The sequence below is a fragment of the Microtus oregoni genome, unplaced genomic scaffold, assembly GCF_018167655.1.
Source record: "Microtus oregoni isolate MIOR12 unplaced genomic scaffold, Mior012 000025F_ref0000491, whole genome shotgun sequence".
Taxonomy (NCBI): Eukaryota; Metazoa; Chordata; class Mammalia; order Rodentia; family Cricetidae; genus Microtus; species Microtus oregoni.
The window spans coordinates 8,039,252-8,276,217 of NW_024543084.1; the positions used below are offsets into that span (position 1 = coordinate 8,039,252).

General features: G+C 47.9%; 1 protein-coding gene across 13 annotated transcripts; it reads right to left on the reverse strand.

Moving 5' to 3' along the window:
- Positions 1–49,319: 49,319 nt before the first annotated feature.
- Positions 49,320–206,478, reverse strand: Cacna1b (calcium voltage-gated channel subunit alpha1 B). Of its 13 annotated transcripts, none has more exons than XM_041674748.1 (48): positions 206,066–206,478; positions 205,069–205,174; positions 201,428–201,567; positions 173,400–173,491; positions 170,990–171,142; positions 169,475–169,665; positions 159,962–160,065; positions 158,559–158,674; positions 157,734–157,790; positions 156,910–156,999; positions 151,142–151,351; positions 147,331–147,443; positions 144,707–144,819; positions 143,400–143,531; positions 143,085–143,157; positions 136,833–136,950; positions 133,687–133,754; positions 130,724–130,830; positions 127,859–127,921; positions 123,754–124,530; positions 122,746–122,963; positions 105,104–105,230; positions 102,399–102,528; positions 102,004–102,063; positions 100,575–100,681; positions 100,074–100,085; positions 97,943–98,039; positions 96,523–96,683; positions 92,842–92,979; positions 92,209–92,410; positions 91,775–91,939; positions 90,834–90,944; positions 90,390–90,473; positions 80,005–80,121; positions 79,570–79,635; positions 78,276–78,367; positions 77,005–77,149; positions 74,759–74,886; positions 68,309–68,405; positions 65,630–65,738; positions 60,628–60,735; positions 59,985–60,097; positions 59,141–59,268; positions 56,376–56,511; positions 56,046–56,162; positions 53,223–53,427; positions 52,753–52,997; positions 49,320–52,435 (listed from the first exon to the last, which is right to left on the reverse strand). In XM_041674748.1, exons 1-48 carry the CDS (start codon positions 206,347–206,349, stop codon positions 51,905–51,907), a joined length of 7,056 nt encoding a protein of 2,351 aa, XP_041530682.1. In that variant the 5' UTR covers positions 206,350–206,478; the 3' UTR covers positions 49,320–51,904. The 13 variants fall into 13 exon arrangements, with proteins under 13 accessions (XP_041530682.1, XP_041530683.1, XP_041530681.1 ...); XM_041674749.1 differs by having other exon boundaries at positions 60,628–60,732; positions 156,910–157,002; XM_041674747.1 differs by having other exon boundaries at positions 156,910–157,002.
- Between the last annotated feature and the right edge of the window lie 30,488 nt (positions 206,479–236,966).

Consider the following 236,966-nt stretch of genomic DNA (forward strand, 5'->3'; position numbering starts at 1 on the left):
CAGTTCTGGCAGACCTGTAGCTTGCCAGGCCCACCTGCTCAGTCTGCCACCTCAGGCCATCCTTAGTCTCTCCCAACTTCAGAGCCCTTTGGGTAGTCATCAGAATCAGGGTTTCCTGAGGGATGGACACCCCACGTGTCCAGTTCCACAGGCCATTTGGACAGCTACCTTCCCAACCTCCTCATCCTCCTGCCCCCACGGAAACCTGAGAAAGATGGAAAAGGGGAAGTGGTGTGGCTTCCCAACACAAATAAGCCCACAGAGCTTTCTCAGCAGTGACCCTTAGCCCTCCTGTCAGCCTCAGGCAGAGGGAGGAAGGAAATAGACCTTCCATTCAGTATTTTTCTTCCCCTGTCAAGAAGATCAGAGGAACTGAGATGGGAGAGAAAAGGAGTCCAAAGCACCTTGTGGGCTCTTTCCGTGGGATTTGTGTTGCCTTTCCCCTCCCCTCCTGAGCACTAAGTAAACAAACTCCCCAGCCAAGCAAGGCCTGAGGCTCAACTCCAAGCAGGCCATAAATAAGAGCCTTCAGCCTTTCACTCTCAGTGAGCAGAGAGGACATATTTGATAGCAGGACAGGAGAGGCTGGGTGGGGGCTGGGGTAGGGGGACTCCTGTTAATTGAATCCCAATTTCCTTCCCCCTAGCCTGGCTCTTATCTTTTTAATTATACAAGGCCTTTAATCTTCCCAAGGACTTGTCTCTGTCATTAATACACGATCCCTGTTGGAGATAGGAGTATGCTGGAGGGTAATGGAAGCCTCAAGCAGGGGCCTTTGGCAACTTTTATGCTCTTTAAAGACACCCAGAATTACCCAGAGCAAATCCAGGTGAGGGGAAGGGAGACCTGATGGGCTTCCCTGGTTCCTGGGCATTGTTCCTTGGCTGTGTCTGTGAGGGTCCACTCTTAAATTAAGGACAAGAGCCTCTTACATTGGTATCTGTTGTGGCTCCTAAAACACAGGGTCACTTGCTCTCGCATTTAGAGGACAGGTAAGCTATCCAAGAGCCAATCTCAGGCTGTTTGGGGGTGGGGATGGAGCAAACTGCACTCACAGGACCCTGGAAAGACTCGGGGTGGGGTGTCTCCCACTTCTTTCCACCTGGGTGAAACCCCATGTTGTCACAGGAGTCCCTTAACACCACAGAAGTTCATTATCTGCGGGCTACAATGGCTACAGGCCTTCCGGGGTTCTGCCTCTCTCCAAGTTTGCCCTGTTTCCCCCAAACATCTGATGAGCTGTCAGTGACACTCAGGAATGCAAGGGACACACCCCACGGGAAGGGATATGGCTTCATTAGCTGCTCGATAAATGCTTGCTAAGCAACTTTTGAACAAGGGTTGTGAGAGCCGGTCTGCTTTAAACCTGAGTTCACAAGGGTTTATTGAGCAATTTTAGTCCCTCAGTTATAGCTTTAAATTTCAAAGGAACTCTCCCCGACCCCTAACTAGAAAATACCCTTTCATTCAGACAGTCTGATAGTCTGATATGTCATACACCATGCTAGCCACTTGGCACACACAAGCTACAGCCCCTTTCCATGCCTCATGCTCAGTTGGGAAGATTCATTTTATTAATTTAAAAAATGCAAATATTTAAAATAAATATATCTATGCATTTATGCATGCAGAAAAAGCACTACATTTTAACACACAGTATACAACTGTGTGTTTATGCAAATATAGATGTATACACACATGTATAAATGTTGGTATTAAACTCAATGGCTGAGCACTTGCTAAGTACACCTGAGACCCTGAATTCAGTTCCCAGTAATGCAAAATAAAACAATAAGAACAAATGATAGAAAACTCAGTATGTATATGCAATATATGTGTGTGTGTGACTTCAGCTGTGGTCTCAGCTGTGTGTGTGTGTATGTGTGTGTGGTATACAAACACATATATAATCTACAGGTGAACATATTAATGTATTTCAAAAAAATGCAGAGTTGAGACTACAACTGGCCTTGCCAAAGACAGGAGCCCCACATTCCGAGCACTAGCGTCTAACCGCACACTTGAGAGCTTTTGTGTCTGGTCGGCGGTGGAGGATCATGGCTCCTCGGTGCCCCAGCCCACTGCACACAACCTCTCCACTGTTACCACCACAGGGCTGGCGGAGAAAACGGCTTCTGAGCAGACACTCTGGATCTAACTGTCAAACTATTGGAACAAGGGGCCCGAAGAAATGTTATCCGGGAGAAGATAAAGGCACCAGGGAGAGAACTTGTCTCCTAGAAAGGGATTTTACAGTGTTTCCGGGTAAGACTGTAGCCTCGGCCGTGATGACTCAGTGGTGGGAGAGGCCAGGCCTTGAAATGAGCCTGCTTAGATTCTTGGCCCTCTTTTTAAACTTTGATCTTATTCCAGGACCCTGAAGATGGATTTGGTGGGTTTGGAGGATCTCTTTGTCCCCCTTCCCAATGTGACCACACTGAATAAATCTCCTTTCTCTGTTTCCCACTGTTAATCTGGCCATTTTTTATTGGCTCATTTAGAACAGGTGGCCAGACCTGATTTGGGTCACAGGTTATCACCACTAAGTTTGATAACATTAAGGACAAAGGTCACACGACCTACAAAGAGAAAATCGAAATTCAACCTGACTCTGACCACAGTCTGCCCTCATCCCCTGAGTCCCTGGCATGAAATGGCTCTCCTTGTTAGAAACCACAGCCTGTTCTTGAAAGTGTGCGGTTCTGGTCACCGGTGCCTGTGAAGACAAACTGGACCTGGACATGGTCCAGAGAAGAGCAATTAGAACCCCTGAGGGGAGAGAGACTTCTGTTTGAGGACAGACGTTTAGAAACAACCAGCAGTGATGTCTGGAAGAGAGCTCCGGAGCAGGAGCGATGGAAGTCTGGGAAGGCAGAGGGGGAGAGATACCAGTGAGCCTGCCAAGAGGGCACTCACTGAAGCTTAGATGCGGCCATTCTAGGACAATGACAAGAAGTTCTACTTAACACGTTCCATAAGTTTGCTGCCTGCTGTGTGATCCCAAGAAGTGGCGCGGGCTGGAAATATAAATAGATCCGAGCCTGTGAAATGTCTCCGTGAGTTCCCTACAGAATGATGGGTTTCTCGCTGTCTTAATTCAAGCTCCCTCGGCTTCTAATGCTACAAACCAGAGTCAGCAAGCCTGTTCCACAGCTCAGAAGGAAAGTGGTTTCGGCCTTGTGGCCTGCTTTGCTGCCACGCTCTACCTTGCTGCTGCACACCTAAGGCCTCCATAGACTGCACATGTGACGGGCATGCTGGGCTCCAGTGAACGTGTATTTTCAAAAACGGCAGCAGGCTGAATATAACAGGCAAGCTGTGGTTTTTATAATCCTTGCTTTAGACCAATTCAAGGTTGCTTAAAAACATATAATTTAAGATTGGGAGGCATCCTGGTGTTTGCACAATTTTGTGGAGGAGGTTGATGACATCCAGAGACATCAAGTAAGTTCTCCATGGCCATACTGCAGGGTGCTAGGGCTGTGTGGAAACTGGCAACAAAGTACTGGGCATATTCCATGCTGGGCTCTTCACTGGGCATATCCCATGATGGGCACTTCACTGGACATATCCCATGATGGGCACTTCACTGGACATATCCCGTGATGGGCACTTCACTGGACATATCCCGTGATGGGCACTTCACTGGACATATCCCGTGATGGGCACTTCACTGGACATATCCCGTGATGGGCACTTCACTGGGCATATCCATACTGGACACTTCTGACCATCTTTAATGTAGCTTATTGTTCAAAGGCTGTCTTTTCTTAGGAACCTTTCAAACAGGGAGGATTTGAAAATATAGCAGACTTTAAGAAAACCCAAAACTAGCCAGGCGGTGGTGGTTCGTGCCTGTAATCCCATCACTCATTAGGAAGAGGCAGGTGGATCTCTGTGAGTTCGAGACCAGCCTGGTCTACAAAGCAAGTTCCATGTCAGAGAGAGCTGTTACACAGAAAATCCACATCTCAAAAACAAAAAAAAAAAAAAGGAAGAATAAAAAATTAAAAGAAAACCAAAGACTGTTCCAAATTTTATGGAAATAAGAAGGGTGTTCTTCCGAGACTGCCTTCCATTCTATGTGCTGGAGATGGGAAGAAACTTGATTTTCAACAGTGTCTACGAGCATCATTGACCACCTAGAGCTGAGTCTTTGGTGACCAGTGACTACAAATGCAGGGTTCGCAGCTTTCTTAGCTAGAGAGGTGTACCCTGGTTGGAGGGCTTATCAATTGAAACATTTTGTCTAATATTTGGGCAAAAGTTGGCTGAAAACAATGACGGCTTTCCATATTTGCTAGCTTGATTCAGAAATAGCTTAGAGAAGCTGGTGTCCAGAGCCTAATATAAGATGTGTGTGTGTGTGTGTGTATGTGTATGTGTGTGTGTGTGTGGTGTGTGTGAGTGTGTGTGTGAATACGTGTGTCTGTGGGGGGTGTGTGTGTGTGTGTGTGTGGATGCTAGTGTGTGGTGGGAGGTAAAAACTCAGGAACTCACCAGTGTTTGAAAGATCCTAAGAACTAGTATGTCTCTGTGGCATTCTTTTCCTTTAACTTTTTTTTTTTCTGGAATCTGTTGGGAAAACCCATGAAAACAAGAGTTTACTCTTCCAGTCCTCTGAAACTTAGAAGTCATATGGAAGATAGCTGTATTGCTGCTCTGTGCGTGGGACCTGGAGTTCCCTATCAGGATCTGTCTCACCCCACGGCTCTTGGCCTCGGCAGACTCATTGCTGTCGCCTGTACTTTGACTTGATGCTGCCTGGTTTTTGGGTGCCTTAGGGAGATGGCTGCAGAGGAGGGAGAAAAGAGAGAGAACACAGGTGGTTTGTAAATAGGAGTGTTGGCTTTATATGGGGGGAGGGTAGCTTTCTGCTCTAGGGATTGGAAAAATCTGTTCTGTTGACTTCAAAAGCAACGTGTGATCTAAGGGATAGGGACTGAAGAAACCTGCCACCAAGAGACCCTGGAACTAGAATTTAGCTGTGGTCCAGCCAATCCCTTAATGAGGTCTCACAGTGGGGTCTCCGCCTGTTGGTCATATGAGTTTAACAGGAGGTCACCTTCTGCTACAGACCACGAGCTCACCAGGCTGCGGAAACTCCTGGACGTGTTAGCGGACCTGCCTCTCACTCCAGGCCTGAGCTTAAGAGGAAGAAAGAGGACACCAGAGTCAGGTCTCTTCTCTCCCCCTTCCTGGCTTCAGTTCCTTGCAGTGGTTACCTGAGTCTAAATCTCAGATATGGAACATAGAGACTAACCTAGAGCAGGCACTCAGAGAACCCCATTTCCCCTTACCCATACCTAACGCCTGGCAGCCTCTCTTTCGGACTCCCACCCCACAGATCTGGACCCCAGGACCTTGAGGCCACACCTCACCCGGAAGCTGTCACCGAACAGCTGCGGGCTGTCAGCAAATCTGAGTGTAGCTGCTCTCCAGCCTTGTTAGTATACGCTCTGGATAGAGCGATGGCAGCTTCACACCGCAGAAGATTTTAACGACATGGGCAGATCAATATGAAGGAGATCACTGGTAAATTAACTAGAAGTGATAAACACGCTGTTGGGGTGTTGGTCTATTCCATCCTATTTGTGCCCGTGCGAGCTCGCATGCATTTATAAAGCCGAGTCACGTGACTATAGATTCTGCATGCAACTTGCTCTTTCCACTGAGGTGAACATCTTTGCTGTCATTACATTGTCTTTGGAGCCATGTTTCTAATCGCCGACAAATTTTCTGTGGCAGAGACAGGTCACATGCCTGGCATGCCCTCCATGGAGGGTGTTTGGATTGGTTCTAATTCTTCAGTGCTGTAGACGGCAGGAAAGAGAACATCATTGCGGGGAAACCCTCTGCTGCAGCCGGACTGCTTCTCGAAACAGTTTCCTAGCAAATGAAGCTGTGGCCTCAGGAGCTAAGCGTTTTGAAGGGCTGCAGTTTGCAGGGCAGTGTTTTCTCTAGACGGACCGGGTCGGTTTGAAAGAGTGGCTCTCAGCCTCCGCTTGTAGTATCTAGGTCAAAGGACACACCCTTACGTACAGGCCACGGAATACAGGAAGGCAGCTCTCCAACTTTCTTTGCTTCTACTCCCTCTAGGCTGATACTCATTTCCTTACATTTTTCTAAAGGTTACTTTCTAAGAACTAACTACTAGTTTATGGGCTAGAGAATATTCTGTTTTGTTGCTATGGTTTTTTTAAAGGCGCTGCCTAGAATGGTACCCAATACATCAACTGTGGACTCATTTATTTTTTTTTTCAGTTCCTTTATTTGGTATCCTCTATTTCTGTAAATGCGATCTAGCTTTCTGTCTTAGTTACAGTTTCTATTATTGTGAGTAAACGCCCTGATCAAAAGCAATTTGAGGAAAGAGTTTATCTAGCTCACGCATCCTCATTACAGTCCGTCAGGAAGTAAGTTGCGGCAAGAACTCCAGGCAGGAACCTGAGGCAGGAACTGACCGCAGAAGGGACGGAAAAGGGCAGCATCCTGGCTTACTCCTCCTGGCTTGCTCAGTTTGATCTCTTCTAAACCCGGGACCACCTGCCCAGGCGTGGCACCACCCACGGTGGGCGGGGCCTTTCCACGACAATCATCAATCAAGAAATGTCCTACAAGGCTTGCCTACTATTGGCCAATCTGGCATTTTCTCAGTTGAGGGTCCCTCTTCCCAGATGACATTAGCTCATGTCAAACTGACAAAAAAAAAAAATCCTATCCCACACACTTCGTTAATTTTCTGTTTCTGTTTTAGCAGTCGAATGGCTCATATAAGGCATTGGTGTAGCTCTGTGGTGTATGCTGAGGTCACAGTGCTATAAGTAGCTTCTCTCCAGTTGGCGCTGCTCTGTCTGATCTTCCTGATTCTAAATCCAAAAGTTTACACTTGTCTGGTTGGTGATAATTCTATACAGAGTTTGTTAGAATACCGGCAGTGGCCCCTGAAAAGGAGCCCCTGCTGCCTCACATCACCCACTGTGCTCAAGTTGGGGCTTTTGCCCAACCTGTCCCCAGAGGTCACAGGAAGGTCAGAGGCTGTTGAGACCTGAGCTGCCTGGCGCCACCTTGGCCAGCCAGCCACTTACAGATGTTCTCAAGAGTAACGGGGACCTTGGCTTGAAACAACTCTGCTGATCCCTTGTGAAGGGCTCTTGTGTGATTCTGGATAACTCACCAACAGGAGGGGGGCTCGAAGAAGTGCAGACAGCATACTTGTGTGGCTGGCACGGTGCGTTAGCCGGTCGGTCCTAGAGTTTAGGTAGTTTGGAGACTGCCAGAACTCTAGCCCCTTTCCCTATACAAAGAGACCCCAATGCCTTTGCGAAGCTGACACTTGCATCAGCTGTATAGACCAGCCAGAGCACTGGCAGGACATAGGGCGAAAGCAAAAGCTAAGACTTGAGGTCTACCCCGACCCCTTTCCTCAGCTCTCACCTAAGGGCTTCAAGGTGTTGCTTCTGGCTGACTAGGAGCTATCCTGGCGCCTTGATGTGCTTCCCTGAGACAGCCACTCCTTGGTCCCTCGCAGATGGAGGCGCGAATCGTGGGGTATGTCCAGGCAGCGTCAAGTCCTAGACAAGCTCCTCCAGACTTTTCACCTCTCTGTGGAAACGTCGTGGCTGAAGAACCACAGTGGGACACTCCAAGGCTGCTCCGGGGCCTAAGGTGGTTTTGCTCTTGAGCAAAAGGCTAGCTCGTCCTTCTGGTCTCTGTGCATCTCTGAGCTCCTGTGTGATGCTGAGGGTAAGAGGGTAAGTGACTGGGCCTGCATAGACAGAAGAAAACCCATTAGAGTTAGAGCCGAGTCTGTGTGTGCTGGGTGTTGGAAAAGACGCTGCCCTGGGAGTCTGAGTTCTCGATCTGGGATCTGGCCACCAAACATTCTGACCAGAGGTCCTAAGAGCTTTTGGTCAGCTAGAGTTCAGCGCTGCAGGTAGCCATGTGACTCCACGGGCTCCTGAAAACACGCCCCACGGTACCCACACCCATGTGCCCTACAGAGTTACTGCCGGCTTTCTCCCCAGACTCAGTAGAGTCTGTGTGGATTTATCTTTGCAGCCATTCTGATTTCCCTTCCACACTCTTTCAGAGTTTGGTTACTACGAGGGATAATGAATGTCTTATTTAATTCAAATCAGCTCCATTCCTGCCTCCTCAACTGTCTGCCATCAGCCATATCTGGTTTTTTTATTGCGGCCATCATTTGCTTTTCCTGAAGGAGGTAACGCAGAAAACACAAACATACGTCGAGGATAAACCTCCTGCCTTGCACTTCACCATTTCAATGTGTTTTCTCATAAAGTATTTCATTACAGACTCAAGCAGCTGCTGCCATAAAATATAGTCTTAGATGTAGGATCCATGAAAATCAAATGAAAAGAGGCTCTGAGAGCAGATGGAGGTGCGAACAGCCCATTAGACTAAGACTAACCCCATCTCTGCAGGGCCTGGGCAATGACAAGGCCAGCCCCATCTCTGCGGGGCCCAGGCAGTAATGAGGGACTGCTTTATAGGGGGCAATGTTAGGAAACTTCTCTGGCTTCTTCTATAATTTGACTTTATTTCTCCATTTCTTCTTTTCGTTGTATGCTGTTTCTTAGAAAAAGACTCCTAAAATCTCAGAGCTGGAAGAAACTAGTCAATGGTTCTCCAAACACAGCCTCTGGGGCAGCAGTGTCTGCCTGGTACGGGTGATTGTGTCAGGCTCTGTTCCTGCTCTCCCGCCCCTACCCGTGAAGGTGAGGATCTGGAGGTGGGTTCAGCCATCCACATTATCTTAGTTAGGGTTTCTTTCATCTTTCTTTCGTTTGTTTGGGTTTTGGTTTTTTGAGACAAGGTTTCTCTCTGTAACAGCCCAGGCTGGCCTTGAACTCACAGAGATCCACCTGCCTGCTGGGATTAAAGGCGTGGGCCACCACTTCCCAGCTTAGTTAGGGCTTCTCTTGCTGTGGCGAAACACTGCGACCAAAAGCCAGGTTGGGGAGGAGAGAGTTCATTTGGCTTGCACTTTGCACTGTTGCTCATGCTGAAGGAAGTCAGGACAGGAACTCAAACAGGGAAGGATCCCAGAGGCAGGGGCTGATGCAGAGGACATGGAGGGGAGCTGCTTTCTGACTTGCTGCCTATGGCTTGCTCAGTCCACCTTCTTATAGAACCCAGGACCACCAGCCTAGAGATGGCACCACCCACCATGGGCTGGGCACTCCCGGATTGATCACTGCTAAAACTCAGAACCCAGCACACTCACCAACCCACTGCCCTTCCTTCCTTTTTTTTTTTTTTTTTTTTTGATTTTTCGAGACAGGGTTTCTCCGTAGCTTTTGGTTCCTGTCCTGGAACTAGCTCTTGTAGACCAGGCTGGCCTCGAACTCACAGAGATCCGCCTGCCTCTGCCTCCCAAGTGCTGGGATTAAAGGCGTGCGCCACCACCGCCCGGCCCTTCCTTCCTTTTTTAACTGGATCTCAAGAATGCATTTCTTCAGCCAAGGCTCTTCCCTCTGATGATTCTGGCTTGTGCCATGTTGAGACACTAACCCACCCAGTACACACATTTGAGCAGACCTCCAGGTATTCATCAAAGAACCAATGAACTACACTGGCTTTCAAATTTCCAACAGAGGCCATGTAGGCAGAGGCCGTGATCCACGTCACATATATGAACAGCTACAGAGCCCACATAGGAAGTCAGTTCCCAGGTTCCTGTCTCCTGCCCCTATACTCCATCTGCTTGCTTCTGTTGTCTCCCACACGGGAGAGTTCTGCTGACAGCTTCCTACACAGTGTCTGTGAGTGCCCATGAGCTGGTGACCCTCACCACAGGGGTCAACACAGGTGTCCTTGCTGACTGGCCGCTTCAAAAGCTGCCATCTCTGAGGACACAGGACAGCTAAAACTCAGAACCCAGCACACTCACCAACCCACTGCCCTTCCTTCCTTAGAAAAGAGCTTCATGCCTGAACATCCTCAGTGTCTAGCTAGCAACAAGTAGAGAAACAGTATAGTCAGAGAGTTCTGGGGCATCTCCAGTTGGGTAGAGAGAATTAGTAAGATTTTCCTCATTCAGGTCCTGTGTAAACATAAAGGAGGGAAAACATAATAACAAGACAGAGAAGCAGGCAACTTGATCCTTAATACCCGCATTCCTGAGAGGGTTTTGAAAACAATAAAGGAATATTTATTATGTATCAACTCTGGGCATGAGTAATTGGATGTTTACTGAGTAACTGCGATTTGCCAGCTGCCGGGTCAGTTCTTGCCTTTTCCCTCTAGGTTCCGTGGCCAGTGAGTCACAAAGGTCAGGCTCAGACACATTTCCCATCCGTGTGCTATCAAGGTCTGCTTCTCTCTCCCCGCTGCCCTACAGATAGGCCTTGCGGTGGGTTAGCTCTCTCTGGCGGAGTGTAGATAGTCACTGAAGGCAGGGGGCCTGACTTTTCAGCAAAGAGGCCAAGTCGTGAACGGAAAAGGACGTGGAGGGTAGGACTTATACTCCGAAGGATTGGGGACAATTTAAAACTGTGGATAGGACATGAATCCAGATCTCACAGGTCTGAGGAGGCCTCTGAATGACCTAGAGCTTTGCCACAGAATGCATGGATCCTTGAGAGGCCGGAACTGCAGGAAGCCAGGGAGGCCAGTCAAGGGGGTATAACACCGAGGTCCCGACTGTACCAGACCCAAGCCCATTGTATCTGCCTGAGGGACTCAGGAAAGCCAGGGAGGCTGGCAGAGAAGAGGGACAGCTGGTCGTCATCAGGTAGCTGGAGGGGAGATTGTCAGAAAAGGGTCATTCCTGGAGTTAAGGTGTTAGATGTCACCCGGGGATAGAAGCTGGCCAGAAACAATACTCCTAGTTACAGTGTTTACTGAACTCAGGCACTACTTGGCATAAAATTTGCTACTTTACCCCTTGTCATGACGTTTTCTGAAACCTGGCGCCACCTTTCATAACCTTGTCTCACTTATTCCAGTTTTGTTTAGTCCACTTTACCACCCTCGTAAGAACAAACACGGAAACTATGTAACAGGCATCACTTTGTGACTTGCCAGGGGCCTGTGGCCAACAGGGAACTGAACTAGGCTTAGAGCTCAGAACTTCTCAGCCAAAAGCTATTACTCTTCAAAGTGTCTTGGCGGGTGCTCTGATAGGCTAGATAGGATATCAGAACACTGTAAGGCAGACTGCCGGGGAGCCACTCTACCTCAAGGTAGCGCAGGACAAAGGGAAGGAAGAGGCAGACCGCTCACAGAACGGACTACGGAGAATGCACTGCCTTTCCCATGGGACCTGCGCTTAAAACCATGTTGCCGTGTGTTATCAAGATATTCCCGGGGAGTGTTAGGTGTACAGGTGAGTGGGCAAGAATGTGTCCCGAGGTTGGAAATGACTGCCAGAGTGTTCCTAAGCTCCACGCGGCTGACGGCGACTTCTACTTCTTCATTCAGCGGGTATCTATAGAGCACCAGGCGCACTAGCCTATAGATGCTATAAAGTGAGCTCACTGACCAAAGGGTGTGAGTACCTCAGCGCACAATATCCTTCGGGTTCCGGCACTAGCGTCAGCTCTTGACCCTTTGGCCCTGAACAAGTTGGACCCGGAGGAAAACAACAGCCCAAAGGACAGCAGTTCTCAGCCTGTGGGCCGCGCCTGTCAGAAAGCACAGATGCTTACATTACGATTTTTTTTTTTTTAATTTTCGAGACAGTGTTTCTCCGTAGTTTTTGGGTTCCTGTCCTGGAACTAGCTCTTGTAGACCAGGCTGGCCTCGAACTCACAGAGATCCGCCTGCCTCTGCCTCCCGAGTGCTGGGATTAAAGGCGTGCGCCACCACCGCCCAGCAGTACAATTCTTAACAGTAGCAGAATTACCTTTATGAAGTAGCAACGAGAACGATTTTATGGTTGTGGTCACCACACCATAAGGAATTGCATTAAAGGTCCCTGCATTGGGAAGGTTGAGAACCACTGTCAGGGGAGGAGACCCTTGTACCCCGCATAGGTGGCTTTGTTCTCTAGCCCAGGTCCTCTTAAAATCACCTTGAGATTGCACTTTCCCTGCATTTGCTGCTGTAACCCTCCACCTTAGGGCTCCTTCTGGGAGACGCCTTGTAATGTTTTTCATAGATTAAATGATCCAAGCCATAGGTAAATATTGGAAGCACGGGGGAATGGGTTCGCAATTTCAGAAAGCCAAGGACTTTTCAAAAAGCATGCTCTTACCTCATCCTAGGTAATGATGTGGAATGCTTTAATGTTTGACTTAGCTGTTAGGCTCAGCTTAGCTTTGGTTTGGATTGTTCATGTCCCTCATGAAGATGGTCTATTCTGGTCCCTACCTGATGTGGGATTCCCCTCTGTATGCTATGAATATGTTTTATTACCATTGGTTAATAAAGAAGCTGCTTCAGCCTTTAGCAGGGCAGAATATAGTCAGACTGGAAGAGACATATAGAGAGAGTAGACAGAGTCAGAGAGACGCCATGTAGCTGCCGAAGGAGAAGGATGCCGGAACCTTACCAGCCTTACATAGGCAGGCCACAGCCTTGTGGCGATACAAAGAAAAACAGAAATGGGTTCATTTAAGATGTAAGAGGTAGCTAGGAATACACCTAAGCTATTGACCAAGCAGTGTTGTAATTAATATAGTTTCTGTGTGATTATTCAGGTCTGGGCGGCCAGGAACAAAAAAGCAGGCTCTGTCTACACCAACACCCCCTCCTTAGGGCATGGAGGTTTCTCATTAAACTCCAGAACAAGCAGCAGTTCTTCAGTTCTGCCTGCCACGACTGCCTTTATAACATCCCGTCTGAGTTTGTTCATCACGCAACAGGGATATGAATGTTCACCTAGCCCAGGTCAGGATCAGACCACCACCGCCAGCATCACGGTCACTTCTGCTTCCCTTACCCGAAGGGATGCTGGCCATGCATGAGGCTGCCAGCCATTTTATGTGAAGGTCCTCATGTAATCCTCACATCCCTTCCAGGAGACAGATGTTGGCTGTACTCTTAATTTATACATGAAAAAAAGAAAAACTACTTGGGAAATGTATAGTTTCTCTAAAGCCATACATTTTGGTAGACATTTGGATCTGGATAGTATTCAGACCCCAGGCCTGCACTTCTCAGCCTCTGTCGTTGCTGTCTGGGAAACAGGTCCATTCTGATTCTCAGGGGCCATTGAACTTTCTCTTTTTTTCCTCACATGTACTGCCTTCCATGCGGACGACAGTATCCCCCTCTAGTTAACACTTCTCTGAATATAGGAAAGTATGGAGGCTTCTCTTCCAGGCATTGGCTCTAACACTTTCTAGGAAAATTACCTTTTGTATGCCTACAGATGCCCAGAGGACCACATCCAACATGGCTGATGCCTGGCTCTTTGAGTATCAGATAACAAGTGGGGGTCAAGACTGCTCCCAAGAGTGGCTTGTGGAATGAGTTCTATTTGTGCAGCTTCCCAGGGCATGGGGGAGGAAATCCTTGTTGCATGGGAAATGCTGGTGGCTGGTGTGGTATCTAGGGAATGTGCTCAGAGGACCAGGGGATGTTTTTCCAACTTCCTCTCCTCCCCACCCCTAATGTGGTACTTTGGACACCTTGCCACTATTCCCAGGCACAAAAGGAAACTTTGCAGTCAGTATTCTTGGTGAGATTTTTATTATGCAAAGCTCTGTCTTCAGTGTTAGTACGTCCCTATTCTGCACTATTATTTGATGCTATCTGCTCTGACCTCTTCAGTCCTGCCAGGGGGACTATTATAAGTGAGGAAACTGACATCCAGAAAGGTGAAGAAACACCCCGGGGTTGGACAGATGGGAATAATGAAACCAGGCTCTAGATAAGGGTCCAGATTCTTACCATGTTACACAGACTATGGCATCTTGGGTGGATCTACTCTTGCTTTTTTTTTTTTTTTTTTGTACTGAGCTGGGTCTTGTGCATGCTTCTGTAACCCTCGTGTCTGGCCAGGCCACACTGTTTGGTCACGTGTTTGTACACGTGCCCTGCCACGGTCATCACTACAAGGAACCCGGCCTCTCGGGCCATTTCAAGGCCACATCAAACGAAAGTGAAGAAACAGAGTTTCAACTCACCAGGCAAGTACTCAGCTCTGACCGCCTGTTGGTACATAATACCAAAGGCGATGGTGACCTGGGTCCAGGTGACTCCAGGGATATTGCAGATCACTGAACTGCCAGTATGAACTTAGCCACCCAAAGCCAAGGGACTGGGTTCCAAACGTCAATACTTAGAGACGTGAAGGGGAAAATAATTCTAGCATGGAGCCATGTTTAGAGGAAGAAGTCTGACTATAGCTGAGAAAGACGTTGAAAGGCAGATGGGAGAATGGAGACACAATCCCACGTAGTCAGCCTATGAGAACAGTCTGACCGCAGGTCTGATGTGGGAATTCTGGGTGCGCCAGGTGAGTCTGTCTGTCTTTGGGCTCTTTTCCATGTAGCCATGGGAATGTGTCTTAGTATCTATTAGAAAATACTGTAGACAAGGCAATTTATAGATAACAAATGTATCTCTCACAGTTCTTGAGGTTGGGAACCCAAACAATCTGATGAGAATTCTTTCTGGCTCCTTCTCACTGCGTCCTCACGTCGTAGAAGGGGCGAAGCTCTCTTTGGCGCCTCTTTTTATAGGAACACTCATCCTGCTTATGGAGACACCACTTCTAGCACCCAGTGGCCTCCCGAAGTCCCCACCTTGAAATAAAATCATCTTAGGGTTAGGATTTCCGCCTATGAATCTAAGGTTGCAGGGGTGGAGGTGCTGGCATAAGACATTCAGGGCACAGAACCAGTCTTTCTAGTTTCTCCATTGCTGTGATTAAAAACACAATGGCCAAAAGCAGCTTGGGGAAGAAAGGGTTTGTTTCAGTTTAGAGCTTAGAATCCATTGATGGAGAAAAGGAAGACAAGGCAGAAACCGAGAGGCGGGACCTGAAGCAGAGTCTATGGAGAAGCTCCCCTTACTAGATTGTTCCCTGGGTTTACTCATCCCTCTTTCTTATCCCCATCTTCTCCTTATCTTTTATCCCTCATCCAGGACCACCTGCCCCATTGCTCCAGCAAGCTGGGCCTTCTCACATCAAACATTAATCAAGAAAATGCTCTCCAGACTTGTTGATGGGCCACCTGGCGGAGGCATTTTCTCAACTGAGGGTTCTCATCCCTGACAACCCTAGCTTGTGTCAAGTTGATTTAAAAAGTAACAATAATAAAACTAACCAAGAACAGTTTTCAAGCCATAAGGTAGGCACCAGCATATTTTCTCCAGGCAATGGACCACTTGGAGAAGAATCTTGCAGGGATGCCCCAGATGGACTGGGCAAGGCCCCTGGTGGGTCAGGAGGATGCTGTGGCCATCTAGGTAACGTGGTCTGATCTAGGATACTCACAGATGGGATGGAGAGGAAGTGTGGGGTACTGGCGACTTTAAGGAAGGACGAGGGACAGTTGTGGTAGAAAGGAGATGGGAAGAATGTCCTCCAACAACAGTGTGATTATCCCCTCCCCTGCTCCTCACGTACACACAGCCGCCCACAGACTGGGAGGAAGCCTGGTACAGAGGGTCCGATGCCTCGCTCTCTGCAAACCTTTGCTCAGATCCAGGGTGCCTGCATCTTCCCCTTGCATCCATTTGGATTATTTTTTCATCTAATGACTGTCATAGTCATAACTATAATAATTATAGTGGCAGTAATACGATTCTGAACGGCTTGAGAACCTTTCTTCTGAGGATGCTAATGTGTTCAGGGTGGGGTGAGAGCCTGGTAGAAGCAGGGTCAGATCCAGCTGGCTACAAAGCAACTGTTGGTCACTCAGAAAGGACCGAGGAGAGAGGGGCCTGTTTCTGGCCTTGGGGCATGAAATTGCTCCCACATAAGAACATCTGAACCTCTCAAAAAGAGCGAAGCAGGCTTCAGTCACCCAATAAACCCATTGGGTTCATGTTGGCCGGTGCTGCAGGACAGGGGATTTGCAAGGTCCGCCTTTCCTCCCGCCTCTGGGAAATCTTTCTGGGTTTCCAGAGAACACTCATCCTCCGTTTCTGCCTCAGGCCCTCTTGTTGTTGGCTGTATAATTAGCCTTTAGTAAAACACACATTCTATCACAGCGCTTTATGGACTACAGAGCCTGCTTGAATTCATCCTCTCATTTAATCTGCCTAACTACAGAAGCTGGAGTTATTACCACCATGCTTGCCCTATAAGTATGCGTAGAGCAGAAAGTTTACCATAGAAAATAAAGTCAGCCTGGGCCAGGCACTGGCCACCAAACGATACTCTAAGGTCTAGCTCCTAACCCCACCCGCTGTATTCAGACTTAGGCATTCTTTCTCAAATTGTGCCCCTTCTACATCACCATTCTGTCTGTCTGTCTGTCTGCCTGTCTATCACCTATCTATTTAGCCACTATGTTTTTTGTGTGTTCTTTTTACAAGGGTCGGGATGGAACCTAGGACCCCCCTGCAGGCTTGGCAAGTCCAGCACTTCTGACCCACACCCTCCTATGACCCCCTGCAAACTGCCCAATCTGAACACTTAACATACGGATGTTTCAAGTCTTTCTTTTTCTTCCCGAACATGCGGGGAGAATCTATTAAAATCTAAACTGCGTAACTTCCATTCATTATTATTAAAGACTGTCTGAGCAATAAATACATATAAGTTGCACAGTTCTAACTTTTTCCTACCCTTTGCTGACGACCCCTCACGATATTGATCTCTACTCTCATTTTTAAAAGTCTTGCAAATGCCATTCCTGTAAGATTTGAGAGCTATAAAAGTTACTTTGCGGTTTTTAAATAATGTCCAGTACTTGAGAAGACCAAGGATGTGTCCGTGAAAACAACTGAAGTGGCGTAGTAAATAGTTACAGTCTTCACCGCCGGCGTAGTAAATAGTTACGATCTTCACCGCCATGCCAGTGCCATGATGACCGGTCCTCACTGTCTGCAGACGCTTTAGACAGGTGTAGGAAGGAGGCAAGGCCTAAGTGCCTACAGCTGATAATGTCACCATCTGTCGTGGGGGCGGGGGGGGGGGGGGGGGGGGGGACGCTCTCCATTGACTGTGCAATGCTGCCCCCTTGTGGTAGACGTTGATATTTTTCTGGTCTTTTCCAGGAGGAAACACTCCTAAATGAACACCGGGTGCTGGGGATACAAGCGAAGGAAAAGCAAAACTGTCCTTTTTGTGGCTTATGTTCTGAGGTGGGGGAGGTGTGGAAATTAAATGACAATAAATCAAAACACAGGGTAACTCCAGGTAGCGTAAGATGCTATAAAAATAATAAAATGATGAAACCAAGTGAATCAGGATGAGATCTCCTTCGGCGGGTGATCGGAGAAGGTCTACAGAAGGGATTTTTTTTTTCCCCCAGCACTGAGTGATGAGCAGCAGGGGAGCCTGAGGTTGGAAGTCTCTAACCCAACACTGAGTAAAAAGAAGGAGTCTCGGGTGCTGTAACAGCAGAGATCCAAACGAGAATCTAGAGGTGGCGTAGGTAAGGGTTGGGTCAGGCTGAGCCTTCTAGACCATTCTGCAAACAATGGGAAAGCGTGGAGGAATATAAGAAAAAAGGGTGACCTACTTGGAAATGTCCTCCGAGGCTGTGAGTCTTTGGAGGTAAACTCAAAAAGCAGGTGCTAAGAACCATGCTAGTGGAGCCTGAGACACGAGAGGAGACTCACACTGTGGTCACGTGTTAGGATCAGCGGAGGAATGGTGTCTGAGCCACCCAAGTAAACCAGAGGAGCTCTGGGCGGACCCAGACCTAGGTACGTGCCCAATATTTCTTGGAGACTTTAGGGCAGCACTAGAGTTGGGAAACCCTGGTCCCAGCTGAGCATGGTTGATGAGAACCTGCCAGGCTCAGGGCTCCAGTCAGCTGGGGGCTCTGAGACAGTGGATTTACGCCGTGACCATCGTTCTCGTAGCTGCCAAGGGAGCAGAAAAAGAACGAACGTAGGTTGCAGAGCCATGGGAAGTGAGAGAGAGAGCTGGGTAAGTCTGGGCTGGGTTTGAGAAGAGGCACGTACGAGTGTGTGATTGTAATGAAGGAAATGCGGGGGCACAGAAGAGTGGAGTGGGGGCGGTGGAAGGCCTGCAAAGGTCGCATGATGGTTTGAGATTCTGGGATGCTCACTCTGATCGCCATTTGTGGACCCTCCCTGTGTCACTCACACCTTATGGTGTCTCTTAGATACGCTTCTCTCCCCAGAAGCTTCCAGTTAAAACAACTGAACCACAATAGAGGTCAAGTGCGAGACTCCAGGTCCCTGGTAGCTGGCTTTCCAGATGCACACTTCACAGGCATCGGGTTCCCTGGAGGAGTTTTTAGTGGCTGCAGATGACAGCAAACCAAGTCGCTGGTCCTAAGCAAAAGCAGAGTTTACAGGCTGAAAGGACAAGAAATTGGAGAGATTGGAGGACGTGATGATCACAGGTGTGTGTCGTCTAGAGACCAATCATACAGCAGGAGAATGCAAGGTTCTGTCTAGAGACCAATCACACGGCAGGAGGAAGCAAGGCGCCTCAGCTCTAAGCTGCACTTGACCAATGGGAACTGGATACGGAAACAGGCTCTTTATAGGAAGAAAAGGGCTAAGTCAGCAAAGAGCAATGACAAACTAGAAGAAAACGGGAAAGCACCTTTGCAGCATGCATTTATTTATAAACACACACATACACACGTTTATATGACCAACTCAAGAATGTGGAACTTCTCTTCCTTGTCAGTGTAAATTTTCTCTTCCTTGTCGGTGTAAATTTCTGGATTTTTTTGTTTTGTTTGTTTTTTCTGTTTCTTTTCTTTCTTTCTTTCTTTCTTTCTTTTTTTTTTTTGTTCACGACATTTCTAGGAGACACAATCTCATAGCAAACGTCCTGTTCCTCTGGCTCTGATAAACTCTCTTCTTCAATACTTCCTGAGCCTTAGATGCACAAAATGCTCAGAGTGGGAGAAATAGTCTTCCCCTGGGAAAAGTTTTCCAATTGGAAATCCAGTACCTAGTGGTCAGTTCTGAAATCAAATATATGTAAGTAACCTTATCCAGACTAAGCAGTCTGTGTGTGTGTGTGTGTAGGTATATATTTTGTGCATATTAGAGGATATATTGTTTATTTATTATATGTACATTTAGCAATAAAATACATTGTTTATATATTTTTAGGACTATATTATGTGTCTATCTATCTATATCAATAGATCAACAACTAAGGAAAGGAGGCTATGAGTTTGAGAGAGAGCAAGGGTGTGGAGATTTGAGAGAGAGCAAGGGTGTGGACACGGGAGTGATGCGGGCGAGGAAAGGGAAGGGACAAATATTTTAATTTCAACTTTTTAAAAAGAGGCGAGAGGAAGGAAAGCAAGCAGGCGGGACACAGGAAATGAAAAGCTGTTGCTGCAGGCCTCACAGATGCAGAAGTGTGTGACTAAAAGTGGAGAAGGAACCATAAGCCACTTCATGTCCCTTCCTCATATTGGTTTGAGTTCATGTCTCAAACGAACCACTTCACGGCGAGTGGAAACAAGAAGCAAAAAGAACCAGCGGCGGCGGTATTTGTCTCCTATCACACAGCTCGGGGCTTAAAGGCTCCAAAGAATTCATCTTGGTATGCGACCCAGTGAGAGCCCCAGACACAAACTAGAAATCACTAGCAGGTGAATAAAGGTAGCAGCTAGGAGTTACAGAGTTCGCGGAAGACAAAGCAGGAGGCATGGAATGTGGTTTGTATGTAGCTCCAATACCGCGAGACAGCCTTGGAGGTTTGCCGAGGGGAAATAGGTCCCAGGTGCTAAGAACGGGCCACAGAGAGACTCAGCAGGTAAAGGGACTTGTGGTTCCTGAGTCCCACACGGTGGAAGTGGAGAACAGAACAAACTTTCACAAGTTCTCCACATGCATGACTTAACAAGCATGTACATACATGCAAAATGCAAAACACATAAGCAAATGTTTTTTTTTTTAAAAAAAATAAAGAAAAGGAAATTAGGAAGAATGCGAAGAATTTTTTTAAAAACAGTGCCTTCTTAAAAATAATTTTTTTAAACCATTGTTCTTGCCAATTTGTCACCTTCAGGAAAAGAAGTCCCAGAGCCATAGCAGCCACACTGAGGGACACTAGCGTCCGGCTGCATGTCCTCTGTGGTCTCCTTGTTCTCGACTGCCCTTCCCAACTCTGCCTTCTCCACTGATGCCCACTGTGTACATTCCATGGTTCCAACCAGCAGAAAGGATTTAATCAGCAACTTTTGCTCCCAAATCAAGATTGCCAAGAATTGCTGCTACTAGGTAGGGCCACCTGGAAAACTTGCCTGGACTCCACAGGTTCGTCATGTGGTCACTGGTGGAGCTCAAGAAGGGGCCCCAAAGTGATTCTCAAGTGCACTGAGGCCTGACAACATCTCTGGTTCCCCAAGGAGAACTCGCGTGTAGTTGGACCTTTTCACTGGGACCATTGGCTCCCTAATAATGGCAGGAAAATTTATTAATTATGAAAGCTTGGCTGATAGCTTAGGCTTATTCCTAATTGGTTCTTATAACTTAAATGAACTGTTTCTATTATTCAACTTTTTATTTTTATTTTTTAATGTGGCTCAGTTCCCCTTACTCTCTGCTCCTCATCCTCTCTATCTGATGACTCCACCCTTCTTCTTCCCAGGGTCCTCTGGAAATTCTGCCTACCTATTGGCCATTCCGCTTTGTATTAAACCAATCAGAGTGACACATCTTCAAAGTATACAAAAAGAATATTCCACAACACTCAGGTTTATAGTTCACATATGCCAAAGTTTAGGAATTTTCCAAGGTATGTGGTAGGGTATGTAGAAAGAGACATTTTGTTTTAAAAAACGAAGACTTTTACTAAAGTAAAAGTAGCATAGTCATGCACACCTTTAATCCCAGCACTCCATGAGTTCAAGGCCAGCCTGGTCTATTTAGTGAGTTCCAGGACATCCAAAGCTACACAAAGAGACCCTGTTTCAAAAAGAAAAGAAGTCCAGGAGAAAACAAAAGACTTCTTTATTCTTAGTTGGCACATGCTGATTATAGACAATTACGGGGTACAGTGTGGCTTTTCAATACATGCGGACAGTCTGTAATGATCTGCAGGACAGCACGCATGGGCCGCCTGTTATTCCTTTGTGTTGGGAATATTAAAAACTCTTTTATCGGTTGAGTCACAATATTCGGCTAAGGGCTATCCATATGGGTTCTCACTGTGCTGCAGACATTCTTTCTACCACAGCACACTCCAGCTTCATCCGATACCCATTGCGCCCCCTCTGCCATCCTCCCTTCTGCGGACGTCTGAGGCCCTGCTAACCACTGTTGCACTCATTCCTCAAGATCAACTTGACGTCCACATACAAATCAGAATATGGACTGCGGAAGCAGGGAACTGACCCTACAGGAGTGTGTGTGTGTCTGTGTGTGTGTCTGTGTGTATATCTGTGTGTGTCTGTGTGTGTGTCTGTGTGTATCTATGTGTGTATGTCTGTGTGTATCTATGTGTGTGTCTGTGTGTATGTGTGTCTGTATATGTATGTGTGTGTGTGTCTGTGTGTATGTCTGTGTGTCTGTATATGCAGTGTGTGTGTCTGTGTGTGTATGTGTGTCTATGTGTGTGTGTCTGTGTCTGTGTGTCTCTCTGTGTGTGTCTGTGTGTGTCTGTGTGTCTCTGTGTGTGTGTCTGTGTGTCTCTGTGTGTGTGTCTCTGTGTGTCTCTGTGTGTGTGTCTGTGTGTATCTATGTGTGTATGTCTGTGTGTGTATCTGTGTGTGTGTCTGTGTGTGTATCTGTGTGTGTCTATGTGTGTATGTGTGTATCTAAGTGTGTGTGTCTGTGTGTATGTGTGTCTGTATATGTATGTGTGTGTCTGTGTGTGTGTATATGCAGTGTGTGTGTATGTGTGTCTCTGTGTCTGTGTGTCTCTGTGTGTGTCTGTGTGTGTGTCTGTGTGTCTCTGTGTGTGTGTCTGTGTGTCTCTGTGTGTGTGTCTGTGTGTCTCTGTGTGTGTGTGTCTGTGTGTGTGTCTCTGTGTGTCTGTGTGTGTGTCTATGTGTGTGTGTCTGTGTGTGTGTCTATGTGTGTGTGTCTGTGTGTGTATGTGAGTCTGTGTGTGTCTGTATATGTGTGTGTGTATGTCTGTGTCTGTGTGTGAAGTCAATAGTGTTTACATGTGAGTTCCATATGCACTTTACCACACCTAGTATCTTCTGCTGTAACTAACAGGACTTTGGCTTTTTTGTGGTTGAATAATATTCTATGGTGAATATATGCCACATTTTCTGTATTCCTCTGTCAGCAGACACCTCATTGGTTCTACTAGCTAGAGTCTGTGAATATTACTGCAGCAAACACATGAATATCTGTTTATATATGGCAGAGAAGGGGCTCTTTGACACAAACACATTCTTGTATTATAGCAAAAGTTGATGTCATCCTGGTGCTCTGAGAAAGTCTCTCCTGCCTTCCCCTGGAGCCCCTCTGAGAATTCTGTGGTCAGAAGCAGGGGCTCTGCTTTTGCAGGTTTGCATACTAGTTTCTGATGTGGCTATAGGACGATGTCAATATCTAGCACAAAAAAATGAGCACATGAACAGAGACGGTGTGCAGTTAATAGCTTCAGCACTAAAAAATAAGAAGAAGAACCATTTTGAGGTGGTAGATGGACCAGAGATCAAGCCAAGAAAGGTAGTAGCCAATCGAAATTGTGATGCATTAATCCAAAAAAGAGAAATAAAATCCTGTATGGAACACCTAACCAAGTAATTAAAATAGCTAGAAAAATCAACAAATTACTCATCCCTTGCACAAAAAAAAACCAATTGCAACATCAAAAAAAAATAGAGAGAAAGAGAGAACAGGAAATTGAAATGGAAAAAATATTGGCCAGCCCAAGAATGGAAACCAAGGTACGGCTCCTTATTTAAAAGTCTGACTAGATAGTCTGGCTTGACTAGCCAACAAAAGAGAAATCATATCATGAGAATATTAACTTGTTTTAAAAAGGCAATTATCATCATTTTAAAAAGCAATTATCGTGATAGAAAAGCTATATTTTCGCAGTTCATGCAAGTATAAATGCAATGAATGACTCTGCACATTAAATTGAACTGCTTGAACATCCAAATTGTTGCAAAGTCCAACTCTTGGGTTATGAAGAAGGTTTAATGCTTCTCAAATTTGGTCCCTTAAATCTGGCAACTACAGGATCTGGGAAACATAACGCCGTTACTGCCATGTCATCTCTCATCCCCTAGAGGGCGCTGTGGATCACCATCCTTCCTGTCCGGTGGCTGCTGGGCTAAGCCTCTGCTCCCTAAGGAAGTGAGTGGCTGGGTCGTTCCCACAGCGCCACTTTCCTTACTGGGTCCCTCAGGCTGAAACGGAAATTATCCAGAGTGTCCCTAGGGAGCAGCCAGTGGGCTGACCCCTTCATCTTCAGGGAAGACGTCCATGAGAAGTAGAACAGGCAGGCTTCTTCCACAAGGGCATCTTAAACTTTCTTCTGAGGTCAGCCACTTTTTGGTTGGTACAGTTTGTTGGGTTTTTTGTTGTTGTTGCTGTTGTTGTTTTAATCTGTTTTGACAAAATTAAACAGTCATTCAGTTTACATTTTGGACACCATATTTTGCAGCTATCTCAACTTTCCATTTGGTTTCTTTAAAATAATTACTACTTTCTATAAATGTTTCTTTATAAAGTCACTTGTTAGAATTATTCTCTCAGGCCTGGAGAGATGGCTCAGCGGTTAGGAGCATTGCCTGCTGTTCCAGAGGTCCTGAGTTCAATTCCCAGCAACCATATGGTGGCTCACAGCCATCTGTGGTAAGATCTGGGGCCCTCTTCTGGCCTGCAGAATACTGTATACCTAATGAATAAATAAATTCTTTTTAGAAAAAGAATTATTCTTTCATTTACAGCCTTGATCACATTGATTACACTGACTTAAATATCCCCACTTTCTAATCCCAGCATCAATCCTGAGTCTTTTCCTACCAGCTATATTTTCTCTTGAATTAGGTCTTCTCTCGACAAAGGGCCAGTAATTTTTTTTTTTGTAACAGACGTAATGAATACGATATATGTTTTTAAATTTTCCATTACTGTAACAAAATACCTAAGACAATACACTTTTAAAGATAAAAAGGTTTATCTTGACTCATGATTATGAATTATGATCAAGAGAACTTGTTTCTTAGGGCTGCTAGCAAGGGTAGAATACAATAGCAATGAGAGAAGAAAGTACAACATAGTATTTGTTAGGAATGTTTCCTAATGTGAGCTCTCTGCTGAGGCAAAAGTGCCAATCAAGCCAAATTAAGAAATATCCAGGTATAATGGGATTCCTGTGCTCTCGGGTGGTCCTGAGGGGAACCGGGAGGTCCCGCAAACACAAGGGGGGGGGGAGTGGTGGGGGAGTGGAAGCTCACTTAAATACACTGTGGGTGGGAGTGGTCCTGATCCTCCCCCCAGGGAGGGGTCAGGACCTGGCATGCTGGGATTTGGAGTCCAGAGCAAAGCAACTCCCAGGCCAGAGGCTGGGGGCTATGCTCCCAACTTAACAGTATTGTGCTCATCTTGAGCCAGGAAACAGGTTGGGAAGAAGCTGAGCCCCACCATCTCCTCCAAGGTCATGCCCCCGGTAATCCATCCTCCAAAGACCCTGCTGCTTACCACAATCCTTTTAAAGACATGGATGGTCTTTGGGGAACAAGTCAAACCATATCAGTATGTTGCTCAGGGTCTGGATTTTATTGTTTTCTTATGAAAAACAGCAGAATTCATTGCCTTGACCTTTGACTGCAGATTCGATAGAGAAACTTTATGCTGAAGCCGGATCCTGTTTTAGAAACTACAGTGGAAGTCCAGCGTGCTCAGGAAGGTCTGGCTGTAGATGATCAGGATACCAGACGCCCTCAATACGTAGGGTGTGTGGGATCTCAGTCCAGCTGGTGACACTCCCGCACCACTTCTGTGGCCATTCACCCCCGGGATTTTGCTGCTGCGGTGCCAAAGGCTCGAGACGACCCAAATACAGCTTTCTAGGGCAGCTTCTCTAGCAGCTTGCTCCTCTCTTTAACTCCGCGTCCTCAAATGGCCGCCATTTCAGCAGCCCTCACCTCGCATCTGTTTTCCTCCTCCAGGCTGCACTTGGCGGAGCCGTGTTGTAGAAAATGTCCCTAGGCGGGAAGTCGTGGGTGGCTGTGGTGACGCATCAGAGGGGTCCAGCTCTTTCTGAGGACACGCTAGGGTTTAAGCGTTGTAAAAGATGCCAACTGTGTCTTTGCTCTAAGCACCCTTTGGTGTCTCAGATGAACAAGATGCTGCTCAGATTGGACGGCTAGCTGCTTGATGGACAGCAGGATTTGTCGGCAAAAGCAACTTTGTGGACTGTTATCACAGCAGGCCAGTCCCTTTCAACACTCGACAGTGACTTTGAAGCAACTCCAGGGTGGGCAAGAGAAGCCCCGGTGAAACTCTACATAGCCCGCTCAACTCAAAGCTCTTCTCCCTCAGAATAGCAGTGAGAAGATCACCCAGGGACTGAGCAAAATGTCAATGGCTGGTGCAATGAGAGGCAAGTAGGTGGCTAATGGGGGAGGGGCCTTTACGATCGGTTCTTGTACAGGGCTGGAGCTGTACGCCTATCAGGCTGTGACTGGTGGAATTCCAGCCTGTGGTGCTCCTCTCCTGGCTATAGACGAAGGCTGTTGTCAGTCTGGTTGGGTCTGGCCTGGAGTTTTCCTTCTGTGTACTATCCCATGGTGTTACAACACTAGGCGCTAGTGAAGGCTTCCGTGAAGTGGCCTGTTTATGGCTTATTGTTGGGCAGTGGTCTGTATTACGGCTGGTGGGGGCTGAGTTAGTTAAACAAAGAACAGAAGAACCCCTGGTGCTTGCACCTAGACCCACCAGGCAGCTTCCAAACGTTCCGGAAGCAGGAACTTGAGAACTGAAACCATAGAGGATGAGAACCTTAAGCCCTGGCTACAGAAGGGTTCTAAAGAACTCGAAAAGCTCAGGAGCGGAGTGTCCCAATACCCAGAGCTTGTAACATCAGCTGCAGGCAGCTCGGTGGTGGACACTCAAAGCCTGGAGCACGGTCGGTCTCTGACCTGAGCACCAATCCCCTCTCTTCTTTCCCCCTTTAGTCCCTGTGGCATCGACTTGTTGCAAAGCTCAGGCTAACTTCCCTAAGCAGGCATCTGGGTTGGTCATTGTTTTTAACAGCTGAGTAATACTCCATAGAGTAAATGTAGCACATTTTCCTTATTCAGTCACCATTTGAAGGGCATTTAGATTGTTTCCAGGTTCTGGCTATTATGAATAATGTTGCTATGGATATTATTGAGCAAGTTTTTTTGCGGTGTTCTTGCGGTTTTGGGCATATGCTCTTAACCTCTGAGCCATCTCTCCAGCCCCTCCATCCCATTTCTTAATTGGGTTGTTTGATATTTTGTTGCCTAGCTTCTTGAGTTATTTATATATTTTGGAGATCAACTCTCTATCATATGTTAACCACATATGACTTTAATTTTCTTCTCTGTCCTTCTACCCCTATACATTTGACCCATCTTGTTCTTTGTTTTACCTGAGATAAAGTTCCAACCCCTAAAAGCAGAACATTTACCTCCTGAAGAGGCCAAATAGATGCTAAGATTCTGGTGCAATTATTATTGAATCTGTCCCTGTGTCTATCAGACCCGCAATTATAATGCTATTTATTAGTATTTTTAACTTTGGTCTTTGATCATTTACAGAATTTTGCCGAAATATTTGCTTTATGGTTTCTTCTGAAATTTTTGTTTTATCTTCTAAAGGTATTCTATCATCCATAACAGTATGGTTTTTTTACAATAGGCATTAGGTCCTTTTATTGCTCTGGGGAGGAGTTTACCCCCATGAGATAAAGAATGACTCAACCAAGTTTGACATAGGGGCCTGCAAGAGTCTCCCCCACACAAGGTGTTTTCTTATGAGAAAGGGTTACCTTGTCTGTGCCTTGTTGATCTGCATTCATTGGTCCAATGTTGATCTTTACTACACCTGCATACTCCTGAAGTCAGGGGCCTTCTGTTTGGATTAGTCCCAGGAAAAACATTGCCTACAATCATGTTCCTAGAGAAGCTAAATAAGAAGGTGAATCCAAAGACAAACACATAGGCATCCTCATGAATATTAACCTTCATCAGGCGATGAAAGGAGACAGAGACAGAGACCCACATGTGAGCACCGGACAGAAATCTCAAGGTCCAAATCAGGAGCAGAAGGAGACGGAGCACGAGCAAGGAACTCAGGACCGCAAGGGGTGCACCCACACACTGAGACAATGGGGATGTTCTATTGGGAACTCACCAAGGCCAGCTGGCCTAGGTCTGAAAAAGCATGGGATAAATCCGGACTAGCTGAACATAGTGGACAATGAGGAATACTGAGAATTCAAGAACAATTGCAGTGGGTTTTTGATCCTACTGCACGTACTGGCTTTGTGGGAGCCTAGGCAGTTTGGATGCTCACCTTATGAGACCTGGATAGAGGTGGGCAGTCCTTGGGCTTCCCACAGGTCAGGGAACCCTGATTGCTCTTCGAGCAGATGAGGGAGGGGGACTTGATCGGGGGAGGGGGAGGGAAATGGGAAGCGGTTGCGGGGACGAGGCAGAAATCCTTAATAAATAAATAAATTAAAAAAAAATAAAACCATTGTCTGTCCAAAACACACACACACAAAAAAAAATCCCTTTTTAGGTGACCTTGCTTACCACAATTAAAACATATGACATTTTGAATTTTCTTCAAGTCTTTGGAAATCACCTCCCCTATCCAAGTATCACCATGGTTATGAGATTCAATATTGACTGTGTCTCAGATTCACTCCACTGTGGGGTGCTGGTCTTGCCTTTAGAGGCCTAATTACCCTTCTGCATTGTGAACTAGCATTTTCAAAAGCCAAAGATTCAATTATTATTTGTCTAGCTCCTGGATTTGGTATCATTCTATTTATAGTTTAAATCAATGTTTGTTTAAAAAAAAAAGATCAGTGAAGGTTTTTTGGGGGGCCCTGTATAACTTTATTAAATGACTTAGTTCTCTTTCTGACTTCTTCAACTCTGTCCCAAGCATTCAAAGCTTCTGTATGGCATAGACCCAAGGTGTGTTCATCATCTATAGACTGTCTTCATATGTCAGCACAGTTGTCCTCTCTCCTACAAGTTGGTCTTGGGAAATTTTAATACCTCTAGCCCGACTTCACTGTTCAATGGTCCTAGCCTCATCTTTCCGCCAGGTTTCCCACTATAATTGAGGGACAGGTCCAATACTGCTGTAACCAAGTTTTCACAGTCTTGTGGGATAACTAGTTGCCCATTAATTTAACATCTGCCTCACAAAAGGTGAATGCATACCATATGAGACTATCGCTTCTTTAAATCTTCCAAAATATAATATTTCCCTAGGAATCTAATGAGCTCTTCCATAACCTTGGAGATATCTGTCATTTGGCAGAATGCTGTTCCTGTATGGTGACTAGATAAATTAAGGTTAGTTTTTTTGATAACCTTAGGCTGTTCTTCTCCAATTTCATAGTGGAATGGTAAAGGATGGTTCTCCTTTAAATTCCTCTGTCTGTTTGAATATCTCTATTATCTGTTTTAATAAGTTTTTCCAAGGCTTGTGTCTTATCAGTTATAACTTTTCTCTATGGCCCATGTCTTAGCATATTTGGCACTGATATCAGCCATCGTTTTTAGGGATAAAACAAGAATTACCAAACTGATAATGACATTATGTAAATCCCAGCTAAGTTAATTATCTCCTCATTTAATTGTATCATTTTTAAACCATCCATTGTGGCATTATACAGAGACCTAATTCCCTCCATCATAATATTGTTTCCCATTTTTTTTAATGTGGGGAAAAAAAAAACTCTCACTCTCTCTTTTAACTAATTCTCCCTTTTAAGAATTCTAAGTTGTCCCACCAAATCTACTGAGGGTGATAGTGAAGTGTAAGGCTGGCTGTCACTGTGTAGCATGGCTGGGTGGAGAACACAGCTGTTGCACAGCCTGGCTGAGGACAGCTGCGGCTGATTGTTGTTAGCTGAGAGTTGTGAGCTGAGAGTCCATGGCGGTTGCCTGAGCAGGTGTCGAGGCAGCTACCCTAGTGTGGCAGCAGCCTGAGGAGGGAGTCCCGTGAAAGCCCACAACCTACGGGGCAAAGGAGCCAAAGAGCCGGCTGTCTGAAAGGTGGACACAGAAGCGTGCAAAGCAGCACATATGACAGGCAGGAAGTGAGAACAGAGCTGCCTGAAGGCAGAGCTGGTCAGTGGTGAGGAGCTAACTCTGGCAGCTTGGAGCCCAGGAGCCGGTGGAGTTTGGGGTTTGTGGAGCCTGCTATAGACAGGCCGCAATAGGAAAATCCCAGATTCGCTCAGAGGACATGGGGAGGAAAAGGGAAATGCAGCCAGCAGCATGAGACTCTAGCAGGTGCAGCTCCAGTAGGTGCTGGCAGCTGCAAAGTCGGGCAAGCAGCTCTCTTGTGAATTCATGCCACAAAAGTCGGATCAGATGAGGCATTAATCTAATTCATCTTTATCAACAAAAAATCAGGCATCAGATATCAGGGTAAGAACCTGAAAGAGCGGAGAAACAGCAGAGCAGCTGCCTGTCACCTCCTACATTTCCCGTTCCTTCCTCCAAAAGGGGAGAGATCCTCTCTCAGCTCCACTTTACTACTTCCTGTCTCCTCTCTGTCTACAGTCCTCCAAGCCTCTATGGTTAATTTTGGTCAGCTAGTGGCTAGCTCCCTAGCTCCACCCTCTGACTCCAAGCAAGCTTTATCTGTCAGAACACAATCAAAATATCACACAACAGACAGCCTCTGGTTAGAGAGGAGACAGGTGTGGCACTTAAGCAAATGGCACTTTATAAAGGCAAAAGGGGAAATCCCATGTTAGGATGAGGAGTTTAATTTTAATTGGGCATGTTAATTAGGTGAGCCAAAGGGGGCTTCTGATTGCTAGACTCCAATCTATAGCTGGACCTTGATAGTCAGACTCAGGAGGAGGAGGTGGCCAAATAAGGGAACAGACCTTGGTGGCTAGCTTTAGGAATGTAATCTGATGGTTTTTAGCCAGGCAGAGGGAATGGGGAGAAGGGCAAGACCTGCCAGAGCCATGCTCACAGGAGCTACCTAGAGTCCTTTCGGCTTCCAGCCCATGGACCACAACCACCAGCTTCAACCTGCCACAGCTGAGGTTGCATCTGATTGGTGGTTAGCCATGGAACCATTCAATCACTTGCTCGTGGATAAAATAAACAGCACCTGACCTTTTATTGCTTCAGTAATCTTACCACATAGGTATTTACACACACGCACGCACACACGTGCATACACCTTTTAGATCATCTTTCACAAACCTCCTCAAAGCACCACTCTTCCTACTCCCAGAAGTGCCCTGTCACTAATTGATGGAGGAAGGTCATTGGCTAATAAAGGAACTGCCTTGGCCCATTTTATTGGTTAGAGGATAGGTGGGAGAAGTAGGCAGAACAGGATGCTGGGAGGAAGAGGAAGTGAGCTCAGAGTCTCGACCGCTCTGCTCTCGGGAGCAGACGCCTGAGAGAGACGCCATGCCCCGTTCCCGGGATGAAGCTCCGACCCAGGATGGACTAGGCTAGAATCTCCCCGGTAAGTGCACCTTGGGGTGCTACACACAGATGATTAGAAATGGGCTAAATTAATATGTGAGAATTAGCCTAGAAGAGAATGGGCCAAGCAGTGTTTAAATGAATACAGTTTGTGTGTTGTTATTTCGGGGCATAAGCTAGCCGAGCAGGCGGCTGGGGTGTTGGGGATGGAGCCCCGCCGCTCCTATTACTACAACTAATACTGCAGACTCTGTGCAAACACTGGAAGTTAATGAGGGTAACAGTCAACACTTCTGTCACCCCTGGTTCTAGCTGACACAGATCTATCCCACTAGTTCAAGAGAAAGCTGAGCTACAGCAGGTCCCCTTGCAACATTTGCCTTGGTATCATTTTTTTTTGTTTGTATTTATTTGTGTATTGTTTCCTCCATTCTTCCAGAGTGAAACATTCCATCCTGCAGGGACGCTCCTAAGCCTAGAAGGTAAACTACTCAAAATAGCTTCAGGAAGTCCATGAAACTGATCAGATTCACTAGGCTCCTCCTAGTTAATCAGTACACAATAAACACTGCTGAGAGTCACTCCAAGAAGCCAAGCTGCAAAGAAGACTCTGAGAGCAGACCAACTATTTGGGAAAGCACAAATGAGGCCACTTGCCTGAAAGAGGTTTAAACCAGCTGAGGCACTTGGAAGAGACACTGTCCAATCTTCTAATCTGTTGATCTGCCTGCAGACTGTGCAGTGTGAACCAGGTTCCCAGCCTAAGCCGGTTGGTTTTGATATAACTGTCTTTGAATTATGTCTGCTCCTGTAAGTATCCCTTCATCCAATAACCCCCAATAAAAACCATTAGTTCACAGTATTTATCCCTACTACTTGTACTGGCTCTTTGGAGCCCATTCCCTATAGAGGGATACCTTGCTCAGCCTAGATACAGAGAGGAGGGCAGAAGGATCTCTGTAAGTATAGAGCAAGTTCTAGGTCTGCCTGAGCCAGAGCAAGGCATCACCTCTAAATAACATAATACTTTATACTTTTCTTCTGAGGTTGTTAACCTGTGCAAACATTTGTGAATGTTGCTGTCTGGAGAAGGCTTCTTTCTTCCTCCTCTTCCCTCTCCTTTTCCTCTTTCCTTGCATATGTCACCTGGGTTAAATCGTATTTTTAGTTTACGAATGAAAGTGAAATTGTGTGTGAAGGAGATCAGTGTCAGTTCAGGACCAAGACCAAGTTCTCAGCACCAAAGAGACTTATCTGTCCCAGAGGAACAAAGGGCAGGGATAAGGGATAAAGACAGGAGATAGAGCACAAAGGAATGGAGTGGAGAAATTAGAGAATAAATTGACAATGGTGGCATATTATTTTAAATTTCTTTCTAAAAAGAAAATTTCTTTCTCCTATGAATCAAGTATTACTAATGACTAAAACAAGAGAGCATACGTGAAAAGTAACTTCTGAAAATAACTAAATTTACTATTTACAAAATAATAAGAAAGGAAAACGGAAGTTAATTAGTCATCTTGTATCACTGCATCGTTTACTTCCCAAGTGCAAAACATGAAAATTATTTAGTACTTTTAATCCTGGCTAACTATACTATGGAATATTTGAACCCACATTTAACTGGTAAATGTGGGCTATTAAGGTTATACGTTTTCCTTATTTTATTAAATAACGTTCACAGCATAGGTCATGTTTCTGAATATGAATATTTTTCTAAGAAATGCCCTTTAAAAATTATTTTTAGCTAATTTAGCAAGTTTTGTTATTCTTGAGCAAGTATTTACTCCTTCATTGAGGTCACTTTTTGCTCTAGCATCTGGCTAATTTTGATAAAACCACAATAAGTGTTTTAACTGGTGACTGGGTTTTTCTGTGTAAAAATCATAACTGTATAATGGATATATTACATAACATTATATTGAGTATTCTCTAATACATAAATCATATTATCCATATAAATGGATAAGTTCATTGTGTATCACAAACAAAAACTAATAAAACCAGTTTTATTTATTTATTTGTATTTATTTCTTTGACGTATGCTTTCTGTTTTAGTTTTCTTTTCAATTGCTGTGTTATAGTATCCCAGTGAGAGCAACTTAAGGAAGAAAGTTTTAGTTTACGTTGGCTCCAGTTCACCAAGGTGTAGTCTATCATGATAGGGAAGTCAAGGAAGCATGGCCTGGTCACATGATCTCATCCAACTGAGGAACCATGACTTGGTCACATGATTTCATCCAGCTCAGGAAAGAGACTGATGGCTCCACCTTCTATGGCCCGGAACCCAAGCCCAAGGGATGGTGCCACCCACTTTTATGAACCTTCTCACCTGAACCAACCTGATCAAAGCAATCCTTCACGTGCGTGCCCAGCAGCTACAGAGATGTAGCAACAGCTACAGACGCTTGTGTTCTAGGTGATTCTAGACCCTGACATTGACCATGAGTTCTGCACAAAATCTTTATGTGTATGTGTTTTGCATCTATAGCATGTGCATATCTGGTGTCCACAGGGACCAGACAGGGCTTCCCATCTCCTGGAACTGGAGTTACAGATGGTTGTGAGCTGCCGTGTGGATGCTGGAAATCAAACCCAGGTCCTCTGGAAGAACAGCCGGTGCTCTAACCACTGCACCACTGTGCCAGCTCTGCAAAACCTTTCTAATATTTAAAAATGTTTAGTATCAGCACTGACATAGCAACCCAACTTGTTGAACTCAGCTAATTCTTTCTTTCTTCTTAATAAGAAGTTGTATTACTTGGGGATCTAATCAGTTGTATTTAAAGTAGAGATAATTCCACAAATTGAATTCCTTCTTGAAGATTTATAATAGGCCCCTGTCAAGTTAAAAATTAGAAATTTTTTTGAACCAGTTAATAATGAGAAAAGGGCCGGGCAGTGGTGGCGCAAGCCTTTAATCCCAGCACTTGGGAGGCAGAGGCAGGCAGCCTGGTCTACAGGATCTACTTCCAGGACAGGCACCAAAGCTACAGAGAAACCTTGTCTAGAAAAAAAACAGAGAGAGAGAGAGAGAGAGAGAGAGAGAGAGAGAGAGAGAGAGAGAGAATTGTGAAAAAAAATGAGTCTTTTCAGACATAAAGACATGGTTCAAATAAAGTCTGGGTAAGCCATTGTTAAAAAAAAATGTGGCCATTGGAAAAACCCCAATATTATCATCCTCCTTGTAGTTTCACTAAGGCCACTATATTTTTTCAGTTGAATATACCAAGGAAAATTACAAACAGCTTGGAATATTTTTAAAATATCTAAATATAAAAGGGTTTTTAAAACATGCTCTAGAGTCCCTGTGAGCTGCATGAGTTCTGCTGCGTCTTCCTACTGACTTTTTACTTTCTCTAAGGCTCTGCCCGGCCCATGTGCCTGCCTGTCTAGCTGCTTGCCCATCATATGTTGACCTCTGACCTCTGTGCCAACCTAACTCAAGCAGCATGCCCCCACCCCGAGCTCCCACCCAATGAATTTATAATAAACCTTTTCCTAAAACTCTCCGTCTTTGCACCACAAAATTCATTCTTCGGATTCTCAAGACGAGAACCCGAAAGCACTGATGCACGCTGGCTTTGGTGACATTTAGTTTCCAGAACTCTAACTCTCTGAGAAAGACTCTGACATTCTCGAAGACGCCCCAGTGTTCCCTTGCCATTTCTGGGGTGTTGGCTGGGACGCTGAAGGCAACTGAGTACATACAGCAACATTCTAGTTTTCCACTTTCTCAAGCTACAGCTAAAGGATCCACTCTGTCCCCCATTTCTTCCTTTCTTCTTTGCACATCCCTTTGGCTGAGGCACTAGGCAAACTTACTTGAAATGAGATAGAGATAGAAAGAGAGAAAGAGATGATAGATGGAGAGGTAGATGACAGAGAGAAGGAAGATAGACAGGCAGACAGGCAGACAGAATGACTGATATCTGTGGAGGACCTGAGTAATCCTCTTTCTTCTGCTTCCCTTTCTATTACATGGGAGACCAGGAACTGAAGTATGTCTGGGCCTCTCCCTGCTCCACTTCTGGATAGGGAAGTGCATGGCAGTGGCAGATGCCAAGAGAATTAGCACTTTTAGGATGCACATTCACAGGGAGCCAGTACCGAATCCCTCTTATGATAGGAACTTGAATTTCTGGATGCTGGGAAGGTTGACAAAGTAAGGCCAGCAAAGTGGAGCAAGGAGATGTTAAAATCTGGCTGTATGGGGTCTTAGAGTCTGCTATTTCTAGCTAGCATGGCCCTGTACAAATCCAGGCTTTTCTGTGAGGCTCCCAGCCGTTTCTCTGGGACGATGATGAGATGGGCAATATACATTGTGGTTGTTTGAAAGAAAATGGCCCCCAAATTGAAAGAAAGGCACTATTAGGAGGTACGGCCTTGTTAGAGTAGGTGTGTGGTCTTGCTGGAGGAAGTGTGTCACTGTGGAGGCAGGCTTTGAGGTCTCATATATGCTCAAGCCACACCCAATGAGACTGTTCACTTCCTGTTGCTTTTGGATCAAAATGTAGGGACTCCAACAGCACCAGGTCTGCCTGCCTGCTGTCTTGCCTCTCACCATGAAGACTGAACCTCTAAACTGTAAGCCACCCCAATTAAATGTTTTCTTTGTAAGAACTGCCAAGGTCATGGTGTCTCTTCATAGCAATAGAAACCCTAACTAAGACAAGTACTAATTCCTCTCTCTCTGGGCTGTTTTCCCACACATCCATGACTGACATCCACACGGCAGGAGGCACATGTTACACTTAACTCCCTATCTTCTCTCCCTGGGTGTGAGTGCTTATCTTCTTTACTTCTGTGCTGCAATCGTCTCAGAGAACTAGTGAGTCCTCACGTCATGTTTGGGGGAAAGAAGAAGAAAATGATCAGCTTGACGTCGGTGGGCCTGCCGTTGCTTCAGAACACAGTACCCAGCTAATTGCTCTTATGAGGGAAAGAGTCACATAAAGCAGCTAACACTTTAAATCAAGATTAACATTTTGCTTTGTTTTTTGAGACAGGGTTTCTCTATGTGGCTCTGGCTGTCCTGCAGGCCAAGCTGGCCCCTCAAACGCAAAGATCCATGGACAGTTTTTAACACATTGATTTATAAGGGATTTGAACTCCTTCCAACATGGAGAGCTGTCCACACCATGCTTGGGTGGGACAAAATAACACTGAGATCACTTATTTCCTCCTTCCTGGTTTTATTCTAGTTGCCATTTAAATATGAATTAAAAGGCGTTTCTCATCTAACCAAAGGCATCTCTGTCCAAACCATACATGGTCCTCTGGACAGCAGAAAATTATACATGCTTCTAACCAAACTCTGTAGTTTTTGCTAGGACTCAAAGGTATGAGTCTATTCCTTCTGTTTACAGATGCCCGTTATCTGCTCTTTTTCTACAATATGGGTTTTTCTTTACATAAATTTTGACTTCTGTTCCTAGTTTAAACTTATCTCAATAGACTTGCACTTGGCTGGCAGACGCATCTAAGCATCAGTTGCTGACTGCAACCTGCTCTGAATGGCGGCAAGCCCTGGACTTCCTGAAAGCTGATGTGGACTAGTCTAGCTGATACAAATGTTTCCTGTCCCTTCAACAGAGTCTGATGAGTGCTCCATTGCCTGAATTTCCTCCCTACCTCTGGCTAGCCTTTCAACCTGCTTGATAACAGTGCCCCAATGTCAGCTGGAAGTAGGTGCAGAAAGGAACACATTGTCCCAAGTTCCCTGCTTGAAAGGTTGAAAGACTGAGACAAGGGGGAACTCCCTGGCATGGGGGACAGGATAACTACTTATAGTGCCCATTGATATACCAGAAAAATAGGCCCACAGTGGTCAATTAATGGATTTATTAACTAAAGTAGTTCTTAGGTCACAATAATACCTCCTTAAAACCATGGGCAAGCAGCAGGACCCATGATTGGGTCCTGTCATTGGTGAAGGGGAAATGTAGGAGCCAGCCATGATAAGCTAAATATGAACAGATCACCCAAAGGAAGTTTTTTACTTCCAACTATTATCACCTGCCAGAGTACAACTTAGTCATCAATAAATTTAATGGAAGCCTGAATCTCAGTAGTTTACCCTGAAGCAATATCTGGTTGTAGGAAAGACCGTAAACTAAGATTACCTGAGCACCACCCAAAAACAGACCATCCAAAGGAAATGCCTAGTGTCCCAACCACTGTAGATAGGATCACCTGCCAGCATACTCACCAGGACACCTCTAGACAAATGTCAGCCAATCAGGGGTCCTGAACCTTAGAAATCCCTCACCCCCACCTTTACTACTATAAAAACACAACTCTAACTGAACTCGGGGCTCTCCATTATTCCAATACGTTGGACATATGGAGAGACCGAGTTTGCAAACTTATATAAAATAAAAGCTCTTTGTTTTTACATACAGGATTTGGTCTCCTTGTTGGTTTTGGGGGGACTTTGTGGATCTGGGCATAGCAATAAACAGGAAGCTGAAAAGTTTGGACAAGTCATTAAGTTCTGGGTAAATTATGTAAAAGGTAAGACAGAGATGATACACACATGTTATGACATTCCTAATGTCAAGGTTCAGTACACTGATATCAAACCTCTACCAAAATCAATGAATTTCTCTTTAAGTTATTGATCTACTCTTGGTAACATTCAGAGAAGCACTGACTTATAAGAACAAAAATATCAGTCTGCTCAGGGTTTATTTAAAAGCATTTAGTTTTTGCCCAAGCTTTATGTGAATATTACACACAATAATTGAAAATGCCAGACTGATATAACTGATCTTCTGGCTGTTTAAAAACCAGACTTGGAGGCCTGTACTAATGTGGTCCTAGGGACCAAGGCGGGCTGTGTCTATCACCAGGTGATGACGTCACCACATTTCCTGTGTCGACTGAGTAGGGAATACGGGACTCCAAGGCCTTTGCCTTTCAGTGTTGGAGACTGTGGAGCAGCTCTCAAAATGGCCTGCATCACCTTTGTGGTAGTTTGAGGTCACTCACGTGCTGCCATTGGCCCTTGCTGTTCTGGGATCCAATTAGATCTGCATTTAAGTCACACTCTTAAGTCCAATGAAAACTCCAGTTTCCGCAGACTCCAAAAGGCAGTCTTAAAACTCCAGAAAATGAGCGCAAGGAGGATCTCAGGTTAGATAAAAGCCAGCATTCCTCAGGAACTTGTGGACCTGGTTCCCATCTGTCAAAAGGAGTTATTTCCCTCACCTCTGGCAGAAGGGACACATGGCTACCTGTGGTGCCTATCAGCAAATCAAAGCACATACTGGCACAAATATCAGTAACACATTTCAAAGTCCACACTAGCATCCCAGCCCTTCTCTGCTTCTCCCCTACCCTAAACTCCCTCCAGCTCCAGCTCATGGGCTTCCCTCCCCACAGCTATGCTTTCTCTTTACCTCCCTGCTATTCCCACTGTGCTTCTCCATGGTCTGCTCCTGTTTTCTCTACTCTCTGTCCCCTACTATTCTCCCTTCTTTCCCTGCTGCCTGGCCATGTTCCATCTATGTCTTTCTCTGCTCTAGACTCTTCCGGATTCCTCTGACGATTCTTTCCCTCATAGCAACAATGAAAACCTTCCCTTTAACCATACCACGGAGTGGTCATGTCACCAGCTTATATATCTGGAGCTGAACACCCAGGAGGGGCCACAAATGGACCCCTTTCCAAGGGGCCCAGTCTTTCTTCACTCATCCAAGCTGTTAATTTGACTCTCCTAAGGTATGGATTGCTTGTTTCTGCTGCCTTCTGCCACCCACCATATTTAACTCCAAATGTTAGGGTTCACCCCCTCAGCTGCTTCGTCCCTCTCCCTGCTCCCTCCTGGAACACAGCCTCTGTTGGCTACTGGAGCCTACTACTGCTACAAAAGCCATGCTGGTATGCCAGGCAGCTTTTTTCTATCCTGTTGGGTACCCATCACTGATGTGGGACAATTGTCTATATCCTGTCAATTATGTTTTAAATAAACACTGACTGGCCAGTAGTCAGGCAGGAAGTATAGGCAGGACAACCAGACAGAAAGTGGAGGCGGGTCAAGGAGAACAGGAGAATTCTGGGAAGGAGGAAGCCCATTCCTCTCCAGTCCTGTCCAGACACCAAAGAAACAGGATGTGACCTACCCTGCTGAAAAAGGTACTGAGCCATGTGGCTAAAATAGATCAGAATAATGGGTTAATATAAGTTATAAGAGTTAAGAAGCCTGAGCTAATGGGCCAATCAGTTTATAACTTATGGAGACCTCTTTGTGATTTTTCTTTGGGATTTACGGGCTGTGGGAACTGGGCGGGACAGAAAACCCAACAAGCAGGCCCTCATGTTACACATCACAGGGAAAGGGGCATTTCCTTCTGACAAGTCTCCCCTGGGCACGTGCAGATGCCCAGGCTGAAATTCTTGTCACTAGGACACTAATCCTTCTCTCTCCCATGCCTGCTCTCCCTCCCTCCATGTTCTCAGCTTACTCCTGGAGCTCAATGTCTCTCTTGCCCGTCCCCATACTCTCCTCTCTGCTGCCTCCTTACTAGTCCTGTCTCTCACTATGGCTAACCACTTCTCTCTCCTCATTGCCCCCAGAGACTGCCTGCTTTGCTTCTGCACCTGTTAAAGTTCTGCAGGTACATCAGGCAATTTCCTGGGTCTCTAAGGTACTGGCATCCTCCCTCAGGTGGAGTTCCTGTGACCCTTTTCTCTAAGCCTCTCTACTTCCTAACCACTCTGCTTCTGAAGACTCTTTCTGCTTGCTCTGTCTTTCAGCCGGCTCTTCTCTTTAACCATGGACTCTTCCCTTTCGGAATACTTCTCACCTGCCTCTCTAATATCTTCCTCCTTGGCCTCAGAGATTCCATTAGCCTGGATGTCACACTACAAACGGCTTAGCCTTGGTACAGCTCAATGGCCAAAGATGGCACACTAGATTCCCAAATTCTCACAGGTCGGAACAACATCTGCTACCATACAAATTTCCCCAAATCTCGTATCTCTAAACTCTCTCTGCTCTCAGCTCTCAAACATCTCCTATCTGAGTCTTCTTGGCTCCCTGCTCTTATCTCTGAATCTTCATTCTGCTGCTCTCTAGTCCTCCCTCTGAACTCTAGGTGATGCTTTACAGATGTCTTTGGGTATGGAGAATGTTTAAGTATTGTCGCGTGCGGTTCTTGTTCTACTTTATTTTTTAAAAGCTGACTCTGGAATTGGGTTATGGCCCTCCCTCTCTAGGCCCAAGAATGCTTGTTTAGAAGTTTGCTCCAAAATCTCATCCTCGATCAGGCAGGCCACCTGACACTGTGACAGGGAGGAGGGCAAAGCAGAACAGAACAGGGAAACACACTACATGCTTTAAAATGGACAAAAGTAAGCTGTTCCCAGAGTGGATTGCTGCTGCCTGCTTCATACTCCTCTTCTTGGTTTTATTTAACGCTCTAAATACTCTCTTCTCTTCCATCTCTAAAACTTTTGCTAATCTGTAAACTGTATCTCAATTTGTAAGACTGTTGTGTAAACTTCCTATAGCTCAAGATCTGTAAGTTCACTGGGCGGGGTTAAAAAATGTGAAATTTGTAACAAAACATTAGCTTAAAATTCATAACAAAAAGGGTTAAGAGTTAAAAAAAAAACACTACACTACAGCATGCTTATGGGTAGTGTAGATTCAACTCTTGTTTAGGAAAACAGGTGTTTTAAAAAAGAAAAAAAGGGGTGTGTGTGCCTAATGGGCTTACCTTGGGGTAAATAGCACCCATGCCTGCCACCATCTTGGTTGATGTCCTCATCAGGATAGAAGCAACAATATGGCTGGCTGCCATCTTTACCAAAGAGAAGACATGGAGTTGGAGAGGTGGTTTAGCAGTTAAGAGCACTGACTGCTCTTCCAGAGGACCCAGGTTCAATTCCCAACATCTACATGGCAGCTCACAGTTTGTAACTCCAGGTCCATGGGATCGCACACCCTCACACAGACTCATATGCAGGCAAAACACCAATGCACATTAAGCAAATAATTATAAAAATAAATGAGACCATGTGGTTTCACCGCCTTGTATAAGCTAAATAAGGCAGTTCCCATAGACTTCTTAGTACTTCTGAGGCCTCTGCTTATCTCCTTCTTAGACTAAGGAAGCAATAGTAGGTCCCAAAGATGTTTTAGATGAGAATGTATTTTTGTTTTTAGATTTATTTATTATGCATACAACATTCTGCCTCTATATATGCTCACACACCAGAAGAGAGAGCCAGATCTCATTACAGATGGCTGTGAGCCACCATGTGGTTGCTGAGAATTGAACTCAGGATCTCTGAAAGAGCAGCCAGTGCTCTTAACCACTGAACCATCTCTCCGGCCCCCTAGAATGGATTTTTGAGTGGTGATTTTTGTCCTGAGAGTAAAAATAATAGATGAGGACAAAATCATGAACAAGGTTTAGGAATAATAATACTTAAAAGCAACATATGTTTGAAGAATAAAGTGTATTTGTTTAAGGTTTATAAATTCCTAAGGTTATAATGGTCTCCTCTGGCTAACAGAAACTCACTTGGAGATATACATCTCACCATGTATGTCTTTGCTGACTGTGTTCAACACCAGGCATCTAGAAAACTTTAGATAAGGAACAATATATGTTGAATGAGTAAGATATGTTTGATAAATAAGGTTTATAAATTCTCGAGGCCCATTCAGGCTAGCAGAAACTGATTTGAAGATATACGTCTAGCTTCTTTGTTTTTGCTATTAAACTTTAGCTATTTGGATAAATTGAGGCATACAAGAATACTGCGATATTCTGTAATGGCCCACTATAAAAGGATCAGGAAAGTGAGGTCCCCAGTCTCTCTGTGGGCTGTATTGATGGTTTAAAGTTTTATTTGGATGTTAAAGGATCTCCAGTTAAATCTTCAATTCAAATTTTTAAGGCTCAAACTTAACAAGGATAAAACTGAAAAAATCCTAAGCTTGTAAAAGTTACTCACTTGTTGCAAACTATTAAAGGTGACTAAGACATCAAGTTAATGGTCAGTCACCTTATAGATGATCACATTCCTTAATGTGCACCAAACTATGCTTGTAGTCATTTATAGGGTCAAGCTTTAGTCTTTTAGCTATCTATCTATCTATTTATTTATTTATTTATTTTTGGTTTTTCGAGACAGGGTTTCTCTGTAGCTTTGGAACCTGTCCTGGAACTAGCTCTTGTAGCCCAGGCTGGCATCAAACTCACAGAGATCCACTTGCCTCTGCCTCCCAAGTGCTGGGATTAAAGGCATGAGCCACCACCGCCCGGGGAAGCTTTAGTCTTTTATATTTGTTGTCAAGATTAAGCCTGCAGCAAGTAACTAAAAATAAGCAAAGTTTGTTTGAAATCAGGTTTACTTGATAGGTTGGATGACGGCCTATCTGCTGAAATGACATTTAAAGTGTTCAAGGGCTGGAGAGAAGGCTCAGTGGTTAAGAGCACTGCTTGCTCTTCCAAAGGTCCTGAGTTCAATTCCCAGCAACCACATGGTGGCTCACAACCATCTGTAATGAGATCTGGTGCCCTCTTCTGGCCTGCAGGCAGAGCACTGAGAATACTGTATACATAATAAAAAATAAAAAAAAAACTTAAAGTGTTCAATTAAAATGCTTTCCCTGGTAGGTCAAAATGTCATCATTTTGGGTCCTCAAGCTTTTCCTGTGGTGCCAAGGTTGAGTTTACTCCAGCTGCTGACACTCACTCTCCTGAGCTGCTTTTTCTACAACGAAGATCTTAGTGCAGATTACAAACAGTGGTCATGCTATAGTATCTAAAAATTTAGTTATTTTTCTAACTTAGTTCAGGACCTCCACCTCATTAATGAGACGGTTGTTCCAACCCACCCCACGACCAACATCCCATACAACCTCCTTTCTAGCCTTTCTCCTACCACTTCCCACTCTACCGTCCTGGACCTAAAAGACACCTTTTTTCCTGTCCCTCTACACCCTGACTCACACTTGCTCTTTGCCTTCACCTGGAAGGACCCTGACACCCAGTCCTCCAGACAGCTCACATGGACTGCACTCCCTCAGGGTTTCTGGGGCAGCCCTCATTTCTTTGGCCAAGCCTTGACCTGGGATCTTTCTACCTCTGGCCCCAGTCCTCCACTATGTAGATAACTTCCTTCTCTGAAGCCCCTCCCTGTCTCTGTCCCAATGGGCCACCTCTCTGCTCCTAAGCTACCTTGGCTCCCTGGGATAACAGCTTTCCCCATCTCAGGCTCAGCTATGGCCTCCTACTGTTGGGTATCTGGACGTTCAGCTAAACCCGGGGCCTAAGGCTCTCACCTCTGATAAAGTCCGAGCCCTGTGCGACTTGCACAGTGGTCCAGATTCTCTCATTTGGGGGCCTGATGGGATTCTTCCATCACTGGATCCCTAACTTTCCCATCAGGGCCAAGCCCCTGTACCAGACATCCAGAGAGACCCCCGCAGGGCCCCTCACCCACCCTGCCACTGTCCACCATAACTTCTCTTTATTGCAGGATGCCCTCCTAATGTCCCCCGCTCTAGATCTCCCAGACCCCACCCAACCCTACCATCTCTATACAGATGAAAAAGTGGGAGTGGCCACTGCGGTTCTAGCCCACCTGTCTAGGCCTTTAAATCGACTATTGCTTTCCTATCCAAACAACTAGCCCCCACCGTGTGTGGATAGCAGCCACATTTGAGAGCCCTAGAGGTAGCAGTTGAACTCACCCAGGAGGCCCTCGAGACCATCCTGTTCCAGTCCACCCACCACCTCTCAGACCTTCTGAGTCATTCTTCTCGTTCCTTCTTTGGGCCCTCCCAGGTCCAGGTCTTTCACTTACTGATTCTATAGAACCCCAGGCGGCTTATGCAGTGGTACTTCTCAAGACTTTATCTTCTAAATCTCCAGAGCCCTGATGGATAGGACCCACACTGTGAGCCTCGCCACAGTGCTGGTACCTCTCCAGGCTCACGCAGGCACCTATCCAGGATAGAGGGTCTGTCCAGCTGCTGGGACCCTCCACCCTCTGGTCTTCTGGAATGTCCCAATGAAGGGCTTACTGTTCTTGTGTCTTGCTCATTCACCTTAGTCTCTTGTACAACCAGGGTACATACCCATTCCATTCTTGCTGACAATCTCCACTCTTCCCATGGCTAGCCCAGTTCACAGGGCTGATAATGATCTATTTTTTTTCTCCTAGCAACTTGCCTTCTCTGCTTCCTCGAGGTCTCCAGGATGGTGGAGACCAATGCTGCTACACCCACGCTACCGAGAATGAGCCCACGGGCTCCCGACTTCCCTTCCCATGTCGTCCCACGCCAACAGCAAATAGCCAGACTTGAACCGGCACCCATATACCCAAGAAGGTCGGGAATGTTCAGCTGGAACAGTTCACCTCTTCAAAAGCCCCATCCCTGCCATCTGCAAACCCCACCCTCGGAGAATCCCCCCCCCAACAACAACAAAAAACAAACAAACACGAAGGAGTCTAGTTCCGAGTTCCTGGTGGCTCCTCCCCTAGAGTCACAAACAGCCCAAGACGCTGCCTAAAAGCACACTTGGACACAAGGCCAGCTTGTGGCAAACACATCATCGCCCCTGGACTACAGTTCATAAATACCCCCCTTTAGTTCGGCCATGTGATTTTTCTCCTGTCCCCTTTCCTGCCTTGATTTCTGGGGACTGGAGGAGGAGTCACCGGGGAGCTGCTTTGCCCAGAACAAACCTGGTCTTCTACTTTTTAATTTGGCTTGATCTGGCTTACTGAGTCAGCAGGGAGATCTCTTATCGGGGGACAGAAAACCCATTAGGTTCCAAACTTCCAATATCCCCATAAGGTAGTGATAGGCTCAGCCCAGGACTGACACAAGAGGATTCCCTAGAGCATCCTCAGAAATCTGAGAAGTCACTTCCCCAGCTCAGCAAACCCTGTTAACCTCCTGGTGCCTTCCCCTCCAGCCTTCTGGCTCTCAGCCAGAAGTATTGGCTTCTCTCCCACCCCAGCTGGTTACCCTGGTTACCGCTATCACCTCAAGCTTCCCCACCGCTTTGCTCTCCTCTCCACCCTGGCTGTTGCCAGTCTGCCCCTCTCTGTCCCTGAACTTGGGACTCCCGCAGATGCCTTGACTGTTCTCTCTTTTGTATTAGCAATAAGCCTTCTTCCTACTCGTGGCTCCCCTGCACCCTCCCTATAGGGACAATAGTTTAATTACAGAAAACAACAGCCTTTAGTATTGCTACTATCATTCCTCAGTATATATCACTACTAACATCTATTTGGAGTGAACCATGTTACAGTATTTGTGCTTTTAAATTATTTGTACTTCTGGCCCTATTAAAAAAAATCAAATTAATTTTGACTTGGAATTTGGAATTTCCAGCTATTTCTGAACTGTACCTAAATACATTTCTGAAATTTTGTGGTGTTTATGTGAAGCAGTGTTTTCAGCAATGGTAACTGTAAAATCCAAACATCAATTCTGAAATAGTGTTGCGAATGCTCTGCCTTCTGTGTGCATAGTAATATTCAGCTAAGACGTAATTCTTTGTGTAAAAATAGTCAAACATTTCCTCTCATTAGTATGCAAATTTGCTTTCATCTTTAATAAATGGAAATATATATGTATATGCAACACTTGTTTTAAAATAAATTTCCTGATGACTTACTCTTAAGCAATTTTTTTCATGGAAGGCAGCTGTGCTCTTCGGACCTGCATGGGTACAACCACCACAGGATGTTCATGGGCACGCATGGCATTGCCCACTCCCTTCTTACAAGGGCTGTTTTCTCTATGTACTTTAGACATGTACATAGTCATGATCTTGTAAAAATTCTCTGGTTACAAAGGGTGAGGAGTAGAAAAGATTTTAGAACAGGGACCACTCTGCCTGCTGAGGATGATCAGTGTTAACCTTCAACCCCCCCATTGTCCCCACCCCCCACCACCCCCCCACAAATGACTGAGGTGCCTATTTAACATATCTAAGCTGGACCTGGTAGCCAGGTTCTCCCAGCATCCCTCAGTTACAGGGTGTGGCTGGCATACCCTGCTCTCCACCCTGAATTCTCTAGCCCAGGGGCTGGGCTGTCCTCCCCCCAGAGGCTCTTCCCTATAGAATCCAGACATTTTGGTTACCCACCCTTTTTGTACCTTTGGCCTCTTGGCTGCTGCTCCTGGTTTCCTCTCCCTTCCCCTCTCCCACATGACCCAGCTCAGCCTGGTCCTGTCCATTCTGGACTCCCCCAGATGCCCCTGCTCTGGCTATGCTCTCCCACAGATCTACAATAAGCTGTCTCCTCCACCATAGCTAGGGGCAGTCATGCCCTCCTTTCCTTTTTCTTTATTCTTCTTTTTCCTTTTTTCATTCAATCGGCTTTTCCAGGTATAGCAGTCTCAGAGCCGTGTAAAATAGTAATTATATTTAACCTTTTGTATCTGACCACAATTTCTTTTCTTCTGCTAAAATACAACCACCCCAAAGCATACTAAAATTGTTGGGCATACTAAGAACCACCAGAAGTCCTCTGCCCACATTCCAGAACAGTTCCTTGGAGCTCCCCCTTCTCTCAACCCCAACCCCACCTTCAATGACTCAGCGCCAAAGCCCTGCCACTGCCCTATTTTTCCTATGCGCATGCTTCATATAAAGCCTGCCATTAAGGCCTGGCCTGTTGCTGACCCCATCCCTGCCCTTGAGTGAGATTTGTGGCAGGGTGTGGTTTCTGTGGTATTCCTTGCCCCCACCCCCATCACTGAGATGTTCTTTCACCACAAAATCCTTTCAACAATGGCCTTACTTTTTCCCATTAGAAAAAGTACTAAGATTGGCTAGGACTTCCCAAAATAAGTGAAGTAATGCATTGGACTACAGATAAAACATGCATGAAGCAAATCTGCAAGCAAATATCTCCACTTAAAACTATTAGGGAACAGGTAAGACATGAGGGCAATCTGGCTGTGACAAGTGTCACCTCATGAATCGCCAGGGTGTCACCTCATGAATCGCCAGGGTTGGCTTGGCTGACCTAGCTGGCTAGGCTGGTCTCCTCTTCCTCTCTCACCATATTTTATGCATCCCTCCTGAGGTTGCATGCCCAGTCAAAGAGGACAACCTTCCCCCAGCTAAAGGACCCACGTTCAGTCAAGAGTATACTAGGAGCTGGGCAGTGGTGGCACAGGCCTTTAATCCCAGCACTGGGGAGGCAGAGGCAGGCAGATCTTTGTAAGTTTGAGGCCAACCTGGTCTACTGAGTGAGTTCCAGGACAGACTCCAGGACAGGCTCTAAAGTTACACAGGGAAACAAACCCTGTCTCAAAAAACCAAAACCAAACCAAACCAAACCAAAGCAAAACAAAACAAAACAAAACAAAAACCCTAAAAATCAATCAATCAATCAATCCTAACAGCTATGCTCCCCTGACAGAACTCCAAACACGCTCTTAAGTGGGAGCAGTAAGAATGAAAGAACTGAGACCTGTCCGCACATGCTCACCTACTCCAAATGCCTGCATCAAGAGATAACTAACCCAGCCTTGCTTTCAGAGAGGATAAAGACTGTGTCCTACATGATCTCCACCTCCTACTGCAAGATCTGCCTGAGGAAAGCTTGCGGTTGACAGGAAAGACGTGCTATGCTCCAACCAACCTAACAGGTCCCTGGCCTCACTTTCTTGGAGTTATTTCACAAGTTTCCTGGGGAAGACATAAAACAAGTATCTTCCCACAAGATACTTGTGGGAAGGAGGAGCTAACAGAACAAAGATTCCATCAAGTCCCGCTTGGGAAATAAAGGTGTTTATTATAGTTACTCACAGGAGCACGGCTGGCTAAAACGTCCTATGCCCAGTCAACGTTTTACCTCATATACGGTTCAGCATCAGGACCACTTGGGGTGGGGACAGTAAATGGAATCTTGGGGAGGGCATCTTCAATTCCTCTCTACAACCAAGAGGAAATTTTGAAAACCCCATTACTATTACCATAGACCTCATGTGGCTAAGGAAATGATCACACACAGAAGTGTTTATGAAAAAGGCGTGTGCTTCTCTTACAACTCAGAACCTGACTCCAACTCCTCTGAGAATATAATCATCAGGTATCATCCATCATCAGGTAGGAAAAGGCCAGTTTCCAAGATTCTGCAGGAAGACACAGTCCAAATAAACCAAGCACCTTATTGTTTTTGCACTAAGACAACAATGTAACTAAAATCGGGGGGGGGGGGGGAGAGCTAGCATTTCTGTTTTCATCTTTTACCTTTCGCCTTTACTTTGGGTCATCTGGTCTACCTAGAACTGGTGGTACCTAGCCTATCTCATTCAGTCAAGGCTGAAGGCACAGGGAGAATAGCCTAAGGCATCTTACAAACTTTTAGAATATCTTGTTCCGGACACTCCCAAAGGGTAAGGAAAAGTACCCAATCATCCTAAACCTGTAGCTATCTTGGATTTCAGGGACAGCAGAGGCTCAGGAGGCAGACTTTTCTTAGAGGAAAGCTATTATCCACCTTGATGAAACTGCACCCCCAGAGAAGTAATCATCTAAGACTTTGTGCCCTCGGTGAACTTTGGACCACTCTCCAGATCTAGAACTGACACAATGACCAGCTGGACCACATCCCTTGATGAGGACTTAATTATGACTACCTCTCTTCCCATCCTCCCAGTTCTTTCTCTAAGACTAATATTGCATCAGTGCCCAGGAGAACTGGGACCCCTTTAGCTGTTCCTGCACATGGATGAAATCTCCTCTGCCTCCCACCATTCCTCTTATCTTTGGCATACTGAGAGACTGAGATGGCCAACCCTAGCTTTGTTCTGTTTTGTTTTAGATGGCAGTAGCCTTAAAACCACTGTTCCGTTTAGACAGCTGCTGTACACACTGCTGTCCTCATCACACGCCTGGCCGACTCTTTGTCCTTCCTCACTTAGTAATGATGCCCACAGCTCACTCTCCACATCCCTTGTTCTAGAGTTTAAACAGTCAAATCACTGTGGCACCTCACCTACTGAGGGAATAGGCAGAGGCATGAGGTCCACAGGGGCCATGTGTCTCTGCTATGTACACCAGTGGGCATGTGTCTTCCAGGGATGGGCACAGACCAGTAACAGCTCTGAGGCCACTCTAGGACATGCATTCTTTGAGCGGGAGGGACTTGGCCAGGGACTGATGCCTTTTTAGGCTCTTGACTTTTAAGTAAACAACAGCACAACAGCAGCCGCTGTTAGAACCTGAAGCTCAGAAGCTGATCTCCTAAGGGCCTTATGAGCTGCAGGATCTGATTCACCCACTCACACCGGGCACTGCAGGATTCTGGGTAAGCATAGTCTTTCCTACATTCACAGCCTCCACTGCAGTGTCTTCTGGGAACTCCAGGGCATCAGCACCTCTCACGCATCGGGCATCAAAGCATTCTGGGCATTATTGTTCTGCATCATCTGGACAACTCTCACCCTCTCATCTGCAGGGTTCCAAGAAATGCTCACCCTGTTTGTCAGACCACATCTCGCTCTTGCATTTAATCCAGGGCTCACAAGCACATTGCTGAAGTTCTCCATTATTCTTGAGCCTCCCTGGCAGTGCACCCTCTCCACCGACGCACTGAGACACACCACCCTCAGGTACCACCCAGCAGCATCCTGGGTTTTGATTTTGAAAATTTTTTGGTTATTTTTATTTAATCCAAGGACTTTGCTTTATACAAAAAGTCATTGTAGAAACAAGAGCAGAATCCAAAGTTTGGTTTGTAAATACTATCCAGGCAGCAAACTAGTCAAGGGGTTCTTTTAAAGTAGATCCCATTTGTGTTGCGTGATTGGACCTCTCTCTCTCTCTCTCTCTCTCTCTCTCTCTCTCTCAACACTGTTAAATATAAAGTTTTGCAACAAACCTTCAATTTATATCAAATATAATTAAAAATTAACAAATGAATACATTGTATCAAAAGTACGAAGCTATACATTTCATGCGCATACTTGTATAATGTATATATGGATATATTTTACATGCACACATAACTTGTTCAAACTACAGCCACTGCTTGACAGGTTCCAGATGCAGACAGCTGGTGGTTGCATTTCAAGTTTGGCAACTCACTATGGAATTTCAGGGGGGAACAGACAGTACAGAAACAAACCCAAAGTCAGGAAACAAGACACCATGTCTCCTTCCCCTGCTTCTTGTAATTTTCATGTATACCAATGCCTGGAAGAAAAGCCAGCTACGCTAATGTGGGGTAAAGATGATTCCCAACCCAGGGCTGTCTGGGGCAGCTGTGGTTCCATACAGAATGTATACACTCAACACTCAAGAGAACACGGGCTGGGCTTGTAACAGAGACAGAACGTCAGTATCAAAATGCACATCCTTCTACTTTGCGACATAGGTGCAGTCACATGCACAGCCCAAGGCTCCTGGTTAATTTTACCCTACTGGAATAAAATACTCTGTTATCGTTAAAGTTTCAGGGTATTGTGCCTTCATATAAGGAAATTCTATAAAAGGTTTGGTCACAATCATGCTGAAACCCTAGACCAAGTGGTGGTCTTGTGTTTTGTTTCTAGTAATGTGTCTTTTGTTGCATAGCCCTATGGTTAACAATAGCCACTCGCTGAACACACCCACCCACCCATATACACACAAACACGCACACACACACACACATCTGCATCTCCTGTGAGCACACACACACACACACACAATCACACATTAGTTTCTGTGCGAAACATGGGATAGAAGTCAACAATCCCACCAAGAAGTCATCAGAAATTTCAAAACACAGCGAACACACCAAGGAGTGCCTGCCTGCCTATGCGCACCCTTGCTCTAGTGGCCTCCCGCTGTGCATATCAAGCCTTCCTGGGTATGGGTTTTCCCTTTGCAAAGTAGCAGTGAGGCAAGGGTTTATTTGCTGCTGCCCCCCCCCTCCAGATCTGGGGCCAGGGACCCTACAAAGCTTTAGCTATCCAGTCTCACCCCATGAGCCATTTCCTCCCTGCCTGTGTCTTGTTACGCTGCCAGCACGGGCTTCTTCCTCCTGCCCTACTCTCCCTCGTCTTTATTAGTGCTTAACACTCTTCAGCATTCCTTGAAAACTAGTTCGTTCATTTTATTGTTTTTGTTTTAACACAACAGAGATCATACCCTACTTGGCAGGCATCCCATCCCTGAGAATCAGATTTAAAAACAGATTGAAAATGCCTCATGCAAGCACGTGCTCTGCTACTCTGTGGCTTCTTGGGAACCCATCACTCAGGGGAGGTGCACGGGGCACCACGGCCGCTTCTCTGACTGGACACTGTCAGTGTTCCCCACGACACAAGCTGCTCTGAGCAGTTCCCACCCAATCCTCTCGCTAGTTCCTGAGGCCTCACCTCAGACGTGACGCTCAGAGTCAGAGATCAGGCACTTGGTTGAACAGAGGAGCCAGGGGCATTGAGGACTTCCCGGGCAGGGTAGAATCCAGATACAGGAACATCGCATACAAGTCACAGAAACAATGCAAAAAAGGACCTTCCTACATGTTGATTTTTTTTTTAAAGTTACATGAACATTTCTTTCCCTGTTTTGCTTTCGTTTTTTTTCTAGATCAACTCTATAGAAATGACAAACAGCTTAAAGTATTGTGACTGAAAGCCAGGACCAACAGCATGAGCATTCTCCAGATTCGGTCCCTAGGTGGAGACAGTATGGAAGGCAGGGCCTTGAGAGCATCTCTACGCACCTGTGCTGTTTGACTTCAAGACCGACAACAGACATGAGATTACCGCGGTCGGCAGGTGCTGCCAGGCCACAGCTGGGCTCCTTCCCTTGCTTTCAGGTGCACCCTCTCCCTGACGCCAACACATTCGGACAAACGATACTCGCCATGAGACTCAGACCTCCTAACAAAGTCCCAAGTACCCACCCTGGGTGCTGGAGGCCATGCCATAGGATTTGGATTTGCTGGGTTCATCTCAACTCAGCTACCTCCTGCTTAGGATCCAACATCTGGCATGGAACCCAGGAAGGCAGTACACAGGAGGATAGAGAGAACCATATCCCTCTAAGAAAGGGCTTTATTAGTCCATCCAATGTAAAAGGGAGGGAGGGAGAGAAGCAGAAGCCTCCACCACAGAGGCCACGGCGTGAGGACCCTCCTCCCAGGGCTGCGGCCCCACAGCCCAGAGCGGATGATAAAACTCATCAACTGGAACCCGCACCCATGGAGCTGGTGCGTGGGTGGTCGCGGTGCAGCTAGCACCAGTGGTCCTGGTCTGGGTGGTGGTAGCTGTGCCGCGCCCGGACGCCGGTGCTGAGTCCCAAAGTGCAGTGGTAGCCATTGGGCACACGGCGGAGAGGGTGGGATTGGGAGGTGAGGGAGGACACGTAGGAAGTCCTGGAGGAGCGGCCAGAGTTGGTGGCCACTGCCTCTTCAAAGGTGAGTGTATCCTCAGGCAGAGCGTGGGCAGAGGCCTCACTGTCCAGACGCTGCCCTAGGTAAGGGTCAGAGCCAATGCGAGATCCAGGGGCCAGAGGCTGGCTCAGGGGCTCTTTCTGGAGCAGGGCATTGTGTTCTGAAAGGCCGCGGCTGAGACGGCCAGGGGAGAAGGCTGGAAGGCCGCTCTGACCCCCAGCAAAGTGGACAGGCGAGGAATTGGCGGTCTTGTAGGTGATGCTGGGGCGTGGGGTCAGGGGAGTCTGGGGGAGCTGCCTCCGTCCACCTCGGCCCGGGGTGCTAGCACCAGATGTTGACATCAAGGGGCTCCCATTAACAGAACCACTGCCCTACATGAAAAAGGCAACAGCAAAAAAATAAAAAATAAAAACCACATTAAACAACACAGCACACAGAAAACATAGGCACCATCATGAAGGGATGCGGGGAGGACGCAAGGCAAGCAAGGGAAGCAGGAAGGACAGACACCTTGAGCAAGGGCTAGAAACCTGGAGTCAGAGAGGAAAATGGAGAAGAAAGCACTGAGGAGGATCTGGGACACCATGGCTAGAAAGGCAGGCTCGAGCTGGGGTGCAGGACACGGAAGGTGCTCAGTCTGGGGGATGCGAAGTTGGAGTGTATGAGCCATGCTTCCCCGTGTGGTTACCTGTGGGTGGGGTCCTGGCTCTAGCGCCGCTGTTGGAGATGTGGGGTGACTACTAAGAGAGGGCTTGTGTTGCGTGGGCTCCCGACTCCCAAAGCGGTCACAGGAATAGAAGCGCTGCTTCTCTGAAGAAGAGGACGAAGGCTGCCTCCGCTCCTGGGACCTTCCCCGCTCCTGCTTGCGCTCCCTTCGGCAGCCTGTGGATCCTTCTCCTTGGGGCAGGCCAGATCCTGCAGCACTGCTTGGTGCTGGCCAAGAAGGAGAGAGGTTAGCTAAGCTGAACAGGAGCAGGGCAGAGACCTCTGGCTCTAGACCTACGTGCCCTTCTGGGACAGACTGAGACTCAGTGCCTGACCTGGTCCCCAGACTGACTCATGCACCCTTCTGTTGTGGGCTAACTCTGGAACCACATGTCACACCAAGGAAGATGGTCCTGTGGACTGCTAGACCCTTCGGGGACCCTGTGCACGCACCCCCTTCTGTGTCAACAGACAGGCTGGGCCCCTTTTCCAGGGACCTCTGCTTCTTTTCCCTGCGCCGGTGGCAGCGGTGATGGTGGTGATGCGAGGCCTGGCTAGGCGGAGGCCGGTCCAGGACGGTGTTGCAGAGGTGAGTCCCGTGGGGGCGTGGAGCCAGGGTGGAGATGGAGCGCTTCATGGGGCTGGCATCAGGGGCAGGCTGCGGACAAAGGACAAGGGATGAGGAGGCGCATGGCCTGAGTCAGCAGGCGGCTGAGAGACCAGGAGTTAGACAGATTTCCTGGTAGGCAAAAAGATAGGGAGAGGGGCCAGGGCTAAGTAATAAAGGTGGTGATTTCCAAAAGGGCCAGCTTCTCCCTCAGGCTCCCGACCTGAGACAAAAGCCTGGCATCTTAAAATAACCGCCTGTGAGCTTTGTCTCTCTGGCCAGCAGGCCCCTGCTGGTGGATTGGCTCAGCAGGCTGGATTGGATGTGTTACACAACCAACTGTTGTAGGTCAATCCACCATCTTCAAACTGACTACATTAGAGGAGGGAAACTCTTCAGAGACTTACACTTCAGCGTCAAAAGGAGAAAGGATTTTTCAGTTTCCCCGAGTTGCCCTTCTGCTTTGTGCAGGGTCTCTTTCCCTACAAAGCAGGCACGCATGTCTGCTGCATGTACACATGTCTGCTGCACGCACGCATGTCGGCTGCATGCATGCATGTCTGCTGCATGCACACGTCTGCTGCATGCGTATGTCTCCTTGCCGCCATAAATGCCTTCCTTCAACTGCTGATTCAGCCTGTGCTATCTGTGATGCTGGAGGTTTCTCCACCGCTACCTGGTGGGCTCCAGGTCTTTTCCTACCTTTTGATTCTTTAACTGGTGGAGGAAATGAACTCATTAAGACCCAGTCAAGTCAGAGGGAGCCACATCTGGGACAGATGTCTGGAGATGGGGCACTGCTCCAGACAGGCAGACTGGAAACAGGGCTACTTTGTGTGGGTCCCGCCAGGAGAAGAGCTGGTTTTACTGAGGAGCCCCAGTGAGATTCATATCTGGCTATAGGGGACAACTTCTTTCGATCCATCTGGAGGACCGATTCATATGTTGTCCCCATCCCCATCCCCAAACCATGACAAATAAATTCAGGACCTATGGAGAGAAACTGCCATGGAGCTTAGCCACAGCCACACGAATGTTGAATGCCAGCAGAAAGCACCTCAGCAGGTGACACCATGGGGTTGGGTCAAGGACAGAAGAACAAACAGCTGGAAGGAGAGGGAAGATAGGGAACGAGAGGCTGTAGGCTAGGGCCATGTAGAGACACTGTATCTAGGGACCATAGGAAGAAGAAGGGGCAGAGCCAGGAGAACCACATAGGCTTGGACAGGCCCTGACGACTCAGATCAATCTGCAGTCCCTTCTTGGCTTCAAAAGTGGAAATGCCACAGACTCTTTGCTGTGACCTTGAGAAAGGTCGATTCCAAAGTCAGGCATCCAGCTCCTAGTTAAATGGCCTAATGCGGAAAACCCCACAAGAGGTCAGAGAAAAATAACGGTCCAGGGACAGGGCAGGAAGGGCCAAACCAGAGCCTCAAAACAACAGAAGGGTAGACTGACTGTAGAATCTGCTCTGGTGCTGGAGTAAAACACTAGCGGAGGAGAAGGTGGAGCACAGCTGGAGATGGAACACAGCTGGAGAAGAGGGAGCATAGCTGGAGAAGGTGGAGCACAGCTGGAGAAGATGGAGCACAGATGGAGAAGAGGGAGCACAGATGGAGAAGAGGGAGCACAGATGGAGAAGAGGGAGCACAGATGGAGAAGAGGGAGCATAGCTGAAGAAGGTGGAGCACAGCTGGAGAAGTGGGAGCACAGCTGGAGAAGGTGGAGCACAGCTGGAGAAGATGGAGCACAGCTGGAGAAGATGGAGCACAGATGGAGAAGAGGGAGCACAGCTGGAGAAGATGGAGCACAGATGGAGAAGAGGGAGCATAGATGGAGAAGGAGCACAGCTGGAGAAGATGGAGCACAGATGGAGAAGAGGGAGCATAGATGGAGAAGAAGGAGCACAGCTGGATAAGGTGGAGCACAGCTGGAGAAGATGGAGCACAGCTGGAGAAGAGGGAGCACAGATGGAGAAGAGGGAGCACAGCTGGAGAAGATGGAGCACAGATGGAGAAGAGGGAGCACAGCTGGAGAAGGTGGAGCACAGATGGAGAAGATGGAGCACAGCTGGAGAAGATAGAGTACAGATGGAGAAGAGGGAGCACAGCTGGAGAAGGTGGAGAACAGCTGGAGAAGAGGGAGCACAGATGGAGAAGATGGAGCACAACTGGAGAAGATGGAGCACAACTGGAGAAGATGGAGCACAGATGGAGAAGATGGAGCACAGATGGAGAAGAGGGAGCACAGCTGGAGAAGATGGAGCACAGATGGAGAAGGTGGAGCACAGCTGGAGAAGAGGGAGCACAGCTGGAGAAGAGGGAGCACAGCTGGATACAGCAGAGCTGCGGCTATGAGAGCCAGAGGAAGAACGCCGAGGAGACAGTAGGGTCTTGTGAACAAGGATTAGGTAGAACCAGAGCTGGGACGAAGATACCAAAGCTGTAGATCCAGAACTCTTAATGCCTCTTTCTCTGACCATAAGACTGTCCTGGTGAGGCCGGTACGATGTCTCAGAGGGAAGGAGGTGCCCAAAGTTGCAGAGGCAGGTGACTTCAGCCTGCTTCTCTCTGCCCCCAGTTCCCTCTCACACTGTGCATCACCAAGCGCCACCCCCCCCCAGCAACACCTCACCCTCCCACAGCCCAGACCCTTCCAAGATAACACACCTGTGTTTCTGCCGCCAGGCGTGGCATAGAGGCAGCCCGGCCTTGGCTCTCCAGCCCAGGCTGCGGCTCCCCTTCAGGTCCTCGCAATGTCATGTTCTGCATCTGGACGTCCACAGCCTGGAGGACAGCAAGCCCCTCAGTTACACATCACAGAGCCATCTGGCCCCACTCATCCCCATCTCACCTGCTCTGACTCCTGACCAGAGCTGTGCTCTGCCACCTCCCATAGCACGTGAGTCCCTGTTCAACTCACTCCCCCACGCCCACCTCACAATCCTCACCCCCACCCACACACTCGCATCTAACACTACCCTTCCAGGGAGGGCTCACCAGTTTTCCTGGCTGCCCCACTGGGATCTCTGCAGAATGGCCACGTTCTAGAGGTGCTCTGGCCTCATAGAGAGTGTCCTGGGTCCTCTGTGTGCCCCAGGACAGGGACTCCTTGATGCCGCTTTCCTGGGTTTGTCTGGAGAGAGAAGCATTAGAGATCCGTGGGCTGCGGAGCGCTGTTAGTGCTGAGAATCTGCACCGTAGCCATGGCATTCCCACACAGGGGCTCCAGCATGGCCCCCAAACCGAGATACAGCACCGAGCATGGGGTTAGGACGGTTCCTGAGGGCAGAGGACTTATTCTGAGGGAAGCCAGAAGCAACATTCCCTAGTCTGGGGACCATCAGCAAGTTCTTCAACCCTGGTACCGGTTCTTGTGATACAGGCATTTGCCATAGATTATGGTGGGAAGGACAAGGCCACACAGTGACTCTGTGGTGAAGCTTGGGTAAATAGCCTGCAGCTAAAGGAACTCCAGAATCCTTCCTGGGCTGCTTTCTCCAGAGGTCCCTTGCTGGTGGCTCTTCCTTACACCCACCTCTCTACTACGAAGGAGCCATTTAGTGTCCCATCAGCCTCTTAGTTATCAGATTATATACGTCCTCAGCACCCGCCGCTCATTACAGCTGCTCCTCAGGGAGCCTGGAGTGTTCAGATTCAGGGTGAGACTCCCACACAGCACTGATTCTTCCCACGCAGCCTCTCTGCAATGACCTCATTTGTATCATACAGGTTGAGTGACATTGGAACAGGTCACCTTAGCACACTCGGCACAGGGGCTATCTCAGTACACAGACTGTACTGAGACGCTGCCCAGATCTGTTCTTGCTGGGCATTTTAAACATGAGTCACCCATTGTCTTCTGAGAACATTGTAGGCCATCTCACCTCAGTGACTCTTGAAACAACCCCTAGGAAAGGACTCTAGCTGACAGGGGGCCAAGCTAAACACTAGAGCACTGTCAACTCTGAGGTCACAGAACAGCCCAGACCCTCCATTGCTGGGACATTAAACACAGTGTTCTCCGACTGTGAAGGTTTGAATGAAAATGGCCCCCACAGACCCATAGGGAGGGGCATTATTGGAGGTGTGGCCTTGTTGAAGAAAATGTGTCACAGGGGCTGAGCTTTGAGGTTTCAGAAGCTCAAGCCAGGCCCAGTGTCCCTCTCTCTCTTCCTGCCGATCCAGATGTAGAACTCTCAGCTGCCTCTCCGGCACCACATCTGCCTGCATGCTGCCAGACTTCCCACCATGACCATAATGGACTAAACCACCTGTAAGCCAGCCCCAATGAAATGTTCTCCTTTATAAGAGTTACCATGGTCATGGTGTCTCTTCACAGCAACAGAAACCTTAACTAAGAAATTGACCTTCAACTGCTTTACGCAGAGGTTATGATCATCAAAGTACCTGAAGCTTATTTTCCTCCTGGAAGCCTGGGTCAAATCCAATTAAAGACTCCTAACATTTTAAAGGATACGGTCACATGCACACTCACATACACACCTGTAAGTCCTGTATGCCCAAGCACACATTCCTCCTCACACACTCTAATACACACGCTCCTAGTATGTTTAATCTTAAGTGCAGAAGAGTGACCCTAACCAACTTGTGTGAGGGAAAACAAGTAAGCGGGGGTGTCTGCAGGGCTCTGCATGGCTCGTCCCAGGATGGACTGTCTCGGCAGAAAGCCCAGCTAACAGCACTTGCCATCAGGGCTCCCTCTGCATTGTCTACTGCCCACGCCATGAACTTGGGCCTGACTGTGCAATGTGTAGGGCTATGGCCTGTGAGTCAGAAGGAGAGGGCCACATGAGATCGGCACCTCGTCTCTTGACATTTTCAGGGCCAACATGAGATGGTGCATCCCTGGAAGCCAGCTATCAAGGGAAGTTAAAAGAACATGGCTTTCTGTGTGCAACAAGCCCTGCCCAGAGCTCCTCCACAGCCTTTGGTGAGTGACCCTTGATTTCTGACTCTGGATTTGATATCAAGAAACACCATCTCAGAGTAAAGTGAAACAAAGGATTGACCAATTTGTCTAGGTAGCAGTCTTAGAAATCAAAGCCAAAATGACAAACTGAGAAAAGGCTCAGAGGAGCCAGGACGATCAGAGTTATAATTTTCTATGAATAGGTATTTGAGAACTCAAGGCAGAATCAGTTTCTTAATAGTCCACAGGCGTTAGAAGCCTGTGACAGCAGAATCTGGAAGACAGGGGCAGGCAGTGGCTGTCATCTAGGAGTAGCACAGCTATCTACCCAAGCTCCATGCCGTCTACCTAACACTAGGCAGCTAACATAGAAATCCCCTGTAGGAACAGGCAGATAGAAATCTTTACCAGCTTCCAAAAGTCTGTGTGTGCCCTGGGTGGAGGCAGATATGGAGCTGCTCCAGAGCTTGTCCCAGGAAGTGGGAAGACCGCCTGTCTTCAGAGGACTATGCAGGTTGTGGGTGAGCCCCTTAGGTATTTCAGGGGGTGAGTTAGAGGCCAGAGGGCACTGCAAACCAGCTAGGGTGAAGTCACAGATCTCCTTCCCCCACTGGCCATGAGCTCCCCTGCCCACTCCCCACCAGTTATGAGCTCCCCCTGCCCACCCCCACCAGTCATGAGCTCCCCCTGCCCACCCCCACCAGTCATGAGCTCCCCCTGCCCACCCCCACCAGTCATGAGTTCCCCCTGCCCACCCCCACCAGTCATGAGCTCCCCCTGCCCGCTCCCCACCAGTCATGAGCTCCCCCTGCCCACTCCCCCCAGCACTCACATGGCCCCACCGTTGCTAAGGGAAGTGGCACTCTTCTGTCGAAGGAAAACCCTAGCTCCCCGAAGCACAGCAGGTTGGGTCTGCTCCAGGGTGGCCTTCAGAGGGTGGAACAAGGACACAGGACCCATCTACAAAGGAGAACAGGGAAGAGGAGAGCCCGGTGTCTGAGGACCTCAGCCTGGAACATGTAGCAGAGTACAGTCTGCTCAGGACAGTGTGGGCTCCTTGGTCTTCAGGATAGAACCTTTGCTTCCCTGGATCTTGTCTTGCTTCCCAAGAGGAACATGCAGAGCCTCAGTTTCTCTGTCTACACAACGGGGGGCTGGTCATATCACAGAATCATGCATCTCGTCCTCAATTTCCAGTGCTTGCCACCAGGAATGCCAGTCTGAGGAGACTGCAGGAATGAAGCCAGGCACTTCCTACCCAGGGCCAGGTAAACGTCACTGAACGCTCTGTGTGTTTATAAGATTTTCCAAGCTGAACAGGTAGTCACTGAAGACACAGCTGTAACAGCACTAGAAAGTTGTACCCTAAACCTCCCACACAACCGTGAGTAAAGCCAACAGCAACTCTGGGCCAGCAGCGTGGATGTCTTCGGTCTGTACCTGGGTGTAGTCCCACAGTTTCTCTTCCCATCCTCTGAATATCACATCCTCCTCTGTCTACCACAGAGAACGTGATAGTGCCCAGAGTGTCTGCTCTCGCCCTTGAAAGCCAGCTTACAGCGTCAAGGCTCTACAACACGAGCAAGCAAGTAGCTAACGGAGAGCAGGCAGCCTGAGAGGGGCTCCCTCCTGCTGCCACGGAACTCTGTCCAGTCGTAGGTCCCCCACAACTGTACCTGGGACAGGCCTCCGGGAGCTTGGTGAATCTGATCTCGGGTGGTTTTGTTCTGTTTGTAGAAGTCAAATATCATCAGAGCTGCATAGACTTTCCCCACTGTCATCTCATCAGCTGAACAGAGCAGGCAGAGAAGAACCAAAGGCCGAGGTTGGGAGGACAGACAGCACAAAGAAACCACAGGAGATGTAGCTGGATAAGCAGGCGGCGTCTTTCCCTCTTCCCCTGTGTGGGCTCCAGGAAATGTGCCGGGCTGAGGGACTCAGGTGGGTGCTCAGCCATAGGAGCGAGAGCCCTGTCTCCTCTGGATACAGAATACATCCCACTCTGACCACACTAACTAGTCCTGTGTCCTGTATGTGGGACTGACTGATGCATCCCTACAAGGGGCCCTCAACACAGAGCACCTCTTCTTTGTGTCCATACAATTCCCTCTTGTATTTTTTTTTTTTTTTGGTGTTGTGAGATATAGTCTCAAAATAGGAGGACTCTGAATCACCTCTCTTGGCTCCTATGCGACCCAGCATAGCTACAGAGGGATGAGGGGAGCCCACTTCTCCAATGCAACACACTCTGTCTTACTCCTATACACCTTGAGGGACCAGGGGAGGTGGGGGCAGAGGTACCATTTAATCTCCACTTACGTTTGTGGGGTGGTACGAGTAGGTCCAGCGTCTTCTGGGGTAGATTGGCCCACACAGAAGAGATCTCCTTTCTCAGCTCAGCATCACACTGGTGCTGCTTTGTCCCTGCTGGGCCAGGACGAGGGGGAAAGGGAAGACGCATCAGGAGTTCTGCCACCCCTCATTCAGGCAGAGCTGGAGACAGTGCGTGTGGAGGCATGGGCAGAGGAACAATGGGGGAGGCGGTGCTAAAGGGAGGATACAGGAAGACACACTGACCTGCACACTAGTTACAGACCTTCCTGCAGAGTCCTGGAGATGGCAAAACTGTGTGTGTGTGTGTGTGTGTGCGCATGTGTAGGAGAGAATCTAGGGTCTTGCATATGCTCTGAAATAGAGCTATAACCCCAGCACCTTAAGTATCTTTTGAAGAGTAAAGTTTTAATTTTTATGAAGTTTAATTTATCAGTTTTTTCCTGTATGGTTCATTATTCATTTTATTTATTTATTGTATGATTATAGGGGTTACCCATGGAGGCCAGAAAGTGACATAAGATCCTATCCGTGAGCCTCCTGATGCGGTTCTAGGATCCAAACTCTGATACCCTAGAGAGGAGGACACCCACATAACCATCTCTGACTTCTTTTCTTCTCCCTGCTCCCCTTTGTTTTTGTCGAGGTAGGGTTTCTCTGTGTCTCTCTGGCCGTCCTAGAACTCACTCTGTAAACCAGGCTGGCCTCTGCCTCCCTGAGTGCTGTGATTAAAGGTGTGCACTGTCACCCCCGGCTCCATCCCTGCTCTCTTCTGAAAACAAGTCTCCACTCAACTCAGTTGCCGACACATCTCTGTCTTCTACAAGTTTTGCCATTTTAGGTTTACCTCTACAGCCCACTTCAAGTTAAGTTCTATAGGAGGGTCAAATATGTGCTGTGCATCGGAAGGCACAGCATTGTTCCCACACGGAAGTCACAAGAACCAGTGACGGAGAAGCCTAAGCGATGGCTGCATTAAATGAGTTCAACGTTAAAAGTGCCTTTCTGAGAAGACATCAGAAATCCTGGCCACCCTTCACCTTGTACCCTCAAAAGAAAGGCCTTAGCAAGAGAACACTTTAGAATAAAACCCACTCTGTTGTTTCCTGAACTCCAAGAAATGTATTTCCTGGACAAGCTACCCAGCCTGTGGTATTTTGCCAGTACTCTGTGATGTTTAATCTTGACAGAATTTAGAATCATGTTGCGAACAAACTCTGGGCACGTGTGTGACGGTGTGCTCCAGGAGGTTTGACTGGAGGGAAGACACGTTTCAAAGGTGGGCCACACTGGTCTTTGGGCTGCACAAGCAGGAGAGATAACACCTCCTCTCTGCTTCCAGACTAAGGATGCAATCTGACTAGCTGCCTCGATCCCTCCCCGCCATGACGGCCTAGATCCCCTGGACTGGTCAACTGAAACAAACCCTTCCCTTTGAGGCAGCTTTTCACCTACTGGCCATCACGGCAACAAGAAAATTAACACACACACTGTTATTAGGAGTAGCAACTCTTTTCTTCTTTTTTTGGTTTATTTATTTATTTATTTATTTATTTATTTATTTTGGTTTTTCGAGACAGGGTTTCTCTGTGTTTTTGGAGCCTGTCCTGGAACTAGCTCTTGTAGACCAGGCTGGTCTCAAACTCACAGAGATTCGCCTGCCTCTGCCTCCCAAGTGCTGGGATTAAAGGCGTGCGTTACCACCGTGAGACAGGGTTTCTCTGTGTAACAGCCCTGGCTGTCCTTGAACTTGCTCTGTAGACCAGACTGGCCTCAAACTCAGAGATCCACCTGCCTCTGCCTCCTGGGATTAAGGGTGTGTGCCACCACCGCCCAACTCTTCTTTGATTCTTCTTATGAACGTTTGAAACTCATTCAATAATAAGGTGTGCAGGGGAACTTCAGAGTCATCAACAATGCAGAAGCACTTCATAGCTGTGGCGTCATTTCAAGGAACTCTACTGTCAGTTAGCACTACACAGAAACCTGAATGCTTTCGTAGGCTAGCCTTGTGTACCTGTCAGTTTCAGTAACTTCAGAAACAGAGTGGAAATAACACCAACTCTGAACACAGGCACTTTCACTTCTTGCTCTATTATTATATTGTTATTATTTAAAACCATTTTTAAGGTTAAATATATTTTGATCATATTCTCCCCTCCCCATCATTTCTGACTCTTGCATCTTTCTCTTATCTTATTACAATGGCTATAGCCTCAAGTACATCCTTGACAATGAGCCCTGACGGCCGACCATCATCTTAGTCCTGACTTTAAGAGAGTTTCTATGTTAAATATTGCACTAGCTGTAATTTTTCATAGATATTCTCTATCATACATTTATTGGACATTTCATTTAATTCAAAGTTGATGGAGGAAGGTCATTGGTTAAATAAACTGCCTTGGCCCTGATAGGTAAGAACATAGGTGGGTGGAGTAAACAGAACAAAATGCTGGGAGGAAGAGGAAGTGAGGTCAGAAACCATGCATCTCCTCTCAGAGGCAGACACGATGGAGCAAGCCGCCAGGTCAGACATGCTGAATCTTTACCGATAAGACCGGTGCTACACAGTTTATTAGAGATGGGTTGATGGGGATATCAGATTAGCCAGTAAGGGCTAGAGCTAATGGGCCAAGCAGTGTTTAAATGAATACAGTTTGTGTGTTGTTATTTCTGGTGTAAAGCTAGCCGTACGGGAGCCGGGTGGGACGAAAAGCAGGCTCGCAGCTCCTTACAACAAAAGTCTACACAGAAATGTTCTTAGCATGACTGAATGTTGGATTTTGTCAGATGCTTCTCTTCCTGTGTGACTGTGGAGATATCATATAGCTTCTGATATCGTTTGCTAGAGTAAGTTACACTGGCTGGGCTTTAGGACATAACCCAGCCTTCCACCACAGGGATAACCTTGACAATGGCATCATGTACTGTCTTCTTTTATGGACTGATAGATTTGCTTGGTAAAACTGCACTGAAGATTTTTATGTCTAGATTCAGCTAACTAAAATTATATTGAAGAACTTTATACTCACATTCATGCTGTTTTATTTCCTGCCATATCTCTGTTTCCTGTGTCAGAACATAGTACATTTAAGACAGGTTGAGAAATATCCCCTCTTCTATTTCCTGTAAGAGTCTAAGACAGGCTGTATTCACTGGAATGTTTGACAGACTTCATCAAGGAAGTCATCGAGGCCTGGAGTTTCCTGCTGGAAGGTGGTTTGCTAAGAAATATAGTATCACTAATGTTATCTCCTAGTTCATGCATATGTGTGGGTGCATGAGGCTGTGAGGGGCATCTGCACCGTATGTGCACCTGTGTGCTTGTGTGAGGCACGCCAGGGGATGACCTTGGCCATCTTCACAAAGCCTTCTGCCTCTTTTCTTTTCTTTCTTTCTTTCCTTCCTTCCTTCCTTCCTCCCTCCCTCCCTCCTTCCTTCCTTCCTTCCTTCCTTCCTTCCTTCCTTTTTTCTTGACAGCATTTCTCGAAGTATCAGCCTTGGCTGTCCTGGAACTCACTCAGTAGACCATGATAGCCTTGAACTCACAGAGATCCGCCTGCCTCTGCCTCCTGAATGCTGGGATTAAAGGCGCGCACTACCACCACCCCAGCCCACTCTTTACTTCTGTTATCTGCATCTTTCTTCTTGATTGGTCTAGCTGGAGGTTTGCCTACATTCTTGTTATGATTTTAGCCTGGAAACTCTGGCAGACTGAAGGCAAGAGCACTGCACAGAGTGGGCCAAGGCAGAGAGGTGACTATATGCTGGGTGGTTTTGAAGTCAGCATGGAGATGTAAGTTAGAAAAATGACAGAATAAGGGTAACTCCAAGGTTTTAACAGGGAACAAAGAACAGAGTTCTCCAGGATGGAGACAGGGAAGAATGCGGAAGGACCTGAACCAAGGTCTAGCTAGACAAGTCAGTGGGAAAGTTCCCGCAGAGCCTCTGAGTGGAGATGGCATAACTTATGCTACTCTTGTCTGGATGAAAATACAAGATTAGGATGCAATACATGCACAAGGATTGGGCAAGGTGGCAACAGCGAGAAAGGGCTCTGAGGCACCCACAGTTCAAAGGTGTTGGACCAGAGAAGCCAAAGACAGATCCAAAAAACGACATTGGACTAAACTCCAAGGAAGGCTGCTGCTCAAATGAAAACTGGAGAAGAGAAATCAGCAGACTAGGCCTTCAAGTAGCCGGTTCCTATGAGGAAAGAAAAAAGGAACATGGGGGCTGGAGAGATGGCACAGAGGTTAAAAGCACTGGTTGTTCTTCTAGAGGACCTGAGTTCAATTCCCAGCAACCACGTGGTGGCTCACAACCATCTGTAATGAGCTCTGGTGCCCTCTTCTGGCCTGCAGGCACACATGCAAGCAGAACACTGTATACATAGTGAATAAATAAATCTAAAAGAAATAAAAGAGGAACATCAACAGAGGGGTAAGGGAGAAACCTTTTTAAAGAAAGCAGCGATAAGTGTGTGCTCACATATTGACACAAGCAGCAGAGGATGAAACCATGGGTAACATCCTTAGGGAGATGTTGAGAGAAGATGGGACCTGGAGTACAAAGGAGGCTGGGCTTCCACTCCTCACAACAGAAGAGGCTAAGCTGTGGGAGAGTGATGGGGTGGAGGGTCCCTCTAGTAGAGGAGAAGGGAAAGATGGTACAGGCTCCCTATTACACGATGGGGGCAGGCTATCACTGCTGGACGGAATGATCTAGAACAAGGGATTGCAGTTCACTATGCTGGTTCTTCCCTAATTACGAGGTCACTGTAGTGCTAAGGAAATCTTCAAGGTAGACAGCGCCTAGCAGAGCAGGAAAATCTATCCAGTTGTGCCCAGACAGAGCCCATTCCTTTATCCTCCTTCTTACATGAAGTACATCACTTTAGTGTGAGTGTTGTTCTGTTTTGAAACAGGAAGTCACAGTGCCCAAGGATGGGCTGGCCAGTGCCCTCCCTTCCCCAGGGCCCCCAACTCACCTGGGGCAAGCTTGATCTCCAGCGCTGTCCGGATGAGGGCCATCAGCGTGGAGGTGAAGTGCACCGTCATGTCCTCATTGGATATGGGCATGTTCATGCGAACCAGGCGCTGGGGATGAGTAGGGGCAGATCAGGGCCAAGCATGGCAGGCTCACTCCCACCCTACAGTTAGTGTCTGGGCTCTGGAGCTTGGCTTGGCTTCCTGAGAGGGGTCCCGGCAGGTGCCTGGTCCAAGAAGGCTGGGTTGGTGGAAGTTTTGCCAGCATTCTCTCCTCCCGGACCCCACTCTCATCTGAGCTGAGATTCTCCTGGCTAGAGAAGAGCAGAGATCCAAGTAAAAGCTAAAGCAGAGGCTGGGCCAGGACCCTGGCTCCTGCCCACTGCCTGTGAATGCCAAAAGGGTGGGGGATCCAAGACAGAGCACTACTCCCTGGGACAGCCTAAAGAACAGATGGGACCCTGTCCTATGACTTTGCTTACCTGTCCTCTTCTATCTGCAACTGGATCATCTAGGAGCGGCAGCCAAAAGGCCTCTCTGAGGTCCAGTCCCGGTGGGGCATGCCTCAAGAGAGAAACTCACTTAACTCAAGTTTTAACCACACTAATGGGCCGGAAAGAAACACTTGAAGAGAAACACTATCATAGGTCTTAACAGACCTTCCAGGGGCCAGAGCGGAGGGGTGCATACGGTCTCAGGCTTATTCTGCTCCCATCTGAGTGGCTAGCTCCCTTTCCTTTCTCGGGTTTCAGAGACAAAACACCTTAACACAGGGTGTCTAAATCAGTCCTCTGGGGCAACTCGGCAGCTGCAAGAGTCTCTGGCTTTGAGAACATCTGGGCCCTTGAGGAGGACTCAGGCATCTGAGGAGCACTCCCTTGGCCAAGAAGAACCCCAGGACTACTGTACCCCACTGTGTCCTCTATACAGGAAGAAAACCAGAGACAGGCGCTCCTCCCTGGGGCAAGCACTCTTCTTTGGGGGAGGGCCACAAAGCCCAGCCCCTAGTACCTTGTCGCCAAGTTCTGTATCTTTGTTGTAAACACAGGGGGCACAGGAGCACAGAAAACAGGAGGTAGGCTCTTGTCCTACGAATGCTGGCAAAGCCCCACTGGGCACATCCAATTACAGGACCAGGACCTCACATGTCATGTATGTTACACACCAGGAAAAACTGCTTCCCAGAGCATGGCATCCCTGCAGACCAGCACCGATGGCAGTGTGAGAGGCCAGGGAGTTCCTCTTCCAGGGAGGGGGGTTAGGATGGGAATGAGAGAAGAGCAAGCAGACTATTTCTGAGAGGGGGAGATCTGTCCAGGACACCAAGGGTTATGCTGATAAGACTCCCACTTCCCACTGGTTTGCCCCTAGTCATGGAGGGCAGAGAAAGAACCTCAGAGAAGCAGAGTGGCAAGACCAGGGTAAATAAGGTCCAGAAATGGTACTCCAAGCCTCTCTCTGGCCCTCCCATCTTGCCCCAAGCCACCTGCAACCTACCCAGAAGCCTCCCTTGGTCTGGTCATACCCTGCACCTCGGGATCCGTAGGCACGGCTAGAAAGGGCAGCACAAGCCTTCATGCCTGCCTTTCTGCCTGACCAGGTGTCATAGGAACAGAGCTCTCCCTCCTGTGGATAGAGACATGCATGCATGCAGGGCCTCTGCGCTTTCAACACGCATGCTAGTTGGGGGCGGATAAAGGCAGGAAGAACCCAGAGGCATCTGTGAGTGGTGGGAGAGCTGGTTTGTCCCCACAGACTACACTGAATGACGTGGCAGACATAAACCCAGAATGGGGTACAGAGACAGAATACGGACAGAGGACGGTGAACCAAAGAGGGAGGCTCTGGCGGAAAGCTCTCTCAGACAGAGGCAAACACAGGGTGTGCTGTTTACTGGGGAGCAGTAGGGACTGGGGATGCTGAAGGTAGCACTGCAGGCAGAAGAAGCTTGTGACTGGGCCAGGAAGGAGGCCTGGAGGTGTCCTTGCTCACTTCCTTCCTCGTGACTCCTGAACTTCCCAAGCTGGGACCCTCACCCGAGGGTGTCTGAACACCCATTCCTTTCCAACATCAAGGCACCCCTTCCCACTAGGAAGCTTAGGAAGCCCTTGGAGACTGCAGCTGGGCAGACATCCCTACAAGGCTGAGCTTAGCAGGGGTAGAAGGGCAGGGAAAGAGGTGAGCGGCAGAGGCTCCACCGCCCTGTGTATCCCCCAAGGCCTGACCCTGCAGACTTGATGACCGCCCATGATGGGAGCACAGGGGACAGGGCAGCCGGGTAGTCCCAAGCCCAGAATAAAGCACCCTCTGTCCAAAAAGCATTGATTTGTCTTCTCATTCTTGGGAAGGCAAAGGAAGGGAAGGAAAAAGGGTGGGGCAGGGTGGAGTTGACTCTGGCTCTGTCGTCCTGAGCTTCTCAAGGATGTCAGTAATGGGGAAGCCAGGTGGGGTGTTGGGGTTAGTGCAGAGACACGTCCCGCTATCTGGGATGGGAGCAATGGGTTTCAGGGTGGTATGGGAGCAGCGGTAAGGCAGCCAGGTACAGCCACACAGCCAGACAAACCCTGAAAAAGCAGGGGGAGCCCATGAGTGCTCTGCGGGCTGAGCAAGGCCCAGGCGGGCCCAGCCTAGCACAGAGGGCCCTGGGTTGGGTGCAGGGTCAGTGCAGGGTCAAGGTCTACCTTGTATGCAACTCGAGCCGGGCATTTCTTCCCCAACCCCAGAGGTGGGGACATGTGTTTCAGCATCTCAAACATGTCATTGTAACTGATGCGCCCACTGGAAACCCGTTCCAGAGGCCAGGCATAGTGGGGTGGTCCACAGGAGAGGCACACGGCAGGAGGGGTAGAGCAGGGAGCGGGCAGGGGAGGAAGCAGACAAGAAAACAGATTCAGTTAACCAAAGTGTCGGGTAAATGCCCCAAATCAAAACAAGTAAAATGAGGGAGTCTCTGCTTGACTTGACCCTTGCTTGCCCCCACCCCCAGCCTCACCTCCTCATAGCAGCCCAGTGCAGGGCAGCGGGCAGGGGTGACGTCTGAGCTAATGAACATGGAGGGGTTGAGGGAGGGCTGCATCGGGGCGGCTTTGGGTTATAAATTTCTGACTTTACTCTTTTAGAACCGCAGACAAGGCCAAATCAGAGAGAACTGTTTCACCATGCAGGAAGCACTGGCCAGGCTGTGTGGGGCCGAGACGGCTGCCACTGAGAGCCACAACAGCGACACCTGCCTCATTGGGCAGCTCAGATCTGCTTCCAAGTAAGGCCAGAGGCTAAAGTGGAGAAAGAGCTACGACACACTAGAAAACCAGAGAAGGAGCCCCGGAGCTCTTAGGGGACTAAACTTAAGACCGGGCAAGTCAGCTCCAAGCCCAGAGACGCCCGAGGCCAGCCCAGGGCAGGGCTGCTGCTGAGGTCAGGGCTGGGTGGGAAGGAGACCGCAGGAGGGAGGAGCTGAGTAAGCTGTGGCCTGGCGCCACTGGTGCCTCTGACAGCACGGGTTGGGACCAACAGGTTGGATGTGCCCCTTGTGGGGCCTGGAACCCACGGTTGGGGACTCAGGGGAGCATCTTGGGACTGGTGAAGCATCTTCCCAAGTCGAGAGGCTGGGGCTTCCCTCTACCCCAGGGCACCTGCCTGTGGGCTCGGGGTCTCAGAGACACAGCAGAGTCCAGCCTTTCTCCAGAGGGCAGATCTGCCCAGACCCTGCCCTCCGCTCCCAGTTCCAGGCCAGGGCTTTTCTCCCTGAGCTGAGCACATCAATCCAGAAGCGACGCAGGAGGGCTCCTCTTTCTTGTCCCCTCTCTCTCTTCCCCCTGGGACCTGAAAGCCTCTCTGGCCCACAAGGGCCCCTGCTCCTTGTTTATTTGCACCACATCCATACTTCTCCTCTGGGCTCACAGCCTCTGGCCTGTCTGACCAGCAGCCCATTCATAAGAGCCTGCAGGAATGCTGGGTGTGATGGCTGTTGCTTTGGTAAAGGCAGGACCTGTCTCACCCACAACCCCCAGCCCCACTCCCCACACCCAGTCAGCTGGGCCTGCTAGACTCAGCCTAGCCAGGTCGAAAAACTCCTTGGGCACTGTCTCGAAGGCTGCCTGCCTCCAGCCAGCTGGATGGGTTGGGGAGATAAGACAGGGAACCACAGTATCCAGGATGCTGGAATGCAGGGCAGGGCAGGACAGAGGAAAGAGAAGGTGAGGTGTTGTCATTCCCGAGTCAGGCAGGGAGTGTGTGCAGTGTTTGCGATTCGGGCAGGGAAGTATGTCAGATGGAGGCTCTGAAGTTGCAAACCTTGTAGGCCAACCTACGAGGGCAGTTCTTTCCTAAGCCAACGGGTGGCGCAATACAACGCAACAAACTGTACATATCCTTATAATGAATCCGGCAACTGGAAAGGAAATGTCACAGGTTATGGCAACAAGGCATGATGGAGCCCGTCCCACAGACCCACCCAGTCTGCAATGGAAGATGAGCTGTGAGGTGGAGGTGAGAGTTATGACTAGACAGTACTTCCTAGTGGGACCTGGAGTCCAGTGCTCCCCGGAAAGTGGCAGCCCCAAGATAATCCCTACAGTGAATGAAGTCAGGAAACACTCAGAATAAGATGCTGTCTACGCCCGTGGCACCCCCCATGAGCCCCGCTTTGCACCCTGTGCCATGCCTATCATTGCACTTGCTGTCTAACCCCCTCTTTCAGCTCCCCAATGCCAGAGCCCTTTTCCTCCTTCTGACCTTTGCTCTCACTACCATGACACGCCCCGCCCATTTCTCAGATGCAGAAACCCTGCGCAGAAGTGCACATCTAAATGCCTCTAGATTGCCCCCATCTCCCTGAACACACTGGGGTCCCCTGGAATCTGGCCAGCACTGACCCCCTTTCTCCTCTGTTTCTACCCTCTTAGTTCAATCAGCATCAAACCACACCCAATTTTCTGTGTTTACCCCTTATTTGCTAATCTTGCTGGACCCCAGGGACAATGGCAATGGAGGCCATTCCACCAAGTCTGTGGGCACGACACTGTTAATCCTTCTATTTCTGGGTATTTTCCCAAAAATATTCAAAAGCTCCCCCACTGTCTACCAAGAAAAAAAAAGGCAAAGTTACCCTGTTTAACACTATTTCAATCTCGTTCTCTCTGCTTTTAGTACTCGCTCGAGCCTCGTATCGTCTACCCTGCTCGCCCCTCACATCTGTGCCCACCCAGCAACCTAGAACTCAGTTCCTCTTCTGCTCGCCTCCTTTGGTACAGTTCCCAAGCCACATGACCTCTCCCTCCCCCACAACATCCTGGCCTCAAGCTGTGGCCACACCCCCATCACACAGCCTTGCTTACAGTTTCATCTTTGGGACCCAGACCAGGACACAGCAGATGCTGAGGAAATGCTTACTGAACAGATGGGTGAATATGTGACTGTCATTGTCATTTTGAGTCTCCACGCCTCAACACGCTGTGTTGAAGCCACAAGAGGGAGGCTGGAGAAAGGCATCCACAGCTCCCAGGAGCGCCATGCCTTTCTAGTTTCCCACAACATGTGTAAGCTCACACAGCGCACAAATGACACATAAACACCCTAACGTGTACACACATACATACATACATACATGTAATGACTTACAGATGCACATAACATACATGTATACTTACCATACATACATAGATGTGTATGCATAAACAGTCTCTCACACACATACACAGAGATAAACTTACATGGATACACAAAACATGTTTGTATGCATGAATGTGCCTATGTGTGCATAATGTATGTACATATTTTTGTGCACACGCCTAGGACACATAGGCTCCTTTACATAAACACACATGCACATGTTCACACACAGCTGTGCTTGTGCATACACATACACACATGTTAGAAAATTTGACTGTGTGTGGTTTCAAAGTTTTTCTCAGATGATGAGAAACATCATGTGGTTGCTTGGGAAATAAAGACAACCACCTGCCAGGTGTGCAGTGACCCTGTTCAGATGTAGGGTCCAGCTCTAACCTGTTTGGGTGCACCGTCGAGTCTCAGCTCCTGGAGTAGTATGGAGGGGAACGAGCATCAACCTCAGTGCTCACTGGTGTACTTGTACTTTGGGATGCCTGATCCTGTCTTCTGGCCATGTGTTACCTCTGCCTCAAGGCTTGTGTTTTGGCCATCTCTTTAACTTGCCCGTTACTTGCAGGACCCCAGGTTCCCCAGCTCTTGACTTAGGAAACAGACTGAAGTCTACTGTGCACGGCTGCACGGCTGTACTCGGGCCATGTCCGTTTCGCTAAGCGCTGCTGTGAACATAACTCCCTCTCTTGGTTACAACCGATGGTAGGAACTGGGGATGCTGCTCCTTTGCAGCTGGCCTTCAGTGCAGAGTGCACTGTACAGAACATCTGTTTTCTGCAGCACATATTCCTCTTGGGAAGACATCCCAGAAACAGCAGTGACTCTTCAGGTCATAGTCAGGCTCACTGGGGAGTGCCAAGGAGCACTTCTGCAGTTGGAGCCTGTCCTGCCCTTTTAATGCCAAGGTCTAGTGTCTCCATGGCACCCCACCCCAGTGACATACCTAACCACAGAACCAATGTAATATCCCTGGGCCTATGCAGGGTCTTGGACATTGTAGGGAAAGCATCAGAGATGAGAAGCCTCTGCAAAGTAAAAAACTGATCAAGTACAAATGCAATAACAACAACAAATGGTTCTGCTGCCTTGGCCTATGTAAAAACTGAAGATTTCTCATATAAATGGAAAATATACATGGAGATGTTGTCAGTCCAAACAGCCCCAACAGAAGAGACCTGAGTCCCAGGCTCCTAACCAATGCTGTGAAACTTCTAGGACTACAGCTTCATGAGGCACCCCAGAAAGCACCCTGTGAGAGGCAGACAGAGGCAGGTGATGAATTGAATACAACCATAGTCTTCTTGTCCATCTCTAGGGGCAGAGCAGAGGCAGATAGGGGCAACAGGAATCTTCTAGCCCAGCAGAAGAAAGTCCAGCTATCCCTCAAGTCCTCTGGGTGGACTGAGCACTCCTGTGCTGAGCATCAAGTTAGGGAAAAGGGGGAAAAATCCAAGGGCTCCTTGGGAAGCGGGACTCTGGCCAGTAGTCTGATTGTATCTTCTAGCTCTCCACCTGAAACCTAAACATCCTCCAGGGTCTTAATCAGACACTTGAGCATGCCCAGCCTAACCACCTCCTCCAGGCTCTCCACGAGGACCCTGACTATCATCAGTGATCTGACTCTCCCATAGAAATGCTAAACACAGACCTATGACAGGCAGGCCAGGGCAGGCGGGGAACTGCCTACAGCTGCAGTTTTCTCGTCCATCCCTAGGGCATAGGAAGTGAACGCTCATTCATTCAGAGAAAACTGTTCATTCCCAGCACAGTTCTTGAACAGTCACGGTAAATGAGACAAGAGGCCTGTATCTCCACATTAGTCAGCTCCTGCAGCCTCTTTCTCTATAACCTGTCTTATAGGGAAGAGCCTCAGCGATCACCACTTGAGTGACTGAAGAAGAGAATACTTGATGAGCAGTTAAGTAAGAAATGACTGAGCAAGTGAATGTGTGGGTATGACGGTCAATGCTGAGCGTCAGCGGGACGGGATCAAGAATCGCCCAAGGGACGAGCCTCTGAGCCGTCTCTCTGTGAGAGAATGTCTAGGTTGGATTGAGATGGGAAGCTCCAGTCTAAATGTAGGAGAGATCATTCTAAGGGCTGGGGTCCCAGACTGAAGGAAAAGAAAAACGGGAGCTGAACCCCAGCATCCATCTATGACTGTGACCAGCTGTCTCAGGCTCCCGCCACTATGCCTTCCCTCCGTGCTAGGTTTATCACTTCTTAAACTATAAGCCCAAACTAACCAGACTGTGGTGGCACACACCTTTAATCCTAGCACTCGGGAAGCAGAGGCAGGTGGATCTCTGTGAGTTCGAGGCCAGCCTGGTCTACAGAGAGAGTTCCAGGACAGCCAAGGGCTATACAGAGAAACCCTGTCTCACAAAACAAAAGCAAGCAAGCAAACAAACAAAAACCTATAAGCCAAAATAGATTTTCTTCCTTAAGTTGGTTTTTTGTGAGATAGATAGATACAATCACAGAACCAAAAAAGTCATTAACACAGTGAAGAAGTGAACAAGGAAACAGGTGAGAGAAGATGAAGGGGTGCACGAGTAAATGAAATGAGCGTTCAGCATATTCAGGGCCAGGTAGGCAAAGGGATGAACACACACACACAGATGGAGAGCCCCTGGTGTCCTGCTTGCCTGCCTTCCTGAGTACGGTCTCTGGCATGAGAGATTCGTACGGCAGAATGTTTCAGGGCTCTCTGTGGAACCCGGCGCCAAACAACTTTGACTTTTGAACCCAAACCACTCCGTGAGGCCCTTGCTGTCTAGAAACAAATCACACCTAACTTATGTAGCATAGTAACTGTTTCCTGCATTGATTAAAGGAGCAGAAACATAATAAGACCTTCCCAGTTCCTCTGGTTTTAATAAAGCTCCACCTAGCAACCTACAACATGCAATTAGGGATAGGAACAGACATACGCAGGCTCCTGTCTCCAAAAGAAATGGCAGAGAGGAAAACCCAAGTCCATCTAGAGAAATATTTAAAGCCCACATTATGGATGATAGGGTAGAGTTGGCACAGTGCCAGCCCAACTAGCACACGTCTCTGGGCTCAGTCACCAATACTTCAAATGTTGACATTTGCTCTCCAGCCCTGATCGTTACACAGGTCTCCTTCACATTTGTCTCTTCGCCCTCCCACACTGGATCACATGTCCATCACACAAGCCTTGGGAGAAGGCAGGACACTTCTGTGCAAAGAGCCCTGGAAATGTCCCTGACCCCCAGGCATAGGCACTCTCCTGAGGAGCATACTGAGGGTCTCAAAGACTGTGTCTCTGTCCCAGAGTTGCACCAAGGCATGGGGTCAAAGAGGAACGTGTTCCGAAAGGGGGACCATTGCTACCATATGCGGAACCGGGTTAAGTCCCTAGGCCTCAGACCAACACCTGAGGGGGACATGCACATGGGGCTGTCTAAGTCCACCCTGGCCCTGTCTGGAGAGCCACAGGTAATGACAGCCCTGAGGACCATAGAGCGCTGGTGCTCACTCACCACGCAGCTGGGTCGTACTCAGCCCAGACTCGAATGAATTCATCTAGGTGGTGAGGCCCTAGGATGGAAGAGTCCCGCGTGAGGTACTCAAAATTGTCCATGATCACAGCAACAAAGAGGTTCAGCATCTGCAGGGAGAAGGAGAAGAGGTGGTACATGATCCAGTGGGCCTTCTTACCCGCCCTCCAGCTCTGCCCACAGCTGCCCAGAGGAGCCCTCTGGGAGTAGAGGCCACTCTCATTGGTAAGGCCTCCTTGCACTGGGACTTCCAGGGTCTCCTCAGTCTCAGGGATTCTTAACCCCAGAAATCCCAATTTTTACTCCTGAAGAGACAGAAAGACTAAAAGACAGAAAATCATTTCCCTACAAGTGCTGCTGTCAAAAAGTGACCTGGCCGGACTACAGGCGGCACTGTTTTACTGCCCAGTAAGTACTCCTATGCGGCCCCTGCAGCGTGTTCAATAAGCCTGCCAGTCATCTGAAACAATAGACATTAAAACCAAGAGCCATAGTGTTAGGTAATTTCTAGATTATTGACTTTCTTTGACTGGCTTATCCAGCTATCCTTATGTCAACAACACTGTTTTGATTACTATTGCTTTGTGCGAACTCTAGGCTGGCTAGAGCCTGCTATACAGCAGAAGATGACCTTACGTTTCTGATCCTCCACCTTCTGGGTACTGGAATTATAGGTGCATGCCTACCACACCCAGTTTATGCCATGCTGGGAATCAAACCCAGGGTTTTGTGAATGCTAGGCAAGCATTCTGCCAGGCACAGAGGGGCACATCTGTAACCCAGCACTAGTGAAGCTCATGCAACAGTCGGCAAAGCCAAACTGATGGATGCATTCTAGGTTCAGCAGGGACCCTGTTTCAAAAAAATAAGGTAGAGAGCAAATTGAGGAAGATACCTGGCATGAACCTCTGGCTTCCACATGCATATGCACCCCCTACACACACATGCACACACTCATAGAAACACATACATAAACACACACACATGAAAGGGGAGGAGGCTGGAGAAATGACTCGCAGTTAAGAACATCTGGAGTTAGGTTTACCACATCCATATAGGTGGCTCACAACTGCCTGTGATCCTCCAGGGAATATAATACCCTCTTCTGGCCTTTCGGGACACACTTAGACACAGTGAGATATGCATGTGCAAAAACAAAAATAAGGATATCTTTTATTTTTAAGGAAAAAGCTCAGATTTCTGGATCCTTTCTCCAGAGCTACAGTAAGCCTGAGGCAGAGCCCGGTACTTCTCCTCTCCTCCGTGGATATATGTGTATATTGTGTGTAGTTGCTCCTGTTTTCTGGTGTGGACTCTGGGCACATATATGTATATTCATAAGCTGTATGTATTTGCTTCTGTTCCCATGTGTGGGCACTGTGTGTCCATACACATACACACATCACATGTCTTTCTTAATCAGTTATCCATCTTACTTTTTAAAACAGAGCCTCTTCCTGAACCTGGAGGTCACTATCTCTGCTGCTCTGACTATGTAAGGAGCTTCAGTGACCCAGTCAGCTCCGCACTGCCCTCCTCTCTGCACTGGGGTTACGTACCGCTCTCACATAGGTGCTGAGGAACTCAGGTCCTCCTGCTTGGATGGCAGGCGCTTTGCCACCTGAGCCATTTTCCTAGCCTAAGGGCTCTGCACTTCTAACAGGCACTCAGGAGATTCATGCTGCTGAAGTCCCACACACGAGCTGCTGGGCACAGTTCAGCTACACTGCCACCTCGACACGGGGCTAACTCATTCACATATCCCGCCCTGAGATCTGAGCCCTGTCTCTCCTGCCTTCTAACCTACGCTGGCAGAGCTGCATGCGTCCATCAGAGGGAGGGCCCACACTTAGTGCTTAGAAAATTCCAGAGCGTGGCTTTCTTTTCTCTTCTTCAATCAGCTCTACCTTCAAGTTGTAGATGAGCCCTCCCCAAATCTCTCAACCTCCTCTTGGCCACTGTCTCTCCACTCATTCTGCAGCTCCATCCCTTACTGTCCAAGGTTCCTGGGGTTCCCCATGCCTAAGGACCAGGTCACCAACCTTTTACATCTAATCCTAGAGTTACTTACTCAGCAACCCGGGCACCCTGCCTCAATGAACTCCATTGCCACAGCGCACACAGGCTTTTAGCATGGGACTAGCGTATAAATGTGGACTTGATCAAACTCGGGACCCAACAAAGCGAGGGCCTGAGACAGACAAATGTGGCCCAAGGAAAGGACTTACCAGGAAGGAACAAAGGAAGATGAAGGAGACGAAATAAAAGTAGGCAAAGTCACTCCCACACTCGCTGGCGTTGGCATGGGGATCGCAGGCCCGGTTGCCCAGACAAGACAGCATGATCTCATGCCAGGCCTCCCCAGTGGCACTCCTGAGAAGGACAGAGTGGTAAGCACACAAAGGCAGGCCCAGGAGGAGCTGTCCAGCAAGCCCAGAGCCTGGGTGGCAGAGCCATTAGGACAGCGGGGTAGAGGGAACCTCCTCTTATGAGGTTTTGTACGGGTGCAGAGCCCGGATGACAGGAGATTTCCAAACCGACCGCCAACTGAGAAAGCCCTGGAAGTGGCCTATGCACCGGGAGCTTGCCTGCCGTGCACACTCACTCCCGTGTGCACACAACACGCTCCAGCACGCTCCTGACTTTTGAAACTCAGTCTTCCTCGTCCTCATCACCCTTTAACTCTGTGGCCAGTCTAGCGACTACTTTCTGCGTTCAGCCACCAGCCTGCCATCAGGAAGACCACTGTTCCCCTTTATCAGCTCTGAGCAAGAATGCTGGAGTGGCCTCCCACTGTCTCGCAGGGTCCCAGCAGGGCGGGGGTGTAGCCCATTTCCTCAGTCTAGAGCCAGAGATGGCCGATAAAAGACTGTAAGAGGCAGAGAGGTATCTCACACCTTCCTCCTACTTCAAGCCTCAGAACACTTCTGAGGAAGCCTGGGGGTGTCTACAGCACTAGAGCTCATGCAGATGGGCCTCTTGCTCTGGCCCCTGAGTGTCGCCTGCTACTTTTCTAAAGGCACCCAGGAGTCTGGGCCACTGTGGTTCCAGCGAGAGCAATGGGAGAAGGGCAGAGAGTGAAGGCACGTTCAGACCACCAGTTTGGTAGAGCTGGCTCCTCTCTCTAAGTAGCTGAAAACTCCCTGGGGGTCCTGTTTCTCTTTTATCCATTGATGCAGGTGCTGCCAGTACAGTGATCGGGTCCAAGGGGACCTTGCCAAGCACCTGCTGCCCGCCCACATTGTACCGCCTCCAGACACCTTTTGGCTCTCACTGGGGAGCAGCGCTACAGGTTAGGTTGGCACAGGGGCCACAGGATCCCTTCCCCGGGTACTTCTTTTCTATCAAGAGGAGGCAGACAAGAGCCCTTTGAAAAAAAATAAATAGAAAGTAAAAGAACTGGAAGGACCACTCGACAGAAGTGGCATTGTTTTGGTTCTGGAAGGGACGTGGTCCCCATGAATGGAACTGATCCTTGTCTACCTGAACAACAGCGCACCTGAACAACAGCATCAAGGCTTGCAGAAATGTTCGGAAGTTGTTGTGTCGGTTGATACTGGTGTCGTCATCAAGGGCAATGTTTCCAAAAACCTGAAATGGAGAAAAATAACAGAATATCGGCGCTGGATTTTGGGAGCTACACTCACTAGACGGGGCGAGAGAAAGTGTGCATGCAACTTTGAGGGCAGCACAAGAGATGGGGTCGCCTGGGACTACCGCAGGTCCCAAACAGACAACCTTTGGGTGGAGCACACTCATCCCTCAGCTCCGTGCACGCGGCTGGGGCTCGGAGTCTACCCACGGATGCAAGTCTGAGTAGCCTGGATACATGGGGCTTGGGCTCTGCTCTGACTAGGAAGGAAGCCTTTTAGGTCACTCTCTAGTCTAAAACTATAATTAGGTTGGTAACAGCTTGGGGAATGCTCTTTGGGATCTCCTGTGCAAACAGCACAATGGGCAATCTAACATACTGCTTCCAGGATAAGAAATGCAGATGAGTCAGGAGCCAAGCTAAGCCTAATACCCAGACTAAGTGAAAGTCTATGAACTATCATCGTTCCACAAAGATCAGAGAAACACACGTTATTGGACAACCACAGACAAAAGCAACAAAAAAAAAATGTACATGTTTGTTTTAAATAGCATCAAATCTCAGGAAAGCTTTAAACTGAGAAAACTGCAGTCTGAAATAAGAGTCTTAGAATTCATAAAGCTCAAGGCTTTGGCACCTCCTGTCTACACTGTTCAGAAGTGGCCACATTTATAGTTAGGATGCTGATTTAAATCTTCTGAATGTTCTTTTGCCCTGAAGAATTAGCACAGCAGTATTCTTTGACAAAATAAAGAAAAACCAAGTTATTGTTGAGTTCAATGATCTGGTGGGAGGGGGGTTCTGCTTACACTCTGGGAAGGATTTCATCAGTAACATCTGACCTTTAACTGGCTGCCGGACAGCACGGAGCCACCAGTCAGACGCTGGTGACTAATCTAAAAGTGCCTGGATGGACATCCTAACCCCTGGTGGACCTCACTTTCAAAAACACCGAAGTATGGCTTCCCAGGGAAACGGGAGTGAGCAAAATGGGTGGCTGTGAGCCCAGCCTGTGCTGTCCTGGTTTCCTCTGCCACAATGCAGCGCTTCTGGGGCTGAATTCAATGCTTACACCAGTATCTGGTTCACAGTAAACGATCGCTTCATTGTATTATCATCATTTAATGGCAGTGGCCCATATCCCTTTCACCCGGCAGACAGGAGCCCTGTGTCCAATCCAATCTGGGCAGGTGGCACCCACCTGCATGCCGATGATGGCGTAGATGAAGAACAGCATGGCAATGAGGAGGCACACGTAGGGCAGCGCCTGGAGACACATGAGCACATCAGCTCCAGGGCATCCCTGAGGCTACACACACCTCAGCCTGGCCCAACTCCACCCCATTGACCACTGAGCCCTTCCAGCAGCAAGTGGCCCTGTCTGCTTGTCTGTGACCTGAGAGCACAAACCTAGCTCAGAGTTGTACGGGTGTTAGGGAATAACCTATTGCTCACTCAGAAGGTCTTTAGGGATCTGCACTAGGAGAGCAGATGCCGAAGAGGCACGCATGCCCTGCCTTCGCTCAGCCTTCTAGAGGAAGCTCCACTCTGGGTGGGGGAGAGGAAGCATGGCAAAGAAAGAGAAACAGAAACTGCCCAAGGGAGCTGTCCAGCCCTTACTGGAGCCCTGCTTTACCTTAAAGGACTGGACGAAGGTCCACAGCAAGATGCGGATGGTGTAGCCCTGGCGAAGGAGTTTGATCAGCCGGGCCGCTCGGAAGAGGCGGAGGAAGCTCAAGTTGATGAAGTTGTTCTGCAAAGAAGAAGCATTGTTTGGAATCTCTCTCCAAAAGGGCAGACAGGCTGCGTCCATCCTACAACCCTTCCCCAGGTCCCTGTGACCCCCAAAGAAACGTGGTTAAAAGAAATGAAAAGGAAACCATTGCTTTAGCCTAAGCAGCAACTGGCTGCACAGACATCCTTCCTTAAGAAAAGCTTGTCACCGTAAGTCAGTTCTCAAGTCAGAGAAAATCCCTTCACACTAGGGCAGTTCCCCAACAGTAAAGGACATAAAGAAAAACTCTCCAATGTCCCCCCCCCTTCTGCCAGGTAGTGCTGGGAGATCACCTATGAGCCTCGAAGATTGGCAACCTCTCCTAGAACACTGCCAAACCGCCCAGGTATTCTCCCAAGGGATTCCTGAAGTGACCCCTGCCTGAGCTTAGCAGTCAGTCTTCCCTTCTGGGCTCAATCAGGAAAGGTCTTGCCTGTCTGAGCCACTAGCTGGCTTCTCTGGGACTGGTCCAGATGTTAGCAGACATTCTCATAAGGGGCAGGAATGGTCACTGCTGTTGTTACCACAGACGCTATCTGTGCCACCCACACTCAGGCCTTTGTTCTAGAGAACCCAGGACATTGGGCATTGCTCCCTCAACCAAGGGTTCAAAACCAAGTACACGAAAATAATAAACCATTAAGCCCCAGACTCTAAAGATTACCTGCCTCTGGGCACCTTGGGTTACTGACAGGCCTTTTCAGGGCTCTGGATCTGTGGCGGTATCCGTGCACTGACAGCGCACCTGCGCAGCCAGGTGTTGTCTGCCTATTTAGACACCAGGCGCCTATGCTATCGCCTGAAAGCAACTTCCTACCGTTTGGCAGTTTTCAATATGCAAGCAGCTCAGGCTCATACACGTTTGTGTTGTCAAGATTCAGTGACGAATGAAAAGGAAAGAGGAGACAAATGTTGAATGAGACAGAAGAGCAGGACAGTACATGCAGACACGAAAGCAGGGACCGGCTGAGAAGATGCTCCAGGGCTGCCTGTCTCGGTGTGTGTGTGTGTGGGGGGATGGCTTTCATGCCGACTTCCAATGGACATCTGCCTTGTCTGTTGCTTCCACTCTTGGGAACGGATTTGTATGGCTCTCAACCAGAGTAACAATGCTTCTGGACTGTTCATGCAAGGGGTGAGGTATAGTCACCTTGACGGTGATTCTGGGCAGGATGTGGGTGCCTTAGAAGCAGCACTGATTTCAGACACTATACAGAAGGGTCTGTGGACACGGAGGGGCCCCAAACTATGTCCAGATCAGCAATGGGGCAAATATCACCTCAGGGCATGACCCTGAAAGATGGCACAGCTGGCAGACTCCTAGCTCGCAATGAGGAAAGATTCTCGCTTATAGACATTGGTAGACCATTGTCTACTAATACCAAGGATTCATAGGCAGAAGGCAAGCACCTGCCTCTCTCTGGGCTTCTATTTGGTAACTAACTGTTCAGTTGGGTTTAAGGGACAACGCTTGCCCAAATCAAAGCAGCCTGTACCTGTCAAAGAGAAGACCTCCTGAAGAGGGGGAAATAAGGGCTTCTTGTAGTAAAGGCAGGCCAGAAGGCAATCAGGATGGTGGGGAGGCACCGTAAGCAACAGCATATCTAGATGACCTGAGGTATGAAGGCAAGACTGAACTATGGTCATCTCCACTTTGGTGACAAAGATTCACACCCCTTCACCCAAGCTTTCCCCTTGGGAGCTCCATAAGTGCTCAGGACTGGACGGGGCAGCAACAGATAGGCAACCCTAGAGTACCGTGAGATTAGATGGTGATGACTGCCAGATGCCCCAAGCATTAAGTGACGGGCTAGGCAACCACCATGCCAAGCACATGCAGGACGGCCAAGGACAAGCAGACAGCTGTGCGTCGTGTGCCTTCACCTCTGGCTGGGTCATCTCACTGGTGGTAGGTATACCTGGCCTGCACTCCCAGGACCCATGGTTTCTGCTGCACGGGAAGTGGCTCCAGCTACCAGGATCGTCCTTGCTTCTGCTTCCCTAAGTCTCAGACATGGGTAGTCTCACTGTCAGTCCCTAACACTTCAGTCTCAGCTTCTGCTCACAACCTCAAGAGGCATCCATACCCAACTGATGAGGCATAACCGGTGGAGAGGGGGAGCTGAAAGCATACTAAGCACTGTACGGCACTCCCAACAAGGATAGTTGGACTTATTCCAGACCTTAAGGCCTGGCATCCAACCCCACGATGGCCTCTAATTAGTCATGAGACCTTGTTCCTGAGTGTCACCTGAGCATGATGCCCAGATCTATGGACACAGGCTGGTCAAGCACCAAAGGACAAAATTCTGCAGTTCTAAACCAGCTATTCTCTTTTGTTCATTTGAAATGGGTAGAGAGGGAAAGAGACAGACAAGGGGTGGTTGTATGGGCTATGTAGAGGAAGATAAGAGACAAGGAGGTATACGGTCAACAAGACAAGACGACAGCCTACAGAATGGGAAAAGATCTTCACCAACCCCACATCAGAGGGCTGATCTCCAAAATATACAAAGAACTTAGGAAATTGGCCATCAGAAGAACAAATAATTCAATAAAAAAAATGGAGTACAGACCTAAACAGAGAACTCTCAACAAAAGAATCTAAAATGGCTGAAAAACACTTAAGGAAATGCTCAACATTCTTAGTCATTAGAGAAATGCAAATCAAAACAACTCTGAGATTTCATCTTACACCTTTAAGAATGGCCAAGATCAAAAACATTGATGACAACATATGCTGGAGAGATTGTGGGGAAAAGGGAACACTTCTGCATTGCTGGTGGGAGTACAAGCTAGTACAACCCCTTTGGATGTCAGTGTGGCGATTTCTCAGAAAATTAGGAAACAACCTTTCTCAAGACCCAGTAATACCACTTTTGGGTATATATCCAAAGGATGCTCAATCGTGCCACAAGGACATGTGCTCAACTATGTTCATAGCAGCTTTGTTTGTCGTAGCCAGAACCTGGAAACAACCTAAATGCCACTCAATCAAAGAATGGATAAGGTGGATAAGTGGTACATTTATACAATGGAGTACTACACAGCAGAAAAAAATAATGACATCTTGAACTTGTAGGAAAATAGATGGAGCTAGAAAACATCATTTTGAGTGAGGTAATCCAGACACAAAAAGACAATTACCACATGTGCTCACTCATAAGTGTTTTTTAAACATAGCAAAGACAACCAGCCTACAAACCACAATCCCAGAGAATTTAGACAACAATGAGGAGCCTAAGAGAGACTTACATAGATCTAATCTACATGGGAAGTAGAAAAAGACAAGATCTCCTGAGTAAATTGGGAGCATGGGGACCTTGGGGGAGGGTTGAAGGGGAGGGGAGAGGCAGGAAGGGGAGCAGAGAAAAATGTAGAGCTCAATAAAATCAATATACATGAGACAAGGAGGCAAAACTGCCCGGCCTGGCCAGAGCGGTAAAGAAAACATGCCAAAGCATTACTGCAGTATCGCAGTGTCTCCTCGAAGCTAACTCCAGCTGTAAAACCTTACACGAAGTATTCAGCTTCCATAGCAGGGATACAAAATATCTGCCTGTGGGGGTGACCTTCCATAGCCACAGTAGATGAGCGGCGACCAAATGCCCCTACTCTCTTCTTCAAACGCTCAAGGACCAGGAGAAGGCCTAGTGCCTGTGAGGCCACAATACACAAAAAAATTCAGGCCCTACACAAACCCTCCCCTACACCTTAGACCTCAGCCCCGACATTCTAAGAAAGAGCTCGTCTACGAAAGGATGGTGCTACTGGGCTGTGGTGGTTTGAAGAGCTCTTTCGAGACAGGGTTTCTCTGTGGCTTTTGGTTCCTGTCCTGGAACTAGCTCTTGTAGACCAGGCTGGCCTCGAACTCACAGAGATCCGCCTGCCTCTGCCTCCCGAGTGCTGGTATTAAAGGCCTGCACCACCACCACCCGGCTTGAAGATCTCTTGGACGTTTGAATACTTGAGCACACGGAATACCTGAACAGCTGCCAGTTGGGGAGGATTAGGTGTGGCCTTCCTTGCTAGAGCCCCTCTGCCTGCTGCTTCTGGTTCAAAATGTGAGCTCTGGGCCACAGTTCCAGCCCCAGGCCTGACTGCCATACTCCCGCTGCTGTGGTGATGGCTCTAATCCCTCTGCAGCGGTATTCCCTTCTGTCAGCTGCCCTCATCATGCTGCCTAATCACAGCAAAAGAAACCAAAACTAATTAATACGTGGGGTCCTCACCAGAGGCCATATTGGCAAGGATAGGCATTCTCTGTGTCAGCAAGACAGGGGCATAGCAGAAGAGAGGTGAGTGCAACAGAAACCATGGATTCACAGGGAGGAGGGCCAAATATGCCTTGCAAATTTGAATGGGTTCTAGGTCTGCCCACCACATATCCCAGGAAGTCCCACTTCTTCTCCTCACCATTTCAAACAGCTCCTAAGAGGGCTCGGAAACCCGTGCTGCCTCGGGATACACCAGAAGAGGCCAGAGGTGAGTCAGTGCAACAAAAAGAGCTCATGCCTCAGAAGGCAGTGGGCAGAGGCCCCAAGACAAGAGCGGAGGAGCAGAGTAAGCAGAGACGAGAGGCGTAAGAACTGTTTAAAGTCGTGAAACCAACCGTTTCCTATGTGTGATGTTTTCATGGATGGGTTTTTGCATATTATTTACAAAGTGGGGTGGTTTGAGCAGCAGGTGCACAACATACAGACGGAGACATGGGTTTTCGCATTGTATGTTGGTTGGATGGCGTGAGTCAGCAGGTTGGTTAAGGTAAATCAAGAACAAAAACAGGAAACAAAAGAGAAAATGAGTCATCAACACAAGCAAGAACTCAAACTCTGAATACTTAACTAGAAAATGTAGGATTTTGTTAAACCACATAATTTTCTGAAAGTGTGTCATTCAAAGCAAGTTTTTGAAATCTATAGGTTATGCAGACAATGAGATCCATTTGCATTTTTGCTTGTAATGCAAATCCAAAGATGAGTCACACACACACTTACTATTATTATTCTTATTTCCAGGCAAAGAAATCAGCGTCAGTTTTATGAAGGCTTAGAGCCCTCTTCTGGGTTCCATTGCAATGTCTACTGGTTTTTAAGTTGGGGATTGAAACTGACACTCAAATTTTTGCCTAAGGAAAAAAACGGCATTTGCAAAGCAAATGTATAAAATGGCTCCAAATGAAAAACACACAAACAGAATACTGGTCAGCTGATGGCTTTCCTTTCATCTCCTCTCCTCCAGGCAGTCAGAGTTGGGGCCTGAGCTCCAAGAGCAAATGGCCAAACCGTAGCTGAATTTTCACAATCCCTGGTCTCCCAGGCTCCCAGGCTCCCAGGCTCCCAGGTTCCCAGCTTCCCAGGTTTCCAGGTTCTTAGGTTCTTAGGCTCCCAGGCTCCCAGGTTCCTAGGCTCCCAGACTCCTAGACTTCCAGGCTCCCTGATGGGCACTAAGGCTCCCGATGCTCAGACTATACACAATCACAAGCTGCCATAGCTGACCATCCAGCAGCACAGGCACTGAATGGCTGGTTAATGTTTGCTCCTGCACCAAACAAAGCTCTACACATCAGTGATGTCAACCAGTTCCTGGCCCTTGCCTGTACTGCTTCTTAGGTATTTTCAGCAATGAGCAGTCCAGGTCTCTCAGACACAGGGATCCACCCATGTGAACCCCCCGACCCCAGCACTGTCCTTACAATAAGGAGCCTAATATTTGGATCACTTTATCTGGTAGATAAAGAATCCTGTTTCCAAGGGAGGCAGTACACCAATATCAAAAAAGCAGTAAGCCTCCTTCTCAGAAACCACACTGGGACTAACAGTTCCCAGTGAGTTGCATTGTAGTGAGAGTCTATAAAACCAGGAACTGGAAAGACAAAACACCCTGGCTTCTCTATTTAAATGGTAGGCTCCAGTCTTTCTTCATGGAATAATCGCATCATTGGCCTTGTAAAACCATGAGACATATCATATGTCTCAAACAAGTCATATGTGCAAACAAGTCTGCACAGATTAATTAGAAGAAAAACAGAAACAAATCCCATATAATCACCATTCCGTTTAAAAAGCATGAGTAGCACCATCACTTTGAATTCCGTTTCTCTTGCTGATATACAGAGGGGGTTAGCAACCTTTAATACTTACCAGTAAATGCTTGTTCTTACAGTTTTACTACAGACTTTACCAATGCACTATGCACTTGCCTATTCTGCCTTGTGCAAACTTTCTCTGCCTTGTGCAAACACAGCTCTGACAAGGAGTAGATGCCTGATGTGGCTGTCACCTATGCAGACACCGCTGTCTTCTCAGTATTGGTGCTCCCCAGAAGGTGACCCCTTCCACTGCTGCTGTGTGCCTAGACATCTCTGTGCTGCTACGGCACCCACATGAAGAGCCAAGCTGAAGATGTGCACGCACCGACTTTTTAGCTTCTATAAGAACATTTCCATACGGGATAGAGCAGCCGACAGCGGTGTGAGGTCTGGATGGCCTACAGCCTGTCAGCTCTAGGCATCAGACAGACCAGGCAGTATAAAATGGCAACTCAATGTCATTTCAGTCCGGGCTTCTCGGAGTACAGATAGGTACGGCTGACTGCCTTCTCCTGTGCTACCTGGCCATTTATCTTTTCTAATTTGTAAGCTGCCCAGTCGTACCTTCTGCTCATGTCCCCATCTGTTGTGTTTTTCTCACTCATAGAAGGTGCTTAGAACCTTCCAGAACCCACTTCTGCAGCAAGGGCTCCTGCTCACCTCCTAGGTCACTATAGGCTAGAACATCCCAGGGCCCAATCACTCATCCCTTATTGACCTCATTCAGTCTTTGACAGCAAACACATTGTATATACTCACTACCACAAATTTCATGTAGGTGGCCTGGTTTTCTTCACTGAGCTCCAGGGCTATTGTCCAACACCTTACTGTCAATACTTCAAGAAAGTCTACCAGGAGACGCAAACCTAAGTTGCCCAGCTCCACCCACATGTCCAGACTCCCACAGCAGACCTGCTCCTAGAATACTCGCATCAACAGCCACACCACCCATGCACCATTCCCAGTTCTATTCACTGCGACCCATTTTTCTAACGCTCACACCACAGATTCCATGTCACGTTTGCATCTTTCACAGCCATATCTGGTTCATCCCTTGCTCAGGTTAGAATTCAGTCATTTGTCACACACACGTCATCTCACAGTTCCACAGCCCAACTCTCAGCAGGAGAGTTCTACGGCAAACATGTCCCACAGACCTCAGTGTCTCGGGGCCAGAACCCAATACTGTATTCACTTCTTTCCTGGGGGCTTTCCTAGCCCCTTCCCAGAAGGTGGGGGTTCCCTGGCCTCTCCCCTAGAAGCCTTCAGCTAATAACTAACAGTAGTTGATAAAGACTCCCTCCTTGTCACTTAACAGAATGGCAGGTATGCCTCACACTCACCCCGAACTCCCTATAGGGGAACTTCTAGTAGTAGATACCTTGTGGGCGGCCACTCTGCCCCCCACTTCACTGCTTCCCAGTATTCCCAACATCAACTTCCAAATGAAAACCTAGCACCAAACTCTGGCATAGGCTCTGTTTCTGAGGGATCCCAACAGAGACAGCTACTTGCTTCTGGGCTTTTCTGTGCCTCGTTCCCAACAAGGAGCCAGAGGCAGGACTTACACAATCCCTCCTCATAAGACTGCTTACTCAAAATAGAAGCCCAAGTCACATTTTGACAGAAAGCTTCGTACTCCCTGCCCAGGATGCTTAGCTCCACCTCCTGCCATCCCCTATCCAGCATGATGAGCCAAAGTTAAACCTGAAGGGCCTTCTTCCAGGGATAGCTGATTTTTCTACATTTTTAGAACAAATTATTCCTATCTCAAGGTTTTTCTTTTTCCTTTTTTGTTTTTTTGCTGGTTAGTTTTGCATGTAAGAGGCCATCAGTGACCTATGACTCCATGCAGCTGCACACAGACTCTTTGAGGGTATCTGAAAGTACCCTTGGCTCTTTGGATGTGTTCAAATGCATTATCAACATGGAGCTTCTGTGTAAGAAGATATCGTGATTGCATGACCATAGATTCAGGGTTATTTACTAGAGCATGGGCTACTTGGCAGTGGCTACACCACTAAAGAAAACGGCACCCTTTTCCCAGCAAGAGTTACCTGCCAATGATCCCTCAAGGTCCCTGACGAAATGTTTCATGGCCCAATCTTGTACATACGGCTAACCATATTGCATGGGGTCTCATGTGTGTAAGAGTTCATGTGTGTATGGGCTTGTAAGTGCATAAGTGTATATGCATGTGGAGGTCAAAGGTCAACCTTTAGGCTTCACCCTCCTTATTGTTTTCTTGCTGCTGGTGTTTGTTTGTTTCTGACAGGGTCAGCATCAGACTGACCAGCACAGAGACAATAGAACATCAACTCAGGGCAAGCAAAGGAGGTACATAGAAGACAGTGGTCACAAGATGATCTACTGGGGCACAAACACAACACCCAGGAGAAAGAAACAAACAAAACAGTGAAACAGTAGCCAAAGCGCTGGACATGGCTTTATGAAGATGGAGTGCTAACATCAAGGTGAGCTGGTGCCCTGGGGTACTGGAGCGCTCACCAGGGGTACTGGTCCCCTCCAGGGACCCAGCGTGAACTGTGCTATCTTCCTGACATTGGGATCAATGAATCTTTGGGTCCTGTTCCGAAGGCTGGGGAAATTACACAAAGCTATGGCAGTCACATAATTAAAAGGGGGCTTCCTCAGAAAGCCAGCATTGCTGTGCACGAGTTTCCACGTCGGTCAGTGTACCTGACCCTAACTATTCCAGAGGGCAGAGCTGCTGCTACACGGTGGACAAGAGAGAAGGCCACTGGAGCCTGGAGCTCCGATGCCATGGCCGGCCTTAACTGTGACTGGACTGTCACTGACCAGAGACAGACAAGTGGACGGCAAACAACAGGGTAAGGATATGGATTGCCCCACCAGGCCAGAAACCAGAGCGGCAGAGGCTTGGCCATTTTTCTGGGACTTTAGAAGTGAGTAGAGAGACAGAGAGATGACACCAGGTCACTTGAACTGACACACCAGAGACCTCCGGTCTGTCTCCCAGGGAAGCAGAAAATGTTGTCTGAAAATATGTCCCTTAGCTCAATAACAGCTGTAGCCAGAGCCCACTTCACCTTCACATGTGCACTTGGGGAGCTGTTAGGGGCTGCAGACCGACCCGGGACAGCCCTCTGCCCATGCGGTTCAGACGTAAGATCTTGCAATGTCTCTCCCTGCAGAGACAACTCTGATGGGGGGCTTGCTGCACCTCAAAGGTCCTCCCTTCACACTCGGCTCAGGATACAGCATTTCTTACCTTCTCCTACCATAGCTATTTCCTAGTCCCTACTGACTTTTTCTTTCTAGGAAATAACTTTTGCATGAATATCCATTTCAGCAGCTGCTCCTATAGATGAGATTTTTCTGGTTCCAATTTAATGTGTCACACTAAAAAATATTGATTTATGATTCCAATTCTTTGAAATCTGTCTATACCCTGATAGTGGACAATTTTTGGAGATTATCCATATATGTTTAATAAGAGTATCTCTCAATAGAGAAGGAGGGACTTAAAATTAAAAATTCTTGTTGGGTTACAAATTCTTACTGGGTTTGGCTTATATATTCTTGATACCAGGTTGTTAATTACATCCAACACACACTCACACACATTCAAACACATACACAAAGACATATACACAATCACATACATCTTAAGATTCCTGTCTTCTTGGTTACCATGGAGCTCCAGGAAATTCTTAGGCTACCAACCTGAAAGACCTCTAAGAACCACTTAAAAAAAAAAAAACAAGATCTATTTGTTTTGTGTGTATGTACGTTTTGTCTTCATGATGACTGTGTACCATATGCATGCCTGGTCCAAGGGAGTCAGAAGAGGATGTCAGATCTCCTGGAATTGATGTTACAGATGGTTGTGAACCTCTATGTGGGTGCTGGGAATTGAACCCAGGTCCTTCCTGAGAGCAGACAGTACTCTTAACTGCTGAATTAACTCTCGAACCCCAGAACTACATTCTTATCCAAGAAGAGCAACTGCTGCCTCAATACCCAACCATCCAGCTCCGTCTCTGGAGAACAGCAATAGCAGCGACCTGTCCCAGAACTCAGTTCCAGTGGGACCTGGGGACACACCTCGGGGACAACCCTCCAGAAGAAAGCCACTTTGGACCCTGGATGGGGGACAGGAAATGCTACTTACCACAATCTCTGTTACTAAAATATCAGTAATACTTCCCAACACAGTGACAAAGTCGAAGACGTTCCAGGCATCTCTGAAGTAGTTCTAGAGAGAGAAGACAGCAGGGGCTAGTGGTAAAGGCTTATCCGGCAAGGACCTGCAGGCTGTGGTCCCTGATTAAGAAAGGGCTGGGGAGAGTTGGGGGGAGGGGGCGGTAGATGCTTAACCTAAGGCCAACAATCAGCAGATGTCACAGTAAGCATGCAAATACTCCCAGCTGGGTAATTGCACATCTGAGAGCTAGAAGTCCAGAAAGAAGAATCTCAGACTTGCAGCCCTCCTAGCCCAAGACAGAACAAGACTTAAGCAATTGGGAGCAAAGCAGCTCTTCCTTGGGACCCCCACAGTATCACATGTGTTTCAAAGGTCACACACAAAAAGGGAAAGAATCCTAGAGGCACATACCAGAACCCCAAAGGCAATGATCTTCAATATGCACTCCATGGAGAACATGGATGTGAAGACAATGTTCAGGCACTTCAGCATCAGCTCGTACTCGTAAGGTGCGTCATAGAACTGCCCAGAGAAATAAGGGCTGACGGCCAAGATGCACCAACCCCAATACCCCGGATGGAGCCAATATAACTTCCTGTCATCTACATCTACCCATACCTGGGTCACCCCTTCTTGCTCATTCCAGTTCTTCTAGAATCTTCTCACTGCCTCAGCTACAAATAAGAGAACAGGATCCCAGGGCACCATGCGATGGCCAGGACATAAGGTCACTCAGTTCCAACACGTGCCAGCAAGAAGGGGATCCTCCACTGGGCCTCAAAATAAGACACACACCCAGGCTGTATAACAGTTGTCTCCTAATTCAAACATCTCCTGCAGGCAGACTTCCTAGGTCTGGGAAAGCTGAAATTTGCAAGAGCCATGAGGGTCCTTCTCCAGGATTATAAGACAGAAAGATGCTGGGGGGATGGGGACTCTGACCAGTCTCATTGCAGAGAGGAGATTCTCAGACATGCTGAGCTGCCTGCGAGTTATGCAGATAGCTCTTCCCTTATAGCGTCTGTGAGTCGTCATCTATGCTGGGGGTTTTGGTTTGTTTTTTGTTTTTGTTCGTTTTTTTAGTTTTTTATTTTGGTGATACAGTCACATTTGCCCTGTCCCTTCTTCTGTAAGTAACCCCAATAAAAATTCTTTGGTTCACCTAGTTGAACTTTGGTAGAATTGTTCTTTGATCTGTTATAGGTTCCCTATCTGGGGTGAGTAGTAGTGTCTGTCTATTTGTATCTGTGAGGGTCTATGTGTGTATACGTGTGTATGTATATATGATGTCTCCCTATAAAAAGAAGTCTAACACACAACAGCCCCTGGCAAGTATGGTGGGCCTTACTTACCTTCATCATCAGCACCACCGTGTTGAGGGCGATCATGGCCATAATGAAGTACTCGAAGGGTGGAGAGACCACGAACGTCCACGTCTTATACTGGAACGACTGCTTGTTTTGGGGCATGTATCGTGTCAGGGGTTTGGCGCTGATGGCAAAGTCAATGCAAGCCCTCTGCAGGCAGAGAAGGGAATACCGTGAACTCAAAGCATTGCCCACTACACCTGGAACGTTCTCACCACGCCCTTTCAGGGAGCCCAGATAGGAGAAGGCAGTATAGGCAGCTAGGCTTCCTCCAAGTAGGCCCAATTGACCCAGCATAGCCTCTGTTTGCAGAAGAAAGACGTCCTGCCTATGCCAGCCACAGGGCAGACACATCGAGAAGGAAGCCTGGTGATCTTGCCCATATGCCCCCGTCCCGGGATCCCACGACTTCTACCCACCTCATTCTTCTCCAGGCTGCATTCAGACATCACCTTGTCCCCCTGCTCCTGGAAGGTGATAATGATCAAGGCCACAAAGATGTTGACAAAGAAAAAAGGGAAGACCACAAAGTAGACCACATAGAAGATGGAAAGCTCCATCCGGAACCCGGGGCTTGGCCCCTGCTCCTCATAGGTGGCGTCCACAGAGTGTTTCAGCACCCTAGGTAAGGGGAGAGCAGACTTCAGGAGAGCTTCCAGGGCGCCTGGATCTGCACATCTGGCTTGGGGCTCAGGTCTGCACTTCAAGAGCAGAATTCATCTCTGTACCTCAGGGATGAGGATCCAGATGTGCACTTCAGGGACAAGAAGCAGGTCTGCATCTCAGGTTAGGACTTAGGACCACACCTTATGGATAGGGCTCACACGTGTACCCCAGGGACGAGGTTGTTTGTACGTCAAGAACAGGGCACAAGTCCATACTTCACAGAAACCCAGGAATGGTGCATATTTACATCTTAGGAATGAAACCCAGTTCTGCTCTAGAGGACAGGGCTCTTATCTATACCACACCTGGCCTCATTACGGGTCGGAAGCAGGTAAACCAAGCAGACTCCGCCTCAGCCTACCCGTTTTTGCCAAACTAGCACTCACATGGGCCAGCCCTCTCCTGTGGACACCGTGAACAGCGTCAACAGGGCCCAGAGCACATTGTCATAGTGGAAGTCGTATTTCTTCCACTGCCTTGGCTGAGCTTCTACTTCTTCCTTCTCGTAATCCAAATACTGACCCCTGAAAACAGGAACACAGACAAAAGAAATTAAAGCTGCTCAGTGTAGATGCACCCATGGATCTACAGTCAAGTGGTTCTGAAAACTAACAGACCATTCCATGTGGAAAAAGCGATCTCCCAATGATAACGTGAGACAAACACATTTCCAGTCATCCTACATGCGGCCCCACTTCCTGTACCCCGCTACATATTCACCCTCATTACCAAATATTGATCACTGAGATGGATAGACTTCCTGTACCCCACTGCATATTAACCCTCATTACCAAATATTGATCACTGAGATGGATAGACTTCCTGTACCCCACTGCATATTAACCCTCATTAACAAATATTGATCACTGAGACGGATAGACTTCCTGTACCCCACTGCATATTAACCCTCATTAACAAATATTGATCACTGAGACGGATAGACTTCCTGTACCCCACTGCATATTAACCCTCATTACCAAATATTGATCACTGAGATGGATAGACTTCCTGTACCCCACTGCATATTAACCCTCATTAACAAATATTGATCACTGAGATGGATAGACTTCCTGTACCCCACTGCATATTCACCCTCATTACCAAATATTGATCACTGAGACGGATAGACTTCCTGTACCCCACTGCATATTCACCCTCATTAACAAATATTGATCACTGAGACGGATAGACTTCCTGTACCCCACTGCATATTCACCCTCATTACCAAATATTGATCACTGAGACGGATAGACTTCCTGTACCCCACTGCATATTCACCCTCATTAACAAATATTGATCACTGAGACGGATAGACTTCCTGTACCCCACTGCATATTCACCCTCATTAACAAATATTGATCACTGAGACGGATAGACTTCCTGTACCCCACTGCATATTCACCCTCATTAACAAATATTGATCACTGAGACGGATAGACTTCCTGTACCCCACTGCATATTCACCCTCATTAACAAATATTGATCACTGAGACGGATAGACTTCCTGTACCCCACTGCATATTAACCCTCATTAACAAATATTGATCACTGAGACAGATAGACTTCCTGTACCCCACTGCATATTAACCCTCATTACCAAATATTGATCACTGAGATGGATAGACTTCCTGTACCCCACTGCATATTAACCCTCATTAACAAATATTGATCACTGAGACGGATAGACTTCCTGTACCCCACTGCATATTCACCCTCATTACCAAATATTGATCACTGAGACGGATAGACTTCCTGTACCCCACTGCATATTCACCCTCATTACCAAATATTGATCACTGAGACGGATAGACTTCCTGTACCCCACTGCATATTCACCCTCATTACCAAATATTGATCACTGAGATGGATAGACTTGGAATGGGTTGAGTTCACTGTTCAATGATTTTTATAATAAACTTTTATTAAGAGTGAAAAAAACTGGATCAAAAATGTAAATGTAGGTATCACATCTATAAAATTCTTTGAAGAAAACACATAACAAATATTCATGACCTTGTATTTGGGGATGGATTCTTCGCGAGATTACCAAACTTATGAACAAGAAAAGCAAAGGGAAAGGTAAATTGGATCTCAGCAAAATTAAAAACTTTTCTTGTTTCAAAAAACACCCATAAGAAAGTAGGCGAGGACTGGTGGGCTGGGTTAGGGGATAAAGTAAGTGCTGCCCAAAGTAATAACCTTGAAGAAAACATGTTTTTGCGAACTAGAGAAAACATGTTTTTGTGACTAGTCGTGACCCCACCCTGCCTGTTTACTAGAACATTAGGTGTTTTCCAACAGCCTGCAAGTGCTTCCCTGTCCTTCGCCTGACCCAGCAAACACCTGTCTCGCCTTGACATAACCAACCATAGTAAATGTCCTTAAAATGAGCCAATCCCTGCGTTTGACAAACAATCCACTGTACCCTCTCCCTGAATAAGTGGTTTTTTGCCTTTAAAAGTAGCCTGTAATAGCTAATCAGGCTTCTCTCCCTCACCTGGCTGAGGAGCCCATTTGAGCAAACGAGAACAAATTCCTCTTGCTTTTGCATCAACTGGACTGGTGAGTGGTTCCATGGGGAGACCCTCCTGAGGAGTCAGCATCCCAGAGTTGGGGTCTAATAACCTGAGTTCAATCCCTAAGACGTGGTGGTGGGAGACTAACTTCACAAGTCGTCCTGGCCACCACATGGATATTATGGCCCGTGCCCCACCCCAAAGTGAACGCAATAGGTCATTTTTAAAATAAGAATTCTCTTGGTGTAATGGTGCATGCCTTCAATTTCAGCATTCAGGAAGCTGAGGCAGGAAGGTCATGAGTTCAAGAGGGTTGAGAGAGAGAGAGAGAGAGAAAAGATAATCTAAAATAATCAGAGAAATATTGTTAATATTTGATCAGTCAGAAAACTTGTATTTAGAACATGTAAAGTACAAATAAAATTCATACCAAGGCCGGGCGGTGGTGGCGCACGCCTTTAATCCCAGCACAGAGGCAGGTGGATCTCTGTGAGTTCAAGGCCAGCCTGGTCTACAAGAGCTAGTTCCAGGACAGGAACCAAAAGCTACGGAGAAACCCTGTCTCGAAAAATCAAAAAAAAAAAAATCATACCAAGGAGACTTTTTTTTTCTTTTTTTGAGACAGGGATTTTCTATAGCTTTGGAGCCTGTCCTGGAACTAGCTCTTATGGACCAGACTGGCCTTGAACTCATGGAGAACTGCCTGCTTCTGCCTCCTGAGTGTGTTGGAATTTAAGGCGTGTGCCACCACTGCCTGGCTAAGAGACAACCTAATTTTTAAAATGGATCAAATATCTGAATAGGCATTTTCCTTGAAGAAGTCATAAAAAGACCAACTATTACATGAAAAATGCTCAATATCACCAATTATCAGAAAAAAGCAAATCAAAACCACATTGAGGAATCACTTCATTCCTGCGAGGATCAGTGTGAGCACAGAAAAGCAAACAGGGCTGGCGAGAGGGCTCAGCAGGCAAAGCTTCTTGCTGCGAAGCCTGCCCACCTCAGTTCAATCCCTGGGGCCTATGTGGTGGCAGAAGGAAGTGGCCTCTGATGACATGCTGTGCCTAGTGTGCAGTGCCCCCACCTTACACACACACACACACACACACACACACACACAGAGCAAAAACATTAAAATAAATAAAAGCAATGAAAAGAGCAAGTGTTGTTAAAGATCTAGGGAAATCAGAAGTCTTGGTAGAAATGCAGAATGGCTCAGCCACTTTGAATACAACCTGGCATCCCTCCAAACAGCAAAACAGTTACCATATTACCTAAGATGTATGCTTCTAGCTATACACCCAAGAGAAATCAAAACAAACCTCTACCAAAAAAAGAAAGAAAAGAAGAAAAGAAAAAACAACTTGTGCAAAAATGTTGATGGCAGCACTATCTGCAATAGCCAGGATGTAGAAACAACCCAAATGCCAGGCAACAAGTGACTCAATAGTAAAACGTGGCATATCACAGAACTGACGTTAAGCCCTAACAAGGAACGAGGCGCTCGCAGGACAAACGAATCTCCACATCAGTTAAGCCTCAGTTTACCTGCAGTCCCTCTCCAGTTCCTTGGATTCGTCAGTGCAGTAAAAAAACTTCCCCTTGAAGAGCTGCACGGCAATGACGGCAAAGATGAACATGAAGAGCATGTAGACAATCAAGATGTTCAGGACGTTCTTCAGGGAGTTCACCACACAGTCAAACACAGCCTGCGGCGGAAGAGAACAGAGCACGGCAGAGGAGTGAGTCCGCAGTGGAGAAGCAAAGTGGAGATGAGTGGGGTCGTAGGGAGAGGCTAGGGCACTGAGAGAGGGCAGGAGATGGGGAGCAGGTAGGAACAGGTATGGAGGGGATCAAAAGAAGGAACAGGACAGTTACAGGCTCAGAACCTCAGCACTCCCGAGGTCCAGACTCCCAGAAGTATTGAAGAACCACTTAAGACCCTCTAACCCATGGCCACAGAAGGCACTACTGCGAGCTGCCTTAACAGTTCTCTCTCTCTCTCTCTCTCTCTCTCTCTCTCTCTCTCTCTCTCTCAGGAAGGGTGCATTATTCTGGCTTTATCCAGTGAGCTAGAGGTTCCAGGCCAGCCACCTGTACACCCAGGGGAAATGGCCTTGCAATGGGCTGGAGCCAGACCATAGGAAGGAGCCAGAAGGGACCAGGCCCGTACAGAGAACACGTACTAACCTGTGCGCTGCCCCTGCTTTGCTCCTGCTCAGCAACAGCACTGATATGAGGGAAGACTAAAGCCACAGACAAGGGACTGTGTCCCTGAGGACCATGCGGCAGAGATTTGAATGTGTCCGGGATCTAGATGTGACTCAGGATCTTCACCCCGCTCCCAGGGCTGACCTTCCTCTCAGGTTACCCTGGAGACACTGGCTAGCATACTCCAAATGCCGGTGCCCAGCATTCTTCTAAGACTGCCTCAAGTATAAGTTCAGCCTTGGCCCAGGGACTCCCTGAGACCCTCTCTGGTTCACTTCCTCACAGATCACTTGGTACACAAGAACCAAACCACCTCCCTGAAACTTAGACTTTGACCAGGGTCTCTGAGATTCACATGGCCGAGCTGCTGCAGTGAAAACTGACTGCCTGCACTTTGAAGCGTTCGAGGAGCGAAAGCGCAAAAAGCATTTTGTTCTTGACTCAGGCTCAGTGATTATTAGATTACGTTTACTCTGCGCTTCCTCCATCTGGAAACTCAGCTGCACCCGCCCTGTGCCGCTGAGCCCAGCAGCTACTTTCTGGAATCCCTGACTCCTGGCCCCTATGCCCTGGTCCTCTTTTCTTCCCTGTCCTGCGCAGTGTCCCACCTGGTGCTGGAGGCTAAGGAAGGGGGTCTCTCTTAGGACTGTCCCCTCACACAGGTGAGCAGTCTGTGAAGACACATGCACCCACCCCACACCGCCCCCCCCACACACACACACAGCACATTCCCTCAGCCCCGACTCCAGACTCCAACCTTGAGCTTAGGCAGCCGTTTGATGGTCTTGAGGGGCCGCAGGACACGCAGAACTCTCAGGGACTTGATGGTATTGATGTCTTTCCCTTTGGATCCTCTAGAAGGGAGAAGTTGCTGATGCTGACAGGCAGAGAGCTGGCTTGAGTCCAGCTCTTACCCAGTCTGCTCGGTCTAATAAGGCCCTGTGCAATCTGTCTCAGGCTCCAGGCAGAGGACTTAGCGGGGGAACTCTTCCCACGGCGGCCTGAGAACAGTGGGTGGGCTACGGCCAGTACCGAACCAGAGCAACACAGCTAGCGCACAGGGAGAGCGAATTTCTCTAGAGGAAAGAGCCCAAGCTCTTGTCTGCAATGGCTACTTCCACCTGTGCAGAGTTCCTGACAGACACCTCCAAACCAGCGGAGTGGAGGTCTGTGAGCCTGCCTATTACACTAGAACTTGGGGGTGCCACCTGACTGTCATGAGCTGCAGAACACCCCTCAAGTGACCAAAAGGGAAGCAGGGGGTAGCAAGGCCGGATGCTGGAGAGGTGAAATAGAAAGAGGAGAAAGGAAAGAGATAGAGGAGGGGAGAGGAGGAAAGAGAAGAGGGGACAACTGAGGGGGAGAAGGAGAGGTAGGGAAGAGGAAAGAGAAAGACAGACCCAGAGAAGCAGCCAGATACCAGGATGACCAAGAAAATAGCAGACAGGACCGCTCAGGTGGAAAAGTCAGAAAGTTAGGCAAAACTCCAGGTACTAGCGACAAGCTCAAAAATCTAGGATTAGAAAAGAACCCTCAGGCCTCAGTGGTTAAGGGCACTGACAGCCTTCCAGAGGTTCTGAGTTCAATTCCCAGCACCACCTGGTGGCTCACAGCCATCTATAATGGGGTCTGGTGCCCTTGTTCTGGCATAAAAGCATACATGCAGATAGAGCACTCATATACATAAAGTAAATACATAAATCTTTAGAAAAGAACCATCCTGGAAACCAGAACAGACGCAAACGCTGTCCCAACCTGTTGGAGGTTGGGGATGGCAAGAATTTGCAGTCAGGGTCCAGGCTTGCAAGACTTGCAAGGTTGGGAAGAGTTCCTGCATACAGGGAGCCCTATCCTAGCCAGCTCAGACATCACTGCCACTCAGAACCCCGAGCCTGGCCTACAAGTGTGGCTGGGTCTGCCCCAAATGGCTTTCCTTGGGCTCGAGCAAAACTCTAGGAAAACAGAAAGCAGCTGTATCTCCCAGGCCTTCTTCACAGGAAAGGAGACACATGGTCCCCATACTTCCCTTTCCTCAGCCCCACATCTTGGAATCAGATCAAATTGTCCTTGAAGCTCAGAAATAAGGCTTGTAAGTGCGAGGTTATCCCGGGCTGGCTTGGTTACACAAAACAACAAAATCTGCCCTTCTATGGCCCAACACTTCCAACACCCACCTTAACCCACCTCACTCTGTCTGTACCAGGACATAGACCAGCCAGGGTGGGTGGCAGAGGAAGAGGGGGACTTCTAGTAGGAACTGTCGACTGGAGCCACTCTCTGGACTCAAGTCTTCCCGTCTCTGTTTGTTCAGAGACCACAGGCTGAGTCCCATTCTTTTTCTGCTACCCCTGAAGCCTCTCTGACACTCGGCCTGGAGTTCCCCAGAGTCCTTGCTAATATTCTAGCGAAATGTTCATTTCCTTTGTCATAGACAGAGAGTCCATTAAGACTCCCGGAGGAGACACTGGGAGGTACTGGGAAGGGGGTTGAATAGAGGGAAGGAAAAACAGAGCTGCATTTCCTGAGAGTAGCCATTTGGAAAAGCACTTCAGGATGTCCGGCATCATGGGCTGTGGTTACTACTGGCAGCTTCTACCCAGAACCCTCACTGTTCTCGAGGCCAGTGCCACAGGCTCTCACATTCTCACTCAGATACCCTGCTCACACAGGCCCTCCCTACCAAGGGCTGACCATGCCTAGCCCAGCCCAGCCCCCAACCGGTCCCCAGAGGCATGGCAGAAATGGTGGCCTGGGGATGGCTCCTAGCAGGTAGCATGCAGCCTAAACAGGGTGACGGTGGATGAGCAGGAATGAGGCCATGATGGATGGGCCAGAGGCCAGAGGCGTGCCATGATGTTAGGCAGTATGGAGGGAAGGGGAGGCATTACCCCATGAAGCTCCTACCAGAGTCCAGCAACAAGAAGACAGAGAGAGCAGAGTCAGTGTTGAGGGAGTGGAACACAATCCTCCATTGGCCCCCCCAAGGCCAGAGAAACAGAGACCCTCCCCTTGGGTCATTCTTGCCTCTAAATTTTGTTCCACAATTTCCCCTCTTTCACCTTATGCCCGGCCTGACCTAGGTTCTCTATGGAAGGTCTAGTCCCAACTATCACCAAGCTAAGGGAGAGTAACACAGGAACCAGAGAGAATAGTCTCCTATCCCAACAAAGATATCTACCAACTGGGGCAGAAACACACCAACCCTCAATCGGGCACACCTCTGCGTGGGCAAGCAGGCTCCAAAGGAGCAAGACAGGTGCCCCCAATCCAGAGGTCTCTGGGGAGAAGGCAGGGCGGCTCTGCTCAAGAAGCTGCAGAGCACCCTCACGCCACCTCACGTCTCACTGCCTACACCCACAGGATCCAGAGGTGATGCAAGGTTTACTTACGAGAAAGCAAATGCCACTAGGGCTCCGCTGACGACAATGAAGTCCAGAATATTCCACAGGTCCCGGAAGTAGGCTCCAGGGTGCAGCAGCAGTCCCAAGTCTATCATCTTAAGGGGATAAGCTGGCATTAGAGTACAGCCCAGAAGGAAGAGAGAGGCGGAGGCAGGCCCCAGCCCTGGAGGGACACACTTCTGAGAACAGGGACATGGTTCAGACCACACTACATACTGTGTACACTACGACCTCGGTGGAGCTCAGACACACTCCACATACACTCTTGGAAAGGGGACACAACACAGGTCACACTTTTTTTTTTAAATAATTTATTTTTATTTTATGTGCACTGATGTTTTGCCTGCATGTATGTCTGCGAGAGGGTGTCAGATCTTAGAGTTAGACAGTTGTGAGCTGCCATGTGGGCGCTGGAAATTGACCCCACGTCCTCTGGAAGAACAGTCAGTGCTCTTAATTGCTGAGCCGTCTCTCCAGTCCCTGGCTCACACTCTTAAATGGCTTCAATAGGGCCTTGACTTCGGTGTCCCTAGAGAGGCTATACCTGTCTTGAGTCCTGTCTACGTTCCAAGCTTTCCTGGAGCTCCGCTGTGGTAAGAAGTCTGTCTCATCGTCCCCTACCTCTCTAGCCACAGACATGCTCCTTGGAGAACCCACACAGCCCAGACCTGAAAGTTAAACTCGGGAGAAAAGAACAAGCTGATCCGAGCCATTTCTGCTACAGGGACTTCTGGCAAATACCACAATCTTTGCTTTTCAACATCCTTATGTGCAGAGTGAGCCTGCCCCTTCCTCACAGCCTGTGAGTGCACGAGCAGCAGAAGGAATAAGTACCATTTGTAAGTGTGCTGTGCACAGTCTCGCTGAACCGACTACGAGCTTGCGGGACACATGTGCCTTTAGCTGCACTGATGCTTGTGCGCATGTGTGTAGTTCACTGCACTGAAGGAACACCTGTGTATGATAGAGACAGAGACACGGGGCCCCTTGTAAAGAGAGCAGGAGCTGCAATAACATGGCAGGCTCTCAGCCTATCAGGACATCTCTAGATCCCATAGAAACTGAGTCTGCAGCATCCAACAGCGCTCCAACCAGCTCTCTTTAAGGTCTTCTTTATTCTGTGCCTTGTCATACGGCTCCTTCTTTGTGGCTATGTGGCAACCCTGGAGAGGAGGCTAAGAACACACACATACACACACACACACACACACACACACACACACACACACACACACTTTTAGTAAAGCCCAAAGTCCCCATGCTCAGAAGTCAAGAACACCAGAACCAAAGTACCCTAGCAGTATCCCATGGGACAGCATGACACTGGGGACCCTGTGGCTTGTAGGCTTCTAGTCATCATGCCCAGGAGCACACATTACATGACCCCATGGAAGCTGCAGGGGTCACTACATCTCACCTTTATGACCATTTCAAAGGTGAAGACGCCTGTGAAGATGTAATCCATGTACTTTAAAGCCTAGAACCAAAGGTAGGATTAGTTTAGGCAGGCCTGGATCTGGAGCCAGGATCACTGGCAGGATCCCAGCTTCCCCCCAGGTCTTTGAGCAGAACCAGTTGGCAACAGTGTCAGGACATCCCTCTGGAAAGGATCCTTTGGTGGCTGCTCTGCCAACTCTGGCATGTTACCAAGACAAGGGCTAAAGGAGACAGGCTTTTCCAGATCTTTGGTTCTAATACCCCAGAGGGAAGAAGGTTGTCTGAGGGAAAATAGGACACCAGCACCACCCCATCCTGTGGACCTTGGGAATATGTGTGGCGGCACCCCGCAGTGTTCCAGTAGTTGTGACTCACATTGTTCCTGGAAGAATCGGTCCGCACAGGATCCTCAGCAGCCAGGGCAATGCTGCTCAGGGCAATGACCACAAGAATTACCATCTCGAAGTACCGCATGGTCACAATGTAATGGCAGAAGCGACGGAGCCTATGAGGACAAGGTTCAGGTCACCATAGGCCAAGACCGAGTATGCCAACCTCTTCCACAAGAAGGGCTCACTGGCTACCAGGAGAGCAAGGCAGCATCAGAATGGAGCTTTGGCCCTCATTTCTGTGGTGAAGAGCCCACAGCCAGGTGACTGTGACTGGGTTTCCTGAAAAGGCATTTCAGGTCAGGGAGCAGCAAATCACAGGTCGAGGCCAGACCTGATGCCTGTAAAGAGCATTCTGGGGAGCACAGCTGCCTCCACCCAGTCGTATTCTGTCTGCAGCCCCAGGGCAGAGGATAGGAACCACCCGGCCCTTCACAGACATGTAAACAGAGGGGTGGCGTAGAGGAGGTGGTCCGTGAAGAGAGCTCTTTAGGACATGAGCTGGGCAGCAGGCAGGCCACTGTCACCTGCCTGGACCAGCTGGGGAGCAAGCAGAACACTGTCACCAGCCTGGACCAGCCGGGCAGCAAGCTGGCCACTGCTGGCCTAGAGTGCCGGAGTCTGTGTGAAGCACAAGCCACCACTGTGTACTTGCCGCCCACGTCAGCTGACCAGGATCTGTGTCTGGTTCTCAGCATTCCTGTGCATCAAATGAGGAAGCCAAGTCCCTGTAATGGAAGCTCCACTCCAGTGAGCAATCCCCGCTGAGCAGTGCCAGAGCCTCTCAGCTGTCATGTAGTGAAGCAGCCACCCGGTCAGGTCGCAATGGCTGATGAACCCATGTGGCAGACAAGAAAGAACAACTGTGGACCTAGCAAGTGGAATAGACATCTCTCCCACTATCACCAGCACCCCAACAGGCTACACAAGTCTACCCCTGCCACCAACCCCTCCAGGTCCCTTCCCCAGCTAACGTCTCCAGGGACATCTGCTGTCAAAAGCCTGCCTTCTCAGGCACCCACTTCTCCCCTCTTCCTCCGTAACCCTTTGCCCGTCCTACAGAGCTACTCTTCCCACGTCCCAGGCAGCCTGCTAGCCCTTTACTCCTCCATCAAGCCCTCTCTTCTTCTAACTCAGCCGTCCAGCTCACAGCTACAGCTCCTCTGTTCAGCTGTGCTCCCAGCTCACCTGGCCATGAGCTGCCCCAGATGTCCTACGTCTGTGTGATCCAGCACACAGACTAGAGCCCCAGAGCTCAGCCAGACTCCCCCAAACACTTCTGGTCTCACTGATTTCCAGCCTTTTGACAGCAAACTCACAGAGCCTCGGTCCCTCCCTTCCATCCATCTCTAATCCATCACCATATTCTGCATCGGAAATCCCCCCCTCCCCACTTCACTTCCACTCCTCTACTACAAAGCCACACCTCATCATCTGGCCCTTGTCTCCTTTCCATATCCGTCCACCAGTGGGCAGCACTGAGCTGCAGTAGACCTGTCCCACTGTGCCCAACCCTCCACAAGACAGCTGAAGGCAAGCTTCTCTTTACATCCGTCCAACTAGCTGCCTTTGACTTTGGACCATCGTAAATGTCCTCTCCACTTCATCCGAGCACATCCTTCACGATACCCTTCATGTTCCACTGAGCCATCACTCCCTCTAGGACAACTCCACCAGACTGCTCCAGAACATCGGAACCTTCTCATCTTACAACTCTCTGCCTCACCAACGCAGCCATTCCAAGGAGGCAGGGGAAAGGGATGTCTCTGTTACCGTTTACTCCTAACCGCAAGCCTAGCAGAGTAAGCTCCCGGTAAGCAGGTGCTGAGTGAAAACACAAAGGGTGAGGAAAGAAAGGGGGCATTGAGGGGAAGAACTGTGTGGAGAGCTGAGGGCAGAGGAAGCTGAGCAGTGACAGTCCCTCTTCTGCCTTCTGACCTCTTCCCACCCATCCCACTCTGGCCAGCTGGCCTTTGTAGGGCCTTAACCTCTCCCTTCTACCCAGAGAGTTCTTCCTTCCCTTCCTCAAGTGTTCGCTGCATTCTTCCCTCTGAGGCCCCGACCTGACCACTCCACTAGTTGTAGTGATACCAGAAGCCCACGTTACCACCTCCGCTTGTTTCTTTCTTGTGCTTGCCACTGTCCCGTATCTTATGACAGTGCATCGTCTTGGTTGTCCTTCCCACCAGATCACACACTTTAAACACAGTCAAGTCTTGCCTGTCTTCATCATCACCGAATTTCAGGACATACAATGCTGTCTGCATGTGAATGTTTAGGTTAACAAAGTACCGAAATGGTGAGTGGATGAAAAGTCCTGACCACCGTGGTTAGGAACGTACGATGGCAACAGAGGAGGGGGAATGGAACGAGCTGTGTGCCTCGTAGAAACAGGGCCCTGTGTGAGGCAATGACACAATGGCAGAGAAGAAGGTAGATGCAGGGCTCTGAGAGGAACTGGCATCTGACCCAGCCCCCCACCACCAAGACTACGTGGCTGTGTGTCTATACAGGGCACGAAACTTTGTGCTTCTGTATCTTCATCTATAGAACAAAGACAAAGATGTTCAATAATGTATAGAATCAGTCTCTCTGAGGTGCATAACCCATACACACTGGCTAGCTGCTCACACACTCACGGCAGAGACACAGGCAGGACAAACCCAGGCCGTGGGCACTGAGGAGACTCACAGGTTGGTGGGGCTGAGACAGAACATGGAGCTGTAGGGAACGATGGGCCGGGGGCCTCTTCTTAGCACATCGTCAGCCTCTGCCTCCTTCTTGCCCTCTGCTTGGCCTTCCAGGTCCACATTACCACCTACAGGGACACAGGGCCTCAAAATTAGGGGATGTCCACACGTAAAGCCATGACACATGGGTCTCTCCCAGCTCCAGACCATGGACATGTAAGGTGGACTACCATAGCCCCAGGCAAGGAAGGATATTTGGCTAAGATCAATGCTTTACTGAGCAGAACATGATCCACCACCGAACGAGAGAGAGAGGATGACTGGACACATCTGAGCAGGCCCTGCTCACCTCCTACACTGCTATGTGAGAGACGCCATGGTGGTACCACCCCCCTGATATGGACACCAGCGCCTCCCAGAGCCTAGGGAGCCCTTCCTTCTGCCTGGCAGATCTCTGGGCAGTGAGGCAGGAGACTTCTGGGAACCCACACACCTGGCAGTACCCCTGAGCCCCACTTGACCTGGGGTTTCTCTTGAAGGGCTCTGGAGTGCCAGACAACCCCACTTGGAGACCCAGCTCTTCGGGCTCCTCCCTGACTCCCACTCATTCCGCTCCCTCTCCACTGTCCCCTCTGCTCTCTCCGCGCCCACCATCTTTGTGCCCATAAACTCAGCTCCCTTAGGTTATAACAGCCCAGAGCGTCATCCTTTTCAGGTAAGCTATATTTCTCTCAGTTCTTCATTTTTAGCTATAATAATACACTGTTCCAATTCTTGTGGCTAGCAGGGTGGCTAAGACCTCAGAGACATCAAAGGAGAGAATGCAGTGGCTTGAGCCACCTCCCACTGCCGAATTCGTTTAGCCTTTTAAAGACTACCCATAAAACCAAAGACGATATTAAAGAGCAACAAAAGCGGAGGTGCTCATGCCAAAGCCCACCGTGGAGACCAAAGAATCCAGCTTCTCCCTGACCACTGGCCACTGACACGCAGGGGAGAACAGCTAGAGCAAAGCAGCAGGGCTTGGCTCCAGAACCACCCATCTGCAAGTGCTCTAAAGCAAACGCACTGAAAGAAGCACCATCAAATTTTCCTGCCGAAGATGTAAGTTACATCGTCTTCTGAGAAAGTAACTGGCAATACTTACTAACCCTCCAACGTTCTAATTCATATGACATTATCTCCGGGGGTAGAGAGAATCTGTTAAGTTCTTTAATAGTGAAAATTATAAACCGTGCAAACATAGGTAAGGTACAAAAATACATGGAGGATACTGAAAGCAGGTAAGTTTAAAGGACACAGAGGTATGTGATCTAGTGAGGTCAGAGGGGAGCCATGAGCACTGTGCTGGCTGTACCCCAGGAGCCCTGCCACCGCAGAGGCACCACACAGGGACACAGAACAAGGAGACATGGCATGAGTAGCTTCCGGCAACAACTATTTTTTCGCTTTTAACATTTAGAAAATGCGGGCTGGAGAGGTGGCTCAGTGGTTAAGAGCACTGCCTGCTCTTCCAAAGGTCCTGAGTTCAATTCCCAGCAACCACATGGTGGCTCACAACCATCTGCAATGAGATCTGGTGCCCTCTTCTGGCCTGAAGGCATACCTTCAGACAGAATACTGAGAATACTGTATACATAATAAATAAATAAAATCTTTAAAAAAGAAAAAAGAAACAGCGTTTATTTATAAAAAAAAATTTAGAAAATGCTTCCATAATGAGCACATACTTTTAAAGAAAGAAGTATTTTAACATTGTGCCTTTAACTCCTCCCTGAGAAATACAGCAAAGCCAAGAGGAAGTAAACGAGGAAAAGAGCCAATCTGGAGTCGAAGAACTAAATTACTAGAAAGAAATGAAATAAAGACACCAGAGCCTGGATGGAACTACTACTGAGAAAATTTGCCATAACAAAATCATGGAAAAATTACAAACGTATACATACATGCGCGTAATAACGATTAGTGACAAAGTGAAAAGAGGCCATGATATTGAAAGAGAGCAAGGAGGGGTCCATGATAGGGTTTGGAGGGAGCAAACCAAGAGAAAGGGTCAGGATGAGAGCTTCCACAGGCTATGCAAATCCAGTCTTGAAAGCCGGGTATTTTTTTTTTTTTTTTTTTGGTTTTTCGAGACAGGGTTTCTCTGTGGTTTTGGAGCCTGTCCTGGAACTAGCTCTGTAGACCAGGCTGGTCTCGAACTCACAGAGAAAGCCGGGTATTTAAACAAGACTTGTTACGAACAAGTCGATATACTGAAAAAGAGGACGCTCGGCAGAATAGTCAGCTGCAGAGTGGGTGGGGCGGGAAGAGAGACAGACTCCAAGAGCTGTGTTCCAGATACCACTCAGGTGGTTTTCCTTCCTCCAGACCCAAATCTAGACTGACCCAAGGAATGGCTGTGTGGGGAAATGACCACGGGCGCTGAAATGGGATCTCCAAGCATGGCACTCACTGTAAGACAGGGCAGAAACAGCCTCCTTCCTCAAATCACCTTCCAGAAGCGGCTACCCCAAGCAAGACTGGGCTGCTGGGGAGGAGACATGTAAGTCCTCCTGATGAAAACTAACTGTGTTTGGGATACAGAATCTATATAGGCTAAGAGAGTTTTAAAATAATTTAAGATTGCTTTCCTATTCATCTGGTACAGCACTGTTTAGATGCTGACTTAGAATCAAAGTGAGGAGCCAGTGAGTCCTTTGTAGGAGGTAAAGACCTCACACTGCAGGCGAGAAAGGGAAGGTGAATAGTAATCACATTTTAAATAAAAAAAAGAAAGAAATGCCAATGCATACACAGGAAACAAGGCCACCACAACCAAGAGGGTAGAAATGGCAGTCAATCAACTGGCACCAATGACTTCAGATTTAGATGTTTTTAAGATGACAAATATAAAATCTGAGAAATAAAAAGTGAATCTTCTCAAAAAAAATTTCAAGCAATAAAACTCTAGAACTTGTTCACTGCCGCCCCCAGGCCCTGTGACAGCTAAGGAAACACAGGTGCAGTCTGTCTGAAGAAACCACGATCGGTGCCGTAAGGGATGAGAGCAGACTTCTCTGGGAGGAAGAAACAAGAGCCCACGTGTTCATCCATATGTTCTCTGAGACCAATTCCCATTTGCCACACTCAGCAACGAAATTCCAGCAGAAACTACTGTTTCACAGAGACAAGGGTGGAGAGACTGAGTCCCGAGGGAAGAGCCCTAAGGAGACAGTAAAGTCATTGGCATCTCTGCAGCACAGACAGATGTCCCGGGGTACAGAAGAGACCAGGCTCCCTTGGCAGTAAGTCATCCCCCCCAATCCAGTCCTGCAGCCTGCAGGAGCCCCAGCTATAGGAGTTCTAACTGGTCTCCACTCTGGGTGCCAACGCCATGAGGAAGAAATCTGCTGTAATTTATAGACTATTCTTGTTTCGTTCCTGTTCTTTGCAGTTATATGGACACCCCCCCCTTTCCAAGGGACCTATTGAGTTTTCAGGAAAACATAAATCATGTTACAGCAAAAAAGCAATATGCCAATAAACTGGGAAATCTAAGTATTGTCTCTATAGATAAACAATAACAACTTCTATTTAAGTGATCCTGAAAAATGTTGACTAGCAATGATAAGGAAGTTGAATAAAACAGGACACTGCTTGATGCTCACATGCTTACGTCCTCTTCTGGCGTCCAAGGACACTGGCCCTCAGGTACACACACACACACCACACACACCCCTATACAACACACACACACACACACACACGCACACACCTATACCCAAATACAGAGAGAGAGAGAGAGAGAAAGAGAGAGAGAGAGAGAGAGAGAGAGAGAGAGAGAATTTTTTAAAAAGATAGAAAGCAAAAACAAAAAAAAAATACCATTCTGGAAAAAAAAGAATAAACAAAGTAAAAAGACAAAATTTTCAGGATAAAAGAAACGAGAATACAAAACTAAAGAAGTCAGAAATAAATCTTATAATATGTTTGAACTGTAAGGACGGCATACTTGTGGCATGTTTCTCAAAACATACAACAAACAAACAAACAACAACAACACTAAACACTAAAGTCTAACAGCTATGAAAGAAGCCAGCACAGGTTTGGGGTACAGCTCAGAGGCAGAGTTTGTCTAACACGCGTGAGGCCCAAGATTCCATTCCCAACACCACAGAAGGATCTGGAGAACATGACTAAGACTGACTGACTCAATAGCAAAGACCACAGGTCATGATTTATCACTGTGGCGTCTGCATGAGGGTCCAGGGAAGCAACCAGAAGGAAGTGAAAATGGACAGAGTTGTAAAAGGGACCAAGCAGGAGTGTGATTTCAGATGAGTCCAGCAAAAGGCATTCTGGGCTCTCAAGTAACCCTGAGGTCATCCAGGCCTGCAGCCGCAGGGCTTGGTGTGCACAATATGCAAGACTCCTTGGCTGGCCCAGGCTGCCCTAGGGAGGGGAGCACCCACACGTTCTCAGTTCTTAGCAGCCAGCGCTTCCTGAGGAAGGGAAGGGGAATCTGACCATAGCAGCAGTATTCAATACATGGTTTTCTGAGAGAGACATACAAAATGGCCCTTGGAATATGCACCATAGGAGAGTGAGGACCCTGTAAAAATGTCCTCTGCGTGAGAAGGGCAAAAGCCCAAAGTAAAGGGACTCCCTGGGTCAAAATGGGAAAACTTGAAACACCAAAAGTAACAGAAATATCAAAAACCTCACCTCACATCAAATACACTAAAATCTAAAATTTCAAAATAATATTTCTCATTGATTTGGATTAGTTGCTAAGATCCTGAATTGTTACTTTGAGATTTTATAAGTAAGTGAACACAAATAAGCACGCTCTTCCTCAGCACAAACACAAAACATATTTCAAGGTAACCAAGTAGTTCATGGACAATGATCCCCCCCGCCCCCCAGTGAAAGTCTCAATGATAAGTACAGGAGATATAATAAAAATCCGTGACCCTTACTGAAATCGCACGTCGAGGAACTATCATCCTTGTCACTGGCGCTATGGGGAAAGGCTGATGGGGAATTTTACAAGGAAGGGCTTCGTCTTTCCCACTGTTGCGTTCTTCCATCACCCATGGAGATGGCAGGGTGTGACGCCGCCCTGGGCCAGGCCATCATCAATGGAGCTCTTTTCACCATCAGGTCTCTAGACACGGAGATATCGGATGGCTAACGACACCCTTTGATTCTCACAGAATAGCAATGGCATTTACCGGGTAGAGGCCCAGGAGGCTACCAAACCTCCTAAAACACAACACAGTTGCCAACAAGACAGTTTCAGAGGAACTGTGGTCTGGAAGCCCAGTCTACCCCCGTCAGTCAGCAGAGTGTGGTACAGGCAGAGACAGGTACCACATGACACAATCAGCCAGCTCCCGCTTATGGGGAGTTCCACCCAGCGGATAAACAAGGGAGACAAGAGAGATGCTTAGTAGGGTAGAAGTTTAGACAGACTTTAAAAAAAAAAATCCAATGAATGAACCTTGTCTGGATAACGATACAAAAAAAAAACCACATAAAAAGTTATTTCTGAGACAACTGTATGACTTGAACTTGGAATGTATAATGAGCAAAATAAAAGAATTACTATCAGCATTCAGTGCAATAAAGCTACTATGATTATTTTAAACCCCTAATTGTGATGCCTACTGGCGTGATTATTCTGAACACGATACAGAAGAAAATAAGAAGCAACTGGAACGAGACTGCAGAGAGAGCAGCGCTAAGGGCGAGGAATGGAACATGGGGGTTCATTATGCCTGTCTCTACTTTTCATACGTTTCAATTTTCCAAAATAAAAAGGGTTTTATTTTAGCAACCATAGATAAATGAGAGAGCTATACAAAGGAACAATAATTTGAATTAACAACTGGCTTCTGAACAGAACAGGAGGCAGAGGACAATGGAATAACAGTCCCAATAGGAAGAGAAAATAACCAGCAGATAGAATTTCATACAAAGGAAAACCACTTTTCACAACAATGCCGGAATACAGGTTATCCAGAGAAAGTCCCACTGTCAAACTCCATTAAAAAAGTTAGGAAATGTGTTCTTCAAGCAGAAAGGGGAGGGAAGAAACCCAAAACACGATCTGAAATACAGAAGTTATGAAAACTAAGAAGGAATAAAATACCAGGTAGAGGCGCTCAGGAACATCCAATCCTCTGCTAATGCAACACACCGTCTACAGTTCACAGCCCAGAACTGTCGTCTGGGTCCCCCTCCCCACAGAAGCCTCATCTTGATCTAAGTACAGTTTACAATTTCTAGTTGGGCCATGTTCGTTGCTATCTTAAGCCACTGCCACAGGTTGGGCACCCCTGAGAGGAAGCTCCGCTGTTTGGAAACTCAAACCACACTGATGAATCAGATGAGGAACAATGAAACTTGAAAGGCAGACTTAAAACAAAAACAAGCTTCAAAAGCTTGTATATATAATCAAAAGAATCCTTAAGAGTGAAATCTGAAGCTTAAAATGCACAAAGTAGAAAAGCCCAAATATCATGAGAGGAGGACATCAAAAGGAAATGTAGAAAAGGGGCATTACAAGGCAGAGAAGAAAAGAAAGGAGAAAGGGGGAGCTGGTAAGAGCAGTAACTAACACAGAGCAAAGATGGCAGGGAAGACAATGACAGTGACTTAAGTAAAGAGGCCTTTAGAGAAAGAAAGGGCTCAGAAGGATGGAGGGAGGGACATCAGGAATACGGACAGGGCTGCTGGTGACCCAGGCCTGAAGTCACACATATCAGGAGATTGAAAAAGGAGAATCCCAAGTTCAAGAGTGGTCAATGCCAGCCCGGGCCACTCAGTAAGGCCTTGGACCCTATCTCAAAAGAAAAGGTAAAGAATTCTGGAGGTGTAGGTCAGTGGGAAAGCACTGTTTACACATAAAATAAATCTGGCTGAGGAGCAGGAGACTACTCTGCACAGATGTGGCAGCCTCTACACTTCCATTTCTCCCTGCGCCCTTCACAAGCTGTATGGTCAATAAGGAAAGAGAACAAAGTTGTCCCTACCTGAGATCTCTCACATAGAGGAGATCTAAAACCAAACAAAACAAAACCAAAAAAACTATGAACTTGGACACAGAAGTGAATGGTCTTGGTTTGAACTCAAGGGAAGAACTGAGGCTGAGTGCCATTTGGGTAGGAGCTTCGTTCTTAAACTTTATGAACGCCATGAGCATGCAGACAGAAGAACAGCAGCATGGTGGGGCCTGAGCAGAGGTCAGGCCCCGATGCCCAGAGTAATGGCTGCCATGGCAGGGGCTGCGAAGGAGTCCAGGCCCACGCAGCAGAGTCAGGGTTCCTTCCTCTAAGTCTCAGAGGAGCGGGAGACTTCACCAAGTTAGGCTGTCTTCAGGTTCGTGGGGGCACAGGGAGGCAGGGAATTCAGGGCAGGAATGTTCCTAGGAATATTCCTAGTGGTGGGGGGACGCGAAACAGACTAGCACTGTCTAGGCAACAATCTAGTCTGGACTCTAACAGGAAATGGGAAGATATACTGAGAACTGAAGAAGCAGGCAGAGACCAGGGGGAAGGAGGCTGTATTAGTCCCGGTGATGTGAGATTCGGACATCACTTGATGCCTGCCCTAGAAGAGAGGTGCCATCCTTAACAAATAATAGTAACAACAGGTCTGAGGCCAGGTGAATCGGACCACTGCACCTGGGAACTTAAAAGCAGGGGACTTGGTAAGTCCTTAGGCCTGAAGGAAGCCACCTGGACCCTGCTACTGAAGACGAGGAACACCACAAAGAGGGAGCGAGCCACTGTAGCTGGTGGTTTCGGGGGCTGAGGTCAAGAGCCCTACCCTAAATCCTGACAAAGATGCTACATTCCACTGCGTCAACATAAAGAGAACTTCTTGAACTAGAAAGCAAACCCACTGCCCCACACGGCTAACATGTGCTCCACAGAACCAAATGCAACTGCTAGGAAAGAAACAGAACCAGCACAATGAGAACAGCCCTTACTGTATCCTTATCTGAAACGGTCTCCAATCTGCACAGCTCCTATAATAAGAAAATGGAAACTATTTAATGAAAATATTACATCCACACACCTGTAAAGAGGGAGAAAGTTAAAACAGCTCTCAAAACGAAATGATGAAGACAGTGCACAAGCCAATTGCCAGTGAGAAAGAGGGCCACAGACCTAACAGTCCCAGGGGAGATGAGATGACAGCTCACCAAATTCAGGAGAGAAAGTGAGGAAAACAATCAAACTAAACAATAAATTTAGAAATTGTAGTGCGTCCCCAGAGGAACGGGGGCCGAAAGTACTACAAGTGGGAAAGTCGGACTAAAGCGCATCACGAGAACAAATATCAAATAAGGAATGAGCTTTAAAAAGGGTTAGAAAGCTATGCAGGCAGCAGGCAAACCCAGGGAGAACTAGAATGTCTAATAGACAACAACAAAACAATGTGACAGAACTAATCAATAAAAATGTAATTCCAGAAATTTTTTCTGAAATTCGGTATCATCTACCAATTGACTTTCAACACAAGTGCCAAGGTAATTTAATAGAAAGGGGTCAGTCCTTTTTTAACAAATGGTAATGAGGCAATTGGAGATTCGGCAGGCCCAGGGGCCAGGAGAGATCCTTAATCTTTACCTTATGCCACATATGGAACTTAACTCAAGATGTGACCTTCTGGAAAGATGGAGTTAAGTATCCTCCCCTCTCTACCTGGTGAAGCACACCCAGACAGACATGATCCTTGGGGACCACATCAAGATAAACGGAGAGAGATTTTGAAGCAGGAAGAAAATGAAGGCTGGCTATGGAACCTCGGAACCAAGGAGCAGCACAATAAGAACGCTTCCATTTCTGGGTTTTATTGTATGCCTCATATATCCAGACTTGGCTTGGAACCCATAAACACCGACAGGCACAGACCTGAAAAAGTCCCAGTGAAAGGCCTAGGAAACAAGCCTAGCAAACCAGGTCTTACAGGCAGCAATCGCTCTACTATGGCCAAACTCAACAGAAACAAAACAAAATGGTAGTCCTATTTCTACTCACACCAGCACAGGCCAAGGAAGGAGCCTAGATCTTTATCTTTGCCTGGAAGCAACCCAAAGCCCTGGTTGAAGCTGGAGTTGGAGTGGAGTGCTAGTGGAAAGCCAGGAATTATATGCACCACCAGCCAGTGGTAATCAGGTCCACCCTGCTGCGCATGCCATCACACAGGAGCAGCAGAAACTGCTGGGGAGCTGGTACACTCACCTTAGGCCAACAAAAATGAAGGGTGTTTACCACTGAGGCCCATAGCAGCCAAGCCAGAATCTACTTTCCTACCTCAGCTGGGGCTAACGAGGCAGCTCTCCACTTTCCTCCTTGAGTACATCACAGCAGCCAAACCAAAGCAGAAGATCTAAACAAGACTTAGAGGCTCAGGATATAATTCCAAAGTAGCTACGTTTCAATAAAAACATTACTTGTCACACCAAGAACCAGGAAATCAACCTGAACAAAAACAAAATAAAACAAAAAAAACAACTAGTAGGCCCCAAGAAAATGGATGTTAAGCCCATCTGACAAAGACTTTAAAACAACATCCCAGAAATTCTTAACAGACAGTTGAAAAACAAAAAAACCTGAAGCAAACAAAAAGTAGAAAATCTCAGTAAAGAAACAGAAGACCTGAAGAACCAAGCGAGGACTTTAGAATTAAAAAACATAGTAACTAAAATGAAAAACTTGACAGATGGGGCAGGCTTGACTGTTGAATAGAGGACACAGAGGAAAGAATCCATGAACTAGAAGAAAATAGAGATTACCCAACCTGATCAACAGGGAGAAAACATACTGGAAAAACAATAACCAAAAAAATAAAAATAAAGAAACCAATAGAGCCCAAGAGCCTTTGGGAGCCCAGCCAAAGATGGCGCATCCATACCACCAGAATCTGAGAACGAGAAAAGGGAGAAGCAGAACTGTGGAGGCACTCCAAAGACATAAAAGATGAAATAGTTCCAAATTTTGCAAAAGACATTAACCTACAGATTCAAGAAGTTGAGCAAACCCCAAACAGGATAAATCTGAAGAAGTCCACATCCAAATATATTGTACTCAAACTTCTGAAATATAGAGACAAAAAAACCCTTGAAGGAGCGAGAGAGAAAGGACATCTTACCTATAGGAAGAAAACAACTCGACTGACAGTGGATTTCTCATCAGAAACCATGGGCTCAGAAGAGGCACACGTTTTTTTCAAGTGCTGAAAAAAAAAGAACTGTCAACCCAGAATTCTAGACCCAGGGAAAATATCCTTCAGGAATGAAGGGAACATCAAGACATTCTTGGATGAGGAAATTAAAGAGAATCTGTCACCTGCAGATCTATCCCCAAAGAATAGCTAAAGAAAGCCTTCCACACAAAGACAACTTATGAGAGAATATAGAATACCAGAAAGGAAGACGGAATAATAAGAGAAAAATGATTAAATATAACAGTTCCCTTCTTCTCTTCAGCTTCTATGTTATGTTGACAGCTGAAATAAAAATTCAAACACATTCTGCTGATATTCTAAACTTGTGCAGAGGAAAAATTTAAGAATGCTATATCATAAATGAGAGGGGTATATATAGAGAAATTTTATACTGTTTTCAAGCTGGGGTAAGTTATACAATAAAATAACTAAAGCAATTACCATATACAATAGACACTTGAAAGTACTACAGACAAACAAATTGGACTTTAAAATACATTTCCTGCCTCCAAGAAAGGCAGAAAAAATAAACTAGAGAAATAAAAAATCAGAGAGAATAAACAAAGGCGCATGCCTTTAATCCCAGCACTTGGGAGGCAGAGGCAGGCGGATCTCTGTGAGTTCGAGGCCAGCCTGGTCTACAAGAGCTAGTTCCAGGACAGGAACCAAAAGCTACGGAGAAACCCTGTCTCGAAAAATCAAAAAAAAAAAAAATTTGGATAATAATCTTAAGCTCTAATCTTACCAACAATTACATTAAATGTAAATGTTATAATGCCAAATAAAAGAATTTCCAGTGAATTAAACCATGACCCAACCACATGCTGTCTATATGACATTCACTTCAAATACAACTGTACAACTAGCTTGAAATGGAAAGGTAAAAATGATCAACTATGCAAATATTAATTTAAAATAGCAAAGATGCTACTATAAGATCAGATAGACTTCAAACCAAGGAAAGTTACCAGGACAGGGAAAGGCATAACACAATGATAAAAAGGCTGTTATACCAAAAGGACAAACCACAAATGTGTTCGTATCTAATAGCAATTCACAAAGGTGAGAGTAACAACTTACAGTGTGAAAGGAAAGAAGGTTAGATCCAGCGTTATCTACAGAGATTTGAGCATCCTTTTCTCAACAACTGACAAACACAGAAAGGCCAACCAACAGGATGGAGCTGGCCTTTACATACATTCCACCCAGCAACAGCAGAACACATATTCTTTCCCAACTACCATAAACATCTGTTATGGTCTATATCCTGGGCCATGGAGCAAAACCTAACAAACTAGAAAGAAAAGAGGACAATACATGCCCATCAAAGGCACATGGTTGGAGCCTGAACACATCACAAGGATAAAATGGAACCAACTATGGCCTACTATACACACATAAAATTAGCAACTTCAATAATATGCAAAAGTAGAAAGAAGAAAGTCATCCAAAATGAAACCAGTAACATAACCCAGTAAGTACTAACTTAAACTCAGACAAACATGCTTGTTGGATAATTTCTACCAAATACTTAAAGGACAATTAGTACTCTGTTCAACATAATTTACTCCAGAAATTAGCAGAGGGAATAATCCCATAAGATCCAAAAGATTTTATGGGTCCATTTTTACTTTGATACCCAAACCAGACAAGGACACTATGAAAAAGAAAACTAAAATTGATTGTGGTATGTCAGTCTACAATCCCAACCCTGGAAGAAAGGTAGGAGAAATGTGAGCTTTAAGCACTTAGGCCGGAGGGTGGTGGCGCACACCTTTAATCCCAGCACTCGGGAGGCAGAGGCAGGCGGATCTCTGTGAGTTTGAGGCCAGCCTGGTCTACAAGAGCTAGTTCCAGGACAGGAACCAAAAGCTACGGAGAAACCCTGTCTCGAAAATAAAAATAAAAAAAAAAAAGATTTGCTAAAAATTGTAGCACTGAATATCACAACCAGGCCATGAAAAAGAATTAATAAAAACTGAAAAAAAAAAATAAATTATTCATTCGTGACTTTTTTTTTTTTTTTTTGATTTTCGAGACAGGGTTTCTCCATAGCTTTTTGGTTCCTGTCATCCGTGACTTTTATGTAGAGACTTTGGAAAGAATCTACAAATACATGTTTGAGGTAAAATACGTCAAGATTGAGTAACTTAGAAAGTTAGAAAAGTAACAACCACAAAATAAAACAAAAAAGAGGAAGATAATGACAAAATGGAAAACAATGATTTTTGCAACAAATTATGGTAGAAATAACAAATAAATTATAATATTAATTTTTATTTTATAATGATTACAAAGTATACAAGCCACCAACTAATCTGATATATCAAGGAAAAAAAAGAAATGCTCAGAATTCTAAAAATGATAAGGGGAAAAAAAACATTAAACAAGAAGGAAATTAAGGAAAAAGAACTTAAGGCCAGATGGTGGTGGTGCATGCCTTTAATCCCAGCACTCTAGAGGCAAAGGCAAGAGGATCTCTGTGAGTTTGAGGCCAAGCCTGGTCTACAAAGAGAATTTCAGGACAGGTAGGGCTACTCAGAGAAACCCTGTTTGAAAACAAACAAAAATCAAAAGAAAAGAAAGAACTTAAGCCAATGCTTTGCGTAAGTTTATGTAAGTAAGTTAAAAACCCTAGACTACACATACTGTTTGGTGTGTACACATACATGCGTACCCATGTGTAAAGGTGTGCATATGGAGACCACCGGTCAACAGTGGGCATCTTCCTTCATCTCTCTCCACCTCATTTGGGGAGACAGTCTCTTCCTGAACCTGGAGTTTACTAGTGAGCTAGCTTGATTGGCAGCAAGCCCCAGAATTATCTTCTGCCAGTCCTGAGCTTACAGGCTCACTGGTGGACCTGCCATCTTCCATGGGATCTAAACTAATATCCTCACACTTGTGGGACAAACTCTACCAAATTATCCATCTCCCTAGTCCTTAAATGGGTAATTTTTAAAAGGAAAATATAATTTACTAAGCTCATCTCAAGAGACAATAAACAGACCAGTATACAAAGATCTATCACCATTATATAAGTCCATAAGATAGCTTTACAAAATTCTACCAAACACTTAAAGACTGTGCCATAGCAATGACCAGCATAACACTCCAATTCTTATGAACTAATAACATTCCACAGGCCGCCTCCTGACTTGAGGAAAATTCCCCAGTCCACATCCTCCCTTTTTATGACGCCCAGCATTCTAGGAAACGGTGTCACTACAATGTTGTCATCGTTACTGCCTGATGTCCATGTGGAAGGGTATACCCACCCAGAACATCATATAATGTTTTTAACAGAGTAATGCAGAGAAAATCTCACAGGTAGTTGTCCAAATGCCAGTGGCAGATTATCGGAATCAGGTAGAATGTTTTTGCAAAGAGATGTATCCAAATCGTTATTAATAGCTATTTTCACCAATGATCAGCAAAATTTATGTTTTATGCCCTAACATGATACTTTTTGACCTGGAAGATTTTTCATCATATTTTATGAAACCGTGGGGTTCAGTTAGCATGCAACATGGTAATTTTTAAAAACTATTTGAAATGAGAACGGTAATGAATTCCTTATCTAACACGTGAAAGGCCCTACGTTTGGTCCTTAACACCAGGAAGACAAAATACAATTTTTTTAAAAAAAAAAAAATGGCTGTAGTTGGAACAAGTAATTTTCAGGAATGGAGTACTGAGGTTGAGTACGATATGGCTATATGGCATTAATAACCCAACCTTTCAATGCTTAAACACAGGATGATAAGACCACCGTACACACCTCACTTTAAAGAATCAGGCCAAATCTTAGAAAAAGAATAAGAGAATCCAATAGCACATTTCAATGTAAGTATGACCGTCTTAATCTTTGCAATCACATTAGGCTTCACCGTGTGACTTTTGCACACAGTGAGAGAGGAGAGAGTGGCCCCACGGCGGCCCCTCTTGCCCAGAGGAACACCACAGACATGAGCTGGTGTGAGCTGGTGCTACAATCACCACCAGCCACAGCGTGTGCCACTGCTGGGGACCCTATTGATCATGTTGGTCCTGGAGGTAAATGCTCCAAGAGAGTAGCCAGCATCTTTTAAAGGGGCCATCACCTTGGCCAAAGCTTTTCATTATCCCTATGGGGGGAGGCTATTGGGGAAACAGACTGCCCACCCCATGTAAAGAGACAGACCACTGTGGCTCTGTGCTAGTGTGCCCTATCTCTGCCCCCAGAGCCACTGGCCTCATCCCTGCTCCTCTGACCAGGAAGCTGCCGCTGCTGACCGACATTGATGACGGCTACACACCAGTAAGGCCAGTGGTCCTCACCCTTCTTACACTACGACCCTTTAATGCAGTTCCTCATGCTGCAGTGATGCCCAACCATAAAATTATTTCCTTGCTACTTCATGACTGTAATTTTACTACTTTAATGAATCATAATGTAAATATCTGACATGCAGGACAGCTGAAATGTAACCCCAAAGGGGTCACAACCCACAAGCTGAGAAACACTGAGTTAGGGCTGTACTGTTACTTTGGCGACCTCTCCAAGGCCACCTTTGATGTCATCTCCAAGACCTACAGCTACTTGACCCCCAACCTCTGGAAAGAGCCCATATTCACCAAGTCTCCTTATCAGGAACTCACTGTCCAACTTGTGAAAACCCACACAGAAGTCTCCACTCAGAGGACGCAGGTTCCTTCAGTGGCTACCACAGTTTTTATTTATTATTATCAGACGTAGCTCATTCTATTTTTATACCAGAAAAATAGAATGCTAAGAAATAAGCCGGGCGGTGGTGGCGCACGCCTTTAATCCCAGCACTCAGGAGGCAGAGGCAGGCGGATCTCTGTGAGTTCGAGGCCAGCCTGGTCTACAAGAGATAGTTCCAGAATAGTCTCCAAAACCACAGAGAAACCCTGTCTCGAAAAACCAAAAAAAAAAAAAAAAAAAAAAAAAGAAATAATGACCAATTGAGGTATATTCCGACATCGCATAGACAGGTCCAGATCTGAAGCCCACTTCTATATATCTATATATCTCCACATATAAGAGATGCTGGAAAGACTTAACCAAATTTAACTCTGTGGACAGGCAAAAAAAATCTACTCAAATAGGAATTAATGTATACTAGAAACATATGTTTCTGCATAGGTCTCAAGTCAGAACTTTTACCTCAGTGCAGATGAAACAAGGCCAGGGTACCCAGTAACCTGGATGTTTTCACCAATGCTATCAGATTTATGAGAGATCAAAAACTTGGAAGAGAGACACACCCACTCACAGAAGTTTTGATAATGTATTAGAGAAAACAAACATAAAGAATTGACATTAAAACTAATGCCTGATTTGAAGAGTCAGAGAAATAGGATAAATAATAAATATATAAAAAAATTAAGAATCAATAATCTAGATTTTTTTTCTTCTAGCAGAAGTAGTGACAGGCTTCAGATTAACCCCAAAAGGGATAACCACAAACACCAGACAGAGAAGCTTGTACTGAACACTTGCAATTTTGGCACTCCCAAGACAGAGTTCAGTGTCTGAGCTACAGAGTGAGACTCTGTCTCAGGAAGAAAATAAAAATAAAAAACAAAATATACCAGGCATTCAGACACTAAAAATCCAAGCCAGAGACCAGGAGAAAATACTTATTAAAAACATTTGATAAAAGACCTCTGTGGAAAATATTGAAAGAGGTGCTGGAGGGACAGGTCAGTGGTTAAGAGCACTTCCTGCTCTTGCAGAGGGCCTGGGCTCAGCAGCCAGCACCCCCATGGCAGCTCATGACGGTCTCTAACTCCAGTTACAGGGTTTCTGGAGCTCTCTTCTGACTCCACCAGCACCAGGCATGCACATGGTGCATAAGCATACATCAGGCAAAACATCCACACAGAAAATAAAAATAAGTAAATCCATATGTGTATGTGTAGATCTTGAAAGTTAATAATTATTAAACAAAGAAATTTAAAAATTGGCAAAGACCTGAATAAAAATCTCACCTTAGAAGATGCACAGTTGCCAAGTAACCATAATAAAAATCGTACATCATTAGGAAGTTGCCAAGGTAAACAAACTCTACTACACATTTCATTAGAACAACTAGAATCCAAAGCACTGGTAACACAAGGTTCAGAAAGATGTGAAGCAGCGAGAGTGTCAGCCGCTAATAGGGGATGTAGCTAGCACCGCCACACTGAAGACAGTCTGGGGTTCACATAAACCCCAACACAGTCTTATCACATACAACTTCACAATCATGCTTAGGTGTGCACTCCCAAAGTACACCAACACGAACCCCGAACACGTGTGTCTGCTCATAACCATCAAAACGGAAAGTAACTGAAACGCCCTTGACAGGTGCGCGGACAGCTGTGGTACACCCCGACAGTGGAACTTCAGCGTGGTAAGAAACCAGCTACCAAGCCACAAAACTCCTTAAGTGCATGATGATAAAACTTGTTCTTTTTTAAAAGTTAACCTGAAAATCTGTGTGCTGCATGTCCAAGTATGTGACATTCTGATACAAGGTCTGTGGCTGCCAGCATGGATGGAGCCAACTGTGGACCAAATCCCAGGGGGTCCCTGGGCTCAGTCCCAGGCTACTGTACAGAGGAACAAAGGAGGGGCTAGGAAGACAGACCCATCTGTAGGCATGGCGAGTGAAACAAGAATGGGCCAAGATCAAGTTTTCCTCATTGGAAGCTCAGAGAAACCAGTGGCTAAAGAGCTAAAGACTACCAGCCGCCAGCACTGTCTTCCCAGCATGTGTGATGGACTGCAGGTATGTGTGGGCACGCGGTATACAGCTCACATGCTCTACCGCAGAGCTCAGTACGTCCCTGGCCTTCCTTAGGCCCTGTCTCTCTCCCTGGAATGATTTTTTCCGCTCTAGCATCTGTCCTGGCGAGGGCCACACCGGTTACCTGCAAGTTTCTTCTTACTACACGCCTGTTCACTGGGCTCTCACCGCATGCTCCTTTCTGGTTTCACACACACGGGAATGAGCAAGGGAAGAGAGCAAGTCAGACAAGGGGGTGGGGCTTAGGGCAAGGGTATAGAAGCAGTGAATAGGTGATGACAGCTGAGATCCTGGTCCTGCCCGCCACCAGCACTAGTCAAGTGACACAAGATGAAGATTTTGTTGTCTTTCCACCTTCCACTGTATTCTCAGCACTCTGACACTGAGCCTGGTATAGCCAGCAATGTGAAAACATTTTTTTGGAGGAGGGACAAAGGTATTTAACATCCACCTGCCTGAAGGGCAACGGAAAGCCAAGAGATATCAAAGGCCAGATACCGATAGCAAAGAACTTTCTCTCCATCATGGAGAAAATTCAGAGAGGCAAGCGGGATGCCCAGTCACTGACACGGAGCAGCAGGAATGGGGAGAGCTGGACCTGCCATTGGTACAGGGAGATACTCACTGGGAGCTACAGAGGTCTCCCCGGGAGGGTCTGTCAGTGTCACTGGGACATGCACTGTGGTGCTGGGGTCTGAAGGCTGACTGCCCATCCGGGTGACGTTACGCTGGTTGTCTGCATCTTCCGGTTGTTCCTCCACTTTCTGGAGACAGGTGCTGGGAAGCATGTGCAGAGGGCCCACACCTGTAACCGCAACAGTCTCCAGATCACAGTGAGGTTCCCTGAAACCAAAATGCCCATTAGTCTGATGCAGTAGGTGAGACCCAGCTCCTTATGGCTACCCCTTTACGCAAGGCAAGTAAAGCTTGGGCGAGCAGCTCTCCTGTGTTGTGCGTAGTTTGTTACTACACACTTAGGTTATCTCGCAGTCTAGAAGGAGGGTATGGAGCTGACCCATCTGCTTTTAACAGAGCCGGGCACTATTGGTGTTACAGTTATGTGTAACTTGCAGAACGAAGCAGTCTGAAGGCCATTTCCCTAGGACACCCTTAGAGCCCCACCCCACCCCACCCAGTGCTCTCCTTAGGCTGACCCTCAACAGCAGCCTCCAGCTGTGCCTAACCTGGTTTCTGGCAGCCAGTGGGCAAGCACAAAGACGGGGGCTTCAGCCTCAACCTCCAGCCTCCAGGTCTCTTGAAGAGTCAGAGCCAAAAAGCAGGCCAGTACCCTCTGGTCAGCTTTTTGTAAAGTCAGCCAGCAACCTTGTTCGTGTCTCCTCTCCCAGCGTCCTCCCCAATTTTCCCTTCTCCTGGATGCTCCGCTCTTTCCCAGGTCAGTGTGTTCCCAGTGTCTCCAGTTTCTCCCTAAGTCCTTTGTCCCTTCCTGGGTGTCACTGAGTACACATTGGTTGCCACAAGGGATTTTACAGAAAGGAGAATTGGGAATGGGGGTGTGAGGTGACAACAGGTGCAGCCTGGCAGAGTCCCTTTCCCTATTATTTGCATAAGGGCTACTAACCACTCCACCCCACCCCACCCCACCCCACCCCACCATACTCTGCCTCTTACATACTTGGGCTGGTGGTTTCGGGTTTCCTTATCCCCTTCTGCCATGTTGCTCTCCTTCTCTGCAGCCTCCTTCTCTGGGGGCTCAAGTGTTGATGGCCCCTTATGCCTTGCACGGTGCCGGCGTGTGGGCTCCTCGCTGTTTTCTGCCTCACGGGGGCCCGTGCGAGGGCCTCGATGTCGTGGGCGTCGCTCGCCCTTGGGTGCCAGCACCTGTGCAGTGCCCTCCTTGCCGGATTCCTGTGCATGCCGGTGGGCACGGTGGCGCCGGGGCTCGCGCTCAGTGGCCTCCTCCTCTGGGGAGCCACGCCGGTGGTGGCGCCTGTTACTGCGAGCTTGCACTTCAGGCCCTGCAGCCTCCTTGCTGTGACTGCGCCGTGGGCGCAGACGTTCCTCCCTGGCCCCTGTCTCCGTGTTTTCGGTCTTTGGACAGTCTGTCCTGTCCTGTTCACCGCCAGCAGGGGCCGTGGCTGAGGTCTTGTCCCTGTCACGGTGCCGGTGGTGCCTGCGCGGTGGGTCTACACTTTCAGGGACCTCAGTGCCCTCGGGCTTTGACTTGTTCCCCACAGGTCCCCGCAAGCCATCCCTGCCAGGCTCCACCACTAGGGGCCGGTCCATGTGCGTCTTCATGTCTGGCCTCACATGGCGCGTGCTGGCATAACGCAGGCGCTCCTCGGGGTCCATCTCGCTGTACAGTGCCTCACAGCTGGCACGCAGGTTCTGGAGCCTTAGCTGACTGGCTCGCTGCTCCCACACTGAGCGCGCCTTGGCCGAGTTCTGCTGCCTGCTGCGGGGAGACTGTCATGAGTGTCACCGGCTGGCTTATCTCTGCCTCACAGGGAAACCGCAGATGAACACAAGCGATGGAGGGATGTAGGGATAGGGAAGGAGAGGTAACCAGTCTTAAAGACCTCTGCTGTTTTTAATGGGGGAAGGGTTAGAGGGAGGCACAGTTTAGCTAGCCTGTCAGTGTCCTTCTAGACTCCACTCTAGCAGGAGGACAATGGCCCGGAGTCTAAAGGGCGCAAGGGGATGCCAGGTACCAGCATGAGTGGGTAAACAGAATTTCAAGGTAAATGGGAAGCTAGCCAGGAAGGTAAAATGGAAAGGAAGACCATCTTGCAAACCAAGAAGGATTGATGGAGGCACCCCTACAGCCTGCCTTGGGAGCTGGTCCAGGAGAGGCCAGTCAAATGGACACGTCTAGAGGCACTTACCCACCGTACCTCCCAAGGGAGCATGTGGCCCTGTCGTGAGCACAGTTTCTGCTGCATTTTGAAACATTCTGGAAGCCCCCACTATTTGGCTCAACCAATTACAAGGAGCGGAAATCATGTCTGGAGCTGAGAAAACCCTGTTTCACCGCCACCAATGCCCCCTTGTCCCTTACTCTGTAAGGAGCCTCATTCTCCACTGAGAGTCCCTTGAAATCCTCCAGCCACGGGGGTAGGATTTCAGTCTGGTCCAGTCCTTACTAAACAATGAAGGGCCTCATCTTCATTGAAACCTTGCTGGCCCAGACATCTTCCGTTCCCACATCTAAAACAGGGAGCTTGCTTCCAGTCTAGGTTCTGAGTAAGAGCATCAAAGGATGTGGCTCCAGTCCCACCACTGTCAAGTAGAGACCTCATCTGAGGCTCTAACCTCATCCTTCCGTCTCTGGAGGCTTCTGGGTAACCCTGGCCATGTCTGTGGCATCACTAACAGTAACAGCGACAGTACCAGTGCTCTGGGCTCTATGTCCCCTTCGTACAGCCTTTATGACTTCCTCAAGGGCAGGTACCTTCCATAAGGATGGCCACTGAGCCTAGAAAGAGGGCATGACCTGCTCAGGGCCCATAGTTAGTCACTGATGGAGTGAGGTTCACATGCATACGGGGCAGAAGGGAAGGAGTGCCTGAAGAACACACAATCTCTCAGTCAACCTCAATTGCGTCAAAACACAGGTGCAAACTGTGCCCCGGGGACCAGCCCAGTCACTGGAATAGACCTGTTAGAGGAAGGACAGCAAATCTTACCCTTTCTCTCCTGAGAGGAGCCAGCAGCTGGCAAGTCTGAGAGCTAAAGAGCAATAGAATCTGTGCCTCCACCCCTAGTGAGCCTTGGTGAGGCTGACAGGACAAGTAGCATCTGCTAGTTCAGGACCTCGGCTACTACTTGTCCTCGCCGAGGCCGAGGTCTCACCACCGTGATATCCCTGTTCCAAGAATTCCCACAGAGCTTCCTTGTCCCTGGTACAGTTCATCTCTGTACCACACTGGAAGGCAAGAAAAGGAAGAGGGCCTGAAGATATGCGCCCATCTTCAAGAATCTTGGGAGGACTGATGTCTGCTCACTACCTTGGGCCTCTCAATCAGCCCAACACACCAAGATGGCCCTGGATCCTGAGCCCCTGATCAGCAGAGCCGGGTGGCTCACAGCAGAGCTGGCGGGCTCACGGGAGCCTTTGGGCGGAGGGCAGCATCACGGTTCTCGTCTATGAAAGGTGGACAATGAAGACAATGTGTGCATGTGCCGGCCTGAAGCTCCGGCTCCGGTACAGGCAGGACTAGGCTCACTCAGCCCTAGCCTTGCCCCAAGTACGACCCTCTCTCAGGAACCACATCAGTACAGAAGGAAGACAGGGTGCCTGTGGGACTGAAGGGCATCACTGGGCTGGTAGCGGCCCCTCAAACACTGAACAATGTACCAACTAGCTGAGTAAGGGCCACCCACTCACCTCTGCTGGCTGCTAGAGTCCCCCAGCCCCGTGCTCTGGGACCTAATAACACCAGGCTGCTTTTATCTCATCACAAGCCCGTAGAGACTACTGCGCTCCTCCTGGGACAGATTCCTGAGTCTCATTCTGTACATCTGAGCCATCTTGCCCCTGCCCTGGTCACTCTCCAGAGCTTTTCTTTGACCTCTGCCCATTGCAGCTAGGACAGACACCTCACTCTGTTCCTCTTAAAAACTTCACAAACAATTCAGGATCCTCTCTTGAAAGGCAAACTGCTTGCTGACTTAGATGGCCACATGGCTGGCAGCACGACTCAGGCAGAACCCACCTGAACGGGGCTAAGGAGCCATGGGGAAGAGCTGCTCTCGTGAGGTCCTGCTCCCAGCCATACCTGGCAGGTATGTCCAACTGACATCTCACTTCTGCCACATGGAAGTTACTGAGGACCCAACAGCCTTTCTCATCCTACCAGACACAAGGGCCCCAACATCTGGTGGCATCTCACACTTGTGAGAAGACCCAGATTGCTCTATGCTGTTGTTGAGAAGGCACACAAAGCGGCCACAAGTCACAGGGGCTACCTGACTCTCCACGCAGAGGGCCCAACTACAAATGTTCCTTTTCTAACATGAGAAGACACTGGCAGAAGATAGTACCAGCACCTCCCCTGGGAGCTTGGTTTTCCAGGAGGGAAACAGGGGACTGTCACTTACAGGTCCTGGTCCCATCCTTGAGGGAAGAACCAGAATCACATCTCCCAGGAAGAGTGACTCAGCCAGGCTAATGTCACCACCATGAAAGCCAACTTGATCAGCTACTTGCCTTCCTTTCTTCCCCTGTGAGCAGAATATGGGTCCCCATTCTGCTCCCAGACCCTCAGCTCCCAATCAGGAGTTTTAGCACTCCCCTGGCTCTATAGGAGCTTTGCTCATGTTAAAACAAGGGCTGCCTCAAATAACCTACATAATCTCCCCAAAGTAAGGAGGGGCTAGGAGGAGCCAAGGAATATCTCCAAGAACCCTCTCTGCCACCCCTGTGCACAGGACTTCATGAAAAGCACAGAAGACTTGTAAAGTAGGTCTTCCGTGAAGAAGTCCACAGAGCTCCACCCTATCCAAGAAGTAGACATATACAAGGTACCAGAGAGATTGCACACAGACAAACAGCAGACAAAAGGACAGAGACCAGAAGGGAGAGGAAGGCCAAGCTCAGAAAGATCTGGGCCTGTGAGTAGGACTTGGGGACAACAGGCAACAAGCCCACCATTCCCACAGAAGGCTGGGCTGGAGCTGCCCATGAAGCAAATGACTGGGGGAAGCAGTCAGGTGTGGAGGGAAGGTGTGCGCACAGTCATCATGAGTCACAGATGGAGAATCATAGCAGAACCACTCACGGTGAGTTTACGCTGGAGACAGATGAGCTGCGAGATACAGTACCTCGAGTTTGCTTTACAAAACTGCACATGCAAGAAACAAAACATAAACAGGAGTGAGCAAACCAGAGAACGTTCTGAGACACAAGTGACACTTGGGCACCAGGTCGGTGCAGGTGCGGGCTGCAGTGCACATCTGGCAGAAGGCTTGCGATGCATCCACCAGACAGGCACTGGCCAAGGCCAGGGCTCAAGAGAAGCTGAGAACCAATTCTCCATGTGCAGACAAATGAGCCTGAACTGAACCAGCAAACCCTACACAGCTGGAAGACAAGATAGAGTTCTCTCCGGGACCATTCATCACCACAGCCTGGTCCACACAGCCCTAAGAGGGAGTGGTCTGGGAAGAGTTACAGCCACACCCAGACCCGGGCAGGCTGACCTAAAGCTGTGGGCCTCCGATGAGCATGTGGCAAACACAGGAGGCAAAAGCACCCTTACATGTGGGGCTATCCAGGCCCTGCCACCTAACTCACCTGCCTTCCCCACAAGCACCAAGTCTCTGCTCCTAGACCCTCAGTTCCCAAACCCAAGTCTCATGGCTTCCAGGTCACAGTGCCTCCCCCGTCCCCCCAGGAAAGAATCCGGCTATGTCACTAACCCACCTTCCATGTGACTAATGCAGCCACTTCCAAGTGACGTGTAAAAGGTTTTCCAAAAACAAAGAAAGCAAAAATCCCTTTTCAGTCATTTCCTTTCCCGCTGGCTTCACAGGGACAGCCAGGAAGGTCTCCAGTGCCCCTTTCTAAAGGCCGAAATCTTTACAGTGCAACCTAGAAAGAGTTCACCTTCACACGAGCGTGAACAGGCATGTAAGTGCATTACAATGCTGCTGACAGAGCAGCCATGAGTGTGAGACCGTGAGAAGAACATAGGACTTGTGAGTGTGAGATTCTGAGTGTGTAAAATTGTGAATGGAAGATTACAAACATATGTGTGAATGTGTGTAAGAACATGTAATATTGCAAGTGCAAGACTATGTACGACGTGAGAGCGATTCCGTGTGTGTGTGTGTGTGTGTGTGTGTGTGTGTGCCTAGAAGAGCAGGCAAGGATGAGGAGTCACAGCGGGGAGCAGGAAGATGCCCCCCACTTAGTGTCCTGCTCCTTAGGAGCTTCCACCCGGGGCTACACAGGACTGCACCTCACCCCAGCAATCCTGGAGTCACCTGTCATGCTACCCAGAGTGCAGAAGGCCTTGATCACCATGCATACCGAGGGCCCTTCAGCAGCCACACAACACCCCAGGAGACACAGCTGTGAGGAACACTGCCAAGACGAGAGATTCTCGACAGCCACAGTCTCTCTCCCCAGTCTGGCAGCAAACAAGAGGGAACTCACATACAGCGCCCTCTTAGCATGAGTGGCAAGAGTCAACAGCCAATAGCCCCTACACTCAGTACCATGCACCCAGGAAAGGCCTCACCCTGTGTGGCCAATTCCCCAGAATCTCTAGTCACACCACACTACTATATACTGCAGTACATATCCCATTCTTGGAGATACTCCCCATCTGCCACAGTGTCTCCACGCAGGGACGGGGGCGGGGATGTCTGGGCAGTTTCTTCTGGGTTATGTCAAGGACCTAGACTCACTTCCCCAGGTATTAGTCTAGACAGGAGCACCTCCGGGAGTGGTGGCCCTCAAGGCAGCAAGAGCGCTCACATCCAGGAACAGCAGAGAAGGCACGTGCTAAAAACAACATCACACATGCCGCAGGTCCACATGAGGCTGGGAGCTCATCATGCCATCCTCTGAACGACAGACCACCAGCAGCTCACAGAGCTCAGGAGAAGGACAAGGAGGAACAGCTGCCAGGTCTCGTCAACCTCAGGATCAAACTGTTGAATTAAACTAGCCAGCTAGTTAGTAACTGAACTAGCCAGACAGCGAAAACCAGAGTAGAACACTGAGGTCCACAAACCATTTGTGTGGACTGCAGCCATTCTGGCTGACGACTCCCAGGCCAAATGCTTTCTCTATGCTTAGAGATAAGAGCTCTGAAAATGCTATCTGGTGACCTCCGGGAAGGAACAGAACCACTCTGGGCGCACGCACGCACACACACACACACACACACACACACACACACACCGCCAACATTCACAACTAGCCAATTCCAACACATAATTTAGCAGTGCAGGCGTAAGTCACCACAAGGGGCTGAGTCAAGGCCATGTGCCCAGCCTTGACTGCGGCAGGGCGAGAGAGCAGCTTCACTGCCAGCAGGGTGTGCTTCTCCCAAGATTCACCGATGCCCAGGCCACGGGCCTAATTCCGTGACTCCTATACACTAAATTGCCCCCAAAGTCCTTAGCCCCCATAACATCACTGTACCTGACACCCAGCTGGCTGGCAGGGGGACTGGGCCCTCCCAGAGTCCTCCTGCCATTTCTCATCACAAATGCCCCCATGCCAAGCACTTGCAGGGACATTTTTGGAAGTGGATGGGCTGCCAAGGTGCCACTGGAACCTTTGGTCTCACAAAGCACATTTCTGGAAAATTATGTATGACATCTGCACGCAGACTCCTTGTACCCTGACCCCAACCAGGGCTTCGCCAAAAAAGGAGCACTAGGGTCACCCAGACACCATCCGGTGACTCAGAAGCCCAGCTATCCCTACCCACCATGAAGGCCATGCCTCCACACTCTGCCCACATTCAGGCTGGGGAAAGCCATAAAGTATGCTCAAGTGAGGCCTCTGCTCGGGTTCCTTTCAAGGGGGGTGGCTGTGTCTTCACCAGCCCTGGACAAGGGGGTTCTGAGGAAGACATTCTTGCTGCTGCTCCCCAAAGCCACCCCTATTCCATTCCCAGGAGCCTTACGCAGCAATGGAGATGTTGGCAGCAGACATTGGGCTGACTTCAGCCACTTCTTTGGCCTTCTGGAGAGCGAGCTTCTGGTTGGCTGCTTCTTCCATCTCTTCTTCATCCTGTGTGAACAACAAACTGTCTCCTCAAGGGGCTGCGGCCACTCTGAGGCTGCTCCGAGTGCCTAGTGCCTCGCCCGCCCTCCATATCCTGGAGCCATACATCCAGGCCCTGAGGGGCGGAGCTCCTTGTGACCCAGGATTAGTTCTCCCTAGCATTCTCCTGTCTGTGGCTAGAAGTGACAGTATCCAAGACACTGCATCCGTGTGGTCTAGCTTGTGCCACCTGCAGCATGCTCCACAAGCTGATGCCGCTGCAGCTGTGCTTGCAGCCAGGCCTTATCCCTGACCATCCCTACACCGTGCAAAGCCAACACCAGAATTTTTCTTTTTTCTTGCACCTCAGGTTTGTCACAGCAAATCTGTCTCTCTTCCCATCCACCTGTCCTTCTAGGAGCTCCTGAACCACTTGAACAAAGTTGGCCTCCCCCATGAGGGCAAGATGCTAAGCTCCTCCTGTTCCCACTAGAACCTTCCTTATTCCACCCTCGAGTTTCTCCGCCCGAACCATTCAGATTCCATTAAGTCCCACATGGCTACTTGCCATTGGAACAGGACTTACGTTTGTGCAGTTACCTGTCTAGGAAGAGGAATAAATAGCTGACAGACCCTCTGACCTTGGCCCCAGGTCACTAAGCAAAACCAATTAGCTCAAGAGTCCATGACCCAAGAAGGAAGATCTCCATGCTGTTCTTCTGAACTACTGGGTCCCCCAGGGTTTCTTAAAACCCCTAAGCCTAGGCCTACCTAGCTCCCCCGAAAGCTAGCATTCCTCAAAATGTGCCCAAATCTGCCTAAGGAGCACAAATGACAAAAAAAAAAAAAAAAAAAAAAAAAACCTGAATTCCCAGTTACTGTCCGAAAAATTCCTCTACAGAGACGAGCCTCAGGCTCCAGGTCCAAGGAAGAGTTAACTAGTTCCCCCATAGAGCACTTCCAGCCATGCCCTCTTTAAAGACAGAGACCAGTCATGATTTATAGCCCCCTGGGAAGGAGCCCCCCTAATCACTTCAAGGGATATACAAATCGCCCTAAATATCTACAAATAATCCAGTTTGACTTTATTTCTACCCCACAGAAAAGTAATTAGTGCTGGAACACATTTGCAGGTGTGGATGGGCTATTCAGCGTGCTCTGCAGGCTCATCTGTCAAACGCTTTGTCCCTGTCTAGGAAATGGGCTCTAGCTGGAAGGCACAGGTCACTAGGGAATGTCACCAGATGCTATACCATGATCTGGCCCCTTCCTATCCATCTCTACTCCCTAGCCACCAATAAGAGGGGCACTCTGAAGCACCACAACTTTCTGCCATGACCTTTGACTTTGCCACAGACCTAGGGACAGCAGAGTCAGCCAATAATGGACTGTACCCTCTCAAACCCTGAGGCAAAATAAAGTTTTCCACCTATTTACCCTGCTTCTCTAGCTTTCCTGTCACAGCAGTGAGGAGCTAACACAGAATGGACTAAGTCCTCTCTTCTAGGGCTCCTTTCCAACCCAGGCAGTATCATATGGTCAGACAGACAGGCCTCCATTGGTCTCAAATCCCAAGGCGGGAGGATTCTTGTATAGGATCCATCATGCAGAGTTCTGTATGCAGGCAGATCCCTGAAGACCCACAGGAGAACATGAAGAGAGAGACATCAGGACTCAAGTGTTTTTAGTTCCTGTACAGGAACTAAAGTTGCTGGTGTCCCAGAATCACTAACACCAAGGACAGCTCTGCCCATGCATTCCAGCCAGGAATCTGGCCACACCAGGATTGTAATCATCAGCACTGGCCAGACTGATGACAAAAACAAGCGAGCTGGTGGAATTCCTCGGAAGCCAGGGATCAGAGCCAAAGCAGTGTCCCAGACCTCAGACACAGCCTAGGATTGTATGCAGGAAGAGGAGGCTAAGTGAAAGCTCACGACCACTACACTGCATCAGCCAGACCCCCTTGAGAGCGTCTAAACCCACCTTCCTCACACCCGGAGAGAGGAGAACATAGCACTGAGGACATCAGACTTAGGAGCTGTGCACAAGTGCCAACCTGAGCAGCAGAGAACACACAGACCCTACAGAGACGTGGTTCATGCACACACATGACATTTGGAATGCATGTGGTAGCAGCCTCCATATTCAAGGCAGAACTTGAATCAAAACATAAATCTAAGGCTGACAGCAGGCAGCCTAGCTCCCTAGCAGGCAGCAGGACACGAGACTGAGGGATACCAGACAGGGGATGGTGTCTTCTAGAGGGAAACCAGAGAGAGATGTGTATAATCATGTCCCCCACTGGGACTTGTATGTAAGAAATGAATACTGAATGGTGCCTGCTGGGTTCTACCTAGAGAAGGAGGTGCCCTGCTGTGACACAGATGTGCACAGACAGAACCACCACTGCTCCTCCAGCTTCCAGCCGAGCTGAGCACCACAGGAGTCCTCTCACTGCCCTTTCCGGCTCTCAGAGCTGAGTGTTTCCCGGGGCCCACGCATACATCTTGTCTGAGAACGCTGTTCGTCCTCGTCACATGCCTGCTCAGATGAGCCTGTCTCAGGACCCTCTACTTCTGTGACACGGGTAGTCCTGTCCAGTCTGTACCTCCATAGCTTCTCCAGAAGCCTGAGGAGCCATGAGCTCCTCACATGAACCTATCTTTACAGCCATGTCCCTCCTTGCTTCGGTGGCGATCCTCTGTACCCAGAGCTCTCATTAATGTTTCTTTGTTCATGACTCTGAGGAGACTCCCCTGAAGTCACATGAACCCTGGCCCAGGATCTGACCTTCCCCATAACCCCACATGTATCCGGTAACATGTACTGAGTCCCAGACCTTCTAGCACCTTCTAGGCTGCAGGTGGTGTTTCTACATACCTTGGTCAACTCCTGGGCATTGGCAAGGTTGTCCACAGCAATGGCTAGGAAAACATTCAGCAGGGTGTCTGGTTGGCTCCAGCTAAGGAAGGGAGCCCTCTGTCCCACACACTGTTCTATACCGTCCACCACGGTGGCCCATGAAAGACAGAAGAACCATTTATCTACCAAGTCCCCAGTCTCTGTTCCCTGACACCATCAGCCCATTGGGGCCCTGTTGTACCATACACACAAGGTCCCCTCCCCCAAGGCCTCTGCTCTCATAAGCTGGATGGCACCTCTACAGTTTCACACGGTTCAACCTTCTCTAACACACACATACACACACTCAGAGAGATGGGGGGGAAGCGAGAGTACGCTCTTTTTCTCATCTAGATCTTTGGGGATGGCACTATAGAACCAAAGATTAAAGGTCATGCTCAATCAATTTGCCTTTGACTCATTCAGAAGATACACAGAACATCTTCCACTAGCCCCAGTTCTTCCCTTCTCTAGTCTGTATGAGAAGCCTTGAAACAAACACATCCTGCCTTCACAGGCTCTGCCACCTTCTAGGGGTGTGAAGATAACCCACCCAATCTAATCCACAAATCCACCCATTACCAGCACCTACCAGGCCCTAGTTTCCAAGCCAGGCTCACAAAACCTCCCTGTCTTCCAAGTTCCCTTTCTGAAATTTCTGTTTCGTGTGGATTCCTGGGCACCCTTCCTCAGCATGCTTCCCTGAATAACACTGGAAATGGGAGGGGGGTTACAAACACTGGTCTGAGCACCCAACACTGTACCCACCCTGAACTGGCCCCTGAAACTCTATGGTGAATGCTACCACCATGCCTTGAGGACATACCTTGAGCCACAGTTACACACATGTGTAGTGGTTTGAATGAGAATGGCCCCACAGGTACATAGATTTGAGCAGTTAGTCACCAGGGAGTGGCATTTTTGAAAGGATTAGGTAAAGTAGTCTTATCAGAGGGAATACGTCACTAGTGATGGGCTCTGAGGTCTCGGGCGGCTAAGCCAGGCCCAGAATCTCGCTTCCTGTTGCCTTTGGCCCAGATGTTGCACTCTCAGCTCTTTCTCCAGCTCCATGTCTGCCTGCGTGCTACCATGTTCCAGGCCATGATGACAACGGACTAAACCCCTAAAATTGCAAGCCAACCCCAATCAAATGCTTCCTTTCACTGTGGAGTTGCTATGGTCATGGTGTCTCTTCACAGCACTGGAACCCTGACGAAGACAAGGGGAGAAACCTGAACCAGATCCCAGAGTAACATAAGCGTCTTCCCTGAATCTCACCAGGACCTGGTCATTCTGTCACTGCCATTCCCACAATCCTCTTCTCACAACAGAAGGGAACTGTTCTTGGTAATGACATCATTGCTATTGCTCAGCTCCTCCCATGTAGGTTACCCTCCTGAGCTATCTCAAAAGTTGGGGATAACCTTGGTACTGCTAACACACTAGGCAGTGCACTTCCTGGCATTAATCCTGACAACCCAAAATGTTATAGACCCCATCTGATGTCTCCTGGCTGTACACAGGACCCAGCGCTCACCTGACTTAGGCCCCTTTCCATCCTACGCCTGGGGACTCACCCTTGCCAGGCATTACCATTCTCCCTATTGCCCTGGACTCTAACCAGCCAAGCAACAACTGGCAGCCATAACCAACCCAAGTCAAGCCTTCTGGCTAGGGCCCATGGCCCAGAGCATTGCTATAGGCAAGCCTGCTCAGGGCTCTAGCAGTACCCATGGGGTAGGACATCACAGCCAGCTGACACCCAGCAGGACACCTCTCAGCACTACCTACCCTATGGACTAACCCAACCACACAAGCCTAGAGGCTCTTCCGGGCCCAAGGCAGAGCTACAGGCTGCATTCCTATATATCAGAAGTGCATCAGAAGCCACTCTGTTCCTTCACTGGCATTAGAGCCTGCTTCATTGGGATTCTGGCATCTACTGAAAACCAGCTGAAGCATCCAGCCTCATGGACTGAACAACTACTAGATTCTTGAACTTTCTGATCATAGACAGCCATTGCTGGATCAGCTGGACCACAGCCTGTGAGTCATTCTAATAAATTTCCTTTCAGTGTATATATAAAGATTCATTCTAGAAATTCTGTCACTCTGGAGAGCCCTGACTAACACAGTTGTGTGCTGTCACTGCTTTGCCCAGCATGAGGCTAACACTGCACTTCCTTTCCCTCTCTGAATCCAGAGCCACACTTAGCTCCCTTCCCTGTGTTCCCACTCGCCCTCCAGGCCTCACTCAGCCTCGTGACAGGGGATGGAACACCAATCCTAGGCTATAAAAGAACCCCCTTTGCAGAGGTATCTAGAAAACAATCCACAGCAGTTTGGCTTCCACTTATAACTTGTGTCTGGGCTCTGCAACATTCCACCACATTCTCGGAATGGCTCCCGGAGCAGCACATCAGGCCCTGCCTGGGAACTCTCAGGCCCCAACAGACCTATTAACAAAGGCTGGGACTCCAGCTCTAGAATCCCAGAGGTCTGATAGCCAGATGCAGTTCACAAAAATATTAACCTGAACCCTGCTAAGGCTCCTGTCTCACGTGCATCCAAACCACATTCACACCTGTTTCCTTCAGCCCTCACCCTGGCAGGCATGACCAGCCATGCAGACCCTTCTTTGCCCCAATTCTCCTCCACACTGTCCCTGCTGCCGCTGGGTCTGCCTTGGTCCAGAGGGTGGACATCCCCACTCCCCGCTGACTTGCAGGCCTATCTCTTGCCTGCAGCGAAGGTGAGAGGCAAGTTCTGCAACTCCCTACTTCCAGCAGGGGAGTCCAGTGCCAAATCTTAGTCCCTTAAACCTAATGAGGAAGAAAGTTTTTCTTCCTTGCCCATTCCACATCCACACCTTCTTACAAGGACTCCAAGGTCATTCAGAGTGTTTCCTGAGCCCCTAGTAATAATTACACAGCCCTCCCCAACCTCTAGACACCCCTTCCCCACACGGCACCTCCACACTCAGGGCTCTGCCCCCTGGGGATGAACATCAGCCACATTCTGAAAGGAACCGCTAAAATACTCCAGCCCTTCTCGGGGAAGCCAGGAGGTGGCCACAGGAAGCGTGCTGAATTTGAACCACACGCATCTAGCCCCAAGAAGGATACAGTTTCCAAACAACGTCAGGACGATGAAATAAAAGGAAGAAAACATGCCTTTGCTGACGCCACCTTGTGACTCGATCCCATGATACATGACCGCATTCCAGTCCTCTCCTGTCAGGATCTGCAGGAGGGAAAACATAAGACACATCAGGATCACACCCAAGAGCACACAGCACGCATGTACACATGAGAATGTACACACACTAACACAGGCTTGAATCAAGGCACACATACATCAGCGGGCAGTGTGCCCATGTACACATCATTAGATGACAGGAATTCCCAAGGTCCAGGCAACAGAGGATGATGGCACAGGAAGGCAAAGCCGTCTGGAGCCACCCTGGCCACACTGTCATTTCACTCCAGACAGCAAGGGTCAGAGGAGGAAACAAGCTGCCCAGTGTCACACGATGGAAGCTAGGCCTTTGACTGCCCAGGTTCCTGCCACCTCTGGCCATGCAGGTCCGCCCTCACAGACTGGATAAGTGTGACCTTTGCCCCGTCAGCAAACCTTTATCCCTCCCTGCCCTGCCCCACTTCCTATCCTTTGTTCTGGTTAGATATTCTATTTGATCACTGCAAAGTGGGAATTTTTCCACAGAAGTTTCTAATCCACCTGGAGCCCTGTGTATTATGGGAATGGTTATCCTGTTCTTTCTTAATGGAGTTCATTTCTCCAGACCCAGGTTGTGAATACCCTAGCCTTTGTCATCGAGTTCAGTGTTATATTTCTCATAGAACTGGTTTTCCATGGCTGGGAAGACAGCTTGGTACTTGGTAGAAGAGGACCGGAGTTCAGTTCCCACTGCCCACAGCAGCAGTTCACAACTGCCCGTGACTCCGGTTCCCCTCTTCTGACCTCTGTGGGCACTCACACTCACACACAGAGATATTCACATACACAAGGTTTAAATTTTTTTCAATTTTTTAAAATAAAAGTAAACATCCAAATGGGACTGAGGTCTCCTGATGGGACTTGCCAGTTTTGTTCCTCCCACCAGGAATACAATTCCTGACTTTGGCGTTTATCATCTCACGAGAGCTTCTTCTACACAGCATACAATATTATCCAGCAATATCAAATTACCCTGAAGTTTGTTTGTTCTGCTCAAAATTACATTTGTGTGACACATCCATGCTGACACTTTTAGTTCTGTGTCAATTGCTTTCCCTGGTTCCAAACCACTCACTTCCTCCACTGTCCCTACATGATGAGCACGCTGATGTTGGGGTCATGTTGTCACGACAGCTGGTGCTGCTGAGCCACCTCGCACACATCTGGACCCCTGAGCAGGAGAGTGCGGCTAGGCAGCTTTCGCAGGATGTTAGGAAGTCAGGGTCCAGCATGACTTCAACGCCCACCATCAGTGCATGGGGTGGGGGTGGGGGTGGGGCCTCTAAAAACCACACCTTCTCTAAACTCTGATGTATGATTTCTTAATTTTGGCTACAATGGGAGGTGGGAAGGATGGTCACTGTGGTTTTAATTTGCATCTCCCTGGAGGCAGTAAAAACTACAAGTTTTCTAGCGTATTCACCAGGCCTTCCTTTCCTGTATCTTAGCCCTCTCCTACTACAGGGTCTTTTCTTTTGTTTCCTAAGTGTTTTCAGTACATTCTAGAAACTAATCCTTTGCTTTGCTGACACTAGGAAGAGCTCCCTGGCTCTGGACTTTTAAAAGTATTTTAATGGTGTCTTCCAATGCACAGAAACTTTATTTTACACAATCAAATTAGTTGATCACAGCCTTTGTGTTGTGCGTTTATATTTTCTTTAATGTCTTTCCTGCCTTTAGTTAATAACACAGTATTCAATGTGTGCACTAAAATTTTAGGTTTGCTTATTTTCATACCAAGTACAATGTAGAAACCCTGCTTATATTTTTTTAATTTTAAATTCATTATTAGCATGTGTGAGAGAGCAGGAGAGTAAGGGGCACATGCATGCTGCAGTGTAATGTGGAGGGGGCACATGCATGCTGCAGTGTAATGTGGAGGGGGCACATGCATGCTGCAGTGTAATGTGGAGGGGGCACATACATGCTACAGTATAATGTGGAGGAGGGGCACATGCATGCTGCAGTGTAATGTGGAGGGGGCACATGCATGCTGCAGTGTAATGTGGAGGGGGCACATGCATGCTGCAGTATAATGTGGAGGAGGGGCACATGCATGCTGCAGTGTAATGTGGAGGGGGCACGTGCATGCTGCAGTGTACACGTGGAGGGAGCACATGCATGCTACGGTGTACACGTGGAAGGAGCACATGCATGCTACAGTGTACACGTGGAGGGAGCACATGCAGCTATGGTATACATGTAGAGGGCAGATCTTTTCAGAGAAGTTTTCCCTCTAACTTTATGTGAGTCCTGGAAGTTGAGCTCAGGTTGCCAGGCTTGCGTGGCAAGTGCTCTTGTGCCGGAAGCCACCTCACAGCCCAGTTTCACGTTCTTCGGTATGAGTGGCCAACTTCTCCATGCCACATGCAATTGCAGCATATATATTTTATTTCTAATGAGTATTTTCCTTAATTGTCAATTCTAAACAAATCTTACTTTTTTTTTCTTAGTACTGCAGTAAGGCTTCTGACACTAGTACACTCTCCTAGAATGTCCCACGCCTGTCTCTCCGCCCTGCCGGATCGCTTGTCTCGTGTTCTAATACCCTGGATAACACCACGACTCACAGTCAAGGATTCCCTGCCATTAAGTTTGCTTGTATTCCATGAAAAATGCAAGTTATTGATACAATTTTTTCTTTTGTTTCTTATTATTTTATGATTCTGTTTTACCTTTTTGAGGGGAGGGAGGTGTTCCTTGGCATAGAGTCCAGACTTTCCTCAAACTCATAATCCTCATGACTCACCCTCCTGATGCTGAAATTATACACGAGCAGTCTGACCTAGTTTACGTAGACAGGTTTATGTGTGACTAGATTTGACACCTCAGTCTTCTTCTGCATGATTTAGCCTCTGTTTGTGATCATGACATACATTTTTCTTTTCTCATATCCTCACTTAGTATTTCTTATCAATGACATTTTAGCCTCATAAAATAACTGAGAAACTTATATATTCTCTATAGGCTACACAGAATTGCAGTTCCTTTTAAATATTTAGGAGAATTCCTTTCTAAAGCTGTCCTAACTTGCTGGCTTTGGCTCCGGCCTCCTATTTTCTCTCAGGCCAGTGTATTTTCTCCTTCGTGGGCACCTGAGGTGCTTTCAGTTACCACAGGGCACAGTCCTCCAGGGCGTGCTGGTCCTCCCTCATGCTGAGTCACAGCTCTAAGACCCAGGACTCTGGGCTCTGAGACTGCACCCCAATATCCCACAGTTACTTTCCATGACCTTCTAGTATCTGTCACTCATGAAACACCATCCAAAGAGCTGTCTTTTTGGAAGGCAGCTATGCTCGCCACTATACCACCAATGCACAGAAAGAGCTGTCTTTCTGTATGAATGCTATTCCAGGGCAGCCCTCAGGATGCAGTCTTCTACACTGCACAATGTCCCAGTCTATACTCTTCACCCTGCTCAGCCTCTATGAACATATGTTCTTCTAGTCTGCCTAGAACTAGCCGCTCCTCTCTCTTTCCATTCATTTTCTTTTGTAGTTTTTGGAATTGTTTTTTTTAATAATTTTTTTAATATTTATTTATTTATTATGCATACAATATTCTGTCTGTGTGTATGTCTGCAGGCCAGAAGAGGGCATCAGACCTCATTACAGATGGCTGTGAGCCACCATGTGGCTGCTGGGAATTGAACTCAGGACCTTTGGAAGAGCAGGCAATGCTCTTAACCACTGAGCCATCTCTCCAGCCCTAGTTTTTGGAATTGAACTGGGGGTCAGAGCATGCTAGGCAAAATCTCTACACTCAGCTGCACCCCCAGCCCCTCTGATCTCCAAGCCCAGCACATAACACTGCATGAATCCCATCCCCACGATACACCAGCTGGGCATCTCAGTCTAACTCAGCTGCCCACCACTTAGTGTCCAGAGTGCAGTCTGCTTGCATTGTTTACTTGAATTGCTACACCTTTAATGTCTAGGATTTCTGCTTAGTTCTTATTCTTTGACTTAGACGCTTTTCTTCAGTTGGGGGATTTTTGGGAGTTCTTCCTTTGTCCCTTGACTTGGCCCAGAGTCAGATGCACTTGCTCTCTTATTCCCTTTTCTTTGAAAGTAGTCGCACTTCCCTTCCAGGGTATCAGCGCTTCACAGTATTTAATTTGCAGCCCCCACCCCCACCCCCCGCCGCCATGAGCAAATTGGAAGGTTTCTCCTTCCTCCTTTGCACCCTCCCACCCACACTTTCATCTTAGTCCAGAGACCGGCTTTCCCTTCCTGGGTTTTAAGACTCCCATCTAAGACATCCTGCTGAGGACAGGCTAGCCTGTCAGCATTGCTGGCCTCCTCCAGTAATCCGTGTCTGGCCGCATGTGCACCCCACTGATGCAACGGCACTCAGATGCTCTCCGCTGTGCCACTGCTGTGTGCGGAGCAGAGGGTGTGTGCAATCATGATGGTTAGTTGTTGCCAGCTTGACGCTCTGTTAAGGAAAAGCCTGCATCAGATTGTTCTGTGTAGCATTTTCTCTATTGCTGATTGGTGGGTGTGGGAGGTCCCATCCCACTGTGGGTGGCGTCACCTCTGAGCAAGGTGCTGGGAGTTGTAAGAAAGGTAGCTGACCACGAGACTAAAAACGAACCAGGAAGCAGTTTTTCTCCTTGGCTCCTATCGTTGCCCTTACCCTGACTTCCCTCACTCAGTGATGAACAGTGACAGGCAAGTGTAAGTCAAATAAGCCCTTCCCTCTCCAGTTGCTTTTGGTGATGGTATTGATCACAGCAGCAGAAAGCAAACTAGAGCAGAGGTCTAGTCCGAACCCGGTATGCAGAAAGAAGCAGTTCTCCTGTGCCCCTGCTAGGTTTAGTTCCTCGTTAACAGCAAACGCAAAGAGCACAGTCACAATTAGCCTGTCACCCACCATGGTCTGGAGTCACACCAGAGTTGCCACTGGGTAGCACCTGTCAAACCTTGCTTACAGGGCTCTCTAACCTGGCCTCTATAAATCCTTGGGCCTTGGTCAAGGACTGCTCTCCCGACATGCTCACTGCAGGCCTTGGGGTGTGGTTCTCCCAGCTTCCCTTTCTTGGTATTCGGGTACCCTAGATCCATGAACCATATGAAGAAGCTCTCCTTCCCACCGTGAACATCAATTCCCAGCTTCCCCTCCTTGGTACCTGGGCACCCTAGACCCACGAACCACACGAAGAAGTCTCCCTCCCACCTTGAGCATCTATTCCCAAGCAGACAAAATGCACTCTGCAAGGACCCGGGATGAAGAAACATTCCTCTGTCTCTAGGGGCTGACAGGCCCAATCCCACACTAGAGGCTCACACTCTGGAAGCCACAGACTTGTTAGCAAACCAGAGTGAGAAAGGGAGTCCGTGGAGAAAGGACAGGAGCACTTGGAATCCAAAGGTGGGGCAGGGCCCAAATGCTCTCTTAGCCCGTCACTGACTGGGTTTAGATCAGCTGCTGGAAACACACCCTCCCTCTGACAGGAAGCAACGGCTCTTCCACACATGTGGGCTCAACTCTGGGTTAGCTCAGGCTCTTCAGACACCAAGATCTGAGCCTGACAGTTTCCCTCCCAACAGTTCTCACGACAGGGAGGCAGCTCATTCTGTCCTGGTCTGTCTCAGACAAGGTATCCAAGCAGGAATCATGGGGTGCATACACAGGATACCACATGATCAGTGAGCAACATTAGAAGGCTAACTATCAAAGGAGAAAGTAACAACCAAGAGAACCCAAAACCAAGCTGTCCAAGAGAGGAGGTGACCCCTGAAGCCAATAAGGACCTCATCAAACAGACAATGGGCCCACAGCCACAGGCTTCCAGGGGGCATTGGTAGGCACATATCCCAGAATGAAAATGAATAGGGGGCCTCTGGGCCTGAGACCCTACAGAAGTTCAGGAGAGCTTTGGTTTTGCTCTGAGGGTAGAAACCAAGTGGTTTCAGGCCTCAGAGCTGAGAAAGTGACGAAGTGGCTGCTCAGACACCCAAAGGAGCTCCGTTTGCTCCTCAGATTGGCAACGCACCTGCCCTTGACACCCAGACCCAGGACCTGCCAAGGCTCATCTTTTGTTGTGCAGTTACGTTTAAACATGGGCCTCTAATTTCACTCACTCTGTCCTAGCTCCTGGGGGAGACGAGAACCATGGAGAGCGCAAGAAGCCTCACCTGAAAGACAGTGAGGATGGCAGCTGGGAAGGTATCGAAATTGGTGGTCGGGGTCTCATCCTGAAAGTTGAACCTGGGGGAAAAGAGAAATGAACTTGAGAAGAACAATCCCGTCGGGAGCCAGGGGACCAGTCCCTTGACATCAACAGGCTCAGCTCTGAAGCGCTCAGTATTCTCAGCCCTGCGGGAGGACCTTCAGGAAGGAGGAGGACCCTCAGGAAGAAGGCCGGTGTATATGGCCTGGGGTGGCACCATCTGCTGTGAGCTCTGTCTCCCCAGGGGCCCTGGCCCGCCCTCCTACTCCAGGCTACTTACTGTCCCCCAAACAGCTGCATCCCCAACAGAGCGAAGACCACAATGAAGAGGAAAAGCAAGAAGAGGAGGCTGATGATGGACTTCATGGAGTTGAGGAGGGATACCACCAGGTTCCTCAGGGAGTTCCAATACCTGTCAGGCAGAAAGGATGGTGGAAGGCCTGCTGGACCACCCCAGAGCTGCTTCTCACTCATCCAGGCTCTCAGTATTCAAGCTGAGCCCCAGTCTACACATGAAGCATGCACCTCTCCAGGAATCAAAACCCACGATCCTGGACCCTCAGTCCAGCCGTGGGATAGCAACAGCAGACACATGTCTGCAGTGCTGGGCTCCCCGGCTTTCCCAAACTGCACCAATTCTCAACAGAAGATATCACCGCCTATCAGATGGCCAGGCCCAAACCTAGACTTCCTGCTCTCCAACACTCTAGCTTAGTGATTCTCAACCTTCCTGATGCTGCAACCCTTTAACACAGTTTCTCATGCTGTGCTGACCCCCAGCCATACAATTATTTTCATTGCTACTTCCTAACTGTGATGTTGCTACTGTTAGCAATCATAATGTAAATATCTGAGTTTTCCAGTGGTCTTAGGTGACCCTTGTGAAAGAGTCACAGGTTGAGACCTGCTGCTCCAGGTCCTTCACCACCCAATGTCCAATTGGTCAGCCAAGTTATAGCTGACCTGGTGCTTCTTAAAGCCCCTTCACCACACTCCTGGAAGAAAAAAGGTGACTTCCTCATTCACAGAAAGTCTTCATGGCATACAGGGCCCGCCTATATCTACAATGATTTTGCTGTTGAATGATAACTCCAATTGCCATCCTGGCCTCTAGAGTGCTTCTCCCAGGAGACTTCGGACGTCCCCAGCAGCCTCTGCATCTTTGCACGTGCTATTCTGCCATCCTGACACAGGTAAGGAAGGACACCAGAACAGATGCCAGGCTCCCTGTGTGCACCCTCTTAGGGGCTCCCTCCCCCTGACCCCATGTCAGGGGCCCAGGCATCCTCCACAGACTCTCTGATTCTGAATCTGAACATGAGTAGATTCAGGAGTATTAGAAAACTCACGAAGGGCCTGGAAAGAGCTGCCCTACCTCCTGACAAAGGTCACTGACCCCCTTGGGAGCATCTACAGGCCTAAAGGCTCTTGTCACAATAGTCCCTGCATGTGCTGTTTACCACCAATGCTGTATTTATGCCAGAAAAGCCCAGCATAAGCTTCCAGATGCCACCCATCCCCGTGTAATCCAGCCTCACACGTGACCTCCATCCGTGTCCCCCAACCAGGAACACGCAGATGACATACTTCGTGACTTTGAAAATCCTCAGCAATCGGAGAGCCCGCAGCACACTGATTCCAAAGGAGGTTCCTGGCTTGATGGCAGCCCAGACTACTTCAAAGATACTCCCCACAATCACCTGAAATAGAAAGCATCAACACAGGGCACATCTGTACCTGGGCACATGTACAGACATGGATGAAACTGACACACGCATGCACATGGCCTAGCATGTGCGTGGTGTGGCAGCATTGCACAGTAAACACCTGCCCTGCCTCCTGTCCACGAGCATGTGTCTAACAGGGACTTGGGAGCACAGGGGACACAGCACAAGACACAGATACTGTGGTGTCTATTTTACTGCTCCGGGCTCTTCCCTATCACCTGATACACGTAACAATGGCTCTCCAGTAGTGTGGAAGCACTCGGGGGACCAGGAACAGAGCTGGCGGCAGGCTGAGCAGTGAGCCTAGTCGATAGGCAGGTCTGCAGTGAATTCTTTATACCCGGATGAACCTGGGATAACTTAGGACCTCACTAGAGCCAGAGCCAGAGGCAGTCAGGTGGGACACTCTAGAATTTGTCACTCTCAGACACGGTGAGGCACTGTGTGCTCACTGCTTTAAATCACTCACTATCGAGATAATGTTTCCAGACAGGAAAAGTCAGCACGGGTTTTAGGGACAAAGTAGAGCACTGTGTACTAAAACCAAACATTATTAGCAGTTTCAGAGGCAAAGAGCAAGCACTGAGCAGCCTGTCAGTGAAAACATAAAGTGCCCTGGACACTGGGAACACTGCCACCAGGACCTACAAGAGCACAAGACAACCAGAGGCGCTGTGTGCCGTGGGCCCCTGGCAAGACGTCCGGCCACACCATTGCCTGCAAATGTGGGAGGAGCAGAAAGTGAGCTCAGTAAACTGTGAGGTGAACTCTGCTCCAGAGATGTCCAAGCCAAGCGCTACAGGACTGCCTGGACTCTGCTTACGTCAAATGTAAAAGGCAAAAACAATCACCAGAAGGGAGCCAGGCCCTACTGATTCAGAAAGTGCCCGGCCTTCCAGATACCAAATGGTGCCAGCGCTGAGAAAGGGCATGGTCTAAAGATGAATCCAAGAATAAATAACAGCGTGACTTCCACTCGGATCTGAAAATGGCTTAAGGCAGTTCTGACAGGGAAACCAAAGTGTGACTCCCAACTCGGTCCTGGTTAGTGTGTGCCTCCCAGGCCAGCTGGAAAGGAGTCAAGACCTTAGAGTGGACTTTCTACCTAGTCTTGAGGACACTGGGGTGCAATACCAACTCTGTACTGAGGAAGACATTGGGGTGTACTACCAACTCTGTGCTGAGGAAGACATTGGGGTGCACTACCCACTCTGTACTGAGGGGGTAAGAGACTGAGGTGTGATCCCTGCTTGTTCCTGAGACGGTGGGTGCTCCAGGAAGCTAAAGGATGCTAACCTTAATGCACCTCAAGGAAACATGAACAAAGGAGTTGGTTTTTATCTAATAGAATAAACTCCAAGAAGGTTTATAATATAGCCATAAAAATAACCTTCAATGTCCAATATGCCTTTAAAAGAAGTGTATACCAGGCACACCAGGATGGCTGAAAACGACCAAGCAATACGAAACAAAACGAAGTCTCTGGGGCGCGAGACTGCCCAGCAGTAAAGCACATATACTGATTTCACAAGGAAGCTGAGCTTGCTTCCCAATGCCCACACTGGGTGGCTCATGACCACTTGTAACTCCAGCTATGGGGACATTCGACACCTCTAGCCTCCGTAGGCACCTACACACACATAATTAAATCTTTTTTAAAAATAGGTCATTTGATTCCCAAAACTCTACTGACAGGGACAGCCCAAGGAAACTGTCCTGCTACAAAGAAGCTCTTCTTGAAGACAGAGAAAGAGCTCCAGGGGCAGAACCTGAGCCCCAAGGACAGCCATGCTTCCCTCTGGCCAAGTCTCCCTCACTGTCTGCTTCCAGCATTCCAAGTCATTCCCCACGGCTGTGGCCCTTCCACTCATCACCTCGGCAGGGGCCAACAGGACCAATCCCGGGGCTTCTGGCTATGCACATCCTGCACGGTCTATTGTGCGGCCCCACCTTGAAGACTGGTGTCTACTCCCGGGATGAGCCATGGCAACAGCTCTCACTGAGGCCTCTCTGACCCACAGAGGTTAGGAGGAGACCAGTCCAGGCCTACCACATACTCTCGGAAAAGGCAAGTCTAGCAGGGCGACTGTTCTCACAACCACGGGTACAGCTATCCAGGCCAGACTGCAGGAGGGCGGGATGCCAGAACGCAGTCCCCAAAGCTCTACTGGGAAAACTGAATTACTAAGTGACAAGGTCCCAGGTACAGAAGGATCTACAGAGCCTTGCTGTAACTGTCAATCTATACATAGGATCTGGGAGGAAAGGGCATATCCTTCAGGAAAGCAGCTGTTGACATTCTGGCCACTAGGTAGAGCTGGGAGGGGCCTCTCTCTACAACTCCTGTTACCTCCTGGTCTCTTGCAGCCTTTCTGGCTCACACAGGGTCACAGAGCTCAGCCCACTCTGAGTATGCATAGGGGAGGGGCTGTGCACAGTTCAGACTCACCCAACAGAAGGGACTTAGTGAGGCGTCTTACTCACCCCAAAGTCAAAGCAGTTGAAGGAAGACCTAAAGTAGCTCCGGGGCCCTAGGCCATACATCTTCAGGGACATCTCTGTGAGGAAGAGACCCAGGAAAACAAACTCTGCAAAGTCTAGGAGAAGTCAGACAAGAGAAGGTTTAGCTCAGGCTCCTCTCACCTGGCCTCTAGCCCAAGCCTGACATCACCACACCTCTGAGCCTTCTGGGCTTGGTCTGTAACCCCCTCCCCTCACCCTCTGGCCACAGCTTAGGAGAGGGATAAAGAATTGAACAGGAGATGCACCAGTCCCAGTCTATACGGTAACAAACGCTCAGAGTCTGTAAGAAACAACTACAGGATCAATTCAGGAGTGAGCTGCCTCAGGACACTTCAGAGGAGGATGGGCAGCCCAGTGGCCCTTCTGCATTGCCTCAGGACACTTCAGAGGAGGATGGGCAGCCCAGCGGCCCTTCTGTGCTGCCTCAGGACACTTCAGAGGAGGATGGACAGCCCAGCGGCCCTTCTGTGCTGCCTCAGGACACTTCAGAGGAGGATGGGCAGCCCAGTGGCCTTCTGTGCTGGTCCATGTTCCAGTCTCCACTAGGGATCCCAGCCTCCTCCTAAAAGACTCCCACGAAAACTTCCTGGCACCCTTTCTTAGGACCCCAAGAAACCAGGTTTGATAACTTTACTCATGTGTCTGTCTCAACTACTACTAAATGGATAACTCTCCACCACCCATCTAGTATGGGCTTCCAAAGATACCACCAGTGTTTGCGACCTCTGACCAGGGCAGTCGCTCAGAACCCAGAGCAGAGCCGCACAGAGCACAGAATCATAACAAAGAACCAAAGACGAGTTTCCAAGAGTCCTGTCACAGAAAGCCATCAACCTAACCATCCCAGGGCCTCTGTCAAGGACGTGGGACCATAAGGAGACATAGCTCCTGATAAGACAGATGATACTCGTTCTCCATGCCAGTGTACCCTGAGATGTGCCTGCACCCACCACTCTCCAAAGGTCATTCTGTGCCCATCCAAATGCTCCATGGGGGCGAGTTTGCAGCAGCTGCAATGCTAGCCTCAGTGTCACACAGAGAGGGGAGGCGTCCATTTCATACCCCAAGAGCAACTCAACCCAGCAAGCTTGCCCTCAGAGCCACTGGGAAAACTGTCAGGTACCCATTTCTAACATGGGATCCTAATAAGCAGGAGGAGCCTACTGGAGACAGGACCCTCCCAGTCAGGCTTGACACTGCCCAGGTGACCAACACTCAGCCTGACTGTTCTAGTCAGCAAGTAGTGAGATATAGGGGAAAGCTATAGTGACACCTACCAGCCTGGAACAACTCGGTAGACAGAGGAGACACACAGCAGAACAAGGGGACCCAACGCTCCTATCTGAGACCCAGAGTACCTTGATACCAAAAAGAGCAACTCCTGCGCCATGGAGCTCCCCAGGGAACTGGCATACCTCCACCTGTGTGCTAAGGTGAGGCTGCCCACGCACTGAGCTTGCTCTTAAGAAAAATAAACTAAGAGGATCTGGACAAGATTTGCAAGGAGTTAAAATTTCACAGAAAGAGATAAAAAAAAAAATGCCCTGTATCCTGTCACAGCGGCCACAGCATTAGACACAGCCTTCCTCTGAAGCAGTGAAGGGCTCCTTCATTCATTCCTGTATTACTCATTCAATTGGCACCACAGCCACCAGGGGCTGCCATGGGAGACAATACTCATAGTTTTCTGTAGGGCTTGCAAGCTAAAGGGAAGCAGGGAGGGGTAATTCAGTGTGTCTTTCTAAGGTCAGTGAGATGCTCAGTGGGGAAGGCACCTGTCATCACCTGACAGCCTGAGTGGACTCCCCAGCACCCACATGGTAAAAGGGGCGAATTAACTCCCACAAACTGCCCTCTGCACAATCAGATGGTTTTTTTTTAATTGTTTTGTTTTGGGGTATTGCTTGTTCTTTCTAGTAAGAGGCCATTATGCCATGGAACAGAGGGGAATGATGGGTAAGACTTCATAGGGCTCACAGGATGACAAGACTCCACAATTTCCCCCTTCATAATCCAAGTTTTGGCTTCCAAGGTCCTGGTAGTGCTTTGGGATCATCAGGGGCATGGGTACCCTGGCGGACAGAGCCCATCAGTAGTGTGGCAGCGCTCCCACTGGTCTGTTCAAGGCAAGGCTCCCTACCTTACCGTGTCAGCTGAGTTATCAAATAACGCCTCAGACACAGGGCAGAAACACTCAGATCCTGTAAAGGCCCAGCATCCTTTAGCAATTTTCCCTCAACGAGGCCAAGAGAGTCAAGGATTACAGGAAACCACTAAGAGAAAGCACCAAAGGACCAAGGGGCACATTGCCTGGTGGCCTACTCCAGCCTAACCCAACACTGGGGCAGCTCCAGCCTTGTGCCTCCCACACATCAGACACGCGAGCAGACAATGCTCCTCAGCATGTACAGACAACCTTCTCAGACAGCAAACACCCAGGAGAACTGAAAGGCTGACAAGATTCTACCAGCTTCCTCGTGTACAAGACTGGACAACTGAGCGAGCAGGCATCAGAGTCTTCGGTTCCCACCTAACCCCAACGGTGGGAAAGACGTGAGCCTAGAGAACCAACAGAAACAATGAGCTCAGTCTTAAGAAAAGTCCTGGGATATCAAACCACAAGCCCTAGGACACAGGCGCTGGAGGCCAGGCCCTGTTGCTGTATAGTACACACTAACCCTGATCTTCACCCTGCCCTCAGAGCATAAGTCAGGCTGACAGCTGATGCCACCTCTATCCCTTTAGTCTCTACTGCCGCTATGCCTTCACCTTATGAGGCAATAATACATCTCAACACACAGTTTAGGAAGCTATAGCCTAGAATCCTCCTCCCAAAACAATATGCACAGGCAGGCACGTGACTGACTATGGGGCTGCCAGTGCCTACACCAGACGGGAGCCCTTCAGGGAGTGAGCAGGCTGAGTGGTCCTCAGGATAGGAGTGTGATAACCAAAGGCCACCATAAGGACGAGCTCTCAGCCAGCAGAGGCCAGGATGGAGCCTCACTAGGTCAGATCGGGCTCCCCCAGGAGGACTCAGGCAACTTTTGGCACACAGAGCCCCTCAGGAGAAAGTGAAGGTAAACTGGTCCTATTCCTCCATATCCACTGCGGACAACAAGAGCAAGCGCAGCTGAGCCCCGAGGAAATGGGAACAACACACTGACTGCAAACAACTGGTAGATTCTCTGACACTTGAGGGAGGCTGAGGGGTCATTCTCTGAGGATCCACTCTGATGTTAGACAAGCATAGGAAGTCTCAACCCTCCATAGTCCCCTGTCTACCTTCTCTGAACTGTGGCTGGGGCCAGCTGAACATGACTCAGAGCCTAGCGACTAGTGAGAGGCTCATTATATGAGACAAATTGGCCCTGTGGGAAAATGGAAACTCCCCAGTTCAGCCCACGGTAGAGACAGAGAGATTAGGAGAGCCCTGGGAAAATGCAGAAACCCAACTCTGCCTCCCTGGGCATCCAGGGTGGCAGTCGTAGCCTTAGGGCAAAGAGACAAAGAACTTGGTCACTAGATGACTGGGTCTACTAGTCTGACTTGCCCCTGGTCATCCCTTAAGGATCCCCCATTTCATGTCATAATACAGTCATGATGGGTATCTGGCCAGATCAATTAAGGCTGGGGGATCTTCAGGCCCTGAACACAGGCCAGGCCTGTGACTGTGCAGTAGAGGTGGGGGTGGCATCCAGCGCACCAGGGTCTCCGGGCTACAGAGCAGAGCGGTTGAGAAGGGCCTCCGAGAAGGGTCTAGAGTACGTACACAGGGCAGTGGTGAGCCGCTGAGGCTGATTATAGTGCACCATGGCCACGCACAGGGTGTTCAGGGCCACCACACACAGGACCACCCAGTAGAAGCTCTGTGCTTTCACCATACGCCGGATGAAGAACCGGAACATCTTCTCCTTCCTCCGGAAGTACGATGAGCTCTCCGTCTTCCCACTCTTGAGGCTGGCACGAGCAAAGGGAGACCCTGCAGGACAAGTCTTGATGAGGGCTCAGGGCACAGTGGGCACCCAGGACAAGCAACCACCCACCTACCCACATCCCCCTCAGGTATATGCCTACTCCTGAGCACTCGGAAGACATCTTCCTGACCACAGGCAACTAAGCTGCTTATCTCCATGCCCCTGAATGAATTCTAGTCCTTTCTCATTTCTCAGGTTAGGGAGTCCAGGGCTACTAGGTATCAGACCAGATGGTCAACAATCACTGTCTCTGGTCCTCAAGACCCTAGTCAACTTCCAAAAGGATATCTCTGACACGGTTACCCTCTGTGGTACTCCAAGATTTTCCCCAAAGATATACACCCACCATGAATCTCACCTTTGGAGCTCTGTAGTCTCTGGCCTTCCCCTTTTCCCTGTAAACCTGGATCTGCAACCACTGCCCACCTGTTTCTTAAGCAATTCCTCCAGAACACAGCTAAATGTGTTTGTGTGTAGTGGTAGCTATTAGCGTAGCCAGAGCCCTAAATACCCATGGTCTAGAAAGTTTGCTGACCCTGCTGCAATCTGACTCAAATACAACAAAATGGCCACCTCCTCCCACCTCCAACATTCACTGTTCCTGCTCCACCTTGGCCTTCATCTGTTCCTTTACCCACTGGCTCCTGAGTTTGAGTCTTGACTTCAATGTTACCTCTATAGCGTCCTTTTCTGATGCTCCATCTAAAATATGGTCCTCAACATTCCCAACAAGGACAAAGCCTCATCCCCAACAGTCACTGTGCTTGCCAATGAGCCCTGTTCACACGGATGGCTTCAATAAATGCTGACATAAAAGCGGGGCTGGTCTCTGGGTACCTGAAGTTCTGGACGGCTGGGAACAGGGAAGGGCACAGCTGTGTCTAGATGCCAGTGCATCTTTCTTCAAGTCTGTACTACTGCCCTAGTTTCTGCACAGAGGGCCTTGAGAGCAGCTGTTCCTATGTGTTCCTCTGAGAGCACACACTGCACCCCAGCTAAGGGACCTCTGAACATCTGGGCCTGGTGGGGTGTGAATGGATGTAGAATATATGTTTTTCCACACACAGTGTCTACATGCCCAGGCTTTCAGGGGCACACTGAAAATATTATCAGTCTGGGGAAATGGAGCCAAGCCCCTGAGCCTCTGGAGGAACTTCTCCATAGGCAAAAGCTTTCACGATGGTCAGGACCTAGAGGAAGGTGCAGAAAAGTCCATCAGTCCGCAATGACCTCCAAGGCCTCAACAGCCAATGTCTGGTTCTGGATGTCACAGCACTCGGTAGGTACTTGGTTACATAGTGAGTTCCAGGCCAGCATGAGCTACTGAGTGAGACCTTGTCAATAATGATAATAATAATAATAACAATAACAATAATAAAGCTAAGTGTCCGGTGGCATAAGAAGAGACCCTGTGTGGTGACACAGAAAGAACCGAGGGAGGCACGGAGATTGCAGCCTCACAAACAAGGCTAGAATACAAGACAATGCCATTTCAGAACCATGCAGCAGGAACCCCAACAGCACCCCTCCGAAGTGACAGTTCTGCAAAGCAGAAACCAAAGAACTTCATTTAGCAAGCCTGATAACTCTCAGCTACAGGACATATACTTTCTGTTTCTGCTAATGAAACATTAAGATTAGTTACAAATTTATAAAATTTGAAAATTTATAAAATTCAGGAGATTTATAGGCCACATTTCCCAACCATTATCTAATATAATTTGATCGAATTAAAGAGCATCCAAATATTGTGCCTCCTTGTCAGCTAAGAAGCAAACTCCTAGATAACCCCTGGCTCAAAGGGGAAGTAAAGAATATGATGTGGAGGCCAACAAAAAAGGAGCTCTCATGGCAGAGAGGAAGGCACACAACCCAAACGCCTTCACTATTTACGAAGAAAAACAAATAAAACAAATGATCTGTGTTTAAGAAATTAGAAAGGGGCTGGAGAGACGGCTCAGCACTTAAGATCGCTTGCTGCTCCTGCAGAGGACCTAGGTCTGTCCCCCAGCACCCACGTGGTGACTCACAATTACCCGTAGGCACACACTATGCAGGCAAAACATTCGTGCACATAAAATAAGTACTTTTTTTTTTTAAGAAAAAGAAATTTAAAAAATAGAACTGAGAGAACGCTCAGGGGTTGAGAGTGCTCAGAGCTCTTGCGGAGGTCACGGGTTCAGTTCCCAACACCCACATCCGACAGCTCGCTCCACCTGTGACTCTAGTTCCAGGAGATCCCATGCCCTCTGGCCTCTGCTCCCGCACCCATGCGGCACAGGTTAACTCACACAGGCACACACACATAAACCAAAGTAAGCATTTTTAAATAAATTAGAAAGTAATAGACCAAAACAATATAAGATTTAATAATGACAAAACAATAAATTACAAATGAGGAAAACAATAAAATTAAAAATATGATTAAAGAAGTCCGAAGAGCAGGCTGTCTAACATTCATCAGTACATACATGCTAATATGCGATATGATGACAATGACCATATGTCATTCTGTGTGATCCTAATGAGAAAAAAGAGAACCCTGAGGATACTCAGCCAAAAGCAGCAGAGCCATGCTGACAGGGTCTGTGTCAGCCACAGAGCCGTGAACAGTTTGCACACACAACACATATATACACACCTGTGAGAGCCTGGCCTCCAACAGACATCTACGACACCTGTGCTCCCAGCAAACCAAGACCTTCATGCCCCAACCCAGCCCACAGCCCCTCTCCTAACCAGAGCTCCTCTGCCCTGCAGTTCCTCAGGCAAAACCCAGAGCTTCCTTGATGGCGCTCCTCCTCTCAGACACACCTGACTGGACTGTCTTCAAACACGTCTGACGAGCATTTTCATCTCCTCCTCTACTACCTCCAAAGCCAGGCACAGGACCCCTCCTCCTCTTTGATTAGGACAGTGGCCTTCACTAACTGGCTTCCCTGCTTGGGCCTTTCCCTGGATCTCTTTACCTTCAGCATCCCAAGGAGACACAGCTGTTTCCATAAAAGCCAGACAACAGACCTTTAGACCAAAGATGGGCACCTGGAATCCTTGCCGGGACCTAGCCTACCTATAGCCTCTGACATTTTTCATGAATGCTAGCTCCATTCCTGCCTCAGGGTATGGATACCTGTTTCTAGAAGGTTCTTTCCATTCTTTCTCAGCTCCATACTCAAGGGTATGCTTTTGCCCTGAGGCCATGAACTGTGACATTACATGGAGACCCTTCAGGTCCTAGCCTTCCCGCACCTCCCCTCCTCTGTCACAGCTCCGTCTAGTGTGCTACACACCTGACGCCACCCGTCCCATCTGACGCTTCGCTGCAATAGACACCCCAGAGACAAAGAACCCTGATCATCTGTCCAACACAACAGCCCAAATGCCTCAAACTACTCCTGGAGCAGGATGGGTGTTTACTGAATATTTACTGAGGGAATAAACACACAGATGACTAAACACAAGAGGGACTAAATTAAGAGAATGCTACTTGCAACTCTATAGGAAAAACCCCATAGATTTCTAAATAAAGTGCAAATTACAAAACTGGCCCAAGTCCATTCCACCCCCGTTTTTCTGGGACCACACAGGCCGTCAGTTAAAACTCACCTATAAACAACTACAGTGTTCTCTTCAGTGTAACATCTTTAAGAATTCCTTTGAGGAATCCTTATAATGTACCTTGAGTCTCCTCCTGCTCCTTCCCCAGATCCTCCCAGACCCACCCCACTCCCCACCTTCTCCAAACTCCATGTCTCACCCCCACTCCCCACCTCCTCCAAACTTCATGCCTCACCCCCACTCCCCACCTCCTCCAAACTCCATGTCCTTCTTTACTTATTTAAAAATAATGCACCAGGGGGGCTGGAGAGATGGCTCAGAGGTTAAGAGCACTGACTGCTTTTCCAGAGGTCCTGAGTTCAATTCCCAGCAACCACATGGGTTGTAACATGGTGGCTTACAACCATCTATAATGAGACCTGGTGCCCCCTTCTGGCTTGCAGGCACACGTGGAAGGAATGCTATACACATAATATAATAAATAAATTTAAAAAAAAAACAAAAAAAAAAATAATGCACCAGGGCCGGGCGATGATGGCGCACGCCTTTAATCCCAGCACTCGGGAGGCAGAGGCAGGCGGATCTCTGGGAGTTCGAGACCAGCCTGGTCTACAGAGCTAGTTCCAGGATAGGCTCCAAAGTCACAGAGAAACCCTGTCTCGAAAAACCAAAAAAAATAAATAAATAATGCACCAAGTATATGCAGGGTTTGGGGCCATCCAGGAGAGTGTGGTCAACCAGCCAACCAGAAGCCATACAATTCTAAGTCTTTAAAAGCATGTTACACCACAGTTAAAAAGAAAAAAGAAAGAAAGAAAAGAAAAGGGTTTTCAAAAATTTTAATTTATTTTACAAAATCAGAATGTAGGTAAAAGATCAAAGAAAGTTATCTAACTATAACAATATTTTTTTAAATTAAATTTAGATCTGTAATATCCATTGGCCTGTCATTACTGTACAATGAACACAAACAACTCAACAGAAGAGCAAGTGAGTGGCTGCTCACTCCAGGAAACAAGAGGGTCAGAATGATCAATAAAACAACAGCTACAGTCCCAGTCAAAGACTGCTTTGTGCTCAACCATCGCCTCCCAACTGGGAGGTGGGGGAAGAGGATAGAGGTGCACAATGGCGCATGCCCTTAATCCCAGCACTTGACAGGCAGAGGCAAGTGGATCTCTATGAGTTCGAGGCCAGCCTGGATTACGTAGAGAGATCCATCTCAAACAAAACAAACAAAAAACCTGGAAAAAGTTTTTCAAGGAACAGGCACCGAGGTAAAGGGCAAACATCTTTTTGAACTACTAATGAAAGTGCTGACACCGAGGGTAGAGGCCCTCGGGAACCTACCCTGGGAAATCTATCTGTGGAGACAACGGCTCTGGTAAGAAAACACAAACACAGTAATCTAGGGCAACAATTCTCATTATGAGAAAAAATGGAAATAAGTAAGTAGCCTGGCTGAGGGGACAGCCAGAAGCGGGAGAGGGGCACCCAGTGACGAGCAGGGACCAGATTCCAACTGTAACTGTACTCTGGGACACTCGGAAGGACGAGGCAGGCCAGGTGGGGTTGCTGTGTGGCATTGGCATGGCTAGGAGCTGTGCAGGAGACCCAGAGATGCATCGTCCTGACAGAATGAAGCATACCAACGCTTTCAGAAGGGAAATGCCAGTTGTTTGGGGCACTAAGGGACCTAAAGTTCCTGCTATGAAGGAAAAATCAACCATTCTTGCTTCACGACGTGAGAAGGATAGCCTAGAGCCAGGGTGTTACAGGCCCAAGCCAAGGAAAGAAGGATCAATGGAAGACAAGCGGAACCTTCTGTCCCTTTCAATCTGGTTTTCTGACCACAAAAATAGCAGCACTCAGAGAAGGGTACAGCAGGGAGTGATCAGGCAGTGGAAAGGGAAGACCCAACAGTATCACAGAAGGAGATATGTCTGCGCTACATATGCATCCAGTCAGGACCTGTACAGCCTCAGGAGGTGCTCCAGAGACTCACCAACAGCACAGAGGTCTACAAACCGGTCCTCCCCCTCCTCCGCGTGGATCAGGTCATTTCGGCTCTTCTTGGTGGCAGCTCTCTTCAACACTGCTTTAAACAATGGGTAGTGGAGACCAGTGTGAGTTGAGCATCAGGTAACCCGTCTCAGGGCGTCTTTCAGTTGTGTGGCACTATCGTGCCTGAGAATGGCCCCTTTATCTCAGTTCCTGCACTGACACTGAGGCAAAGTAATTCCCTGATCCTTGGGCCCTTCTTACTCCTCACACAAAAAGGACATGGAATTTTAAGGGTCACCCTTCTTTCTCTTTCATCTGAGGCAAGGGCACTAGGAAGGCCTGACCACCAAGAAGACATAGACACATCCCTCGGGGGCCAGGCCAGGGATGCAGAGGTGTAGGTACAGATCTGCTCATAGTGGGCGACCTGCAGAGATGACAGCATACCATGCTGTCTGGTCCCAACCTAAGCCTGCCTGTGGCTAAAACTGTGCAGGCACAGCAGGGGCCCACAGCAGTGGAGGCCCCCAACTCTACTAAGGGCCCTGGATGGTGTCCAAAGTCTTCTGTGGCGTTGGGGATAACCATAACTCCAGAGGCAGACAGCTAATCTTAAACCCTGCAGGTATGAAGCTTCTAGAAGCAATGTTGTCCAGTTTAGCTTCCAACAAAGATAACGTATACATGAGCCATAAGCCCAGGCTGCTCAGATTCTATGGCTCCTGTGTCACTATGACAGATGGAAGGACCTAACATGGCACAGTGTCCCAGAGAAACAGGTCTCTGAGCGCCCGCTATGTGGGGAGTGTTACTGAGATCACTTACCATCCAAAGGCGACTTCTCTTCTGCATTCTTGTCCTCCTCTGCCAACATGACTTCCTCTGCGAGGGGCAAAGCTCAGGTCAGGGCCTTTCTACACATCCCCAAAAAAGGGGTTCATCCCAGGGAAACCTGGGAAAGTAGTCTGGAAGCACCGCGTGCTCCTCCGCGTGCTCCTCTGGACACACCCACTCCAGCAGGCTGTGACTGCATGCCTTCTACCGATATCCAAACCATGCCCCGAGCAGAGGCCCAGCTACCATCACACGTCCAACCTAGAGATTGTCCTGGACAGCAGCTGGAACTGGGAGTTACCACTCGGGAAGCATTTCTAAGACTCAGGCAGGAGGGCAGCCCACACGGAAGGGAGCTACCAGCATGGATAGACCAATCCACATGGAAGAGAGTAGCCCACAGAGGTAGCAGTTCACACTGAGGGGAGTAGACCTCATGGAGGGAACAGCCCACATGCAGGGGAAGCCCTAAAGAGGAGAAACTGCCCACATGGAGAAGGGCAGTCAACAGGGAGAGAGATAGCACTATGAAGGGAATTTTCCAAGTGGAGGGAGCAGCCACACACAGGGGAGCTACTTTACTGGGGATGGAGGAAGTAGGTTAGATTTAGGTTTACTGTGCCCAGAACAAGGGTGATAGAAAAACGCAGGGCAATAGCAGGGTACTCAGACCCAGTGTGAACCGATCCTCCATTCAGAGGGCTTCCGACTATCATAGCCTTTTTCCCCAAGATCCACCCCAGAGCCCAGGATTCCTTGATGGCAGCAAGGTGGACAGTGCACAAAACAGAAGTACAGCTGCCCACACAGACTCACCCGCCTTGAAGATCCACTCCAAGTACCCATTCAGTTCTCGCTCAATCTGCTGCTGCCTACGGAGCTTCAGGAAGGCACGACGGTTCTCTACTCGCTCCCGCTCCTTGGCGAACTCTCTATATCACGTAGGAGAGAAGAGCAAGCAGCTCCAGTGAGCGCAGGTGTGCAGGACAGTGTTGCTTCTGGAAGCTTCATGACTGGAGGCAGGCTCCTGTCAGCGCCCACGTCCTCACCTCACCTCATCCACCGCATGCTCTGGCTCCAGTTCTGGGAATCCCTAGTCCTGTGTCATACTCCTCCCTACTGCTGAGCTGCCAGCCTCCTGTGCTCTGCCAGCCTCCTGTGCTCTGCCAGCCTCCTGTGCTCTGCCAGCCTCCTGTGCTCTGCTGAGCCGGCTCTCATCCATCCTCTACCTGGCTCTTTCCTAACCCTCTCTTTGAATCTCGATAGAGATGCTCCATCCTCGGGTGCCTTCTCAGCCTTAAATCTCCTCATCAGACTAATTCTACTCTGTCACTGTGTAATATGAGTAAGAATGGCCCCCATGGGCTCCTATCTGTGGTGATCTGAGTAAGAATGGTCCCAGAAGCTCATATATATGAATGCTCAGTTATTAGGGACTGGCACTATGAGAGAGTTTAGGAGGTGTGGTTTTGTTAGAGGAAGTGTGTCAGTGGGTGGGCTTTGAGGTTTCAAAAGCCCCTGTCATGCCCAAAGAGTCAGTCTCAGCAAACCAGTCGGTCTATCTCTCCCTACCCCGCCTCTCTCTCTCTCTCTCTCTCTCTCTCTCTCTCTCTCTCTCTCTCTCTCTCTGTGTGTGTGTGTGTGTGTGTGTGTGTGTGTGCGCGCGCGCGCTCCTGCCTGCATGCTGCCATGCTTCCCACCATGATGATAATGGACTAAACCTCTGAAACTATAAGCCAGCCCTAATTAAATGCCTTCTTCTCTCTCAATCTCGGTCATGGAGCTCCTTCATGCCAGCAGAACAGTAGCTAAGACAGTCACCTACACTGGAGGTCCAGGCAGCCCCTGCAAAGGTACCTGCAAAGTTATGCTAGTGATGGCTGCAGCCATCGTGGGACGCGGACAGCCACCCGGACCAGGCTAGCGCTGGAGCATGCTGCCCTCTACTTGTACTCTCTATCCTGGCAGCTGCTTTGGGACCACCAGGCTCTATGTCCAACCACCCTGGAAGCCAAAGGCCTGGTCATTAGTCTTCAGGGCGAGACGAATGGAGCCATCCAGAGAATCTGCTGCTCAGGTAGGAGCAGAGTCAGGTCAGGCCTGACCCCTTACCATCTTTGTGACATAACTTCCTTGGCCAATATAAGGGTAGGAGCCTAGGTGCAGAACGGAAGGGTGCTATGTGCCCACGGGCCCGCTTCACAGCCCATGGTTCTTACCCCGAGAGCACACCCAGCACTAGGTTGAGCATAAAGAAGGAGCCGATGATGATGAGAGGGATGAAGTACAGCCAGTTCCAGGTGTTGCCCGCTGCGTCATTCGTCTACAAAAAAGGAGATGAGAAAGTCGGCAAACCTCCAGGCCTCCTCAGGAAGGTCCAGGCAAGGAGTCTGGGCTTGGTCAGACCTGTTCCTGCCCCACAACGCCTTCCCTGGGCGGAGGCTTCCAGAGGACCAGGAAAACCGCACATCTCCAGCCACTGCCCAGTGATACTAAAAAGACAGGAGCAAGTCCAGAGAGCCAGAGGCTGCCCAGGATACACTGAGGACTACTTGTCTGGCCTCTGTCTGGTAGGAAAGTTCTTTGATAGGATCAATGGCCTCCCTGAGCAGCTCCAAAGATACTTCCTCTTAAATGGAGCCCCATAGGCTCCATGGTTAGGGTTAATCCTGTCTGAGCATATCTTCAGTAGGTCCCCAATTCAGACCACAAGGGCCTCCACACTGCATTCTCCACTAGCCTGTAGAATATATATCTCATCCCATGCCTGCTCCCAATGGCTCGGCACCCAGGCATGATCTGAACAGCTGAAAATGTAAAGGCCTTCCCCTTTACTCATTATAACCAAGCCCACTGAAGAGAAAGCTCCCCGGAACCCAGCTTAACTCCACGGCTGTTTTACTGTATGGACTCCAGTGGACCTGGCTGAAGGGAGCGGTGACTCTCTTTCTCCATGTGCATCTCCGGCGTGGGGTGGATGCTGAGGACGGGCACCTCCCGGTAGACAGCAGGACACCTGAGCCCTGCTCCAAAGCTAGGCACCAAGGCACTTGTCAGGATCTCTGCCCTCCAGCCTGGCAGATTTGCAGGCTCTGTTCTTAAATAGCCCTAGACACCTAGCAGCTTAAAACTTCTGAACACTGACTGCAGGCAGTCACCAAAATACCTGTCTCCAACTCAGAAATGACATTCAGAATCCCAGCTCTCAACTGTAGTTCATATTCCCATATCCCACACCTCTGCACAAACATACCGTGCCTCTGACCCATGGGCGAAACAGCCACAGAGAGCAGCAGCTTCCCTGCAAGTCCACCCTCAGAACAATCCTCCTTCAAAGAGGAAACAGCACTGCTGCAACCCCACCCTCCCCTCCCCCACAGAGCACCCATATTTCTCCTCATAGATTGTCCTCTCCAAGAGCCAAGCCACTGCACTTTCTCCCTTCTTCAAAGCAAAGCAAACCAGGACTTCTACTTCTGGGAAGCTAAGTAGTCACATTCTCCTCCTTGCTTCTACTAAACAGGATCGATTCTTTTGAACGTTATATAGAAGGAAGCACAGGAAAGTTCCTAGAAAAGGTAGACCAGCTCTGACCTCAAGACCTAAGGGGAGCTCTCTGGGTTTTGTTTTTACCTCATATACCCCAGACTTCAAGCCAAAGAAGTCTGCACCTCCATTCCTTTTATGAATTGTTGGCCAGAACTAAGAGACCTCCAAAGTACACAGCCTATTGTTGTTGCCCTTGGCTACCCCCTAGACATGGAAGGTAAGTCCCTATTGCTAAAGAAACCATGTACTTCAGAAACAGGGCCTAGAGACCCCTGAGCTAGAACTGACTTCAATCCCCCCTCCCTTATGGTACCAGAAGGTGCCATGCAAGTTTCCAAAGGAGGAAGGCAACCAACAGTCCTACCCAGCTATGATGCCTATGAACCACATTAACGACCATGGCATGACAACCCTCAGGGCGCAGTAGTGGCACACATGCCTGGGAGGTAACCAGTAGCTCTCTGATTGGACTTAAGACCAATAAGGCAGATGCCATGCCTGGTACTGGAGACCTAGTTAACTACTCAGTGTTAGTGAAGTCATGGTTATTGGAGGAGAATCTACAGCCACTCCACTAATTTACTAAACCAGCATAATGCCTAACAAAATGCTATAAACATCTATCCTTATACCCACAGATAAGAGTAGTTAGTCATCAACCTTCATCAAGAAAACTTCTCTTGCAACAGATGGGTACCACTACAGCAAAACATAACCAATTAAAATGCAGGGATGTGGAGCCCATACATCTATACCACGCCATACCTAAGAACACTGCAGAGAGGAGGCAGAAAGACTGTAAAGAGCCAGAGGATCAGGGAGTTTTCTGGAGACTGTCTCCTAGGAACATCAAAAACATACATACAAGCACAAAAACACAAACATGAACAACCAAGACAATATGTCTCCTCCAGAAGCCAGCAACCCTAATCTTAGGCCCTGAGAAAAGCAATTTAGCCGAAGCACAAGACAAGAACTTCAAAATTGCAAGTGTGACTATATCCAAAGACTTCAAAGAGGACATGCATAATAACGAAGACCATGAAAAAGATGAATAACTGAAGAAAATAATGAAGACAATTCAAGACATAAGAATATAATTTAACAAAGAAATAGAATCAGTAAAGAAACCCAGAGAATCAAGCTTGTGTAAAATGCTAACACCAAAAAATATATATATGGTATTGCTTCCTACATATACTACTACTAAAATCAGAAATAACACAAGTAGTAAGCAAGCTCCTGTTGTCAGAGCTCAAGAAGGGGAAGGGGACGACAGACAAGGAAGTCTGACTATGGAGGACAGGCAATCAACCAGGGTTGGAATATTCTGTGTCACATCTGTGTTAGGAGCAAAGCCCCAGCTGTGATATTGACTATGGTCTTTGTGATGATTGATATCGGCTGTCAATCTGACCGGATCTGAAATCAACTAATTGGCAAACTGCTGGCACTCGAATGAGGAATTTTCTTGACCAGATTATCTGCAGTGGGTGGCACCTTCTGGGATTTCCAGATAAAAGGAGACGGCAGACCTTCACTCTGCTGGCAAGTTCATCTGTCCTGTAGCTATCACTGCTATATGTCTCCACTGATATTAGAAACAAATTCTCCAAGCTTCTAGTGTAGAACAAAGACCAGCAGCTCTCTAGAACCTTCCAGGCCTTGAGCACCAGGTTAGGACTGTTGAGGTATCTTACTGTGTTGAACTGAGCAAACAAATTCTTGTCCTCTCCGGTGTGGCACAGTGGTTGCTGGGACAACTCAGAACAAATCAAAAGAGCCAATCCACACGTTCTCTTTCACCACACATTCATTCCACATTCTCCTAGAGCGGTGGTTCTCAACCTGCAGGCTGCGACCCCTTTGGGGTCAAATGACCCTTTCACAGGGGCCACATATAGATATTATTATGCATATCAGATATTTACATTAAGATTCATAACAGTAGTAAAATTATGTTATGAAATAGTAAGAAAAATAATTTTCTGGTCACCAAAACGTAAGAAACTGTATTAAAGGGTCGCAGCGTTAGGAAGGTTGAGAGCCCTGTCTAACACAGTCTTTCAGGTTATTAGTACTGAGAAGAGGAGAAAGGGCAGAGATACGCACGGCCTTTCTGTATAGCAGCTGGTAATGTCACAATACTTTACAATGGTCTTCACTTTTCCACGCCAAAATCCCATCTGTGTAACTGTGCATCTTCTGTGCCCACTCCCACTGTTCTTCTCCCTAGACATGCAGTCTGTACTGGCAGCCTCACTTCTTTGTCCCTTGCCCTTCAGCCCATGCATCCAGGATTTCACCCACAGCACCAAGAGTGCTCTGGCCGAGGCTCCCTGGAACCTTCATCTTCCTGTATACTAACGGTCAGGTTTCTCTTCCCTGGTTCTTGGTCCCAGCAACATCTGGCTCCTCTTCTTCAAATGTTCTACTCTGCTTCCAGGACCAGCTCCTGGCATTCCTCCTGCCCTCCACAAGCTCACCACCGCTCTTTGATGGTTCCTATCTCCCTGGCCTCCAAAGGGAGACTCCTACTAGGGAGAAATGGTAGGCATCTTTCTGTCACTCGCCCTCACTACCCAGGTACTCTCATCCTCTCCCATAATGCTCTATTTCTCAACACTGTCCACGTGTTAGTAATTCAGGGTACATCCCATTCCTCCACTCCTTCTGAGCTCTCTTCTAGGGTGAAAATAGTTATTAACAACCTTACAGAGTCAGAACAGCCATGAGCTGCCTACCATTCTGCACTAAAGCAAAGCTAGAAAAGCACCTGCCCCCAGCTCTTCTCAGCCAACGGCAGCTGCTTTCCCAGGAGCTCCAACCACATCACCTCTGCATCTACTCGAGTCCCCTCATCCCATGTCCATCAAGAAGCAAGTCCTGCTTCTGCGAACATCAAATAAAGCCTTATACCCACTCGTCAGAATACTTCTTTCCTGAGGTATGTGTAAATAGCAGGCAACAAAGTGAGGTTTTATCCCATCATTCCTTGAGCTTGTCTCGTGTGCCTGCCTGGATAAAAAAATTTAGACAAGTCCCATGACTTCTCCAATACTACCTCTGGCAATCTGAACGAGAACGGCTCCCAGAGGCTCATACATTTGAATTCTGGGTGCTGAGGTTTCCAAAATCCCATGTCATTCCTAGTTAGCTCTCTCTGCTTCGTGCTTACAGATCAGATGTGAGCTCTCAGCTACGTCTCCAGTTCTATGCCAGCCTGCCTGCTACCACGCTAGCCACCAGGATGGTCATGGCCGCACCCTCTGGCACCATAAGCAAGCCCCAGTTAAATGCTTCCATCTATAAGCTTCCCTGGCTATGGTGTTGTGTTACAGCAGTAAAAAGTAGCTTAAGACAGAAGCTGGCACTGGGGACAGGGATATTACTGTGAGAGGCCTGACCACACTGTTTATTGGAAAACTGTGTACAACTTTGGGACCTTGTTCCAGGAAAGTGGCTATTAGACGTAACCGGGGATTAGTGAGCCATCCTACGAGGAGTTTAGAAGTCAACAATGCTGATAGCTATGCTGACTGTGGTTTCCAAGGGGAGCAATGTTAGCAATTAGGATAGAGATCATTCTTATGTTATTTTGGCAAAGAATGTGGTTGTTTACTGCTCCTGTCCTGGGAGTCGGCCCAAGGCCACAGTAAAGAGTTCTGGAGGAGTTTCCTTGGCAGAGATGATTTCAGACAGCCTGCTACTGATTGCCATATGGTTATCAGTGATGACTCTTACACAGGTCTACAATGAAAAAGGGCAACTGGGGCAAAAAGAAATACAACTGTACGGTGTGAGGAGGAGAAGAGTGCCAAGCTTTGTGCTCTGAAAGAGGTAGGAGAGGCGAGAAGGGAATAAAGGGAGTGGTGCCCTCAGGGCCAGACTCCACCCAGCCTGCCACTTGTGAACAGTTTAAGGCCTAGGGAACTATCTGTTCCTAAAGTCAAAGCTCACACAAATGTAATTCAAGAAGGGAGCCAGGTTCCAGTCCAAGCAGGCAGTAGAAGTTGGTAGCATTGGTCGTGTGGTTCTGGCTTTAAAGCCGTGATTGGATACAGGCATAAAGGGATCGTGGAATCTTCCTCTGCAGTTAAGGAGAGCTGCTGAGGCCAGATGTGTGGCAGGGGAGTCTCTGCATGAAGACCCAGAGAGACCATTGAGTAAAGTTATGAAAGCAAAGCCCAGATTGTGCTGGAAGACTCCAAGACATTGGAGGTGCCAGAGCCATGGGATGTCTGCCACAAAGAGCGACATACAGGGAATGGACCCAGCCTAACAGAGAGAAGTGTGCTGCAGTCGTCAAAGCTGGAAGGGCAGCGCCATTAAGACTTTGACAACAAACTTGGATCTATCCCTATAGGTCTGGAATCTGCCCTGCTGGTTTTGAATCTTGCTTTGGTCAGTATTTCCTCACTATGCCCCTTTCCTCTCTTCTGGAATGATAACCCACACTCTTTGCCACCATATATTGGAGGTATATAATTTGCTTTTTGATTTTACAGGGGGTCGCAATTAAGAGGCTGTATTGAGTCTCAGAAGAGGCTTAGAAATTTTAAATTGTGTTGAGACTGTGAAAGACTATGGGGACCTTAGAAATTGGACTAAGTTCGTTTTTTGCATTACGGTATGGCCACAAGCCTATGGGGGCCAGGGAGTGAATGAGAATGTTCGTATATTTGAATGCTTGGTCCCAGCTTGTGGATGGGAAGATTAACATGTGTGACCTTGTTGGAGGAGGTGCGCCCTGGGAGCAGACTCTGGCGTGTCCAAGGCCCACAGCGTTCCCAGGTAGCATGCTTTCCCCTGCCCTCCCCACTTAGGCTTGTGGACCAGACATAAACTCTAGCTGCTTCCTCAGGGACCTTGGCCATGGTGTTTGTCATGGCAATATTACCACTTCACATTAAAAAAAAAGTTTGGATTTGATAATCAGATGTGACCAGTCCCAACTGCTAGTAAACTGCCTAATAAATTTCTTGCCAATAGCTGCTCTCCTGAGCTGCTCGCCACAGCTGGCATGTTCAACGGGAGAGGCAGACAGGGCCCCTCGTTGTTCCCCTTCCTCAGCTGCCTGTGGAGATGTTCACCCAAAGCTGTTAAGGCAGGGGAAGGGAGAGCGGAGGGGATTGTCCGAACAGTGCTTCCCTGAGACACTCCCTCTCTCTGGCCTGGCAGGAAGGTGCCGATGACAAAACCTGGCAAGTCACTTGTGCAAACTCTCCTGGAGCTCCACTGGAGTCCACACACTTGCCAAAACAAAGGCAGGTAATTTCCCCACAGGCTCAACAGTCCCCTTCCCAGCTATGATCACCAGCCATATACTGGAATCTGCTCCCTTTCCGGCTGCAGTTCTCCTAACTGCACTGGTTAAGGAGACATGGCTTGCCCTGCTCCCACACTAAGTGACCTCTCCATCTGGCTCCCTCAACTCCTACAGCAGGTCAGAGGCTTCTGCCCACACAGAACCCAGTCTCTCCACTCAAAGGGGCGTTTGCCTCAACATCCAGGATTGTCAGGAGGTGAAGGGCAGGTTCCCTCCAGAGTCCCCTGAAAAATCTTATCCAAACACCAACAGCCAGTCTCCATGGAGTGATGCGGGGTGGGAAATAAATCACCTTGGTGCACGGCTTCCTGCTCTGGATTGCATGTCACCCACATCCTCGTACCTCAGCATGTGTGTGTGTTTGGCCTCTGGACTCTAAGGGTTCAAGCACCCTCAAAATAGGCACTCCGTGTTCCTCAACCTTTTGCATCACCTGGTCCTCAGGCCTGACTCCTCCATAAAAGTGCCACTGCCAGTGAGTCCAGCTGAAATATATATAGGATAAACCACTCTGGCCTCTCTGTGCCAGTCCTTCCTGGATATATATACAGACAGGGAACCTGTCATTATGGCCATTCAACAAAGTTCCCATGGACTCTGAGGGCTATAGAAACCTGGCCAAACAGCAGGAATGTAGCCAGTATGGAGCTGATTTTAGGGTCTGTCCTTGTGGAAATTTCTCTATGCTTGGCAAAAGAGAAGACCCAAGTCCCCGTCCCTGCCTTTGAGGCTGCATTCATGCTCCGCATCGGCCTACCACACGACACCATCTCACTAAGAAACCGTCCTCTTCAGAGGCCCTCAGCCAGCTTCTCCTTTAACTCCTCACTTTCCTGCTCAAGCTTGACAGAGCTGACCAACAAGCATCTGCTAGGCACCTACTGAATGCTTAGTGCTAAGATCACCGGGGTCCCCATGAAACTGTGGGGGAGGCTCAGATACAGCTGCTAGAGTCCATGGAAGGAGAAACGGGGCTCCAGGGCCATGTGATGCCTCACCCTCAAGTATAAATGACAGCCCCTCACACCCCACTCTCCAGATCCCCACTGTAGCGCAAACCAAACGCCTCTACCGATCCGAAACCAAGGGTCCACTGGTCCCACCTTCTCCAGTGCCTTTCCATTCCCATTGTCTACATCCCACAGCTCAGGAGGGCTCTTCCTTGTCTTTGTTCCCTAGTAGATGGTTTACAAGACTCTGGGACAAGGTGAGGGAGATAAGAGGGCCATCTTCCTACAAAAAGATGATTTCTTAGAGTTGGCTGCAGAATCATTGAGAAGAACCTCAGGTATATGTGAAATTAAGTGGGTCACCGGCACCCCAGACCTTATATTGGACATCCATCACCGCCCCTGTGGTGGTTTGAATGGGAATGGACCCTATAGCTTCATAGATTTAGTCATCTAGGAATGGCACTATTTGAAAAGATTTAGAGGAAGTGGATCACAGGGGTGGGCTTTCAATGTTCAAAGTCCCTGCCAAGCCCAGAGTCTGTCTCTCTGCCTACAGATCAGGAAGGAGCTCTCCGCTACTGCTCCAGCACATGCTGATAAGGGACCAGACCACTAAAACGTAAGCAAGCCCCCAGAGTTAATGCTTTTCCTTACAATAGTTGTCTTGGTCATGGTGTCCCTTCACAGCAATAGAACACTGACTAAGACAACCACCAAACCCAGACTACCTCGAATTGCTGAGACAGGCTAGAATCCTAAAGAGGATGCGAGGGGGATGAAAGTTTATTTGCTTTATAATCCCACACCATTATCATCGAAAGAAGTCAGGGAGAGAACCCGAGGGAGGAGCCTAGAAGCAGGAACTGAAGCAGAGGCCCTGGAGGAACGCTACTTCCTAACTTCTTCAGTCTGCTGGCTTATACAACCAAGACCACTTGCCCAGTGGTGGCATGACCCACAAGAGGTAGGCCCTCCCCAAATCAATCACTGATTATGAAAAGTCCCATGGGCTTGCCTACAGGCCAGTCTTATGGAGACATTTTTTTTCAATTGTGCGTTCATCTTCTCAGGTAATTCGAGTTTGTGTCAAGCTGACAGACCAACCAGGACAATGGACAAAGTATACAGAAAACAAACACACAAAACACGAGCTCTGGGGGAATTCCAGCATGATATGGGTGAGGAGGTGTCTGCAATTCCTCATCCTACTCCACGCCACCTTTACCTAGTCCTCGGACCTCACTGGCCCTTGACTCAGTCTAGAAAATTCCAATAGGAATATGCTAGTGGTCAACAGTAGGCTACAGGCCTAGGGCCTTGGCAAATTAATCAACTCTCTATAACCTGTTCTTAATCATTTGTTCAACAAGTCAACAGGGGTGTGGCCTGAGACATCACAACAGGCTTCCTATGGGCAGGGGTGTGGCCTGAGACATGACAACAGGCTTCCTATGGGCAGGGGTGTGGCCTGAGACATCACAACAGGCTTCCTATGGGCAGGGGTGTGGCCTGAGACATCACAACAGGCTTCCTATGGGCAGGGGTGTGGCCTGAGACGTCACAACAGCCTTCCTATGGGCAGGCTCACAGCATCAGCTGCTGTCATCACGGAGAGCAAAAGCAGCATCTTCTCTGTGCTAACTCTCTGATCTAGCAGCCCCCAGTCTCGGCATCATAAAAGAAGACTGCAGGAAGACCTTGGTCCAGAGTATGAGCTGACATGGACCATAGGATCTTGATACAGGGTCCTATACTACACCCTAGAGCAGGAGAATGGGCTAAGGGCAGGGAAAGAAGTGTCCCTAAGAGAGACCCCAGGCCCCCTACACCCCCATTCCCCAGAGCACCATTCTGAGACCTCCAGCCCCCACCGCCAGGGCTAGGGCCAAGACGGAACTCACATTGTAGAGGATGTCAGTCCAGCCCTCCATGGTGATACACTGGAACACTGTCAAGATGGCAAACAGGATGTTGTCGAAATTGGTGATGCCAAAGTTGGGTCCTGGCCAGTACTCCCGGCACTCGGTGTCACCCTCACACAGCCGAGCAGGGGCCTCTTTGCCACAGGGAAAGTCACCCACAGGGTCTGCGTCTGTGAGGAGGGAGTAAAGCAAAGCTGAGATCTCTGCTCCCTAAGGCGCCCACCACTGCCCCACTCTTTATCACACCTGTGCCTGGTCACCTGACTGGTCCTCTCACTAACCTAACAGCTGCCCCCAACCCCAGCAACGGGCTCACCCCTCCCTCTTCCTCGCTCTCCTGAAACCTCCCCGTTGTCACCATTCAGATAGTCTCAAGATCCCTTCATCCTGAAATCAACACGAGCAGACACCTATTTGCCTGTTCTAAGTACAACCTGACTGCTCCTGCTCCAGCCTGGGGCGGGGGGAGGGGGACGGATAAATGGTAAGCTTCACAAATGATTACTACGCTTTCTTCTCCTTCTCCAAACTGCTTGACTAAGGCTTCGAAAACACCATCATTTGGGCACTTATGGCCAGCTGTCTTCGCTGTAAGCGACAACAGTTCTGCTTCCCCTTCACTTCCTGACACAATTTCCCTCATTTCCTTGTCTCATGCACCGCTGTAACTACCGATGCCACAAGGACCAGCAGGGACCGCCACAACTTGTTTGGTTTCCCACGTTAAAGAAAGAGCTCTGAACTTACAATAGGGTTTAATATTTGTAGCGATTTTGGAGAATCTAACAAAATGACTTATTTCCAGTTTGATAAAAGCTTTTTCTGCATCTAAAAGATAATTATGTAGCTCTCTCCTTTTTATCTAATTATGTCTCAACCCTCAGAACAGCCTCTGGCTTCACCTACAGCATATTCCCAGATCGTGAATGCCACCCGCTCCAGCCACACTCTCCAACCAGCCTAGGGCTGCCATACTCAACTTGCTTCTATTTTTGCCTCCCCACTGCGGCACTGGGGCCAGAAGACACCATACCTTGTTCAAAGCCCTCCAGTCTTCCTATTTCTTGTCGAAGGCTCAGGTTCCTAGCCACAGCCCCAAAGCCACATGATTTCCTTATCTCAGTGTTCCTCCACTCTGCACTTTGGCACTTACTGTCCCTGTAACTGGACCACTCTGGCTGGGTGGCCAAGCAGCTATCCTTGCCCTGCTCAGATAGCTGTTCGTCATCGGCTTTACCAGGAAGGCCGCCCCTTGGGACCTTATGCAAACAGGCCTCAAGCCATCTATATATTTTGTTTCCTTCATAGATATTTTCGCAGTGTTGTTTTATTCATGTGTCTACTTATTTATTACTATTTATCATAACATAACATAAGTTCTACCTTACTGGTCTAGAAGTTCAAAAGTCCCTCTGGCACTGGACCAGGGACCTGTTTTGTGGGTAGATACATCTGGGGTCCTCTTTTGAGTCCACAGGGCACTGCGAGACTCACCTGTGCTGTTGGGGAAGCAGGCTTTATGGAATTTGCCCATATAGAACTCAAGGCCGATGATGGCAAACATGAGAATGGCAAAGAAAAGCAGCAGCCCGATTTGCAGCAGTGGAACCATGGCCTTCATGATGGACTTGAGCACCACCTGCAAGCCTGGAACCAGAGGACAGCACAGGGAAGGTCAGCGAGCAGAAGAGGCAGAGTGACAGCAGGGGAAGGACAGAACAGTGAGAGCTTATGGGGCAGGAGCCCTCATGGCAAAGCACAAGGTCCTCGGGAAAAGCAGGATGAACGTGTCTGAAAGTGAAGGAAGAAGACAGACAAGGGATTCTCAGAGCATGCGTGCGGGATAGGGAACAGGCACAGGGGAGAAAGATAAGGGAGAGTTCAGAGTCTGAAAAGAACAGAAAACACCAAGGGGGGAAAAGAGAGAATGAAATACATAGAAGAAAAAGCAGCATCCTAAGAGGAATGAGGGATCTTGGGAATGAGGAGCAGGGGATCCTGGAAAAGTAAACAGAGACGCCTAGTAGATACATCTCCTCGAGTAATTCTCCAAATTACCAGAAAGTGTTATGTCACTAGCCACAAGGCACAAGAGAGCTGGGCAGAGAAACTGCCAAGATAGGTTATAACCCTTAATCCTTCACCCTTCCCTCTTGGCCTCAACTCTTAGATATGGAACCGAACTCTTGTCTATTCTGAGCAGAACAGGAAGTCCACCAAGGGTTTTCTTGTAGAGAAACCAGGCCCTTAGTAACCCTAAAGCCAAATTTCTGCCAGACTGAGGGAATAGCCACAAGGAACTGTTGGCCGTGGTTTTCTGTCCTGCCTGGCTCTGTCCTCCTACCAGGTCCCACAGCTGTTTAGCCCCAAAGAAATCACACAGAGAGTCTGCATTAGTTACAAACTGATTGGCCCATTAGCTCAGGCTTTTTAGTAACTTTTATAACTTATATTAGCCCATTATTCTTATCTGTGTTAGCCACATGGCTCAGTACCTTTTTTGGCAGGGCAAGTCACATCTTCTATCTTTGGTGTCTGGACAGGACTGGGGAGGAATAAGCTTCCTTCTTCCCAGAATTTTCCTGTTCTCATTGACCCGCCTCTACTTCCTGTCTGGTTGTCCCACCTATACTTTCTGCCTGGCTACTGGCCAATCAGCATTTATTTTAAAACATAATTGACAGAATACAGAATTGTCCCAAACCAAGGAACAGCCTGTGTCCAACATGCTTACTAAGTCCCATGCCAACCTCTTGCCCATATGTACCTTCTTGAGTGCCATGACCCAGAAGCATACCTACTGGCCATCTCAGTACCAGGCCCCTCTGGCGTTAAGACAAGGTTGCCCTTCACAGCCTTAGACATTTCCCTGTTCTATCACCTTTCTTGGTCTCTAATCTGTTCTTTGATCCCAGAAAATGAAGCTAAGAGGTAGAAACACAAGTCAGAAAAAACAATAGGGCCACTATGATAGTCTGAATGTAAGTAGTCCCCATAAGCTCATAGGGAGTGGCACTTTTAGGAGGTGTGGCTTTGTTGGAATAGGTGTGGCCTTGTTAGAGGAAGTTTGTCCTTGTGGGGGAGGGCTTTGAGACTTCCTATGCTCAAGATACCACCCAGGATCACAGTCCACTTCCGGTTACCTTCTGATCAAGATGTAGCCAGCACCGTGTCTGCCTGTGTGCTGCCATGCCCCTCCCCATGACAATAATGGACTGAATCTCTGTACTATAAACAGCCACCTCAACTAAATGTTTTCCTTTATAAGACTGCCGTGGTCGTAATGTCTCTTCACAGCAATAGAAACTCTAACAAGACAGTCACACTCTGGGATCTCGTAAAGAGTTTACTGAAAGGGGCTTTGTAGTGGTTTGAGTCAGAACTATTCCCCATCTCAGGTATTTGGACACCTGGGTCCCCAGTGTGTGGCCCTGCTTGCCAAGGTTATGAACTTTAGGATGTAAAGCCTTCCTGGAGGAGGAGGGGAACTGGGCATCCTGGCTTCATTTCCAGTTTTCTCCGTCTGCTGCCTATGCATCATTGAGATGTGCTCTTTGGACTTCCTGCCCTGCCACCCGCTGCTATGCCTCCCTCCCTCACCATGAAGGACTCTCCCTCTGGACCATAAATGAAAACAAGCTCTTTTGTGCATTGTTTTTGGCCCTGATGTTCACTTACAGCGGCAAAGGGTGACAATATAGGTCTGTTCCTCTTTCCTCTGTCAAAGAGAAACCTGCAGGGGTAGCAGGTAGAGTTTGTGTCCAGTAGACACAAGGCTCTGGGTTCAATCCCCCAACACCCTCCCCCCACAGAAAAAGTATTCAAAGAGCCCAATACTTAGAAGTCACAGCTTTGATGAGGGTATAAGAGCTGTATTGGGCCTGACTGTCTCAGCTAGACTTACTTGGAATTCCAGACACCAGCTTCAGAGGTCTTAGCACACGCACAGCCCTCAGGGTCCGGAGGTCAAAGTCGGTTCCAGCTGTGGCAAGAATCCTGGAAAAAGCAAGGATAAGGGATAGAAGAGTTTCCACCTGAGTTCATGAAGAAACAACACTCATGCTAACACTGTGTAGCCTTTCTCCCAAGAGCAGCAACCATTCTTTCCTGTGTGGCTTGCCATCCAACCACAAGCGAGGAGAGGTCATGGCCAGGCAAGGGGAACAGAACTGACTCCTGGAGGACCGCTGGCAAGGACTTCATCTGCCTGCTGTCTCTCCAGTTCAAGGACTTCATCTGCGTGGTCATGCAACCACTGGCTTGGCGGTGAATCTTACTCCAGTTGAGTCCATGCCTAAACCACACTCCCAAATCAGCCCTAACTGTGCTTCCTGCTGCTTCACAGTGTGTAGTGGCAGAGGTAGACTGGATCCTGAAGGACGCCCGAGTCTCACCTCCCATCACCCTCCATCATACTGTCCTAGAGAAGAGAGCGGAAGATTCAGGACTCGGGAAACATCATCATGGAATGATGTCGGCAAGAAGGCTGGGGCCAGGAGCCACGTAAATCCTTCCATCAGTTGCTTTTGTCATGGTGTTTTTATCACAGCAACCCACGTTAGGTCCCTTCCCCCTGCAGCTCCCATGTCAGGCCCCTTCCTCCCGCTGCTCAGCTCCCATGGGTCAACAGCAGAAATTTTGGGAAAAACTGTCATTCTTACTAGAGTTACAAGACATGAACTGAGAGATTTTCTGACCTTGAAGACAGATATTTTTAATTAACTAAGCATACAAACCCATAACACACCATCAAGAGGAAAGTAAGGCACCCTGTACTGTTCGCCTCATCCAGACCAGCTGTTCAACGCTGCTCTGGCCGGTGACTGCAGAAGACACTCACAGCCCTCACAGACCCTGAACACAGAGTTCATGTGGCATTACTGCCAGAGAATTAGTCCACCCTGTACAAATTCCACTTCATCCAGGGACCTAAGCTGAGACAGCTTCCTGTCACCTCGAAACTGGGCCGGCTACTTGAGTACATCTGACCCTGGGATGGTTGCAATGGTGACCTTCATGCCACACAGAAATGGCTGCAATATCAAGATCCAAAAGCTGCTCAGAGCACTGACTCAGGAGAAAAACTGAGACTTGGCATCTACACTCGTGTAGCCTCTACCTCACAGATACAGGTCAATGTGCACAGAAAGAAAGCATGCACAGTCAGTATCCCGGGACACCCATGTATAATGTGTCTGGCCTGATAAACAGTCAGGCAGTAGCCTTGTTCCTCCCTCTGAAGAGAGCAACACACAGCTATGTGACCACACACACAAAGCCTAGCCCTACAACCAGACAGACAGCAACCCTACCACACTCACCTGCTGTAGGCAACCAGCAGAAGCAATCACACATGCCCAAAACTAACTCAACAACCAGTCAGAAAACAATCCTGTCCTCGATAAGCCAACACAGAGACACTGGCTTGCAGAACTTTCAGGCACCCAGGCCCAGTCCAATGGCCAACCAGGAATCAAACAGAATACTTAGTGCTGATAAAGTTAATGAATAAAATAAGAATACACAGCTAATGATGGCTACGCAAGCTAGATTAAGTAGAAGGTGAATTTTCTTATCCTGAGGACAGGCGTTTTTAGCTAATTCAATCATATGAAAAAGTCACCAAGTTTATGGGGCCTACAGGACATGATTAAACAAACAAAAACTTGCAAATGAAAGTTCCAGGGAGTAAGGTGGAGAAAGGCACAAAAAGCACATTTAACAAAATAATACCTGAAAATTTTCCAACTTGGGAGAGACATGGACATCTGGATTCATGAAGCCATAGACCTACGGAGACTCAATCCAAAAAGACTCTCCAAGACACATTAGAACTTAACATTAGGTCAAAGGTTAAAGGCCAAGACAGAATTCTAAGATTAGAGGGGGAAAGTCACATATAAAGGACTCCCATTAGAGTAGATTTCTCAGGACAAACTTGCAGGCAGAGAGATAACCAGATAACATTCAAAGTGCTGAAAGGGAAATGGGAGCCACAAATACCATACCCAGAAAAGTTTGCCCTCAGAAGTGGAGAACTAAGGTCTGTCTCAAATAAGCAAACCTAGATGGAATTCATCACCCCCAGACCAGCCCTATGAAATAGGATTAATGAAATCCTTTATCTAGAAGTGAAAACATCCATAATGAAAGACACAAAATTGTAGAACTTATTGGTAGAGAAGATATACAAAAGAGAAAGGGAAGAAAGCCCTGTCACTATAGAAATCGCCAAACTATAAGGATTTGTGAAAAAAAAAGGAAGAATAAAATATATACATTAACAGCCAAGAGTAATTAATATGACAGGAGTCACTTGTTACCTATGAATAATAATCTTTAAATAAATCTCTCAATAGACTGGCTAAATTAAGTAGAAGGCCCAACTGTATGCCCACTACAAGAAACTCACTTCATAAGAAAAGACACACTGCCTTCAAGTAACTTCACAAACAGGAGAAAGACAAAGAAGGCAATTATACAATGATAAAAGGACAAATCAGCAACAGAACACAAGAACTGTGAGCACATATGAACCCAACACTGAGCCAAACAAGCATGTGAAGCAAATATCAGATCTACAAGAGAGACAGGTTCCACGGTAATAACTGAAGGTCTCAAAAACCCAACTTTTATCAATGGGCAGATCCCCTATGTAGAAAATCAACAAAGAAACATCAATTAAATGAAGTCAGGACCAAATGATGAGAACATTTCCTACCACAACGTCAGAATACACACTTCTCTAACTACATAAACACCCTCTAGGAGAACCATACGTTAAGACATCAAAATCATATCATGTATCTTTTCCAACTACAGTGAAGAAAAATCAGGATCAACAATTATGGAAATCATATAAACACATGGAAATTAAACAGTCTCCTGAATAATTAAAGGATCATAAAGAAATTACAAAGAAAGACTGAAAGTATTGCAGGACAAATGAAAAGAAAGAAACAGCACATCAAAGTATACGAGGTACAGAAGAGTAGTCCCAGGAGTGGGTTAGCACAGGATAAGCTGTTGGTCCAGAGAGTGTCCTATACAAACCAGACATTCCATGTTGCATGAATGTATTAAGTATGTAGCAAGCAAGAGTTAAAAAAAAAAACAAGTAGCAAGTGGCAGACAGGTAAGGTCATCAAATCGGATACTGCTAATACCCAGCAGAAATGAAATGGGGAGCCTACTAACACAGTTGGAATTTTCTTTCACCTTAGCGTTCTGGGCAGAGGTCTCTCCACAGATGAGTTTCCAGCTTCTCATTCCCACCTTAACTGGATTTTTTTTATACCATGGGATGAGCAACACTAACCTCCATTGGAAATGGGTTATCTCCTAGCTATTCCCAAAGGTACAATGTTTTTAATGCCTTAGGCTACTTGCTGTTCTCCTTTTCCCTTGTCATCGAGTCAGGTGACCAGTCTGCCTATGACAAAGGGTCTTGGGAGTCACCTGAGAACATCCAGAGATGGAGAGATAGAGATAGCTCAGATGCTAAAAGCACTTGTTCTTACAAAGGACCCATGTTTGATTCCCAGCATCTATATAGGAACCCACAATTATATTCTGAGAAGTCTGAAGTCATCACCCAGGCACACAGGAAGCAAGATAAGAATGCCTTGTTGAAGGAACTCAGGACCGCGAGGGGTGCACCCACACACTGAGACAATGGGGATGTTCTTTCGGGAACTCACCAAGGCCAGCTGGACTGGGTCTGAAAAAGCATGGGATAAAACCGGACTCTCTGAACATAGCGGACAATGAGGACTGCTGAGAAGTCAAGAACAATGGCACTGGGTTTTGATCCTACTGCGTGTACTGGCTTTGTGGGAGCCTAGGCAGTTTGGATGTTCACCTTACTAGACCTGGAAGGAAGTGGAAGATCCTTGGACTCCCCACAGGGCAGGGAACCCTGACTGCTCTTTGGGCTGATGAGAGAGGGGGAATTGATTGGGGGAGGGGGAGGGAAATGGGAGGCGGTGACGGGGAGGAGACAGAAATCTTTAATAAATAAATAAATAATAATAATAAAAAAATTTCTACAGTGACTAGGACTTACTTTGGGGTGAGGAGGAAGAAATAAGATGGTGGAGATATATTAAAGACGGATTTATTCCCCCCCACACAAAAAAAAGAATGCCTTGCTGATAAAAGGTACCATGCCACATGGCTGACACAGACAAGAATTACGGGTTAATGTAGGATGTAAGAGTTAATAAGAAGCCTGAGCTACTAAGCCAGCCAGTTTATAATTAATGTAGACCTCTGTGTGTTTCTTTGGGACTGAATGGCTGTGGGACCTGGAGGGACAGAAACCTTCTGTCAACACACACAGAATACTATCAAGAAAACAAAAACAAAAAAAAGATTATTTTCGGCTTGGCCTAAAGATACAGGCCTAGCACTTCAGCTGCTTGAGGAACTGAGATATAAAGACCAAATGGTCTAGGCCATCCTTAGTTACTGAGTGAGTTCAAGGCCAACATGCATAACTTAGTGAGACCATCACAAAATTGAAAGTAAAATTAAGGCTGGGATGTAGCTTTGTAGTAGGGTGTTGCCTAGCTTATGCAAGACCTAGGTTCAATTAACAACACAAAAAAAAAAAAAGAGAGAGAAGGAAAAAGAAAAGAAAAAAAGGAAAGGAAGGGGAAAATTCTTCCAGTGTACATAGCAGAAAACAATTGGCATCCAGGAAAAGTAAGTTCCTAAAAATTCACATGAAAATTGAAAATGCTTATCAGAAAAATCAAATGTCACAAGAAGGAAGGGGAAAAAAAAAGCCATTCGGAGCCATTGGCAGCCAGGGAAATTCACACCCCAAGCTGAGCAGGCTATGTTAAGCCTGGTGTTGTTTCTCCCAACAGCTCTACTGAAGGCAGAAAAACTTACAGAATCATGACAGAGAGTGGCTGGCTGATGCCGGCAAATGCTAAAAGTGAGCAGCCTGTGACTCAGGAAGCACTGCTAGCTATACAGACAATATATGCAGGCATGGTCCTGTAGCTCTTTGTGAAAGTCAAGATCAGAAATAGCCTACTGCTTTTCTCACAAAGAAAGGGGAGAAAATAATCAGGGGCTATGCCTATAACGGGCACATTATACTACAGTTAAAAATGGATGAGTGTGCAAAATTAAATAGGCCTACATACATTAGTATATAAAATGTTTAAAACAGGACTGGGACTGTGGCTCAGCTGGTAGAGAGCTTGCGTGGTATGCAGAAAGCCCTGGGTTTGATCAGCACCCGAGTACCGTATAAGCACTGTAGTACTCACAGCCAACCGCCTTTCCCAGGCTCTGAGACCCCAGCCCCCGTCCCAGCCCCTGTCCCAGCCCACTGTGTTAGCCACCAAGTGTAATGCTAAAACCCACAAATGGTGCTAGAGGTGTCTCTACCCTCATCTGCTGTTCGGAGAAAGTTTCCTTAGTGGATTTAGCAGTCAAAACCCCAGAAGACTTGGAAGTAAACATGGTTCTAGTCTTGGCTGTCAACTTGACCACATTTGGGATTAAAACCAAAGCAACTAGGCACACCTGTTAGGGATTTTTCCTTAACTGCACCATTTGAGGTGGGAAGACCCACTTCTAATCCGGATCTTTAGAGCTGGGAAGAGCCACCTTTAACCTGGGCTCCACCTTCTGCTGGCAGCCTACACGAGGACATGGAAGGAGAAACTTGCTCTCTTTGCCTGCTTGCTCCCATGCTTGCTCTCGTTGGCAAGTCTTGCCTTTACCGGCATTAGAGCCTACCTCTACGGGATTCTGGCATATACTGAAGACCAGTTGTTCAGCCACGTGACCTGAACAACTAGTGGATTCTTGAGCCTTCTGTTAGTAGATAGCCATTGTTGGACTAGCTGGACCACAGCCTGCAAGCCAGTCTAATACATCCCCTTCCCGTATACACAGATATTCATTCTATTGGTTCTGGGGCGCTAAAGCAGTGGTTCTCAACCTGTGGGTTGCAACCCCCACCGGAGTCACATTCCCGCTATTTCCATTATGATTCATATCAGCAGCAAAATTACAGTTATGAAGTAGCAATGAGATAATTTCATGGCTAGGCGCCAACACAACATGAGGAGGAACTGAATTAAAGGGTCACAGCATCAGGAAGTTAGGGAACCCTGAATAATACAAAAATATTTATGAAAAATCAAACCTTCTGTAGTAATATTTTTTAATTATGACTAAGAGAATTTATTGGAACACAAGCAACTGCACAGTGAGTCTAATTTAAAAGGTATGAGGGCCAGTGGGATGGCTCAGCCGGTGAAGGCACTGCCAAGCCTGCAGCCTGAAGTCTGAGCTGGAAGCTCAGGACTCACTTGGTGAAAGAAAAGACCTGATTCTCACAGGTTATCCCTGCATTTAAAAGTCCACATTGTGGTGTGTACACACGGGGGGGGGGGGGAGGGAGAGAGAGAGAGAAAGAGAGAGAGAGAAGACTACAGTGAAGACAAACAAAAGACTCTGGACTAATCCTCCTGCCAGGTGCAGGCGCCACATCACCACCACGGTCCTTCTAATAAGCATTTTACAGTCATTATTTTTGTTTTTATTTGGTATCTTATCATTGTTATCCTTCTTGTGGACAGAAGGATTCTTCTGCTGTCTCCCAAGAATGATAGGACCATTGATACCTTAAGATCAGAGTAGCTGGAATTGTCCACAGCACATTCCTTCATGGAAGGGGAGAGGCTCACGAACCACACGAGACACCGCTCCCCTCTCTAAGCATGTGTGAGCAGGTGACAAAGCACTGATGGCAAAGGAAACTCCTTCTGTAAGGTGCGGCTGCCCTTACACCGCCCATGCTCCTGTAAACCCAGTCAAACTCACTGCTTCACCAAGCTGGGCTTGGGCAGACCCATATCTTTGGTCTATTGCTGGCCCACCCCCACAAGGAAGAGAAACAGACTACCCTTCAGAGTCACAGATAAATCCCCCACCAAAACAAAACAAACCAACAACAAACAGCAGCTTCAAGGTAATCTAAACATTCATGTTAACAGTGATAGAGACGAAAGCTCAACACCAGGAGTGGTGGCACACACCTTTAATCTCAGCCTTAGAAGGCAGAGCAAGCAAGCTCTGTTGAGTTCACCAGTCTATTCTAACACTCATTCTACAGTCAGCAAGTATTTCCTGAGTGCTTCCTACATTCTAAGTCCTCAGCATTACAAACTCCAGAACAGCCCCGTGGATGCTCAGAGCCAGCTGCCTTCACCTCCCTTCTCACTCACCGGTCTCCCTCTCACAAGGGTTAACGTGAATTCTGGAAAGAAACACAAGTTCTACAGATTCTAAACCTAATGGCAAAGGAGTCATTGTAAATTTATAAAAGTGTGCACAATTCAGAGCGTAAAGCCAAAAGATTAAACAGTAATGGTGCACAGACTCACAAAGAAAGAATTAACAAGAGCTTCAAAAACAGGATGCCGAAAGGCAGCAAACTGGACATGAAAATGAAGATATAACAGAAGTGGTGGGCACAGAAAGTGGCACAGCCCATCTGGAAACAAACCGGCCCATGGGCACTGCACCATTCACACGCTTGTTTGCAATCCTGGGAACCTGCCCCACCAAAGTACCGCCAAAGCTGGTCGTCACAGGCTCACAATCAATGGCCCCAACTCAGAACTCTCGGGGCTCAACAGAGAGCACTTAGTACAAGAACAGAACACAGCATAGAGTGGTCATTGCGGACAACAGCAATACATGAACGTATACACAATGTTAAAGGCTGACACACTTACAAAATAGATGGGCCTCCCACAGTCCTGAAAGAAAGTCATGGCACACAAAGCTCACAGATATAACAAGAACAGACAGACATGCGCTTGTCAGCAGGGGCACCGAGCGGGGTGGGCACCGCAAGACCCATTGGGGGCTTCTTTAAGGATGTGAATGTGCTAAACTCAGACCAAGGGGTGCAACTCCATGAGCATCTCACACAAAGCAGTGATCGTGCACTGCAAAAGATGGAGGTGGTGGTGTGCTTGCCACAATAAGCCTCAATTTTAAAAAAAGGTTAAGTGCAAACTTTTCCCTCATTTATAAAATGTATGAGGACTCAAAGCCTCAGAACACACAGCCACACATCTTGCATCTGTGGGCGGTCAGTCCATACCGTGACACCTCTGCTCACACAGCTACCGCAAGACGCAGAAGCTTGCCAAGGATATGGAAAGACAGACACATGGCCCAGATAACCCAGACAGGAGGACATAACCTGGGCAAGGGATATCCTCATGGACTGACGTGTGGACACATGAAGGGACATGTGGACACATGTGTAGGCACAGGGACTCATACAGATAAAACAGCATTTCCCTGGGGAGCCATAGCACCTGCAGTAGGAGGCCCTCCCAGGAACAGAGACCCAGAGGAGGGACAGGACCTTATAGCTATCATCCAGAGCCAACCCTGAAACTAACCCCTTATTACTCAAACTTAGAAGTCCCAGCTGGGTGTTCATGGCCACACACCCACAAGTCATAAACTGGCAAAGGTGACTAACTCCGTATCTGTCAGCAGCAGCATCGGGGCCCTCACAGTTAGCTGCTCCCACGATCTCCAGGCCTCATTCTTTGAGCCCAGCCACACCAGCTGGAATACCAGAGGTGACTGAAAACTGATGTCTTGGGGTCCCATCCACCTGGGCTGGCTCCTCGGGGCACCTGTACCAAGCATGGGGGTGACCACAAAGCTCCTGGCACCCAGCAATCCCATGCCCATGTATGCATACTTTTGGAGCCATCCAGGAACAGCCATCAAAACCACGAGGGCAGCACTGAATCTGCACATTGTCTCTGCAAGGCTCACTGAGCTCCCCTACTGCCTCTCGGAACATAGGCCGTCGTCTTCCACTTTGCCAGCATGAGGCTGAGCGTCCTCTGAACAGAGCAGAGCTGATAGCTCTACCTTGAAGCTCCCATTACATAAAGTCCCAGCAAGGGAACAACATAGGATAGCCCACAAGACAAAACAGAAGGACCATCCCATCCCAACATTGCTACTGGCAGCCCTTTGATACTTAGAAACATCTATGTTTGGGCAATAAATTAGTCAAAAAAAAAAAAACAAAACAAAACAAAAACCCATCTCTCATGGGCTGCCACTCCAGTGATGGAAATTTAAAACGAGACTCTCCCTGCTAAGGGCTGAGATAGGAGGGGCATCTCTTCATCCACTAGACCAGGCAGCTAGGGGTATCTCTCCACTCTCGCCTAACTCACACTCTGGGCTCGGCAAGTCGTGCCTGGAGGAACTTAAAGTTAGAGGCTTCTGCAACCTTAATCTAGAGGTCTAAGTGACAGCCATTTGAGTCACAGACGCTTGGCCTGTCCTCTTACCCAACCTATTTGCATACCTAGTCCTTTATCACTGTAACAGAGGTCACAGAGAAGTGTCATGTCTGCAGTCAGATTCCCATGAAACGCTATGCAAATGTGCCCAGCTCCATTGGCACCTAGTGGCAGGCTCAGACACCAGTGTCCTTGTGACCTGCTACCACAGTAAGACAGAGAGTAAAGAGGCATCTGAGTTCCTCAGCTCAAGGTGCTATGCTTGGAAAAGGTCTGCACTGCACACCCTGGCTCTGGCCTATCCAGGGCAGCCCAGAGTGGCAGCTGCTACACAGCAGACGGCAGCAGAGGCATCATCTCCCAGGAACTGCTTTGTCACTGACTTTCCAGGTGCTGGTGTCACCCAAGAAGCTGCTGCTGGTTTCCATGGAGACAGACTTTCTGAGTCTTATCCAAAGATGCCTTGGCTTTATCCCAGCCTCCACGCCCCATCCCCACTCTAAGAGGACAAGAAGAGCAGACCCAGGGCTCCCTGCCTCTCCTGTAGTACAAGCCCCTGCTCCCCTCTAAACCCAGGAGATCTCAGGTAGGATGGAGAAAGGCTTGGTCTGTCATGTAGAGACCCTGAGAACACCCAACAGCAGGCAACTGTGAGCTGCCCACTGCATGCCAGGGTCTTGCACGACACCCTTAGTTAGCACCACAACCGTCAGCAACAGACACGGGACACTCACTACACAGAAAAGGGCAACTGGGAATGGAACCAGCCTGCAGGAAAGATCTCTGAATCGTGACAAAATCCCAAAGCCTCATTTGCCACATAGTGCCATGTGCCGAGGGATGTCCTAGTCCCTTCAGGAAAGGCCCTAGCCTTGTGCCATCAGCCTCTCCATCACTATAAACAGATTGAGACAACATAGTACCCCGGGACTTCCAGGCCTCAAACTTCCTCTTCAGGCAGGGAGGGCAACCTCACAGGCTTCCATGGCCCTCACGATCACCCTCAGACCTCTGTCACTCACGTCCACCAGGAGACAGAGACCTTGCGCTGGCTAGAGCGGTCTATATATGTGCAGAAGAGACCTACAGCTGATCAGGTGCAGTGGAGCTCGGGCCAGCAAAGCTGAGTGAGTGAGCAGGACACTCAGTGCCCATGAGACCAGGAAACGCTTCAGGTGCTACCTGACTTTTTCTTAAGGGTTTGTTGGTGTTATTGTTGTTTTGTTGCTGTTGTCGTTTTGAGACAGATTCTCACATAGCCCAAACTGGCTTTGAATTCTAAGTGTAGCTGAGGGTAACCTTGAACTTCTGATCCTCTTGCCTCTGCCACCACCCCACACACAACCTGGGTGCTGGGATTCCAAGTCTACACCCCATACCCAGTGTGTACAATGCTAGGGATTGAAGCAGCAGCTCCAGGCAGGAGAGGCAAGCGTTCGCCTCAGCGCTGCACTCCAGCCCTTCCCGGGGTTTTACTCTTCCTGCATCTCTAGGAACAAAGAAGCTGGAATCTTCCTTCTGGTGCTGAACATTCTGTATCTATGACCTGTGGCCCAAGACCTCTAGCTAGCAGCTAGCCCTCAGTGCTCAACCTCTACAGCTTTAGTATTAGGTTCAAAAGGGCCCAGATAGAACAGGAGGAAGATCCAGAGACCCAGAACACAATATGGAAATGTCCATGTTCTAATGTAAAAACCACTCCGAAAACACCACAAAGGGCCTGAGAGAAGGCTCAGTGGAAAGCACTTGCTGTCGAGCTGGGCAAACTGGGTTCAATACCTGGGAAATTCACACACAGGGTGGAAAGGGGGAACTGACTCTTGCAGGTTGTCCTCTGACCTCCCAAAAGTGTGCAGCGGCATATGTGTGCATCCCATACACACACACTCATACTCCTCAGATGAAAAGCTAAGCGGATGAGCTCAACGTCAGATTGACAGGGACAGGGGACAGAACCAAGGAACTCTATGACAGAATATGATGGGCACTGCCCACTGTGAGCAGAGAGAGCACACACATAAGGAAAAACACAAGAACAACAAGGGAGGCTTGCACCCCTGGAACTATGACATTAATACCATCACAGTTCCTGACGGGGAAAGAAAGGCTGGGCCTGGGAGAGCCAAAGTTATGTTCTAAAATTTAATTATTGTGCCTGAGAGATCCATAAGACAAACGCCTGTAACTTGTAAGCCCCTTGCCCATGGACAGAGAGCCCCTGAAATGCTGGAGGCTGTTGTTCGTGGGAGAAAACAAGCCACATGTTCTCACCCCTAAACAAGGGTGTTTGAGCCAACTGCAGTGCATGTGCTTGATCATATGTGGGTGGGCGGTACATAGGCAGGAAACAGGTCAGGGTGCGTGCTTGCTCCTGATTGGACCTGAGGAAGAGTGGCCCTATGGTGTTGCCTTTTTAAGCCTCTGCAAAATGTGACTTGTCGCCATTTTCTGGGAACTCTGGAAGAGTCCTGGCCAGTATTTAATGCTTGCTTCAAATTTAGCTCAAAAATTGTGGAGCTGGTCTTTCTCTTGTGATTCTCAGGTTTAACAGGCTGAAACAGTGCTCAAAAAATATGATGTCTGAAAAATCTGAAAGCCACATAAACCATCGGACTCAAGATGCTGAATAAACTCTGAACGGGACCAATTCATAGGTATTCCAACTAAAACACAACATAGTAACCCTCCAGAAAATCTTAAGAAGTCTTAAAAGTAGACAGAAAAGCTCATCCTGATGATAATAGAAAGCAATTCATGAATTGATTTCACATCACAAACCACACAGAACAGAAGGAAGTGGCACATTTCAGGCGTTGAAAGAAAAGAACTGTCAACTGCAAAAATGTCCTTCAGGAACGCAAGGGAAACCAGGACACCATGTGAGTGGGGGAAACAGTTTGCTTCTCCCTCTGTGAGATATATTTGGTGGCTGAACCAAAAGTCAACTTCCTTGGACTTACTAACTTACTTCTAAATATAAACACAAGAAATGCTTAGGGCAATTGTAAGCAGAGTGTGGTAATGGCGGGATTTCTCCTCCTGTAAATTAGCGAAATATCCTCAGAAGGCGGGGCAAGTCTTGGTCCCGCAAGCCACCACTTACACAGCTGCACACACAGCTGCCTGTGACTCCTGGGGATCCAATGACCCCTTCTGGCCTCCTTGGGCACCTGCATACGTGGCATATGCACATATAGACATATACATGCACATAAATAAAAATAAATCTAAAAGTAGTTAATTAAAATCATTATACATAATGACATAGGCAGGTTGAACATAAAAGGTTTAAAAAGAAACATGTAAATACTACCTCAAAAATGGAGCAGTAACTACTATCAGGGGGAGAAAAAAAAGCAGACTTCAGAACCAAATATTGCCAGTACCTACACCAAGACTACGTGGTGATTCTACACATAAAGGTCCTTGCTCTTAAGTCTCAAACCCTGGAACAAATGGCTGAGGTGCCTATTTAGCATATCAAAGTGAACCTGGCTGTTGGGTTCCCCCAGCATTCCACAGTCCCTACCCATCACAAGGCCCCACCCTCTTCCCCCCAACTCTCCAGCTTGCCCTTCCCCCAGAGGCTCTTCCCTATATAATCCAGCCATTTTGGTTACCTGCCTCTTTTTTATCTTTTGCCCTCTTGGTCTTTGGACCTGGTTCCCCTTTCTCCCCTCTCCCTTCCCCTCCATCCTCTCCTCACATGGCTCAGGGTCATCCACTCTGACTCGCCCAGATGTCTCTGCCTCTTGCTATGTCTCCCTTTTATCTCCCATAGACTTTCTCCTCGGCTGTACCTAGAACAGTCATGCCCTTCCTTTTTACTTACCTTTTCATTCACTTGCCATTTGTGCTACTGTAACGAAACACCCAAGACCAGTATTTACAAACCTACAAATGGTAGAGGTTTATATTTCTAAAGGTCTGAGGACTAGAAAGTCCAAAATGGAGAGACCGCCAACTGGATGTCTATGAAGGACCAGTTTCTGCGTCCCCACAGAGCCAAAATGATGGAAAGGCCACCCATGAGGGTGGAGTCCTCACGCTGTCCCCAAAAGAAGTCTTTTTATTTATTTATTTATTTATTTGTTATGTATACAACATTCTATCTGTGTGTATGCCTGCGGGCCAGAAGAGGGCACCAGACCTTATTACAGATGGCTGTGAGCCACCACGTGGTTGCTGGGAATTGAACTCAGGACCTTTAGAAAAGCAGGCAATGCTCTTAACCGCTGAGCCATCTCTCCAGCCCCCCAAAAGAAGTCTTAACAAAATTTTAAAACTGAAATCATACTGAGAGTGATCTCTGACCACGATGGAGTCAAACGGAAGTGACAAGAGTCTGTAAAATCTCTAAGGCCTTGGACACCGAGCACACCTCTGAACAACGCCTAAGTCACAGCAGGAATCCAAAGCAACATTCAATAACACAGCCCTGAGTTAAACTGACAATACAGTATATCAAAATAAATGGTGGGCAGCTAAGGCAACACTAACTGGAAAGTGTATAGCACTGAACACACACACACACACACACACACATATATACACATTTAAAAAGGACAAACATCTCAAGCCACCAGCCTAAATTCTCACTACAGAAACTGAGAAAAAAGTAGAATGAACTTAAAGAAAACAGAATGAAGGCAACATAAGAGCAGAACAGGTTTTCAAACATTACGGTAAAAAAATCAGAGTTTAGTCATCTTTGAGACTAACCTCTATAACCACATTGGCAAATGAAAACAAAAGGGTAGATGCCAGTTACCCATCTATGGAATGAGAAGGGCCGAAAATTACAAGCCCTACAGGGTAAGAGCTCCTACAGAAGCCGCCACTCTTGAGACCTCAGACTAGATGAACGTCTCCCAAAAGAGCACAAGCTATCACAACCTACCCAGTTTGAAAGGGATCATTTGACTATCCCCATGACAATGCAAGAAATGGAATCTTAAATTTTTAAAACTCCCCAAAAAATTAATCTCCAGTGTTAGAGATGGATTCATTCCAGAAATCTACCGAACATTTCAAGAAATGTCATTTTGATGTAGTGACTTCTAGAAAAGAGAACATTTCCAAATTTAATTTATAAAAGCTTGTATCTACTCACAGGCAGAACCCACAGTACAAAAACTTTTTTAATTTAATTTTTAAAAGATAGAGCATCAACAAGATGGCTCGGCGGCTCAGTCACTTGCTGCCAAGCCTGATGAAAGGTTCAATCGTCAGGATCCACGTGGTAGGAGGGAAGAAACTGCTGCAAACTATCTGCTGCCCTTTGCACATTGTAGCATGCACGCACACATATGCACACACACCTGCATGCATGCACACACACACATGCACACACACCTATGCACGTACACACATGCACACACACATATGCACACACCTATGCACGCACACACATGCACACACATATGCACGCACACATATGCACGCACACACACACATGCACACATGCACATACACACACAGTATTTAAATTCTTTAAATAAAAACACAAAATAAAGACAGCTGTAGTGATGTGCCACCTGTTGAGTCCTCGCCCATGAACTGAGTCTCTATATAGTTTGCTGATTTTTTTGTCTGTTTTGTTTTTATGATAATAGGCACTGAAGTCAGGCTTTCGTACATGATAGGCAAGTGCTCTTTCGCTGAGCTACATCCTCAGCTCAGTTCTAGCTGGAGGGTTTGATACTAGATGTCTATTGCCAGTGTCATTAGGAAACACAAACTGTGATAATTTCAACACAGCATAGGGAATCCACTGCCTGTGAGGACAGGAAAACAGAAATAACGACAACCCCAAACGAGCCAGCATAGATAGAGATTTCTGCACCCCGCCGGGGATGTAAACACAGCAATAGTGGACCTGCTCTGGGCTACCACAATTTCTTTTAAAAACGCTAAACATGGAGCTATAAAATAGCCTGATTAATATACTCCTTAGCTTCTCTCTCTCTCTCTCTCTCTCTCTCTCTCTGTCTCTCTCTCTCTCTCTCTCTCTCACACACACACACACACACACACACACACACGGCAACTGTATTTGAAAATGTATGGAAACTTTTCACAAGGAGATGGTTAGACAAACTAGAGCCCTTGATCTGCCCTTGGCTTTCCTGCGCATCAGACAGTGTTTTTATAAAATGTGTCCATCAAGTACTGAGTCACTTCTCCAATGACATTTTCTTGCTTTTGGCTTTTGCCACAACTTAGTGACTATTGCGGTATTCCAAACATTCTTACTGGTTTGCTAGAGTGACCTGTGTTGCGTGATTTTTCATGGGAGATATAAAAACATCTATTCACGCTGGATAGGACACCAACAAACCAAAGAAGTCTGGCCTGATAAGCAGTGAGTTTGCTGGGGTGACCTACAGGAATGTGGACAACTCAGAGGTGGCTATGCCACCAGGAAGTGCCCTTGGCAACTATAGACAGCTATAAAGAGATAGATAGATAGATAGATAGATAGATAGATAGATAGATAGATAAGAGACAGACAGACAGACAGATAGATGAATGAATAGCAGGTGGGGGTGGATTGGGAAATGAATCCTGTAAGCCTCCCTCCAATTCTCACAAGGAAAGGGACTAACAGATCTACCCAAAGAGGGTCTCTAGTAATCATCATGGATGCTCTCTATCATAAAGTCCAACATAAAGGACACACTCTTGTGAGCTGATTGATATCTGACATTTTTACTATACTCGAGAGCAACATTTATCATAAGACGCATAATTACACACATAAGACAAGGAACTTAAGAAATATTATGATATGATCGCTTCCCAAATCAGCAAATTCCCCATCTTCCCTCTTGCCTTGGGCCTCTCTAATCTGAGACACAATATTCAGGTTAGCAATAGCTAATAACCTACAACAGCCTCAGAGTGTCCAAGGGAAAAGACTCATGTATCCTTACCTTACAGAGAAGCTGTGAATGAGAAGGCATAGAGAGGAAGGCTATCAGAAGCTGAGAGGGACTAAGTGGCCTCTTACTCCAAACAGCCAAGCTGTAAATCAGAATGAATATTCCGGAAGTCCAATGACACCATATAAGGGAAAGCTACTGGCCTACTGCTGACAGGGATACAGAGCTAGCGGTCTGTAGAAATCAGCTGGCTGCCACTGCTCCTTAAGCCAACACCTAACTCAGCAGAGTCCAACTCTCTTCACATCCGCAAGGCCAAGGCTGGAACACAGCAGCAGGTGCTGCAGTTCCCGCGATAGCAAGAAATCCAGACGGCCCAGCTGAGGGAGCTGAGGGAGCTGAGGGAGCTGAGGGAGCTGAAGGAGCTGGCTTCTTTAAAACAGATTTGCAGTACCGGAGCAGTACTTTCTGGGGGAAGAAGCCACTGACAGCTGTCACAGGTAGAAGGATGGACCACCTGACTCCACCAGGTACTGATGCAGACGAAAAGGCCAGTGGAAGCCACTGCTCGTCTGCCGTGCGGAAATCCTTGGGCCTCACAAGTTATCCTAAGTCTATTCTGCTCTGTAAACGAACAGAGCTCGAATGATCCCACACCTAAGTATGTGTTGCTGAACACTGGGCCAATGCTCACTGCTCAGAGACAAGGGTTCTGTTAACCAGCACTGTCCACTGACAATGCACCTGGTCACTAAAGAGCTGGGATAAGCCGGGTGGTGGTGGCGCACACCTTTAATCCCAGCACTCGGGAGGCAGAGGCAGGCGGATCTCTGAGTTCGAGGCCAGCCTGGTCTACAAGAGCTAGTTCCAGAATAGTCTCCAAAACCACAGAGAAACCCTGTCTCGAAAAACCAAAAAAAAAAAAAAAAAAAAAAAAGAGCTGGGATATGGGTCTTAAAGAAGATGGGTGTTGTTTGCAAGGTGGCAAACACAAAAACCATTCTGTAGCTCACAAATGGAGACATAATTCCAACTTAGTCTCCTAATAAATCTAGGAAATAAACATTACCGAGTCCGAGGATTCACTGCGCTGAGTAGCAGGAACACTGGTAACTCGGGGTGGGTCAAATCAAAACACCAGCGCACACGGACTGGAAGAGGATGTTAACACTGATGGAGGGCTTAGGGGTCTAAAGACTCTGGCAGAGGAGCTGACTGCGGCTGTGGACAACAGCAAGAGACCTCGAGTTAGGAGTGGTCCTGAAGAACCATCTGAGTCACTGTCATTTCAGGAGCAAACATCGAGCTGCTTCATAAAGACGGATGGACGACATCGCTTCCTGACGTGGACTCTGCTCCCCAGCACCACATGAATCAGCTGGCAGAGCAGTGGCATCTTAAGAGGACTAACCACAATTCTGAAAGAAGTTCCGCTGCGGATAGCATGCTATCAAACAGCACTGGAGACAGAAGAGAAGTATATGAAGAGTTTGCAGAAAGGCCAACTTTACTGTTGTCTTAGGAAACTGCCAGGCACCACTTTCTTCTGCAGCTGACACTAACAAAAAGATGCCTCAATGGAAAGGCTCAAGATAGTTAACACTGTCGGCAATAAAGCATTTTTTAAAGTAAGGAATGCACATGTTAGATATAATATTGTTGCAGTTAATACAGCATTGGGGCAATAAAAAGTCCTGACTTGCTTTATTGCAAAATGTACTTCATGCTAGTAGATGACCACCACATGGCAACATCTTTGAGGCACGCCTGAAATTAGCAATGAAAGGAGCAAACTGCCATTGCCACAACCTGCAAAGGACTGTGCCCAGTGGGGGGCGGGGGAGAATCCTGAAGACATATACCACTCCACTCACATAATATTCTGGAAACAACAACAAGCCCAGAAATAGAGAAAGGATTAGTGAAATATAGAAATAAATAGAAATACATATATATATATATATATATATATATATATATATATACACAGAGAGGGGAGGGATTTCCAGGACTCGGGGTCAGGGTGGGTGATGATCTAGAAGTCTGCAGGACTACAGAAGGCCCCCAGGAGAGCTCAGCATCCTAGCTGTGGCACTGTGTTGCACTTGTCAGGTGGTCACTTGGGAAACCTGAGGAAGGATGTGATACATTATAGAGGCAGTCAGGGAAGGCTTCAGGTTTGGGAGGGCATGAATGGGCTTCAAGGCTTAAGGGTATAAGCTACTTGATTTCTGGGGAGAGCTGTGGCTATGCTCCTGACCAAGAGTATAGAGAGACCAGACAGGCTCGCCAGGAACTAGAGAAGCTGTCTCGGACTGTATGCTGGTTCCTATACCCGTGAGCTGCTCGGGCAGGGAGGTGATGGAGACCCAGAGGAACACTTGTGTGCAGCCGGGGATTCAGGAGGAGTATGCTCTACTACAAAACCGACGTTGGAGGGAACCGTGTGATGTGGCCTGAAGTGAATTAGTGTGTGTGGGAATGAGAATACTAAGTATGAGGGCCTCAAGGGGGGACCTTGATACTTGATACTCCCTCCATACTACGGTTGGCTCAAAATCAAAGCCTGACCTTTTTTTTTAAGGTGGTGTTAATTTCCAGTCCATTGATCTGCCTGGTCCACTGGCCCACATCCCTTACACTCCTGGCCCTGGTCCTACCAGTGTGCACCAGTGTGGGTCTGGTGAGTCTGTGGAAACCCGTATGTCCACCACTCCCAGTTAAAACCTCTGGCCCCTCCTGTCTACCCATCCGTGGACTGCAGTCAGCCACCTCCCCTGTACTGATTAGGTCTGCAGGCAGACAAGGCAGCCCGGGCCTCCTCTCCACCAGGGAGCAGCTGCGCTTCCTGAGCTAGGGTCTGAGACAGACGTTAAGAAGAGGTGGAACCAGGGACTCCACGTTAGACAACACACTGCCCTCCGACCACACACCCCATCACTCTCCCTCCTTCCAACCTCAGCCTCTTCTGGGTGCTGTGTTGTCAGGGTCCGTGTCCAATGGGAGGAAAATGGAAAATGCAGGAAGTGCGTGAGGAGAGGCCTCAAGCGGGGGGGGGGGGGGGGGGGGGGGGGGAGTGACGTGGCACTCTACAATGCTTAGCTAGAGTCTCAGGGCACGAGAAGAGCAGGCCAGGGTGGCAAGGGGTCACAAAACAACTAGGCCTAGAGCTGTATCCCATCCATAATCACAGCCTCTGGTACTCACAGGAACCTGGGCTTCCAGCTCCCAGAACAGGCAAAGCTGCCCAGTCTGTGTGGGACTGTGTTATGCCTGCCTTCACACACACACATATACATACATACACACATACACATACATACATACATACACACACACACACACACACACACACACACACACACACACATGAAGGCCCTGGCGAGGTGAGAGTGGATGACTAAGGCCAGCACTGGGGAAGAGAGGGTGGTGATATAGTACAAGTCCCATTCCAAATGGGCCCCAGCACTGCCTCGTAGGCCAACCAGGGCACAGGGTTCTTTCCAGAGTGACCCGCAGATGGACTCTGTGACGGTGTGATGTGAATTCTAGTATGAACCCTGCCACCCCAGACCCGGAACAACAAAGGGGATGGCAGCAGTGAGGGAAGAAAGCAGGCAGAGATTAAGTGTCACGAGCTAATGACAGGTGTAGCTATGTGGCCTGCTGGAACTCTGCCCGGCTAAACGGTGGGGTGTAAAACAGGCCAACCAGAGGACGCTACAACAGCGTAGAGGGCAGCTCTTTCTACTCCAGTAGGCATGAAAGCCCAGGAACTAGGAAGCTCCCAAGCCCCCTGATCAGGGAATCGAGGGTGAGCAGGAGGCCTGCTTGCCGCCCTGCTCTCGGTCCAGGGACTAGCTCCAAGCCTAGTAACAAAGAGACACCATTAGCAATCATTCTCACCTTGGTGTGGATCACAGCTTTGGGCTGCGGGTGTGAGGAGGGGGGAGAGACGCCAATGAGTGTGCTCCTCTTTGCTCACAGTGCCGCCCTTGCTGGGTGTGAACTCAAACTCCTGTGACATCTGTGGGGGTACAGCCACAGGATGCAGTACCAGCTGCTCTGGGTTATGATATCGCTAGCCTGGACACGGCCCAACACACCAGGGCACCCACGCCTGAACACCCATGCCTGAGACTATCGAGGAACCGCCAATCAGGACAGAGCCATGTTAGTGAGCCAGACAGGCAGAGACCACCAGGTAGAACTGGGGTGTCTACTCAAGATTGAAACTTGGGAGTTCAAAAGACCTCTCCCTCCTAAATGGTGACAACTAACTTAGAGCCCATCTCAAAACCTTGACCAGGCCTACAGCCACCAGCTACAGGGCCAGGCTGGAAATGGGTTCATGAACCCAAGTGAAGTACATGCTGTACCAGACCCTTACTCCTTTGTCTGACACCTTGTGTCAGGCCCTCGCTGGATGCTACAGAACCAGCTCCCTGGCCCCGCACTGTTGTCCACAGCTCACAGTAGTGCTTCCAGCACCTTGGGTCCACTCTGTGTCTGGAGCTCTGGAGACCTTGCAAGGCTAGGCTGTGGTCCCTCACCAGTCTGGGCACCAACTGTGCTAGTTTTGCACATGCATGTCCCTTTCTCTCCCTGGGACGTTCTGTGGAAATGTTTCACTTATTGAGCTCTGAGCAACAGTGGTCAGGTGCAGAGGGATCAGGTGGGCATGGGCAGGTGTCTTGACTGACCATCAAGGGTGCTGACCACCAAGAAACTTCTGGGTTTATTCCAAATAATCTGAAAAGGCCATGGAGGCTGGATTTAAGGGTGCCTTAGCCCAAAATTCACCCAAGTCTAAAGGCATAGTTTGTGGAAGCACAAGGACAGGTGGGGTGTGTCCCTAGGGCCTAGGATTCCTGCTCTCTGCCCTTTCTTATGGCTGGGGTATTGCAAGAAGCAACTAGAAGCATATCCCACTCCTAGACCTTGCAGTCAGGCAGAGGTCTGGGCTACGGGGATTATGGACTCTTTCTGCCGTGAGTCAGTTGTTAGTAGACTTCAGGAATGTCTCCCCAACACTCACCTGTGGTCTAGCCCAGAGGAACGTGGGTCTCTGTGCACTGAGGGTCACAGGTTCAAGGTCTGTACCCCAACCAGCCCCCACTCATCAAGAAGACACCACTCTGTTTTCATATAAGGAAGATTGTACAATCAGTTTCCCCAGGGGCTACTCCTAACCCAGAAACACACAAGGACTCTTAGATCCTAGGAATACCTGGTAGGATGAGAGCTTGAAGCTACTTCAGTGAGGAGACTGGAGATCCCCCACCTACCTAGGACCAGGGAGGAGCCTGAACCCCTACCTGCCTAGGACCAGGGAGGAGCCTGAACCCCTGAACACAAGTCATTGGGGATTGTCCCAGAGAAGGGCCTGGTTCTGTTCCATGATTTAGAAGTACTGAGTCCTGAAGCAAAGAAAAAAGTTGGGGGAAGTAGGAGACAGAGAAGAGAGTGAGCTGGGTCCTCTATAAATACCCACTTGCAGGGGTGTGTGCCAAGGAGGGAGGCTGGGCGCCACTCATCAGAGCAGGGCATCCCTGGGGCTTTATGTAACCGGCAGAGGACTCTAGAGCTGTCACAGGGGCAGGAGGCCATGGGAGGCCACTATCAATAAGGCCATCTGAGATATGAATACCAGTGCTGAACCCAGGGTCACCACCCCTCACCCAGTGCCCACATTCACAGAGCTGCTCCGGGCAGAGGCTTCGCTGTACGTGGCGGGGGTGTTGGGGAGACCCCCATTGTCCTGGCAAGTTCCCAGATGTCACAGGGCCAGGAAAGGTTGCAAAACACAAGGATACTACCTGGAAAACCTTAACCCTGATCTCAGAAGATAGGGATCAAAGGTTTCCTCCATGCAGCTACAGAGGCTACCTCTCAAAACAGAACTCCTGAACTCCTAACTCCAGCCACACTTAGGGGCAGCAAATAATCAGAGCCCTGGATGTAGGAAGGGAAAGGGAATCCAACGAATCTCAACCTGAGCAGCACAGAGGCCATCCCCCCGCAGAGTCACTGTTAAACACTGGGGAGCTACAGAACAACCCACTGTGTGGAGCTGCCTTTAGCTATGTCTTGAGCCACTAGTCAGCGGGCACAGTGTCCCTAAGCACTGTCCCCTTGCCTTGGCAGATAGCCATGTGCTCATCTATTCCTTCTGTCCCTAACTTCCTTGTGCCTCCCCAGTCCCCAGGGAGCACCTCCGAAATCAGGCTACATCCCTGTGCCCTAAAAGCCATTAGACACTGGCACTAGGTTCCGAGTCTGTGGTGACCGTGCCTGACTCTGAGCTCACTGTCCACCTTCCCTCCCACGAGGCAGCCCACACTCCTCTCCTCTTCCCACAGGAGAAGAATCCAGAGAGAGGAGCCTGAGCTCTAATTACACGCCCTGGAAAGGAATCTCTGTTTAATTTGAAGTAAAATGAGAAGCTGTGGTTGGAAATGCCCCCCCAGGGAGCCACCTGCCTGAGCCAAGACACGTTTCTCTGTGTCTCCATAGGCCATTAGGGGAAGCAGCAGGCTAGGCCACAACAGAGGTCCTTGTTACCTATGAATTAAAGTCCTCCAGGCCAAAGGCCATAGCAGGGTTCTCTAGGGGTCCTGGAAGAGAGGAGGTAGTGACAAGGTAGGTGTGGGGTGGGAGAAGTATGATGGTTACCATAGGGAGCACGGAAAAGATAGCAGCTGGGAAATGAGTGTTGGATCTGGAAGGTGCCAGAGGTTCCTGGAGACTCTGCCTTCTTGGTATGCCCCTTGAATTCTCTGGAGTCTCTGCCCAGGCTGCTGCTGCCCCTAGTGCCCTCAGTCTCAATCCTCTGCTTTCTTCCCTGTGCCCAGTATAAACCCAACTCAACTGCCCTACACCCAGACCATGGCCCTGTCCTGCCCCCCACCACATCCACCAAAACTGTCTTTCAAGGACCTCCTGACACCAGTGACAGAATTTCCCATTAGTGACTGCAAGCCTTCTCCTCCCCAAGGGCAAATGGACAGTCCATTCATATATCCAGAAAAACATGGCCTGCAGAAGGGCAAGAAACCTATTGGGGTACTTGTGTGTCCTAAGAAACCTAAACAGAGTAGAAAGCAAGAGGCGTCTCCAGCAATTTTACATTCCAGGCGGCCAAGCAAGGTGAGGAGCAGGCAATGGAGGAGGGCAGCTGGGAAGGAAGGCTGGCGCTGGCGAGGGGAGCTCTAGGGGCCCCACGCACTTGCTCTCCCTCTCTCTGCACCCCTCCTTGCTCTGCCCTACATTTGTCTCCTCCATCTCTGTCTCCACAGCCCTTCACTCATCTTCACACATCCCAGCCGACGCCCTTGCTTCCAGATTCAGTCTGTGAAGACTCCAGCCATCCCCACCACTCCTGCCCACCTAAGCACAGCCGTCTTCAGCCCCCAGACACTCACTTCCATTGCAGAGACCAACACACTGGCCGGGACCCTGGACACGTCTTCACTCGAGACTCTGGGGCTGGCCTTCTCCAGCTGCATCGGTTTCTCCCGGACCTCCCACCAATGCTCGGGTAGGCTGTTAGTTCCCAGCCTAACACAGCCACTCTGGGCCTCTCTCCTCTACCCACAGCACGCAACCGTCTCTCTCCTGCTTTGCTGCAAAGCACCTTTAACAATGAGCATCACTAACAGGTCCCCCCTTGAGGCCCCCATACTCAGTGTTCTCATTCCCACACACACTAATTCACTTCAGGCCACATCACACGGTTCCCTCCAACGTCGGTTTTGTAGTAGAGCATACTCCTCCTGAACCCCCGGCTGCACACAAGTGTTCCTCTGGGTCTCCATCACCTCCCTGCCCGAGCAGCTCACGGGTATAGGAACCAGCATACAGTCTGAGACAGCTTCTCTAGTTCCTGGCGATCCTGTCTGGTCTCTCTATACTCTTGGTCAGGAGCATAGCCACAGCTCTCCCCAGAAATCAAGTAGCTTATACCCTTAAGCCTTGAAGCCCATTCATGTCCTCCCAAACCTGAAGCCTTCCCTGACCGCCTCTATAAAGTTTGCCCTATGTACTCCTCACCCACTTTCCCACCAAGATCAAGCCCTTCCATAACATGTTGAGCAGGTCCGTGCCAAGAAGCACTGTGGTCTAGCCAAGGTGCAGACCTGCCCTGGCTATCGTCTCGGAGGCAGAGCAGCATATGTGAGCACCACCCAGGCATGAGATCACGTATACTGATGAGAAACCGGCTGGGAAGGATGCCTGCCACTCTGGACACCACTCGCCGGAAGGGACTCTGTGGCTCTGTCCCCATGTTCACACCATCTGGCAAACGCCGAGGACATAGTGATTAATGGTGAGTGGCTGGAGCAGTGTGAGCAGACGAGAAGATGAACAGGGTTGCGGGTGGACATGATGCCGATGGGCACGGGATAAACAGGCAGAAGAGGAGCAGGCCATGGCTCTCAGGAGGCCCCTGGCTGCGCTGGGACGGTGACTCTTTCTGTCATTTTCCAACTAGGGCTCCTATCCGGGCACTTCTGGGCTCTGCTCATCCTAGTATGCGGAAAGAAGTGTCCGTGGAAAAGGAGGTGGGCAGGAAGCTGTAGGACCAGGAAGGTCCTAGCAGTGAGGAAGGGCTCCTATTAGAAGATTTAGGCACTTGTCCCCATCCTACCAAGGGACAACAGTCTGGGTAGTAATCCATGGGCTAGTCCAGTGGGAAACAAGAAGTCATAACTGAGGGGCCAGACTCCCGAGCACAAGCCCATACTCCATCTCTCATAATCCCCAGGCTCCCAGAGGCATCCCTGTGACCTATACAGATCCACAACCAGATCACAGCTTTGCCTCAGAGAGGGCAGCAAATGACCAGCGCACCTAGTGGATTACAGCCCCTGTACCATATCCGCTGGCTCAGAGAACGAGACACCAGAGAAGGAAGCAAGGCAGACAGCAGCAGGCACCCAGCCTCAGCTTCTCTAAGAACAGGGTGGTGGCTCACAACTCCCTACCCTACCACGACCCAGGCATCTCTCACAACCAGCATCAGGAACAGAGAGACCCCTGCTGGCCACTGGGGATATGCCTGGCTTCACTAGGCAACAGGTCAGGGTGCTGTCTGCCTCTCCCCTCTGGGCCTCAAACCCTCTAAGCACCAATTAAACAACGCCTAATTAAAACAACAAAATAACAAGAACGTGCCACACCCCCACATATACCCTACCACTGGGACCTCAGCTCAGAAGGGTTAGAGATGGGTTCTTCCCTGGGTTTTCCACCAAAGCCTCCCATAAACACAGACACACTCGGGTCCTCATGACTCTATCCTATAGGAGCATCGGCTCTGGTCCTGCATGCGGGTCTCCATGAGACATGGATCACCCTCCCACCTGGGGCTGGCACGACCTCAAGGAGCTGGCTACAAGGGGAGAAACCTGAAACCACAACAGCAATGCCAGCTTTCCCATGGACACGGAGGGCAGGGGCGGAGACATGAAGCAAGAGACTGAGAGGAGACGGGCGGGCGACAGAGGGGAGGAAGACAGGAGAGTGAGGGGAACAGAAAGGGTGGGAAGTGGAAGGGAAGGAAAGACAGCTGTACAAAGAGACAGAAAGGGAGAAGGGGCAAACAGAACATGGACAGGGGGTCTCCAAGACTAGAACGAGACAGTCCTGCCTTCCTCTGGGGGCCCTGGCATCGTCTCACAGGCATTCACAGAAAGGTTAGCATTCCTGTCTTCCCCCACCCAGCAATGGGCTGCGTCCCCCAAACTCAGGCCTCTCCTAGGATCCAGGGGTCCCATATAGGTAAGGATGGGGTGGGATAGGGAACTCCGGTCTCCCTCCTTGCCTCCTTGTTCCCAGGCACCCTACACCTTGAGTGGCAGATTCTAGTAGCAGGGGTCCAGCATCCCTTGCCAGCCTCTCCCCAGCATCCATCCGTTTTGCCACCACTCACTGCCCCCTCCTGGATGGCTGCCCCAAGATAGGCTCAGGGGACACTCTGAAAAATAAGACACCATTCTTGTCTTCGGGGACTTGAACTCAAGGGAAAGAGAACTGTAAACAGCTGTAGCTACTCCCGGATGCCCCAGGTGGTAGCCTGGACGTGGGGAACACCCGGCCCACAGGGGCCACACTTGTTACCAACCCCTCGTGATCCTTCACTTGTGTCTTCGGTGGAAAGCAAGCGTCCATAAAGCTACAGAGGGCTTTCTGTAAACACACTCCCACTTTAGAACAAGGAGCAAGCCACAGACATGGGCAAAGACCTCACACGGTGGCACTGAGGCCACCATTACACTAAGTTCCTCAAGAATACCAGATAACTCTACAAGACAAACCTTACACCTTCCCCAGCCTCAGCCTTACAAATGTGGACCTCATGACAGAAGCTACAACACAAAGATGGGGAGCATCTTTGTCTCCCATGACTCTGCGGGTCTTACCTAGGAGCCCAGAGGTCTTACCTGACTTCCTTTGTTCCTCAACCCACAGGGAGCACGGTGGCTGAAGCCCCAGACCCAGGATTCCTGACACCTCCTTCCTGACACTCAACCCCCTCCTACACACACCTACATGCACCAGGCCTCCATGGAGGTCGGTGGGCAGAGATGGAACCACCCTAGCTCCCATTATAAAAAGTGCAGCATTCTCACCTGTAATGGGCCAGCTCCCTATGCCCTGATCTTGGCACTTAATCCCCAACCACAAGGCCCTACGGAAGATGACACTGCCATCCCTAGACCAGGACAGAGGTTCTGAGAAAGCCACAGGCTCTGTGTGAGTAGCCCTCATCCCAACCACAGCCTCGGCCCCCAGCACAGGAGTTCCCCAATCCACAGCCTACATCAGAGAAATGGAAGAAGACTGTGCAATGCCCATTAGGCAGACAAATCAACCGAGATGGCCAGGAGATGGGCAAGCTCCTGGGCGGTAAGGAGTTTTAATCTGGTCACTATATGGAAGGACTGATGGACAGGAAGCAGCAGGCATACATTGTAACTAAACACATTCAGGGGTGGAGGGACTAGAGAGATGGCTCAGCAGCGAAGAACGCTTGTGGTTCTTGCTGAGAACCCAGATTCAGTTTCCAGCACCCACATAGTAATTCCAGTTCCAGGGGACCTAGTGCCCTCTTCTGACCTTTGAGGGCACCAGGCACACATGTGGTACACAGACACACATGCAAGCAAAACACCCATACATTGAATAAATTTAAAATCAGAAACATTGCCAGGGCGAGAACCAGGATCCCATACTCAGCCTCACACAGTGGAGTGGCACAGAGCTATCAGGGAGATATCCCAGGTAGCTTCTCAGACAGGAAATGGCTCAGATATCAAGTGCTCCTCAAGATCACAGATGGGTAAGAGCCTTCTGAAGAAGCACCTCACTTGCGGGTCACACCATCCATAGTGCCCAGGACCCTATGCCCTTGCTTTTAGGGTCTGTAATCAGGCTCCTCCTGATAGGCCTAGGAGCGAGCCCTTTGGGAAAACACAGTACAAACACAAGCATGGTCCTCAGAGCACAGCAGATGGGAACAGACCCCAGTGTCTCTGAGAGCCTTACTTGGGAGCCCAGTAAGTTGAGTGGGGAGAAGCAATCGCCATTCGTCCAGAGGTATAATCAGAGAGCTCTTTACCCTCTGCACTGCACTCAGGGGATGGGGTACCAACATGAACATTCCTTCCACTTCAGCCCTACGGTGGGGCAGCACACACCAATGCACTCGGGCTTGGCCCACCTACCCCGTGAGAACCACCACGAAGTCCATGACATTCCAGCCATTTCGAAGGTAGGAGCCCTTGTGGAAAACGAAGCCCAGTGCGATGATCTTGATCCCCGCCTCGAAGCAAAAGATCCCGATGAAATAAGGCTCCGTGTCATCCTGAGGAGGAGCACAGGACAGTGTTCACCTCCGTCCCCTCAGCAAAATGGCTACTCAGCAGTCCCTGTCTGATGGACACACCTACTACCCCACGGCTAACCCTGCCAGGCACCTCAGGCTTCTCCAGTGTGCACTGCTCGCTCCCGCTAGCCTGAGTGTGACCACCTGACACGACTAATAATGGGATCTACCATTTGTTGATGTGACAGCAGTGCCCTGATCGTGCCTACGAGACCTTAGATCTCTACTCTGTCATCCCAGCTGCCGCTCCATTCACAGGGTACCAGGACTGTCCTGCTGGAATCATCGAGAAGACTTTGCTCAAGGAGGTAAAAAAGGTAGTGATGATGCTCATTTTGGATGCCTGTAAATCAAGTCCTTGTATTAACTACAGCAACTCTTTCTATACAGTCAGATCTTTTCCCTTCCAAGTGCACAAAGGCATAGAGAGGGAGTATCTAGACCTGAGACCATATGTAACCCCAACAGCCACCTGGGTCTGACCCTAGGCTCTGGCCACTGTGCCAGGTCACCTGGAAAGCTTGGCATCCTTAGTCTTTGCTTTGGGACTCACTCACACATGCAACACACATAGACAGGCAAAACATGGAAATTCTGATGGGGGAATAAAGAGAAATAAAGCTCCAGCATTAAGGAAACTACAGTGACAATATTGGGAAGACCAGGGGACAGTGCCCCCTTTACAGGCTAGGCCTACATCCCAGCAGTAGGCATGAGACTGGGAGGTGGGAGCAAACCCGGGAACCCATACAGGCCAAGGCTCAGGGAGTCTTGTCAAAGGCGTGGCAACAGAAGTTTCTAGGGCTAGAGTCTAAGGGAAAGACTGTTGTTGGAGAAAACAGTAGGACCAAGGGAATGGAGACAGGGACTCTAATAAGATCCCCATGTCCACTTCTTAGCCAACACCTACAAGGAATGATGCTGGGGAGGACCAGAGCCGAGCAAACAATATGAAGCATGGGGAGAAGATGTTACAGGACCACGGATGTAGAAAGCAATAGAAGCATCAGGTGTAAGGGGAAGAGAGCAGACAGCTTCAGGGAGCTGGACAAGGAGGCTTAGCATGATTCAGTTGCTACACTCTGGGTCAGCAGCTTTAAAAATAGGAAGAAAGGATGGGAAGCAGGACGGCTTCCAGAGTCCATTCACAAGGTTGGCCCCTAGGACCAGCTCCAGCAAAAACTGCTCTTCAAACACACCATGCCCCCATGAAGGAAGACTGGGCATGTGGCCTATATGCTCCAAGGAGCTGCCACATGAGATGGGCCAACTAACTTCTTCAGCTGGAGCCTCTCTCCAAGAAGTATGACCCTCAAGGGCCCCGTGCCTTGCCAACACATGAGCTTGATCCTCCCTCTCTTGCCTGCAGGGAGTCAGTCCCTAAGACTGGCTGATGGCCCTGAAGTTTGCAAAGGGAAGTGGCTATCAGCAGGTATGAGCAGAATGAGGAGCCTGGCCACTGAGCATCCATGATGGCCTAGTGTCCCTGTTCTGCCTCCTGATGCTGACTCATGACAGGGATGAAGCTCTTGAAGGAATGCATGCATTGGTCTTGGCCTCAAGGTTTCTGGTCTAGTTTAGTTGGGTCTTCGTTCCTCAAGGGGAGGGACTGTTGACTATCTGCACCAAAGAAGAAACTGACCTCACAATGTCTTTATGGACAAAAAGAGAAGAACTGACCATATTCTAGAGCCACTAGCAAGGAAGTTCTCCCTTAGATTCTTCTGCCCAGCTTCTCTAAGCCAGACCCATGACTGAGGCTGATGGGACAGGAAGATGGGTATGCCAATGGCTTGCGAGCCGCTGAGCTGCAAGAAAGAGGCTTGGCAGCTATAGAGGACAAGTGAGGAAGAAGCAGGGGCCCCAGAGATGAGGAACCGACACCAAGTGAGGCTAGACACACTGGGGTCCTAACACCACTCAGCCCCTTACTGCTAGGTAGCTAGAAGCTCTAGTGTCCAAGCCCGTCTGTCTTTTGTTCATCCTCACAGCCCCTGAGGACTGAGCCCACAGGCAAGGCTGAGCTTAGTCGAGAACATTTTGGAGCTCCAGGATAGGCCCAAAGTGGCATATACTGCTTGTTTTCCCAATAGCTTAGCCACAAAAGTTACATCCTCCCATTCCCATCATTATCAACACCAAGCAAACCTGCTGCTCTGACACAGGTAATCAGAAAGCTGAACACGAGACTTGGCCAACAAAGGATGCCTAAGTTCATGGCCCCTTGCACTGACTTCAGTCTGGCCTGTGACCCTCTTGGCCTATGGTCCAGAGTTCCCTAGAGATATGGTCATGACCTGTGGCCTGGCGCTGGTGATACTCAACCTGGTAAACCTCCAAGTTCACTCCCTTCTCTGGCCTCTGGAATGGTTGTTCACCACAAGAATGGAGCAAGCAGAGCTCCTACTAGGCCAGAAACCCAAAGGAACAGAGGAACCCTTCTGGACATGACCAAAGGTGTTCAGAGACCATTATTTACCCTCTGATTTGAAACATGACTTAACTCACAATCTTCCTTCCCAGTCTATACTCTCTACGCCCACTTAGCCTTCTCCTGTCCTCCAGGAAGATCCTCAGTCCCAGGTGGCCATCCTAAACATCCCTCTTAGTTTGTCATGAAGTCCACCTTCTCAGAGCCACCTCCCCTGCCAAACTTCAGAAGAGAATGGGAAGACAGGCCACACCAGAGCTCAGCAAGATGCCAGGTCCCGAGCTACACATTGCTTTATCTGAGCTGAAGTCAGAGAAGCAACAGCCAGGATGGAGAGAGAACAGAGCAGCCTCTTCTCCTTAGAGAGCTCGGTCCCCAGGGTCCTCCTGAACCCCACGAGCTTCTCCTCCATACAAGAAGTACTATGGTCTCACAGTCACACTCTGCACATGCTAAGCCCAGGCAAAAGGGCAGCAGGAGGGAGCGGTGGCTGTGCCCTCACCTGTGAAGTGACACTAGCCCTTCAAACCTCCTGAGTGCAGAAGGCTGGCCTTCGATCCTGCCTCCCACTCCATAAGAGTCATAATCCCAGAGGTATGGCTTCTGGTTCCCAGAATGGACATCACTGGGTTCTAGGAAACTCTTGGCAAGACACTAGAGGAGAATATGGATTTGAAACATTTGGGAAGAAGTGCTTCCTTAGGGAATATGGCAGGAAAGGGTCAGCTGGACACAGGGCTGCCCATAAAGCCTGACATTCTTATTATATCTATGAGAAATGCCCCTCCCTCATTCCAGGTCTAGAACTGGGTCCTTAAGTCAAGGCCAGCACAGCATGAACAAATGAACCATCTGGGGAGTAGGGGTAGCTAAAGTCACAAGGCGCCAGCTAGTGATTCCCTGGTCTTTCATCACACTCAACTGGCCATCCCAGTTTCCTGGCACTGGACAAGGAGTCAGGACAGGGTCCTGCCTGTCCAGCTCAGACACATCAGACAACCTGCCACTACCCAAGCTTTCAGCCCCCCAAACCCTTAGCCAGCACTCACCAGGCGCTCAGACATGGGAGTCTTGTCCCCATCAGGGAGGTGCTGTTCCAGGGCCAGAACAATGCAGTTGGCGATGATGGTGGCCAGGATCATGTATTCGAAGGGCGTGTGTGGGTTAAGGACTGGCTAGGAGGCGCTACGGAGGTAGTGAAGATGAGGACAGCGCAGTGCAGTAGCCAGGTCTGAGTACTGCTGGCCGACACCCACCTTCCCCCCTTCAAGGCTAGTCTTCTCAGCTCCCCGCCCTAGTTCTGGGGGCAGCCAAGAGGCGGGGCCTCTGCAGTTGCCCAGCCCCTCCGCTAGTTCCGACGCCGTCAGCACCACGGACAGCTGCCTTGCCCAGCCCGCCAGCGCCACGGGAGAACCCTCCAGTAGCCCCCCAGAGCAGCAGAAGCGGGTCCTGCGCAGGCGCACGCCCTTACCTAAAGACACAGCCACAAGTATCTAAACCCGCACGTGAACATAATGTACCAAGAATGCCGAACACACGCACGCGCAGCACCGGCTCAAGCGATGCCCGCACATAAACGCAGGCACCTGCAGTCAGCACGCGCAAGGACCTGCATCCACACGGCCCTCACACCTGCAAGACTCGGACTCGCCCTCCCGTGTCCTCCAGGACGGCCGCATGCTGTGTGCCCCAACCTGGCTCCCCAAGACCAGGTGCACGAAGGGACAAGCCCCAGGTCAGAAGGGGCTCCGCCCAGCGTGCACCCAGTCCGTCGTGGCCTCCACGACCACACACGCGCACACCCAAACCACGCACACACGCACTCGGAGACCGCCCCAGAGGCTCCGCCCCGCTCCTCCTCGCCGGCCCGTGGGGTCCGCGACGCGCCTCTCCCGGGTCGCACCCCCTCCCAGCACCAGAAAGATGGCCACTGGGCGCCTCCGCCCAGGCCCCAGCCGCCCCTCCCGGACCCGCCGCGCGGACACCGACGTCGCCCCAGCCCCTGACCTCCGCCGGTCCCCGCCCGGCCAGGCCCCCGTAGGATATGGCCACTCCGTGATGCGCTTAGCGTATTTGCGGACGACGTTGTCCTCGCTGAAGATGAAGAGCGAGCGGTTGACGGTGAAGCAGTTCTGCTTGACTGGGATGGGGTTGTACAGGGCCATGGTCCGTGCGCGCTGCGCGATGGACTGCTTGTACAGGACCCGCTGGCCCGGCGGCAGACCCCCCTGGCCCGGGCCACCCGCCCCGCCGGCCCCGCCGCCCCGAGCCCGCTCCCCGCCGCCGGGGCCCCCATAGCGGCCACTCAGCTCGTCCCCGAAGCGGACCATGACTCCTGGGCGCCGCGAGCATCCCCGGCTCCGCGGCCCGGCACCGAGGGCGCGGCGCGCCAGGGGCTCCTAGCCGAGCCGCAGCAAGCCGCCTGGACCTCGCCCGCCAGCTGCTACCGCACCCGAGCCGCGGCCCTACGCCACGCCCTATAAGGGGTCGGTCACGCGGCCGCGCCTAGCCAATCCGCGTCGGTCCCACCCCCGGACCCCACAGACCCCGCCCCCGCGGCCGCCCCCGCCAGAGTCCGCGGCGGTCCTCGGGGAACGCCGAGTTGCGTGTGCCCAGCTCTAGGCAGCGTGAGCCTCTGCGTGCCCCTGGGGCGCCGCCCAAAGCCTTCGCTGCCTCTGGTTCCCCAGGTCAGCAGCCTGAGAGGTCCCCGCGCGCCCTCGCGCTCCTCGAACCCGAACAGACCCTCCCCGGTGGGGCGATGTCCGTGGCATCCAGAAGAGGCAGCCTAGGTTCCCACTGGCGTCCACACCCCTGTCCTGCGGAGGCCATGTCGTCAGCCACTCCCTCTCGATGCTGGCCATCGGATGCCGAGGCTATCGTCGCCCCTTCATTTTTTGATATCCTCACATGCCCTGCTTTGAAATCTCTGGCCCCTGAAGGTCTCGCAATGGACCCTGTCAAGAGTTCCATCTGCGGTTTTTCGTAAACCGGACCCTGAGCCGCTCCAAGATCTCAGCTCAGACAGTCCTTGCTCTGCCATTCATTCTATAAACATTCAGACAGAGCTTCATGGTGCACCTGTTTGCCACGCCCAGGATCCACCTTCACCGAGCTGACATTTTTCTACCAAAGGTAGAAACATTTATATAGCACTTAATAGGTGATAGCATTCACGGTGAGTACACAGGACGGCTTGTGGGTCTTAACAGCATTGGGATTAACCCCTTCCCTAAATCACACTCAAATGGCAGAGGAAGAGAAAGGGTCCTCTTCACCCTTGCAGGAAATGAACAAAGGAAGGTCACAAAGCCACAGCGATGTGGAAGAGTGGAAGGTGGGGGGATCGCTCTGCCATGCTATAACTTGGATCTGAGACATTGCCTGAAAATTCGTGTGCTGAGGACTTGGTCCCCATTACAGCAGCAATCAGAAGCGAGGGCTTTGGTATCGTGAGAGGGATCTGACCTCGTGAAAGGATTGATCCGTTGATGGATTCATTAATTGATGGGCTGCTGGGAGGCTGTGGGAAGCAGAGGAGTGACCTAGCTGAAGGGAGTGGGCACTTGAGGGGCATGCTGCCGGGGGGGGGGGGGGGGGGGCTGTATGGGTCTATGGTCCCTTCCTCTCTCTGTCTCTTGTTCTCAAATTCCCTCCCTCCCTCCTCTCAACTCCTCCACCTTTTCTGGCATGATACTCTGACTCCCCACAAACAATGATGCCGCGGAAACCACAGCCTGAAACCTCAGAAACTGTGAGCGATAATACACCCTTCCTCCTTTGAGTTGTTCTTAGTGAATGAAAGCTAATCCGCACATGACTCCAGAGTGTTACTGGGAGGTGAGGGGTGCAAAGCCAAACCTAGCAGAGGACACAGCAAGGGCAGTCCACGGCTGGAAGTGGGATTTTCTCCTTGATGGCTTCTGACACATTCCAAAGGATCCATCCGGCTGACTACCAAAGAACATAGACTACAGGAGACCAGTCTTAGGAAGTACTTAGGAAGCGGAGGCAAGCAGCAGCTTATAAGAAACAGTTGTACCTTGACATAATGAAAAGTCAGCTCTGGGATCCTTATCTTATTCCCCCTTCTTTCCATGATCACCATACTTTTGTTTTCTCGCTCGATACCTCGTTACCCATGCCATCACAGGTTTACACTGTCATATCAGCAAGGGAAGAAAGGTAGAAAAAGCACCTATTTTTAAAATCAGTGCATTATACATATCCTTTTATACAGGGGTATATTTTTGAAGGAAAGATTTTGTTCACAACTCTTAAACTTTTGGGTTTTTTTTATTTAAAACATTTGTTTTCAGGGGGATCTGGGACTGGTACATAAAATGTAAAAAAAAAATTAAAATAAATTAAAAAATGAATAAGTCACAAAAAATGGAAAAAACATTTATTTACTTTTTAAGATTTGCTTATGATGGGGTATGGTGATGACTCAAAGGTTAAGAGCACTGGCTGCTCTTCTAGAGGACTGGGGTTGAATTCCCAGCGCCCACATGGCAGCTCACAGTGTCTGTCACTCCAGTTGCTGGGGATCCAATGCCTTCTTCTAGCCTCCAAGGGCACTGCATGAAAATGGTACAACAAACATTCAGACAAATATTCATACACAAGAAATAAAAATAAAGTCTCCAAAATTAATTTTTTTTAATATTTTTGATATTTTAATAATTTTGAAGTGGCAAAGGCAGGTTTGTCTTTGTGAGTTTGGGGCCAGTCTCATCTATGTTCAAGTTCAACCTTGTTTACACAGCAAGTTCCAAACCAAACAGGATCTGTCAAAAATAATAATAAATTTTCCTATTAATTATATGTGTAATTATACATGTAACTCTGTCTACATATGTGTATGTGTGGATCCCATGGCCCCGGATCTAGACAGACAGTAATAAACGATCCACTGGGGGTTCTCCACTGTGGGTATTTGTGGGTGTGTGTGGATCCCATGGCCCTGGATCTAGACAGACAGTAATAAACGATCCACTGTGGATATTTGCCAGTCTATTTGTTTGCTGCCCACATCACCAATTTCCTATCTCTCCAGGAAAGCTAACACCACTGAGTAGCTGGCACTATTGGTGTTGGGTAATGGGTTCCTCCAGGTTGAAACATTGTTTCCTGCAGAGAAGTGGAGTTGGACTTTTTCATCATGCTGTTGACTCCCCAGTAATGACAAGGAGACTTATGATTAATTATAAAAGCCTGACCAATAGCTTAGGCTTTGCTTTAGCTAACTCTTATAACTTAAATTAACCCATTTCTGTTCATCTGTGTGCTGCCCCAAGGCCCATTTACCTCCTCTAGGTACTATCTATCCAGCTTTCCCTGCTTCTGCCATGTCTTCTCATATCTCTGCCCTCCCCAGCATCTTCTGTGTCTGGAAATCCTGCCTAGCTATTGGCCATTCAACTTTTTATTAAACCAATCAGAGTGACACATCTTCATAGTGTACAAAAGGATTATCCCATAATATTTCCCTTCTTTTTGTATACATTAAAAGGAAAGGTTTTAACTCTAATACAGTAAACTATATATAAGCAGACATATTTCTTTGGGCACCCAGATCCCAAATAATGAACAGAGATTTCTTGTTAATTATGAAAGCTTGGTGTTAGCTTAGCTTTGTTCCTAATTAGTTCTTATAACTTAAATTGACCCATATTTTTAAATCCATGTTAAGTAGTGTGGCTCAATCCCTCACCTCTGCATACTAACCCATCCTGCTTCCTCGGCACTGACTGGCAACTCCCCCTTTCTTCTTCTTCTTCCCCAGAGTCCTCTTTATCCCCGGAAGTCCCGCCTAAGTACTTCCTACCTAAGTATTAGTCATTCAGCTCTTTATTAAACCAATTGAAAGGCCCTTTGGCAAAGACACATCTACATAGTGTACACAAATATTCCATACATTAAAAGAAAAGATTTTATTAATTACCTAGGATAGGAGTGATGTGGGAGTGTCATATATCAATCTGTTGATTTCATTGGTTAAGCAATAAAGAAACTGCTTGGCCCTCATAGGTTAAAACATAGGTGGGTGGAGTAAACAGAACAGAATGCTGGGAGGAAGAGGAAGTGAGCTCGGACTCGGACTCGACAACTCTGCTCCCTGGAGCAGAGACGCCATGCTCCCCTCTCCCGGGTAGATGTGATAGCTCTGCTCTCTGAGGCAGACGCGATTCAGCTTCGACCCAGGATGGATGTAGGCTAGAATCTTCCCGGTAAGCGCACCTTGGGGTGCTACATACATGATTGGAAATGGGCTAGTCCAGGTAAGAGAGTTAGCCGAGAAGAGGCTAGATATAATGGGCCAAGCAGTGTTTAAAAGGATACAATTTGTGTGTTGTTATTTCGGGGCATAAGCTAGCAGGCCACCGGGGTGCTGGGGATGCAGCCCCGCCGCTCCAATTACAACATATGAGATAGGTTTACAGAAAAACTCAGCCACAGAAAGTACAAATTAGGAGAGATCAATTATAAACAATTGATGATTTTCAAAAAATTACCGGGAGTTATCAACTGGTTATGGCCCACAATTGACAATTCAAGAACTAAGTAATTTATGTCAAACCTTACAAGGTGATAAGGACTTGAATATGCCAAGAAAACTATCAGCTGAGACTGAGAGAGAATTGGTTTGGGTAGAAAAGAAATTACAGAATGTAGAGGAGGATCAGTTAGATCCAGAGCTTGATTGTATCCTGGTTATTTTACCTTCTATATATTCTCCCACAGAGATTCTTATGCAGAGAGAAGATAATACCTTATGATGGGTATTTTCACTGTACAAACAGAGTAAAAAATAAAGACCTGTGTAGAAAAGGTTTCTGAATTGATTCTGGAAGGAAAATTAAGACTTTGTCAATTAATAGGAATAGACTGGGCAGAAATTGTGGTATGTTTATGAAAGTTGAAATTTCCTTATTATGGATAGAAAATGAGCATTGGCAAAGAGCTTGCAGTAATTTGTTGGGAGAGATCAGCAACAATATCCCAAAAGCAAAAGACTTCAGTTTATAAAGAGAACTAATTGGATTCTTCCTCATATTGTACAGGGAACACCAATTTCTTGAGTTCCTACACTCTATACTGATGCAAATAAATCAGAAAATACAGGTTACAAGTCAGGAAATTTAAGTAACATGCCTCAAAATCCATATGATTCTATTCAAAAATCAGAATTATATGCTATACTTATGGTATTATTAGATTTTCCAGAACCATTTAATATACCTACTGACTCTCAATATGAAGAAAGAGTTGTTTTATATATTGAAACTGCTGAACTTATTCCAGATGATTCAGAATTAGCTTTGCTATTGATCCAATTACAAGAAATAATTAGAAATAAAATCATTCCTTGTATATAACACATATCAGATCCCATATCGACCTACCAGGCCCTCTAGAACAAGGTAATGATGAAATTGATCAGCTATTGGTAGGAAATGTGCTAGAAGTCTCAGAATTTTATAAGAAACACTATGTTAATAGCAAGGGTTTGATAAAAGATTTTTCTATCACTTGGCAACAAACCAAGGAAATTATAAGGAAATGTCCTATTTGTTCTTTGTATGACCAAACTCCACTATCTGCAGGAAGTAACCCAAAGGGTACTCAAAGAAATGAAATTTGGCAAATGGATATGTTTCATTTTGCAGAGTTTGGAAAATTAAAATATGTCCACCATACCATAGATACGTGTTCAGGATTTCAATGGGCAACTGCATGAGTTCTGAAAAGACTGATTCTATAATTGCAGATTTATTAAAAGAAATGACTATCATTGGGATACCTGTACAAATTAAGTCTGGCAATGCTCCAGCATATGTTTCTAGTAAAATAAAACAGTTTTTTGCATATTACAACATAAAGAATATACCAGATATACCACACAATCCTACAGGACAAGCAGTTATAGAAAGATCTAATTGCACTTTAAAAGATATGCTTAATAAACAGAAATTGATAATAAAGACCACCAGAGATAGATTACACAGTGTTTTATTGACTTTGAATTTTTAAATGCTAATTTTTAAATGAGAAAAGGACAACAGCTGCAAAGAGACATTGGATAGTAGAAAAAAACTATTGAATGAAATCAGCTTGAATATTTTAAAGATATGTTGACTTCAGAATGGAAACTAGGATATGTGTTATGTTGGGGAAGAGGTTTTGTTTTTGTTTCCAAAGGAGAATAAAGCTATGGATACCTTCAAAATTGCTAAAAATTCAATTTGAACAGGAAAGATCTCTTGGTTAGAAGAGGCAATAGTTCATCAAACAGTGTGACCATTCATACTAAACTAACTTATAAGACTAACAAATGTCTTTCATTTGATCAGTTATAACTTGCCAAAAAGGGAAACTTCCTAAAGTTAGGGTTGAGGCAGGATTTTGTTTTTGTCTTTCAGGATAAAGAAGGTATCCAACTACGGAATCTGAAGACCACTGAACAAAAAAGACATCTGAAGAGAAAGGTGAATCATCCAGAGAAAATGTCCCAAGAAAGAGAGCAAATTGGCCTATTGGTATAACACATCTCTGGTGCCGGAAAGACTTTTGTATATGTGTTGTTTTTATTCATTAAGGAATAAAGAAGCTGATTTTTGGCTAATGGATTAACAGAATATAGCCGGGCTGGAAAAAATAGAGAAAGAGAGTAGGCAGAGTCAAGAAGCCATGTAGCTGCTGCTGGGGACAGATGTTGCTGCTGGAGCCTGCTGAAACTTTGCCAGTAGGCCACGACCTCATAATGATGTACAGATTAATGGAGAAGGTTAGTTTAGGATATAAGAGCAAGTTAAAAATATACTTAAGTGATTGGCCAAGCAGTGATTTAAATAATATAGTTTCTGTGTGATTATCTCAGGAGTCTGGGCGGCTGGGAAACAAACAAGCAGCTTCCAACAACAGATTAGCACCCAATGTGGGAATGACTAAATTCTCAAAAAACTTGACAGGATAAAATTTCATAAATCTTCCCAAAAGTTTGCTTCTGCTGTTCTCTACAGACATATAATGCAAATGGTCTTTATGTAGTCCCAGTTCAATTAAAAATTAAAGCTGGTTTTGGAGTTAGAGTGTGGCTCTCTCCTTCTCTAAACCCAAGCATGCTTGTTAAAGGAAAATCCAAAATCTCTGTCTCATGTGAGAAGAGCCACCTGGTATGAGACAGAATAAAAACAAAAATTAAGAGACTATTTTATTGTCACTAATCTCTTATTCCTTTGGTTTTGTTTTGACTCTTTAAAAGTCTTCTTAAGGTATATATATTATCTCAAAATTAATAAGATTAATATATATATATATATTTAAACTTTCTGTCATGATATTAATGTTCTTATAGAGTACTAACAAATTATAGAAAAAGGCTTCATCTAGTTTTCTGTACTTTATTTCAGGCTTAAGTCTGAATCAGGTAACTAGAAATTAAGTTTGCATACCCTGCATGTACTTAACAAATTGTGGTCCTTTAACCTCTTCAAGATCTGCTGCATATGACATTTAAAATGTTTAAGTTTTCTTCAGTGAACCATGACCATTCCTAACAGAGGCCTTTGGAGTCTCCAAAAGGATGATGGGACCCCACAACAATTCCACCTGGATTGTGGTAACACTACTAAGCTGACAAATACCAGCCAAAGATTGCCTTTGAACTATAAACTACTCAGGACAATTTCAAAGCAGCTAACTGAGATGGTCCAGCCTCGGGCACTACTCCAGCCAGGACTTCAGATAAGCCCATTGTGTATTTAGATACACATTGTGATTACACAGAGATTGGCAATGAATGATAAAGCTAGCTCTCCCAGGACTCAACTATTACCTCAATTTTCTCAGGGTCCCTTAGAGATGCTGTTACCCTCCCAGACAGCAGGAAACAATCTAGAGAACATGATGTCCACATTCCCAAGTGGTGAGGTGGGTCATTTTTGGTCATTCAATGGGTTATAGATATTTATCATTGTTTAGGGGGATTGGTTACAAGTGGTTACTGGTAATGGACAGGAAAGAAGCCAAACAAAAGAGATTAGAATCAGGGATCTCATTCTGAAAAGAAGGGAGGGCATAGAAATGATAGAATAAAAGGGTAGGTTATTTAATCTATTTTTAAACTAAAAAAGGAACTACCAGCCTTAAATATTCTATATTGGTATAGATTTTTATATTTTGATATAAATTTAAGGCTATTTTTGTTATACTGTATATATGTTTATACTCTTATTTAAGGTATTTTATATATTGATAGAAACTTAAGATTATTTTTGTTAAAAACATACATTATATACATTTATACTCTTGTTTAAGATATTGTATATATGCAGCTCATTTTAAAATGAAATGTAAAGTTATAGTCCTTAAAGGCTACTAATTAAAAGCATAGGTTAGTAGTTAGTCATCTATAACAATCAAATTTGTAGCCATGTTGGGTATATTTTCAAGGTCAGACAGAGATATTTTAGATCAACGGGTGGTCTTCAAACACTTCAGAGATCTACATAATATGGCATTTAAGATGTTTCAATAACAAAAGGCTTTTAGGACAATAAGACATGTCTGCTCCTGGCAGCACCAATTTACTTCAAAGGAGATGATAGGCATCAAAGAACCTCCATATGGAGTTTGCTTTAATTGTAGCAAAGTTATCCATTGGACAAGAAACTGCCCTTGCCTCAACTGCTGACAGTATGCTGTCCAAATTGGATAAGCCAGACACAAGCAACTGCCAAACTTTGCCAAGACAAGGTAGGACAGTCCTTCAAAATTCCTGCTTCACAGAGAAGTCTGTCAGATATTCTAGGCATGTGGGCTGAAGATAGATGACCCAATGTTGCAGAGGGACCTTGGGTGACTGTCCAGGCAGCCAGCTGTTTCTGTCATTTCTATGGTTTTGGAAGTTGCTTGCTCTATACTTTCTGTTTACTCAGATAGTATTGTTTCCTTCTTGGGTCTCTGATGGAGTTGAAGACTAGATATAGTTTTCTCCATTACTATATTCAGAAAAGAAACTTATAAAAGAGGTATAAAGTGTATAAGGTTGAGAGATATAAAAAGATGGTTTTGAGTTGGTAATAAAAGTTAGGATGGCAAGTGAATTAGGTACAAAACTTTGGGCTCACTAAGATACAATAGATAAAACTGTACTTTCCTCAAATTTGCTTAATACAAATGGACTGGATATTGTTAATGCAATTCTTACCTGATAATTGTTCTTATTGTATATAGCTTTACTATGCTAGCATTAAAACCCTTCCTTTTTATTTAGACAATACCTGATAATTGCCCTCATTGTATACAGTTTTTACTGTGTTAGAGTTAAAACCTTTCCCTTTTATTAAGACAAAATGGGGAAATATTGCACAATATTTGTTTACTCTATGAAGATGTGTCTTTGCCAAGGGGCCTTCTGATTAGTTTAAAAAAAGCTGAATGGCCAATACCTAGGGAGGAAAAGGTTAGGTGGGACTTCCAGGGACAGAAAGGACTCTGAGAAAAAGAAAGGCAGAGTTTCCGGCCAGTGCAGAGGGAGCAGAATGGGCAATATGGAGAGAAGAAGTATTGAACCACACGACTGAACACAAATTTAAAGATATAGGTTAATTTAAGGTAGAAGAACTAATTAGGAACCAACCTAGGCTAAGGCTGAGTTTTCATAATGAATAATAAGTCTCCGTGTCATAATTTGTGAACTGGCAGCCCAAAGGAAAATCCATCTACACTCTCTAAGTAGCAAGGTAAACAACTCAAAATGACTTCAGAAAGTCCCTGAAACTCACCAGGTGGACTAGGCCCTCCCTGTCAGAGTAAGCAATAAAGACTGCTGAGAGTCTTTATTACTCTCAGACTAGCCTATTCACCAAGACGACAGACCAGACCAGATACCTGGAAGAAGAACCAGCTGAGCTGCCTAGAAGAGGTTTACACCAGAGTCACTTGGAAAAGCCATTCTGTGGCCTGCTGAGCTTCCTACTGGCTGTGCAGTGGGCGCTAGGTTTCCCAGCTTTTGTGAACTGGGAACTCATGCTGGTGTAGACCTTGATAAGGTCTTTCAGTCATTTCTGCTACTGCAAGTCACCCTTCACCCATACTCTCGTAAGTAACTCCAATAAAACTCATTGGTTCACCACGTTGGACTGTGGTGATATCCATACTTTGTTTTGTCGTGGGATCCCTAGCTGGGGTGAATAGATAGGTGTGTTGCATCTCCCCCATAAGTGTTTTGTCTCACAACATGTGGGAAACTACAATTTTTGGCGGCCTCATTGTGAGCGCTCACTTTCCTAGTAGAACTCTTAAATGTCATCGGGTGCACAGAACATCATCCCCAGAGCCGCAATACAGCTGTATCAAACACAATCAAGGTTGGTTCTCTTCTCTGAATAGTGAAAGGGACAGCTGAAGTGGTGTGGGGTTGCCAACTGCCCTATCACAGAGAGAAATAGGCCAGTCAATGGCTTTGACAGACACCAACGCCAGGCAGCATGGTTTGAAGAACAGAAAAGACCATGACTTGCTGGGCAGTGTGGGGCACTTGAGAGGAAGAGGCAGGAGGATCTCTGTGAGTTTGAAGCCAGCCTGGTCTACAGAGCGAGTTCCAGGAGAGCCAGGGCTAAACAGAGATCCTGTCTTGGGGGATAAAAGGAAAAGAAAAGGCTGTAACTGGCCCAGAGCAAGCTGAACTGTGGATAAGTTGGACATGCTAGTGAAAGAAAAGGAATTGAGATTGTTGGCTTTGGGCCTGAGAGGTGGGGTAGACAACTGTGCTCTTTAATGAAGCAGGGAAGAGCTTGTTCATCACCAAGCTATTTGACACAGAGGCCCATATGGCATGCCATAGCTAGGACTGTATCTCACACCTATCCCCAGGCCTCTTCTTCTCTACCACACTTCCCTGCTTCAGTGGTTTGTGAAAGCACCAGCAGGCTCCTGAGGAGAGAAGGTAAAGGCAGGACACACATACACACACACCAAGGGAAGGTCCATCAAGCTGCCCTCACTCTGTGTCCTTCCTCTACCTCTGGCCCTTGCTCCTTCTTTTGTTTCTGCAGCCTCTGGGCACAATACACGGATGCTCTCTTGAGGCTTCACTGTACCACACACATAGCTTGGTAGGTTATACCTTCTAGTATGTCAGCCTGCCTCAGAGTCACCGTTACCATGGGACTAAGGAAAACAGGTAAGAGTCAAGCCTATAGTAGGCGATGAGGACCACAAAGATGCCCTAAACCAAGAGTGGACTTGCATTCAGCTTCCTTGAGAGATGTGAACAGACGTGCAAACAGAAGGAGGAAATCAGAGTAACTGTTGCCCCCATAAAGTGGGTGTTACAGAGAAATAGGAAACAGCTGCACCCGAGGACAAAGGGACACTAGTCATACTTACAGGCGGCATAGATAACTTCTTTGTGGAGGGGTACTCACAACACCGCAGGCAGATCCTCCTAAGCAGAAGCACCTACATCAGTGTAGACTGCTTGTCCAGTGAAGTGACCACAGTGGGTGTCAACAGCTTATTTGGTGAGGAACTGCCCTGGGTGGGTGTGTAAACAGCTTGTCTAGTGAGGAAGTACACACAGAAATGTAGACAGCTTATTCAGTGAGGGCGTATATATAGCAGTTGTAAACAGCTACGGGGGGGAGGGGGCACGCGCGTGTGCATGTGTGGGCACGTGTGTATGCAAAGGAGCGGGGGTTAATGTCAGGTATCTTTCCTCAATTGCGCTCTACACTTTTTATTTATTTAGACAAGGTCTCTCACTAAACATTGTCTATTAGCCAGGCTGGCTAGCCAGTGAGCTTCAGGAATTCACCAGGAGTTTGAGATTTTTGTTTGTTGTTGTTGTTTGTTTTTCTTTAATGATAAGCAATGTCATTGGACTTGTGTACTCCTGAGTGATTCATTATAAAGGAAGGCTGCTGAAGCCGGAGGTCTAGGTAAGAGGCTCCGTATTCATGAAGTCCTGCTCTCACGGAGCAGAGGCCAAATCCAGGCTGCTTGTGTGGGTTGGGTTGCAGATGCATTAGGAAAACCAAAGACTTTGTCTTGATTGATCTTCTTGCTCAGTGAAATTAGGATAGGCAGGTGTGGTAGTTTGAATGTCATTGTCCCCCATAAGCTCATAGTGACACAAGTAGGAGGTGTGGCCTTGTTGGTGGAAGTGTGCCACTGTGGAGGTGGGCTTTAAGGGATCATATATGCCCAAGCCATGCCCAGTGTCTCAGAACACTTTCTGATTCCTGCAGGTCAAGATGTAGGACTCACAGCTCCTTCTCAGGCACCAGGTCTACCTGCACGCCACCATGTTGCACCATGATGATAATAGATTAAACCTTTGAAACTCTAAGCCACCCCAATTAAATGTTTTCTTTTATAAGAGTTGCCATGGTGATGGTGTCTCTTCACAGCAGTCGAAATCCTCACTAAGACAGTATGATAGGTGCTGGTCACTTGTCTGTGAGCATATACTAAGAGCTTTCATGATAGAAAAGTCAGGGGATGGGCTATAGGCTGGGAAAAATGGCCAAGAGAACAGTGACTTGCCTCTATGAGCCTGTTTCACCTCCCAGAACCTTCATGGCACTCATCAATCCTACCCTTTCCTCTTCTGCTTGGACACAGATTCTTGTTATACACAACCTCAACCCTGGGATTACGGATCTGTGTCACTGTACCAGGCGCCACTCTCCTCTTGACTTCAGCATCCTTTGCTTCTGACTTCTCCTACTCCACCACCTCTGACTCTTCTCACACACCTGTCTACAAAATGCTGAAATCCCCAGGGTCGGACCTACTAGGCTCCATGCTGGCAGTCATGCACTGCATACTGGTGACATCCACATCTTCCAGGAAGACCCTGCAGTCCCTGGGTTGCTGACCTCCCCTTGCCTGGTGATTATAACCGTGCTCTGACAATGTCCAAGGACAGGCCCCTGCTACTCTCAGTGGGAGTGGGTATTACATGGCCTCTGCATATCCCTGGCAAGTCCCCTTTCTTTAATTGTCTTTGATGTCTGCTAGGTAAATCCTACCTTGGCTACTGTGTTCTCCTCCTGACTATACAGAAGGACAAGAATTTTGTCTTTTGAGTATGACCAGCATTTACCTTAAAGGTGAGACATGACCAGTGGTTCTATGGACGAGGCACAGGAGCCCTGTCTCCCACCTGGTCCCCAACGCCTTGCTTCTGCAGCCCTGAGCCTGCTCCGCCACGACACTGCTCAGCATCGTCCTCTCTGAGCTGTAACCCTGTGAACTACATGAACACAGAAGTATGTGTTCCCGCACTTCAGTGGGAATCACTTGTTGCCACACGGGTTAGTCTGTTGTGTAACCACTTATTCTCCGCGTAGGTGCTGAAACATTCCTGGCTGATGGGTTCTCCTGATGTGAGGCAAGAATCTGCCCATCGGACCCCAGGGAAGAGGTAACCATATCTCTGCGACCCCATTGGGTGCTGCTAATACTGCCACAACGGGGGTGGCACCCACAACACCTTCTATCTCACACCCCAAAGAAACTGTGCTGTCAGCTACAGTTTGTCAGTCTGGTTGGTATTTCAAGTACCCTGTTTTGATTTTAATCTACATTTCCCTAACAACTAATGAAGCTGAGAATCTACTCACTTTTTTTTTTTTTCACCATTTGAGGGCTTTTTGTTTTTGTTTTGTTTTGTTTTTTGTCAAAGGGCTGTTCAAAATTTTCATTCTCTTCTCGGCTGAGTTTTCTCTCCCTCCACTAGTCATAGTATTATTGCCCCTCACTCTGATTTGTCTCTTGCCATTTGGTGATTCTTTTTTTTTATTTATTTATATGTATACAATATTCTGTGTGTATGCTTGAAGGCCAGAAGAGGGCACCAGACCTCATTACAGATGGCTGTGAGCCACCATGTGGTTGCTGGGAATTGAACTCAGGACCTCTGGAAGAGCAGGCAATGCTCTTAACCTCCGAGCCATCTCTCCAGCCCCTGGTGATTCTTTTGATGCGGAAGTTGGTAGCTGTCATAGCTGTAACACAGTCTAAACATATTGTACTAGAGAAACAACATAGGAATCGATGGTTTATTTTGACGAGTGATGTAAGGAGAACAGTCCATCATGGAGACAAAGACATGTCTGCAAAACAGGCTTACAGATGCGGCAGCAGGAATATGAAGCTGCTTGCTCACATCTAGAAAGATCTGGAAGCAGACAAAAGGGATGCCAGCAGTGGCTGGCTTCCGCCTCCCTTCATTCACTCCGGGACATCAGCCCATAGGGTGATACTGCCCCATTCATGGTAGTTCATCTCCCTTCAGTTCATCTTCTCGGGAAATGCCTTCACAGACACATCCCAAGTTATAGTCTCATTAATGCTTTAAGTGGTTTTTCATTTGCTTGTGCTTTGTTTTGCTAGGGTTTTGTTGGGGGCGGGGGAATAGTTCTATCTGGGCAGCCCTGGCTGTCCTGACACTCACTTTGTAGGGCAGGCTGGCCTCAAACTCAGACATCCTCCTACCTCTTCCTCCAAGTGCTGGAATTAAAGGCATGGAACACCATGCCCAGCTTCTTAAGTACTTCTTTATCTAATCAAATGAAAAACTGAAATTAGCTAACACAGCCTACATCTTTGTCACTTGACCCCCAAACACATCACTTCAAACCATAGCATTGCATCCATGGCCCCTAAAGTACCATGATCATCTCATTATGGGGTACCTGCCAGCTCAGATTGCCAGCAGAGGAAGCAATCTCAAGAGGCAAGAAGGGAACTTGGTTCAGCATGACTTACTTAGCTGGACAGCTTCAAACTCCTGTAATGTGACCCTGAGCCGTTTATTGTAAGCCTATTTAAACACAGTACAATCTGGGGGGGGGGGAGTTTCCTAGTGTAATACAATCCCCTGTGCACAAGGAGGCATAATGACATCAAAACTCAACTCAATGTACATGTCACTTTCTCCAATAACCTGGGTTCTAGAGATAGGCTACTTGTATTAGCTTCAGGGCCCAGGGGAGGTTCTGCTATAGTCTTGGTTATACAGATAGCATTGGACTATTAGCTACATTCAGTCCTGGATGTGGGAGCTTGGGGGAAGCCTCCGGCCATACAGATAATGCAAAGATCACCTAGACTAATAGCCACCTCTAGTCCTGCTTGTGAGAGCTGGATATGGCCTGGCCCTTCAGATAACACAGATTACCAAGCTATTAAACATCTCCAGTTTCTAGCCTTCTGGGTAGAAAAACAAGTTATATATTCTTTTCTTTGAAAAGACAACGTTACATGCTTAACATTCCGGGTTTCCCTGTGATCTCTGGGCACAAGGGCTTTTGTGCTCCCAAATAATGCAAAATAGTCTCAGCGCATTTCTCAGAGCCACCCAAGGCTAAGAAGCAGGTTCTCTGTCTAAACCCCAGAGTCTCCTCAACTCACTGCCCTGGACAGTCACTTTCCCAGCAAGGGACCCGAGGCCCCATCTTTGAAGAATTTTGTTTTTCACTGTGTGTGTGCAGATGTGCACACATGAACACACATGTTAAGGACTGTGTGTGGAGGTCAGAGGACAACTGTGAGGGAGTTTGTTCTCCTAACTTTGCATGGGTACTGGAGATCGATTTCCGGTCACGGGTTTGGCAGCCCCATCTTGCCAGCCTCATGGGGTTCCACCTTGGAAGGAACTCTCACATTCACCTGTGCTGTTATGCCCTGGATGGCTCCATGAAACTCCCCATCCATCTGGCTTTTGTGCTGCGGGGTACTGACCCTAAGAGGTTCTTAGTCATCACTGTGACAATACCCTCCTGCCATCCTTTGGACATGCTGAGGATGTGTTCCCTGGTGCTCCCTTCGAACACTGGTGTGACTGGGACTCTCTGTGTTAAACACTTCAGCTAATTTCCTGCATGATTTAAGGAAGGTATCTACTCATTTTTAATATAGCATCAAATCGCCACAACACCATTTACGGAAGGACTGTCATTCCCTTCAGGTAAGCGAAAGACACGGACTCCTAAAGTTTCACAGAAAGGCAGATTTTCAGTGGGAAATGTAACTCTTCTTGAGCTTTGATTTACCCTTGTAGATCTTATATCAGCCTGTCCGGGAGAGCATATGCACACAGTGGGTTTTCACAGAAATTGCATAGTATCAATAGACCAGTTAGGGGCAAAGTTAAATCTTTGTGACTCTGAGCTTCTAATATCACAGCAATGTGTATCTCTGTTGGGTAGGGCCATTCTTCATGCATTTCAGTAAGCACTTTCACCTTTTAATAAAAATTATACACGTTTATGCTGTTTCTTTCTGAGATATTGATCCGTTTTCATGCTTTGATAGGATTAGTTACTTCTCTGATGTGACTAGATGCCTGACAAGAAACAACAAAGGAAGACTGGGCCCGGCAATGGTGCGCGCCTTTACTCCCAGCACTCGGGAGGCAGAGGTAGGCGGATCTCTGTGAGTTCAAGGCCAGCCTGGTCTACAGAGCTAGTTCTAGGACAGGCTCCAAAGCTACAGAGAAACAAACCCTGTCTCAAAAAACCAAAAAAAGAAAGAAAGAAAGAAAGAAGGAAGGAAAGAAAGAAAGAAAGAAAGAAAAGAAAAAAGAAAGGAAGGCTGTGTTTTGGCTCAAGTGCCGTGGTGGGGTGGGGTGGTGGTACGGTGGCATGAGGCAGCTGGTCATCTTCCCATCTTCAGGCAGATGCAGGAAACAGACAGATGCTGGCACTCAGCTTGTTCTCTTCTCTTCATTCAGTGAAGGACCTCAGCCCACAGGACAGTGCCACCTATGTTCAGGGTAGCCTTCCTTCCTCCACCAAACCTTAGTGGATCAGTTCTCAGCCTTGCAAACACTGGGAGTGTTAAAACAGCTCCTCATGCTGTGCTGACCGCCAACCCTAACACTATTTTCCTTGCTACTTCATAGCTGTAATCTTGCTACTGTTTAGAATCATAATGTAGATATCTGTGTTTTCTGATGGTCTTGGGCAGCCCCCGTGAAAGGGTCACTCAAGAGGTTGAGAGCCACCACGGGCTTAGAGCATTCGGGAGTGTTTCCATGCTGATTCTAAATTTGACAACGAATATTAATATGAAAACTGCACCCCTTGTCAACTTGACACCTAAACACATATGTCTTGGGGTAGTTTTGTTTTTGTTTTTGCTTTTTTTTAAAAACTTTTTGTTTTTTGAGATCATGTAGCCCCTACTGGCCTTAGACTCACAGAGATTCGCCTGCTTCTGCCTCCTGAGTGCTAAGATTGAAGAAAGGGGCCACAATGGCCAGATCCTAAACATATGCTTTTTAAATCGTAACATATCATTCATGAACTATAAACTTTTATGTTCATCTGGTAATATAAAATGCATCAACTTCATCTCCAGAAGCTCCTGGAGTCTTTAACACTACCAACACTGTTCAAGAGCCTAGAGTCTTCTGAGATTCAAGCAATCTGTTAACTGTGAACTCTATGAAATTAAAATACAAATTATACACTCCCAATAGACAATGACACAGAGTAAACATTCTTTTTTTCCAACATAATATTTTTACTTGAGAGCTTCCCAGCATGCACCCCATCACACTCATTTCCCAGTCCTCCCAGGTCTTTCCCCCACTTTTGTGACCTCCTCCCACCAAAAAAAAAAAAAAGGAGGAAAAAGGGAAAAAAAACCAAACAAATGCAAGTCAATTCCTGTTTCTTATATACTCACTGGGGTATGGCCAAACTCCCAGTGGCCAGTCCCTTAAGGAAAACTGAGTCCTTCCCCACCCCCACCAGAAGCCCTCAACTGTGAAGAGCTATTCTTCAGTATTCCTATCAGTTTTTGTATTGTTTTTATTGAGTTATACATTTTTGTCACCTCCCCTTCCTTCCTCCCCTTCTACCCTCTCCTGTGACCCCCATGCTACCAATTTACTCAGGAGATCTTGTCTTTTTCCCCTTCTTATGTAAATCCATACATGTCTCTCTTAAGGTCCTCTTTGTTATCTAGACTCTGGGCTCTAACACAATTTTTTTAAAAATATTTATTTATTTATTTATTTATTTATTTATTATATATATATACAATATTCTGTCTGTGTGTATGCCTGCAGGCCAGAAGAGGGCACCAGATCCCATTACAGATGGTTGTGAGCCACCATGTGGTTGCTGGGAATTGAACTCAGGACCTTTGGAAGAGCAGGCAATGCTCTTAACCTCTGAGCCATCTCTCCAGCCCCTCTAACACAATTTTTTTTTTTTTTTTTGGTTTTTCGAGACAGGGTTTCTCTGTAGATATGGAGCCTGTCCTGGAACTAGCTCTTGTAGACTAGGCTGGCCTCGAACTCACAAAGATCCACCTGCCTCTGCCTCCCGAGTTGCTGGGATTAAAGGCGTGCGCCACCACCGCCCGGCTCTAACACAATTTTTAAGAGTTCTCTTGGATGATTTCCTATCTAGGCTGTTACTTTTTGGCGGAGGTGGAGGTTGTCAGAGAAGCCTTCTATGGCCCTCTTTCTCAAATGTGACTCTGCAGTCATCGATGTTACTGCAAAGGTAGCTTCCTTGCCCTTTATAGTCAGAGAGCAGAGAGACAGCACCAATCATGGACTTCCACATCGTTTCTGGTGACAGCACAAACCAGACATCCGTGTGATCTCCACCATCACAAGTGCCACGGACCTCAGCATGGTCTCTGATGAAGTACAGACCGTGGACAACAACACAGTTCCCTGATGGCAGCCCAGCTGACAGTCATCAATATGGCCTCAGGTGGGAACACAGGCCACCCACATCAGCATGGCCCTGGCAGCAGCATAGGTATCAGACACTGCACGGCCCTCGGTGGTAACACAGGTCACGGACATCAACATGGCCCCAACTGTATTAGGACAATGAGCCCCAATATGGTCCTTGGTGACAGTACAAGCCACTCACATCAACATGGCCCCCAGTGGCAGCCCAGACCACAGACATTCACAAGAACAACAAGTTTCAGCACAGCCTGGGGAAGCAGACCATGGATACCACCATGGCCTCCAGGGGCAGCATGGACCACAGACGTCTTTCAAGGAGGCCCAATCCAGAAAATGAACTGCTTTTCATCTCAGACATCTGTCACCGCTCAGAACTTATGTGTGTCTTTGAGGCGGACCCCGAGAAAGCACTTCCCAAGGAGAGGGTTTGAGCGGGAACCCTTGTGGTGGCGGTCTCAATTGAGGTTCTCCCCCTTCAAGTCAATTTGCATTTGTACAAGCTGGAGCCTTCCACGGCATGATTTTGTGCCTCTCTTGTTGTCCCAGGGTAGAACTCAAATATGCTCTCTTCCATGTACGCATCCTTTGCCGTCACAGCTGCTTTCTCCACACTTCTGTACAGCATCAGAACTGCTCACACAGTTTTCAAGCTTTCTGCTCCTCTCGCTGCTCTTTCTCACAGCAGATCCAAATAGGAGCGATGAGCAGTAGCTATGTCGCGGTCTTCAAATTTCCTCAATAATGCCTTAGTCCATTATCTTTTCATTCAGCATGGTGAAATTATCAGGAAGAAAGCAATCACATCCCCCTCCCCCGGAGTATGACTAAGCCTCTAGCCCAGTACCTAGTAAAGTCTTTATTCACCTCTAATACCTTGTGCACAGTTTCTCTACGTATGTGGTCATGTATGTTCAGGTAGACATGCACATGTATATGCAGATATATGTGTTCGTGGGCAAGTGGAGGGCAGACATCAACCACAAGTGTTCCCAAAGACCTTTCTACCTTGTTGTTTTAAAGTCTCTCCCTGGCTGGAAGCTAAGCAACAAGTATAGACCGGCTAGTTGCCAAGCTGCAGGGATCTACCTGACAGCTCCTGGGACTGAAACAAGTAAGCACTATCATCATCCCTGGCTTTTAAAGAGTGAGTTCTGGGGACCACTCAGATCTTCAGGTTTTCAAGACTTTACCAATCGAGCTATCTGCCCTACTGTCTTGCCTTTGCTTTTAAAAAGAAAAAGAGAAGGAAGAGAGGCAGGAAATCCATCCAGGGCATTATTGCTTTCCCACAATGCATGAAATCACAAAGAGCGTGATACAAGGCCAGCTCCATGCTCAGGATCTAGACCTATCCCATAGAGATGCTCAAGTCCTGCCTCTTTGGTGCAGAGCTCCCCCTACCTTCCGTCTCTCATCCTCACTGATGTTGGAATATTTCTGGCTGCTTGCTCTCCCAGCTGTCCCCAGGTTTACCTCTAGAAATGATCTATCATGAGGCCTGATCTAACATACACATATCTAGCTGTACCTGTATCTTGAAGATTTGAACCCACACACATGGCATCAGGAGAAGATATGGAACTGGCTCAAGTACCATCTTACAAGGAAGAAGTGGGTCCCCCAGTTGTTGGGAGTTGGTGTTCCAGATATAAATGGAGCTTCATGAGTGGTGGCCTTAGAAGACGGCCCAGGGAAGAGGATGCTGTGCCTAATGAGGCCTTTGAAGAACAAAGGGCACAGGTAAACCGAGCTCCACGAAGATGGGGCTGGTTGACTCCTGTGTCCACACAACCTGCAGAAAGACGACGGGACAGAGCTGTGTCAGCAGCTGATGGCTCATCAGGACATCACTGTTTCCCATGCTAGTGCCTATCACTGAGTGGAAGAGGCCAGCCATGCTCTGTGAAAGCCGAAGTTACATGGAGGGGATCTGGGATCAAGATGCTGCATGGATACAATGGAACTTGGAGGTGCAGAGTTGAGATCCCTGCCTCAGTTTTCAGGCGTGGGACCTCCTGTTGAAAGAGGCAGCCAGCCTAAGGAAGGAGAAGCTGGTAAGATGGACAGGCTAATACTCTGTCTGCCTTACTTCTTGGCCAGATAAATCTGAGGGTGTTGGTCTGTGGTTCCTCTGGAAGAACTCTGTGACTTAAAGACAGCTGCTGAAGACACTTAAAGACATCCTGTTGGTGGCACAGTGTACAAAGTTTGTAGTTTGTGGCAACGGCATATGGGAACCAGCTATCTACCCAGGAGCGAAGGTTTTATATTAATGAAACTGAGTTGGAATTGATCAAAATTAATAGAGCTGAAAACACAGTTCAAATAAAACCTTATCCACGAATGTCCACCACATGTCTCTACAGGCCTGGCATGGGCCATGCTGGCTCAGGCCTTGGAGAAGCCTACACATCCCTGCTCCCCCATCGCAGTGTGTACACTGTTTCATCTTTGCATAGACACTCTGAGAATGAGCCAGTCTACACTGCTTTCCGCCTGGTACCAAACACTGCTGGCCACACATTTTCTCATTTGACCAGCTGCTGTCCCGCTGGACTGTTTTAAGCTCAGCCTTGCGGCTGCTCTCACTGTCACCTTGAGCTCACCTGTAGAGCTGCCCCACACTAGGAACCACAGCACTACAGCAATGGGCTGGATCCTTCTTTAGCCTTCAGAATGCAACACTAAACACATGCAGATCTGTACTCTCCAACAGGCCTGTGGGGATCATGGTCGACAGCTTCCTCTGCCCTGTCTTCGTAAAACTCATAGCTGGTGATTCTCTAGAACACTGTGCCGTGCAGCATGGCCTCTTCTCAGCCTCCACACTATCACCCACGTGTGTTCCAGGTAACAACACCCAGCAGTATGGGCTCAATTAGTTTGTCCGTCACTACAATGGCCCCTGACATTTGGATTAGACAAGTCCCTGGGGTGGAGGATAAGCTACACACGGGGTGATGTCCCCGCCTATCAACCCCGCAAGGTTCCCAAGTGAAAACTGCTTCTCCGGGTTTCGAGTTCCCAGACCCACAGCTCTGCCCAGGCCCTGAGCCTCGCACCTGGGGGTCCATTTTCCTTCTAGACATTCTCCCCTAGACACTGAAATGGGATTTCAGACCGTAGGGGAGAAAATTGACAAGTTTATAACAAAGCTAATCTGCAAGAGCGGGGAAGGGAAATGAGACAACTGGGGGAACAATAATGAAGGGTAATGTGACAATGTTCTTCAGAATGTCCCACAACCCACAAGGGGCAGCATGTAGGCACTGCAGGAAGTTCTAGGTCAGCTGAGGCCAACACAAACTCAGCAACGAGAGTGAGAGGGTTAACCTTCATTTTCTACTTGACTGGATTTAGAATCACCATGGAAACACACATCTGGGTGTGTCTATTGAACATTCCCAGGAAGGTGTGAGAAGGGGAGACCCACTCTGAACGTGGGTGGTACCACAGGATTGGCTACGGTCCTGGACTGAATGAAAGGGAGAGCATGAGCGGAGCACCAGGGGTCCTGTCTGCCTCGGTACTGGGCACAACGTGGCAGCTGCCTTGCCTCTGCAGCCCTGATATCCTGTCATAAACCCCGAGCCAAAGGAACCCCTTCCCTCCTGAAGTTGCTTTGCCAGGTATCTGTCAAAAAAACAAGAAAAGTATCTAGCACAAGGAGGTAATAAGCTCATGGTGTCAGAGTGGGGACGCCTAGGTGGGGTCACCTCCTACCACTCACAAAGCTTAGAAGTGTCATGTCCATCTAATCACAGGAGCCTACTGTACCGCTGGGGCCGAGAGCCACCAAGTCCAGGCACAGACTGCTCACCTAATTGCAGAATAGTTGAAACTGGGAAATCACTCAAGTTAGTTTCCTAAGACCATCATCAGAAAAGCAAATAACCACATCTAAAATAATGGCAATCTGTAATACAAGAAGTGCATTTTCTCAATACTCAAAGAGCTCTTTAAGATCAATAACAAAAGCATTGGTGATTCAACTAGAAACAGGGAAAGGAGGTGAAAAGTTGTGTCTTACTATCCCAAAAGAACTTTCAACACACAGGACTACAGTTCTGACGCTGGCAGGCTGCCAGTGGGACTGTCCTGAGATGAAGCAACACTACGGTGCTCCAGGGCTCTGGGAGAGACACTATGCAGATCACAACTTTGCTTTTACAAGCTGTGTAAGCTTTGTGCTGTTTGCTTGTATGGGGAGGCAATCCTTCTAAAGAGTCACTGTGTAAAACGAAGGGGCTTATATTTGTAAAGCCCAAGTAGGCTGCTGGGACACTGTGCATAGGGCAGACAGAAGGAACTGAATTTAACTACTGCCCTTGCTTCTCTAAAGCACAATAAATAAAAGGAAGTGTACATAACTTTATAGGTGCTGAGATGACAGGCGAGACACGGAGAGGGCAAAAGCAGCTGGTCTTTGAGGAGAAGGGGACAGGATGGAGCTATATATAATATAATATATAATATAATATAATGAAGCTTAAGACTCTGCCACCCATTTGGTGCGGTTTAATGAGCAGGTGCCGCTCACTCCAGTCACTATGCTTTCCTACCATGACAGACCCTTCTAAACCATAAACCAAATGTTCTCAAACTCTTCCTCGCAGGTGCTCTGTCATGTGAGAAGGAGGGTAGCAAACACAGACAACGGGCCTCTGCCGTGATGGGCTCCACAGTGCACTTCTTTAGACTAAATCCACAGAGTCCTCTGACCTCCATACACAATCTATGTCACATACATGACCAACCATTATATACACACATAACAGTAATAAAAATAGAAATTTAATAGACAGCTCATGGGTACATTTGATCCACATTTAAAGAAATTCAAAAGAACTCTCCCTTCACAAAGAAGCAAAGAGAATGTCCAGAGATGAAAATTTCTTTTAATTTTAAATTTTGTTTCTGTGAATGAGTATCTTGCCTGTATGTAATGTGTACCACATGCATACCTGCTGCCCATAAAGGTCAAGAGGATGTCGGACCCCCTGCCACTGGAGTAACAGATAGTTGTAGGTGTTAGGGACTGACCTAGCTTAGGACTGAATTCAGGTCCTCTATAAGAGCAACAAGTTTTCATAATTGCTAAGCCATTTCTCCAGCCCCCAAAACCTGTCTGTGAAAAGCAAGCTCTCCAGTGCTGAAGATAAAGCAGAACACTGAAGACAATGATAATGCACTGGTTTCTGATCAAAAACAAGGCATGCCAGAAAGCATCAGGACATTTTCAATGTGCTAAAAGGGAGGGCTGGGAGTGAGCTCAGTAGGCAGAGCTTGCTTAGCATGCATAAAATCCTGGGTTCAATCCCAGCACTGATGGGGCATGCCTCTAATCCCATTGCTGGGATAGAGGTAGGAGAACCAGAAGTTCAAAGTCATCCTTTGCTCCACAGAGAGTTTAAGACCAGCCTGGAACATGAGTCCCTGCCAGGAGAAAAAGAAAAAACAAACATTCAAATTGCTAAAAGGAAAAGAAAAACTGTCCACCAGGAAATCTACAGTCCCGAAACAATTTTAAATATGAGCACACAGAGCAAAATAGAAACACTTTTAAAATACTATTATTGTATGAATATGATGTATGTGGGTATAGGCAGAACACGCCAGTGTGTATGTGGGGGTCAGAGGACTATTTTTGTAGTGTGTCTCTCTAGGTTCTAGGGATTGAGCGCAGGTTGTCAGGCTTAGTGAGTGGCAAGCGTTTTTACCTGAGGAGCATCTCTTTGACCCCTTACATCTAAACACACACAAGCACCTGAAAAATCCCCAAATCTTTGGAGAGAACACACCACATACACACACACACACACACACACACACACACAGGCTCAATGGGTAAAGGCATTTGCCACCAAGAAGGACCACCTGAGCTGAATCCCCACATGCATCATGTAAGGAGAGAGCCAACGCCCATAAGCTGTCCTCTGTAGAATCTAACTTTCAGGAATGAATGTATTCTAAAAAGATATTTGTATCTCCCTTTTGTGATTGGACTCCCAGGACAGTAGGCCCCAAGACAGAATTTCCCCAGCAACCTCTTCTTTCTGGAGGAAGAGACAACTAGAGGACCCTGGGAGCAGGCAGCAGAGGAACTTGTCAATTGACCTTGCAGCAGAGACTTGGAGCGATGGGCAGGATCCTTGGCTTACTTTTGCGTATCTCTTGCTTTCTATTTAAAACTTACCTCATGTCGGGACTCCAAAGATGGACTCTGGTAGTGGTTACTGGTTCTCATTGTCCCACCTTCCAATATGATCACATTAACAAAGCATTCTTATGGTTTTCACTATTAATTTGTCTCTTTTGACTAGCTTACAGAGCATCAGTGCCTAAACTGGGATTGTTTGGGTGACTATGACCCCACACTGTGATCTCCACTGGCATGTTGTACACAGATACACACATAAAATAATAACTACACAGAATAAAAAAATCCCAGATAGCTGACACATGGGTCAAAAGCAAAGCCACAAATGAAGTTTTAAAATATTTTAAATCAGACCAAGCAATGGTGGTGTACGTCTTTAATCCCAGCACTAGGGAGGCAGAGACAGGCAGGTTTCTGTGAGTTCAAGGCCAGCCTGGGCTATAAAATGAGTTCCAGGACAGGCTCCAAAACTACAGTGTTTCGAAAAACCAAAAACGAAACAAAAAAAAAAAAAAACACAACTTTTAAGCCAACTTTAATTGAAAATACCACTTGCAAGAATTTGTGGAATGAAACAAAACTAGTGCATACGAGAATAAGCAATAAAATCTGATGGTCTATTTTAAAGTGCATTGAGTCAGCTTAGGGTTCAGTTATAGATGAGCAGGAAACACTGTGGGCCCCTTGTGAGTCTGCTAAATTATCCCCACCTACATGCTGCTAATCCAGTTCTCTCCACCCCAAAACTGTAAGTTTAGAGTAAAATATTACCATCAACCAAGATTGTCTAATGGTCTGCAGATACAACAAGGATACAAACCTGTGAAATAAACAAGATGTTAAAATGTAGCAGTAAACCCACACAAGGTCAGGTCTGCCACAGCAATACCCCACTCCTGGTACCAACTAGTCTTAGGGTTTCGATTGCTACAATGAAACACCATGACCATAAAGCAGGTTGGGGAGGAAAGGGTTTATTTGGCTTACACTTCAGCACTGATGTTCATCACTGAAGGAAGTCAGGACAGGAACTCAAACAGGGAAGAAACCTAGAGGCAGAAGCTGATGCAGAGGTAATGTAGGGGCACTACTTACTGGCTTACTTTCCCTGGCTTGTTCAGCCGTTTTTTTTTTTATTTCTTTATTTTATTTTTATTTTTGTGCTTTTTCGAGACAGGGTTTCTCTGTAGCTTTGGAGCCTGTCCTGGAGCTAGCTCTAGTTGTAGATCAGGCTGGCCTCGAACTCAGAGATCCATGCCTCCCAAATGCTGGGATTAAAGGTGTGTGCCACCACCGCCCAGCTCAGCTTGTTTTCTTATAGAACTCAGGACCACTAGACCAGGGATGGCACCACACACAATGGGCTGGGCCCTCCCCCAATGATCACTAATTGAGAAAATGCCTTACAGCTGAATCTCATAAAGGCATTTCCTCAACAAAGGCTGTTTCCTATTCGATGACTCTAGTTCGTGTTGACACAAAACCAACCAGTACAGTGCACTGAGAATGGTGTGGGATTTTTAAATCTCAAAATCCACTCCAGTGACACCCTTTCTCCAACAAGACCACACCCCCTAATTCTTCCCAAACATTTCCATCAACTGCAGACTAAACATTCAAATATGTGAACCTGTATGAGTCATTCTAATTCAAAGCACACAGAAGTTTATCAAGTACCCTAAACTATCAGGAGCTACAAGAGGAACATTCCATATGATGGATACACATTGAACCAAGGGTCAAACCTGTCCCTCCCCTGCCAACCAGGAATCAGAGACAACCTGACTGCAAGAACATAGTATGGGCTACTCATCACTCTATCATGAAACCTTCCTCCACTCTTTGAAACCTCTGCTTTACTTCATGCACCTACTCTCTTTTCAGAGTCCCTGTAATACTGTCTTTTTGTTGCATTAATAACTCTCCTATCAAATCCCATACCCAAAAGAACAATTTGCTTTTCATTCAGTGGTTCCCCAAGCCAAATTTCAATGGGCCCTTCCTTTTGGTCTGCAATGCTCTATCTCAGGTGAATAGAGGCTTCTTCATATTTCTATATGGAGGGGGGAATAAAAAGTCCATCTAGACACACGCCTATACTTTCTACAAAAATTCACTTGGTGGACTATAGGCCTAAATGTAAAAATATAATAAAATTTCCAAAGAGATATAAATGTCTGTGTAGTAGTCAAAATTTACCAGATACTTAACATCCTTTTTAACTTTAATGATTTTCTCGGAGTTTCACATCATGCAATCCAATTCTGTGATGTGGGATTTCCTCTCTGTATGCTGTGATTAGCATTAATGAATAAAGAAACTGCTTTGGACCTATAGCAGGGCAGAACTTAGCTAGGCAGGGAAAACTAAACTGAATGCTGGGAGAAAGGAGCCACGGTCAGGGAGAAGCCATGTAGCCCTACCGGAGACAGTTGCTGGAACTTTGCCACTAAGCCACTGCCATGTGGTGATACACAGATTAATGGAGATGGGTTAAATTAAGATGTTAAGAGCTAGCCAATAAGAAGCTAGAGGTAATGGGCCAAGCAGTGATTTAAAAAATATAGTTTCTGTGTGATTATTTTGGGGCTAAGCAGCCAAGAACCATCTAATTCTACTCAACTCCTGGTCCCTTCATATCCTCCCCTTACTTCCCCTTGCAGTGCCCTCCCCCAAAAGAAAACAAATCAAAGCAAGTGAGCAAACCAACCAAAAGAACAAAAAAAAAAAAAAAAAAAAAAAAACCTCTTTGCTTCTCTTTCTTCCCCACCTCTCCAACACCTCTTCATCTGTCCTGATGGCATTGGGGGGGGCTCAGAATGTCATATAATTTAGTATACCCTTTTGTCTTACCAGCTTTACTAGGACGTGTTCATTGCCATGAGTCACCGATCTGGTTCAAGGCCTCTGGCTTCTGGTACATCATCATCACTGGATCCTCGCAAGAATTCCTCTGGGATATCCTGCGGTCACTGTACCAGTCCGCAAGCTCCAGCAGGCCCTAGATAGGGTAGATGTTAGGGTAGGTCAACCCAAGGCCCAGCTGTGGACATAGATGATCTCAAAGGTGGTTCACCCTCACCTGTGTTGAGGGTGGTGCCAGCTCTCTTGCTCTAGTCTATCGAGAGGCAAGACCAGTTTGCCCAGGGCCAGGGATACTTAGCATTTTATAACATGTGAATGAGATTCCACTAATGTTTATCTAAAGGTCAACAAAATCTTGTGTTTTGTTTGTTTTTCAAGACAGGGTTTCTCTGTATAGTCCCAGCTGCCCTGGAACTCTTTTTGTAGACCAGGCTGTCCTCCAACTCACAGAGATCCACCTGCCTCTGCCTCCTGAGTACTGGTATTGTTTTTGTTTTCTGAGGGACAGAAGTCGACAGTTATGAGTGATTTTATTATGGAAAATTACAACAGTAATAGACAATAAGGTATAGAAAAATATAGTTTGGGAATAAGCATTGGTCACTTGGCGTTCTACAAGGGTCAATATAGTTCTGCTACAGGCAAATACCCTTGTAGATCTGGGGCTGAAGCTCTGTGGTACGTGTTTGGGCCCTAGCATGACTAGCATGCATGTATGATGGTGTAGCCATAGCAGCACATAGAGCTGACACACTACATCATTAGCCAATCTACTTCCAGTAGTCATCCCAGACAAACAAAAACACAAACACCTGGGCAAGAAAGTTCAGTGCCACTTTATGATGGCAGCTGAAACCAGGAAAGACTCAAACACACATGCGTGTGAAAGTGTGTAACTATAATCTCCTGGGGAGGAGGGGGGAAGGGTGAAAAAGATTGATACAGTGGTGCTCTACAAGACAAGAGCAGAAAACCCAGACACAAAGCAAGTTCACCTGCACCGCTGACTTCCATGAAATCTAGGACAAAACTTCTGATAGAAGTCAACACGGGACATAACCTGCAGCCGCCTAGGAGACAAGGTATTCACTGTGTGAAGGAAATGATAGATCACCTGGCAAGAACATGTGGCTTGAATATGTGGCGCTGGAATGACAAGACTTACGGTTAAAAATCTAGAACACCATGCCTTGGCAGAACCTTGTCAATTTAGTTAGCACACAGCATATGCTGAACCCCACTTGTAGCCAAGAGCAAATTTTAAAAATACGGTAATACAACTGCTGCTGGAGAACATTTTTTTCTTTTGAGACAGGGTTTCTCCGTAGCTTTTTGGTTCCTGTCCTGGAACTAGCTCTTGTAGACCAGGCTGGCCTCGAACTCACAGAGATCCGCCTGTCTCTGCCTCCCGAGTGCTGGGATTAAAGGCGTGCGCCACCACAGCCCGGCTTGGAGAACATCATTTTACGATAGTGTAGGTAGGAGCCTAGCACCCTAGTGAAGAGACTGTTTGGTGAAAAAAGAAAACAAACAAACAAAAAGTAAAGGCCAGTTCAAACAACTTAGTGAGACCTCAAAATAAACAGAGAGGAAGGTGATAGAGCACTTGCTTAGGGAAAGGCCCTGGGTCCAGTCTGTGTCCTCTCTCCTTCTTTGACATGGCTGTACTATGTAGCTCTGGATGACCTGGAACTTGCTATGGAGACCAAGCTGGTCTCAAATTTACACCGATCCACCTGCCTCTACATCCCAGGTGCTGGGATTAAAGATGTGTACCACTATGACTGGCCCTGGAGATCTTGCTAAATAGACTATACAATCAGAATGATGTCAAAGACATACTTCGTAACATGAAAATATAAAACTACAGCATATAAAAGGTTTGTAAAAAATCAGTGAGACACAGCACAGTGAAATACTATACAGAGGCAGTTCACATGAAGGGGATACCAACCTACAACAAACATTGATTTTACCAATACTCAAAGAAGTGTAGAACAGCACACTGCAGTATTTCCCTATAGACAATAAAATAAGGATGACGTGTACACAATCCATTTTGAGGCAGTTTGGTAATAGATTCCAAATAGATTTGGTAGATAGATAGATAGATAGATAGATAGGGAGGGAGGGAAAAATCATTGGCATTTATTGGGAAATATATAATTACAATTCAAATTCATATGAGGTCAATCTTGAGCTGCAAAGGCAGTGTAGGGAGGGAGTTAGACAATAGGGTATGTAAAAGTACCCTACCAGCTAGGCAGAAATTCTAAACTGCAGATGCATTCTGACCAGTTAGTAGGGGCTTTCCAGACAAGAGACCTTTGGTGCTGATCAAGCCTTTGGCTAAACTTTGCAGGATGTGTTCGGACCTTAAACCCTGTGACAGGTCTTGCTTTGTGTAGATTCATTCCCTAGCACAGTACAACACATATCTCCTTATTCCCTTGGGATAGTTTGAATAATAATAGTCCCCATTGTCTCATAGGAAGTGGCATCATTTGAAAGAGTTAGGATTTGTGGCCTCATGGAGTAGGTGTGGCCTTGTTAGAGGAAGTTTGTCACTATGGCACAGGTTCTGAGTTTCAAATACTTACGCCAGGCCCAGTGTCTCTCCCTCTTCTTGCTGTTTGCCAACCCAGATGTAGAACTCTTGGCTACTTCTCTAGCACTATGTCTGCATGTTGCCATGTTTCTCCAAACGACAATAATGCACCGAAGTTCTGAACCTGTAAGCCAGCCCCAGTTAAATGGTTTCCCTTTTTTTTTTTTTTTTTTTTTGGTTTTTCGAGACAGGGTTTCTCTGTGGCTTTGGAGCCTGTCCTGGAACTAGCTCTGTAGACCAGGCTGGTCTCGAACTCACAGAGATCCACCTGTCTCTGCCTCCCAAGTGCTGGGATTAAAGGCGTGCGCCACCATCGCCCGGCAATGTTTTCCCTTTTAAGAGCTGTCATGATCACAGTGTCTCTTCATAGCAACAGAAACTTAACCTAGATACCCTTACCCAGTAACATGACTAGTAAAAAAGACAAGGTACAGGATTCTTTCCAGTATAGTTTTTATTAGTGGGACCCTGGAAATAGGCCCATGTTCTCAACAGAAGTTTAGGTACTGTGTGAATGCTGCATGAAGCACACAACATACCCCACACCACACAAATCTGATTTTACCAAAATGAGCACCTC

Bases quoted from the DNA above. Each gene is read 5' to 3' on its own strand.
- Cacna1b (XM_041674747.1), bottom strand. From the start codon at position 206,349: ATGGTCCGCTTCGGGGACGAGCTGAGTGGCCGCTATGGGGGCCCCGGC. The intron at 92,980-96,522 runs GTAAACTGAGGC...TCCTGTTTTCAG, and splicing joins GAACTGGAGAGGGACTGCAG to GGGTCAGTATTTGGATTACG. The intron at 53,428-56,045 runs GTGTGTTATCTT...CTTTGTCCGCAG, and splicing joins GCCTGGCGGCAGAAACACAG to CCTGCCCCTGATGCCAGCCC.